General features: G+C 39.6%; 4 protein-coding genes across 5 annotated transcripts; 1 reads left to right on the top strand and 3 right to left on the bottom strand.

Annotated features, from left to right (window-relative positions):
- Nucleotides 1–1,861: 1,861 nt before the first annotated feature.
- Nucleotides 1,862–14,476, bottom strand: LOC121520382 (phosphoglucomutase-1-like). Its single transcript, XM_041803795.1, has 11 exons — nucleotides 14,177–14,476; nucleotides 12,362–12,524; nucleotides 11,923–12,069; nucleotides 10,974–11,099; nucleotides 9,251–9,441; nucleotides 8,992–9,146; nucleotides 8,751–8,866; nucleotides 8,499–8,634; nucleotides 4,718–4,901; nucleotides 4,437–4,565; nucleotides 1,862–2,138 (listed from the first exon to the last, which is right to left on the bottom strand). The coding sequence occupies exons 1-11, from the start codon at nucleotides 14,432–14,434 to the stop codon at nucleotides 2,049–2,051; spliced, it is 1,695 nt and encodes a 564-aa protein (XP_041659729.1). The 5' UTR covers nucleotides 14,435–14,476; the 3' UTR covers nucleotides 1,862–2,048.
- A 2,408-nt stretch (nucleotides 14,477–16,884) lies between these two features.
- Nucleotides 16,885–27,608, bottom strand: LOC121519665 (angiopoietin-related protein 3-like). The gene is made up of 7 exons (XM_041802467.1): nucleotides 27,054–27,608; nucleotides 24,863–24,973; nucleotides 22,630–22,750; nucleotides 22,313–22,426; nucleotides 21,508–21,603; nucleotides 18,896–19,168; nucleotides 16,885–17,851 (listed from the first exon to the last, which is right to left on the bottom strand). Exons 1-7 carry the CDS (start codon nucleotides 27,543–27,545, stop codon nucleotides 17,658–17,660), a joined length of 1,401 nt encoding a protein of 466 aa, XP_041658401.1. The 5' UTR covers nucleotides 27,546–27,608; the 3' UTR covers nucleotides 16,885–17,657.
- A 15,583-nt stretch (nucleotides 27,609–43,191) lies between these two features.
- LOC121519760 (KN motif and ankyrin repeat domain-containing protein 4-like) lies at nucleotides 43,192–75,707 on the top strand. Its single transcript, XM_041802644.1, has 9 exons — nucleotides 43,192–43,363; nucleotides 59,188–60,684; nucleotides 62,659–62,734; nucleotides 65,456–65,749; nucleotides 65,914–65,998; nucleotides 66,697–66,916; nucleotides 67,004–67,146; nucleotides 68,005–68,205; nucleotides 72,703–75,707. The coding sequence occupies exons 1-9, from the start codon at nucleotides 43,354–43,356 to the stop codon at nucleotides 72,793–72,795; spliced, it is 2,619 nt and encodes an 872-aa protein (XP_041658578.1). The 5' UTR covers nucleotides 43,192–43,353; the 3' UTR covers nucleotides 72,796–75,707.
- A 3,720-nt stretch (nucleotides 75,708–79,427) lies between these two features.
- Nucleotides 79,428–247,816, bottom strand: LOC121520596 (low-density lipoprotein receptor-related protein 8-like). 2 transcript variants are annotated; one of them, XM_041804120.1, is made up of 18 exons: nucleotides 247,692–247,816; nucleotides 246,946–247,062; nucleotides 182,678–182,800; nucleotides 156,183–156,311; nucleotides 137,899–138,279; nucleotides 130,840–130,962; nucleotides 125,070–125,192; nucleotides 118,001–118,120; nucleotides 117,245–117,370; nucleotides 110,695–110,866; nucleotides 106,318–106,545; nucleotides 101,431–101,549; nucleotides 99,097–99,236; nucleotides 93,545–93,686; nucleotides 92,704–92,856; nucleotides 88,115–88,393; nucleotides 87,151–87,219; nucleotides 79,428–81,895 (listed from the first exon to the last, which is right to left on the bottom strand). In XM_041804120.1, the coding sequence occupies exons 1-18, from the start codon at nucleotides 247,756–247,758 to the stop codon at nucleotides 81,555–81,557; spliced, it is 2,952 nt and encodes a 983-aa protein (XP_041660054.1). In that variant the 5' UTR covers nucleotides 247,759–247,816; the 3' UTR covers nucleotides 79,428–81,554. The 2 variants fall into 2 exon arrangements, with proteins under 2 accessions (XP_041660054.1, XP_041660055.1); XM_041804121.1 differs by having other exon boundaries at nucleotides 79,428–81,877.
- Between the last annotated feature and the right edge of the window lie 368 nt (nucleotides 247,817–248,184).

Below are 248,184 nucleotides of genomic sequence, written 5' to 3'. Positions count from 1 at the left end.
TTATGAAAATAAATATATATATCTCTAACTTTACTTTGGTATTATCATTACAGTAACCAAGATTACAGTGCTGTAAAAAGTATTTCCCCATTCCTAATGTCTACTTTTTTGCTTATTTGTCACACTTGGTGTTTCAGATCATCAAACTAAATATAATTTTAGACAAAGATAACCCTAGTGAATACATAAATGCAGTTTTTAAAAATGTTGATCTCATTTATAAAGGGAAAAACCATCCAAACCTACCCGGCCCCATGTGAAAAAGGAAATGACTCCTAAACCTAATATCAGGTTGTGCCACCCTTGGCGGCAACAACTTCTTGCAAGCGTCTGCAGTATGAGTCTTTCACATCGTTGTGGAGGAATTTTGGTCCTCTTGTCTTTGCAGAATTGTTTTAATTCAGCCACACTGGAAGGGTTTCAAGCATGAACGGCATGTTTAAGAGCATCCCTTAACATCTCAGTCAGATTTAAGGCCAGACTTTGACCAGGCGGCTTCAAAACCTTCATTCTGTTTATTTTTTTAAGCCATGGACAAATGGCTGGATATTCTCCTTTAGGATTTCCTGGTAGAGAGCAGAATTTATGCTGCCATCAACTATGGCAAGTGATCCAGGAGGGGGTTATTTCTTTGTCACATAGGACCAGGTAGGTTTGGATGGCTTTTCCACTTAATAAATGAAATCACCATTTAAAAACTGCAAAGCAAAAAATTTTTTTGATGATCTGAAACATTTAAGTGTGACATAAACACAAAAATAAGTAATTTTAAAAGGGGACAAATACACTTTATATCATCATTACATCACACATGGCACTGAGAGAATTTTTCCAGTCTAAGTAGAATCCTGTTTTGATGTCATGTTGACTGATCAGAGCTAATCATTTTTCACACACTAGTGCCTTCCCTGACTGTTTCCCTCATTTAGGACATTTTTGCCGCGCTTACACCCACTGTAAGAGGAGCTGTGATGTTGAACTTAGCGCCTGCCTCTCGTTGGGCTTCAGGTTCAGTGTGATATGGAGATGAAACCAGCAGACAGGCACAGAACTTCAAAGTGCATGAGTGATCACAGAGCTGGACCAGATGCTTAGCCCTCTGATGCTGCTGCTGTCTGGATAAAAATAATAAAACCACCAGAGACTGAAAAAAAATCCCTTTTTTAAAAATTGTACCTTTAAGGCCTTGAATCTGTCCTGCTGTAAAGAAGATGTGGATGGTGCGAGTAAAATATAAAACAGGTTTTATATTAACATTGCTAAAAAGAGTATCCAAATCACAGTTTTCTCATTTTCTAATGCTTTGCGTTTTTTTTCAGAATAATCTGACTATGTTTGCAAAAGCTTGCACATTGCCTCTCGTCTTGCAGCACCCACACTCAAAAGCAATTTTCAGGTAGTTATTCGCTGGTGAGTTTTAATTTTCCTGAATGAAAGAGTGTGAGTGAACCAAGTAATAATTTGAGGGTTCATGGCAGGAAACACCCACGTTTTAAAAATGAGCACTGGTTGCATGAGGAAATACTATTCATGTGAGACACTGTATTTTTCTTTCTTATGTCCTTGAACACATCTTTCTGCAAAACCACAGAGACGACTTCCTGAGTTTGTACAATGGCATTATGTAAAAAAAAATGTGAAGAAAGTGTTAAAACAGAGTCCTCAAGAGGAAATGAAAGTTCTGCAGAGCAACAGGCTGTGCTTTATCAGGTGTCATTATGTCGCTGGTTAGTATTGAGTATTTCACTAATGATTTTGTGACCTTTTCTCTGATTTTTGCTGAGATTTATATAAGATAACTTGATTCAAACACACTGACGTAATCTCACTGCTGCTTGCAAAAAACCACAGAAACCACTTATGAACCAAAAGTAAAAAGCAGTTTAATGTTATACAGACAGATCATTGAATACATTCAAGCCTTTAATGCAAACTATAGTTTATGTTTTGCCACACTTGGAATTTGAGCTTGTTTGTTTGTTTTTTTTTTACAAAAAAGATCTTCAAATAAAAACAGAAAGGGACACTGAAGGAACATCAGGGAGAAGTCATGTGATGACTGACGGGCCGCTGCGACCTGTCCTGTGATGGAGCTGGGAAATCTTCAGAGCGATGGTCGCCAGCGGTGCCAACATCACCTGCACACAACAAAGAAGACATAGTTACAGAAAGACCCTCGCACCTGGCTGCCATATGTCATTGGTCTATTTCCTTATAAATATTTAACTGTATGCAGATATGAGTGAGTAAGCAAAGTTCATCTATATAGAGCCTAACAGGAGCAGGTCTTTAGTGCTTCACATTAGAGATTCAAAACACTGTAATTACAAATGACACAAATCAGTCTTTGACTATTTTTTATGTATAGAGAGTTACAGCTCTGTTTCAGAGTTTATGACCTACAGTGCAGTCAGAAAGTATTCAGACCCCCTCCACTGTTTTCAGTTTTGTTCTGATGCAGCCTGATGCTGCAGTCAAAAAAAAATCATTTCAAAGCAAAAACAGAACTTTACAAAAAAATGCATAGAAATTAAAAAAGAAAAAACAGGATGTATGTATTCAGAACCTTTAAAACATTTCAAATTTTGCTCAGGTTCCTCCCATTTTTCTTGATTGTTGCTGAGATGTTTCTACACCTTGACTCGGGTCTGGGGAAGGCTTAAGAAAAATCTCTGCTGCACTGAAGATTCCCAAGAGCACAGTGGCCTCTATAATTCTCAGATGGAAGATGTTTGGCACAACAAGGATTCTTCCAAGAGCTGGTGGCCCAGACAAACTGAGCAATCAGGGTCATAGCCACCCATATGGGAGATGAAGGGGGGATTTTTCCATTGGGGGTGCCCATAGAGGTGAAGAAAAATCAGGGTCCATTATAAGTTATTCAGTGATAACCATGTTTCATATCTAAGACTTTTTCAAAATGTAAACCTTTTTCTTAGATCAGATTTCCTTTTCAGTAATGTTTAAAATGTAGATGGGCACAATGACTAAAAGCAAAGCCTTAAGTGCTCAAATGTCAGGATTCCAGAGAATAAAGAAGAAGGAACTGAGATAACTCTAAGGTAAAAATAGTTGAGTGCAAAAAGAGTCAAAAAGGGGGAAACTGGCAAAAATGGGTTGCACAGTGGCAGAAATTTATAGAAAAAATGGTGACAAGTGGCAACAGAGAGGCAAAAATGTTTGTAGTAAATTTGTATAAATTTTGTGGCAAAAATGGGTTCAAAGGACAAAAAATGCAGTAAAAGTGGAGAAAACGAGTTAAGATAGGCAAAAAAGGCTCCAAAAAGAAGAGAGAGCAAAAATAGGTGAAAAGAACGAAAAGTGAGAAAAAATGGCAGAAAAAAGTGGTGGAAAGTTTCAAAATGAGTAAAATGTGGCAAAAATGTGTTCAAAGAAGCTAAAGTGGAAAAGTGGAAAAATGGGTTTGAAAGGCAAGTAAGGGTCCAAAGTGGATGGAAAAATGGTGAAAAGCGGTTAACAAAGGGCAAAACTGTCAAAAATGGGTGAAAAATTGCAACACTGGGTTACAGAGGCAAAATTGGGCAACTAAAGCAGTGAAAAGGCATTAAAAGCAGCAAAAAGTGGTTAAAAGAGGCCAACATGAGTCAAATTTGAAAAGAATTTGGAACAAATGGGGGGAAACAGTAACAAAAAGAAGTTGAAAAGTAAAAATTAGTTATCAATGCGTAATTTGAACATCAGAACCCAATAATAGCTTGACACACCTTCCAGCTTCAAAATGAAGTAACTATTAACCAGGATGTTAGCCCCAATGCTACTGATCCAGTGAGCACTGCACTGATATTATCAATAAACCATAACAGTGGAGGGCCCATAGTCTGGACTTTTCAGGGGCCAAGCAAAGTCTGTGGGCGGGCCAGGGAGAAGGGCCTTAGTGAGAGAGGTGACCAAGCTTGCCTTTCATTTGGACTGTTTTTGCAAACTTCATGTGGGCCTTCACATGTTATTCTTCTGTCTGGGAATTATGAAGGCCACTTTACTATTGGGGACTCTCTGTTCACCAGAATATTTTGTAGCCTTTTCCAGATCTGTGCCTCACTGTAAGGCTAAGTGCTATAAGGAATCTAAAAAGACTGACAGTCAGCCCAGATGCCACTGCTCTAGTGACCCTGAACAATGGGATGAGGCACCTTTAATTTATTCAGTAGTTTGATTGAAAGTACACGAGTTGTTTCAGAATTGTATTAAAATTATTACTGAATTGATATCTGTTGCAGGATTGGCTATAAGTCATAATTTATTTGGAGAAAACAGACAAAAATGTTTTAAAAATGATTGGAATGGAATGATCCTTGTTTTATTATCAGGTGTTCAACCACACGACTTGCAGTCGAATTAGGCTCTAAAAATGACTAGGATTATGAAAAAATAGCAGAAAAGATGGTAGCTCTGATGAGACAAATTTGATGTTTTACTTGTGTGTCTTCAAAGATCTGCTCCTTCTCGTAGCTGTCTATGTAAATCCGAACGGTTGCTCCTTCACCCCCCGTCCCACTGAGTCTGTAGATGATCCGAGAACCATCAGAGAAGATTATCCTCAGACCCTGCAGGGAAACAACCCAGAACAGAACATGTGAAGCTTTTAGGATCTGTAGACACAGCTGAGTGATGCTGAGAGTCCAAGCACTCAGTGTCCACTGGTAGCATTCACATAAAACCCCGACAGGAACATGGTTCATAGGGTGTGAGTGTGTACCTGGTTCCTGGTGATGGTGCTGTCCACTGGGTCTGTGTACTCAAAGTTGTCTGCTTTCTCCACCTGGAAGATTTTGTCCTCCACAGCAAATCTTTGCCTCACAAAGGATTTATCAGCGATCATGATCTCCAAATCCTCCATCATCTCACAGGCTGCATCTATATCTACATTCTCATAGTCGTATCTGGACAAAAATCACATCAAGTATTGTTAGAATAAGGGCTTTATTGTTCATAGTATTTTGGTATCACATTTCATGTGACATGAGCCATGAGTGCTAAATGTAGTCAAAGGTTGTAGCTAAAGCCCACCCAACTGAAAAACCATCAATGTTGAGTTTGGCAGTGTGCCGCTGGTTTGTCCCTGTGAGTTAAGGTCTTATTGATAGGTCAACTGAGTGATGCGACCTACTTTAAGCTCTGTTATGCCTGTTGCTTTTTCATTCTGGTTTTATTGTGTTTCATTGTGTATTTGCCATGTTTCACTTGGTTCAATGCTTTAGATGTGCTACCTTTATAACCTCTAGAGACCCTGCATGTATGTATGTATGTATGGGGAAATTGCATCTTGGCACTTTTAAGAGTTTTAAGAGTATCCTTTGGCTTTAAATGTCTGCAGCTGTTAAATTCATCCAACAAACCATGCTGAAATAGTTTAAGAATGACTTCACATTTGATCTGTTTTTATTGAAATTTACTGTCATAATTAGTAGATATTTAAAAAGGATTAAGGTTGGCAGAAGTGCTGCAAAAATGACCAGATAAAGTAGTGAAAAGAGGTTAAAATGTGGCAAAAATTGGTTAAAGTGGGGAAAAGGGGCAAAAAGTATCATATATTGGTTAAAAATGACAAAAATAATTCAAAAAGGTAATGAAAATGGGTTAGAATGGGCAAAAATAGAAGAAAAGTGTCAAAAATGGATAAAAGAGTGACACAAAGGGGATAAAACGTGGGAAAAGTGGTTTAAAAAATGTAAAGAAAAGAGGTTAAAAAGTGGCAAAAATAGAAGAAAAGTGGCAAAGTGGACAGGAGTGCCACAAAAGGGATAAAACATGCAGGAAAAGTTGTTTATAGAGGTAAAAGAATGACAAAAATTGGGTTAAACAGGCAAAAAGGGGTTAAAATGAGTCAATGCAGGTGTTAAATCACAATTGTGGAGGGCCCCTTCTCTGGGATTTGGTGTTTTCTGGTGCCAACTCTGATGTCAGGTCTGTCTTCCTGCTGCATGATAGAGAACAGGGATTGGTCTCATTGGTAATGCCTAAAAATGTCCTGCGTTTTGAAAGAAGATAAACATGTTAACCAGACCAAAATATGAGTCCGACCCCCAGAGTTTCTGTCCAGAAAATCTGGCCCTTGTTCAAAGATACTTGATGTCCCCTGATTTAAAGTATCATAACAGAGATTTGATCCAGAAAGAAGACTTTCCCACTTTTCTGGCACAGATCCAGCCAGCTGTGCCGTGATCAAAAGGTCAGCGTAAGGTCAAGGGGCCGGCTAACGGCACCCATTCAGATTGAATCTTTTTTTTTTTAAATCGGAGAGGAACGTATTTCTCCTGGGTGGGCGTGACTTCAGATCATTCAACAGACACGCCCACACCATCCTGGAGCAGAGTCTACTGCCTCATTTTTTTTATGATTTATGAAACTTGATTTTATAAACCTAGAGATGTTTTATTTGACTGAAATTTGACCTGGGGTTCATAACTCAGTTACCTGTCATACACTTTTATTTTAATTAACTTGCTTGAAATAGATTTTTTAACAAAAATTTTAATGATATTTTGGGGAATTTGCTTAGAAATTCTCTAGTAGAGTTTCATTGTACTGAGAGAATTTTGCTATAGTTTTTATTTGAATTTGATTTATATTTTTATTTATTTTTATGGAAATTTGGGAAATTAATGTGTACATTTTTGAGGATTTGATTGGGAATAAGGGGTGTCTCTTGAATTTTTTTTCATGGACATTTAAGGGAATTTTGGATGTGTGGGGGAATTTTCTTTCAATTTTATGGAATTTTTGGAAATTAGATTATAAATATTAAGGGGGATTTTGCTTTGAAATTTGCATAAATCTTGAAATTTCTCAGGAATTTACATGGAACTTTTCAGAACACCTACATTGGAATGTCTAGGCTTCATGATAAAGTTTCACTGAAACACTTGGAGAATAATGGAAAAAATTGATTCTTTTTATGGGAAACTTCAAAAATATGTTCAAGAATTTTCATAGAAATTTTTAGGGAATTTCTTTAGAGTTGTAAGGAATAGATGTAGATGTTGGAAAAGAAGATTCCCAAAAAATTCAGAAAAAAACTAATATATATTCAAAGACAAGGCTGAGGTTTAAATCTTATCAGGTCCTACTGATCCCAAATAAGAGAGAGAAACAAAAAAATGTCTTCAGAGCATCAGAGCAAAATCTGACATCCAGTATTTGTGTATCAAAGACACCCCCCACCCCAGCCCCCCTTATTTCTAATCAGATTGAACAAAATAGTGAAAACAGTCCCAAGGAGTTGAAAGCACCTTCAACACACGCAGCATTTCATTGCAAATAATAAAGTTTTTCCATCATATAAACTCTCGTCTGAAACTAAAGGTATTTATAAATGAGGTTACAGCAGGCATTAATACAAACCCAGACAAAGAAAAAATTACAAAACCTTCAGGAAAGTACTGGATTATCACTAATAGAGTCATTGACCATGTTAAGTCTTTTCTGCAGGGTGGCATAGCTGTAATGGCACAAATGATCCACTAGGTGTCATTCATGTCCTGCATTTATCTCCTTAAGATGCCCCTGCATCTCCTGTCCATCATTCTTTCAATATAATAAAACCAAAGTAAACTTTCAATCCCCAGAAATAATTTAGACTTATTTTTCTTTTTCATTTGTTGATGTTTTAAGTGATGTTTGAAGGATGGCTGAGTGTCACTCTGAGTAAAAACAAAAAAGAGACCGCCCCAGAAATAACAATTATGTCAACTTCAAATTTAAGTTTAACTCAAAGTTAGTATAAATTTTGTGATAATAATTTGTGTTTCCTTCATCTTCACTCTTGTATTTACAAAATTGATTTTATTACAATGAAGAACATCAGTCAAAAGACTGCGCCCTGTGGTGTAGTGAATACCCAGATAGCTGTCTCTATATATCTATTCCTCAGTCCCTTCTGATTCACATGATTCAGTATGCTGCATTTTTGTTTCTTGGGAAGGCATGACCTGCCTGAAGCCTGGTTTATACATTTCAAACATATACCATAAATACAGCCTCGTTGTCTTTGCTGTTGTGACTGCTGCATGTGCATTGGTTTGCATCTACAATACTCCGCCCTATTGCTACTCAGCAGAGCAATTTTCATGCCAGTTCTCAGTCCTGTCACTATGATTACCTAGTCTCAATGCATTATGTTGTAGGTGATAAATATTAATAAGAAGTTGATTTTATAGTAATTATTGCAAATAGGAAAAAGAGGAGACATCAGAGAAGGTGTAAATTATTGCTACTGAGAAGCTAATGGGGAATTTTTTGCAATTTGCAACCACTAATAGAGGCATAGATGAGGTAATAATAAACATCAGATGCTTGAAAGTAGATTTCCTTAGTTGTGTTGCAGCCATTTATCTCCCTTTAAAGAACACTCAATATACCTGTAGATATCACTCATTTCTCAGTCGGCCAGTTCTACAGAGCAGGACCAATCATAGGTCATAAGTTGTAACATCATTTTTTACAGTATGTGTAAAATTTTGTGTTTTTCCTCATGTCACCTTGTGAAGTAGTTTCTTCCATATTTCATCCAGTGGTCCTTAAGTATGTCCTCCACACTCTGCCTTCTGAAGGCCAGGATGGACAGCCATGCCAGCACGGCCCAAAGCCCATCTTTTTCACGGATATGATCACCACCTGAGAGTATTTATGTTAAAAAAAAAAAAAAAACACATGGAAATAAAACCTGTGCCTCTCTGCTGACTGAAATGCATTATTGCTTGATGTAATATGTTTCTGAGAGGATTCTGTACCTGTACCAAAGCTTTCCTCTCCACACAGAGACAGCCTGCCTGCATCCATCAGGTTCCCAAAGAACTTCCACCCAGTGGGAGTTTCATATAACTCTATTTTTGTTGCTTTGGCTACTCTGCAGGAAATCAAAGGAAACAGTGTACTAAGAAAGCGGCAACACTTTGAAACTTCAACTTTCAAAGTTGCTGGCTCATTGGTTTGTGAGTGATTGTGAAAGCTAAGCTGTTTTCTTTTTTTTACCTGTCTAAGGCTGCACTTGTGGGCATGCTGCGGGCGAAGCCTCTCACCCCTGTGTGCTGGAAGTACGGGATGCAGAAGATGTTGTCAGCGATCACAGCCACAGAGTCAGGCGGGGTGACGAAGAAGCCGTGCTTACCCAGGATCATGTTACGGTCCTAGAAAGCACAGACAGACTGACAGAGGTTAGAGGTTAAGGCAGTCAGGTCATTCACACTGATCTTTCAGAATGGTAAAAAGCTGAATCAAGAGTTACACTCACCCCATCACCATCAAATGCTGCACCGAAATCATACAGCCCATCCCTCATGCTGTCCACAAGGTCAGCAGCGTAGGTGAGGTTAGGGTCTGGGTGTTGGCCCCCAAAATCCTCCAAAGGGACACAGTTAACAGCAGAGTTAGCCGGACAGCCAAGCTCTTCACAGAGAATTCTCCTCACGTACGGTCCCATCACTGCCAAGCAGACAGAGACAAGAATGACAGAAGACTGTTTAAAAGACAATGATGAACCTCCAATTTTTATGTGAGCAAAAGTATCTGAACAGTTAGACTTAAAATTGATTAGGTGAATAAGATCTAACATTTAGCTACATCAAGCCTCTGACCCACTGACACCACCAAACTTTTGTCTTCTTCTTTTGTGTTGCTTTTCCAGGCTTTCACTGCACTCTCTTTCAGTTGTTTGTTTTGGGGGTGGGGGATCACTCCTTCAGTCTCCTCTTTAGCAGGTTAAATGCATGCTCTATAGGTTTAAGTCTGGAGATTGACTTAGGCCCTGTCCACATGCAGATGAAAATGATATATTGCTGTTTGGTTTTGAAAAAGTTTTCTGTAAAGATGGGATCGTTTCAGGAAATATTTTCCATCTTTCCTCAGCTTCACAATTGCTTGTTTTTCACCCATAGACAGCTCTCTGGTTTTCATGATGGTTACACCTCTCAACTATAAATGCAGTCTGCACAAGCAAAACCCAAATCTAAAACTGAGCGTAGACATTCAGTGCTATTTATTGACACAAGACCAGGTACAAGCAGACCGAGATACTACTGCCACCTCCAACACCTACATTCTAATGGACGTTTAATAAGTGTTGTCACATCTTTTCAGTCAACAACAGTGCATATCTATTCCTGACCTCAGTTCAGACAGGATTAGGAAAAAAAGTCAGCGTAACCTACATTTTATGCTAACATTTTTCGCTTAAAGAAATGCCTTTAGCTCAATATATGCTGCTGTTGCTTATGACAGGTTAGCTAACTAGCAGATGCTATCATAACAGTAAAATATCCTCAACATCACCAGTATTGTGTTCATATAGGGTACGAAGTCTCCCTCTTTCCACACTTAATTCCTGTACAGTTTTGAGTGTGCCAGTTGTACATTTACTTCTCACTCTGAACACACATTTTGCACACTTGTTCACTCAAAATGTTAAGTATTTGGTACATAAATACACACTTGGTATCTGCTCTAGTAATTAAAGTGACTGAAGGACAAATTTTACAGTAATTTCTAATGATATTGTGTAGTATCTTGTAAAATATACACCCTTTAATTATAAATACTTGCCATGACTGTCGTTGCAGAATTTTTTTTAGGGACTTTTTAATCATTAGTGTCAGTACCAATGCCAGTTGGAGAATAAAACTATTACTGAGTCAACATGACTCAAACATGGTGCAATATTTGGATATTTTGGTGAATAAGAGGTTAAACAGACTGTCCTGTTCTGACTGGTGTTCTGACTTATCACTGTTTGACCTAAGGTTAACATTTGACACAAGTGGACACCATTAATGGTGGCGTAGTTCTCCATATGAACTTATTACTCATTCAAAATTATTCCCAGTAAACTACCAAATTTGCGGTGGTACAAGCCCCTTAATGCATAATTGTACAATCAATTGGTATCACTGCTTCATTAGACAAATCAAACGAACCGAATGTTTTCTAGTGCAATGCATATTTTAACGATACTCTCTCACCTCCATGCATGGCGTCCAGTCTTATCTTGATGTGATTTTCTCCAGACAGAAGCTCCTTCAGGGCAGCAAAGTCAAAAATGTTTCTCAGCAGGTTGGCGTAGGATTCCACTGAGTCCACAATTTCAACTGAACAAGACAAGAAAATATGAAGACCCAGTTTTATAGATTTAAAACTTTGAAATCAAATCACACAGACTAAGACTGAACCCAACTGCACCTTATTGAAGATGTTTGTGGAATGGCAAAATTCTCTCCATGACCTTTTGTTACACAAAACCCATCCATTTTAATAAAACATATAACTCCAACCACATGAACTTCAACAAGGAATGTTTTTCTTGCACCAACATCTCTCCGCACTGTAAACAGCTTATAAAGATTGACAGACTAACATTTGCCTGTTCAGAGCTCTCCCTGCTGACTGACTGCTGTGTCTAAACCTCACCTCCTCCATGTTAACAGACGCAATACTGGGAAAACGATAACGTTCATAATATAAATTTGTCAAACCTGGATTTTGACTTAATAGTGAGTTATCATGCTCATTGATGTCCCAGTGTTCCCCTTTGAGTGTTTTTGCTTTCATAACTTATTTGATGCAGAAAAGAGCAGATGTAACGTCATGATTCACAATGTTGTTGACAAATCTGAAGCTTTCACTCCTGGACTGGCAGAGGGAAAAGCACACAAAGGTATCACACAGTACTAAATGCAAATGTCAAAGAAGCTTCTTGCAATTGTTGTAAAACAGCCAAATCAGTAAATTTAAACACAAGTCCGGACTTTGATCAATTTTCCAGATTTTTAGGGGCCACAAAAGTTGCTTATTAGACTTCATAGGGGCTATTCCAATCCCCTGAAAGTGCCTCTGCCTCCATACAGTGCTTCTTCTCCCTGTCATTTCCTCTTAATTTGGAAAGATTACTAAGAGATTAAAGCTAAATTTCACCTGTGAAGGGTTTGAACTTGTTCTCCAGATCAAACGTCTGTCTGCCCAGTGTGGTCAGGTCCACTCTTAGTCCAGGGCAGATCAAAAACTCCTCTAGGGTCCTGCTAATCTGAAAGATTTTGTTTGTGACCACCTCTTTTGCTGGGCCTGCAAGAGGAAAAAAACTTTATTGTCATATTACATATGATATCTACATGAAGGATCTGACATGAAATCACATCTATAAACATTCGACAAGAGGATAATAATAATGACTTAGGCTATCTAACCATGAAGATGTGCTTGAACTTTAAACTAGATCTCATGTTTGGGCAAAGTATTTGCTCAGGTTCTTATGTATCTTAATGAGGCCTGCACACTTGTTAAATGTCTTTCAAACCTCTCTCAACACTATTTTTCAGCTGGCCTCTGCCCTGCATGCTTCCTCCTCTCGTATTACCTCCGTTTGCTGTATTAAACTTGATGCCAAAGTCTCCGTCAGGTCCCCCAGGATTGTGGCTGGCAGTGAGGATGATGCCTCCGATGGCTTTGTGTTTCCTGATCACACAGGAGATGGCAGGTGTGGACATTATCCCGTGGTGTCCAATGATGAGACGACCCACCTGAGGAAAGGTCACACAGGTGTGTGAGTTGTATCATAATTAATCAAAGAAGGCGAAGAATGAAAACTGAAGATCATATTTGCCGTGTCATGCTGCTTCCTAAAAAGACCTGGGAGTATGAGTTGAATGACACAGTAATGGTACACCAACAGCAAGTTCCATTAAAAGAAGGAGTATTTTAAAATGCCTCTAAGTATACCATCCATCCAGGAACTCATCCAACATTTAAAGCTTATGTAATCTGACCCAGGAGCACACAGAGCTCATTACTGGTGCTGGAAATGAGTAGAGAGCCAAACAGGGTCTATTCATTGTAAGACTGCAGAGGAGGGCTGCAGGGAAGCCTAGCGCTAGTTTCTGTAAGATACGGTAGTCCTACGCCCAGCCGTGACCAGCTGATCCCAATTATCGCCTCCCAGCTCCCACAGCCAATCGAAGCTCTTTCCCTCAACACAGCTTTCCATTTAAATGTGACATACTTCTTACTAATCCCTGCTTGCATTAATGCTCATGCACCACACTGCTGCTGGCAAAGCTTAACCTCCTCCACCCCAGCCTTCTCCTTTATAGCATAAAGATGGTTGCACCCTCATGGTGAGATTCATGCTACTATGGATTAATTATTTTTGAGCTAATTTTATTGTACTCAGTGCACTTTGTCATTAATGTATTCATCCAGCAATGTGCTCCCTGGAAAGTCAAAGCATGTTGCTTGACTTACCCTTTGAGCATCTTTTGAGCAGAGCCTTGTCCGTCAAGTAAAACTGTATATCCATTTTGCAATAAAATGGTAAAATGAGAGTGTAGTGTTGTAGTACTCAAGAACTGTCTTGGTCTTGAGACTGGTCTCAAGGAGTGCTGAATTTCCACTGGCATTAATGTAATTACAAAAACTGTGTAGCTTCAAACGCTCATTTGAGTGGTGTAAAGCACACTGACACTGGACTGTTGAGCAGTGGAAACATTCTGTGGAGTGACAAATCTTGCTTCATTATTCCAAGATATTTTGGACAATGCTATGCTTCTAACTTTGTGGCAAGAGTTTGGGGAAGGCCCTTTTCTACTCCATCATGACTGTACCCCGGTGTACAAAGAAAGGACTAGAAAGACGTGGACTGATGAGTTTGGTGTGAAAGATCTTGACTTGCCTCCAAAGAGCCCTGACCTCAACCCCAACAAGCACTTTTGGGATGAACTCGAACGGAGATCGTGAGCCAGGCCTTCTTATCCAACATCAGTGCCTGCCCTCCTAAGTTCTCTACAGAATGAATGGGCACAAATTCCCACTGAAACACGGAGTGTGGAGGCTGTTACAGCTGCAAAAGATGGGGCAGCTCCATATTCAAGCACATGTATTTGAATACAATGTCATTACAGCCCCTGTTGGTGTAATGCTCAGGCCACCAGATACTTTTGTCCTGAAGGTGTATTGTACTATTGAGTTTCAATTTAAACAAATGATTGTTGTGATCTGTCTTTATTCAAACAAGTTTGTCACTGTAGATAATATTTAGTACCACACAAGTCTGGTACAACCCGTGAACACAATGTGATCACAACAGGAGGGGGGAACGGTTGCCCCGTAAATACAAACACAAACACACTCGCCAGCATGCACACGCAAACAAACACACACTCATGGTGACACTAACCCCGTTGGCAGCTGCCATCTGCCCGATGACCTCAATAGCTGTTTGGTTGAAGAAGCGTCCATCTCCCCCCACCACAACAGTTGACCCCTGGCGGTCCCGCAGGTCGATGGAGGAGAAGATACTCTGGATGAAGTTGTGCAGGTAGTTCCTCCTGGACTGGAATAAGTAGACTTTCTTCCTCAGGCCGTTGGTGCCGGGTCTCTGGTCCGGGTAGGGAGCTGTGGGGATGGTCAGCACCTGCAGAGGACTGTTCTCCATTGTTTCAAAATAAGACCACAAACTAATCACACAGCGTGGAGATGCAGGGAAAGTGTTTTGTTTGGAGGGAAATCCCCCGTCAGTTGACAAGGGGAAGGGTGCACAGGGGCATTATGGGAGGGCAAAATCTTGACTCCTCCTATTATTTCAGTGGAAGCACAGGGTTACAGGGGTACTTCTGAGGCCCAAAATAACCTTTCAAACTTATGTGTGCAGAGGCAGCACGGGGAGGGGGGTAACAGAAGACGCTCCTTCACACATGTGCAGAGAGATCACTGTCAGAGCTGCAGGCCCAGTCACAAAGAACTGTGTGAATGTGTCAGGGAGGAAGTACTGATGTGTTATGGGAGTAATCTGTCCATCTGTGCAGAGCTGCAGCTGTGTGAGGAGTAATGATATGCAAAAAGAAGGATGACATCTCTCATCAGAGACACACTTAGTGTTACATCAGGAGAGGATATTTACCCTTTTCTTAGAGCGGAGCATGTGAGGGGAGCAATTAGAGACTCACAAGAGCAAAAGGCCAAATATAGATGTGGTTTTAAGGAAGTGTCTGTTTACATAACAGACATAATTTGGTGAATCTAATTATAAATGGAGCAAACAGTTGAGAAGGCAGAACAACACTGACCTCTAGTGTGTATTCAGGATGAGTTTGGGATTAAAACTCCTAAGTGCATCTTTTAATGTTGCCATGAGCAATGCTCTTAATGCCCTGTATGCAGATAAGCTTAATTAAAATGAAGTTTTCATTGAGTATATCTGATTTAAGCTAGTACGACCTGGATCAGAGCATTACAGAACTGAAAAGGTTAGATTTAAGCTGTCAGAAAGCCAGAAGGCTCACCAGTGTCCAGTTAAGCAGCAGCACCCTCTGCTGTCCACAAAGAGAAGGGGAGAAAACCGCAGACAGGGAAGGTATGTTTCATGGAAAGTCCAACCAAAACCAAACTTTGGCTGAATCCCAGACTCCACAGTCACAGACTCATGGACTTCGAGGCACATTCTCAGTAACTGTGTGAGTCAAAGGGCCGAGATGAAATCATGATGAAATCATCAAATCCATGAGAGCACTGATGAAGATTTGTGTCTGCATGTCTGTAAACTTACCCAGAGTTCATTCTACGTTTAGTGATGTGAAGGACATGATTGTCCCTCCCATGTAAATGTTAACAAATTTCAAGCATTTGAGTGGACGGTGAAACAAACGCAGGGGACAGGAAAATACGAAAAAGATTAAATGACCATCTTCTGGATGTTTTTCACTGCTGTGGCTCTTCATATCATGTTTTCTTGTTTGTGTTTTCTAATCCATTATTCATGAAGAGCTACATTTATTTTCTTTTTGGCTTTGAGAACTCAAATAAACACTGTAATAAAAGAAATACAAAAACATGCTGATTTTGACTCCTGTTGGGAAACCTTAACATGTTCTTAACATAATCTCTTTATTGAGCCTTTATTGTCCATTTATTAACCACTGATTGACCCCTTTTAAACAACCTATTAACTCCTTACATACCACCTATTAACTCCTTATATACCACTCATTAACCCCTTCTTTAACACTTATTGACCCTTTATATACATCACTTGTTGACCTTTACTAACTGCTTTTTATCTTCTTATCTACCACCTGTTTACTCTTTGTTCATCTCTTTGTTCATCACCCTTTGACTGCTTCAAAATTCATTATTTACTACCTTTTTAATATTTATTGACCCCTTCTTTACCACTTTTAACCACTTAATCATCACTTATTGACCCCCTCTTTACCTCTCAGCCCTTATTTTCCAAATGTCCACACTTATTAGCCACTTACTGACCCCTTATTTCCCACCTATTTACTCCTCCCCCACCCCCTATTGTCCACTTATCAACCACTATTTAACCCCTTCTTTACCACTTATTGACCCTTTACACACCATGTACTGAACATTTACTGACCACTTATATAACAGTTAATGACCCCTTATCTACAAAGCTATTTACCACTTGTCTGCCCTTATTAACCACTTTTTGACCCCTGATTTACCATTTATTTACCCCTTTTTAACTACTTAACTCATTATTTACCACCTATTTACTACTTCTGGTTCCCTTACAGACCACTTATTGGCTCTTTACCACATTTTGAGCACTTGTTTAACCACTAGTGGGCTACTTCTTAGCATCTTGACCCCTTATTCACCTTTAACTGACCACTTTTTGATCACTACTAATGTAGTCATTTACCTACCTCATTTTTACACTATGGTTGGTGTCATCTGATACCTACATTTCAAGCTTCCATGTATATAATGTTTACACAGACCACCGTAGATAATTTGTTGACTAAATGACATACAATGAAGGCATAATCTTTTTTTCCCATTCAGGTGGGGGTGTGGACCTGATATACCAGACTGTGTGACATCAGATCCAAAAGCTCTGTAGCTTTTATTTTGTGGGTGATTGGATACTGCAGACACTTTAATACATGTGTAGTATTACTAAAAAGCAGATTTTTTAATGAAATGGACCCTTCAAACACAAATCAAACATCATCCAAACAGCTCTGATTTGTACATGTTTGTAAAACAAAGCAAAAATGAGGATTCTTTAAGTTCTTAGGGAAATATATTGATATTTCTCTTGGTAATTTGTTGTTAGAAAAAATAAATCTACAGCACTACAGTATGAAGTCACAGTAGTTTGTTAATTTATCTAAGCTGATAAACATAGCTTTGTATCAAAAGATAAACTGTTTTCAGTAATGATGAGTGATATTCATGCAGTGCTTCTCACACATGGACCCCTCTAAGTGAATTAATATTACTGTCTTAAGTCTTAACTTGTAGAAGATTTCACAAATGACCTTTAATAGGCCCTGGTGTAACTTGGAGAACCACTGCTGTATTCTTGGAGTCAATATGACCCAAATCATAAACTGAGCCCATACATGTGAGAGATACAGTAATTACAGATCATAAAACACATATTAAAGTTGTATATAACATTAGAGGCTGTTCTTGGATGGGCAATTTTACATTATTCTACTTTATCTGTTCAGCACAACAGCAGTCACAATTAAAGATCTTACATCAGTATCATCTGTGGCCCTTGAAGCAACCTGTCTTGTCAAGCCTTCTGAAGGCCTCCCACAGTATGCATTACCAAGGCTTTCCTGCAGAGGGCACTGTGTGTTTTAGTTATTCAATCCGAGAATAAAGGCTCAGGGTCACTAAAAGACCCCCGTCTCAAAGGAGGAGGAGGAAGTGAGCGAAGCTGCTGGATGGACAGACATTTGTGTGAACTTGAGGGAGAATGAATTCTTCCACTGAATCCCTCTCTTCCGTTCTGATCGCCAACGAGGTCTCATGTGGAAATAAATCCCATTCAGGTTGGCATCTCCACAGGTACTGAACCACCACCCACCTGAAAAAAGGCAGGAAGTACATGTGAGCAGGAGGCTTCATCTTGTCTTGTGAGATAACTGACTGTTACCGGAAGACGGTATGTGATGAAATTACTGAAAAAAAACTGTAACATGAACACATCAAACTGTACTTTAATTTTCAAAATGCTGTGTCAGTGTCACAGGTGATAATGAATACAGTGATTTATCTGTTGGCCTAGCTCATTGGAAGTCTGACTGAATGCTTGGGATCTCTTCTAACATTTTCTGGACTTTGAGTTTCTAAAAGTGCACTATTTAAGGAAAACAAATGGGTTTTGTTGAAATGAGAGTGGACAGTGTCAGCATCAAAGATTACCATGCATCTTTTATGTAAGTTTATGTAACCTTTAGAGCTAAAATTAAACTATTTTTGTGATGACTGTGGCTGAAGTGGGTATTTCTGGCACTTCACCAACTTCTAAGGTGCATGGAAGATGGATAAAGTCTTGGTTGAACGAAAGTCGAATGCTCCTGTAGCTTTAAGCTACTGACAAAGAGGCTAAATGACCGTTTAACGTACCCATTGATGTTGTTTCTGGTGTACGTGGATCTTTCTGATTGGTTACTTTTATATGCTTTTATACCACCCTATTTAAATGGTGTTTGCAGTGTCTTTCTTGATTACCCTGATGAAGGCTACAAGCGACCGTTTGTGTGCAGTCTGCTACCTGGCTGCTACAGCTACCTGGAGACTAACTCCACAACTGTTTTCAAGTACCTTATACAAGCCAACTTCAAAACAACCAAATATGAAAGTATTGCTTTAACTGTGAGCTAAATGTGAGCTACTTTTGTATTGAGTTGTGTGCCCCAGGCTAATGTGAGCTACTGCAGGGGTTTGTATTCCATAGTAACATTTAAAACATGTGATTAACCAGTTCTAGTAAGCTTAATTATTTTTTTTGCAAAATATAAAGTAAATACAGGCCCCTGAATGCTCCAGCAACCACACCACCTTGGCTCCGCTACAGTGTGCAAGTGAAACAAGATGGGGTATTCATAAATCCCCATCACTGAATTACCTGAGAGGTTTTGGGCACAGCTGGAGTCTCGGTGTCTGTCGTTATCTCTGTCCTTGGTGGAGAACATGATGCCACTGTGGTTGCTCATGGGGTCAGGAAGATCACCAGACAGATGTGTGAGGTGAATGCTGTAGTTGGCCTCTGGTCCATCAAGGTGAAATCTGTATTCGATGAAGCGCTTGTCCTGTTTCCAGTCCTCCAGCTGGATGTGAAGGACGGAGTTTCCTTGAGCAGTAAGAGAGTAAATTTTCCTCAGACCCAGCCAGAACTCGGCTAAAGACAGACGACATAAAGAGTTCAAAATTAGTGACAAGTGTTGGACAGAAACCTGTATGTAGGACAAAAAGATTAGCAGAGATTTAAAACTATCAATATAGATATTTTAAACCTCTGAATTGTTGCTGTGGAAAAGTAGAGAAATAATCAGTCTTCTTTGTAATAGTTTTGTTTGCTTTTTCAGCTCATATAGAATAATCAGCATTCAGTTTGAATACCACATATCCTCCTGTGACCTGAGCTGTGAAACTTGACAATAAAGCAGAAACATTCTAATTAAATTTCTCAAAAAAATCCATGTAAATTCCTTCAAATTTTCTTTTTTTTCAAATTCCACTAAAAAACTTCACCAGGTTCCCAAAATTCTTTAAAAATTAGGCAAAATTCTCTAAAAACATCCAAACAAATTCCTGGAAATTTCAATTTCAATTTTAAATTACATCCCACCCCCCAAATTCTACCCTTAATTGTCAAAAATGTAGACAAAAAAAGCCAAAATTTTCATAAAAATACCTTTACCAATACCAAATTCCCCCAAACATTACAATTAAATTCTCTGAAAGTCTTGAAAACTTCAAACCCCCCCCCCCCCTTTCTAAATGAATAAATAAAAATCCCAATCAAAATCCCAACGATATATATTTCTTACATTTCCACAAAATTCCTCTTTAAAAAATCTCATCAAATCCCTCCAAACAAATTCTCTTTCATTTCACTTAAAATTCTTGAAAATTTCAAAGGATGCCCCCCCATTCCAAATGATTTGAAATAAATTTGCCAAATTTTCATTAAAATATTGAAAAATTTCAAAGCAAGTTCGCCAAAACACCCAAACAAATTTTAAAGATTTCCATGAAAATGGCATTAAATTTCAAAGCAAACTTTCACCAACACTTCCAATCAAACTCTCCAAAATATAAAAACACATCCCAAAAATTCCTTGAAAACAAGCAAATTCCCCAAAATAGCCATTTCAAGACAACACTTCAAGCAAATTTCTTAAACTTCAGTGGGCACTGTGGAAAATTATATCAAAAATTCTAATAGCTGAAATTATTGTCATGTTTTAGGAAGGTGAAATTGTAAAGTCCTCATATGTGCATGCAGGATCTTAGGAGGATATAGATTGAATCCTGGGCAAATGATTAAAGTTAATAAAGATATTTTTAATTTAATTTTGGCTTGAAGTATGTTATTCAGAGGGAGAAAGACAGGTTAAACTAGATGAGCTTATTCTACGCTATATGTACGAAAGTTTTTGGCCACCACTGTTATTTAAATTCAGGTGTTTCAATCAGACCTGCTGCCATAGGTGTATAAAGTCATGCTCTTAGCCATGCAAACATTCCTTTTTTAAAAGATTTATTTTTGGGCTTTCTTTGCCTGTATCGATAGCAGAGGACAGCAGATAGAATTGGAAACAGGGGTGAGAGCACTGGGGAGAGATGTGGGCAATTTCCACAAACCGGATTCGAACCCAGGCCGACCGCGTACATGTGGAGTACCACTAGGCCGCCTGCGCCCCCATGCAAATATTTCTGATACAAAATTGTTTTTACTGACGAGCTCAGTGATTTCAAGCATTGTAGTAAATCATCACCTGTGCAATAACACGATCTGTGAAATTTCATCCCTGCTGAATATTTAGCAGTCAACTGTAAGTGATTTCATTACAAAGTGGAAGCGTTTAGGAACATCAGCAGCTTCATTATTTATATAAACTCTTTCTCCATGCAAAAACAACATAAACTTTCAACAAATGATCCAGTGGCCTACATAACCCTCTTTGTTACAGGTAAAAATATTTATTTTGTTAAGTGGGTTTTATTTGCATCGATGTTGGTTCATAATGACTTTCTCTGGCTCTGTGTACAAATTTATTGCAGCATTTTCAAGTCTGTCCTGTACTAAACTGGGCACAACCCAAGTGGAGCAGCGATGGAAGTCTAAATCTAGATTTTCACTTTTTTTTTTTTTTTTAAGGTTTATTTTTGGGCATTTTTGTGCCTTTATTAGATAGGGGAGGACAGTGGACAGAGCCGGAAACAGGGTCAAGAGCGGGGGAGAGACACGCGGCAAAGGGCCCCAGGCCGGACCCGAACCTGGGCTGCCCGCGCACTCGGGGAGCGCCCCCAACCACCAGGCCACCCACTCCCCAGATTTTCACTTTTAACCAGGTACATTTTTCATGAATATGATTTATTGATTAAACTGATTATTGCCCAGGTCTATGGTCAGTTCAGTCTTTTAGCTGATGCAACTGTTTTGACTTCTTCAGTGTTGCTGCTCCATTAAAGGTCTTAGAAAATTCATGTAATCTGTCAAGTGTTGCTTACATTGAAAATCTCCAAACCCGTCTTCATATTTCTCCCAGACTTGATCAAAACTAACTGAGCCGTCCCTCCGTCTCTGGATGACCGTTTCTCCGAAGCCTGAATGGAAAAAAAATGAAAGTAGATGTGCATAATTTAATCATAAACCTTAATATTTTAAATAGTTTTGAATGCTTTGTGTTGTTTACAATAGTACAACGCTATGCATAAGGGGGAAAAAAGGTAAAGCTTTCTGGGGCCCAGAGTCATGGAGGGGCCCCTGGAGGTCAATCCCAATTACCCTTCATTTTACACCAAAGCCTATTATAGCTATTAAACTGTGTATTATACATATATATATAACTACAATATATTATTATATTATTAAATATTGGAGCCAGGTACATGGGGCGAACTTTGACAAGAGGACTAGCATTGATGCCACAGATCCAATTTGCATGTGCTGTTATTATTCATCAACATCTGTGGGCCCATTTACCAAGCCTTTCAGGCCTGCAATAATACAGTATCTCTTTAATTCAGTTTTTCTACATATTTAATTCATGTTCACTGTCAGCCGCAGAGTTTGCTATAGGCTTATAATCCAGCATTACCATCTGTACATTCACGTCACTTGCATTAGCTATAATACCATTTGTAATATATTAGCACTAATAAGAACCAAATAGCTGTCACTGCTGCCCCAAATGATTGAAACTTAACAGAAGGAGAGACTTTATTTTTCAGTACCATCATGCTTCTAATTTTCATGATTACATTCTAGTCCTATGTTGTGGTAAAGTGATATTAATGTCTAACTGTTCAGTACCTCTGCTCATGTCACAAAAGGCCATGAAAGGCTCTAAACCATTTGGTTTGATGGCGTAAACTCCACTGGCCCGTTCCCCCCTGCTGAACATCTCACTGCAGTCTGATGGCAGATCTGTTAAAAAAAATATTTATAACAGCATAACTGCATGAAGCCATGTGAACATCAAGCAGAAAACCACAGCAAATTGTCTGAGGGCACTCCTAAAAGGTGAGATTGTATTTTTAACCTTGGTGCTCATGGATGTACTGGTGCAAAAAATTGAAATTCAAAAACATCACTCTCAACAACTCCATGTCCTTTATAAGAAATCTTACTCATGATTACGGTGTTGCTGGGTAAGCCCAAGGTCAGATAAGGTGTAAGTGTCGGTGCCTCACTGTTGTACATTACAGGCGCCCTCTCAATGGTCTCTTGAGCCAGAGTATTTGCTGTAAGCTGGAGAAAATAAAACACTTTAGTCTGCAGATATAATCCCACAGACTGACTCAGGAGAAATACTGCAGCTTAAAAAAGTAAATCTAAATTTCAGTTTGTTATTCTGCCAACGTCTGACAATATAAGATTTCAGCTGCCAAGGAAATGCAAATATAATGGATCAGTGAGGCGGAAATATAATAAAGACATCCTTATCATTATGTCAGCCACCTGCAAAGATCTAAAGTCAGTTTTATATAATACAAAAACATGCTTTTTAAAAGTTTTCCTTGTCAAGGCACTTTGAATGCTTGCAACTCAAAGAGAAACCAAAATAATGGAAGGAAAGTCTGGAAAAAAAAATTTGTATTCAGCATCAGGCTAGAGCTGAACAATAAAGGGAAAGTGTGAAAATGACTGAGGTGAGGCAAGGGACAGAAGTTAACATTCATAAAAACCAGACTTCTCTGAGAGTTACTTGTTTGGATTTTCTTCTTTATTGATAAAAAAGTAAAAAAGTATGAATGAATTTCCTTACTTTAATATTTTGTACCATGGAAGAAAATGGTCAGTCAGAAACTCTATATGTATTGCCGAGGTCATTTTCACACCTTCAGGGACCCAAAAGGGGCCTGCCAGCTCTCTCCTAATGATTCCAGCCCAAAACATGACTCCGCCCCCTCCTTGCTGATGTTGCAGACTTGTTGGGACTTGGTGGCCACCCACCAAGTCCACCCACTCCTCCTCCATCTGGACCATAAAGGGTTGCACACCACTCATCAGTAAACAAGTGTGTTTGAAAATGATTCTTCATGTATTTCTGGGCCCACTGCAGTCGTTTCTGCAGTGTCTGTGAAACTCCCACCCTCTGCAATATTTTCATCTGAAATGTATCATGCGCATGTTACAAAAATTGCGAGAGAGACTGTCTTAGTCATTACTACTTAATACAATAAGGTAAATTTGAATGGAAAGAAGTGTTTTTCCCCAAAAAACTGCATAATGGCTCAGCATCTCTGCACGCTGGTGCATATTTGTGGTGAAAGAGAAACATATTCAAACATGTTTAGCAGCAATGCCAACTACAACCAACAAATAACAGCAAATAAACTGTGTAAACTGAGGATGTTTTCGCTCTCCCGCTCTGTTTCGGCATGGGTTTCTGATCATTACGGTGGAGTTGTCCGGAGTACCCAGGGGCTGCTGCTGCGATAGCTGTTAGCTCGGATGTGGCTGTAGGAAAGCTGCAGTTTTATCGCAAAGCTTGTCTTGGCACAGAAATTGTTTTTGCACGTCTCACAAGCGGCTTTGGCATTGATTTTACATGAAGATCCGCCATTAAAGGTGCAGTGTGTAAAACTGAATATCAACATGTAGAAGTGGGTTCTAGATTGCATTTCTCTGCTGGAAACTGTGGCAACCAGTTGAATTTAATTTGTATCTGTAATGTCAATACAATACCATACAATACAATACAATAACTTTATTTATCCTGTTTTCCTTTTTTTCTCTATGTTACCATGGAAACATGTAAAAATCCAAGATGGCCCTCCCTATGTATCAATCAAAGGTTTATTCTGAGCTGTTTTTTTCAAAATAGCTATTTTTGAATTTAGATGACTAAACACTTATTTAGATAGACCGTCTTAAAAATGTTTTGCTTTATTTTACCAAGTTTGTTCAGCTAAATGCTACTAGGCTAAATATTACACACTGCACCTTTAAGCCAATGGTGGCCTGAGCATGCACACTACGTCATTTGCCGTTCCGATAGCCTGTCATGAATGTGACAGATAGAACGTTCCTCCAATCATCTCTTAAGATTTTCTGAAAAGTCCTGCCCTTCCCACACGTGTTCTAAGGGTGCATTCCCAGATGATTGTGAAATATATTTAGTCAATCTGGCGTGTCATGTGCACTGTTTCCTGCTGACAGGGCTTTCTGTTTTAGACTTTAATGGTCCTTCATTTCTCAACCCACACATTAGGGGCAGCACAATTACACACCCTAAACACTCATCACTCTACCAGAGCACACAATTCAGTGTCGCATTTCAAATGCATCCCAGATAACTGCAGTCAGCCATATACTAGGTTGTAACCTAATCTTGTTCTTACAGTCCCTAGCATTCACCTTTTCCTCCAGGATCTTGATCTTTGACCTCTGGTTGCTCAGCTGCTCACTTTGCTCCCTTACAGCCTCCAGCAGCTTTGTGATGCTCTGCTCCTGGCTCCGGATCACCTCCTGTTGGCATAAAATACAGAAATTACTAGAATGTGAGAAAAGTTGTATTGATTGTTATTTGTAATCAGAGGGGTGCAGTCAGGGGCAGCAGGGCTAGCACCGAGGTGTGTGTGAGATGTTACTTCTAGTCCTGACTGAAACCCCACCACACACTACTGTTTGCGATGCACCATTAATGCAATCAGTCATCAAGGGGAGAAACAAAAAAAAATCAAAACAAGCATAAGAATGCATGCTACGTCTAAGTAAACAGCAACATTAAGAACAAATCCAGAGACCTGATTAAAAGCTTTTCTGTATTTATTTTTGACAAACACAGAGTACATGTACAATGCCAGTAATAAAGAAATAGTCATCTTTCAAGTTTGCATTTTTTTTCCTCAGCTCTTATTTCTTCTTGTGCAGAAAAGATCAGGTTAGCATGACGCAGAGAGAGATAAAATGTCATGGTTAGTTGAAAGTTGCGTAATCAATATTTTCTTCTGAGCTTTTTCAACATAATTGAAGCGTTTTTCTCTTACTTTCTGAATATTTGCAATTTAAAAACTCCTTATTTGTTGTTTTGTTATTCTAATATGATTCATGTTAAATGGCCAGCGTTTATCATACTTAATTAATTAAAAGGCACTGTTTTGTATGTCATTATTTAAGCATTAATTTCTTGCATCATTGTATTCTTTAACTCCTAATCCTTGTTCATTTTTCTTGGTTGAGGCTGCTGCTCTCATTAACCAGTGTTTCTGAATGCCTCATACTTCACCAGATGTTTGCAATCTGAACTGTTCCAACTTTTTTTTACGTGTCAGCCTCCCATTAATTTAATACCAATGCTTCAACTACGACATATTACAACTTTATCATCTACAGTGTACATACTACAATAAAGATAAGTGTAGAAAAGAAGTCAATAAATAGTTTGAAAGCTTGAAAGCTGTTGTTAGCAAAGAATAACATAAATCACAATGGACTGTGGGACACGTAGTTCCTTTCCTCCTTGTAAAGAAATATGTCTACAGTATTGTACCTTTTTTGCCATTTTCATAGGCCATTTTGGTGCCAATCAAATGTTTCATGATATAAATAGTTGGCTAGATAGCTTGGCCAACTTTTAGTCGGATTGGTGACATTTGTCCTGCTGTGCACAGGGGATACGACGGCCGACCACGACCCGGCTACGACCTTATGACCTGCTCCCGACTGGTCGGGAGGATTTCTGGCATGTTGGATATTTTGGTTGTACAACTCCAGACACTTCACAGTGAGAGCAGAAACACGAGCAGAATAAACAACTTTGGGGGATTGTTTTCCTTTGTAAACAGTCAGACAACGTCCTAAATTACCATGACAACGGCTGAAATCACTTTCTGACGCACCCCCGTTATGATAAAGGATATAAACGAGCAGGAAATATTCCTACCCGTGGACTAGCAGCTGACACAGAGGTGGTATTGTGTGTGTGCGTGTGTGTGAGACAGGGAGAGAGAGAGAGAGAGAAAGAGAAAGAGGGAGAGATAGAGAGGGGAGAGAGAGAGAATATGACTGGAAACACTTCACCCTCAGACACTGAGACTTTTTAAAAAGGAAACTGCAGGTTTCTGTCACAGTCTGTTGCGACTTCAGTTGCACAATGTGAGCACTCAGGTCGTGCACGATGGTCGTGCATTGAAAACGATTCAGTCGTACAGTATGAGATGACATTCTACCATGACTGTTGTATGGTTGGCTTGAAATTGCACAATGTACACTCGGCTTAAAGGACACTAACCTGAGATAGCTACAATGATTAAAAAAGGATGTTCACACAGTCAAACTAACTTTTATATCATAATTCATCTGGTATCCACATGGCTCTGTGTCAGTTAGCTGAGGACCACAATTTTCTTATTTCTAATGAGATGATCCTTATCAGTAAGTTTTGTATTAGCTGAGAGAAAAGCAAAGCAGAGCTTTGAGCTTAATTCCTGGACTTTTTTTCCCCCACTGTTCTCAGAATCTGTGACTCATCCTGATAAACAAGTTTTATATCTAATCCCCAGCTCCCACTGCTAGAGAAAACTCTTTGTACTATTGGGTGACTCACCCTGAGGTTGTTGACCTCTGCCACCTGCTCGCTGGTCATCAGACTGTTGGCCAGACTACTCAGCTTCTCCTCCAGTCCTTCCACTTTACTCTGCAGGCTGCTCTTCTCCTGCAGGATGCTGTCCACTTTGGTGCTGATCTCTACAGACAAACCTTTAATCTCCTCATTGTTGGCCTTCAGCACCACGGTGGTCTTCTTCAGCTCCTCCTCCTCCTCTTTGATCTCACTGGCGAGCACCGACAGCTGGTAGAAAGAGCGGTCGAAGATGTTGAGCTTCTGGATGATGTCGTTGATCTGACCCTTCGTCTTCTGCACAAACTCCCTCATGCTCTGGCCCAGCTGCAGGAGGCCATTGGCGAGGAGGCGAACGTCATCCAGAGGGGCAAAGCGGGAGCGTGATTCTGTGGGGGGCTCGGGCTGCTGGGGGTACCCACAGAGAGCAGGGATGCAAGCAGTGAAGACGGACAGCACGGTAACAAGTGTTAATTTCATGTTGGTGTGGTGCTGCTTCCCCTGCTGTGAGATGGTGATGTCAGGGCAGCCGTCGCTCTCCTCTGTGACTGGACACAGAGGGGCTCAGTGAGGATCATGAACTTTATAGACTGCCTGGAGTCAGATCAATGATTAACAGCCCCACCTGACTGCATGAAGGATGTGGTTTCATCCTAAAAGTTGTTGAGCTTCAATACCACCAACTTACACTGCAACACAACATAGGCTTAAAGTTCTGAGGAAATGCCAGTATGTGGCAATTTTGTAGTTCCCTGAAAACAAAACAGCAAGTCTTATTTGCAGTTGTCATTAACCCCCTCTAAAGAAACAGACCTAATTCAACAGAAGTCCAGCCAGTTGGTGCTAGTAGTCTCACAGTTAGTGAAGTGTGGATCAAGTGATTATAGTAAAGAGATTGGAAGGTCCTGTCACCTGTTAATCAGTATTCCTGGCTACCATTGCGTCATGAAGACAAAACAACACTCCAAGCAATACAGAGGAAATGTTATTGATGTAAGGCAGTAACTAAAACACACCGCTAGGTGGTGCTGTAGCACTGCATGTCATTCTGCTGAGCCTAGCAATTGGAGTTGTTTGTCCTTTCCAGGACACCATAGTTCACAATAGTTTTCTGGGGGGTGCCATGTTTCGCTAAGTTTTGTCTTTGTTACTGATGTTGAAGGTTGTGCGTGCATGAACAAAAGTTGGCAACAATTAAATTCTGAGTCTCCATCACATACTACGACCCCTGCTGCCTGGCTCTCTTCTCTCTGCAAGACACTCTGCACCCAAAAACACCAAGAAACACAACACAGAGCTACGCAGGGTTTGTGGAGAGGCGGCCCATGTATAGCAGGCACGCAGAGCCTTTGGATTCATGGCAAGTGTAAGTAGAGATGGATACATAGCATTTTCCAAGGCACTGAACATCCCCCGGAGTTCAATTAAATCCATCATCAAGAAATGGAAAAAATATGGCACATGTGACTGCGCAGGAATAAGACTAGTGAGAGAGGCCACCAAGAACACCTACGACTACTCTGAAGGAGTTACAAGCTTCAGCAGCTGAGATAGGAGATATTATGCAAACAACAATTGTTGCCGGGTTTTTCACCAGTCAAAGCTTTAAGGGAGAGTGGCAAAGAGAAAGGCACTATTGAGGAAAACAAATGTTTGATCTCCACTGAAGTTTGCAAAATTGCGAGAGACGCCAAGGCCAAGTGGAAGTAGGTTCTTTGGTTCACTGTGAAGCATGGTGGTGGTAGCATCATGCTGTGGGGATGCTTCTTGGTAGCCGTCCCTGGAAGGCTTGTAAAGGTAGTGGGTAAAATGAATGCAGCAAAATATAGGGAAATTCCAGGAGAACATCTTATTCAGTGTGCCAAAGAACTACTGCTTGGAAGAAGATTTATTTTCTAGCAGGACAATGACTCGAAGCACACAGTGAAAGCTACACAGAAATTGTTTGAAGACAACAAAGAGAGTATCCTGGATGGGCCGAGTCAAAGCCCAGACCTCAATCCAATGTGCAAGCCTAAATGAAACGTATCCACACAGAATCAGTGCTGTGATTGCAGCCAAAGGTGCATCTACTAGATACTGACTTGAAGGGGGTTTAATATTTATGCAGCCACTTATTTTACCTTACATGTTTTTGTTTAACTGACATTACTTTGTAGAAATCTGTTTTCACTTTAACAAGAAATAGTTTTTTTAGTCATAAAAGCCATATTATACTGACCATGATGGATTTATTAAATCAATAAAAGGTTAAAACCTCCAAGGAGGTTAATACTTTTTATAGGCACTGGAGGATATAAAGAGGTTTGTGTTTTCTAGAAAGGATGTAAAATGTCAAATAAATCCAAAAAAGAATAAACTGCAGGAAATTTCAACTAATTTTTTGTATGTTTGAATGTAAAAAGTACTTTTGGGAACCCTTCTCTTGTGAAAATGAGGTGAGCTGATGTGAGAATGCAGCAGGTCGTAATTTACTGTGCAAGACTGGTGGTAGGGTGTTGTATATGTTATGCTGTGACAATCATGCAATCTCTGTGAGGAGAAAAAGAACAAAAATAACAACAGGTGACTAAAAAACGTCCTGGGAATGGCTTTAAAGGGCCAAACTGAATGAACTTAGGTTGTTTCTCTGACTGACTGTAAAGCACATTCAGGTTCTCTTCAGCTAGACAAAAATTATAATTTTGAGCTTGATATTTCACTTAAAGGTCACATATTTTACCCTTTTAAGACAAGTGTATATCGGTCTCAGAGGTTCCCAAAGCATGCATGTGAAGTTTGTTGCTGAAAAAACTGTCAGCCCTGCTCAGAATGAGCTGTTTCTGCATCTGTGGCTTTACTATTTATCTTTACTTTATTTTCACTGAGCTGTCTGACTCCGCCCCTCTCAGGAAATGGATGTGGCTTAATAGAGTGGTACAGGAATGAGTCCTAAAACGCGGAAGTAAGTTAGCATTTTAGCACTTCCTCGCCTGAAAGTCTATGGGATTTTTGGATGGGTTTTCGGTTAAATGCCTGATATAAGGTCTGTGGTGAGCACAAGCTCAAGAGAGTTCAACGTTTTATCCTACGACATAAAATACATCGTAAATGTTTCCCACCTTTGAGTTGTGTATTTTTTCACGTCTTAATAATAGCAAGCTTAAAGATAGCTAACAAGAACTACAGCGTTTGTTGTGAAGACTATATGTCATCATCCAAAGCGCGGCAACTGAGCCTGCTGTTCAGTTGTATCTGTGGGTGATGACATTAAATTCAGTTGACTGTCTTGTAGTTCAGTATAGCACGACATAAGCTTTTTACTTTTGTCAGTTAGATTAACGAACCAGATATGATGCTTATATTATCAGTTTATGAAGATTATATTTCTGAACAAAACATGGAGGTTTCACAAAAACAGTTTCTTCCCTCGCCGTTGCTGTTGCTCTGACAAACTCTGAGCGGTCTCAGAGTTAGACCATCACCTGAACAATAACAACAACTCTGCACTATTGTATATACTCAGTGTACATACTTCTGTATCGTTGTATATATGTGCTCTTTCTTTCTTCTTTCCAATTTTTTTTTGCTTCTTAAAGCCTAATTTTTGTTGTACAGATGTATATATCTTTGTCTCATGCTTATTTAAGTTCTGTGTTTTTATGTTCAAGACAGCAAAAGTTACCGGAGTCAAATTCCTTGTATGTGCACACATACTTGGCCAATAAAGCTGATTCTGATTCTGATTGACACAGATCTTATTTTCAGCAATAATCCAAAAACCCCTTGAAAAATCCCAAAGGCTCTACGCTGAAAGAACCCATGCGAGGCTAACTTCTGGGTTTGCCTACAAAATTCCGTCATGACTGCACCACTCTATGGAGGGCAGATCTCTCTTCCAAATGGGGAGGGCCAACCGAACCTGGGGGCGGTGCTAACTCCCCACATGACATCATGAGGGGAAAATCTGAGAACGGCATGCTTTAGCTGAAAGAGAGTATATGGCTGCTGGTAAAGAGATAAGCTTGGACGTGCAGCAGCAGTTTTATCAGAACTTGACATTTCTTTATCAAAATAATTAAAAGACCTGTACTGAAAGTTTATCTTGCAGTAAAAAGTGTATTTTTTCTCTCTTCTGCTGACTGTGTTCAGCATGAGTTTGTTTCACCAACTAGTTCCACTAATTACTGACAATGAAAGCTACTTGAGGACACTCTAGAGCTGTGCATCTCCACTACATTGCTCTGATTGGCCGGTAATGGATGAGATGAATAGAGCATTTGTCCAATCACCTTCTGAGATTTTTGTCAAAAGGCTCAAGATGTAAGAATAAATCTGGAAATTTGTCTGGTAGCTGGAGAGGTGGAACCTGATAAAACTCAACATTCCAGCCACCTCTTTTCTCATTTTTTGAGTTTTCTTGTCCTCACTGCTGCAGAAAAGCCACAGATAAAACTTCACATTAATTAGCATTACTGTCTGTCTGAACTTGTTTACTCTGAGCAGGACAGTGAGACCTGTTGTTTGTCTCTGACCTGTAGTCGCCTGTTCAGAGGTCACTTCAGGTCTCTGTTACTCTCACAACCTAGTTTATTTTTAAACAGGAGGGTGACCCAGATTACTAAAGGTATAGGTTTGGTGACAAGAATTAGTTTCACAACACTTAGCTCATTTTAAAAATGTTTTTATTGCCATCTTCGTGGGTAAATATAGATGCCGTGCAAATATACTGTAGCTGAGTGTACAGTAACACAACTGAGGGGGAACAGCTGTGATTTAAACAACATGAAGTGTGTTTACTACTAAAACTAAAAGCAAAGTACTTCCTGATTAAACATGCTGCCTCCTGATGATACACTAATAACCTATTTTACCTCCCTGCAGTGAAACCAATCTCTCAGTTCGCATACAAAACACACCAAACAGTCACTCACACACTGGCTCGGTAAGTAAACAGAATATGCCAGATTAATTGCGTTTTATGGGACAGTTTAGAGGATTCTGATTGGACAGGAGACTTTCCATGAGTGATGGTATAGAGTATGCAGTAATATCACTCATTAAATTTACATGCAATTTTAAGTCTCAAACAATTTAACTGCACTACTTTTACAGTTAAATTATCACAACATACATGTATGGGAGGATTGAGTTGTTGCTGAATAAAATCACACTATAGAAGAATTTTGAAAATAATGGAAAATAACTAGAAGCTGGATGCTAATGTTTGCTCTCATGGTATCTATCAAAAGCGTAATTAAATCTCTCTCTGGATTTTCAGCATTGTTTCTGCTTTTCTTTAAAGCAGTGATAAATTCAAAGCAAATGTCATACTGAACTTTAAAGTGACTTACAACCTAGAATATAAAATTATGACTACATTTGAACTTCCAAACATGACCCCCAAATTCCACAGTCACTACGTGCAACATTTTTACTCCAACTGACATTACGTTAACCTTGCAAAGCAGAAGGATACACCCGTTTCCTTGTTTCTCTCTGGCGAATCCATCTTGCAAAGCTCCCGTCTGAACCGTTGGGCCAAGTTAGAAAGTGACAGGACCGATTAGCAATGAGGGGCAGTACTTTCAGGTGCGGCGGAGTTGTGACGTAAATAAGCAGCAACAAGAGGCCTGTAAAATAATGGCGGAAGAGCTTAGCGTGGATGTTACTAAAGCGGCAGTTTTATCAGAACTTGTTTCTTCGGTAAAAGAAGAACACAGAACAGCAGTGAGTTGTTTTCTTCTAAAAAACGACAAAAGTCGAGTACTGACATGTCTATAGTCGCCATGGTTTACGTTATTCCCCGGTAGCTGCGCATGCGTACCTCAGTTGCGGCCACGTCATGTGTTGTGTTGCTCTGATTGGCCCGTAAAGATGTGACAGACAGAATGTTCATCCAATCACACTCTTAGTTTTTTTCAAATCCTCTGCCCTTTCCCAAATGCTTAGTTTTGAAGGTTTCCATCTGGCGTGTCAGGTTAACATTATGTACCTTTAGCCACTGCTGTTCAGATTGGCAGATGGATCCTGAGATCACAAGTTCACACATAAACAGAGTAAAAACATACAGGCTGCATGTTACTTTGTTATCTGAGGTTGATTTGCTGTTGATTTGCTCTTTATTTTGATGTAATGTTAATATATTGATGGGATAATCCATTAGTAGTCTGCACCTGGTGCTTTATTTTGATACTGGACCGATGCCTGATTGTGTCTCCTTGTTTGGGTCAATCTGCTCTGTAAACAGTTTGACATGCTCTGGGACGTATCTTTAGCGGACAAAAGCAGAGTGGTACTTCTGGCAAGTGCTGGAAACAGACCTACAGGATATTCCATGGTCAACTGTAAGTGATATTATTAGAAAGTGGAAGCATTTAGGAACAACAGCCAGTCAGCCACAAAGTGGAAGACCATGTGAAATTACAGAGCGGGTTCAAAGTCTTCTACTGATTCACAGCTGAACCCGACTGAGCACCTTTGGGATGAAGTGGGACGCAGATTGTCAGCCAGGCCTTCTTGCCCAACATCAGTGCTTAAGCTTATAAATGCTCTACAGAATGAATGGGCACAAATTCCCACAGAAGCACTCTAGGAGGCAAAAGGGGGGGGAAACTACATAATAAAGTACATGCATTTGAACACAATATTATTACAGTCCCTGTTGGTGTGATGGCCACATGGCCATCGGTGCCAAAAATCTCTTAGATAAAGAATATTTTCAGAAGAGACTTTATAGAGACCCTTCTTATCTATAAGGTCTGGGGGTCTGGTGCACTGTCCAATGCGATCTACTTTCGAGTGGGAGTATTGGCTGAGTTATAACTGCCTGCCCACATAGAGTGAAGACCCCTGACCTCTTCTGTTAAATGTTAACTACACATACAAAGACGTGCTAGCACCAGCCCCGTGTGTGTGCACATCAAATATCAAACGCTGTCCCAGCTCTGACTCTAGCAGAAGCTCGGCTCATCGTTAAGTGAGTCTGTGGGTGCACAGCAGGTCAACCTGTAACACAGCAGCAGTGGCCTGATTTTCAAAGAATATTGACATGCAGTGAATGGGCCGTGAGGAGTTCAGGGGGCGTGTGTGGTAATCGAAGGGAGGGGAGAGAAAGAGCCAGTGAACACAAGCAGGCTGTGTCGGGAAGAAACTGGATCGTCATCTGTTGACACCATTATTGATCTATGGACCTTCTGCTTTTACTGATGTTTTAACTACTTCATCTTCACGGTTCTGTCGTATTAAAGAAGAATTATATTTGTGTTGTTTACATTTCTGACATATAATTATAGATAATGGGAAGCTCAAGAAAACATTGCCTGTGGTTTGCATCTTGTTATGAATCCTCTGTACTTCATGAAATTGTGTACTTTAATAAGATATGAAGACTGCCTCCAGAGTATCTTTGAGGGTTTTTCTTCAACATGTGAGTATTCTGTACTACTGATGCACTGAATCACTTTTCTCTAAAGCGTACTGGCGGACAAACATTTCTGAAGTTATGCATCCTTCATATTAAGTCCACATGACTTGATTTCTGAGGTGGGGAACTGTAACTGTAAGATGTTCTGATGATGAGCACTGACACATCCAACAACTTAGTGAGTGCCTACAGCTAATGAGTAAAGGTAAAAGGTTAACTAGAATCAAAATGAGATTAAAGACACTTAGCCAAAGCATGGCAGAGCGAGCTATGATAACGAGCAGCAGAGCCCCAGCGAACCGGTCCACAGACCCATTCATGCTACATTTTTACCGATATAAGGCTCCACAGACTGATGCACTCGGGCCTTCGATGTTAAGACCGGTTAACTGATCCATATTGGTTTATCTTTACTCCACTAATGACCTCTATTGGCATGATTCTGTGGTAGTTACATGCGGGGTAGTTGTACTGTGAGTCGATATAAATTGGCTGCCTCTGGTGTAACGATAAGCTCAGATGTAGCCCTAGTATAGTGGAAGTTTAATCAGAACTGGGCAACTTTTCTTTAATAAAACAAAAAACAGCAAAGAGTCTCACTGAAAGTTCTTCATGGCAGAGAAACTGAATGAATGGGCTTCTCTGAAAGGACTAAGATAAGGGCTAAGGGGTCGAAAAGGGATTGACCCTAAGACTAGCTAAAAATAGATCTTTGATGACAAAAACTAGAGACTAAAATTAAAATAGCTGTCTAAATCAACACAGCCTCTGGGAATTTTTTGAAAAGTCCTGCTCTTTTCAGATGGATGTGAAATATATTCCTTGCAATGGATATATGAAACAGTTGATCTTCACCGTAAATGTACCTTAGAACCACATGAGATTGTTATCCAGATCAGTCTAACATGGCATGCCGATTCTTGGAGTTGACACCTACTGACCACTGTAGCAGGGCCCAGGCTCACAGGTGCTGCCAATCAGGCACCTGATTGGCAGCACCTGGGGGTACCAGAAGCTAGAAACAGCAAAATTAGCGTTTTGGCAATGGCAGAGAAAATTTGGCAAATTTTTCGTGGGCGCAACCCACATACTCAGCTCTGCTGCTCATCTCACAAATGCATGTTCCTTACAAATGTGGCACCATTTACAAGGGAAATAAACAGGCTTTCCAATTGTATAAGATTTATTGCCAAGAAGCATTGTTACAACAAAGAAATAATCTACCAAACGCAAATTTCCTTACTTTTTGTGCTAAGTTTAGATTCAAAGGTTGAAGAGCAGCCAGGTTACTTGAACAGAAGCTATTGTACACTGTTGTCTGAAAGTTCCTCACTAGGTGAAGAAATCTTGATTGCCAAGGATTATCTGCGGCTGGGACTCCTAACGAGCTGCAGCTGTGACTACCCATGAGTGATGGCGGCTGAATTAAAACTGGGATGGTGCGGTTAAAGTTTTACTCCAGCAGAATTTCTTTTGTGGTTTGAATGAATGAATGAATGAATGAATGAATGCTTTATTTGGGTTTAAAAACAAAAATAAAATCATTTTATACATAATAATAATTTATCAGACAGCGACTGAAAAGGGAATAGGCTGAAGCCCAGTGGCTTATTTTTGCCTATCCTGTACTATCATAGGATTAATCGAGTAAATCAACTCTGGCAGTGGCTGTTGATAAATACATTGAAAAAAGAGTAAATGTTACTATTTTTGAGTAAAATATTTGTAACTCTGGAAAAACAACTTCTCAGATTTTCCTGTGTAGGAACAGGCAACATCTAGGCATGAAACTGCTTGTCACCTAATTTTCCAAATACTTTTGCGCTCCCAATAATGGAGTTACTCTGAAAAAATGGGAATAATTCCCTAATAATAAATGCAATATTTTTGAGAATGCACTGAAAGTCTACACTTAACCATTATGGTTGTAAATAGAAGCAAAATGGTCCTAACTGTATATCTCAAATCATTCACAGACGCTTTCAAGGTTGATGAAAACACATGCCAAATGTTATACAGGCTTTTGATTTCCTTTATTTTGTTAATCTGAGAGATCAATACCACCTGAAGTCAACGAATAAACCCTTGATCTCTCCTCCCACATCATATTTACCTCTACAAAGAAGAGCACACACACCGATGCATACAGAGACATGCTGTGCTAGATAGGCCAAACTATTTCACATCTGATCACATGAGGTCTTTCTTGTTTGATAGAAATCCCCCCATGTCAATGTTTGTTAAAATGCCACTTTCTTTTGAATCACATTCTCATGTTGTTGTTTTGCTGTGAGAACTGATTCACAAGGAAAATTATTCAACTTCAGAAAACATTGTGGGTGTGAAGAGGGAGAGAGACTCTGTGTGGAGTACCTCCTAAGCTCTCTAGCTTCTTCTGTCTCAGGGGGCAGATAAATGCACCCGAGGGGTTATTTTCTGCTAAACTGTACAACATTCCCTCCTGCTTAACATCGCTGGAACATCTTTTCATAGTGCCCTTGGCTGCTTTCTGCACTTTACTTTGACTGATTAGTAAGTCGTTTAGTTCTAATGTGGAGACATTTCCATGTGAAGGCTTCCATTATGAGAAAATAATGACTGTGACATTTCAAACAGACGGTGATGCACATGCACTCTCCTTTTCTGTCTCCATCTGAACATCAAACTTAATGAGATTTAGTTTTGTGACATTTTCTTCTTCAGGTTTTCCTCGGTCTGGTTAAAGAGCTTGTTACAGAAGTCTTTAATATGTCTGTTGGCTATACTACTAAAGATAACAGTTACAAATATGTCACTTTACTTTCTCTCAAATCATGGGCACATGACCATTTATTCATTTGGCAAAGGCAAGTAGAGTTTTTGCAACTTGCAAATTTATACTTTCCATCTTTCTTTTTAATGCACTCACTGGCCACTTTATTAGGTACACCTGTTTAGTTGCTTGTCAATGCAAATAACTGAGCCAATCACATAAAAGCAACAAATGCATTACCAAAGCATGTAGACATAGGAAAGATAGTAAAGAAAGAAGTTCAAACTGAGCATGTGAATGGGCAAGCAACGTTTAGGTCAGTCTGAATACATCAGGTTTTCATTTTGTGCAAAATTCTGACTCTATTATTTGAACGCTGAAGCAGAAGTCAAGACTTATCAGATCAGGCAACAACAAGCAACGGTGTTAATACCAAGGCCTTCTGTAAGAGGTTTCCCTGTAATCATACAAGTTTTCAGAGTTTGATCAGTACTGGTCAGTGTCTACCTGCCATTGCCCCCCACCTTCACCCCTTTCACTCTTCATTATCTGCATCTGTGCAGTTGTAATCAAAATTGTTCAACCCCCATTGCATATCATATTAATTGTGAAAATGTACTCACTTTCTGCTTTTGCAGTGAACAAATTAAATAAAATAAATTGAAATAGCTCAACACAACTAATGCTTCAAGTGGTTTCCCCAAATCCAACAGAAAATGCAACTTATAATGACTTCTCCAGTCTCAAAATTATTCATCCCCTTCACTGCAAGCATCTTTATTACTTAATAGAGCACCCTTTTGCTTCTATGACCTGCTGCAAATAACATGCACATCCAGACACCAGCTTCAGGCAGCCTTCCTGAGGAATCTTTGCCCATTCCTCATGTGCAATGGCCTCCGGTTCAATAATATTCTTGGGTCTGCATGCTGCAACCGCCTTCTTCAAATCCCACCAGAGATTTTCTCTGGAGTTCAACTCAGGTGACTTTGATGGCCATTGTAGTATCTTCCTGGACTTCTTCTGCAAACCAAACCTTGGTGGAATTTGAGGTATGGCTGAGATCTGTTCTGTTGGACGGCCCAATGACACCCAAGCTTCAGTCTCCTTCCACACGCTGCAGGTTTCCAGTGCCAGAGGATGCAAAGCAGCCCCAGAGCATCACTGAGCCACAAAAAGTTCCAGTTTTGTTTCATCTCTTCACAGAACAGAATCCCAAAACTCCTGGCTTATTTATATGATTTTAAACATATTGGAGCCAACTTGTCTTGTGCTTTTTGGGCCTGTAGTGGTGTTCTTATTGTACTCACTGAAACCTCAGTCCCTGTATCCAAGTTTTGTGGGAGGTCTTTTGCAGTCACCTGAGGATTTTTCACAACCTGCCTTCTCAGATATCTGGTTGCAGCCATTGATGGCGTCCTTTTTCTGTCCTGTCCAGGTAGTGTAGCTACTGTTCCTGTAATTTTGAACTTGCAGACTATGATTTCAATGGTGTCCCTCAGAACATTCGGTGCCTTTGTCATCTGTAGCCTGTTCCTTGCTTGTGAAGGGTGAGAGATCATGTGATTCTTCCATATTTCTAACATGCAGTCAAATGTGATGCTGAACAAACCTCTCGTGGTTCAGGTATTTCATGTGTTCCAGCTCAGGCAAACCTGCTGCAACTAAGGTTTGCCTGAGAGCCCTTTTGGCTTTCATACTGGTGTCTTGATCTGGACTTGCAGCTTTGGCTTTTGTACTGAGTTTAGATGAATTAGATTTTTTTAAAGGTTGTAGCATCAGGCTGCAACATAACAAAAATGAAGAAAAAGTGAAGGGGTTCTGAACAACTGTATGAACCTCATGGCCTTAGTGGCTACTGTTTTCATAAACAGCCTTAATGCAAACTTTAACAGCTGGTGATTCACTCTGCAACTGAAATCTATGACTTTTAATGGACTACTTTTCTTCGTACCTACTCATCTCTTATTCTAAGTAACATTTAACATCTGTGGCTGTCAGATTTAAAGGATGGTCTTGATTCATAGGTCACTGTTACATGACTACTTTCACTGTTTCTGCTAGCCAATGCAACTGCAGTCCAACCTGTAACTCCCCTGACCACAAGCCACCGTTACATAACAGCACCGAATGAAGGGGCTTTCAACTGTGAGGGACCTGGAAGTGGACTGAACTGCTTTGAACTCTTCTCTCTGTTTTCTGTCACAAACTTATAAAGAAGAACCAAAGAACAAATGGAAGACGGAAAATACTTGGATGATTCCAACTTTACAGCCTCTATAAACATTGCTGGTTTTCTGCTAAAAGGAAAATCTTCCTCTCGGCAGTGTGTAACTTACCTCCAGCTATACTTTCCACCAGGAGGCGGCTTTCACAAGAAATTACACTCACAGTGGAGAAAAAAAATGACAGCCCTGCAGCCAACAAGCCCTCTGCCTTGTGTGTTTCCCTTTGTGTGCCCAGCATGAGTAAATAGTTAACAGCTCATTTTTCAGTTAATTTTTAAAGCATATTACAAAGTAAATTTATACCCCGCTCTCTCTTCAGATGTAATAAAGCTCTAAATCTTCCTGTGAAACTTGCCTTTGAGAACATTTTTGCCTTTCGGCCAAGTTCTCCGCTGTATGTGGTCAGTCCGTCAGCAGTCGTCGCTCCAATAAAGACTTTTTTTTCTCTCCTTCTGTAGCTTGAGTCAAACCACAATCCCTCTCGGAGTCGTTTGTCTGCTTGGGTAATGGAAAAGGAGTATTTCTTGCTAATTCTGCCTAATTCCTTTTCCATCCATCGTTGGGCGCAAGGCAGTGGTTGCCACTCTCTCAGAGGCTCTCCCACCTCATCTTGTCCGACACTTTTTAAAAACTGCCCAGTTTATTTTGCTTTCAAGGAGAGCTCGAGTTGGGCGCTACCATCTGGAGACCGAGATAAATGGTTTTCAATGAGAGGCACGTCCTGTGGACTGTATGTGATTGGGAAAATATTTCTGTTGGACCAAGAAGACAAACTGAGAGTGATGGAGAGAAACAGACGTGAACTGTTAACATATCTTATAAAATAAACAGACTGAGAAAGGAAGAAGAGAACAACTTCAAACATGTATTTCAGACAGGGCGAGCTCAAGGCAAAAGTGGTATAAGCATCTGCCTAGGGCGCCATGTTCTGAGAGTGCTGGCATAGAGTGTGAAATGTCAGTGAATATGACAAGAAGATGTTCTGGCTAATCTCTTCCTCTACTGTACTCACTTCAAACAGCTGACCAAGTCGTGGATAGAAGAGAAGTGGAATGACGGGGCTTACAGGTGCACGTGGAAAAAACAGAACATGATGCAGTGATTCCCAAAGTGAGGCTGGATAAAAACAATGCACAGTCTTTCCCAAGGCAGCCTAGATACAGACCCCCTCTCAGACACCTGCTGTGCAGACCACTGATGGTAAAAAAAAAAAAAAAAAAAACGTGCAAAAACTTTAAAAATAAAATCAGTTTAAAACTGAAAACCTAACCCATTACTGAACCAAACTAAACTGAACTAAACTAAACTAAACTAAACTAAACTAAACTAAACCTAAATTACAAAATGTTTAATATAGCCAACTCTGAGCAACAGTCTGCTCAATGAAAAGTATCTCATACTCCATGAAAACACAGCTAATGTAGCTAAAGCTAACAAAGCTACATCAGGTACCCACTATGTAAGCCTATGCTACTTTTACTAAACATGATGTAGCTACATTAGCTTACGTCAAGTCAAGACAAGGCAAGACAAGTCTTCTATAGCACTTTTAAAACAACCTCAGCTGACCAACGTGCCTACAGGCTTAAGATACTCTGTTAAAAGATAAAATAAAATAAAAAGTAAAAACAAATTACTGCAATAAACAAATTATCAAAACAGTCAACAGGAGCATTGTGTGTATATGTATATGTATATATATATATATATATATATATATACATATACATATACACATTTCATTTCAATATGTAATGTAGCTAAGTTAGCTATAGCAACATCTGCATAAGCTAAAGCTAATGCATATACTTTGGCTTACATTAACTACGTTTTTAATGTAGTTACGTTATTTTGCTACAGAGCTAAAGCTAACATAGCTAAACCGTGCCACCTTTTGTGTAGCTACTCTAAAACAGGAAATCTGCTGTACAGGAAAATGACACCACTTCTGTCCTGACAGCGGTGGAGTCTCCTGGTTGCAGTCTGCAAGAGGGTGTCTGAGGGATGTGTGCTTCCACCAGACACGTTTCTAATCTTTACCAGTGCTTGCAAAGCATGGCATTTTTTTAATGATCGCCAGGTAAATGTGAGACCAATAAAGAATATACACCAGACATTAATACTACTAAAACAAAGACAGGGAAACATGACAAGTCATATCATGGCTTTAGCAGTGCAACCATTAAAGAGAGACACGGCCTTTTGTGTTTCCATATTCTACCTGTTTAAAGGGCTCTATTGATATGTGTTGATCCATACGTTGATGGATGGGGGGCTTGAAAATGGTTCCATTTGCCAATACAGGGCCCAGCAGGACAAGTTTGGAACCGCTGACTTAATGTATCCTGATCATTTCAAAGAGAAGATGGGAGGTTAGCTTACCAAAATACCTTCCTGAAATGGCTAGATCTAGCCCTAACTTTACATATTTCAACTTTAGCTTGAATGCTAACTTGTTGGTATTTTGCTGGTGTCATGACTGAAACCTTGAGAACGCACTCTCTCTTTGCCAACATTTGATACACAAAATGGGTCATTCTGAAGAGCTCAGTGACTTCAAGCGTGGGACTGTATTGGTGAAATTTCCTCCCCTGCAAGATATCCCCCAGGAAGCATTTAGGAACAACAGCAACTCAGCCACAAAGTTGAAGACCACATAAAATCACAGAGTGGGGTGGAAATCATTAGAACCTGAATAATGTATCCTCTGGGGAGCATGAAGATGTGTACTTCTGTCTTTTGTTAATACGGCTGGAACATGTTAGATTTCTATTCTGGAGAAATAAAATATTTGACCTAGCTGGTGTGCTGTAGGACAACTTGCGAGCTCAGATTTTTCTGGGGCCTTCTCCTCTGGCAACCAAGAAATTCTTCACATCATTAATTAACAGTCAGAAGACACTCTCCAGATGGACTAGACGAATGAACCATTTGAAATGTTGGGGGTATTTAGGTTTATGTTGGACAGAAATGGTCTGGGAGATCATCTGGAGAATATTATTTTACATGATTTTACAGCAGCCCATCCAAAAGTAATTGAACATTTTTAACCATACGCTATTCATTCATCGTTACAGCATTGGACACAGTTTGTTGACACAGAAATGATCTTACCTACAATGCCACTTGCATGACAATAAAGCAATTTACACTCCTGTACAGCAAATTCAGTGGCACTGATGGTGCATTAACACCATACTGTGGGTTCTACTTGTCTTCACCAGTATGCTGGTGGTGCCTCAAAGGAAGATGCTGGTTAGAGGTTGAAAGAGGATCTAACAAGTATGAGAGGTATGCAACTGAGAGAATTAACCCCCATGGATGCCACCAAGCCCTCTGCCCCCCTCGATTTATTTGATTACAGGGGACAGAGACCACATAGCAAGGGGGTAGGGTTACACATTCTGCATGAGGGGAGGTCTCTGAGTCACTGGTGTCATCTGAGATGATCATGGACGGTACACAGTAAGGTGACACTGGTACTTTCTCCACATATTTTGACATGTTGTCAACTCCGTCCCAGAAGAGCTGCTTGTCTTTCCCAGACAGTTACTCCTCCTGAGCTCCTATTGGCTGCTGAAAGAAGGAGCAGTTGCACTCCTGAATGTCAGCCCTCCCACTTGTGTGTCTGGTTGAGTTCTGGAGGAAGGCATGTTCACAAACCCCTCCCTCTGCTGTGCTGTCTTTTACGCACAAGCAAACCCAGCTTCTGTTATGGCAGAGGCTGCTGCATGCTGGCATTTTCCAAACAGCCGGGGCATGCCACTCTCCATGTAGGAACCTCCCCGTCCTCTCTGGAGACAGACAGACCGGCTGAACTGAGCTGAGAGCAGACTGAAGTGGACTGTCAGAGATACACCCCCTCACATCAGCAAGACAAAGTGGAGGAAACTGATTGAGCACATGTCACAAGGTAAGTCCCGGTTAAAAATTCATCTCATATCTCTGAGCTGGTGGAGGGATGTTGGATTGGATAGTTAATCAAAGCAGAGATGCTGAATGTTGACCTTGAATGTCTCCAAAACCAGGATGGGCTGATCTAAATTCAGGGTCAGGAAAGCTTTTGACTCTTAAGTGATTCTACAAATTGTGAAGAGTGGAGCTCTGGGCCTGTGCTGAATACTAATCAGACCTTCAGGAATAAAACTTTGCCCTTAGAAGATTAAATGTTTAACTAGATTTACATCTTAATTCATCTATTTTTAAGCACACAGCTCATACATGCCCACACACACAAGGCAACACACTTTCTATTTTAACCTTGCCATGTTAACATACCACAGCTTTCTTCCTTGCGTGAAGCCCCTGGCAGCTGTTTCATCCCAAAGGCTTTGGCTCCACATACCACACAATGAAGCTCAGATGCCACAGTGCAACCCTGACCCTGTTGCTTTTGGACCACAACCACACGACATCTTCAGTGGTCCAAAATCCCAAGATGAAAACATGCGCGAATAGTGAAAAGATCACACAACTTGGGGGATTTCTCGGAAGGCTTTTTGGAGACAGTGAGTGAGAAATGTGAGTCTGACAGGAGAAAAACAAACTAAGTCCAAACAGTTTGATTTGGTTTCTAAATCAACTCTAAAGAGAAGACGAGGTTTAGAGTTATGCTTTGGAAGGAAATAACTGACAGTAGCCAAAAAAGTTGAAGGGAGGAATCATTTTTTCCAGGAGAGGAACACAGCCATTTACATACTGTAAGGACAGATGGACAGAGAAAAAGAGAGAGAGAGATGGACGAAAGCAGAGATGGCAACGAGCACGGAGAAAGCTTTATAACTGATTGTAAAAATTTCACTTTAAAGTCTCATGTTCAGGAGGAATTATCCGGCATTTGGCTGTCAAGAATCTACATTATGCAACTTTTTGAAGAACATTTGGATTAAAGCACAGTGCTGGTTGGCTGAGCCAATGTTATGGAGTTACAGCTGACAGTTCAGCAGTTTTACCCTAAGTGAACCCATGTTAACAAAAGAAGAAAAGAATTTTCAACAGTTTTTCAATATAATGTAAATTGACTATACATCAGGGGTGTCAAAACTGTGGTCTGCTGGCTAACTGTCCATTCTTAATTAACCTGACACAACAGATGAACATTTTCACATATCCATGGGAATATGGGGTCCTGCGGCTGCTGTCAGGTCCCTGTATAACCAAAGCTGTATGCACAAAGTCGGACATGTTCCAGGTGCGCGTTGGCCTCCATCAGGGCTGCCCCTTGCCTCTGATTCTGCCGTTGAATTTCATGGACAGGATTTCAAGGTGAAGCTGGGAGGAGGAGGGTTTCCCGTTCAGGGACCTCAGAGCGTCTCTACTTTTTGCAGATGATGTGGTTCTGTTGGTTGTCTCAGCTGGGGACCTGCAGCAGGAGTTGGGACATCCAGCATCAGCTTTTCTGCGGGCCTTGTGCCAGAGCGTTGTGGTGAAGAGGGAGCTGAGCTGGAAAGCAACGCTTTCAACTTACCGGTCAGTCTTTGCCCCAGCCCTCACCCATGGTCATGAACTCTGGGTAATCACAGAAAGAATGAGAAGTGGCTAACATGAGTTTTCTCATGTGAGGGTGGCTGGGCTCAGCCTTAGAGATAAGGTGAGGAGTTCAGACATCCAGAGGGAACTAAGAGTAGAGCCGTTGCTCCTTTGCATTACAAGAAGATAGTTGCGGTGGTTTGGGCATCTCATCGGGATGCCTCCTGGATGTCTCCTTTTGTAGGTTTTCTGAGCACACCCAGCTGGGAGGAGAACTCAGGAAAGACCCAGAATGTGCTGGAGGGATTATATTTCCTGTCTGGGAATGCCTTGAGATCCCACAGCAGGTTGGAAAGTGTTGCTGGGGAGAAGGATGTCTGGGTGACTTGCTCAACCTGCTACCACTGCGACCTGGTGGTAGCAGGGATGGATGAATGGCATTATTTTTGTTTTATTTTGGATTTTTATACTGTCTTAAACTAAGGGTGATATCCTTTTCTGGATACAGACCTGCTTTGAAAAAAATAATAAGGTAAGGAACTTCAGGCAGATTGAACGTTATGACATCAACTTAAAAACGGGAAAAGGAACTTGTTATGGATTAAAATGGAAATAAGGAAAAGAGTAAAAAGGTGTGAGAACACAAGGTGCAAATGACTTTGACTTGTCCACTGACCTTTTTCTGGTGCTATTTTAAAGGTATTATTTTTGGGGTGTTTATGCCTTTATTTAGAGATGAGGACAGAGGGAGGAGTCAGAAACAAGGAAGAGAGAAGGGAGGTGTAACATGTGGGAAAGTGGCTGAAGGCCGCATTTGAACCTGGGCCACCTGCTTACATGGCATAGCTGCACGGCCATCTGTGTCCCATCTCTGAGGTTTTAAAGTGAAATGAGACATTAAGTTGCAGAGGTGGACTTCTTTTACACCACTGTGGCTGCAGGGAGACACTGCAGTGGCTAAACCAAAGTGTGCTGAAAGAGGCAATAAAGCATGCAATTAATAAAGAATTGATGCTCTAATTAAGGTCCTTAACTAATTGTGATTAGTGTTGTCACTGTGACAGCCCAATTCATAAGAGGTACAGTGGTTCAACTTATCAAGAGATCAGGGGGTTTTAATCCCTGGCTTTCCAGTCCTCATAATCCAAGACCTTGCACGACACTTGACTCCCAAAACTCCGGCTTCGTTTGTTTGGTGTGAGAACTGATGCTCTTGTGGCATGTAGTGCAAAGTGTACGTAGTTTGGAGACATGTTTTCCATGTGTGATTAATCAAAATTTTGGGCTGGATGACGAGCCAAAGTTTCTCAGAGCTTCAAATGATGCCAGTAATACTTTCAGATATAAAGAACTTCAGGGTGAAGATTTATGTTTGTCTCCTCCTTGTTGACAGTCTGCCAACGACATGAGGGCCAGAAAAGTTAGAGAGAAGACATTAGAAGGCATCTGATTAGTTTGTTGTCTGTACATAGAAAATGATGAAATAGTAAACCTCTGTCAGATGAAAGCTGATGGTTTTCTGGACTAAAGTCTAGCCAATCTTCATCTTTAAATATGTGAATGCTCTGATTTATGGACAGATGACTAAATCCAAACCCAAACTCAACCCACACCCAAACCCTGCCCTCACAAACACTAGTGACTACTCAGAATACAAGCAGGAACTAAAACACTTCTGACACTCAACCCTTGCCTGTAGATTCTGGTGTCTTATGCAGACTCAGTTAAGAGACTATAGGAGCACAGAAGTTCTACCAGAGTGTGACATAAATGTATGTGCCAAATGTCAGGATGTCCCCTTGGTGATTTTTGTACAAAATATGTCAACCTGGAGGCTCTCAACATTCCTAGGACCAAATTGACTGAGCCCCTGGAAAAAAAACCAGTGACTGGGCCCTCACCAGTTGTGATTTACTGATGATATTCATGTATGTGTGTTGGATCTGTAGCATTGGTGCAATTATCCTGGCTAACAGTTTCCTCTTTTTGGAGATCTGAAATGTGTGTCAGGCTATTACTGGGTTCTGATATTCAAATGACTTATTTGTGTCGCTTTTGATCCCTTTTTTAATCACTGATTCCTCCCATTTTTGCCACTTTTTTTTTGGGGGGGGGGGCAAAATTTTTGCCTGTTTTAAAGACCCTGTAAAATGAAATCCAAAGTTTTAGTCGTTACACACTACAAATGTATTATAGTTGCTGTAAACATGTGAAAACACTAAGATCTACATATGACTGAATTCTGGATTTAGACTGTTAGAAAGTTTTTCGCCTCTTTCCTGGCTTGGTTTCATGTGGGCGGGGCCAATATGTGACAAACTGTGACAAACTGTGGGCTCATGACATCATGAGCCCACAGTAGAGAAAAGCCCCGCCCCTCTAACACAGAGCAGTTCATCTCAGTACAGTCTGTTGTTAGCTGATGTCACTGCCTTTATTGGAAGATAACAGTCAGTCAAATGCTGTGTTTTTGTTCATTGTGAGGTAAATTTGCCAAATCTATCAGCCACAGTGGTCGATGGATCATTTAAAGCATCATAACAGAGATTTGAGCCAGAAAACAGACTTTGACTCTTCTCTGGCACAGAGCGAGGCAGCTGAGCTGTGATCATAAGGTCAACATTCAGACTGTGACATTTTTTAAATCTGAGAGGATTGTATTTCTCCTGAGTGGGCGTGGCTTCAGCTTATTCAACAGACACACCCACACCATCCTGAAGCGCATTTTACTGCCTCATTTTTCATGATTTTGAAGCTTAATTTGATAAATTTAGAGATGTTTTAGCTGACTGAAATTTGATTTGGGGGTTCATACACAGTGAACTGCCAGAAAACAAACCTTAATACAGATTCATTTTTATTTTCAGTTTTTTTTTTGGTTTTGTTGCCACTTTGAACCCATTGTGCCACCTTTTAGCTGCTTTTCACCATTTTTCTGCCCAGTGTTGAGCCTGTATTGCCTTCCTAAACCCATTTTGTTTCTTTGAACTAATTTTTTAACATTTGTACCCATTTTTCCACTATGTAACTACTTTTTAATCTGCTAATCTTGCCACTTTTAACCCTTTATGGCACCTTTTCACTGCTTTTTGCCTTTTCAGGCCATTTATTGCCTTTCTTAACCCATTTTTTCCCTTGAAACAATTCTTTCCACTTTTTTTAAATCTTTTTTTTCCACTTTGTAACTTTTTATCTGCCATTATTTGACACTTTTATTCCTATTTGCCACTTTCTTGCTGCTCATTGTTGACCCTTTATTGCCTTTTTAATCCATTTTGTTTCTTTTAACCATTTTTTCCACTTTTTGCCTATTTTTCCACTCTGTAACCACTTTTTATCTACCTTTTTTTAGGCAGCCTTAGGCAAGGCAGGACTCCTAGGCAGGACTATCAAAGTCAGCAGGTGTCTTACTATGGAAAACATAAATGTAGGTACAAAATCCTTCTTGACCAAGCTGCCCAACTACTTCACTGACCATGTCATCTCAGTACCATTACCATTAATCCAGCCATAAATAAGTCAAGAACAAGTGTTGCTATTGTTCTGTTTATTACTTATTAGTTGTTTATGGCAGCCTAGCACTTGGAGTCCAAAACAAATTTCCCTAAGGGAACAATAAAGTGTATAGTATCATATTGTACTTTTACAAATGTTTACTGCATATGAAGTCCTGAATGAAATGTTTTATCCAAGCTGTTGTTTACATTTATCGTTCTTCAGTGAGAGGTGGCCCCTCTTCCTGTGTCATGAGTTCATATTTAATTTGTGGGTTTGGAGGGGAACGTTTTGGATGGAGATGTTGTGATTATGTGGTTTTTGCTGATGCAGATAGCTCAAAGGTCGGTGTGAGAAAGGACACATTTACCCACTAGACAATGTGAGCTATTGTGGGATCAGTTACATGAAGTTTGCTCAAAGACATTTCCTTCACTGAAATAATAAAAGCACTTCAGCTGGATACAATAAAACCTTGATTTTTAATAATCAGAATCTTTCCAGTGCTTGACTTTGGATTGAATTCGATGTGTGTGCAGAGGTAGTAGAACTGTAGCATTGTGCTGTAGTGTTTAGTTGGGGCCTGTCTGGGGTAAGGCAAATATTTTACGTTTCATTTCTGGGGTTTCCTGTAAGGACGGCCGACTGCTCCGAGCATACACAATTAAAACCTGTGCCACAGAAATGTGGAGCGAGTTAGGCAATGACTCTTGGGATTTGCTCTAACCCTAACTCTGCAAGATCGTTTCCTTTGTGGTAACCTGGTCAGAAATAAATTTACAAGTCTAGCTATATTTATCTGTAAGAACCTGCGGGCTAAAGCAGAGTGGTTACACTTTATTTGCGTAAGAGCGGCAGCAAATTATGGACAAATTTCAGTGTTATGATGTGATATGTGCAGTATTAGAGCATAAAGATATATTTTTATATTTTTGCCCCTTTTATGAAACACAGGGTAACACAGTGCTGTGTTCTAAGACAAACACCATGGAGCCGAGGCTCATAGTGGATGTTAAGCCAAAGCTCACAGGTCCGGTGTGGAGGACGTAAACAAATGTTTTTCTTTTGACACTTAAGCACTGTGAGTAAGATACTGAATTGAATATACAGTGCATCCAGAAAGTATTCACAGCGCTTCACTTTTTCAACTTTTTCTTATGTTACAGCCTTATTGCAAACTGGATTAATTTCATTTTTCACTTAAAAGTCTATACACAATACCTCATAATGAACAAGTGAAAAAAGTTTGTTAGAAATGTTTGCAAATACATCAAAAATAAATATCAGAAAACAAATCACATGTACAGAAGAATTCACAGCCTTTGCCATGACACTTAAAATTGAGCTCAGGTGCATCCTGTTTCAACTGATCACCCTTCAGCTTTTTCTACAACTTGATTGGAGTCCACCTGTGGTAAATTCAGCTGATTGGACACGATTTGCAAAGGCACACACAACCAAGCCATGAAGTCAAAGGGATTTTCTGTAGACCTCTGAGACAGGATTGTATCAAAGCACAGATCTGGGGAAGGGTACAGAAAAATTTCTGCAGCATAGAAGGTCCCAATGAGCACAGTAGCCTCCATCATCCATAAATAGAAGAAGTTTGGAACCACCAGGACTCTTCCTAAAGCCCAGTCAATCAGAACAATTGGGGTAGAAGGGCCTTAGCCAGGGAGTCAACCAAGAACCTGATGGTCACTCTGACAGAGCTCTAGCATTGCTCTGTGGAGAGAGGAGAACCTTCCAGAAGGACATCCATTTCTACAGCACTCCACCAATAGAGTGGCCAGATGGTAGCCACTCCTCAGTAAAGGGAGTTGCCAAAAGGCACCTGAAGGACTGTCAGACCATGATAAACAAAATTCTCTGGTCTGATAAAACAAAGATGCATCCTGTCTGGACGAAACCAGGCACTGCTCATCACCTGGCAAATACCATCCCTACAGTGAAGCATGGTGGTGGCAGCATCATGCTGTGGGGATGTTTTTGGCAGTAAGAACTTAGAGACCAGTCAGGGTCAGGGGAAAGATGAATGCAGCAATGCATAGAGACATCCTTGATGATAACCTGCTCCAGAGCAATCTGGACCTCGGACGGGGTTGAAGGTTGATCTTCCAACAGGACGACGACACTAAGCACAGAGCCAAGATAACAAAGTAGGGGCAACTGTGTGGATGTCCTTGAGTGGCCCGGCCAGAGCCCTGACATGAACCTGATTGAACATCTCTGAAGAGATCATAAAATGGCTGTGCTCAACGCTCCCCATCCAACCTGACTGAGCTTTAGAGGTTTTGCAAAGAAGAATGAGAGAACCTGCCCAAAAATAGGTGTGCTAAACATGTAGCATCATACTCAGAAAGAAACTGTAATTGCTGCCAAAGGTGCTTCAACAAGTATTCAGCAAAGGCTGTGAATACTTATGTACTTTATATTCATTCTCGTGTCTACTTGCATCTTTATTTTGACTTACCATGTACCCTTGTATGATTTTACTCAATTCTGATGTGAACACAACATTAGAGATAGGTTGAGGAGCTTGGACATCTGGTAGGAGCTTGAAACAGATGTACTGTTCCTTCCCGTTGAAAGGAGCCAGTTGAGGTGGTCCTGGCATCTGATTAGGATGGCTCCTGGATGCCTCCCTTTGGAGGTCTTTCAGGTGTGTCTAACTGGTAGGAGACCCCAGTGGAAGATATATCTCATCTGGCCTAGGAACGCCGTGGAATCCCTAGGAGATGTCTGAGAGATGTCTGCCACCAGGGTCCTGGATAAGCAGAAGGAAAATGGATGGATTGGCTGGACCTGGAAATTTCAGATATCAGCACCACACACGGTGTCAAAACTTACTGATAATTTTCTGATGTCTGTAGTTGATATTTTGGCATGATAGACTTTCCTGAGTAGTAGGTGGGTCATAGTTATTAGCTGTCATAAAGCCAAGGCTGGGCATCCTGTACACCCACTATGTGGGGAGAGAGAGAGGGCTTCACCTGTTTAGGAACACAGGTCTTAAGGCATAATAATAGAAAGTTGTATTATATTGCTGAGGGAAAAAATAACTATGGGATCCACTATGAGGTGCATATCCTCACTTTATCCTCACTAAGAACTTATCATAGGGTCTTGTTTTCAAATGTTCATCAGCACTTGTCTGTCAGTATCCATCTCACTTATTGGTGAAACAGGAGAGGAGAGTAGGGTAAGGTGTTTTAGTCTGAAAATCTAATGTGAACATTGCAGACTCACTTAAACTGTCATTCAGCCAAAGCATTTGTTGTTGTTCTGTGCCCTTCCTCATGCATTGTGACTTTGATTTTGGGATAAAATGCCTCATTTTTAACTTTAAAAACATCGACTTCAGATGTGTTTCCACTCTGTTGAACTGCACCCTGCAGCTTGCATACTGTACTTGATGTCTGAGCAGTGAGACTGATTGAAATGTCTGCAGTAACAGCTGCTCTGCTGTACATTGCTGACTGACATTCTGTGATTACAGCCTCTGCTACATTATTGAACTGCTGCATTTCTTCTGGACCTTTATTATCATAAAAAAAAGCTCCTCTCGTTCCCCTATCTGATTTTTGTCTTCCTGGCTGATATACAGCCAAGTGGTCATATAAACTGTAAGTCTGTAGAATCAAATCAAAAGTCTGAACTTCCTTTCTTGACATATACTCCTACTGTACGCCCACGTGTAAGGGCTAAACTTAGACTTGTCAGCTGGAGTGTTGACACATTCCTCTCAACATCATAAAAGCCTACAGCCATAATAACATGTATACTGTATCAGTTTCAATGTACAACGCATGCATTCGGTTTTTGTAAGGGGAACACAACTTAGTCTGAAGGAGTCCTGCTTCCATAAACCATTTTACTCCATCAAGACAGATACGTTTCAATCTTTGTTCTCTTCTATTAGAGATGTGAGATTTCTTAATTAAGGTCTTTACAGTGAATGTATGACATCAGGGTGGAAAACAGGGTCTTTTTGGCACCAAGAGAATTCAAAGATGAATCCCAAAGGCATTTAAAGATAAAAAAAAACATGTAAAATGTTATACTCTAATCTTAGCGGAGACTCTTTGTGCCTCTGTGCAACCACCAAGCTGAACACCTGCAGTAGCAAACATTATTTTTCTCTTTTTTCATGCTTTTAGCTGAAAACCCCTCGGCAATTGCAGCTACCACGTCTTCATCATCCTAATGGCTTCTAGAGCTTTCTAAGGATTTTCACCACTTGCTACCACGTTGGCCTTCTCTGTCAGTTGAGTGGATAAAACAGCCAATTTTTTAGTGTTGCTTTCAGCTCCTTCATCTTTCAGTTTACTTTGTGTTGCCTGCAGGAGAGTCCTGTGGAAATCAACGCTCAGAGTTGCAGCTTTTACCAGATGAAATGCTTAACTTGACCTTCTCATTCAGGGAAAAGGAGTGCTTTCTTTCCCACCCTCATGGAAATAGTGGTTCCTGCTTGAACTTAACACAGCTGACTTTGTTGTCCAACATAAATCCAGTTAAACAAGCTTGCCAGGAGAGACAAACTCCACTTTTGTGAATGAAAATGTTCAATAAACACATATATTTTTACTGATTCAAGCTGTAAGGTTGGTTCCTCAAACAATCGGAAAGGCGTGACTTAATTTGAGGCTTGTTGCAAATGACTACTTGTGCAAGAATCCTCAGGTGTTTGGTGATACAATGATTGAACTGATTCCAATCAAGTTGCAGCCTACCTGATCTGGAACTGTGAAAATCAAATATGCTTGATATTTATGATTGCAGGTTGGAGACTGGACAGTGTCAACTGGATTTAGCGTACTTTTTAAAAATCATACCCTGCAAAGATTTCTCTCATATGTTTAGGTCTGTAAGTATTCGGACAACAATACAGTTTTTATCATCAACCAAAATGGATTTGAAATACAACAATAAAGACGTGACTGAAGTGCAGACTTTCAGCTTTGATTTAACCCTTGTGCCCTCCTCAAATTTACTACCCTCTGGACACCTTTGAAGAGAAAAATGTAAACATACTAAAAAACTTCATGAAAAAAAAAAATTGATGTATGATGGTTTAATAGCAGTTTTTTTGTACGTGTACATTTTTACCTCAAGGGTGTCCAGAGGGTGCCCTAATGTTAAAGCTGCCACTATGTAAAAAATATGAATGCAGTCAAATCAATTTTGTTGCTAATCTTTGACCCATCCAAGACTCTTATCAGCACCAAAGCCCCTTTCTTCCAGTATTAATTTTATGGAAAATAATTCACTTTTTGTGTTTTTTTCTTGTAGTAAAAGATAAAATATTTCAAATAATCGAGAAAATGATTGAACGTTTTGTAGTTTTGAGCAGGTCTGAAGTTTATTAAAGAGATTTATGAAAAAAGTAGACCAAAGTTGTCTTGGTCTTGTCCCAGAATCAGGAGCCTTTTTACTCAGTCTTGTCTCGTCTCTGTCTCGGACTGGCGAGAGTCTGGATTTTCCAATAAGACCAGATGAGACCACCATGGATGGGCTATTCTTCGACCTCATCAATGTGATTTCAGATATTTAAAATAATTCCAGACTTGTCAGTGGCTTTTTAATACATACAGGAACTTACTTACTTACTTTACACCTCGTTGGCGGTAGGTTTAGGTTTTAAGTTATAACTTAACTATCAGCTGGTGCAACACCTTAAATGTTAGTAGAGCTTAAACACCATCATAAGAAATGATGTTTAAACCAGGCTACATCTGAATCTATGCACAGCTTGTAAAACCCATAGCTGGAGCTGATTTTAAGGGTTAAATTGGCACTTAGTGGCTGTGTGATTTGAGCCATTGTAGTGGATACAAGAAACAAAATTTTAAAAATGTGTCACTGTTAAAATACTTACAGACCTAAATGCATTTTTTCTTTGTTTCTTGCAGCAAAACAATGCATCCAAGCCTTTGTGACCCAATGATTTGTTTCCCCTATGTTAATGCTTATCAGGTTGGTTGAGCTGATGGCTAATGCCTGCTTGGATAGTCCAGAATTCCAGACTCAGTCTGCTCCTGACCTGGCATTTTTTGTTTTACAAGCCTGGAAGAAACCACTTCACTTCCTTCACAAAGGCTTTCTTTGCATGCTTGACCCCTTGGGCCTTCAGTGGCTATCTGCTATGGAACAATGCTTTTCTTTTTATTAGCCTGGAATCATCAACTGTGACTTCAGCTCTTTTGCCATCCAGTGACCTGTTTTGTGTTATATAAGTAAGTGTTGTAGGATGGAGCTCCTCATGTGGTTATAATGTGTACTGCAGACATAAATATTACACTAAATACTGCAGCAATAATAATTCTGGAAACTCATATCTGTCAGGAAAACTTTGTCAAGCAACACATGATCTACTGATATAATTTTCTCTCTATAAACTGTTATTTATTTCGCTCTAACTGCTGTTGTTTATATTTGGCGGTGTGGCTTTCCCTGGATCCTCCTGCCCAAGTGTCAAGCAGGAACAGCACACATTCCTGCCTTTCCTGTGCCTACAAGGAAAGCCTAAGGCTGGGGGAGAAGCAGGAAAAAAAACAGGGCAGAGTATGCAGCAATGACAACAGAATGACACTGATTAAGTCAAAAGCAGATAAAGGAGGAGCTGGGGTGGAGGAGGGTTACAGCTTGTAAAGGGAGTGGCAAAGCTTAGCCAGGCTAGAGCAGTTTAAATATGGCAGCATGAGTGCAATTAGCCAACAGTGTGCTAAGGGCAGATCAGCTGATGAGAGCTTGTGTGAGATCAGCTTATCTCAGTTATAAGGCAGCACCTGAATCTGGGACTTGCCTGAATGCTTTATGTTTGATTTGTTGACCCCCCCCAAAAAATTCTCGCTACCCAACTGCAGGTCCCAGCCTACACTTTGGGAATGAGTACCTAGTTATTTTGCTTCTTAAGTTGTCTCAGATGCTGCCAAACATGATTAGAACAATGTTTATTGACAGTTCATATATCTTTCTTTTTCATTTGTATTGAAGCATGCCAAGGATTCTGTATATTTGAACTGATGTGGGAAAAGGCTTTCAGGGTGCATTTATTGTCATAAGACTCTATGACAGAGACTTTGCAAACTATCAAAAACCTGGCCCCACGTGCAAGTGACCCCTGGCCTACCTGTACCAAGAGAAAGTGTGCTCATCACCCAATATATACTACAGTACAGAGCCTGTTGGTAGCAGAGTGTCTTTGACTTCAAGTCTATGTGCACATATCTTGGTGTTTACAGCTGTAAAGCCTGTGAAAATGTGCACATCCATGTCTGTCCATCAGACACCATGTGAATGATGGAGGTCAGAATTCCCAGCAGGCCCATTTGGTGGTGCTTGCCTGTTTACTGCATAGCTGACATTGTTTGGGGCTGCGGCTCGGCGGCTGCGGTGCCTCAAGAGGACGGCGAGCTGCCACAGAGCCTGGTGGTCAGGAGAGGAGGGAAGGAAAGATGGGAGGAGGGAGGAGTCACTCAGAGGTAAGGGAAGCAATGTCTTTGGAGTAATTACTCTATTATGAGGAGCAGAAGTAAGAAAGTAGGAATCAGCAGTTTTTGAAGGCAATGGAGTCAGATAGTGTAAATTTATGCAAAGCACAAAACGAGACAGATAAAAGAAATTAAAGTCAGAGACAGTTCAGTCTGACGATCTCAGAAGACAGTGGACCTAGTAGGAGGCATGGAAAGCGCAGAGAGGGAGGAAAGTAGTGACTCACAACAATGGCTGCCTGTTTTTTTGTCTGTAGGAGTATGTTTTTTTCCCTCCGCTGGCCATAGCTGCCGGGCCGAGCAGTCCCAAGCTATTTTCAGCCCTCCTCCTGGATGGCAGGGCTGTAATCAAGGGAACATCAGGCCTGCCACTGTTGAATAATAGCAGCCTGGTGCATAGAAAAAATGGAGCAGTGAGAGTGTGAGAAAAACAGAAGTCTTTGGGTACAAAAAAAAGAGAATGGGAGGGAAGAAGAGAAAGAAAGCATTTGAGTTTAATTGGATGTTTGTGTTTTGTGCTGTGCGCCACAATTGGGAGTACAAAAAGAGATTACTGCCATTCAAACTGTTCCTCCATCTGTTTATACATTTAAGAGCAGTCTCCCTCTCAGAAAACCACGGCTCAACCTCAAGTAAATGTGAGTAAGTGTCAGAATTCATCTATTTTGCCCCTTTGTAACCCGTAAATGGCTTCATTATTTTATTAGACAATTCTCACTATAACACAGTCTGCCACTTGTAATGACTTCTTAACAAGTTTTAATGTGCTGCTGACTCAATTTAGCTTTGTATTTGTTTTATTTTGTATGATATAAAAGGTCCAACCAGATAATATGACAACAAATTGTTTTGACAACTGAAGACAGAGTAGTGGCGGAAAGACAAAATGCTATAATATTCTCTTTAAAGGTATGATATGTATATATTTAAAGATTAATTTAAAGATTGATCATCCAGATCTCAAATATATCTGAACTAAAGATCAGTTAGTAATAACTTCTGAAGAAGACAAACTCCCTCTGGATTTGCTGCACTCATTTCTGTGTTTGTCACACCTTCGGCTTATGTCTCATTCAGAGGCTCAAAAATGTTTCATGCATGTTTTTTAATCAGCTTACCTCTCCCTCTACAACTGTTAGCCCTGTTACTGGTAGAGGAGAGGCCACACCCTTTCAGGGACACTGCTGTTCAGTGATGGACTGGCCATCTGGAATTTTGGCAAAAAGCCAGAGGGGCTGCCCACTTGTGGTCTTTTTGGCCCACTCAGAAAGGCTCATCATCCCACTGCAAAAACATGGACAACTATATCTAGGAAAAAGATGTTTTTCTCATCAAAGGTTTTAATTAGAAAAAGTTTTAATGAATCCATGGACTCTTTTGACCATTTTATGCTGTAGCTCCTAGTGCTCAGACTCTCAGTTAAAATTCTGTCAGCATACATTTGCAACCGTAGTGATTGTGTTGTTTGTGTGTTCTGTGTTTCATATTTCTCAGTTCCTCTCAGTCTGAAAGTTTTTTTTTTTAAAGGTTTCTGTGTCAATGATGAGGTTGGTTTGTATTTAAAAAATGGGGCAATCCGTCACACTAACCCTCACTGCTGTTGTTAGAGGAACAATAGCTACGTTTGTTTCAGTCTAGGTCAGGGATGTCAAACTCATATTGAGTCCGAGGCCAGATGAGAAGTCCTGAGGGCCGGACTATTTAGGCCAGGACTGTGAAAGTCAATCGCGGATTCTGAATTTAGGCCTTACCTAAGAGCCTCACAAGGTCAACATTTAAACATAAACTGTCAACCTCCTTTTCACCATTAGTAAAATATGAAAAAAATAACACTGATAATACATCATCCTGAGATGAAAAAAGTAAAAATGAGAAATTTAAAGGTTCAGAGTTTGAGATAAAAAGTCCAACTTATTAGTTCAAAAGGTAACATGAAATTCAAAGGCAAAATAATGCTTTTAAAAGGCAAATGCATGAGATAGAAAGTTAAAATTACAAGTTTAAAAGGTAAAAATATGATTTAGAATTTTGAATTGTGAATCTTGAAGGTCAAAACATGAAAAAAGTAAAGATCATAAGTTTAAGTCAGAATTGTGAGATGCAAAATTGATAATTTGAAATGACAACATTAAATTATTTTCCCACCTTCCTGACTTTTTAGCTAACTTCTTTTTCTCTTTACTTTTTTTTTTTTAGATTTTTTTAAACTAACAAGGATATTTAAAATCACCAAGGTTAAGTTTACACGTTTATACTGGAGGAAATCTGCAGACCTCATACTGCTGGGCCAGTTAGAATAGAAAGATCCTATGATCTTGTTGGCCGGATACAACTGTACCACAGGCTGGATTTGGCCCCTGGGCCTTGAGTTTGACACGTGTGCTCTAGGTGATCCAACAGTCTTTCTGAACTGAAGAAAATACTGTTGAGTGCAAATTAGTTAAAGACATAAAAAAATCATAATTTTTGGGCTACATCTGAATGGAGACCAGTCCTTCCAATGGCTGCATTTTGGTCAGAACAGTAAGAGAGAGACTGGGGAGGAGGGGAAGCACTGCAGTATGATTTGGTCTGAGAGACTGGTGCTGAAATGCATTATGTACTGAACATACTCTGAAAGCTGCACGTTATATAACTTGACAGAATTGTCTAAAATCAACCTAACTAATCTGAATGAATTTAACCTAACCTAACGTAACATAACCTAACCCAGACTGACGTAATGTAACATAACTTAACCTGACTTAACCTAACCTCAACTTATGAAACGTAACCTAATCTTATCTAACCAAACCCAACACAACCTAACTTAACCTAACCTAACCTAACCTAACCCAACCTAACCCAACCCAACCCAACCTAACCTAACCTGACCCAACCTAACCTGACCCAACCTAACCTAACCAAACCCAACCCAACCCAACCCAACTTAACCTAACCCAACCCAACCCAACCCAACCTAACGTAACCTAACCTAACCCAGCCCAACCTAACCCAACCTAACCTAACCTAACCTAACCCAACCTAACTTAACCTAACCCAATCCAATCAAACCCAACCCAACCCAACCTAACCCAACCTAACTTCACCTAACCCAACCCAACCTAACCTAACCCAACTTAACCTAACCCAACCTAACCTTACTAACCTAGCCTAGCCTAACCTAACCTAACTTAACTTAACCTAACCCAACCCAACCTAACCTAACTAACCTAGCCTAGCCTAACCTAACCTATAATGAATTTTTCTTGATGCTAACTCGCTTTATCAATGTTTACAGGGAACATCATGCCTCATAAACCAGCAGAAAATGGAATAAAGGGGAAGCCCCCTTACTCGGTGGAAACCCCTTATGGCTTTCAACTTGATTTGGACTTCCTAAAATACGTGGATGACATAGAGAAGGGCAACACAATCAAAAGAGTCCCCATCCAACGCCGAAGCAAGGGCCCACGGTCGAGTACTCTTCCCAGGAACCTCGACCCTTCTGGATGTGGCTACAGGCCAAGTCCCTGGGGATCCACTGGAGCTCTTGGCCCTAGGTCAAAATTGTCAGACCCCTATCATCATAACCACATATCCTGGTCAAATGAATACAGGTCACCACTTTCTCCCACAGGACTCCAATCCCTGGCTGAAATGGAAGCCAGAATCAAGGAGTTTGATGAGCAGCCTTTAGGTGAGCACATCAGACCTAACCTTCTTCGTGCCTCTAGTCTGCCACTCACAGTTTTGCTGAGGCAGGGGTCAGAGTCCACTGATGACCCTGGCAGCCTCCGAAGTTCCAGGGATCACCTGGGAGAAAGAAATGTCTCCTGTGAGGACATCTTCTATTCCTCAGACAGCCCTCGACCCCAGGACTGCTCAGGGCTGTTGAGGCACCTTACAGAAGCCCTCGAACGTGTCGGGGAGCTTGAGATGGAGATTAGGGTCATTCCAGAGCTCAGGGCCCAGATCTGCATCCTTCAGGAGGAAAGGGAGAGGCTTCGACTGGGCCTGAATCAAAAGACCCAAACTCCTTCAATGAATGGAACCACAAACTTGATCCACTACAATACAGGGGACATCAAACGGCCACGGCATGAAAGTCATGGCATGTACCCTAAAAATCACAGCTACCGTCGAGAAGACTCTAATCCATCACATGAATGGAGGACAAGCACGGATCTAGACGAGCTACTGACGGTGACTTCCCTGCAGGCCAAAGTAGCTGTGCTGGAGCAGAAGCTTCATGAGACTGGCCTGGAGCTTCAGAGGGCATTGGGCCTGCTGAGGGAGCAGCAGGATGAGAGCAGAAGAAAAGAGGAGAAGATTGAACACCTGGTCAGAAATCCTGGAGTTTGGGTGCGAGCAGAGAGAGTGGTGGTAGACCAGGATGGAGATGAGACTGTGGTGAGATCCATGGAACCCTTCGATCACAACGTATCCAAGTCTACAAGAACTGTTCATAAAAATGATCAACAGAGTCCACAAACACTTCTGGCTGTGGCTGATTCCACTAAAAGGCGTTCATTAGAGTCTGCTGGACCTGTAGAGACTCCAAATGACAACAGAGACACAACAGTTGTCATCCACCACATCAGAAAGATCAAGAAGCTCCTGGATCAGCAGTGGGAGTGTTTGTGTGCAGAGCATCAGTTACAGGAGGGGGGTAGACCTCTAAAGCATCCAGACCCCAAAGTCAACTCTCTGCAGCAGGAGATGATGGGTCTTGTTGACATCCTCACTTCATATTACAGCCAGCATGGACACGGTGATGAGGAGAGGACTCATGGAGGTACTGTAGTCCACAGAATGTATGTTGTATCATTTTAAAGGTTAAATGTTTTTTTGTTTTATGAACATCATAAATGGATAATCTGAAGGAGAGGGTTGGAAGACTTCTGGTTTTAAGTTATTTTGTTCAGTCCAGCAGAGAGGAATGGTCATCAAGTATGCATTTAGGCAAATGCATTCAACCTCTGCCTGTTTTTGTAGTAATGGCTGCAAATAGATATCTGTTAATAATACTTCTGATGTAGATCTCTTTTGTCCAATCTATAATTGCCGGAAAGACTTCAACCTTACTCTTAATCATTCAGTTGAGATTGCCAGCATCGACTGTGGTCAATCCAACTTTCAATGATGTGTTGTAATAAGAGAGCCAAAGTGCTCTATGGCAAAAATAGTGGAAACCAGACAAGACAGATATAAGAACAGCTTTATGTTTGATCTTTGGAAAAACATGAAAATCACAAGATCATACAAAAAACAAAAAAAAAATCTTAACTAAGCTTCAGAAATTTGTCTTCAAAGTTTGAGACTTATAGCACAGATGACATATTATTCTGTTAATATTAGGGATGCTTTTCTTGCATTCTAATTTGAAATTTCCAATTCTGTCATGTTGACTACAAAACCCAGTTCCCAAAAAGTTGGGACGTGGTGTAAAATTTGAATAAAAACAGAATACAATGTTTTGCAATGACTTTTCTTTCCAGCCTATTTTGATTTGATAACAGCATAAAAACAACATGTTTTAAGGTCAAACTAGTAAACTTCATCATCATCATTAGTAGTAGTTGTAGTAATAGTATAATTATGAATGGAAATATGCATATATTCTAAATTTGTTGCCTGCAACATGTTACAAAAAAAGTTAGGATAAGAAAATTCTGTAAAAGTTGCGAAATGCTCAAAAACACTTGCAGTACATTCCACTTAGGCTAATTAATAACAGGGGATGGTGCCATGATTGGATATAAAAGCATTATTTCTGAAAGTTGTTGCAATCAGTGATGCTGTAATGTTCTCCACTTTGTGAAAGTGCCATGCTTCGGGGCAAAAAAAAAAAAAAAAAAATGTACAGGACTCCAAATGCTAGTGCACACATTTTTTGATAAAACCAAAGCAGAAAATTCCAAGCAAAACGTCTTATAAAAGTCAACAAGCTAACTAATAATAACCTACAAAGCTCAAACAGCCCACTGAGAAATGTACATTTACATACAGCAATCAGACATAGAAGGGCTGGAGCACAGAGACAAAGGGCCAATCCCATTTCTACCCCTCAACCCTTCCCCTTCCTCTGAAACAGAGTGGTAAGGGGTGAAAACCCCACCTGACTGCTGTTACATCATCAGACATTGCTGATAAACAGCTGCGTCATCAGAGGTGACAAGAGTTCACATAAACAAGAGTCAAAGGTGGTATGGTCAATAAAGATCGGACCATCTCATTCATACTACAGATGTCTGTGTTGATCTTCTCCATGTGTTTATACAGTTAATAGTCACAGTTTACATGTGAAAAAAAAATGAAAATACAATAAACTCCCATAGCAGCTAAAGATAGAACATATGAGGAAACACAACTGTTGTTTTTTTCATCATTAATTATAAATGAAAATCATTTAAATTTATGGGTCTCCTTTGAAGTTTGTTGTGCCATGGTGCATGGTGGGAAATTCATCATATCCCTTGGGTTCAAGTGTGGTCCTGATAAATCTTAGTTTCAAGGGCTATGTAACATTGTGATGCTCCATTGCTAAATTCTGATGTACATTACCCATTAGATGTGTACTGATGGATGTTGTTGACTTCATGAATTTATCAGCTGACTGGTCATTTCTTCCATTATGAAGATTTAGCTGTGTCCAAAAGAATCAAGCAATATGACCTGATAGATTTGTTTTTCATTTGGAGCATGCAGTGTTGTTGTTCAGCTGTGTTTCAGCACTTCATCATAATCTCTATTTGTGTCTCTCATTTAGCCTCTAAATCCATCACCAGGACAGACAGACGTCCCCAGATGTCAGGAGACCTACACTCTGGGAATGTTAATGAAGGGTTAGTAAATAATTCTCTGACTTTAGCAACCTTTAGAGTTATGATTATTGCTGTAAACCATACTTATAGTTGACAGACATACTAACACAAGGTTATTTAAGCTACTGTCACATGACTGAGAAAAACATAATCATTAGGCATTGAAGAATGGCTGCTGCTCCCTCTAAAGATGTCATTAAGAGGACAAAAGTAGTGGCTCCCATTCTCTGGATAACCAGGTTCCACTTTAGTCGCTGTTCAAAGCATCCAATGTGTCTGGCAGAGAGTATTTGACTGACTGCTGATGAAATAATTTTAATGTACTTATTGTCAGCCAAATTCACCTGATGAGTGCAGATAGAAACCTTATTTCAAAATTCATGGACAAAAGTATTTGACTGCCTGACAATCACACCAACAGAGACTGTAATGACATTCTATTCAAAAACACATACTTAATATTGTATTAATATTTATAACCTTTAAAAGGGATGTTTTGACATTGCAAAGTATCCATTGTAAGTCACATAAATCAGTTGTTTTCCCAGACTTATACAGCAGGAGGTAAATGTCAAATATAATTTACTTCTTTGTCTGAATTCTATCAGATGTCTGAAAGACAGAGCATGCAAGATAACTATCACTCATTCTTGAGAAAAGGGACAGAACATGTTCTAAACTCAACTTTGTACTTTTGCTTAACTGCAATAATTTAAACTGGGAATTTGAGTAAGTTGAGATATAGTGATTGTGTGAGTTAAGATTTTTTTCCCCAAATCTGTCTTTTTTTTTGCCCAACATATCTTTATTTTTGTCAACTCCATCAGAAACACTCAAATGCATTTGATTTTTATTTCAACAATTCAAGATGAATTTCAAGTTTGAAGTGATCTAATACTGGTAGTCAGTTACAATATTTAATTATAAGAAGCATCATTTTCACTCAGTGATTTATTTTTTCACCTATCTGAAGTATCTTATCTTTGAATTTTATGATTTTCTAAGTTAATCTTCAATATTAACCATTTATAATAATCTTTTAAAATAAATGAGTTATTATTTCATGTAGATTAGGAGGTATTTTAACAAATAAGCAGAATAAGCAGAGAATAATGTTTTTTTTTTAAACCGAACAAAACCCTCACCTGGCTGAGTTCACAATTGGGTTAAAATTAATGGCTGTAAGTAGCTTTTTAACCCAAATAATTTTATTAATTGACAGTGAAAATGATGAAAATGGAAGCTGAAAGCAGATGCATGCTCTGACTAATAGTTTTTATTTAGTAATTATTGCCACCACTACTGCCAGGTTTGGATTGTGGCCCTTGCAAAGGTATTTGTTCAATAATTTGGCTGTTTATTTCGGCAGGGTAATACTGAGGTATGAAATCAGCAGAGTGTTGGCGACCATTGACCCCACTCTTTGATTTAACATGGTCTTCTGCTTCATGGCTGAGTTGCTGTTGTTCCTAAACACCTCCATTTTTCAATATCCCTCAGAGTTGAATGCTGAATATCCAGCATGGATAAAATTACATAAACTGTTTTATAGCAAAGATGTCATCCATCACGTTTGAAGTCACTGAGCTCTTATTTCACAAATGTTTACAGATGGAGACTGCAAAAATCTAACTGCTAAAATCAACAGTTAACAGATGTGGTCGTATACTTTTGTCCATATCATGCATTAAATGAAATAAGGCCTAGATTCATGAAACTAAAAAATCTGCCATTGCATTCAGTATATTTTACTAAAGTGTCTTAAAATGAGATTTACTATGTGCCCCTGGCCTGTCAACAAAACCCCCCAAGAAGAACCCCCCCTCTGTCCCCCTCTCAGAAAATGTGTGCTTAAACATTCCGTTCTCAGATTTTCCCCCTCATGATGTCATGTGAGGAGTTAGCACCGCCCCCAGGTTTGACATGCAAAAATCCAATACTGGAGTGGTTTTTTCAGCAACAGACCTCACAGACATGTTTTGGGGACCTCTGAGACCAATAGAAACTTGTCTTAAAGGAGTAAAATATGTGACCTTTAAGGTTTGTTTGTTACACTGTCATGGTTTTACTTATTGTTGGCATTTAGTTCTATTTCTTTAAAAAAATCTGTTCATCTGGACATGGCAGGTAAATGTGGCTTTTACCAAATCTGAACAGACATTTTGACACAAATACCCAAGTTAAATTTAGAGATAAAAAAATAAAAAATACAATAATATTAAAAAGTGTATTAATTTTTGTGACAGAGATTAGTTAGAAATGATTGGATATGTGATGTTGGCTGTGATTGATGTGGTTTGCTAGGGTTCAGAATAATCTTTTGACTCACTGTGATGTATATAATCACATTTTCTGCAGTGCGAGACAACACTGTGAGATTTGTACTGTTTGAAAGTCAACTATAACAGGCCTTCTTTTTAATTTGTTTGAGGTTTTCCTTTGATTTCCAGCTCGATGCGTTAACAGGATTGGACTCCAAATATTGATTGAATTATCTTCAACATCACTGCATGAATAATTTATTTGATTTCCCTTTTAAAAATCTCTCCCTTGTTTTTAAACTGCCAATTCAGACATTATGAAGGGAATGGCTTTAATTTGAGTCCCTAAGGCTGTGAGTACCAGCAGGAAACTGAAAGCAGGAAAATTGGAATTAAACCAAATGTGAGCTGAAAAAAATGCAAGTTTAATGGCAATCACTTTGTGCTCTTCCCTTCTTTCATGTTTTTTATCCTTCTGTAGAAACGTGGACGGGCAGCACTGTGTGAACCAGAGCGAGCAGAAGGACAGCATACGCCCCTGGGAGATGGCTGCTGCTCAGGTGGACGCTGACCCGGAGAAAAGACAAACGGGGGGAGAGATGCGTATAAGCCCAGACAGACAGATGATATCAGGAGGAGCGGGATCAGGGCGGACAGATGGAGGTGTAGCGTCTTTGGAAGCTGAGACTCAAGAGAAAACAGCCAAGATGAAACTGCAGCCCCCAGGAGAACAGATGGAGGGAAGTTCTGGCTCAGAAACCACCACCGGGGGCAGGTGAGGGGACCAGAACTAAAGCCTTATCAGTGTTGGTTTAGGAAATGTAATCAGATGTTTTTTCTTCAGGGGATAGCTCCACTGTTTTTATTTTATCTCATGGGGATTAATCCCAGTGCTTTGAGACACAAAACCTCTTCTCTCTTTTATGTTTTCTCTTGTAGGGAGACAGTGAGCGCTGATTTTATGGCAGCTTGTCAGTTCCTCAAAGATCACATGGACAACATGAATAACCCCAATGATGACATGGTAGGTAGTCTTAATTCTTCCACATTAACCTGTAATACCTGTAAAAACAATTCATTTGATTTCGAAGCTACTTACACTGGTAGTATTTCTATATCCCAAAGAAACAACATAGCCTCATATTTACTAGAAAAACATGCATTACATCTGAATGAGCCTATCTTTATTAAAAGTCTGTACACATTTATAATGGTAAAAGGGGCGGTGCCACAAAAGCCACCCGTTGACTAAAGGAAGAAAGGGGAGAAAAGGACAATGGATGTGTTATACAGGGGAAGTCCCTGAATGATGACTCGGCACAAAATTTTTGGATTTTACTGGAAATCTGAACACATTTATGATTTTCTTTATGGCACCAGTTTTGAACCAGTAGGCCCAAGAAGTCCTGATAGGTATCGAGCACAATTGGAGCATCAGTGTGGTGTGCAAATCAAGACAGACAGACCCACACACACAGACATGCGACCAATAATAGTGGTGAGATGTTAAAAAAGTCAGCTGTTACATAGAAGCTTCACCCTAACATGTTAAAACGGTGACACACTTGTCACTCATTCACTTCTCTTGCCAAAAAATGAAACCAGTTTAAACTGTCTATTAGGGTTACCATAGCTGTTTATTCAAATACAGATGTAGCAAAACCTTTTTAAACAATGATCTGTTCATTGCATCATTCCTATGTTACCTCCCTCTTCCTCCAGAGGAAGGCTCTGGTGGTGTGTTTCCAGCACTGGTTCAGTGCAGCAGCAGAGGAGTCTTCAGAGGCCAGCAGGCTGGCATTGTACCTGAGAGAAGTGAAGAGGACTACACCGTCTCTGCTGGCCTTCCTGGTAAACCTGGCTGATGACAACAGCAACACAGTGCTTCATTACAGCGTGTCTCACTGCAACTACAACATCGTCAGCCTGCTGCTGGACACGGGTAAGAGACCGTTTTACCAGACTTGATAAACAAAAATATCTTTGAATGTCAGTAAAGTAAAAAGAATCCTGAATCTTTGCTCTACAGGTGTGAGCGACTTAAATATTCAGAACAATGCAGGTTACACTCCAGTGATGTTGGCCTCACTGACAGCTCCTGATGGACCTGGTGGGATGGAGGTGGTTCGTAAACTCATGGAGCACGGCAATATTCACACTCGCTCCAGCAAGGTAAGGTAATGGGCTTTTTCCAGTCAGTATGTGTACATGCAGCAAGAAAAAGGCTGAGCTACTGGACTTTTAAAATGCATGTGAACACACCTAGATAATGTGATTGGACATTGAATTACTTTATTGGACTCAGGTGTCCTGTGCATGCTTCACAATTCCCATGTTTCACAGTCATATAGCAGATGCTTTTTTGTCCAAAGTGACATATGAGAGATAGACAGGTGTTCACAGTTGAATCCCCATACCAAAGTCTGCAGTGTAAACAACTGAGCTATGCAGCCTCCCTGTCTTCAAATGACTTAAACCAGAAATGCTGGCATGGCAGAAGTCACATACTTTTTAAAAAAAAAATTGATTTTACTGTTTGTTTTTATCTTGTGTAAAAATTGAGTCTACATTTGTATGAAATGTGCTATACAAATAAAGTTGAATTGAATTGACTACCTGTCTGCATGTGGGTCTCACTGTAAGCTAGAGGAATAGTGTGTATTTCATTTGTGCCAAAAGCAAAGTGTAGAGTAAGGAGTTATAAAGTTTGTCACTTGCTAACTTGCAAGCAAGGTCAGCAGAAAGAAGGTCCACTAGGTCTTTAGCCTAAGTAGCTAAAAGGAGGTACAGTATGTTTACCATAGTAGAGGTGAAAATGCTCCAAACAATTTACCCCTGCATGTATACTGGGTAAGTATCTTAATCAAGCAATAGTTCAACTCACGATGTATGTAAACATACTAAGTGTTTCAGAGTGACCTCAGAGTTTAGTCTGTTTCATAACCAGTGAAAAAACTCCCAAAGTGTCATTTAAATAATAAAGAAAATGTAAGAAAATGTAGTAAGTACTGACACTGTGTGACTCCACAGACGGGCCAGACAGCTCTGCACTTGGCGGTGAGACATGGCCGAGTTGTGATGGTTCGCCTGCTGCTGAGCTATGGAGCAGACGCTAACATCCAGGACCATCAGGGAACCACGGCCCTGATGTTTGCAGCTGAGAGAGGACACACGCACATTGCAAGGTTGCTGCTGGAGAGGAGTCAGTGTGACCTGACCCTAACGGACAAGGTGAGACTTCAGAAAACTAAGTCCTGTTGACAAGGCAATTCGCATGATATCCCCTAACCCTTTTAATCAGATTCAGAAGTTTTGCCTTCATAGTAACTGCCAATGTCATGTAATAAGCAAATTATACTATTTAATGTGAAAATAACCTTGTAATATTGTCTAAACATTGCAACTTTTCCATAAATTTGACCAATCATTTGAGGCGCTCATCTAGCCCCTATAGCCCTGTATGTCATCAGACTTTCTGCCATGTTATTGATTCAGAATCCACAAATATGCTACACAAGGAGCCCAGACCTACCAAAAACAGTTTGAACATATGGTGTATGTTTTTTATGAAAATGATGCAAGCACATTTTTAGACTTACCCATAAAAAGTATTGACCCCCTGGGATGTTTTACCCCTTCACTGATTTTATAAGTCAATCATGGTCAATATAAAATAGCTTTTATTACAAGCAAATGCAAAAAAAAAAAAAAAAAAAGAAAAAAAACCCTCTTTCATGTCAAAGTGAAAGCAGGTTTCTCCAAAAAAAATATGAGCAGTAAAATAAATGTTTGCATAGATATGCATAGATATTCACCCCCTTTAAAGTGACTGACCTGATTCAACAGAGGTCCGACCAACTGGTGCTAGTCGTCTAACAATTAGTGAAATGGGGATCACCTGAGTGCAGTGAATGTGTTTCAAGTGATTGTAGTATAAAGACACCTGTGTGTGGAAGGTCCAGTCATTAGTTAATCAATATTCCTGGCTACCATGACACCATGAAGACAAAAAAAAACACTCCAAGCAACTCAGAGAAAAGGTTACTGAAAAGAAGAAAACTCAGTAAATCTGGACTAGATTTTACCAAAGACATGTGGGAGACTCCATGGTCAAGTTGAAGAAAGTTTTTTGGTCTGACAAGACCAAAATGGTGCTTTATGTCCATCAGAGAAGAATCCTTACCACAAACACAACATTTCCATTGTGAAGCACAGTGGTGGCAGCATCATGCTGTGGGGATGCTTCTTGGCTGCTGGCCCCGGTAGGCTTGTAAAGGTAGAGGGTAAAATGATTGCGGCAAAACACAGGAAGATGCTGGAAAATCTCATTCAGTCTGGGAGAAGATTTATTTTCCAGCACAACAATGACCTGAAGCATACAGCAAAAGCTGCAGATTAGCTGAAATGGTTAAAAGACAACCAGGTGAATGTTCTGGAGTGGCCAAATCAAAGCCCAGACCTCTATCCAATAAATTTGTGGCTGGACTTGAAAAGGGCTGTTCACATGCAACCCGACAGAGCGTGAGCATTTTTGCAAAGAAGAATGGAGTTAATTTGCAGTATCCAGATGTACAGTCCTGATTGAGACTTATCCACACAGACTCAGTGCTATGATTGCAGCCAAAGGTGCATCTTTTAAATACTGACTATAAGGGAGTGAGTATTTATACAGTCACTTACTTTACATTACATATTTTGTTTTATTGATATTTCGTTGTAGAAATCTGTTTTCACTTTGACATTGATTAAGAAAATCAATTAAAGGGTAAAATATCCAGATACTTTTCATATGCACTGTGTAATCTTAGAGAGATGCCTCAAAATCGGAAATCAAAAGAAATTTCTTTAGCCCTTGAAATCCTGTGAGATTGGATAGTGTGAGCTACAGGTTTCAATTTGTCTTGCTATGGTCATTTTCTTCAGGAATATTTACAAAGAAGATCAGTAAGACCGTTAAATAAAATTACATCCCTGTGTTGTGATTCAAACTCTATTTCCCCAGTGAAATCCTGTTATACTTATTAACATAACCTTATTTCTACCTTTCTTTGCACATAACTGAGCACAAAAAGGAGCTTAAATGTATGTGAGCTTGAATGTTTTGACTGACGCTGTGTGGACGTGGGTGGACTGACAGTCTGGATGTAGCTAAATGCAGCTTTCCCTGGATTAATCTCTGCTAAAGTAAAACAAATCTCCATGGGCTGAGATGAGCTAATCCGCCAACAGTACCTCATCTGCCAGTCTGGAGCAATGGGCGGCGGAGAAAAGAGCAGTGAGAAGGATGCAAATGTTTCCTCTGGTTTTAACTCATCCTGCCTTTAAAGTTTAAAAATGAGAAAAAGACCGTCAGTCACAGGAGTCCTATCTTAACTCAAACCCTTCACACTAAAACCCAGACTATTAGCTGAGTTGAATTAAAGCCCCCCATGTGTCTTCATAAATGAAAATGCAACCTTGCACAGTTTGGTTATTTAATCTGTCCTCTGAGAGTCTTGGTTTAGCACCTCAAGGCAGCCTTAATACATGAAAACATGATGAGGCCTTCAGCCATGAGAGAATCTCTTTAAGGCCGTAGAACTGAGCACACTGCCAACATCTGCATGATTAAACCGTGTTAACATGTAAATTATTATATTTGAGCTCATGATTTCTGTAAAAAAATTGTAGTTTATGGTGTCTAACTTCATGTCAAAACCTTCCATATCCATGCTAGACACCAACATGAGTCCAACAATCATAAAAGGGAGATTTTTAAAGTAGAACCAGCTTTTTATCTCCAAGAAATTTGATTTTGCTTTGCCAAAATTAACACTTCAGAGAAAAAAGGATAAAACTAAGGGTTTACTGCAATGCTAGCATCAGTTTTAAGCTGGTATTTAGCATAATATTCTTTTTCTTTTACAATAACAAGCTGGTGTTTATCGACAAAAATATTTAACAAAGATTTAAAAAAACCGATTCAGTTAAGGTTCAGTTGTATATTCAGGTAGAAAAACCTTAAGGCTGCTGCTAAGCTAGCTACTCTGTGAGACACAGCGTTGTGCTAAAAGGCTAAAACGGCTATAAAGCATTGGCATTTAATGTGTCTCATCTTTAAATGTGGTTAACGTGAAATGTTTACAAGGTAAAATGGTATATTTAGATGAACAAAAAACTAAATTAACACAGTTAGGATGAATATGCTGCTTATGCTAATCAAGACTCTACAGATAGGCTAGCTGTGAGGCATAGCATTGAGCTAAAGAGCTAATACACTGATAGGACAATGTTGGCTTTTAATGCTTCATCATTAAATTAGCTTTAATGTGAAATGTTTACAAGGTCAAATGGTATATTTAGATTAAAAAAACAAAGCTAGGCTAAATATTCTTAAAGGCAGAAGACTGAGCTAAATGCTAACATGCTAATAAAAAAAATGCATGTGCGTAATGTTTCTTCATTGAACTCACATTCATGTAAAATGTTTACAAGGTTAAATGGTTCCTAAACTTTTTCTGTCAGCCCCTCCCCCCCTTCATTAGAAGACATACTTTCAAGCCCCCACGCACATATTAACATTTATCTATAAACACTGAGCACAGAGCCATAGTGCTTGCTAACAAATGCCAACATTTCTTCTTTTTTTTAAAATCTCAAACATTGACTATCAAAGTACAGAATAGCAATTGCAGCATGAAACTTCCAAGTCAAGACTGCCATTTTTATGCATTTAATGTATAGCTTTAATCTGTTATTCACCTGATTTAGGCACATCATTGAAACCCTAGCTTAAAGTGCTAAAATGTGGCAAAAAGATGGATCAGTCTCTTTTCATAATCCCACATCCTACACACTTTTATGTCTTAAGTTTTGTAATTGTGATGTCTAGATTCATCGCTAGCCCTTTTTACTTGGCAAGAACTTTCAAAATTTCCCATGCTTTTCATAACTGTGCTAAATGTTGTGCATTGACTCTAGTTAGCCTTGTCATGCACCGCCCTGCCATAACTTGTTACAATGTTAAGACCAGCTCAGACTACACGATTCCTTTGTTCGTTCACGACGGCACCATGTCAGACTATGCTGTCAGGTCAGGGTGTCAAACTAGACGACGATGTAAGAAAAATACTGACATGCGAGACTTGCTGAATCGTGGTTGAGCATCATTAATTATGTCACACTACTAGATGTTTTGTCATTCCTAACGCTCTAAACCAGGCCCTAGTTTTGAAGATGAGCAGCAACATTACAGTCAGGCTCAAACCTGGCTGAATTTGTGCAGTCTGAGCCAGCCTTTATCTCGCAGACGCCTTTATCCAAAGTGACGTACATCTGTGACATAGACAGGTGTTCATAGCATTAAGGACCTTAACCAAGGATCCACACTGGATACTATTATGCACAGACTTGGACTCAAATCTCTTGTATCAAAGTCAGCGATGTAAACCAATTACCTCTCCAGCGATTGGATATTCTTCTTGAATGTTGAAGTTCTAGTTTGTTAAGCACTTTTCATTCTTAGTGGAGCACAGTGTGAGAGAAGAGGAAAATAATAAAGACGCTAATAGATAGAAGTGAATACAGATGGAGAGGTGAGAGTGGAGCTAATGGAGTCTACACTGCTCATTACTGCCAATCAAGAGACAGAGGGGGATATTGTGTGGCTGCTGAGAGAGTGATTAACAGTTAAGATTTGTTTCTTAAGCCTAACTTCCTGTATTCTTTTCCTTCTTTCTTTTTCCCTAGCGTGGTCAAACTGCACTTTCTATCGCCATGCAAGGTTCCCACACGGATACAGCCACGCTCCTGCAGGCCCACGCTAAAGCTCGAGCTTTGTAGCTCTGAAATACTGGAAAATAATCTGCTGACAAATGATCTTCTCGTATGCTTTTTTTCTGTCTGAAGCACTTCAAACCAAGTTTTATGTCAACAGTCAATGGTTAGGGTTGAGTTGTTGCTGTCATGTAATTGTTTTTACTTACTGGACTATTGCAGGAATATAAGCTTGAGTTGGGAATGGGTATACAATCATAACAAGACCTAAAATCACTGATGAGTGAGGTAAAGCTGTCTGTCATTATTGCTGATGAAGGACAGAGCTGCAGTAAATGTGCCTTCTATTCAGATATTTATGACTATGTCTAACCTTTGCACAACAACGTAGCATCTCTGCTTGGCAAACTATGCAATATTATAAGTATTTATTATGAGAAGATTATTATAAAGCTCAGTTATTAAGATATTGGTGCTTTAAAACTAACAGAAATATCTGATTTACTATGGTAGCCAAGCCTTTTAATTAAAAATGGCTGTCAATGAGAAATAAGCATAAAAGAAAGACATTTTCTATGCCAAAAACCATCTGGTAATTCTTATCAGTAAATCACAGAGCCTCGTAAGGGACATGGGCTGAAAGAAATTAAGTAAGTTTTTTAAGGGTGTACCAGAGACTAAGTAGCACTAATGAGAAACTGTTTGTCTTTTTAAGAGAAAGGGGAACTTTATGAGAAACACTGAGAAATGGTAAAAGAGTTTTAAGTCGATCCTATCAGACTACATTGCACAAACTCTCTCTGATGTACACACGATTCTTTCTTGTATTTATAAGAAACTATCTTGTTCACTGTTCACACTGCTGATCCTTTGTCAGCCCCTGTCCTCACCAGGAAGTGACCCCCTGATTAAGCCCCACAATCCTTTGTTGCTATAGCTTAGACAAAATCTCTCATGGCCAGGCTCCTTCCCATTTGAAACAGTTAAAAATGCTCTGTGATATGAAAAAACTTATGTCAATATTTAATTAATTGCTTAGCTTTTCTCATGAGCATTGCCTCAGTGAAAGAATAAATACAAAAGTATGAGAGTGGTCTGGCTGCAAGCCACAGCTCCCAGACTAGCAGACCACTACTGTGAGACGCCATCTCTGTCAGGATAACTGAGGTACATTTCATATGTGTTTCTTCTTTTCATTGCAGATCTTGTTTTTCCAAATTTATTCCTGAATAAAGTCTGTCAGTTACATTCACGAAATAACCACATTGCAAACATAACAAACTCAATAAAAACTAAGAAAAAGTCCTAAAATCCTAAATCTAATCCAGGATTAAATTATGTACACCTGCATAGGAGAAGTCACATGACAGTGGTTCATTTAAGTGTCTTGAGATAACTTTGGTAATGAACTTGCACTATACAGACAAAAATTGATTGATTCAATTCAATTGATCTTCGTTAGCTTTAGCTTTTCTAAAGCTAACATTTGTCGTTCACACTACAATATAAGCCAATGAAGCAACGTGAGCTTTAGTTTTTGTAACATGAGCTTTGGCCAACACTAGCATGATTAATGCTAGGTCACACTACAGCTTTAGCCATCGTAGCTATGTAGCTTCATTAGCTACGTAGCTCCTTAAGCTTTAGCTTCCTTATTCAGATAGCTTTGCTAATTTTGATAGAGTTTTTCATAGAGGACAAGCTTTTCCCCTACAAGAAGACTGTTTACTCAGTTTTGGAAAATATTTTGTAATCAGGTTTTTAACTTTTAACTTTTTGGTGGCCTGACTCTTGCCTCAACCCCTACCAAAAGTTTAATCTGGTTTTATTTAAAAATTTTAGCATTTGTTTCTCTCCTGACAGAGGCAGCTTCTGAAAGCGAGACTGTCTTGAAAAAAATGGTAGGATAAGTCAAAAAAGAGAAATATAAATCTTGTTCTGAAAGGATATAAATGGCAATTTTGTAAGATAAAATCATGCTTTGAATTCTGGACATGGTTACAGCAATATTTATAACTTAAAAACTAAAGATCAAAGATTAAAGATTTATTTATTGTCATTCCAAAACATGGTGCACATGAGGAGGAACGAAACACAGTTACTGAAGTCCGATTGTTATATGTAGAGGCTCCTCATGTGCTTCATGTTTTGGAATGACAATAAATAAATCTGTAATCTTTCATTTTTAAGTTTTCAGTTCTTTAGTCTGAACTGGGCTTAATGAAAGTTGCCTGGCAAAGGGGGCTCTCTTATTGGTAGGTCAGCAGCAGGCCTGCCCACAGAAACAATAGGGTCCCTGAACAATCCATGAAAAGGCCCTTCTATATGAGATTTATACATGTTAATATGCCTAAGCTTTTAAAAATGCTCTCTCCATTATTAATAAATTCATATCTGGCTATTTATGACTCTGCATTCACACACGCATCACCTGCTTGTGCTTTTACAATGTTCCTTTCCATATAGCTGGAAGGTTGTGTGTAGCAAGCTCACAATGACCTTCTTGATTTTAACAGAAAATACATACAACAGAAAATCTTACATTCAAAAGAGAGGAATTGAACTATGGTCTCTAATACATTTACCTTAAGAAAGAATTAATAAAGCACAGACATTTGTCGCCAATTTCAGGAAGCGTTTTAGCTCAAAAATGTATACTTTTGTGTGCTACTTCTACGTTGGATTAATACAGTTATGACTGGCCCCAGAAAGCTTTCTCCTTTAACTCCCCCCTTATAGGCGGCCCTGGTCAGCAGACCAATCAGAGGATCAATACTTTCTCATGAGTATGAGAAACGTACTCATAACAACAGGATAGTTTCTGGTATGTCAAAGGTCTCATTTCTTTCTGCCAATGTCCCTCAAGAGACTCCGTAATAAAATGCAATTTGCTGATTTATAAAATGTCTTTTTTTCATAAACAGACAAAGATATATGCGGTTTCTACAAGGCAAATAAGTGTTTAAAGATGTACTGCACAGATGTTTTAGGTAAAGCCTAAAAATGACTGTACCATTATGAAATGTTGCTGTTAATATTAAATTTTCATGAAAAGTTGATCAAATTTGCATTTTATGGTGTGAAGTATATTTCAATCAGTTCTTTTAAATTCCTTCCTCACACATACTCTCCCACTGGTCTCCTCTTTCCCATGTTTATTTATTCACTTATTTATTTAAAATAATAATGAATTAGAGCTTTCACGCTGTATTATACACTCATTCATCGGTTTGTAGCTGTAGTACTTATCCTGACCAGCAGGTGGCACAACTCTTCCATTTCAGCCTCATTACAGACAGACAAACACAATAACACACTTACAGAAAGCAACAATGTATATAAATCTGGGATTCTAAAATGAGAAAATCCAGGGGATTAGATTTAATCCCTTTCAAGTATGACACACAATTATAGACATGATACCCACCAAATTGTGCTAATTCCACCATGAGAGGGGACACAATGAGATTCACCTGCAATCCTACAGTATGGCAGCTGGAAAGGCCCAGTCAGACCAGCAGGAGAGCAGATGTATGAGAGGTCTTTGTTCTTCTAACCCTCCTCTGGGAAACAGTGAGAGGCTGAGCTTTAGTCTCTCTGTGAGGACGTGAGATTACACTGGTGAGATAAAACAAAAAGGATTGAGTGTGGAGATGAGGGGGAGGCTGGATTTCTGTCTGAATGAGCAAAGCCACCTCATTTCCCCTGAGGATTTTTCTTCCCAGCCCGACTGACTGACTGTCCTGCTGCTTTAATGACCCTGAGCAAATATATATCCTCAGAAAGAGACAGCGATAGATGGATGGAGATGGAATCAGCGCTTTTCTATCAATCAAATGCCCTGATAAGACATAAACAAACAGAAACTACAAATAAATGATGGGGTGAGAAAAATCATTGCTGCTACAAAATGGTTTTACTTTACAAAGATGAAAGTCAGAGTTAAACATTTTTTCTGGATGTATTTCGGTGTACAAATGCTGTGGGCTGTGCACCCATACAGACATACAGGTGTTAATCCACCTCCCCCTTACATACAGGCCTTCACACCACACTGAATAAAGATGTTCATCTCACATATTTTTCTGCCCAGGATTCATAAAAATATACTCTTTACATAATATACTAATGGGGTTTGGTAAAACAAGCAAGAGTCTGGAGGCTAAAGTCCTGCCTCAGTTTAATAATGATAATGGACTGGGTTTATCTACGATTGTGTTTCTGTCTGCTGATGAATCGCTTTGTAAGTGGATGAATGTGAAAAGCAGCTCAGGCTGAAGGGACTTTAAAAACATACTGTTAAGAGCAGCTTCTTGTCTGCTAAACCCTGATTTCATAAGCAATAACAATATGCCCAGGAGGATTGTTTCTAAAGCTGGGCCTCTTCTGGCTGAGCTTACAGTACCAAACACATGATTTTGTTATATTTGGCATTATCCCACAAGAGAGAGTGATATACTGGATATCAGCACTGTATCATCCTCTGACTTGTACTTTTCAATAACCTTTTTCTCTGACTTGCGTTGTTCTTTTGTCGTCATTGTGTAATGGTAGCCAGAAATACCGATTAACCAGTGACTGGACCTTACAGACACAGGTGTGCAAAGTTTGCAGGAGCAGAGTCAGACAACAATTGTATATTGAGCTCTTTGTGAATGGTAAGGCTGTATTAATTTCGCTATTTGACATGATTTTTCTGTCTCAAAGCAGCAGAAATACAGACCAGAGTGGAAATATTCCAGAAACATACTATCACTCTGTAGAGATTTTCTGCAACAGGTATTTTGAAACTGGATAGACTACTATCTGGTGTTTTTGTTTCAATCAATTAAAGTAAACATACCCAGCCAAGCAGGACAGCACTCATTCAATGCTGCTTTCGATCCGAGTTCATTGACCCAGCCACACATGTAATAGTAACTCTCTAGTGCACCTTCCTTTTACTAGGCGGACTGGTTGACCTGGGAGCAATGTCACTTTTCTATAAAGTGTGGCAACTGTACACAGTGTATTTGGTGATTTTGAGCTTTAGCCTACTTACTTTCCTTCATTCACTACAATTCACAACTAGTTTCCTTCCCTTTAGGCTTCAGCAGATCATTGAGACCACATAACTGTAAACAAGCTATTACTGTGTTTTGTCTGTATCCATGGTGACCAGATGAACAACCTTGTTTCATGTAAATGTATCTGTATAATTTAATTCAGCATGCAGTAAGTAAAACGAGTTTGTGATTTAGAGGAACCAGATTATTCAGGACAAACTCTGTCTGCTGAAATGTTGCTGTTTTCAGAACACCTGGCTTAAGCAGAGTGATACACCATGTGAGATGTCTTAGTGATGTTGTTCTCTCTTTCAGCACTCATGCAATGTCTCTAGTCCAGTGGTTCTCAAATGGTGTGGCATTTGTGTGCCATGGGAATTTGTACAACCATACATTATTACTACAGTTATACAACAACTGAAGTTATTGTTAACGTGTTTTAAGGCCGGCTCAGACTACACGATTTTTCTGGTCGTTCACGACGGCACCATGCCAGACTATGTGACAAAATCTTGTAGCGTCTTGGCCGACAGCCTGGCCACAAGAGTGATCCCAATCGCTCACCGTGTGCTGACGTCACCACCTTCTCTGTGACTTAGTGCAAGTTCTAGGGTTGTCGGGGGGGCGGGCCAAAGAGTGTCAATCACTCTGCAACAGAAGCGCTCTGTGTGATTGTCATATTGTCTTTTGCTCGTAAAAAAGTAAAGAAAACTGTAGATTGGATTATGGATAACAGTTATGGATGTATAAAAAGGAGGACAATATGGGCTGACTCTCCTTCAGATAGAACTTAAGGTATGCATGTGATAACGTAAATAAAATAAAATGTACACATTAGTTTTAGGGAATAAAAGGGGATAAAAGTGGTAAATCTTGTAAGTGATGATGCAAAGATAATGAGCAAATGTTCTCCTATTAAAGACGTCAGGTTTCACGTTGTTAACTAGATGACGATGTAGAAAAATTCTGACGTGCTGGTGCTGTTGAATCGTGGTCGTGGGGTGTCTTGGACGTGTTGTTAATTATGTCACAATACAAGACCATTTGTCGTTCCTAACACTCTAAGTCAGACCGGATTTTGACAATGAGCTGTCCGTTGCAGTCGGTCTTAAATCTGGCTGAATTCGTGTAGTCTGAGCTGGCCTTTAAATAGGCTATTTTGTATTGATATGGATTGTGGTGTGCTTTGAGATTTGGCTTGGTATTAGGTGTGCCTTGGACAAAGCGCTGCTCTAGTCCAAAGACTTGATCAGAACTAAAGTTACCAAGGTAAATCAGTTTTGATTTTTCATTTTTCATTGTTAAAGTAAATGACATCTAAGGGCTAGGCTGTCGATTTGCTGATTCACACTACTGTCCAGTAGGTGGTGGTAACCAGGTTAAAGAGACAATTTTCAGCAAAGTTTGGTGAGTTTTTGAGCAGGTTGACGCCCCTAAATAAACCACTCCTCTGACAGAAAAATGATGTATACAGATGCAATACAGTCCTTGCCGACCCCAGGTCGGTGCTTGGGCCCTAAAAATTATTCTATAGTAGGATGAGTTTCACTTGACTTAAATGACACAAACATCCTATTTCAGGAGCTGGTGGGAGATATTTAACAGTGATATTTAATGTTTTGTAGAAAGGAAATAAGAGAGCACACAGTAAGGAAATTTTCATTCAGATTTTATATATCAATATATAGAGATATTCAAAAGTAATCCATTACAGAAAATCAAAAAGTGGAACCAGTTTGGTCTTCATACAGTTCATCTTTGCATGTACAGTGGTTGACTGATCCCTGTCTTTTTCATGAAAAACATTTCAGGAAAATGAAAAAAGTTAACTAAAAAGGCACAAATAAACAAAAATCAATCGTCTCACTAACACGAAGGTTGGGATTTTTTGCAAAAAAGTGATTGATTTCAGGAGGGGGGCACTGTGTTTACATGGGCTACAAAGAAAAAAAAGGTTTGCACGTGAAAAATGATGCACAGCAAGAAACAACACAAACCACTTTGGTGGAAAAATCGGATTCTTCTTACAATCAGGGAACGCAGTGCTCTCCTTTTATACAAATAAATTAATATACCTGTCGACACTTTATCTAAAATCTTATGTACAGCTTCTCTTTTACATTATTGTATAATACATTATCAAAAACCTTATGAAAACATATTTACAAATCAATGAATCAAAAAGCACCCTCAAAGCTTCTCCAGTGTCACACACATACATACAACAAACACACGCTCATACACACCTGTGTGTCCATACACCTGTTTTTCTTCCATGCAGTTCACAATACAGAAGGCATTCAAAGAGGGCTGTGCAACAGAGAGCATACAAAACAGTTCAGATATGGCTGTGGGATGAACAGTAGCACTCACATGCATAATAATGAACACACTAGCACGCACACAGACTGACTTTTAAGGTCTATAAACGGAGTAGTGGTGTTAATGACGGGGCTTGAAACATGGCCACTGATTGGGCAATTTGGTCTCATAACATCACAGTCAGATTTTTGGTGGTTACATCATGCGGCGGGTCTTTTTCACCAGCTGGGACCTCCCACACGGAGCCCTCTAAACTGTCTGCTCAGATATCCGCCTTCTCAGAGGACGAGACAGGCGGCGGCATCCAGCTAGCTTTTGTAAGCATGTGTGCGTTCATGTACATGTCTTGCCTGAAACAATGAATGGCGGCATTGTCAGCTGGTGGGCAATTATGCATGCTGTTTGTGTTTTTTTTTCGGAGGACAAATGCACATTGTTTCTGTCCTCTGGAAAACAGCGGGACTTTGCTATCACTGCACCCCTGTGTGTATTTATGTGCACATTTCTCACAGTCAAAAGTAGGTGATCAAATAAAATTCTCTTCGACCAACGCAGCCCGACTAAAAGCTGCAGCCTATTGCTTTTCTCAAACCATTTAACACCTAAACAAGTCACAGTAAAGACAACACAACTCCTGATCCTCTCCGCTCTTACTCAACAAAGGTCTAAAACCTTCTGGTCACCTCCATTTACTTCTTTCTGCTGCACAAACCTGATGCACTCTCCTAAATCTCCAGAGGTTTGGAGGTCAAATGAAAACACAACCTTTCATTTCAGCTGCGTTAAAGCTGCACTCAGAGAACTCATCCTTAAAGGCTTCTTCCTGAACCAGAGAAAGAGCACGTAATGTAGAAGTTTAAAACTGAAAATAATAAAAAAAAACCTACAAGAAAAGTGCTAACCACAAGAAAACAGCTCCAGTAATGACATCTATGACACTTGTTCTAATATGAATCTGTACAGATTGTCCCTTCAACGCAGGTGCTGTCCCAGTTTTAGAGCTCCTCCCTCCCAAACTGTCCCCTCAGAGCTCCACCATGGCCCACCAGGGATAGAACAAATTAAAACACTGAGGATGAAACAGAAGCTCACACTAGCCCCGTCATGAAATATAAGACAGCTCACACCTCATCCAGTGGTCAATGCTAAAGATTCTCCATTTTCCTGTTCAGTTCAATGCTTGGAACATATTATATCTCACAAGGAAGTCAGAAACTTAACATTTACCAAGAAAAATCCAGCTGCAGCACAGAAAAATGTATGAAAATATTGATAAGGAAACCATTTTCTTGTATTTATATGAAGTTTGGCATAGGACGTTGGCTGTGAATGGCTGCATGTAAAACTCGATGATATGTTCTCCGTCCCTTCAAACAAACTCAGTCCAAGTGATCGCTGACCTCTCTGTGTGTGCGTGTGCCTGAGCGGCCGTTTTCACCTGGAGTCCGCTCCTAGTGGTCACTTTGCTGTGGAGAGCATTGGCTGCTCCGTGTACCAGTGAGTCCCAGGATCGGGCATGCTTCCCCCTAAAGGGAGGGCGATAAACTGCGGGCAGGTGCCACCTCCCGCTCCTACGACTCCCATATTGACACCCTGTGGGTACGGGTGGTGGTGCGCGTGGTGCCCCATGGCGTCAGTCCGTCCAATGTGGATCTCGTCCTCCTCGCCCTCGCCGGTGGTCTTGCGGTAGACGGGGTTGTCGAAGTTCATGCTCTTGGTGGAGTTGCGCCGCCAGTTCCGCCACACCAGGTAGACTCCGGCGCACACCAGGCCGAACACCACTGTGGCAACGATAGGAACTGCATGCGTTTAACACACAGCGGCAGGGACATGGGAAGGGGGCAGCGTTAACAAGGCAGAACAATCCATGGCATGGATGTATGAAGGGTTAAAGTAACAAATTAAATGATAAAAGTGGAGGTGATAAATTGAATTGAATATTGAAGTGATAAAAATGCATTTGAATTTAAAAAAGGAAGTGACACATAATGATTTTATCTGATTAATTTAAGGTAATTCTTGCAATTTGATGAATATAGTGGCTAATTCTAAAGGTGCAAGCATTTCATTTATCATTTAAGGAAAGAGAACTCAAGGGTGGAAGTCACAAGAAGTGATAAATGTTAGGTGATGAAAATGTATGTGAAGTGAAATTAAAGTGATAATCCAGTATTCATATATTGCAGTTCTTGCAAGTTTGGCATTTTATCATTTACAACGTGCAATTTTTGTGAGATATGGTTTGAAACTTTCCACTTCCACTTAAATCTGCACTTATGTGTCTCAAACTTTACAGCAGCAATAGAGAGTTTTTAAAGTCTTTAGGGTACTATTTCATGATTAAATTACCTTAGGGGAATTTTTGAGCCAAGGAATTGATCTTGCTGATGGTTGAAGTCACTGTAAAGTGATAATAAATCTGTATTTGATTTGTTGTATGACAGACCAGTGTGTCATGAACCACCAGGCCAAATTTATGATAGAAAACACCTCTAAGTTTATAAATTAAGCTTCAATATCATGCAAAATGAGGCAGTAACTCTGCCCCAGGATAGAGTGGGCGTGTCATTGAATGAAACAAAGACACACCCATTCATGATATAATCCTATTAGATAAAAAAAAAAAAATAATAATAATAATAATAAAAAAAAATGCTAACCTGACTGGAGGAATCATCTGTCTGCTCTGCTGGACCTGTGAGCTCTCTGTATCAGCTACCAGAGAATCAATCACGTTTATGTCATGACAGGCAGTTAAGAGCTAGAAAGTCTCAGTTTCATTTTCTCATCCTGTATTTAACGCTTCAGCTATTCCTAATATATTTTTTCTGAGTTATGTAAAGTTAAGTTTATGAGACGTCTTTGTTGTTAAGCTGCTGCAGAAAACACTCCACTTCCTGAAGTTTCTCTTCAAACTAAACATCTTCAATGGAGGCTTTTATTGTGACAGACTTTGCAGGAATAGGCCATGTCGATCATCAGATACTTTACTGAGCTTTAGCACCGTGACGCTAACAGATGTGAGGGGTTAAACTGTTTCTGATAGAGAGACAGTCACAGTCTGCTTCTTTTAGTCATCCAGGACTAAAAACAAGTGAAATATGGATTACAACACACCTATAGCAGGTAAGATGTTTTTTCCTGCTGCATCTGGTTCAAGTGAAAAATAAACCAGCACTCCAGCATTTAGCCTGCCCCCTGACCTTACAGTGACCTTAAGAGCACAGCTGCCTGGCTCTGTGCCAGAGAAGAGACAAAGTCTGTCTCTCTCTGTTATGATGCTTAATGATCTGTAGGCCACCATGGCTGATAGATTTAACAAATTTACTTCACAATGAACAAAAAAAAACTGCATATAACCAACTGTTAACTTTCCTATTACGACAGTGACATCCTCTAACAACAGACTGTACTAAGCTGAACTGCCCTGTGATTTTATATCATTAAAGAGTCAGAGGGGTGGGGAAATTCACTAATTATAGTGATGATTCTTTTATTATTTTGGATTTATTGCAACCTTAAATTTAATAAATGGAGAGGTTAGACTGGAGCAAAGTTTTATTTCAAAAGACTCTCTTGTGATGAGCAGTCTCATAACAAGAGTGAGGGGGTATTAAAAGCACAGTTGTCCTGCTTGACCTACGTTAAGTTTTGACAGCTTATATTTTCACTGTAAATCTAACATGACATGACAAAATAAAATCAGTGTATCAAAGGAGACATGCAGCAGGGGACTTTTCCCTCGCTGTTTATCTGGAGTCCGCAGCATCAGACAAAACTTGTGGTACCTCAGCCATAATTAGTTGTGTTTTTCATCCATGAACAATCTCATAGGGCGGTTGTATGCAGTTAAAGATGTAGACGTAGCAAACTAAGGGGAGAGACCCATCCTGCAGTGGTGTCTGCCTGAAATATGTCCACACAGCCGAGAGAGGAGAGGATATTCTCTTTCCCTCAGCTGCAGAACTTTAAGCCACTGCCGCTAGTTAGCTAGCTTGTAGCTAGCTTATTGAGGACGCTGCCTGCAGGGGGAAATTCAAACTCAAAGCGTAGCTTGAAGCGTAATTAAATTGATGTTTTGACTTTGCATCAATCTGATTGGATTGCTAATCAGCCAATCAATATATCGATATACATGGGTGAATGATTACACCTCTGTTTCTCTGCTTCTTCAGAACAAATCTCCAATTTTATGTCAAAATTCATAAAACTGTAAACATAAACAAACACCAACATCCATTTCTTGCCTTCTAAAAGTAGTTTAGAGATAAAAAAAAGTAGCCATAAGTCTTTAGAAACTGCTGTGAAGTTTGAGGAATTGAGGTGCAGAGTGGAAAGTTTCACTTTATTTCACTTCACAAATATCTTCATTATTTAATAGTTTATTTTACATGCATTTTTGACGCTGAATGATTCAAATCACATATAGTTTCATCACCTTAATTTTTATCACCACTTTTTGTGATTTTAATCCTTGAGGCCCTTTCCTTAAATGATAAAATATTTGTGCTGTTAACGATGAACAATAACTGAAAGCAATCAAAAACATCAAAATTTGCCACCATTTTCATCAAATCAAGCTCCAATTAATCACATGAAATCATATTTTATCATTTCATTATTCATTTCACATGAGTTTTTATCACCTCCACTTTTATTATTTAATTTCTGTTATTTTCACCCTTCATAGGAATGAGAGGCACAGAGAGGAGCAGAAGAGGCATGCAGGGGCACAGAGGGGTCAAGTGGCAATGACACAGAGGTCGTGTGTGGGTGGCTCAGCTAACTGTTGAGTCACAGTCAGGTCACACACCAACGGACAGAGTTTTCACACAGACTCTAAATAAGCTCTGCAAAACATCATTAGTGGCCTCACTGTGGAGCAAATTAATTTAAACTTCCCCAAGGGAGCAAAAACCTCAAGCATCAAATGACATCATGCTTAGAAAAACGTCCTTGAATACTCAATGAGATTCAATAATGCATTATTGAATTAGAGCAATAAAGCAGCAATAAAGCTCCCATGGTTTATTGAAGTCTTTATTTTATTCCTGCTCTGTCTGGTCACCTTATTAAGTGTGTAGAAGAACAGTCCATTTAACCTAAAAGCCTGTCTCATTTTGATTCATTCTGATTCAACACTGCCTTAGTTTAGACCTTTATAGCTTTTATTATTTAGAGGAGTATTCTTAAGGTCTATTTTACCTATCAAATACTGCACTTTAACATTTACGCTTGCATTTTAAGCTCTTATTATATTCAAAGCTTAATTTTTGCTTCTCTTAATGGTTTTTGTTTTATCTACATTATTTTTAATGGTTTGTTGTTCTGATTTTTGTCCTGTTTTCAAGGGTTTCTCTGTCCCATTGGAATATACGTTTTGTGACACAGTAAATGATGTCAAAACATTCTCTCTTGAGACACAAAATAAATAGAAATTTTAAAAAGCAAACAATATAAATGGTTAATTTATTAAATTGTATTTCCTTTTCTTTCATGTGGCTCTTTAATCCAGAGTCATGGTACAAACAAATGTGATGAAACACCCTGATTTCTTATGCAATGATCAAAACTCTGATCAACTAAAATTTAAAGAAAGACTCTGTTTTTTGTTTTTTAACTGTCTTTACTGTAAGAGTTTATGTTACAGCAACTCCAGCAGACTGGATTTTCTTAGCTGTGGTACAATAATGACACTTTCTTAACAAGTTAAAACAAACAGTACCAAAATAAAGACTACAATAAGAGGCTAGCAGCTACTGAATGATACGTAAAACTTTGGACTGACTCCAGCAGCTCTGAACTCAAATTCAATGACAGTCTTTATCACCAAACTTTGTGGTTCTGTTTTTCTCTTCCTCCTGGGACATGAAACTTTTGCAGCACTCTTTCAGTGTAATACCACAATCAACCAGTCTTCTAGTTACAGCTAGCTAAAGCTAGCTAAAGGTGGCTGTGTCTGTGTCTGCATACTTACATGCTATTTATACTAAACTGTTTATCACATTGAGTCTGTAATGAGTTCTGTATTCATTCAACAGACATACAAATCTAGTGTACGCTAGAAATCACCAGCTGTAAACTAGACTGGTCAGGATCTTTAAGTATGACGTAAGAGTCCACTCGTCTTGCTCAACTATTCCTAAATGCATTGCAGTTTTTCAGCTGTGCCAGCAGAGTACAAATAAAAGTCATCATAACACAGTTTATATGTCATCATATGGTATTGAAAATAAAAGAGGTGAACTAAAGGTATTGTTATTATATGATCTGATACTGGTGTTGAAATCAGTGTCAGACATGTTAGCATGGAGCTACCTTATTCAAAGTGGCTTTGGGATACATGATTGATAAAGTCATATGTCACGGTATAATGTCATGACTGGCTTTTCTGTTGAGGGATATGGCTGCTGCAGTGCTGAGTACACTGGATTAGCAGAAATGGAGAAAAATGATATAACAAACAGTAATAAAGGAGTCTTAAGATGTTTAAAAAATGTTTCAAATCAACACAAAAATCTTAGGGATACCAATACTAAGGCTGGAGATTTCTTGGTTTCTTTTTTGTACGATGGAGAAGTCATCCATCTTTATATACAGTCACTGAAGGAGTAAGGTGGGCAGGACTCAACATACAGTATGCTATCATCAAGCTTTCTGGATACCTACATGCCACTGGTAAACATTAGAAAGAGATGGTGGTAATTCATGCTCTCTAACCCGGTCCTTTCATTTTTCATCATAGTATTCTAACTTCACAGAGACGAAACGATTACTGACAGATCAGTAGCAGAACCCAACACAACAACACAGCATGAAGTGGATAATGCGGTGTGGCAGCGATGTCAGATGCACAAAGAAAATGACTCGAAGAAACCTCAGCGAGGAAGACCTTTAGGCCAGGCTTCTCTCATCCTGTCACAGCAGGGTCAGTGTGAATGGACTACAAACAGAGGGGCCTTAGGGTGCAGGTAGACAGCAGCTTTACTCAGCCCTGAAGACCTAGAGGGTGGACAGACACACACACAGACAAAAAAGCTCAGGGGTGACTTACCGATGGGGATGACCACCCCCAAAACAGCCACTGTCAGATTCTCGCCCAGGAGGAAATGCTCGCTTCCAGCTGAAGAGAGAGGCAGGACAAGAGTGGAATTAGAGGAGTTAGAGCGAGAAAAGACAGCAGAGCGAGGGAGGATAAGAGGGAGAAAGCTCACAGGATATAAAAATGTGCGAGAAATAGAGTGAGAGATAAGCTGGGGAGGCAGGACAGGCGAGCCGGTGGACGAGAGAGGAGATAAAGCACAGCAGTCGGGTGTTCGTGCATACACGGATGTGAGTGTTTTACAAAAAGAGACAGATAGAGAAAAAAGAAAGGTCTAAAAGGAGGTGAGAAAAATGATGAGTTTATGGCATTTGGCAGATTGTGACCTTGACACTACCTCGACCTTCCCCGCTTCATTCACACCTCCCCCTTATTTACAAATCCCAGAATCACAATATGTACAGCTAGACACAATGGCCTACAGCCCACACAAAGAGCAGTGTATGGAGAGAAAGGCAACGTTTCCAAGGTAAGATTCATCACTCTTATTGAAGTCAGCTGAGCTTGGTTGTTGGGGACTTGTCAATCCTTCTTTTTAATGTCGTCATTATGGAGAGGGCAAGGTTGCGAGCTACATGATGAGGGTAAGAAGGACTGTAGGATGTGATAGTTAGAAGGAGATGAGGACAATCAGGTGAAAGTGCCCCTTTATAAGAGACATGGCTTGCTCTAAATGGGCCAATCTGCAATTTGAAAATACTAAGAAGACAGTAATGGTCACATAAAACCAACTCATAGTTGAAAAAACAATTTGCTTCACAGAGTGGAACAGAATTTGAGATGATCCAATGGTAAGCAAGCTTGGTGTTTTTTCTGATTTCTGTTCTTTTACAGTAACTGAAGCAGTACTGTCTGCCAGTGTCTTTCCACACAGGCAGAGTAGACTGACGTCATTTTCAATCCATAGCTCACTCACAGTGTTGTGACACGCTGCTGTCCCCTGCGGGTGTGGTGGACACCACCATAGCCGTGGCCGTGGAGTGTGAGCCCAGGGCCTTTGAGGCCTGTGATGACAGAGGCTTCAGGGTGGAGAGAGGTGTGACAGGGTCAGGGGTCCCAGATGGAGCTGTGGTCAGGTAGGCAGTGGCGTCTGCCTGTGATACCCCCCCAGAGGGAGGTGGGACATCTTCAGTAACTGGCAAGCTGGTGTCAGATGGAGGTGAGGATGTCGGTGTGGTGTCGTTTCTGGGTGCTCCTGAAAGGAAAGGAGAGAGTTAATGTAGAAGTGTTACAGCACCTTGAAGTGTGTTCAAAAGTCTGCATTTCTGTGAACTTTGTAGTATTTTCAGAAATACACAGTTTCTTTCCTGTGTACCTTAAAGGTACAATATGTGGAATTTTAAAGGTACAGTCTTAATCTTAAAGGCATATTATGGAAAGTTTCTGTAATGCAAATTCATCACATTAAGAGAACAGCTGTAAAAAATCTACTGAGTTTCAGAAATAAAAAAATCACTGTGCATATTCATCACTGCAGCCATGCAGTACTCTTATGTTTTCCTTCAGTATGTCTATAAATCTGAGAACATCACAGACTCTACTTATGCTGTGCAAATAAACCGCATCAAACACTGATGTCAAGGATCCACAGCTAAAACTAGTCCTATGTAAATAATACTTAAGACTATATATTTATTTGGTTTTATAGTTAAAACATAGCCATTGTGCTATAGCTGGACCATGTTGATGTTGTAGGTCAAAAGTACAGTTACACACTACTCTATATGTGTAAATGTTTTGAAGCTATTTAAGATGAATGCTTTCTGATTTCAAACATAGATTGAGGTCTGTGAAGATACCCTTTAATGTTCACATATTCCTTAATATATCACAGAGATGGAGGTAGAGCAGCCACAAACATACAGTCATGGACGAAAGTATTGGCACCCTTTTAAAACTGTGAGTAAATCATTTTATTATAGACTATCAAAAAATTTTGGGCTGCAATGTAGGGCCTAGTGTCAGAAAGCTAGGTCTGCATCAGAGGTCATGGCTGTTCCAGCAGGACAACGACCCCAAACATACCTCAAACACACCAAGAAATGGTTGGAGACAAAGCGCTGGAGAGTTCTGAAGTGGCCAGCAATGAGTCCGGATCTAAATCCCATTGAAGACCTATGAAGAGATCTTAAAACTGCTGTTGCAAGAAGCACCCTTCAAATCTGAGAAATCAGGAGCAGTTTTCAAATGAAGTTGAGAGGTGTAAGAAGCTTCTTGATGGTTGTAGGAAGATAATGGTTTCAGTTATTTTTTTCCAAGGATGTGCAACCAAATATTAAGTTGAGGGTGCCAGTAATTTTGTCCAGCCCATTTTTTGAGTTTTGTGTAAAATCATGTCAATTTCATCTTTTTTCTTGGAATTTTTTATGTTGTTCCAATACACATAAAGGCATGTATACCAAAAACATTTGTAATTGCAACAATTTCTAGGAGAAATGGTGTATTTTCTGGAAAAATTCCAGGGGTGCCAATACTTTCGTCCATTATTGTATTTAAACATAAATGTTCTAACATAAAATCATCATTCATGTCTAATAACCAAACTTCTAGACTGTCTTCTAGAGCATTTTAATGAATCATTTCTTTATTAATACAACCTTGCCTTATCAGAGTAGTCAAGCTCTCCAGCTATGAAAAAAAGCATGAACATTATCATAATTCAGTGTATTCAAATTATATGTGCTGTACAGTTGTTGCATATGTACCAGAGATGTTGTGTTGAATTGCATTAAACTGCACTATGGTGGTCCATACAATTGCATTTATTGCCTGGATGTGTTGCCTAGCAACAATCATTTAATTAAGTGTTGAAGAATTATGTTGCCAGGGGGCTGAGTGCTTAATAATTCAGAAGTAATTACTACCTTCTACAAATAAAATATTGATTGTTTACAGATTCTTAACCATACATACTCTAGCTCTGCGATCAAATGCATTGAGGAAAAAAAATCAAAAGGGGTTTTGAAAATAAGTATCAGTGACAAAGAACCACAGGATCACAAAGCCATATTTTTTTTAAATGATTTGCCAGATTAACCCTACAGAATCAAACAAAGTTTGTTTAGGAACATGCTTCTACTTCTTTTCCATGCTACATTACAGGTTTGTGGTCTTCCTGCTGGGCATTTCTGCTTAACACACCTCCAACAGTGCCCCTGTGCCACCCAGAATGCCTACACAAGGGGATGCCCTCCTGGACACCTCTGTGGGTCTTATATGGGTCATCAGCTGGGGTCCGGACCACCAAGCCTTGATGTTTCGCTCATTTAACCCCAGTACCTCTCCTGGCAGTGGTGCGACCTGCTGATGCCCTAGGGTGTTACTGCACCCCCAGCTGCTTTCCCTTCCTCCTCTGCCACAACCAGAGGCTGTCTCGAGCTGCCTCCTCAGCCAGCTCTTTCATTGCTCTCTGATGCCCTGTTCATCCCCGTGCCCACCTATACGGGGCGTATGATGGCTTTCCAGCCAGCCTTTCCTGCACTCCACTACCAGGTCTGAGCATTTTACTTGTTTTCTCTCATGGGCAGTATCCAGACCCTCCTCCCATGGGACAATGAGTTCCACCAGCAGGACCATCTTGTTAGCTGTGGACCACGTAGGGTGTGCAGGGCAGACCTGAGCAGCTTGAGACGAGACGGGGCAAGATAACAGGAGAACTATGAGTTCATACAAGAATAGTATGTTAAGAGTGAATTTTTTTCCTTCCTGGGGAGGATTCACCATTCATTTTAACATAATTCCATGTTTCTTCTGCTTCTGTCATGGGTGATTACACTTGGAAGTTACAAGGTTTATGTTTTCTATAAACGACGTGCAATTTAATGTTTTCCAGCTCAAAATGTAACTTTTCCTCATCAATCACATTTAATACCTCTGTGACCACTAACCTCCTGATGACCTGTTGCTTTTGATGAAGTTGACCGGATACTTTGCACGTTTTTCCGACGTCACATTGACGTTTTTGGCAGCGTACTCGTGTTGCATCTGACTTGGATCGGAAAAAGGGGCTCCCTGACAGCCACTTAATATTTTGAACACTGAAAATGACTATGCCGAAAATCACAACTTCAAGATGGCTAGAATGTAAACTTTATAGAAGAAATTGTGTTAGTTTTTGATTAATAATCAATACTTCTGTATTTCTAACTGGATTTCCTCCACAAAAGGTTACATAAATATTCTCCAGAACTCAAAGAATTTATTACTTGCAGTGGTTAAATGAACTCTGTAGCGTTGAAAAACACTTGGCCTGGTCCAACCTTTGAACTACAAAGTTGTAGGGGTTGGAGAAAAAATCGATACAGCATAGTATCGCGATATTTTCTGTGGTGATATATCGAATCGTCTCGTCCACCAAGTATCGATTTTTTTCAAATTAACTGCCAATATGAACTGAAGTCTATGATAATGGAAAAATAACCAGAGGAAGGACATTAGGATTGCAAGCAGGGCAAGACTGAGATGGACATGACACATGAGGTTTGCAAGAAGTGCTACATGAAAATAAAAGACTGAGAAAAATATGACAAGCACGAGGGCAAGGCTAATGCCAAATCAGCTAAACAGTTAAAACAATGGTATAAATCGCAATACATGGTATCGCTGAATGTTTAAAATTGCAATAATATCAAATCATGACCCAAGTATTGTGATAATATTGTATTGTGGGGCCACTCATGATTCCAACCCCTACAAAGTTGCTCACTTCAAAATTTGTGCAGCACACCCTTACTCTGACAGGCCCTGCATGTTTCTGCTTTTAGATTGTTAAACTGTTTATAATCAGCTTAGCACATCTGCTAAAATGTGCTATGATAAATATCACCATGCAGCATATTGATATACAGTAGATGTGCCAGAAATCATCAAATGTGGTGTTTATGACCCCAAAATTTCTTTGCCCTATACCACTTGTCATTTCATGAAAAAAAAAAAAAAAAAAAAGAAATCAGCCCTGGTCTGGTGCAGAGAAATCTCACGTCTGCAATTTTTGACTATTTGCTGCACAAAAAGTGGTATAGCTATATTTCTCAGTTCGGGTCTTAAAAAATCTTAAACTTGATATTTAAAAGTGTGTAGGAACCCTGATGAAGTGCCAAGATCTTTAAATGTACTTTTTTCTCCACTTAAGAGCATAATGAATCCATCAAAATATGTTGACTGCAATTTGATGCCAGTTTACCTTCAAAAATCATGGCAATCAGGACTTGCATTTTGTTGCTGTGTTATCCAGATAGGTATTGTTATTGTTTGATTTTCACCAGTATGATATGAAAGTGCAGAGCTAACCTCAAGTGTCAATAACTGTTTGGGTAACACAATTTCAAACAAATAAATGCCTGCCGTAAATCCTGAAAGTTTCCCCTCTCCTGACCATCAATAACAGAAGAGCTTTCTTAAGTGAAGCAGAATCTGATTACCTTCACAGTAAACACTGTGACACTCTGCCTGACAAATCCCTTTAGGTGCTATTGACCACTAATTACTCTCAATAAACACACTCACCTGGCACACAGCCTCTCATATCAGGGCCCAGGTCTTGTCCGTCAGGACAGGCGCAGGTGTATTTGGGGGAGTGCTCTGTAATCTGTGGAGCTTTCAGACACAAGTACTCACATCCTCCATTGGCCACACTGCCCAGATTACAGCTGTCAGGGCCTGGAGACAAAGACATGGAGAATTTCACAGTTATAGTTTCATAAATAAGATTATGATTTATTCAGCACAAGGAGATCGTAGAGAGTCAGAGGGGTGCTATTTCTGATGAGAAACCTCTGTGAATAAATTCCCTTTCAGTGAAGCCATTTACTGTGTGCAAACAAAATCTTACAGAATACAAAGAAAAACATCTGGTGGCACACCGAAACGACCAGTAAATATTAACCAGGTCCTTTGCTGCTGTGCCAAATACAGCTCCACCGTGTTTATCCCACTGAGTTGTTGACAGGTGATGAAACACAGTGAAAGATTTAAATATACATGTGCACCGACTACTCAGACAGGCTGATCTATCTATGGAAAAGCTCAAAAGAAAGGTAACCCCACCATCACATCCATGATTAAAAGCTTTGTTCTGCTGAACTCAAACCCTGGATTGTCCTGTTAAAAGAAAAGCAGGTTGGAGGTAGAGTTTAAACAGATGTGTGAATGTTCTGCTGCTCCTGACGCTTTGATCACTCCACTGCAGTCACACGTCTCACCATCATTTATTCATGTGCCGCTCTGACATGGACCCACAGTGGGAAACGTGGTCACAGCGACGCTTGTACAATCAGAGAGAGAGGAGGAAAATGAACAGTGCAGACACACGTGCACATAAAGGCACTCACACATGCTGCACACGCACCTTGTGGCTGTCGGAGTTGGTGGAAGACCACAATATCATGGGGGTCGTTGAGGTTTTCAGCCAGCTTCTGGATGTCCTGACCCGTCAGCCTGTTGGCCATGAAGACCGCTGCTTTGTCTCTGTCAGTCCAGTAGATCCGATCCTGTAACACAGCAGCAAGTAAGTCAGAGCTGTGTAGGGCTTTCACCCAAATGCATATTTAGCTAACAAAATAAATCAAGAGTTCAGGTAGTCACCACTGAAATATTTAAAAACCTTAAAAATGGGTCTCTCCTATCAGGCTGGTAGCTCCTTAAAAAGATCACAGACTGAGTAAAAAAAAAATCTGGAAAGAACAAATACACCTTGAAATTCTCTTCCCACCATAGGTGGTTTTACTGTCACGCAAAGGTAGGCAGTTTCCCAGGACCAGGTACACCAAGGGGCCTCAAGGTGTTCATCCAATGTGAGGTAAACATTAAAAATTATTCCAATAATTAAGATGAGGATTTAGAAAGTGAATAATGTGCCTAGAGGGAATAAATTCTAATCAAAACAGAGTTTGATAGACTAAAAAACACCCTGGTAAGAAACCTTGGATCCCTACTGAGTTCAAGCCACTCAGAAAGCCTCGATATGACTTCATATCAAGCAAAATAAAGCAACGTAGATCTAACCTGATTACCAGATCCATAAAACACAGGATTAAGTGTGGAAAATGGTACAGAAACGTATGATTTATGGTAGAAAAACTAATATCACACCTGTAATGTGCATATGTGATAAGTCATGCATAGATAAAAAAAAATAAGTTCATGATGTGTGACATTGTTAAAATCTGATTATGAGTCAAAACATACACACACAAGAAAAGTTCATTAAAAGTGACAAAGATCTTTTACTTTTTTATGAGGATTTTAGCTAATGATGTATGCATAATGTTCAAAGCAGTAATGGTAGACTCATTCTCCTTCCTGTGGTGTTTGATTTTATCAGATTTCATCTGATTTCACCGTGTTAAGAGAAATACATGACAGTCTGAATATCTTCCTGAAGATAAAGGCAAAAATCTTTCATTTTGACAGTGCCTGTCCCAGAGAAAAATAACTGAATTGGGGAGCAGAAATATAAACTGCATACTGTGGGATAGCAAACAACACTAACAGCAGTAAATGTTTGACTCACTTACGAGTCTAATTTATTAGAGAAGAAACAATAGAGAGAAAATTAATGCAAGTGAAATATGCACTGATAAATATTTTGTGTCACATAGTCTAACTCATTAGCTTTTCTGGGAGAGTAAGTGTGTTAATTTTCTTGCAAATAGTAAGAGGGGATGAATGCATTAAAAGAATGAATATGCAGAGGCTTGACTCAGGCTTGGTTTTATTCAACTGGAGCAGGTGTGAAATAAATAGGGCTGTTATACCTTGTTATGACAAAGATTTAATGCATCCATTTGTCTCTTTTAAAGGTTTTTGATGATTAAAACACATCCTATTTAGATCCAAATACAGTGCCTGAATAGAAAAAAAGACAAGTGCTTGTTTATTAATGGATGTATTTCCTTTTTTCCTCTATTTATCCCCAGTTGTTTCAAGAGTAATAAAATTCAGCTGACATTTTCTGTGGTTGCTGTAGAAACTAAAGACCAATCTGACCACAGGAGAGTGTTTGTGTTGAGTCGGTCAGTGAGTCAGACTGAGATGATAATGTGATGTTCACTACAACTCAATAACAGAGCTGGTGAGTGTTGAACACGGGGAACAGGAAGGTCACCTTGTAGTCACAACAGGGCAGAGAGCAGAGGAGCCTCGGATCGATGATGTTTTACACCAGAGGGGATTTATCATCGTTTTGTTTGGCGCACTACAGTCCCGCCTGCAGGGTTGACTAACTGCACAGTACAGTAGGAAGAAAAGCACCAAGGCTGTGCTTTGAACAGCTCAGCTCTACTAGCATTTTATTTAAAAATCCTCAGAGGAGTGTGAAAAAGTTCTCCCATGAAAATATTTTATCTGTAACAAAAGGAGGTTTTGTCAGGGATGACATGTCACTTTATTTAACAGTATCAACGCTCTGATATTAAAGGCAAAATTTGAAGTATTTTAATAAGAATTCTACCAGCAGCAGCTCTTTTTCTAAAATAAGATAACTTCTGTTATGAATGGGTCATATCATGCATCCATTTTCTTGAGCTTATCCTGGGCTGGGCTGCAGGCTAAACAAACCGTCCAGACATCCCTGTCCCCAGGGATGTTTTCCAGCTCTCCCTGGGGGATTCCAAGGCATTCCCGGGCCAGATGGGATATATAATCCCTTCAGAGAGTCTTGAGCCTACCTCTCCTCCCAGTTGACATGCATGGAAGACCTCCACGGGGAGGCAACCAGGGGGCATCCTAATCAGATACCGAACCACCTCAACTTACTCCTTTTGAGACAAAAGAGCGACGGCTCTACTTGGAGCTCCTTCTGGATGTTTGAGCTCTTCACCCTCTCTCTAAAGCTGAGCCCAACCATTTATACTCATGACCTCATTATTTTGGTCATTACCCGAGCTCATGAGCATGGGTAAGGGTTGGATTGAAGATGGACCAGTGCATTGAAAGCTTTGCCTTTCAGCTCAAAGACAACCAACTATCTGCTTCTTAAAACTTCTACTCAACAATTAAGAGGTAAACATGCACTGAGCCTCTGCATTGATCTGGCATCTTTAGTTTCTAGAAATTTAAATATTAAGGCTACTGTAAAGATTTTTTAAATTGCAGCGATAAAATGGACTAATATTAAAAGCATCGCCTCTGTAAGACCTTAAAAAGCACAAGCTTCAATCTGAAATGATGCCAGGTCTGAAAACTGACCCCATGTATTACAACCATTTGAGGAGAACGAGGCAGTACCTACAGGCCAAGATTAGTTATACTGGAAGTCAGTAGTGATGACTACCACTAGTGAGACTATTTGCTCAGATGTAGCTTTAGCAACAGTGTTTATCAGATCTAACCTCCATGGCTTTTTTTTAAAGAAGGACAAAGAACCATACTCTGCTTTTCATGGCTGAAAAGATATTTTTGCACTTCTCCAAACCCGCATCTGAATGAGTTTTATCCACCAACAAGCTCCACTATTGGTAGACTACACATTACTTACTAGAGCTGCGTATGCCTACTACCTCGTTTTGTCTTGTGAATGTGACAGGCAGAATGTCCATCCAATCACCTTGACACTTTGTTTGGGAGGTTTCCCAGATGGATATGAAATATATCTAATGCAATGGATATGTGAAACAGTCTATCTGGTGTTTAAGGTTAAAACTGGAGGTGAATAGTTTAAATGAGCTAAAAAAAATAAGCAAAATACTAATGGGATAATGTTGGATAATAGATAACATTGTAGGAAAAAACTTTTAATAAGACTACTTTTGACCAATACTTGCCTTTACTTATAGGACACACATGGAAATACTGCAGAGTTGGGACAAATCTGAATCTTTTTCCAATTTTGTTGGCTTTATCTATTTGTGCTGTCATCTCCATTAACACAGTAGTCAATAGTCAAGACAGTTAAGACCAGACTGAAGTGAAAAAAACCCAAAAAACTACGAAGAATTCAGACCAATGCAAGACTGAGAGAACATGAAAGACCGAGGAGGAACCAAGTGGGTCTTTCTTCTTCATGTTTCACCATTTATCCAAATCAGTTCATTTTCTCATCACAGCACTGACATAAATGTCATCTTTATTGTAACTTAACCACCATGGAAACCTGATTTCTTGTTTCCCTTTGAAGCATTTCAACACCATTGTGGGAGGGATTTGTTAATTGCAGAGCCAGAGGGAGACACTTGTAACACTTAACAAACACAAACACAAGGGTTTGATTGGTAAAAGCTGTAATTGATCTAAGGCTGTAAATTCAGACTCACAACTGGCTCTTTTAAACACCCTGCTATGTTCTTAAGGCGAGGAACGGAAGCTTGCCTAACAGTTCAATTCTACACTGAAGAAATGGGGAAGAGCATTTTTTGCTGCCAGGTTATTATCACTTTTTACTGAATCAAGTCATTGGGATATTTTACATCCTGTTGTATTAATTATGTTTTAAATTGTTTTGAGCTACATACAATAAATTTACAAATCCACTTCATCAGTGATTAATACAAGGTCAAGTAATCTGATATACTGTAGGACAAAACTAAGACCTTAAAGTTGTGCAATAATAGTCAAAAACAGCACAGCAATACAACACTAGTTTCCATTATTAGAGAAAGCATAAACAATTTGATGATATTATGGGAGCATGGAGAGATTTTATCATAGGAATTGGAGAAAATGTGGGAACGAGGTGAATACCATATATTCAACATGATGATGATAGGGTTAGTAGTGTTGCTCAGTAGGAAAACTGAGCTAAAATAACTAGTTTTAGTTGTGTTTGTAGTTGTTGTCCCAGATAAGGCCCGCAGATCCAAACAGCTGTTTAGCTTGCATTGCAAAATAGTGCCAAACACAGAGGCTTTCGGGGTAAAAAAAAAAAAAAACACTTACAAATGTTCAATGTGGCATATATTGAAGCCAACATTGTTTGTTGGCCAATTTTTACCGTAAACTAGCCAAATTATGCAAAGAAACTGAACCCACGCTGTAAAGCCTAGCTTCCCCAAGTGCATCCAGTTTGAGGGGGCAATGCTCACTGAGATCTCTGGAGGCTAATGGACTACTACTGCAAAGTACCATGTACAACCCTACTTCAAAAATACAGAAATATCCCTTTAAGATTGGAAAGGTACAATGGTACTCTAAAAGACAGGTGCCAAAAAGAAAGGTCATTTACTTTGGTACCTTTCCTAGCTTTTGACAGTGGAAACATAAATAACCAAACCTGACAGGACCAGACTGCCTGGTGGAAACCTAGCTAAAGTTATCCAGGACTAGGTTGATGCGCTTGAATCCTCAGTGGGGTATTTAAAAAGTCTGTGCATGTAAGTCTGGTCTGCTGCTGTAAGAAACCTGCATTGCTACTCCCACTGGGACCAGATCCCGCTGAGGGGAGTCTCACAGGGGAATAGGCCACCTGGGTGATGTCATTAGCACCCATCTGCGACAGTCTGGGACTCTGCTGCAGTGGCAACAACACTGACTTTCAATACAAAAGCTTTAAAGCAGAAGCACATAGGTCCGATGCATGACAAAGAAACCACAAGGCAGCATTTGCAGGATTTCTTGGCACAAAAACAAGGGTTATTGTGTCTGATTGCCATCATGTTAGATCACGCTTACATACACAGACACGTTCATAGAGGCTGGCTGATGGCCAAAGCATAAGTGTGTTTAGGCTGCAGGCTCTCTCCTCCCTGTAGCTGTCCTCTATTTAGTATGCTCGGCTTGTCAAACCCAATGGGGAAAAAAGAGCACAGGACAGAGACACAGAGCATGCAGTAAATTGAATTTAACTCTCATTACTTTTAAACTCTCAGTCACACTGCGGGCCCCTCTGAGGCTGATGAGGGAGATGTAGATATGATGAGAAGTGCACAACAAGGCAGAAATCTTTAAAATCTGTAAAACACCAACCTCAAACACAGCCAGAGCGTACGGGTGTCCCAGCCTCTCTGAAGACGACATGTGTGTCCTGCGGTGAGCTCCGTTCAGGTCCACGCTGGCGATCAGGTGCAGCTTTGAATCCACCCAGTACAGGCGCCTGTTGGCTACATCTGACACACACAAACACATGCAGTGGTAAGGCTTTCCTAAGCTGACGAGGAATTGATTTTCTTTGTGGTAAGCACCGATGCACTCTGACCAGCAAATCCCTTTAGGTGTTATTGATTACATTTTAAAATGCCAACCTCTCTCTGTTCTCGCTCTATGCAACGGTGCAATTTTTACCGTGCCAATCTATAAGTTCTCAAACTCTTCAAATGTCATCCACAAGTAACTTGGATAACTTGTGTTGCGCTTAACTTTTACCCTCATTATTTTAATAACTTTTGACCTTTTACCCACTATTAGCTCATTAGATGCACTAATTCTTCTTCAGGGAATAGAGCAAAAATGTGGAGAATTGTCAAATATAGTTGGGTTTTAGGAAAAATTGGGTCAGGTCACAAGAAAAATTTAGTCAGGTCTCACGACAACTTGAGTCAGGGCTCAAGAATAGGTCTTCAGGTCTCAGGGAAAAAGGTGTCAAGTCTTAAGAACAACTGAGTCAGGTCTCAGGAAAAACTAAATCAGGTCTCAGGAAAACCTGAGTCCAGTCTTGTGAAAAAAGGTGTCTGGTCTCTTGGAAAAAGGTTCTTAGGACTCAGAAAAAAACGAGTCAGGGCTCACGAAAAAACTGAGTTAGGGCTCCTGAAAAAAAGTCATTAGGTATCAGCAACAACCATTCAGCTTTCATGAAAAATTGAGTCAGGTCTCTGGAAAAAGGTCCTCAAAGTTAAGTCTCAGCGAAAGGTCAAAACGACTCAAAATTGGGGATCAGGTATCAGGAAAAAATGTGTCAGGTCACCACAAAAAAGATGCCAGGTCTCATGGAAAACGATTATCAGGTCTCAAGAACAACTAAGTCAGGTCTTTTGAAGAAAAGGTGTCAGCTCTCAGGAAAATGCGATCAGGTCTCAGGAAAAATTCATTTATCCCGACTGCCATTAGCCTTTTAAATAGTTCAAGGTAAAATTTGTATATGACTTATTCATTTTGATGTCATTGCTATTGTTTCCTATGTGTGAACATTTCTTATGTGTCTTAACTTTTATCTTATTCCTATGGTACGAGGGATTGTTTTGATGGTACTGCTGCCCCTCCAGGATAATTAAGATATCCTCAATCCTTGAAAAAGGTGCTGGTTTTAAGGAAAAACTGATGAAGGTCACAGGAAGAAACTGAGTCAGGGCTCACAAAAAAGGTCCTCAGGTCTTAGGAACAACTGAGACAGGTCCCTGGAAAAACTAAGTCAGGGGTCAGGAAAAGCTGAGTCAGGTTTAAGGAAAAACTGAGTCAGGTTTAAGGAAAAACTGAGTCAGGAGTCAGGAAAAATCTTGACACCATACTTGTCCAACCGCTTAGCCCTACTCCTTCCTTTTATAATTTATGTCCAGGAGAAAGGTGGCCTGTTTTTTGGTGGAATGGACGAACCGAAGTCTGGCTATATTTTTGTAGTCTGATCCAGACTTTACGGGAAATTCCTACAACCTCACATTTCATCAGCAGTGTTTAATAATTGTAACAACAATCTTATACAATAATTTGATGTTATTTCAACACATAATGGTCCCTTTGATGGTTCATAGTAGTAAGTATTGTTATCACATAAGTTAATATAATTCTGTTATTGGCTGATGATTAATGATGACATATTTGAGGATTCAAGCGCCATACTTGATTCCATCTCAAGACACAAAATTTTGTTGGCCCAAGTGGCATATATCTCTTACTAACATGAGAAATAAAGACCAAATTTTTGCTTTTTATTTCTTCTTACAGATATAACAAGTACTGAGGAAAGTATGACCTAAAATAAGCGTAATTCCACATTTTAAACAAAAATAAGACAAATACAATTGCTTGGATCTAATTTTTTTGCAGTGCCAAAGAAGGTGAGAAATTTTGGAAATGAATGAATGATGAATTATTACAATTTAAGTGTAACAATTTGATGTAAAATGTATTTGAACATGACTTTTTTTCAAAACAACAACCTACCTTTTATCAAATCTAATTTAAGAATCAGCCTGGAGTAGATGGTAGGTACAGTAATTACTTCTGACCTTTACCTCCAGTTAGTTTAGTGAATACATTAACTTTTGCTTTAGGCAACTTAAGGACAACAAACTGCTGGAAAAGAGTCAAATTATCCATGTGAAACATATAATACGGACAGAAAAGGTGGAAAAGTTGCTGTTCTCTCACCTAGAGTGATTCCATTTGGCCATTCAATGTTATCAGCCACCAGCACCTGTCGGTCCACTCCATTCATTCCTGCTTTCTCTATCTTTGCTTGCGTGCCCCAGTCAGACCAGTACATGAAGCTGGATGAACAAAAGAAGCATGTGTATTGTTATATTAGTGAGAGTTTATGCAGTGCTGCTGTGCTCAGCAGAAACAGTGAAATCAAAGATCTTACAGTGCACAAGCATTGGTCTGTTTATAATGACAAAGCTTTTTTTTTTAATCAAGTCTTAGTCAGTTTTCATGCTTTAATGATGAAATACAGTCTGCTGACGTTGTGCCAACTGGCCTTGTTGAATACATGATGCTCTGGTTGCTTATCACAGAAACATTTTGTCTGGAACTTTGCCATTCTTTGAAAAAGTTTTGAGTTTGAGTGCAGACGCTGCTCTGCACCGTGTCTGGCTTCTGTTGCAAAACAAAGAAACTGCTACAAGACACAAGAGATGTAACTTTGTGTAACACATTTGGAGGTACCAATAAGTCAGACAGGATTCTTCTTTATTACTTTTGTGAGGACTGCAGAAACTTTTCTGGACTCAAAAGACGATAGAAAAGTTTGTGCAGCTAAAAATTATCATCGAAATGTACAGGTTATCTGAGAAATTCTATAGAAACTCTGGAAATCAGGCATCTGTTTTTGTCATATGTTAGCTGAAAATATGATTGTCTTCAAAAGACTGAAGACTATAGCAGAAAAAATGCTGTCTCTGATTTGATGTCTGGGAAAAGCAGCTGTAGGATATGTGAAACTGAGGTTATCAGGGAGAGAGAAAGGAGAAATATTTCTGTTAATAATGGCACTGCATCAGTTTTGAAAACTGTATGTAATTATACAGTATTTGAACATTGTGAGTGATGCTATATGGGTAATTAAATGTAGATTTAGTATGTGTCTACAGGTATGATTTAGGGCAATGGTTCCCAGCCTTTTTCCTATTGAGCCCCCCCCTTCACATATCTAAGACGAGCTGCCCCCCCCACCTCAGGACCCACACAGAATAAAGGGACATACTGCTGTCAAAAATACACATAACTTTAACTTTTTGGGAATCGGTGGTAAGTCATGCAGGCTCTGTATTTATTTCATCATATCATGCACTGTTATCCACCAGCTCACAGCACAAAAACGACAGTCAAACAAAAACCCCGGTGTGCTGCTGGGAGAGAATTGTTATGGCCCTAATTGGGCTCTAAGTCTGGTTTAAGGTTGTGTGTCACCTCTTTAAAAAATGCAATCATCCTTATTATGACGAAAAAACTAATATGGAGCTAATAAAGTTTGTTCTATTTACTTGTGTACGTTATCTGAGGGCATTTGTTCACATTGTCCTCTCATCCCTTGATGGTCGAAGGCAGAGGAATAATCACACCAATCCCATTTGTGGTGTAACAGATGATGTTTTATCTTTGAAATGCTCTAAAACAGGATCAATGTCTTGTTACTATGAAAAACGACAGTGGAAGTCACACCCAAGATCAATGCAAATTGAACCCTGGGTGTGAGAAGAGGGGGCTGCATGTGGAGCCCAGGCCGCCAATTGTCTGCCCCTGATTAAGCTAAAAATATTAAGTTTAGACAGTGCTCTGGCTGCTGGAGAGGTGCAAGTTTATGACCACGGCACTGCTAAGATTAACTATCACAAGGCACCCAAACTCCAACCACTCAGGCCCCCCTCACTCTGACATCTCTCCATCAATGCATGTTCATAGGTATTTCTTGTGCATATATTTGGACATACGCGTGTGAATAATATGTCTCTTAATACAATAGTGAAAGCTGAATTTTCCTTTGGTAGTAAAAAAGACTACAATATTTGAAAGATTGTTTTGTTGGAGTGTAAATTAATGTTGTGTGCATTCAGTTATGTAATTATAAACCCGCTGGCTGTAAATGTGTTTGTTAGTTTCATAATTTTTTGATTCAAAGTCACTTGAAAGAAACTTCTTTATTTGCTTTCCATCAGCCCATTACACCCTAATTGTAAAAAATGAATTCAATTTAGTTCTGCAGCTGCATTGATTTACTGTCTGAGTGTTGGTAAAATCATAATTAAATAAGAATAATAAAGCAAGCAAACTTCTGGAGCCATGACAGTGACTGTTAGTAAGCTAAAAACACATCTAAAAGCTGCTAATGTTTGCGTTCTGCAGAGTTTGAATGGTTATTGAGTGATATCAGTTAGTATTTACTGCAGCAAAACAGTGACTTAAACAGTCATTTCTATGCAAATGTTTATTACATTCAAAGACAGAAGTCATTTGGAGTCACAGCTATGTGTTGGATAGCTGCTGGAGGATATAAATTTGACTTTAATGTGCAGAAAATCTCACCAAGCATCTGCCTCAGCTTTGACTACACTCTTGTATATTTTATTTTTGTGCATGTTTGTTTTCATCTCGCTTCTGATCACCAGAACAAAAAAGCTGCAGAGGCTGGCACAAATTCATAAAGCTTCCCAGATTAGGAGCAATCATCTAGGACAGAATTTGTAAAAAACTATTGAGTCAGGATGCTAAATGGGTCACCAGCGTGTTACTCTGCATTCCCAAACACAACTACAGTTCTCTTATGTTAATGATTAGACAAGGTCCCTGGAGAAGATTATGTTTATTCAATTCATGCGTCTCAGGCTGAAACTATGTTATTAATCTTTATCTGAGCCTCATTGACCATAATCAACACATGAAAAGAAAATCAGTCAGTCTGCCAGCATATTCAAATACAGGAGGGGGAGCATCATAGTCTCAGCCATAACCTGTTTATGCTGGGATACTATAAATGGAAGTGTAAATTGGCAGCCTGATATGTGCCTATTAGCATACAATATTTAAATCAGAAAATAGTTACACAGGCCAGCACATACTTACATTGTGATGATTAATAGAAATCAGGAGGCCTTCCTAGAACTCTCTATATCAGGCACACTTCAACTCTATTTCTGAACTTGCTTGGAAGATTCAACACATCCAAAATCTCTGAGGGTGCAGCGGGAGTGGGTTGTTAAACCCTTCAACCGGAAATCTGCGCCTATGCTGATGTACTCAACGGTACTGGGTAACATTATCCTTAAAAGTAAATCATTAATTTGCTAGAATATTGACATTATAAGGTAACTGTTTATAATCTTTAACTACATACTGAGGCAAGTGATGCATTAGAGTACTTTTGCAACATTACAGATGTTAGAAACACTGTTAAGATAGCTCTTAGTCTACCTTTTGATATAATATATGGACGCTACCATCATTGGAAAGCCCAGTATAAATGGGCCATAACCAGTAAGTTTTGGATCATTATGTAGCCTTGTCATTAACAGAAATCATGAGAATCTGACAGGGTATTTTCACATGTAATTTAGTTACAGTGCCTATAAAAAGTGTTCGGTCCCTTGGATGTTTTACCCTTTTATTAATTTTATAAATCAATCATAGCCAATAAAGTTTGGCTTTTTTGGCAATTAAAAAAATACCAAAACCTCTAATGTCAAAGTGAAAACAAAACAAAATTTCTACAGTTATATCAATGTAACAAAAATATGTAAGGTAGAATAAGTGACTGCATAAATATTCACCCCCTTAAAGCGATCATCACTAAACAAGAGGAATATGGCACATGTGTAGTTCTGCCTAGATAAGGCCTTCCTCACAAACTGAGTGACCGTGCAAGAAGGATACTAGTGAGAGAAACCACCAAGACACCTATGAATACTCTGAAGGAGTTACAGGCTTCAGAAGCTAAGGTGGGAGACACTCTGCATACAACTGTTGCCCGAGTTCTTCACTAGTGAAAGCTTTATTGGAGAGTTGCAAAGAAGAAAATTCATATTATATCTTGACTACAGTTTGCCAAAAGACAGGTGGAAGGCTTCATGGTCAAATGGAAGAAAGTTCTTTGGTCTGATGGGTCCAAAATGGTGCTTTTTGGCCATCAGACAGGACACTATGTATGGTGGACACCAAACACTGCACATCACCACAAACACACCATTCCCACTGTGAAAAGCACAAAGTTGACAGCATCATGCTGTGGGGATGCTTCTCAGCAGCTGGCCCTGGAGGCTTGTAATTGCAGAAGGTAAAATGAATGCAGCAAAAAAGCATACAGGGAAAGCTGCACAGAGTCAAGCCCAGACCTCAATCCAATAGAGAACCTCTGTGCAACCTGACAGAGCTTGACCAGCTTTGCAAAGAAGAATGGAGTAGAATTGCAGTATCCCAATGTGCAAGCCTAAATGAGAGCTATCCACACAGACTCAGTGCTGTGATTGCAGCCAAAGGTCCATCTACTAAATATTGACTTGAAGGGGCTGAACATTTATGCAGTCACTTACTTTACATGACATATTTTTATCGAATTCACATTTATCTGTAGAAATCTGTTTTCACTTTGACATTAAAGATTTTTTTTGTCAAAAAAGGCAAATTATATTGACCATGACTAATTTATAAAGTCAATACAAGGGTAGAACATCCAAGGGAGTTACTATTTTTATGGGCACTATATTTCAAGAAGTCTGCTGAATGATATTTAAATAGATAACCTAATGAGAGCTATTAAACTATGCTTAGTGTCTGTTTCTATAGGAATGAAGAGTTAATCCCAAAGCTGCTATGTCAGCTATTTAAGGAATTAGGGTAACAAAATAGACAAAATAACGAAATAGAAATGGTTAGTCGTATTGAGATGGACCTATTTGCTTTAGTAGCTCATATAGAGGCATCATGATTTATGTCAGTCTGTTTCATAGATTATAACTCACTGGAGCTCTAAAGACCCTAACCATTGATCCTGTCATTGTATCTTCAATATTAGAAATAACATAAAGTCAGTGATGTATGCTTTACCCATGGTGGGGGTCCAGTGCAATGGCTCGTGGCTCACTCAGGTCCGTGTTTATGAGGACTCGTCTCTTGGTGGCATCCACCGAGGCCACAGAGATGGATTTGTCCCCGGAGTCAGTCCAGTACAGGTTGTGTTGGAGCCAATCTAGAGCCAAACCCACCGGGGTCTGCAGCTGGGAATCTACCAATGGCACCTGCTGGGAGGGGTCACTGGCCTCATGGATGAAGGCGCTAGAAAGGGGAGGAATACAGAGAGGTTCAAAGAGAGGGAGAAGGTGGAGGGAGAATAAAAAAGGACAAGAATATGGAAGTCTTAATCCTCAGCGAGGCAGGAGTTATTGTAAAATCAATACACAGTGGAGGAAAGCTGCCTGCCTGAGGGGTTCCTATTTTGTCACAATGAGCCTGTATACAATATTCTTCTGATTATATGACACTCAACTAAAGATATGTTCTCAAAAAGTATTGACTTTTAGTGTTTCCATTACAAGCTAAAGACTTTACAAACTTCTACGAAAAGTAGTTTGGTGCAACACATCAAACAAAAAACAAGATCCACAGTGAGAGCATTATTGGAAGTTAGCACAAAAAAGAACAGAAATAAATTGCATTTATGTAACATTATTTATTTTGTATTATCATATATTATTTGTTAAATGTGTGTTATATCCATAATCATATATTGTACATTTATAAAGGGAGATTAACAAGTTACCACTTTTTTAGGATAAATGTATCTCTTATAAATTTAGCTTTCATTTTAGTTTGAGAGGTTTAAGAATATCAAATATTGTATGGACTTATATCAACAAGGAAGCTGTTGAATAGACAGCAAATAACTCATGAGGAAAGGATTAGATTGAATTAGTGTGCTTTTTTGTCCTCTGGTGTCCCTCAAGGTTCAGTGCTTGGTCCTCTCACATATTTACTCTTCCGAGGTTTTTAACATCATAAAAGCCAGCGATATCTCCTTTATGCTGTTAAACTCGATTCCATTAGTAGTTAGCATCAGAATTATTGGAATACTTCCAATAATTCCGATGGATTGGAATACTTTCTTTTGCTGACCTAAGGAAGACTCCTGGCATTCATATCCCTTTCAGAACATTTTTAATCCAGGTGCATAGCGCAGTGTTTATTCAGTGCTTCGACTGTACAAACCCACGTTGCTAAATCCATGATAATGTGACTATTTATAACTTTTTTGGCAATGGAAAACTTAGCAGTGTTGCTATCAGTCCTCCATTTTGACACCAGAAGTAAAAGACAACAACTCTCTGTCAGCCTGTCAACTAGTCATGATGCTCCAAACTTTTCTTCAATTGTTTTCTCAGTGATAGCGACCAATCAGGGCCAGCCAAAGCTCAACAAGAAACAAAATAGTTATCCGTCCGTTTAGAAAGGTAAGAAAAGTAAGTCCTCTTTGCCCCAAATAGTGAAAAAGATTACGTTTGCACTCCTAAAATGTGATTCATGTGCATTTTTAAACACTGGAATATACCACATGTGCAAAAAATTAGAACTGTTTGTATGGAGATAAATGATAGTGATTGTTTCTATTGTGTGGTTGATTGAAGGTTTTTTTCCTGATAGACAAGGCTGTAGGGACTACATGCAGATGTGAAAAGGCTTGCTCATTGTTGGTGTGGGTGTGATTTGTTTTTTATGATGAACATTTTACTGAAATTTTGTGGTCAGGCACAATTATTTTTATCAATTATTTATTACTTGTATACAAATAAAAAAAAAAAATATATATATATATCAAAAAATCTGGAAAACAAAGAAAACAGTCTTGAATAGAAAAAAGGGGGAAAAAGGAACACATCAAATAATAAATAAATCTGCAAAGATTAAAATCAAAGCTTGGCAAAGATGGGCACACCAGCGTGACATCAAGTAAAGTAAATACATTTCTCTTCTTTATAGATCCCAGCGGAAGGGGTTACCAGATGTCTGTTGATGACAAGATTCCTAAAGCCTCTCCAATCCCCGACACCTCAGTTTGCATCATTAAATCTAGACAGATATTGTTCCCACTTCAAATTATAGTATTCTGTTCTGTTAATAAGTCTAAATCAGTGGTTCTCAAACTTTTTTTTGGCCCAAGTCACACCAAAAATCAAGCTGAAGTCTCAAGGCACACCATTTTCATGTCCTTGCAAAATAGCCTCTTTTACATATGTTGCAATATGTCCCAACTTTATGCAACGTGAGCGAGTGCCAGCTACAAAATCAGTTTGGTTACAGAGTTTCCTTTTGTAGGATCCCAACACCCTGAGACCGATGGACTGCAATACAGCTCAGTAGTGCAAGGTTTATCCCCAGTCTCCCTGTTCCTATTTTCCTCTCTGATGCTCGCATTGAGATGGACAAGTAAAAAAAGAAGAGGCAGCACAGAGGATGACAAGGAACCAGGGGGGACAGAATCTTTTCCATAGCCTTTGTGCGTTATCATCAAGTGTAGTATAGTTTATTCTTGTGTTGTACTTTTCATGTATTTTTCTTTCTGCCTTGTTGTACATACGATGATATAGTCTTTATGTACATTTTAAATGAAATTAGATTCCATTGTAATAACCAGTAAATGAATATAGTATGATAGTAAAGGGTAATAATAATGCCATTGAATGACATGTACATTATCCATCATCTCATCTAACGTGCATCCTCTGTCTGTGTCTATGTCCTCTCCACTGTGTTTTAAGTGACTGCAGCACAGAGAATGGGACTATATATGCGAGCTGTAGCCTTGGGCCATGCACTGAGCAGGTTCATCATGGGGTTAGCATCCTTCTGAGCTGGGCCACTTATCAGAATAGACAAGGACTAAATCTGAGGTTGCCCTGCTGGCTAATGATTTGGCCCCAGCAGAAGTGTGAGGTGAGGGCCGCTGCAGCTGTGCTCCCTGTGCAAGAATTTCACTTTAAGTTTCCCTAGAGGTCTCTTCCTTTTAACAGCCATCTTATAAAGGGAACAGAGTGCTCCAATTAGGAAACACTCAGGGGAGAAAATGTAGAGTGATAACAATAGGAAGAGTGGAATTAATCTGGAGTGATAGCAGAACCAGGGCCATCAAAGCAGTGATAATATTACGATATATTTAAAGATGATTGTTCTGTCTAAAGTCAGAGGTTGCAATTTGCAGTTTCTGTTAAAGCTAATGATGTATTCCATTGTGTTGAGAAAAACAGAAATTTATCATTAATAATGTTAAAATAATCAACCCAGTAAGAATAATAGGTAATTAAAAATGCTTTCATATTGGCTAGATTCTAAATCGACAAAATAAATCTAGTGTAAGTTTAAAAACAAAACAAAATATTCATTAACAGATATTTTTTGGGTTGTGATCTGTAAAATCTTTAAGGCATGAGTCTTATAAAAGTGGACCAGAATTCTGACATACTTTTGAACATTTCTGAACATAAAAATAGATTTCCAAACATAATTTAGCCCATGCCAACACCGATATACACACCTTTTTCTATTGTAAAGAACACCAAGTATCTCCTGTGCAAAGAGAGGCTGAGTCAAGCAGAGCTAAGAGAGGAGAGGGGAAGCAGACAGTCTGGTAGTTGTTTTTATGCTTCATTCATAATGTTCATGGCTCACGCTGGGCACCCTTGAGGGTGTGACACCCAAGGCAACCACCTATACCTGATGGTCCAGTAGTTCATTTTGGCAATATTTAAGGCCTACACTTTATGGACAAAAGTATTTGGCCACCTGGCCATTACATCACCAGGGACTGAATTGACATTGTATTCAAATACATATACTTTAATATGGAGTTGGCCCCCCTTTTGCAGCTATGATAGCCTCTTCTTGGAAGGCTTTGCACAGGAATTTAGAGTATTTCTGTGAGAATTTGTGCCCATTCATTCCATGAACTCAATAATTAACAGGTGTTACCAAATACTTTCAGTGTATGATACAGACTGCTTATATTTATAGCCAATATTTTGGCTATACTTGTATACATATACAGACATCTTAATATCTGCCAATACTGATATCTAACTTTTGATGCTAATATCTGCTCAAACTGATTTCATGACAACAATATTGTGCACCCCTTACAGTAAGTCTACTAGTACTCCCATCATTGGAGATCCTAGTAAGTTGCTGTTTAATTGCAGGTTCATGAATCTGCTGTAGAGTTTTTAAAGATTTTGTTAAATCTAAATCTAATCTGAATAAAAAACATTTGGAAAGATAGTAGTGAGTTTTTAATGTATACAAACCAAAATCCTGCATGTTACCTTTACAGAAAATCAGCTTTAGTTTTCAAATCTAAGATCATGTATTTAGTCGATAACATTATTCTAATCTGAAACAGGGTTATTAAAAATAGCTTGTGATAGTCCCTTGTTTTACCTGTAGATTTTCCTGTGAAAGCGATCACACCAGAAGACCCGGTTGTTGGCAACGTCCAGGTCGAGAGCCACGGCGTTCTTTTGAGTGGACACCACCTGGCTGTAGTCCCTCTTCACCAGGTCGATTCGTCGGATCTCATGCCGGTTTGTGAACAGCAAGTATGGGCTCTTCCCTGCACACCAAGGAGCAAACAATTAAAGCCTTGCTTTCACAAAAGTAGGCAGTAAAGTAAATGTGTAAACTTGTGGCCTTGTATGGTTGAGTTCAGCTTACATTCCTTCATAAGCATGGAGCAGTTACAGTGCAATTTCCTCATTTGGCTGGTGTAGGATGAATACAGTTAGAAAGGGGAATGCGTTATTGGTTAATAGTTGGGATGATCCTCAACAAAATGCAAGTCAAATATGCATTGACAGTTTGGAAAGGGCCCAAAACTAGTGTTATCTGCACAGCTTCCTTATATAATTTACATCAGCAGGCCAATGAAGGGAAAAAACTGTAAATGTATTTCAAGCAAGGGCAGTTGGATTTAAAGTGCGTTAGGCATTTGGAAAAATACTTTTACAGGAAAGTTTGAGCAGAAATGAGGCGTAAACATACAATAGAATTTTGCTGCAAATGATGCCAACAAGCCTAAAAGATTGTTTTTCTGCACAGCATGGACACTGTTTTTATGCTGGACTAGTGACAGTTTACCATGATGGGAGATGCTGAGTGTCAGGGAATAATGCAGAATTCCTTTGCAGTAATAACACTGAGACTTCTGTTTGAAAGCATTGCAGCTTAATATGCTGCAGCATTTTTGTAACACTTCCATCAATGCACAAAATGTCACCTATAACACAGATAAGTAACTCCACAATGCTCATGTGATACAGCTCAATAATGTCCTCTAACAAGAGAGAGGGGACAATAATCCTTCATTAAAAAGTGCTGAATAGTAGCTGTATTGATCAGTGTGTCTGTGAGCATCATTAAGTCATACGCTCCTTATTATCTTCTGCTTGCAAATAGATCAGAGCTACCTTACCATACAGCTGTGACTCTGTAAACTGCAACCTGTCAGCTGTCACCAAGGCGGCACAATAAACATGCACGAATAAGTGCAAAAGAATATACACAGACTAACAACACAGTCATCGCTGAGGAGGCTGATAAACAACCTGGAACAAAGGGAATTTGACGCATGTCTCCAAACTAACCTGATATAAAACAATAAAGCTCAGTTACACAGTTCCTTTAATAGACTTTGGAAGTACATCCAAGTTGAACACAAAGAATGTAGCAGCTTTAAGCTGAATATAAATACCTTCAATATTTTTATACCTGTCACTTTATGGTTAGATTTTACAACCGACACTTCTATTTGTATTTCAGCTGTATTTTACCATGAGCCACAAAGATGTCTACCGATGACTAGAAGCTCTGTGTGGCTGTTCGTAGGTACCGTCTTCCTTTGAGCTACATGTTAAAGGCAACATGTTAACATGTTTACAAAGTATAGGCTGATGTTAGGAAAAGAATACAGTAGAAAATCTGTAAAAATTTGAGAGGCCTCTAGCTGCAGACCACAGATCAGCTACTGTGAGATGCCATCTCTGTCAGAAAGCAGTGATGTTTAAGAATTTTTTTTCTTTAACTCAGCTTTAAACAAATTCTGGCAGTAACATAAATAATCACATTAAATACATTATAGACTAAAACAAGAAAAAAGTCAGGAGTTTAATCTGGGATTTAATTAAGCATAGACACGTTTTAGAAGTAGTTACGAAAACGATGGCTTGCTTTAGTTTAGATTTAGCCAAATCTAACATAGCTACATAGTTAATGTTACTACTTAAACCAATGTAGCTATGTTAGTTTTTCTTTAGCAACATGAATGTTAGCAAATATAGTTTAAGCTAACATAGCAATATTAGTTACCTTTACCTATCTGCAAGCTTAGCTTGGTTAGCTTTAGATATGTAAGCTATGTAAGCTAAATTACTCACATATCTTTCATAGTTAAAGTAGCATTGCTAGCTGCGTTCGAGTGTTTTCATAGAGGACATGTTTTTTTCTTCAAGTAGATGGTTTACTCTGCTTTTTAAAATCAGTAGTAGACCACAGAAGTGGCCTGCAGGGGGGGTGGTCTGAGACCTTTGGTCTGCAGCCTGGTTGTCTTGAAAAATTTAGGGTGTATTTCAAAATTAAATCAACATACCTTGCTAGTCTACTTAAACTAGGTTGATTTTAAACAGCAGTAAAACGTCCATTTTATTTTAAAAGTGACAAATTCACACAGTGTAGTTGTCCACCTTGACATTTAGCTGTACAGACTGCTTTGGCATCAGATGCATTCATTTCGTGAAGGAACAGCAGTATTTACCAAGTAGAAATCACCTTAATATACAAAGGCTAGTTGATTTCATCTGTGATAAATACTGATTGACTCCACAATGTTTTTAGTCTTTCCAATAAAGGTTTGGGAGTGGTGTAGTCAGAGTCTGGACTTAAATATGATTGAGATGCTGTACGGACACACTCCAAAATGCTCTAATGTGGCTGAATTAAAACAATTCTGCAAAAAAGAGTGGAGCAAAAGTCCTCCACAGCAATGTAAAAGAGTCATTGCCAGTTATTGCAAACACTCGATTCCATATGTTGCTGCCAAGGGTGGCACAAGCAGTTATTAGGTTAGGGGGAAATTACTTTTCACATTTGGTCAGGTAGATTATGATGGGTGTGAATCTTTCTTGCCTTCCTGCCAACCAGATTCTACTCTAATTTATTCACACACATTTTAGCTCTCATGTCAATGCCATCATGGCAATATGGGGCTAAGCTTCTCACCCAAGGGCCCTTAAACATGCTACATAAAGGGCTTTAGGATTGGAACAATTTTAATCATGCAAAAGTGAACGTCTCGCTCTACCTTTGAGCACTAAACATATGATATGTGTCCAAGTGGATTTTACTGCAGCCCAGACAATAGCATTGGACATATTTCATTTAAAATGCCAAATGTGAAGCACAATGGCAATATTAAAATTCATCCAATGAAAAACAGAAATGCCCGTACAGAATTCAATGGTAATCCATCAAATAGATGGAGGGAGATATCCTCTAGCTATGCCTTTAGCTAGACTAATAATATATCTTTGCTTTCATCCATGGGGTTATAGAAGTCTACGATGGACGTTTGCATAATGGATAAAAACTTATACAAAACAAGAAAGACAAAGCTACAATCTTTGTCCTGTTGCTGCAATGTTTTAACACACATAAAGACACACCAAGTTTCAGTTTCTTGCCTTTACTCCATGCAGAAGTTGAATTTCTGCTCTTCTCATGCTACAAAACTAGCACACATTGCTATTAGCAGTGATCTCACACTGTGTCCCTGTTTCATTTTGGGTGCATCACACCTATTTTTAGAGGCGTCCACTTGTGAGAAGGTCACCCAGGATGCTTTTTAATTAGAGCCAAATGTGAAAAGAGGCCTCCGATGCATTTTTATTATCATGTCTCTGTGTTTTACTCCTTACTGTTCTGGCAGGAAGAAGCCATGTGGATGACAGATACTCTGACAGTGTGAGCCTGCAGGGAGAGGTTTTATCACTCTGGCTAGCAACTGCAGCCCACCTCTGTCTCCTAACGTCTATATCGGGTGCTCTCCTTCTGACACTGCATGGTAATAGGATGGCAGCTGCAGCCAGTTATCTCTGGAGGCAGATGAGATATTCTCTCATTAATGGCTCGATTGCCTCAGTTTCACTTTTGACAGTCAGTGTCGTAGCCTCATTGTAGTATCACAGTTCCCTCTTTTTCTTCCTCTCCGAGCTAAAAGCCTGAATGATAAGAGTGCTCTCCAGGACTACAGGTTCCTCAAAAACCCGCCATTACAATGACTATATTTCCAGCCCCTGTAAAGAGGAAAATAGACCCCAGCTGGGTTTTATGAGCTGTCATAGCAGCAGAAGCAGTTTTCATTGCCTCAAAACCATCGTGTGGAACGGCTGCCTTCACCGCGATTTCACTTTGGCTGCTTTTTGACACACGGCCAGACACTCAGCTCTCTCCTGGTCGTGATAAACTGATAGCAAACATACTGAGCAGTCATGCACAGAGAAATACACTAGTGCAGACAGAGGAAGGGGCAGATACAGTCCACAGTGTGTACAAAGTGAGTGCAGAGCTTTGATATCAGCTCGGCTTAATGGAGGAAAATGAAATCACAACATTTGACAGCAAATCTACATATCTCGCCAGACTTTCAGTTTCCTGCCAATGAAATAATGAACATTCTGGGGGAAATGAAGTGCAAACATATAAACTGGTCTCTCTGTGCTACCCTCCTAATAGCTTCTGGCTGTAGTCGGAGGTCAAATGAAATTAATTGGCCTCTTAGCAGTTCACTTTGTTCTCCACTAGTGCAACAACTGTTTTCAACAAGTCAAACGGGACGGCAGATTAAATTTGTTGTAATTAGCTTCCGCCGTGACTCAGCCAGGTGCCCCTGAAGAGTTGATACACCTCATTATAAGCGTTCAACGCGGTTGAACACATCAGTCTGTCACTCATGAAACCATCTAATGGGACAAGGTTGATCCGGTCTGGGAGAAAGTCAGCTACTGTCTTGATGATGCTTGGGGTTTTTTTTGTTTTTTTTTTTGTTTTTTTATCAAGTGCACAAGTCAGTGCAATACAGTGATAAGAGCCAAATAGAAGAGATGTTTGTTATTATGAGATGAGATCTGAGAGGGTTTCACTAATGAGGCAAAGCAACTTCTGAGGGAAAGTCTTGTTATCAACACAACACAGCGTTTTATACTCTCAGCAAAAGAAAACATTCATTACAAATGAAAGCTGTAGAGGCAGCTGAACATTTTAGAGTGTACAAGATGAAAACAACAAAGCATCTTATTAGGACAAAAATGTAGGGACATAAGTACCAATTTTAGTTATAAGAATCTTTTAGACTACTCTGGATACTTCTTAAAGATCAGTTGCTTTCCAGAGCAAAAATACAGTCAGAAACAGGTTACTTAACAGAAAATAAACTCTACTTAGGGCTTTTCTAGGCCGCTAACCACTCAAAGTACATTTACACTACAGTGCCTGTAAAAAGTGTTCACCCTGTTGGATGTTTTACCCTTTCATTGATTTTATAAATCAAACATGGTCAATATAATTTGGCTTTTTTTGAAATTTAAAAGAACACAAAAAAATCTACTCTAACCTCTGCTTTCTACAAAGTAAAATCAGTTAAACAAAAAAAATGTTTAGTTAAAATAAGTGACCTTTAAAGTGTCTGGCCTTATTCAAAAAGAGATCCAGCTAATTGGTGCTAGTCAATGTCTCAAGCGATTGCAGCATAAAGACACCTGTGTCTGGAAGGTCCAGTTACTGGTTCATCAGTATTCCTGGCTACCATTACATCGTGAAGACAAAAGAACACTCCAAGCATCTCAGAGAAAAGGTTATTGAAAAGTATATGTCAGGGAATGGGTTTTAAAAAAAAAATCCCCCAGCGTTTCAACAAGCCTATGTGGAAAGCATCAAGCAAGAACAGCACACTTTTCTGCCTTTCCTGTGCTGATAAGGAAACTCAAGGCTTAGAGAGAAACAGAAAGAAAAAACTCAGAGCAGAGAAGTCATCAATGACAACAAAGTGACACTGATTACATCAGGAGCAGAATAAAGGAGGAGCTGGGGTGGAGGGAGGTTGCAAAAAAGTGGCTTGCAGATGGAGCAGCAAAGCATAGCCCAGCTAAAGCAGTTTGGCAGCATGAGTGCAATTAGCCAATAGTAGATTTGCTTAGAAGCAAATAAGCTGGCTGTCAGCTAATGCAGGCTTGCACTAGATCAGCTGATCTCAGTTACACTTTTTGAAAAGAGCAAAGAACCATACTGAAAGCTTTTCATGATGCAAAAGATGTTTTTGCTAATCTTCCAACCTGCTTCATCATGAGTTTGCTATCATTACGGGTACATAGTGAAAGCCTTTCTTGGCAGGGGAGATGTTTGTGCACCAGCTCCTACTGTCCTCAGTGTGAGTTTTATCCAACAACAAACTCCACTGTTGGTAAACCATGACTACTGCTGAGCTTACTTTACTTACTGGAGCCGTGAATGCCTCCCCTGCCTACTACCTCATTTGTCTTGTCCGTTATGAGTATGATAGAAAGACTGTTGGTCCATTCGCCTTCTGAGAACTTTTTTTTTTATCCTGCTCTTCCCAAACACTTTGCATGGGCGGTTTCCTGGATGAATGTGACATATATCCACACGGTGGGTATATAAAACTTAGTTGCTGTCTTCATTCATGCTCACTTGCTAAAACTCTAGGCTGAGAGAGGCTTGAGCTTTGTTTAGTTTTACCCTGTTGGAGGTGTACCCCACCAACTGACAGCTGTGTGGGTTTTTTGCAGTAAGGCAGAAGACCCATCATGAAGTCAATGAGGGAGGAGTGAATTGTTTTCCCTCCAGTGGGAGCGGGACTTGAATACCTTCTGTACCTGTTGTCTCCACCATACATCATTGTTCATCACTGCGCATTGTGACTCACCTTCTGCCTTGCAGGTTTTAGTCACCGGATCCATCTCATAACCTTCATAGCATTCACATTTAAAATCCCCCTTATAGTTGATGCAGATCTGGCTGCAGGCATCTGGGTTCTCACACTCATTGATGTCTGCAAGACAGAGAGGAGAGGGAGAGAGAGAGAGAGAGAGAGAGTGAGAAAGAGATTGGTGGTGATCAATCAAGTAAATGACACAGACAGATTGTGTCTAATTCACCTTCATGAGCTGGGCTGGATAAAACAGACAACCAAATTCCTACAATGCAATAATTTCTCAGAGTATCAGCTGTAACAGATGAGTAAATATGCAGATTTATGGCTGTGAATGCAGAGGAACACACAGCCGCGCCATGATTGGCATTTAATGGGAGAAAAGAAGCAGACAGGGAGACAGGGCGTGTCCCTGTCGACTTCTCTGTTCTGCTTCCCTCAAGCAGATCTCAGACTTTTTCTTGAGGTGTGATTGGACGACATTAGTGTGAAAAATATGGGGATGGGGTGTGAAGGACACACACTATATGTGTGTGAGAGAAACGGGTGGCTGTGCTAGTTTCCCTGTGGGAGTGACAGGCTTGGCAATCTAAACAAAGACAGACAGCTAGAGAGCTGCCCAAAGCAACACGCACTCAAACACACGCCCCAACACGCACACACACGTCTTCTTGCTCGGTCAGCAGCCAGCCTGTCAATCAGTCTTTTCATCTATAAGTCTGCTTGTCTGTCAAAAGTTTCATTATTTACCGCCACAAGTCTTTTTGTCCAGGAGCTGGTACCCGGCAGGGCACTGGCACTCGAAGCCGATTGGTCGATCCATGCAGACATGTGAGCAGCCGCCGTTGTTGATCATGCATTCATTCACGCCTGTGAGACAAAGAAAGCAGCCAGTGGTAAGATTTAGCCAGTCACAGACAAGATGAGGTCCTCCATTCACTCACAGGATCATCTAAAAGGCAGATCCAATATTTTAAAGCTTTGTATATATGAAAAAAGTGTCTGAAAATGTGTGGTGGACAGGAAAAAACACGGATATCAACCTCATAATCTTTATTTCATCCCTGCTCTTGTACTCAGCTCTTTTCCATCTGTCTTGAATCCCTATCAGATGTTCTCAATTGTAAAAAAAAAAGGAATAAAAAGACACAACATTGCACACGGTAAGCTCTTAAAACCCCAAAAATCAGATCCATGTGCCAGGATATGAAATGTGTCTGTGTGTGTGTGTGTGGGGGGGGGATTTATTGCTGTGAACTGGGATTCTGAGATTTCCCATAAGGATCTATCAGAGGACTTCTAAATTAAACAGGCACAAACTGAGGCCGAGGAGTGATGTAAAAGCTTCCACAGAATGAAAGGAGGAAAAAAAAAGAAACCCAAGATGTAAAAACACAACCACTCTCATTTGAAAGTAGGTCAAAGCAGCCGGCACAAGGTTGGCACACAATGAAGACAGCAGAGGCTGTTAGATATAATTGTGCTCACATTATGGTTTTATGAATCACTTGATAGCAAAAAAAGACTGAAATTTAAGGTTTTGGTTTTAATACCCTCCACAAATTTGATTGATTCATCTAAGAGTACTCAACTATCTTCTACAAAGACGTGACATCCTGTCATATTTTTCTATTTGTTTAGTTGTATGGACTGAAGACGCCTACTTTGCATGTTTGGCTTTGGGGAAAAAAACCCTATTGTTTAAAAGACTTATAAAAGGTAGGCCATGTGAGTGAAAGCTAAGATCACCATAAAGTAATTCCCTCTAAATTTTTATTCAGGCTTTGCCTTTTTACACAAACAATTGAGCACTGACACACAATGAGAACTGGGAAGGGCTGATAAAGAGAAGAATGGATTTAACAGCGAGAGAAAAGAGCACTCTTCAATACCAGAGAGCGCTTTATTCTGTCAACAGCATCCCAACAAGTGTAGTGTAACACATTTGTCAATAGCCACTGAGCTGTATTTCATCAGTCATTGAGAGCAGTGAGACTGAATGTGTGCATTAGTTTAAGCAGGGTACAGCATCTGCAAGCTCTCTGACAAGAATGCAGCTTCATTAGCTGAATACAGCATGTAAACAACCAACTAAAAAACACTGTTTTTACTGTTACACTCATTTTCCATTTATCTTCATGTCACAGAACTGCTGGATTAGCACAGGCTTTTGTTTTGAAAGGGCAAAGGCTAGCACTAGTGTTATATTTTTATAGGGTTAACATTTTGTTGTCCATGCATTTCCTTCTTGCATTTTTTGCGGATTGGTTTTACTGATAAATGATGCAACATGAAATGCAACATTTTGATACTTGCTTTTTATGTACACAGCCTCGTGGCCAAGCAAAACACAAGTTAAAGAATATATACAACCAATATGGAACAACCCATGACACTGTAGTGTGTCAGTGATGTCAGCATACCAAAGAAGACATAATGTGTTGACTAGTTAGCTTTAGAGACATTATTGAGAAGCTTTTGTCACCTGAAGACTGACCTGGGCAAGAGATATCCTATGGCTATGTTTTTTTTTTTTTTTTTCTTTTTTTTTTTGCTAAGCCAAGCTAGCCGGCTGTTAGCTCAAGTCTCAGCTGAGAGATAGAACATTATCAAGAGATTAAGAGTGATTGTTAGTTTCGGACAAAATGTAAAATGAATACTACCATGAAGAGAGTCTAGTGTTGACATTTTTTGCCAAAGGAACACCGGAGATCAAGCCAAAATCTCAAGGCACACCATATCTGTATCTATAAAAAAAAAAAAAACTCTTTAAAAGTTACAGTAACTCAAATCGTTATAAAGTTAAAGCAATGACATAAGGTTGTTAAAAAGGCACACTGGCCACACCTTCTGAGAACCATTGTCCTCAGGGAAGTGTATCATATTGTTTCCTATCGTAATGTATCATAACGTAATGTATTGTGTCTGAACTTTATGTTACATTACGTAACACAGCATAGTAACATAACGTAAAGTAATGTAACATACCATACTGTACTGTATCATACTTTATCATATCACATCACGTCTTGTCATACAATCTCACCCTGTCCTGTCCAGTCATGTCGGGTCCTATCATATCATACTGTATTGTATTAAATCCTACTACATTGTATGTATTTTTCAGTATCATCTGAACGGCACCATATCATACTTTAATGTATCATATGAGCTTTACCAATTTGTCTTGTCATATCTAGTTTAATCAATTCTAATCTAATCTAATTTTATCTAATCTAATCATCTAATCTAACTGTATCTAATCTAATCATCTAATCTAACTGTATCTAATCTAATCTAATCTAATTAGATCAGATCATACTACACTGTACTAAGCTTTCCATTTTGTCTTGACAGACCTATTTAAATCTAATCTAATCTAAGTTTAAGATCTAAGAATTAATGTAATCTTATCTATTCTAATCTGATGTAACATTGTGTAGTATACTGTATTGTGCCTGGTTGTCTGTCTCTATATGTCAGCCCTGCGATTGACTGGTGACCAGTCCAGGGTGTACCCTGCCTCTCCCCCAACGACAGCTGAGATAGACTCCACCCCCCCCGTGACCCCAAGTGGGATAAGTGATATAGAAAATGGATGGATGGATATTGTAAGCTATCGTATCATATCTTTTCCTAGCACGTTGTATTAAATTGTAACGTATTAAAATGTGCTGTACTGTGTCTTACTTTATTGTATAATATTTAAATCTATCTTGTAATGTCATGTCATGTGAATTCATGTCATAGCTCGTATTTTATTATTGTATGAGATTGCACGATATTGCATCGTATTGTATTAAATTGTATCATACGGTATCATACTGTATCCAGTTGTACTGTACAGCATCATTACAAATTGTATCATATTGTACTTTACTGTATCATATCCTAACCTATTAAGTTGTGCTAAACTTTACCATTTTGTCTTGGCATACCTAACCTAACCTAATCTAACCTAACCTAACCTAACCTAATCTAATCTAATCTAATCTAATCTAACCTGATCCGATCTGATCAAATCTAATCTAATCTAATGTAATCCTTTGTAATCGTAGTGAATCTCACTGAATCAAACTGTATTGTTTCATACTTTATTGTATCATTTTGTACCATAATGTATCCTAGTGAATTGTAACGTACCACATTTTAGCATACTTTATTGTATCATATCATATTTTACCATATCCTGTCATGTCTTGTCACATTATATCATGTCATACTTAATTAAATTGTACTTTATTGTATTTTATCATGTTAAATTGCATTGTATTGTATCCTAAAACATCATTACAAACTGTGTCATAGAGTATTATATCGTACTTTATTGTATCATACTTAACTGTAACAAGCTTTACCATTTTGTCTTGTCATATCTAATCTAATCTTTTCTAACCTACTCGATTTCTTTGTTATTGTATTGCATAGTATCCTATTCAGATTGCGTCACAATGTTTTGTAGCATATCACATCGTGTCACACCATTCTTCACCTTCCATTATTGTATTGTATCATATAATATAGTATCCTATTATGTCCACTCTATTGTGGGCTATAATATTATATCATTTAGTATGGTATGGAATTTTAGTTTCCCTTTTAGTGTTTTTTCATTCATATTTTTACATTCTTCAGGATGAAGATTTCTTAATTCTATAATATGTTAGGAAGAATGTGTAGTCATTCAACGCCAAGATAAAGTTTTGAGACACTGCCTCATTTTTTTTTGTAACATCTGTGAATTATGTATTTCTTAGAAATAATGGGTAAGATACTGTATGTTAATGCGGTTTATGCAAACTGGTACATTGTAGCACAACAAGGAATAAACACAACCAGTATCACGCAGACTACTGGGATGTTCGATGACCGGTTCATGTACTCTGTGAAGATTTTTGAAAAGTTTCATTTTTGTTGCACTGGTACAAAAATTATTCATCATCTATTGTAACAAAGATAAAGAAAAGAAAAAGTTGGCTCTCCAGAGACTGACTGAAGGTTACTTGGTTGGAAAATGTTCATATTTGTTTTGTAAAAGGGCCAGCAGTCTCATTAAGTTCCCATCTTTAATTCAGCTGGATGGCTGACAGCAATCTGCCACTCACTCTACCCCCCTCCGCTCACTCCCTTCATGTCAGCTCAGAATTAACTGCAGTGAGATGAAGCTGTATTTGACATCTTACTCCGTCCTGCTTCTCTGAGAGGGGCTGGGTGGGCAGCAAAGATGCCCCAGGAGAGGCCGTGTGTGACAGCTTTTTCCAGTCCGCTTTCAAGGACAGCCATGATTTAGAGGTCACTCCTTCCTCTCCCACGGGGCAAACAAACATGGCGTCACTCCTTCTCTACTCCACCTCCATCCTTCTTTCTCCCTCTCTCGCCATGGTAACTTATTATGTACGACAGCCAGTGAAGCTAAAAGTGATGGTGGAGTCAGGGTTAAGAAATGAATGGTCTGTCGAGTAATGAGGTAATATGCCATTATTTCTAATGAGATGGGAAACATTTGCTTGCTCACACACAAAAATGCATTGTCTTTACTTTCCCTGATGCAAGCTGATGCAGCAAACGCAATCACATCGAACATCTCCATAGAAATGTTTTTCACTGCAGCAGGGAGCATTACTGTGTCTCTGTGTTGTTTTTCTCAACGTGTGTTTTGGCCGGGGAACATCTTGCGAGTAAATGGTTGAGAGAGCAGAGCGATGAGCAAGGTGTGTGTGGACACGCTTTTAATGAGCTGCGAACAAGACCTGAGCTGAAGGAGAGGGGGAGATGGAGGTAGAGGAAATCTTTCTCTCAGGAAAACCTGTTTTGGTGCACTTTGTGTCCCTTGCAGAGGTCAGTTTACCCTGTTAGGTGTATAAACTTACGCTCCTAGACCGAGACGTCACCTCATCAACTCAGGGTCAGTAAAATAGGTTAGGAGATAAACACATATGCAGAAAACAGGAGAGCAGGGAGATTATCCCACAGCAGCAGAAGAAGCCTTTTTCCTCTATTTGACGGTAATTAGTACATGCAGGATCTTGTTCCGATCAACAGAGCTGCTTCTAATTTGAGCATGCCTCCAAAGCCTGTAAAATGCAAGGTAATAGGAGTAGGGTAGTCACATTTTGTTATTGCAAACAAGATTATGCTATGACATTAACTGTTTGAATTCATTTACAATAGATGTGCACAGGCTCTCTCCCTGCATGGAGACAAAGCGCTGCTGACACAGTTTCCTTCTTACATACTCAGGGGAAATGGAGATAAAGCATAAGCAAACTGGGTGAGGGCAACAAATAAACTTAATTTATTTTAAGGGTTAGCCCCTTGTGGATCAAGGAATCATGGTCACTTCTGTCGACTTCCTTCATGGCCTTGCTACAACACTCTGTGATCCAGTAGAACCAGTAATTTTTCTCAGCCAATCAGTGGAGGTCAGTCACAGCATCTGACCAATCAGCAGTGGCCCAGAGCATCTCAGACTTCCTGTTACATCCAGAACTGGCTAACTGTAGTTTTTCATCTCTTTTGTCCCACATCAGCAGCCCTAACACGCTAACCAACCATGAGAAGTTGATGAAACTCGCACATTAAACAAGTGAATAGAAATGCTTAGTGTCAGGATAGCTTTTCCTGCATACAAACTGCAATTTTAGCATTAACAATGGAGGCATCATGTTTGATTATACTCCCACTGAGGGGTGAAATATTAAGGCATATATCCGATTCATCTAACAAGTGATACCAAAGGCACTTTCTTGACAAATAAGTCCTTATAATGTAGACTGATAATACTCTTTAGTATAGCTGCAAGTTTGTAAAAAAAAAATCAGGGATCAAGTGGCAAATTTGACAAATTTACCCCAAAAATCTCAAGGTATAAAAAGTAAAATAGGTGTGATTTTGGTCAGTTTTATAACTCCTGTTTTATTGTAGTTCTTTCTTTTCTATTAGTTCTGTTCTTTACTGTGAGCCTTCTGCTAAAATTCATTTGGCCTCTCAATATTTGTGATTTTTTTAAGTTTTCTGATTTTTTAATAAAAAATGAAAGTGATAAACAGTGAAATACATGTGATTTTAGCTGGTTTTACAACAATATTACAGTTACATATTTAAATGGCATACATCCGATTTTATTTGTTATCATGAGTGTAAGCATTGCTTAAAATCACTTAGTTGTTGAATATTTGTGTTTTTTAGGTTTCCTGCTTGAATTATTAGAAACAACTGATGATACCGCCAAAGCCACCCATAAGGGGGATAAAGGGGACAGCTCCATCGGTCCAGTCAAACGGCGCATTCTTAACAGATCTACAAAAGTGTTTTTTAAAGCTGTTGTGTTAACCATGTAGATGAGCAAACTGAACTAAACTACTTGGAAAGCAATATCAGACTTCATAGCTAGGCCTGATTGTGCAAAAGTGTCCTGACAACTTTTAAAATGTTTTGTTTGTTGAATGGAAGTCAGATTAATCATTTCTGGTGCATTCTTAAAAGTCATGGAATCTAAATTCTGATTGGCTTTTTTCTGCATTAGGAAGGCAAGTCAATTTAGTGGCCCTGTGGTCTCATTACCTTATATGGGCTCAAAGAGGGCGTTTGGGTAAAACACGCACCAGACTACAGTTTAACAGGGATTGGCATTCATCAGTGTAAGAACACAAAAGTCCAGCAGTTTATGACAGTCATGGATCTGACATATGTTTTTACAATGACTTTTTTAAGAACAGTTGTAAGAAAAATCTAGAGGATTTTTGAATGAGCCCCGTTGTTTCCCTCCATCTCTGTGGCTGCCAGAACCAAGTAACTGTGTGCAGAAAAATCCTCTTACCACACTCTTTCCTGGGCTCATCAGAGCGGTCCTTACAGTCCTTCATAGAGTCGCACACTTTGGAACTGTCGATACACTCGCCATTCTTACACAGAAACTTCAGCGGTCCCTCACATTTGGTAGCTGCAACAGAACAGAAGAAAATGAATCAGCAGCCACACTTTGAACATTTATTTGCATAAGAACATCCGCATCAAAAAGAGTGTGGATGTCTCCTGTGGTTCACCAAACCATTGAAGGCTCGCATGAAACAAGTGACAGAGAAAAACACTTCCCACTCACATATTCATATCTCCTCACACTGAGACCCTGGTGTAATAGAAAATGAACTGTGTCCAGTTTCATAGAGCTTAATTTACCTGCAAAATAATTAGCAGTATGCGGCTAAATTATGGATCGTAGTGAGATGAGGAAGCAAAAATTAAATGTGTTTATGCAACGCAGTGAGCCAGATCCACACAGTAGAACTTCAGTAATGACAGCAATTAATTTCACAATGATTCATGTCCGGAATAATCACACGACAGTTGTTCACACAAAATGACAAAATTCATGGTTTTCAAAAACCAAACCACGTATCTGATACTTTTTATGCTCAGATTTAGCTCTGCATTAGCCATTTAATGCATTTAAATATAATCACAACTCCACAACTTATAGCAATTCATATAATTAGATCTCTGTTGGTGTCAGCTCTGCTCTCTTCCCTTTGAATATTGGGGTCATGCATTATCTACAAGAGGACACACAGTGTGATCCAGTTTTACTTTATCTCACTGATATAAGGCTGCTCAGCAGGAGTGGAGCAAAAAGAGTTGAATGTTTGCGGCTCAGCCCAAACTTAAAGCTGTTTCTGCTCCATGTACACACTAAAATAGACCTGTGCATTGTAAATGATACAACAGTCACGCTGTGTTGCCAGATTTGATGGTTGTATGGTATGGATTGTGTATGTCAAAATGGGTTTGGATGCGTTTGACATAATTTAGGCTAGTTTTCCATGAGTTGGGTGGGGTTTTAACTATATCTTAAAAGGCTGGATTACATGCTTAATTGTTCTTTTTAGTTAAGTGACAGTTATGAGCAAAGCTGAAAGATGTCAGTCCTGTGCAGTGTATGCATGCTATTGGGCTGAGTGGGACACAGATGTGAGCGCATTATGCAGCTATTCACTGCATTGAAGACATGAAAAAAAAGGTTTTCTGTAGTTGTGTTGTTGATCTGTCTAATTTGCCATTTTTTAAGAAGAAGAGATTTGCTGATGGTGGTGATGCATCTGATGGCGGTGTGCTGCGATGGTTGGCTGCAGGTGGTGGTCATTATAGAAGTTAATTTGGGTGTGCTTAAGCAGTCAGGGGGGCTTCACGGAGTATTGTATGGCACTTTAAAGGAAAAAATGTTGATTGTACATTTTTATCAGGGTTTTTTGTGCATTCTGCCAGTTTTGGACAGGGTTTGGGCTGGAAACTATCAACTGTATCTGGCAACATGGGGTGGATGTTAAAAAAATTAATCCAATAGAAGTCACTGTCACCCATGGACTCTTCTTTTGTTGTTGCCCCGTCCAGCTGTTCTGCAGTTGTCTGTCTCTTTCAGCTTACATCATATATACTGTATGTCTATAGTTTTAACTCACTATATTCTGCAACATTTCCTCATAATGTTGGAGTGAAGTTCCCCCTTTTTTTTTAAAAATGATTCTACTTCATTGTCTTTTCCTGTGCTGGCTTGTACTGTTGGCTACATTGCTCAACACTGCCCCCAGTGATTAGCAGTGGTATTGGAACATTTGGTCTGTATCCCTAACCTTGGAGAGAACAGACGAAATACATGCAGAGTATGGAGAAAAATCTCTGTGTGTATCCATAGGAGAGTTGGGTCACACTCTCCACAGTGTTTTTGCTTTGTGGCTTTGCTTTTCTGCCTCCAAAAATGGGGAGAAGGTTTGTTATTTCAATCACATAACAAACAGTAGATAAATTAAGGATAGGGGTTTTAATTAGCTCAATACATTTTTTTGGTGAAAATAAAATGCAAAATGTGTGCCTCCAGATATAGATTTGTGTCGGAAACTGCAGAAAAAGTTGGTGTTTATAAGTGTAAAATAGTACTTTTTACTTTACAATGTAAGTATCAAGTAAAGAAGTTATAAAAATGCTTTGATTTTGTCAGTTTGGCTTCAAAGATGAAATATTAATGTTGCAGGGTCCATTTGTTTATTATCATTTTGTCTAGCTATGAGATTTGGGACTTTTGAAAAGGAATTCTGGCTTAAGCCCCATAAGCCATCCCCTGACTCGGCCTATCCTTCTCAGTATTGATTCTCCTTAAATGAGCTGTATTAAGTTACAAGCACTGAAGACATGCTGCTGTTCCACCTATGAAGTCTTTCACTGGAACTTTGAAACATGTCATGAAGGGGCATGACGAATAAGAGCATTCTGAACAACAGCTGGCACAACAAAACAAAGCCACATATGATAAATCCATGTGTTTATTCTCTGAACTTGTTGGCAGCAGACATGCTTGATGAGCAGCCACAGGGAGCTGTAAGATGATGAATAAGTGGCAACCTGCTGTAGAAAACAAGCCTGCTATCTCTGCATAAATGCATAAAATCAGATTGTGGTGAAATTATATTTTTGATTGGTTTCTTTAAAATGACAGCCTGAATGTTGTAGCAGCGCTGTAAACAAATGCAGCCATTTGCTCCTCTGGTATTTATCTGACAGTGAAGCTTCTTTTATATCACTTTTTTTATTTACTTTTTGTATTTAAATGTCTTATTTTAGTTGAAACCTCCTGTGAGGAGTTTATGGACTCTGCAGTACACCTGGTGCAAAGCATTTTGCCGTGCCATACACGTTGGGCAGTGCGCTCATGTTTAAGGAGGAAATGAACTTGTGCTCCTGTTTGAGCCCATGTGTGTGTCTTAACAGGAGAGTAGTCAGGTGCAAAGCTGGAGGGTTCCTAGCTTAAGGACACTGGCAAAGGCAGCACCTTAGACTACTTCAAACTTGCTATGGGGCCTGATTTTGACCGTGTATGGTGCACTATTTAAAGGACATGGCCCACAGCGATCTGGCCCATCAGTCAAGATTTTGCTAACCTGAGGGTAGAATCCAGACACAGACCCACATGCAGAGCTTAAAAAGATTGGAATTAGTGGCTTATAGGTGCATCTGGGGAGAGAAATGAATCACACCAATGCTGTTCTAGGGTGCCCAAAATTCTAAAGTCTGTGGTGCAGTGTGATCCAGATATTTAGTTGTATTAGAAAGACAGACCTACATGACTAGGCTTATTCCAAACACACCGATAGTGTGTTGACTAATGTTTTATTTCAGTGCATCTGCTGATAAGTTCAAACAAAGTTGTTAATGGAACAAAGAGCAGAGAGACAGAAAACTTTTATTTCTGTCTCTGTTTGTTCTGAAGCTCTCCTGCAGAGCTGGAGCCAGAAATGTAAAATATCTGAGGCTTAGCCAACACAGGATCTGGGGACATGCTCCCCTGTATCTTTAAAAAGGGCAGCGATAAGCACAATTTTCAAGCTACTCTAAGTAAGACTTTAGATTTATGCCAACAAATCTATAAATCATTATGGCAGAAATGATGCAGTTTCTCCTGAAAAAGAAAGATTTGAAAACAAAACAAAATTGAGCGCCAACATAATTAAAAGTGTCTTGTTTCTAATTTTTTCCACTCTTTTTCTGTCTCAAGGTAAGGTGTTATCTTTCAGAACCATAACCTTTTACCAACCCAAAATATTTGGAGCCTTTCAGAAAAAAGATTTAAGCCTTAATCCTTGTAAACAACCTCCTCGCTCCACTGATGCTCTCCTACTTGCATCTAGTACATGCACAAACACATGTAGGAACGCTCACATTGCCTCACTTCTTTGCAAAAAGGAGCTGGATTGAAAACTCTCCAAAAAAGCAAACCAACAATCACAATGGACAGGTGATGTCTCGTCAAATTACAATTTGATGCTACACACAGGTTACAGAATACAGCCAAGGAGTCCAACAGAGAAAATAAAATAATCTGTTTTTACAGCCAACATTTATTTCATGTTGAGCTCATGCATTTAGTATAGATCCTGTCTGATCCTGTTGCTAGATTCTTAATGATCAGTGAAGTTATCCTTTTGTCCCTGATGTGTGTTCTGTGGGTTCAGTGACATAATGAAAGAAGAGAAGTGTAAAAAGCCAGCTGAAGTTCACACTATTAGAGAATAAAATCTGTCGTTAAATAACATTGTGCCTGGGTGCCAGTTCAGCTCAGTGAGTAGAGCAGGAGGCTACTCCTCAACACACTGGTTGTGAGATTGATTTCTGGTCTCAGTGCTGTTTGATACTCCCAATAACTCCTGTGTCTCTTCAGCTTTCCTGAAGGGCAAACCCCCCCTCCCAAAAAAGTTGTCTTTGAGAAAAAAATAACATAGCCCCAACCAGAATGTGCGCTCGACTCTTGCAGGGTATAAGAACTGAGGCTTTGATTGGTTTGATTCATGCCACTCCAAAAACACATCCATGCACACTTTATGGACAAAAATATTTGGCCACCTGACCATCACACCAATAGAGACTGTAATATATACGTATTTAAATACATGTACTTTCATGTGGAGCTGCCCCCCCTCTTGCAGTTACAGCAGCTTTTACTTTTCTTGGAAAGCTTTCCATAAGGTTTTGGAGTATTTTTTAGGAATGTGTGCCCATTCAGTCAGAAGATTACCTACGTGGTCCTTGATGGGGTTGAGGTCAAGGCTCTTTGTGGGCCAGTCAAGTTCTTCCACACCAAACTCATCAAACCATGTCTTTACAGTCCTAGCTTTGTGCATTGGAGCAGTCTTGTTGGGAAAGAAAAGAACTCTGCCTTCCCCAAACTGTTGTCTCAAAGTTGAAAGAATAGCATTTTCAAAAATGTCTTGGTATGCTGACTTATTAAGATTGGCCTTCGCTAAAGATAAGGGGCCTAGTCCAAACTCTGAAAAACCTCCCTATACTATTATCCCTCCTCAACAGACATTCATAGTTGGCACAATGCAGTCAGGCTGGTAACATTCCCTGGCATCCGCCAAACCCAGACTCGCCATTCTGACTGCCAAACAGAGAAGGGGGATGCGTCTCTGCTGCACATTTGCTTTACACCCCTACATCCAATGCTTGGTGTTCGACTTGTGTGATGTGAGGCTTGCATGCAACTGTTCAGCCATGGAAACCCAATGCATGAAGCTCCCGTTGCACAGTTTTTGTACTTACATTAAGGTCAGTGGAAGTTCAGAAGTCCTCAGCAATGGAATCAGATGCAAATGGCATGCTCACTGACATCAAAGTAACGCCCTGTTGATGGTTATGAAACAGGAATGATTGGTCTCCTAATGAGCCAAAGTACACTTCTGCCAGGGCCAAGGCAGTGTAAACACTCACAAGACAAACTGGATTTTGGGGGTCAAATATACTTGGGTATAGTGCAGCTTTTCTAGTATGAAGATGCTCTATAGGTCACTTGTTGAAAAGTCAACATAGAGGCAGTGCCTAACTAGGATATACTGATCACTGAGGTTACAGATTTGCACTCTTGCTTTAAAGTATTTCAAAAAGCCAAAAAAGGAGGAGACACAATGAACTGAATAAAAAAAAGCACAGGAAAAAAGCAGTCAGATTCAGACTGCTTCAGATTCACACAGACATTTGCATGAAAGAGGATGACAGCTAGAGAGGAGGAGCAGACTCAGGCAGACAGAGATGACAGGTGTACCCACCGTTCACACAGCCGGACTCATCACTGTGGTCAGGACAGTCGTGGACCTTGTTACACTGTTTGGTGCCGTGGATGCAGGAACCATCTCCACACTGGAACTCATCCGGACGACATGTCAGCAGCGCTGTAAGACACACCAACACAAACACACGTGTGATATTGGACATGTAAATCCCCTTTAATCCCATCAAAAGGAGCACAACATCCTGGGGTCAGAATCAACACGAAACCTCATGTTGCACCACACCCAATCAGTTTTTCGCAAGTTTGTCCTTTGACTGTCTAATAAGCTGAGCTCACAAGCTCTTAAAAAGAAAATCCTTCACAGAAGCAAGCACCGAATCACAGCGGTGATGCAACAACACACAGTAGTGTAATTCGATTCATTCACAGCCTTTGTAAGGTGCTGTGTGGGACAGAGACAGTCAACCTGAGGGCGTGTGATGAATGATTTTCAATATAGTAACGCAAAGATGGAGGCTGCAAGAAGCAACGCCAAATTTCATTAATATCCCGATCACAGACAAGCTTTTCATCAACGCAGCCCACTGTGCTCATATAACTCGTCTCTAAACCACAATAAAAAGCAATATATATGACTGAGGGGGATATGATTTACTGTTATCACAAGATGAGAAGAGTAAGGGGGATGTGACGGGAACAGGGATGCTGTAACCTCAAGTCACATACATGCACAATTTACAAGCACAAAAAACAGAGAGAGTACTACATACAGTGTTCATAGATGCATGTATTCATAAGATAAGAAAAGCAGCAATGCTGTTAATGTACTGTTGGACCCAGCAGCATCAGTCTTCAATTTATAGGGCAAAAACATACTCACTATTTATGCAGATCAATTCAATTTGTTGCCCTTGGGTTGACCAAGGCTGTTTAAGAATTTAAACCCAGCACTAAACAGAGAGTTATATCATTCAAAGGGTTTATTTGAACCATTTAGAACAACAAGATGTGGGCAGAATTTCTACAATAAAGCGGGCCATTTATCAGTCAATGCCTAATTCAGTCAATTACAGTTTTTTGATAGAGCATCACACACTTTGGTTTAATTTCGTTCACCACGTTTTGCCAAGTAATGAAGCAAACGTGTGAAGCTTTCCATCAGTTCCTTTCTTCAATGTAATTTGTACATTTGTAAATTTTAGCTGTTTTTCAATGTAATAGCATTAAGGCAACTTAGGATGGTAGAGTCCATAGTAAACCAATGAGATAATAAGACTTCACATCGTTCAAAGCAATAGCACAAGAACATCTGCCACTTTCATGAGCACTGGGTTCATATTCTAATTTGACAAGCTACAGTTTTGACATGTGCATAAGCTCATAGCTTTTATGCATGTATACCGAAGATAAATCCTTTCATCCTTTCACCCTGATGTTATCTAGGGGAAGATTTCTGTTGGTCCACAGCACATTTTGAGTTGTCAAGACAACAGGACAACCTTAGTCTCCAGCCCTGCTTTTAGGAACCAAAATATACATCAAGATATTAAAAGTCCTAACTTTTAAGGAATGGTTGCCGCAAATGACTGACAACACAGATTTTGGTGCTTCATTTCGGTCCCCCCCCAACATTTACTTTACGTTTTTGTATATCTCCGATGCAACATGAGTATATGACTTCAGTTTGAGCTGCTTCCATGATAAGGTTAGACTTGTTTGCCTTACCTATATGGTCTTTTGGCATCTTACCCATAACTTCAACATAAACCAGCTATGTGCTCTGCAGCGCCACGGTTTTGCTCTGACCGAAGGCAAGCAACCATGCACACTGGAAGTGTGTCTATAGTGCAGCAGTACAGTTATGCTCTGGTCAGCTTGAGACAGAGAGGGCAGAGATCACAGGGGAACTGCAAGTTTATGCAGGAATAGTTCATCAACAGTGGATTATTTTGCAAATTTGGGGTTGATTTGCCATTATTTTCAACATGATTCCATGATTTTATCTCTTTCTCCATGAGTAAGTACATTATACATGTTATATGTTTATGTTTGCTACAAAAGATGTGTGGTTTTACATAAAATTGAGTGGTTTTCCAATCTAAAAGTTTAGTTTTCTTGTGAATGGTGCCATTGTAGTACTTTGACCCACTGACCTCCCATTGACCTTTTGCTCATGCTGCAGGATAAGACATTATATTGACATAGTGATGATTCATGACTAGGAGTCAATGCATTGTGTTGTATTTTAAATTGTGCCTAAATACTTTGATCCTTTTTCTGATTATTTGGATTGATCTGCTCTATGTTGATTGATGCGGTTTGGCAGCAGTCAGCGCCGAAAATAGACCTGCAGTGTATCTCCAATGAAGTGGAGTACAGCGGCACTTTAGGGACTTGCTGGAGCCAGACTGAAGCGTGGGCAGTGGAACTGCTCCGATTGACTTGACCTGCAGTATGATTCCCTGGCAGATCGTGGTGCAGTCGTTGTATGTGGAAACTGGAGGTTATTAAGTTATTTCTCTGGATCTTTTACAATACCAAGACAGCTTTTATTGACCAACTGACTTTTTACCACACTTTTTTTCTCTTTAAAGTATTTATTCATTCACCGTTTATGCACAACGTCATTTAGAAAGTACTGATTGGGCACCAACGTCAGAAAAAGACAAGTAGTATCCAATCCTAGTATGTGTATCAGAGCTGAACAATATGTCATTTTACACCCATGATTTCTATTAACATGCATTATAGCCAAAAAAAGGAAATGCAAAGTTAGTCACGTGTCCTGAAGCACATCTCGCAACTACTTTTGTGTTTTTGCATGAAAACCATAACCAGGATCTGCCTTGGTTTCATGACTAACCTACCTAACTAAATTCTGCTCTAAATCACTATCAGCGGTCAGAGGACTGGGCATGAAGAGTCAGTATCTCCTGCAGGTGCGTTCAAGCTACAGGGGACGCTGTTGACGTCATAGATACACTTACACTGATGCTGGAGGCAGACACTAAACGTGCCAGGCTGAGCGTTCATTCAATCAAAAATGACACTCATGGGGTTGGTCTGGTAGGCCAAACTAACTTTGGATGTGGTTAAAAATGGCTGATGAAATTTAACTGACAGTAACAAGATTATTCTTGTTCTTTCCTTCCTCTTCTCCTCCTTTATGTGTCAGGTCTGCTATCAGAGGGCTACACAGTGTGATATTAGAAATCTTAAAGGACTTAAAGACCCATTTTTATATAATTGTTGATTTAAATCGAATTAAAATACATAAAAAGCACTATGTTGAAAAATCCAACCCTTTTGAATTTTCTTCAGCCCTAACGTGATTATTGTGAAGGCAGATACTCTGGACAGACTTGACATTCTACCTTCTACAGTCTCTTTGAACCCTGGGTTTCTGTTTTCTTATAAAACATCAATCTCTTGTAAGAGCTGCATATATGACACTGTGGAGAGCGAAAGCAAGGGTTGGTATGATGTGAACACCGCACATCTTGATAATGAATAGAGGGACTATCTGAGCTTCACACATGGGCTTAGTGAGACAGGAGCTCCAGGGCTCTCTCATCCATGACCAACTAATAGGAAAACCTGTTTTATCTCAAGGCCCCATCTTCACACAGTGTTTATCAACACAAACACATTCTTCACCAGACACATTAAGAGGAAAAAACCCACCGTACACCAGCTCCCAACGGAGAGAAAATGTGCTAAATGACAAAGTAACACCCCAAAGAGGAAGAAATATATTTCTGTTGTGATCTCTTCTTTCTAGTACTCAGCCATTGAAACACACAAATATGTACAGAGGCTGACCCTCAGTTTGATTAATCCTAAATGTGCTGGAATTTGATTAATTCTGAAGCTGACTTAGAAATTTTAAAAAACAGTTTTTTCGATTCTTGTGGTAATATATGAAAACTTGTCTGACAAACTTAAGTACGAGATCACAAAAAGCAACACATCATGCCGTTATCTGAATAAATATAAAAACAGATGAGAAACAAAGTCATAGACATCTATCAGGCTGGACAGGGTTAAAAAGCAATGTCTAAGGCATTGTGACTCAATTTAACCAATGTGAGAGCCATTATCCACAACTGGAGGGAACTTGGAACAGTGGCAAACCTTCCAAGGAGTGACTGTCCAATCAAAATCTCTCCACTGCACTGACAACACATTCAGGAGGTCACAAAAGAACTCAGGACAACATTTGAAGACCTGTAGGCCTCACTTGACTCAGTTAAGGTCAGTGTTCATGATTTAATAAGAAAGAGACTGGGCAGAAATGGCATACATGGGAGAGTTCCAAGGCCAGAACCGCTGATGACCAAAAAGGGCACAAAGGCTCGTCTCGCATTTGCCCCAAAACATATTGATGATCCTCAAGACTTTTGAGAAAATATTCTGGGGACTGGTGAGACAAAAGTTGAACATTTTGGTATAAAATGAACACAAAAACTTGATGCTACTGATGTTACCATGAATTCTGATCATTAACAGAAAATCCTGAAGAAGGATGCTCAGCCATCAATTTGTGACCTCAAGCTCAAGTACACTTGGGTTATGCAATACGACAATGAATGATCCAAAACACACTAACAAGTCCACCTATGGATGAAACAGCATTTTTTAGACATGCAAAAATCCAATCCTGGAGTGTTTTTTCAGCAACAAACTTCACAGGCATGTTTTGGGGACTTCTGAGACCATTATAAACTTGTCTTAAAATGGTAAAATATGTCCTCTTTAAACAATTCTGCAAAGAAGAGTGGGCCAAAAATCCTCCACAGCGATGTGAAAGACTTATTGTCAGTGATTACAAACGCTTGCTTGCAGCTGTTGCTGTCAAGGGTGGCACAACCAGTTAGAAGGAGTAGGGGGCCATTACTTGTTTACATAGAGCCAGATAGGTTTGGATTGCTTTTTCCCTAAATAAATGAAATCATTATTTAAAACTGGCATTTTTTATCATGCTACAATAAAACAGATTCTGTGCTTTGTTTCTGTTAACATGGATTAAATATTTTTCATTAATTTGTTGAAAAATGGACAACCACAGTGCTAATTAGCATGTGCATTTAAGAGAAAATTTTGTCATCCAAGAGTTGATGGTGCTATTGAGCCATCTTGCATTCACATGAGAAAATACGATTTTGCACTCTTCCTCTGTGGTTAAGGCATTATTATTCTAGAATTACCAGAAAATGTTTCATATTTTTCCTCTGTTTTCTGCGTAAAAATGAGTTTTTCTTAGTTTGTGACATAACTTTTTTGCAATTATGAGATAGTGGTCTCATTTACTCAGAAAAACAGAGATGAAGAGACACAGGAGAAGAGCTTTGTTATATCTAGTCAAAGCTGTATCACATGTGTAAAGACCAGAGTGCCCATTAAACTGGTAAAAGTGTCCCTACACCAGCTCTTCTTTTGAGTATTCTGAGCTCGAGCAGCATTAGAGCATGCTCTTTGCAGTAGTGAGAGGAAATGTTGATGGCTTATCTCAACAATAAGATGGAAAATAGGAGCAAACTGCACAGAGCAGAAGGACTTGTGGTTGTGCTTGATTATCATCTGCTCAATAGGCTTTGTGAATTGGACTTGAAGCTATTAGCTGGCACAATCCATTTTTAGTAAACCCCCACTGAGATCATAAACTAATTGAGAAAATGATGTACTGTATATGGCTCTGAATAGAAATTCACATCTATGCTCCACTCTGGTGATAGCTGAGGACAGAAGCATTAACCATGAAAAATTTGCCAGATCTTCTCTTCCAATTCTAAACAGCTTATTCTGCCATTATCCTTCATCGTCTGCCCCGTTTGTTGGTGTCGGGGACACATGCACCTGAACATGTGGAGGAACGTTATGTTCATTGATGACTCCAGGTTCTGCCTGAGGCAGTCAGATCACAGGGTCAAAGTGTGGAGAAGACGCGGAGAACGCTGTGCTGATTCCTACGCTAATAGAGTGAGATCTTTTGGTGGAGGCAGTGTCATGGTGTGTTTCCCTCACAGGAAAAACAAGGCGTATCATCATTGGAAGCAATCTCAATGCAGAAATATATAGAGATGAGATTCTGCAACCAGTGGTAATCCCATATATCCACAGTGTGGAACAGAACCCCATCTTCCAAAATGACAACGTTCACCCCAGAGTGGGGTTTATCAGAGACTACCTCCAGAATTTGGGAATGGAGAGGATGGAATGGCCTGTCAGCAGTCCTGACCTTAACCCCATTGAACACATTTGGGATTGGGTGTGCTGTTCAAGCCAGACTGACCAACACAACCACGTTGGCTGACTTGCGACAAACTCTGGTTAAAGAAAGGGATGCCATCACACAGTAGTGTGTGACCAGGCTGGTGACCAGCATGAGGGGTAGGTGCCAGGCAGTCATGGCGGTGTATGGTTCTTCCACACCCTACTGAGGCTCCTGTTTGTTAAATGAATAAATTGTTAAATTGCCAGTACGACTTGTGTCTTTAGTCCGTAATCATCCAATCCACCTAACAACATCAAACAAGAGTCAATGACAGAATAAGCTGTTTGGCATTGGCAGAGAAGATTTGGTAAATTTTTCATGAGTGCAACCCACATACTCAGCTCTGCTGCTCATCCCAGAAATGCATGTTCCTTGCAAATGTGGTGCCATTTAAAAGGGAAATAAACAGGCTTTCCAACTATGTAAGATGTGTTCCCGAAAGCAAATGAATAAGCTTTCTGTCTTCAGTCTTAGGGGGGCTTTTGCACAGTCGATCTTAATGTAGAGTCCAAAAGCACCTCAAAAAGCTTCTTAGATCGAGTGGGTATAGACGAGAGAAAAATGGGACTAAGCTCATTCAGATATCTATGAAGACATATGCATCCTTCTTTATTCTACTGACACTATTCTTCAGCCCAGCTACATAATCCATATGTTTAGAGACCCTTTCAGACAGAGCTTTCTTATCCTGCAACAATATAATCTGAAAAGACAGGCTTTTGACAGGCAGCCTTGATATGATAGAGAACAACAGAAAGAAGAAAATGGAAAAGAGTGAGGGGGCAAGGCGCAGAGATATACAAAAAAGAAAGAGAAACTCACGGCAATCAAACTCGTCAGATTTGTCCTTGCAGTCCGGATCTCCGTCACACTTCCAAGTCAGCCGCACACACTCCCCGTTTGCACATCGGAACTCCGTGTCGGTGCAGTTTGCCCTACGGTACGGGACTCCGTCTCCTCCGCAGCGTTCTGGACCCTCGTCTGAGCTGTCGGAGCAGTCAGGGTCTCCATCGCAGCTCCACATGAGCGGCACGCACTCGGAGGTGTTACAGCGGAGCTGGTTGGGCCCACAGGTAAGAGGGGAGGTACATTTGAGCTCGTCGCTGCCGTCTCCGCAGTCGTCGTCTCCGTCGCACACGTAGACTTGGGCCAAACACTTGCGGTTGCCACACATGAACTCACCAGTGGGGCAGGCTTTGGCATCTAAAAGAAGAAGAGAGAAAAATATGATCATTGCAAAAAAGCAATTTCACATTTACACATCAATACAAATGCATGCGAGTGTTTGTTTTTTTTATGTGCGTGGTATAGAAGACAAAGCTTGGCTATGTCTGTAGGTAGATTTATATGAGAAAAAGTCAGAGCAGAGGCGGAAACTTCTCAGCTTAAATTAGCTTCAAATATAGGGGCACATACGGTGAGAGTGATAGAGTTTCTCATGAGGGCTGGAAGTCAATGTTGGTACCCTAAATGGGGTAGGGATGGAGAGGAAAGAGCAGAGGAGATGATGGTGGTTTTCACAAGAGGACGGTGAGAGGTTTTCCCTCCTGGAGAGTGAGTGATAAAAGAGCTCCTACCATCATCAGCTGCTCCTTCTCCACTCTCTGTGAACTACCTGTATCACAGTATTTCCTCCACTCTCAGAAGCTCTCCCTCAATCTGCTGTGTTTGATTTTCTTGCCGTCTCCCTGGCTTAGTTTTGTTTAATCCAGAAAGAGGAGACATTCTGTGACATATATGAAAACGACCCCATATGCTCAGTTTGAAGTTTGAAGCGAACACCTGAAGCACATCTGGGGGTTCAAAATGAAATTTATCTGACTTTAACTCTAGAAAAACAACTGTGTAAATTCAATCCAAAGATATAAAGCAAAATCAATATAACTATGATTTCCCTTAAGCTTTCCTCCTTTATCTGAAATCAGTAAATAAACATTAAAGGGTATATCATATTCCTTTTAACACAGCCTCCTGTGGTCTTCAACATATTTGCTTTGGCTATTATATGGATCAAGTACCAAAGGAGTCTGTTTTGGTGTGTCTCTTTAAAAGCTTTTGATTCACCTTTCATGCTGTCTATCTCTTTCATGGGTGTGCAAACACAAGTAAAGCTGTGTACTTACATGGCTGTGGGTGGTGATTTATAGGTGGAGAAACCAGGTGAGGAGTGGGTATGATGTTACAAGGGGCACAGATTCCAAACAGAGCGTCAGATTTCATATTTTCAAACAGGAGGACCACAAACAAAGGACTAGGCTGGCTTATTTAACATTCTATGGGTCTGTAGATATTCTGAAGAGCTGTGCAAATATACTGGAAAAGTTATGATTTCTATGATATTTTCCCTTTAAAAAATTAAATATACATTTTATCGATCTTTCGAGTACTATTAAGGGTATTGTTTTAGTCATTTTTTTGTATTTGTTGCAGCATAAGGTTAAACTCAAAGCTTTTTCCCCTTTTTTGATGAAAACAAAAACCTTATATGAAAAAATACAATTTACATAAAGCTGATTAGCCAAATAAGGCATGGATATAAGCAGAGACTTTTTTTTTTTGGTATATTTAGGAATATGATGTGCCTGTAGAGTTCGGCTCAATCTCAGGTGTAACTTGGGTAAAAAGTTTGAAATCAACTGCTCAGGACTGCTACTGTGAGACGACGCCTCTGTCAAGACTGAAGAACCATAATTTGCCGGTACAACATTCCCATTCTGGATATCTTTCCCCAACATTATTCTTAAACAAAGTCTGGCAGTAGCAGTCATAAAATACATAACACATTAATCACAGACTAAGCTACATTTCATAAATAACACAGAGAAAAAGGTCAGAGGTTTAATCCAGGATAAGTTTATCTATCAACTCATTTTAAAAATAGCTATGCAAATTGTAGCTTTCTTTAGCTTTGTCAGCTTTAGCTAAAGCTAATGAAGCTACAATAGCTCCATAGTTTGTGTACCTATGACAGCCAGTTAGCCTTGGGAATATAGCCAATGCCAACAAGCTACCATAGCCTCATTAGATTTAGATTTAGCTACGTTAGCTATTTAACATGAAAAAGGTGTGTTTATGAGATATGCAAAACTGCAAAAGGTATACAGTTTTCAGCTAATGTATGTTACTTATGTAGCTTCTGTTGCTAACATAGCTTCATTAGCGTTAACCTTTGTTTCTGGTAACTTTGTTAGTGGTTTCATGCTGGACAAGATTTTTTTCCTGTAAGCAGACTGTTAACTCAGCCCTAAGAAACATTTATCAAGTTTTGTGGGTCAGGTATTTAAGTTTTAACTTTTTGGTATCCTAACCCTTACCTTAACTCGCACCCTAACCCTAACCAGAAGTTTAAGTCGATTTTATTTCTAAAGTTTTAGCATGTGTTTCTGTCCACACAGTAGTGATCTGAGAGCTGTGGTCTGAAGCCACCTAGCTTAAAGTTAGTTCACTTTACTCACTGGGAAAGTACATGTACCTTGAGTATGTAGTCATATATAAGTTAATTTAGCTTAATACCAAATCAGATATAGTAGGGTCCACTGTTCAGAGTCAGAGACCTAGCCTAGCATACATTTCTGTTGTTGTCAAAGGGCTAATTAGCAGTAGCGACCTGAGTTAGTTTATCTTGTGATAGTTCTCTCTTTTTTTAAGAATACTGTAGGCCCTTCTTATATTATAAGCTATAACAACTAATGTACTAAAATGTTTAACTAGCATAATTTATTTTTATCACATATAGGAATCAGTTCATAAAAAGAAAGAGCAAGAAGTCTTGGCTTTAATATAGCTGCTGCTTTTTTTCCACAGCTAGCTTAACTAGCATTAAACAGACACTTTGTTAACCTCGTTTAAGTAACTGAGCCTAAAACAAATAGCAAGACATTTCATTTTTCAATCTTATACAAAGTCAGAATCTGTTCCAGACTAAATCTGTTCCTTCTGTTTGATTTGAGAGCAGGTTGACTTTGTTCCTGACTGCATGAAAATGTTTTTATTTCCAGAGAAAAACTTTGTCCTGATGTCTCATTTTTCCACTGAGCCAACCTGAAGGCTTATGCAAATCCTTTTTCTCAATCTCCCTCCACCTCTTGCCAGCTCTCACTGTCTGTAATGTCTGGCCAAAAGCACTCAGGCTGTGAACAGAGTCAGGGTTCCCACTGTGAGCTCGCAGCAGCTCTGAGGCCGGCACAGGGAGAGGCAGAATCTGATATTTACACACAAACCGCAGGGAGGTTTAGCTTCACACTGCTGCCTTTGGCTCTTCAGGCCGATTACAGGAAAATGCACCTTTAAAACATTTTAAACAGAATCAGCACTTTGTAAAGTGAGAGTATATTGTCATTGACCTGCAGCAGGAAGCTCGGGACCCAAAAATAAAAAGCAGCTGCTTTGGACGTAAGTCAAAGTTAGCTGTCAGTTCTGAAGTAATGCTGACGTCGGGGTTTAAACTTGATTCTCACAAAACTGAAAGGATGTGCTTCTTGAGGTCAAAAAGGTCAGCAAAAGATGGTTGTCACATGCAGCTGTTTAGCTTACAATATTTGAATGCAGTAAAATTCAGAGGAGCTGTAAGATGCACCCATCTTAAAAGTAGGCTGCTTCTTTTGTGGAAGTGCAACTACCAGCATGATAAGACACACGCCATCAAGACCACAATTAACCTCTGCAAATGACCTGACTCAACAAAATTCCTGTTGCAAAGTGCTGGTAAACACAACAACCTGAACCGGACTGGTGGTGGCACTTTTTAACAGCTTTTCTCCCTCATTAGCCATAATCATGCATTAAATGAGAAAGACAGAAACATGGCAGGAGAAAAACAAAACGGGTATGTTGCAGAAACTTTTTACTAATAAAGTAAAAATAAAGATAATAGACAGTACAGACATGAGTTGAAAAAAAGAGTGCTCTAACGGTGCGTAGTGACAGCGGTTTGTTCACATAAAACACGTAGAAGACGAAATTCTTCTTCTACAGCAAATTTTCAGTAGATTTGACCTGTGGGACGATACTGGCATGTCAGAGCAGGTTTTCAGATCAAATGTATGATGCATGGGCACGCACATCTGAATCTTATCACAATTTTTAGCGTCCATGTGAACAGAGAAGTTCACCGATCAGAACTTATTTAATTGGACTGTGGAAAAAATTGCTCATGTAACCGTAGCAACTGATGACTTTGCTGTGTGGACCAATCAGCATCATTTCAGGCTTCAGTCATGGTTTAGTTATACTGCAAGCTGGTAAACAACGGCTGCTGCTAGTGAAGAGAAATTACTACAATAATATTAATAATATCAATTAAATATCACAGATGTATAAATGAGATATTCTAATATCAGCTGGAGTTCTGCTGCCCAACACTTTTGTTAACAGCAGCAGTGATTTCCTTTCACTCGCTGTGTTCCTGATAACTTTAAGGTCACTTTTCAGGCTGAAGACAACAGCTGATTAATGGTCTGTTACTTTTCTAACCTGGAGACTGGAGCTTTAAGAGAGGCTAAAGGTATTTTTGCTGTATCTCCATGGCATAAATCCAGGTTTGAGGTCAGCTGATCCGTGAATATCTAGGGCAGCGTTACTACAGTGTTTGGTCACCGCTCAACCAAAGAGCCAAATTGTTGAAAAACGCCTTTGCAAGAGCCACAATCTAAGTGGTGAAAAGAGGCAAAAAAACGGATTAAAATGGCAATAAAAATGGGTTGAAGGTGGCAAATAATAGTCAAACAGTGGCAAAAAAGTGTCTAAAACGGGCAAAGTAGGCGTAAAATGGCAATAAGTGGCTGAAAAGTGGAAAAACAGGGAGAAAAGGTGGCAAAATAGTAAGAAGTTACGAAAAAATGAGTTACAGGGGCAGAAAAAATTGCAAAATACAGCAAAAACGTTGCAAAAAAAGACCAGATCACGGATACAGGCAGCTGAAATGAGTTTCCTCCGCAAGGTGTCTGGGCTCTCCCTTAGAGATAGGGTGAGAAGCTCAGCCATCTGGGAGAGACTCTGAGTAGAGGCGCTGCTCCTCCGCGTTGAGAGGAGCCAGATGAGGTGGCTCGGCACCTGGTCCGGTTGCCTCCTGGACCCCTCCCTGGTGAGGTGTTCCGGGCAGGTCCCACTGGGAGGAGGCCCGGGGAAGAGCCAGGACACGCTGGAGAGACTATGTTGCTCGCCTGGCCTGGGAACGCCTTGGGATCCAGCTGGATGAAGTGGCCAGGGAGAGGGAAGTATGGGCTTCCCTGCTTAGGTTGCTGGCCCCACCACCCGATCTCGGATAAGCAGAGGAAGATGGATGGATGGATGGATGGATGTTTTATTAATCAACCCTGCTCAACCATCATACTATTGGCCAGATATGCACATTTCAGAAATCACGTGCTGTAAGATGATTTCTACACCCAAATCTGCGCTGGTTTCTGCTCAGATTTGATAACTGAGGGCCAATGTATCTATAAACTGGTGCTACTTGTATTTTGGATTAAATCATTTTTTGAATTAGGCTATTACCTTTAATTCATGTGAAAGGACAGAGGAAATGGGTTACTTCTGAAGAAGCAAGGACTTCTTTTTTCATGATCTTCCTCTTAAATCTTAATTTTTTTTTTTAAACATCAGACTTATGTGGTTTCTGTTGCATGGTTTCTCATGTTCAGCGAAAGTTCTGGGCTCAGTGTACCGTGCAACCTTATAATTTGTTTCTGGTTTAGGTTTTGCACATTTCATTGTGTCTTTTGTTAGAAAGTTTCACACAATTACAGAGCAGAACATTGGTATTTTCTCTTTAAGGGCACAGTAGATGAACTGCTGTCTTTACTGATGCCTGCAGCAGCTGTAACCTCAAATATGTTTATTCCACTTGTCTTGTTCTGTGCAAAAGAGGTCCTCAGTTGAGATTTTTCTGCAGAAATAAAGGCTACATTGTATTAAATAAAGTTACTAACAGAACAAAGCAATTAGAAATGATCACATTAAAAATGAAAGGCATTAGCTTTCAGCCATCAGTTAAAAAGTAATGATGTGCTGGGTTGCTGTCTGTTTGAAGCTTTCCCACTGAAAGAAACTGAGTCGCTTCAGAAAAATAAAAATCACAGCGTGGAAGATCATAAGTGTTCCCACGTGCTGCTGAGTTTTACTGTGAGCAAACAGCAGACATGAGATAGTGTCCTAATTAGTTTCTTATGTAATTACACCATATGTAAAAGTTACTATCTATTTCCTCTGCTGCAAACATCAGAGTGTAATGAATTCACTGGTTCAGACAGGACTGCCATAGATGCACACAGGGAGAGCAGCTGACATGAAAAACAAATGCTTTGGAGTGAGTTCAGTGAGAAGTTTCTGCTTATTAATACTAAGCAAGTTTCAGCAGATTCAGATGTATTCTCCTGTCTGTGTTATCCTCGTTCCATAATAATCTGACACTAAATAATTAAATAGATTCAATGGACATGTATGTTATTACACAGGCGGCATGCTATTAGTGAAGTACATGAGTGGCCTGGTTACACTGGAGAGAGACTTTGTTTTCCACTGGGGGCTCTGGGTAAGTGAATTTAGACTTCTGAGTACTTTTGAGCCCACTGCCTGTGTTTAATGCTGTATAACTCAGTGTGCTTTAAATGACAAATAACCTGAGGAGAGATCTGGCACTACACCCAGGAATTAAATACATTTATTCTTCTCAGTGTACCTTACATGTATGAATGTTTCACTAAAAGCAGCAGAATGAAACAACACATGGGTGCGTATGCATGCATTGTGTTTCTAGTATGCACTATTTTGGATACATACGGTAGAAATGTCTGCAACCCTACAAGGCTACAAAACCTCCTACATAGGTTTTTCACCACGCAAACATTCTGACTGTCTCAGTCTGTTTCTCCACTTTGCTCCACGCTTTCACTCAAATAGTACATTACATGTTTTGATGTAAACTGACTGTACAGGGCTAACATCAGCCCAGCAGAGGATGATGGTTATGGTGCCCCCTCTACATCGCTGTCATCCAGTCCATCCTCACTTCATCCATAACTGGCTCGTACGCTGCAGCAGTGGTGAGGGACAGAAACAGGCTCACCTGCTCTGCAGAGAGGGTGATTGGCAGTGATCTACCATGTCTCCCTGACCTGTACGTCTCCAGGACTCGGAGGTGTGCAGGTAAAGTCGTGGGCCCCAGACATGGATGTTTTGAGGCCCTGTCAGTCTACTGAACATTGCTCTAGCCCTCCCCCAATAGACTCTTACTGAACCCAAGAGAAAATAATGCATGTTTATACAGACTTATGTGTTGCATTAACACTCACTGGCCTTTATCTGTACTATTCATAACTATAGGCTATATGTGTTTTAGTCATTTAGAAAACAATGCCTCCAGTAAGCCTGCACATCTGTATGGTTGTATGATTGCACCTTTGTACATTCCCTTTGTGATGTTTGTATTTAAGTAACTATTTAAGTCTAACCATTTAATATCTAATATTTTATTTTCTGTGTTGGATGTAATGCAGCACAAAGTAATGCATTACTGTAATCACATTACGTTTTCCAGTAAGGCAGTAGTGTAACACATTACAGCTGCTAACTTAGTAATCACATTACAGTTTCTTTCACACTTAAGCTTGCGTGAGCACACTCAAGCCTAACTGTGGCTACCTATGAGCCACATTTTCCCCAAAGTCTTGATAAAGACAGGGAGAAAGTTCCACCATTTGTGTTCTTACATGCATCTCAACTTGTAAATGTTGGGCAATTTTCAGGAGTGAGGTGCATGTGTGAAAGGGGCTATAAATAATGCCTTATTCACTGGGTAGAAGAACCTTTCTCTGACCACCTCCTAGATAGTCAGAGGCTGGAAGGGTAACCTTTTTTATACTTTGGCTTTTTCCATGACAGGAGACTGTTCCCAGAGGCCACCAGCCCCTCAGATAGAAGGAGAGGGACTGGTCATTCTGCTTACATTAGCATTAAAGCCAATGAGTGGTGTAGGCGGGTCTGAATTAAAGACTGATGGAAAAACAGAGAACAGGGGCAGATAAATTTAGAGGTGGACAGGAAAAAGAGAGAGAAAGAGAAAACGTGATCTGAGAATCAAAAGAAGTTCATGCAAGAGCTGTATCATTTATATTTTATCCGTACATGCACATCAGTCACTGTCTGTGCAGGTTAACATCCTCTCAGTTCAGATATTCACAGATTTAAACTGAAAGGACAGTTCGGACCTGTCCGCTCTGCTCAGGGAGCTACAGTCCAGCGCAGACGCTGCAGCAAGGTCACTGGAACAAGCACACAAACCTGGGAAGGTAGAAACACACACGCAAAACACATCCCGCCTGCCAGATCAGACAGGTCACGGTAGCTCACAGGGGAAATCGCTCAGCTACTGACCTTTACCGTGATGCCACGCACACAATTACAGAGAAAACTGGGCTGTAATGGAGAAGAAACAAGTCATCCATCTACAGTAACAACCAAAGATAATAGAGGACGAGATGGGACTTTCTTAACCTCTGCTCTCAAATCATTACTGACTTGGAAGCTTACTGGAGGCAGAAGAGACAGGAATAACTCGATATAAAACCCGTCTCTATTTCGATTGGCAGAATGAAATTAGGGAGAGCTTTTGTTAGTGGAGGTGGAAGCCCTTTAGTGCTGTGAAACTGTCCCTCTGTGCCGCTCCATCATTTGGGAAACCATATCTGCCAGTTCAGTTCCACTGGAGCAAGAAGAAGCTGTGAGGAGGAAAGGAAGTGACTGAATGAATCCCCACAATGCTGAGAGTTGAAGGCCAACTAACTTTCTTGTTGAGCCTCCAGAGCTGATTCTTAATGCAATGTTGACCGGGGAAAGCTTCATCTAGTGGAGCTAGATTCTACTTGATACATAATTCAACATGTGGATGGCTTAATTAGCTGGATGCCTCTGCAAAATATATTTTTTTAAGTCTGCAGTGGGATATTCACTCAGTAAATATCTGATAATAGGACAGCACACTGGGGCTAACTGGATATTAAAGCTTTGTCAGTTTTGGGAGTGCAGCCACACCGCTCATATTTGAGTAAACACAATGGGAGTGTGAAGTGAATCTGAGTGTTTTGCTCTCTGTAAGTAGGATTAGGCTTGAGTGTGCTCACGCAAGCATAAGTGTGAAAGAGGGACACAAAAGTAGGTTCATGTTTGCTGCTATTCCAACCAAATCTAGTGGGTAAACTCCTGGAATGTGTAGTGGCAGATCTGTGAAATTTTCATGAAGGGTTTGTGCAACTAGCTGACTAAATGATAAACGTCACTCTCACTAGTCTGCACCAGAACCAGTTAGTTAAACAAGAAATTAATACTTTTATGTTAGTAGTTGGAGGTGTGATTTTGCAATGAGCCAAAGCATGTGCACAAGTAGAGACACTTCCTTCCCAAGAACACCCACCCGCACATGTGTGAAAACCCTGCTATACCCTAGGAAGTTGCGTTGTGCCTTTCTACATGGAGACAGAGATGGGGCATTATGAACAGAGATGGGCATTTACCTTGGGGCTTATTCCTAAATTGTTCTGTCTTCAGATACCCAAAATACTGTTCTTGTGTAGACGGACAGCCAAAATGTCAAAAAAAGTTTTGCATTTTCACCTGTAGACATCTTCTTTTAAACAGGGCCTAAGGCATGTGATGTGTTGTCACACTAAGGTTTCCAACTGTCCTGTGTTATCCTGCATTTTGACCGAAATTTGTTTGTCCTGAGTGGGACGCCCTTTGTCCCTTATCTTGGCGTCTGTAATTTCAAGACAACATTTAACTGATCCTGGATCAGATCAGTTACCCATGATTGATTTAAGTTAAGTGAAAAATGTCAATCAATCACAGCCCTCCTTATCAGCGATAACCTACAGTATCAGAAACCATGAACCAAGACTAAACTGTTTGGCATCAATTCAAAATGTTACATCTGGAAAAAACCAGGCACCCAACAGTGAAGTATGGTGGTGGCAGCATCATGTTGTGGGGGGGGTTTCGGCAGCAGGGAATGGAAGACTGGTCAGGGTTGAGGGAAAGCTGAATGGATAAAAGTACAGAGATATCCTCAACAAATACCTGTTTTGCAGCTCTCAGAGTGGACTGAGGGTTCACCTTCCAACATGACAATGACCCTAAGCACACAGCAAAGACAGCACAGGAGTGGCTTTGGGACAACTCTGTGAATGTCCGAGAGTAGCCCAGCCAGAGCCCTGACTTGAACCCTATCCAACACCTCTGGAGAGACCTGAAAATGGCTGTTCTGACAGTCTCCATTCAACCTGACTGAGATTGGCAGGGTTTGCAAAGAATATAAAAATTTTCTGTGTGATGTTTAATTTTTGTTTTTTAATAAATTGACAAAAAACTTGAATCCACTTTGTCACTGCAGGGTACTGAGGGTAGATTAATGACAGAAAAAAAGAATTTGAATGATTGTAGCATCAGGCTGCCACAAAGTGAGAGACATTAAGAGCCACAGGCTGGATTTGAACCCAGGCCGCCCGTGCACATGGGGCGCGCCTTTAACCCCTAGGCCACCTGCACCCCTGAACTGAAAAAAGTGAAGGGGGTCTGAATACTTTCTGAATGCACTGTATATGCTTCACCCATAGACGCTATGGTCCCATCTACCCTTATTAACTAAACTGTGCAAGTCTTGTCTGTTTTCTGAATGCTTTCTTGGCTTTAAGTAAGTCAACTAGTCTGATTTTTATTGGTGTTTATTCTGCTTTTAACTTACCCACCTAGGAGTTTCTTTGAGGAGAATAAAAGATAAGCCAAACAAATAAGCAGCATGCATTTTATTCATACTCCAACTTATTTACCAAAGATCCCATGACAGTGAGTCTAAAATTAAAGCTTCCTTGTGCCATTTTGAATAAATTTTGGTATAAAAGTTTCAGGGAAATGTAGACAAAAGTACTTAAAAATCTTTTATAATGTATAAGCACTTGTAAAGACAACAACAATTTCACATTACCGACATGCACTTTATTATTTTTGGCCTCTTGGGGGTAAGTTAAGGCACAAAGATGCAGCGAAGTGGAGCGTGACCTGACGTGACAGTCACTGGAATAAACTCTTATTTCCTCTGGCAGATCCACACAGAGCTGCAGGTCGCCAACACCGTTGAGTAAATTATTCATGCATCATGTGTGTAACTCTTCACAAAAAGACAGTCTGAACTGAACTAGAGCTGGCTGCATGTCCTGGTGTAATAGGAACTGTGAATTTATGAGAGGTTCATTCAAAAACCTGGAGCCAAAGTTGAGTCTGACTGTAGTGACTCTTTAAAAAAGAATGCCATTATAAAAAAGGGGCATGTATGTGAGATTATCAAGGGACCTCACCGTACCCCAGAGCCTTTTAGAGGAGATTTTCACCTCTAACTTCAGTATCTGAATCACTGCACCCCCAGTGTATTTGAAACAACATTAAGAAAGGTGCGCAGCTGAGCCTTTGCTTGCTGGAAGGAGAAAAATGTTATTACGTACAGACACTGTTCATAAATTAGCTTTATTCTGGATTTGGTGCGACAGCTGCTGTATCATTTTACACTTCTTCCCTCATTTATCTTCCCCCTCTAAACCCAAACATACAGCCGAGTTAACGCTGCTTTGAAGTGAATTCTCCAGCTGCCCCTGAGCCAGCAGCTAGCCCGCTAAGAACAGACGCACTAAGACAAGGAATTGGTAATTTCCCCCCCTTTCTCCCTTGCCTCACTTCATGACTGTGAATGAGAGGATGTGAAGCTTTCAGTCTGCAGAGCTTAAGAGTTATGGCATGCAGTGTTTCTGACACAGAAAGCAATTATCATCTTTGTCGGCTTTATTTCTATGAAATATGAAGACTTTCAGGCTCGCATTTACACTGGTTGTCCGTCATTAAAGACATTTAAATCATATAGCACTTCTACCTTGTAGAAGGCTGATTTAAGTTTGCAAAACCTGGATTAACTTGTGACGGTGCTTCCTGAACAGCATAGGTAAATGTTCCCCAAAAAGACCTTATGAGAGGGCGTGAGAGTGCAACACTCAAAAGTCATCTGAGGCAGCAAAGAGTATGTAAAAAAAATGTAAATGTAAAAAAATATCAAGGCCAATAAAACTGAGATGAGAGAGGAGAAAGTATAAGAGCAAACAATAGAAACATAAGAGTCACTGGACTTTTTACCTCAGACTTCTGCTTCACACTGACTTCAGAATCTTTTCTGTTGACCTGAGAATATTTTCCATTTTATCATTACATTAAATGTGAGTTCTGGTGTGGCTGGGAAACAAAAAGTTCAGCCCCATTGGTAGATCCCTTCTGCGTAGATTCACAATATGTCAGCAACTGTTGCAGAGGGGGTTTTGGAGGAATTTTATCCAAAAGGTTGAGGTCTAGATGCTGCCAAAGGCAGTGGTGGACTCTGCATATAAAAACAGATTACAAACAGTTTAACCACTTACTGAACAAACACAGGGGAGGATGTTAATGAAAATGAACTTTACACCAAGGAGTTAAAAGCTTTTCAATGCATTTTCTCCACTGCATTCTACCATCTAACTGCGTCACCTATCTTTGGTCTGCACTGGGTTTAAGAGAGTACACAGCCTTGTCCTTAAGAGGATGCTTGGTCAAATTTTCAGAAGGCACCTTAAAGGGCACTTTGTCATTTTTGTCCAAATAGAGAGCACCGGGTCAAATTTTGCACACTTGGAGGGCAATAAAGAAAAAACTGTCTACACAGAGGGCACCCAATAGGGGCCTTTTTAAAATCTTATCCACTTAGTGAGCACAAGGCCAAATCTTGTACACTTTGAAGGCAATAAGCCAAATTTTGTAAAATATGACAGGTACTTAAGATTTTTGTCCACTTAGAGAGCACTGGGCTAAATTTTACCCACCTAGAGGGCAGTAAGCCAAATTTTGTCCACATAGAGGGCATTTAAGAGGGCAAATTGTATAATTTTGTCTACTTGGAAGGGATTACTGAGGACTCTCTGCCAAATTTGGTCCACTTGGAGGGCATTATGCCAAATTTTGTAAAGTATTGCAGGTACTTAAGAGGGAACTTTGTCAAATTCTGTGTGCTTAAAAGTCACTTTTCTCAGATTTTTGTGGCTATAGAGGGCACTGGGCTACATTTTGTCAACTTAGAGAACTTTGTTTACTTAATGCACACTAAGCAAAATTATGTCTAAAACTGTCCACTTAGAGAGCACAAAGATACCTTTTTTTTCACATAGAGGGCACTCAACAGAGCAACTTGTATAATTTTGTGTTCTTGGTGGGCACCAATGAGGGCTCTTTATCAAATTTTGTCCACTTAAAAAAACACAAAGCCAAATTTTGTCCACAGAAAGGGCACTCAAGAGGGCGATTTGTATAATTTTGTCTATTTAGAGGGCAGCAATGGGGTCTCTTTGTTAAATTTTGTCCACTGAAAAGCAATGATGGGAATACCAGCGTTAAAATAAACGGCGTTACTAACGGTGTTATTTGCTTCAATAACGGGTAATCTCAATAATTACTATTTACATCGTTACAACATTGTTACAGACAATTAAATGGGGCGCGTTATAAACTAAAGCTACTCATTGAAGCTCTTGTCATCCGACTTGGCTCTCAGCAACAGGAGCTTCAAAACTGTTTATGTTTTTCTTTGGTGAGGGAGGAGGGAGGGGCGAGACAACCGCATAAATGATGATGATTGGTTAAGGTAGAGTAAGCCTTCATGGTAAGCCAATCAGATGCAGTGTTCAGTTTACACACAAACCACACACGCACACAGCAGCCACACACACCCAAACTAGCAGAGGAAAGCTGCAGCAATGGCGAGTCTGGAGGGGAAGTTGACGTACTGACACTACTTTTTCTCATTGAGGTAAAAGGCAAGAATGTACATGTGAAGTGTACATTATGTCCCGGAGCGAAGTGTTTGTCTACGTCCGTTGTAAGCAACTCTGTTCCAGCTTTACAAAAACTTGTGACACAGACTGAACTAAATGTAAAAGTTCTGTGTAAGTACCTGCCTATGCAATTGTACTCTATGCCAGGGGTTCTCCACCTTTTCAGCCTGTGACCCCCAAAATAAAGGTTGCTGAGACCGGGGACCCCCACTGTACCTGAAGGTGGTTGAACACAGCCATGCATATTCAGAGAATAGTCATGTGCAGACAAGGCCGCCCGTTAGGGGGGAAAATGGGAGAGATTTCTGGGGCCCAGCCAAACTGGGAGCCAGCAAAATCATTGTCCATTGTAAAGTAAAGCTGTGGTATTTTATATTTCTCCTGAATGATAACCACTCTTATCAAAGAAACAAATTTTAATTCATTTGTGTAGTAAGTAAGTAAGTAAATCCTTTTGTTGAAAACAAAATTCAAGTATAATAAAAATAGCTAAAATTGGTTAATAATGGCAAGACATGGTGGAAAGGTGGTGCAATTGGATTTTAAAAGGAGCAGAAGTGGTTAGAAATGCCAAAAAATTAAAAAGTGGCAAAAATAAGTGGAAATTTTGTGAAATGGGACGACAATTGATAGAAACTGGCAAAAAAAGGGTTAGCTGAGGCAGGAGACATCAGAAACTGGCATAAATTTGTATATCAAATTGGGAAATGTGGCTTGAAAAGTGGTTAAAGGGGTTAATAGTGGCAATAATGTGTCAACAGAACCAGCAATAGGCAGAGAGTGGCAAGATTTGGTTTAGAAGTGGCAAAAACAGGCAGAAATAAGTGATGGAAAGGGCTTAAAAATGACAAAAAATGGGTTTGAAGTTGCAAAAATGTGTTAAATTGATAAAATTGGTGGGAAAAGTGATGAAAACAGGTTAAAATTTGACCAAATTGATGAAAGTGGCAACAGTGTCGTTTAAAAAATGTTCTTAGTTTTTTAAGGCATCTGGAGCCCCCCTCTCAGTGTCTCGCGACCCCAAATAGGGTCCTGACCCCAACGTTGAGAACCCCTGCTCTATGCAACTGGTTTGTGAAACCTGCTTAGAAAAAAAAACACATTCTTAGGCATATCTAAACAAAAAAAAAGTAACGCAACAGTTACTTTCCCTGGTAACTAGTTACTTTTATAGTGGAGTAATTCAGTTACTAACTCAGTTACTTTTTGGGAGGAGTAACTAGTAACTATAACTAATTACTTTTTTAAAGTAACGTGCCCAACGCTGCTGAAAAGTCAATCAGCCAAATTTTGTCCACATAGGGGGTACTTAAAATGGCACTTTGTCATATTTGTGTCTACTTGAAGCACTTTAAGCTAAATTAGGGCACCAAAGGGGGCAACCACCCCCCTACCCACCCTCTAAATCCACCAGTGGACAATGGACATATACCAAATGTCCACAATGCGTCCTTCAGGTCACTGGTCACAAACAATAACACACTAGAATCAGTGCTTGCTTCCTTGAGGTACCATTTACAAGCCTTAAACATCATCTTCCAGTCTCATCTGGCCTAATCAGTCTTCAGATAAGCTGGTCTGAGCAGCACTTGATAGATCAAATTTGTGATGTTATCTCGCTCTGAGCTGAGCTGGTCTCAGACTCAACTTGTCCCTCCTCATCACCGTCTACCTCTGCAGGGACGTCAGCTTTTGCCTGGGTGGGCAACAGCCTGCTGCCCGCCCTCGTGTCACGACTGAGAGGCTTAGGACTGCTGCATCAATACAGACATAAGACTGAAAAAAGGATTAGCACAGGCTAGACTGGGTCTCAATGGACAGCCAAGTGAAAAGCCATCTAAGCTAGGAAGGCATTAGATCTAGTCAATGGGATCACTTCCACTTGCTCTGGCGTAAGTGCGTGGGGCCACTGAGACAGAAGAACATTGACGGATCACTTGCAGCCTGATCTGGCAAAGAAAAATCTTTGTCATCATGAAAACTGAACACAGATATATCAGTTGGCCTTTTAAAGAAAAGTCACAGCTTTATGTTTTTATTTTGTGTCAAGTTGATTTTACTTCCTAGCAAAACAACAACACTGTGCAAATTCTTATCATGCAAACATGAATTTCTAAGAAAAGCAGCCTCTCATTATGTAGACACCCACACATATCAGGAAGCAAATGGCTGAGGAACATCATTTATATAGCATAATAACAAGACAGGGATTTTTGTCTTCCCTCAGAATTTGCCACCACTTGCCATTTCAGACAATCTTCTAAGTCTAAACACCAAACTCCCCAAAGCTCAGTTGCCTCAATCAATTTTTCTTGACATGAAGAGGAAAGAGAGAGGGAAAAAGGGAGAGAAAAGAAGAAGCCAATTCTTCACGGCGCCTCAGAAGTAGGGCAAGGATAGTCCCCGCGGGGGGTTGGGGGTGGGGGCAGCGCACAGTTGAGTTGTTGATTGGCTGAGTAGGAGGTGATGTCATTTTTGATGGTTCTGCTGGAGAAAGGCTAAAAACTCGGGGTTCAAAATGTGATGACAGACACCTCTGAATGTGAAGCTGCAGATGTGTGATACCCAGCGCCAAAAAAATCATTCTACTTCAAAGGGGACTCTGTCGTGGAGTGCAGCTGGCTTCAAACTCAAACCTCACTTCAAATCATTTAATTATAAAGAGTATTCCCTGCTGTGCCTTTAATGTCTCAAGCTGCTAGATGATAAGTGAGATCAGAAAGGATAAAACCCCTTACTGTACAAAAAAAAGGAGGCTTTCTTATTCTGCTGACAGTGAGGCTTGTCAGGTCATTGTTTGAAGTGCCATTGCCACTTTTAAAACACCATATTGATAAGTGATAGAAACCAGAAGCAGCTATGGTCCCTGTGTTAGAAGCTGACTTTTATGTCAAATTCTGAACACTATAGGGCAAAAATCATACTCTCACTTTGTAAATATAGTACTGAGCAGAACTTTAAGGTATGTTAGGCCCAAAAAATTGAGGTTGAAGTAAGGCATATAATGGTAGGTATGCCTGCTGAAAACCATCGTGCAGGAAGGAGGATTGACACAACCCCGGTTGTGCTCTGGATGTCCTTGTATATCACCGGGGGCATGGGGAAAAATAAAGTCCACACCTTTAAGGTGCAGTACAGGATTGCACTAGGGAATATGGATTTACTGTGACTGATGCACGGCTGAGGAAATGTCTGACTATGTACAGACTCAGTGAACATGACCTTGAGAGGATGCAACTAAAGAGGAAAGACTGTGCACCCACTGCAGCCAACAGAGGTGCAACCAACCCTATGCATGGACTTACACTGAGCTTGACTCTGGCAACCCCCCCAGGTTGTGGCGAATTGGGCCCTGCAAAGAATCCTAAGGACTGGGAGAATTCTTAACAAGAAAGTAACATCGAACTGTCTTCGGGGTTGTTGTTTTCAGCTCTTAGCTCACACTGTATATGTCTGGACAAGTCATAACCAAAAAAATTCTTGGCACACAAAGCAGAAGTTTGATTTGTCTTGCTGTGAGATTTTGCTTAACAAAAGATGATTTAGAAAATAATGAAAAAAATATATTGGCTCCTTTTGCATGCAAGGACAAGAATTTGCCTTTGATTTGCTTGGGCAAAATGCCGCAAAACCTTTCATTTTAGAAGTTATTATTTAGAAATGTCAAATACTTATTTACGGAAAAAGTCACAAGATACACATGGCATGTGCCACATTCACCACACAAGTCCAGTAAGCATCTCATTTAGAGATAAAAAAGGTGAAAACTGATTTCTTATTTGCTTATATTAAGTATAGAATTTTCTGCAAATTTAGCAATACAGTTTACCAGCTGGTTTTACTGAAATTAGAGATGTGAATAATCTAAATGTGGTTGATACCTTCTTACACCTCAGAGCCTTTAACCAATGCACATGTGCCTACAGAGAGTGGGTAAACTTACCCACTGGCTCATCTTGCCCCACTGTCTCCCTACTGGGACAAAGCCAGTAGTCCAAATGAATAGCCTCGTTGAGCTTAAAGGGTGGTTTGACTTAACTGTGCATGTAAACATACCGGCTGAGATTTGCTGGCCAAACGGGACAGGAAGTAGAGACAGGAGGGGAATAGGGAGCTGAGGGATGTGGGGGTGCATTTATTACGATTTCAAAGCTGCTCTGAAAGTAACGGAGTATACCTTGTGTTTATTTCTTTCATGGAAGGGAAACTCTGACTCACCAGATGCACAGTCCTCCTCATCCGCCCCGTTCTCACAGTCCTTCTCCCCGTCACATCTCCATGACAGCGACACGCACTTGTTGGTGGCTCCCCCGCAGTCAAATTTCTCCGGGGGGCACGTCTGTCTGCCTGTGGGCAGAGATGAAAGAAATAGGGAGATTACTGCAGAGGTTTTATAGGCCCCATAAATGCAGCAACAAAATCAACTACAAGCCACCACTGGACTCGATTTCTATCACCCCCATGATGCAGTTTAAAACTCAGCCAAACTCCACCGACTCTGGCCAATTGATTTTACTGTCTGGGCTGCTTCTACAGAGACGTACAGAAAGATCATGAAATACAGCAAATGTACAGTTGGCAGCAAATCAAACGAACAAGCCGGTCCCCCTCCTCCTTCTTCTGCCAATCTGCTCTAGTTGGCACAGGGCTGGTTTGATCCAGATTACACTGCGTTTAATATGAAGCATGCTGTTAATTATATATATTTGCTTACAGGGACGCTATGAGCCTACTGGAGTGAAATCAAAGGGTCAGCCTGAATGGCAAATCATTTATCATTTTCATGGTCTCCTTTTGATATTACATTTAAAAACAATGGTTAACAATACTTTTGTACTCCCCTAGCCACAGTCCTGTCAGAACAACCCTAGCATCACTTAGGCTAATGAGCACAACCTGTCATGTTTTAAACTGGTTCATTATAGAGTATATTGATCCCGAATTGGAAGCTTTTCAATAAAATTTAGATGAGACTATGAATTCTTTCACATTCCCTTTAACATTAATCTTCAAATGTTTGAATTATTCAACTGAAATGTGTATTCGTAATTTAATACTCTGGCAAGAGCTGGATGTTACGAGACGAGGTTAAACTTAGTATATGGCTGACTGCAACTATCTGGGATGCCTGTTGTAATGCTTGACTGAATTGTGTGTTCTTGCAGTTTGATTAGTTTTTTGGGGAGTGCAACTCTGTTTTCCCTAATGTCTGTGGGTTCGGAATTGAAGGACCCTATGTCGTGTAAAACATAAAGCCCTGTTGACAGGAAACAGCAAACCTGACACACCAGATCGACTCATACTCACTGCATGAATATATTTGACATTCATCTGGGAAAGCTCCACTAGAAAAGCATTTGGGAAGGGCAGGAATTTCCAGAAAATCTTCAGAAGGTGATTGGAGGAACGTTCTGTCAGTCCCAGAGGGACATCAGAGTGTTAATGGCAGAGCTTTGCTCTTCCCGGCCACCGTTTTAAAGTTACGTAGATATCAAATATGTTGGTAAGTGGAAACAAGAGGTTGACTATTTCAACCTTTCATCCTTTACTTCAATAGTTTTAACCTCTCATTATGTATCGAATTGTTTCAGGCTTTCATGTATTATTTTCCAACTATTGCATATTCTATTTAGAATTACCTGCTGCAACCTCTCAACTAAAAAAACAACATTTTTCAAACTAATTAGCTATTATTTTTAACCTACCACCTACCACCTAGGCTATGTTCCAGACATTTACAGTGTTTCTAAGAATTACTTCAAAGTGTTTTTATGTAATTTTCAAATAAAACTGCAGACTAAAATCAAAGAAAACAAACTCTGAAGTACTCTGTTTTTAAAAATTCAAAATGCTTTCATAAAAAAGTCATGTTTATGAGGACCTTTATAACAAACTTCTTGAATTCATCATGATTCAAAAGCAATAAAACCTTTTCTTTTTGAGATGCTTATTGCAGAGGAGTCTGTTAATCAGGTCTACATGACCATGCCATCATAACAAGGCTTTTTGACAGTGTAAAAAGAGTGCCTTGAAGTTTTTTGATCTGGATTATTTTTATGAAACAGCTGAGTGTTATTTCATCACAATTCAATGTCCTTTTCAGTCTGATTAAATCAGCCCTTCTGCACTCTTTCTTAGATCCCCTTAGCAACTGCAGAAATATCATACTGTTTTATCCTCTAACCACCATCACTGATGCATATCAAGGTCAGCCTCTGAGATCTTTCATTAGTCTGTCACATTTTCACTCTTTCCATAAGCTCTTTGAGCATTGTTGAAACAAACAATGCAAAGATCATTTGTAGCATGATTAAATGAGAACATGCTCCATAATGAATTCCATTTACCAGGTTACAACAAAGTCTGTGATGCTGTCAGTAGCAATGGTGGGCATTCACTGTATGGTGGATAATCAGAGCGGACAGGGAGAGGTCAGCCAAAGCATGGCTCCAAACAAAGCACATCTGTTCATATGGAATTACATTCTTTACAAGACTGCACTCAAACTTATTGAATCACTCTTCTTCTAATGCAAATTCAATATGCAATACTCTTTAATTATTTAATGAGAAACACTAATTACACTGCAGACTAAGTTTGAAATGTATAGTGCATTTCATTTGTAATGCTTTGTTCCTTGGTCTAAATGGTTTTCACATCAGTTTGCATGCTTTATTTAATGCAAGGCATGCTACATTATAGTAGCAGTGATGAGATCATTTAGATCTAATCCAATGTCTGCGCAGTTATATGGTAAAGGAGTTTGTCTTTAAGTACAACTAAGAATGAAATATTGCCTATGAGTCTATGCCAATGTCTTTCACAGATAAAGCTTATTGTTTTTTTTACCATTTAAAACAATAGAAAATATTTCAAGGCCCCATTTAAAAAGAATTTAGGTCTGTGTTTTTTTAGGGCTGACAAAAGATTAAAATGTTTAATTGTAATTAATCTCTGCATTTCTGTAGTTCATTGCAATTAATCACACAATATTTGTAGCATTTAAAAATTCCACTATTTTGCATTTGAAAATTGGTTTGTGTCAATTTTTATTTTTCTGCTGTTTTAAACTGAGGGCAAGAGAGAGCAAGGTTGGATACAGACCTGCTTTATGGGTAGATGGAAGATTTTAACATGAACTTAAACACAAAAAAGGTATTTGTTATGGACTAAAGTTAATCCTGATTAATGCGATTAATCTTGACAGCCCTAAAAATGTTTAAACATCATGATTAAATTGGGGACTTTGCTTTACTTAGATACAACTAGGGGGGGTCTCTAAAGAAAAAGTTTGGGAACCACTGATGTAGAGGATATTTCCGACCTTGCAATGAACACTGATTGACTCCAGAGGTTTAGTCAGTTGAAGAAAGATGAGTAGCAACTGAGGAGGGATAACTGGCCAACATCACTCACATCAGATACTGATCATATTTTCAGTTATTTTGACAAGTTTATAGAGGTATGGAGTTATCCACAAACACCTACATGTATGTTTGTCTGAACTCGTTTGTTGAGGTCAAATTCACAAATGAAGCAAATCTATAAAAGATAAAAGATAATACAAAAAAGAAAGTCTTTGTTAGACTGTGTTATTTGGTTATTTTCAATGGCTTCAACTAAATAGGAGCCCACTAACAAGAGATGTTGTCTGACTCTGCAACAGTAACCAAGGCGGGCAGTGTTTGGCATAAAGCCATGCTAGAGAAATGTAAAGTAACATTGTTCGCACAAAGGTGAAAATGACAGTGTAAAGGAGGCAACAACATTATTAATATAGATGGTAGATAAAACAGGGCCCAGCACAGATCTTTGTGGGACACCTTTCACTAAGGATAAAAACTGTGATTGAATGTTTACGGCCCTTACCCATTGTGATCTGTTAAAAACGTATATAACCAGAAAGTTATAAAACCAGTGACAAGCATTTGAGTCAAACCCAATGTTACCAAGTGTCTGGATTAAAAGACCATGATGAACTGCATCAATCAATAAAAACAGCTGCACAATGCCTCTTCTTATCCGTTTTAGAAACAATGCTATACTGATAGAACTGTCATGACTGCACCGAGATATCCATCAGTCCCAAACTTTATCTACACTGCTTGTCCCATTTGGGATCCTGGGTGGCCGGAGCTAATCCCAGCTGACACTGGACAAGAGGCAGGGTACATCGTGGACTGGTCCCCAGTCATTCACATGCACAGCTGCATGCAGAGACAAACAAGCATCCACTGTCCCACTCACACGTACGGTCATTTTAGAGTCACCAATTAGCCTAACAAGCAGGTCTCTGGATTGTCGGGGAAGGCCAGTGTAACCTGAGAGAACCCATTCTGAGTCCACCAGAACTGGGATTCAAACCAGGAACCTATCGCTAACTCTGTGCTAACATGAAGCCAGCTCCAAGATGTATTACATTACATTCATTTAGCAGAAGGATTTAGATCTAGCCTTATTTCTAACTTTTCCCCCCATCCCTTGTTGTTAAAAGGGGTTGAGGTAAAATCTCGCCGTGTGAAATGATATGACCCTGAAGGAATGGAGCCAACCTTCAAGTTCCTGATACCTCATCAGTAGATGTTGACAGTATTAACATTTATAGATGCAACAGACACAAATAATGTTTGTTCAGAATCAGAAGGACCATGATGCATTGAATCAAAATTAAATTAAGATAAAAGATGGTTATCATAATCATATTTACAAAGACACTGTTTGTACACTTATTCTGACATTTGATCAGTGATTTTGCTTTTAAGCTAAAAGCAAAAGAATACCAAGAATACCACATTGATAATTTCTTAGTAATATATAAGTTAAAAGAATAAATATGTGATGGAAGTATTTATGTGGTGTGTCTAAGTGAAGTCTGAGAGGTGACTCTGCTAGACTTCACCCCTTAGTCACTTTCACCACTGAAGAGCCAAAACAGAAAGGAAAGGCAGGTTGGTCAACACCCAGAGGCAACAGAAATGTTTTAGAGTGCCAGAGTGTCAGCAACAGCTTACAGGCAGGAAGGAGCTGTTTCCTTTTTGTGCCCTGTCTGCCAGCAACTGACTCTCACAGCGAATGAGCTCTTCAACAAGGAGACACTGCATGTTTGGCAGAATATCACTCAGCAACCTCCAAGTCTTAAAAATGAAGCCAGAAGTACACAAAAAACGCTCTCTGAAGAGTCCACTTTAAGCTGAATGAAAAAGTCCCAAATCCCCATCTGGCTCCATTTAAAAATGTCTATTTTATAGCACAGAAACATGGTTAATGCCTGGTGCAGACACAGTTTTGTCACTATAGCTCAATTCTTTATTCTTGACATCTGCACAAGAGAGGAATTTTGATATAACTCCAAAGACTCTAAGACTTGAAGTAACGGGGCAGGGTTGCTTTGAGTGACAGGAGGATCCTGCTGGCTTTCTGATAGACGTCAACACTGCCGGCAGGATCGATCAATCATTTTTAAATGTGTATGGCTCCAAATAATAACAAGTGCTACAAAATGATAAGGTCTAGAATTCACTGGAACCAGCAAGAGCCAAGCTTGAGTGAAACACTTGACAACATTTGGCAACAGAAAAAGAAAAAGCTTCCTTTGTGCGGTCTGAAATCTCAAACAGAAGCAGATTCATGGTGAACAAACACAGACTGTGCCAAGACAGAGGGAGATGGACAAATAGAGCACCAACAATCACAGCAGATAATGCAGGTTTATGCCAAAAATACTATTAGACTTTTGCCTGCCTATGTGAGTTTTTCATTTGATTTGTTTTTACAAAATTGGTGGTCTTCTGTGCGGTTCAAGAGGCACCAACTTGTCAAAGAAGTATGGGTGCAGAGTGTTTTTCTAGAAGTTGAATTTTTCTAAACCCTTAGAGGTCCAAGACTGTGCTATACTTTTCTTTTGACAAAACAAGCCACTCAGAAAATGTATACTGTACTCATGTTTGGTATCAGGTTTTTTTGCACGACTTCAACTTAATGAAATGAAAACTATTTTTTTAAGTTTAAGTTTTTTAAGCTTATAAGATAAGCTTAAGATATATAAGATGCATAAGATATCTGACCTCCAACCCCCCCCCCCCAAAAAAAGAAATGGATTTTTGAAAATTATTTGAATCAACTATCTGAAACAAGATATTGTCATGTTTTTAAAGAAATTACAAAATGCTGATATTGTGAAAAAAAAAAAAAAAAAAAAAAAAAAAAACTGTGCCAGTCCTGGTCCACTGTACCCTAGAATGTGTATTATTAATTCTTATATCAAATTCAGATGATCATATTTCATATATTGACATCAAACAAAAACTGAAAGAAAGCTTTAAAACCATGCTTTCCACACTTAGTGATTGCAACACAAAATGTAGTTTTGTTTTCATGCTATTGTTATGAATGATAAGCAGGATAGATAGAGTTCCTCTTCTTTCCTTTCTTTTCTCATTGTAAATTATTTTGGACTAGTTTTCATGTGGGAAATAAACATTGGGTTAAGCTGTGTTGGAATGTCTGACAGTCTTGAATGCACCATGTCAGCAGTGTGCACGAAGCTGCGACTGTGTCACCTTTAAATGACGTCACAAGACTAAGGTAGTGGCACTGACGAGGATGAGAAGACACCAACTTGTCGATGGACTCTACAGCAAACCAAATCCCACGGACTTGAATGAAACTTGTTCTTGTTTTTGAGTTAAAACCCAACCTAACTAAAACTGAACTGCAACAAAGCTTGGGCTCGCCATCCACACGACGCTTCAAGAACAAACTAGGCTCAAGGCCCAGACGACAATGACGTGCAGGTGACATCCAGTGTTTTTTAATACACTGGATGTTAGGGCTTTAGATTTTGGCTTTGTTTATTTACCTGGGTTTAGCCTGTAACACTATCATGTGACAAAAATAGCACATGATGAAATCACGCCAGCATGATCGTGGAGCCCTATGATACGTATTTTCGCAATCCCACAGCGAAATTCAGGCTCGGGTTAATGAATTGAACATCCTGGTCAACCAGTGATTTGATTTCCTCTGTTTTAATTTTATCCACTATTAACAATCAGGATTAAACTGGTTATATTTTACCTGCTGAATAAATGAAATAGCCTTGATAATTTACTGTTTGGCTTTGTTAATTTTTTTTTTTTTTTGACCAACCTCTTGCTCCTCCCCAGCTCCACCCTCTCTTCCAAATATGTTTATTTCTCACTCTGGAAAACCGACATCACAATGCTAACCCTCAGGCTTCATATATGCCATCCAGGAACCAACGGGGGGCATCATGTTGGCCTGTCCATTTTTTTTTAACCATCTATGATTGCCTCACATAAGAAGTGACCCGCTGAATGTCATGCAAGTATAGGTTTGTCTCAGTGGGTGTGACGGTCCCTGCAGCATGGACAGAGGGTGACAGCAGAGAGGAGGCTGGAGAGGCAGCTGGTGCCTGGGGACACCAAGCAGTGAGAATGGCTGATGCAGCCGGGCCCTGACCCCACACATACGCAGACACACAGTTTTCCAGGTGCCGCAGTGTTGGAGGCTGTTTCTACTGCAGGGAACACAGAGAACATTGTATAACTCCTCTGCCTACAATCACAAATTATCACTGAGAAATTGCAGTGTTGGGTCATTGACAAACCTTTGCTGTTTATATCACATTCAGTGTTAAAAGCATCTAAAAATGCCTCGCTGTGGAAGCAGTTCATTGAGTAAGACAGCAGGAGAGGAGAAGACATATCTCTGTTTAACCTTTCACACCTGCAAACGCTGTCAAGGCTATCATTCCTTATTAACATGCTGCACCAAGAAAAAAATGATACTTCATTTCCCTGTTTCTCCTTAATATTTAAGGAGGATTGGAAGGTGTAAAAGTCACGCTGAGAGTGTGCGACTCTTTGAGTTTTGCCTGCAACAGTCTTACATATTTAATTCATGCAACACTGGCTTTAACTCTCTGTGATGCTTTTTTCAGACTTGATTCATGTGAGCAAAGAAGCTTGATGAAGAAAGAAAGTAAAAAAACAGAAAACAACAAGGAGTTAAAATGAGCAATTTAGTCTGTCAGAAGTACAAATGACAGACCGGCTTGAGGAAACATTTCTAAGAAAAGTCTGAGATGAAACAGACGTGGAGGTGGAATCTCTGAGAGAAGAAATTACCTGCTGTGTGAATGAATTCCGAATGATGTAGGTTAAACGAGAACCTGACTTAAAAAAGAAAGCATGAACAAAAAGATTTCAAAGAGAAAAGAGAGGAGAAAAAAACAGATCTGTAAAAGGGTGACATGCCAGTAGCATGATACAGTATGAAGGGGGAGGAGAGGCAAACCGCAGCATGACCTTTTACATTTTAACCTAAAGCAAAATCAAAGCTATCCATACGAAGTGGAAAGAGATGGATGATGAAAGGCGAACAGAGCGCAGACTAGAGAAGAATCTGAATCCACCAGGCGGATTGTGAGCTGTCCTGTCTGTTTATATGATGACTCTTTAATGAAGCGTGAGGCCAGCTTAAACTCCCAAAGACAAACAGTGATACTAAACTTCACCAAAGTACCCGACTTCTCCTCATGACAGCTATTGATTTGTGAGACTTCAGATTTTATTAAGACATAGGTGATGGGTTTTTGTTTGAGGAGGAGCCGCCTGAATAAAAACAATTATTCACAGATGAACTGTCTGTTCAATGTCAGAGTGAAAAATGAGGATTAAACCCCATGTTGTCAGGAGATCTTGTTAGATTTCATCACCTTTTTACAGACCCAGAGTTCATATCACTACAAACATGGTGTCAAGGGTTCTGTCTTAAATTTCATCGTATCAGCTGAGCTTGTTATTGCAGAAAGCAGTATTGCCAAGTCTTCTTATCATGAGCGCCTTTCGCCCTGGTTTCTCTGTATGGTTGCTACAAAATATTGTCATTAGTGGGCTGTGTTTGTTCTTTTTCTAGAGTGTTGTTGCCTGTTTGGGTTTTCCTTGCTCCCTGTAAAAACCCTTCTTGTTTCTCTCTAAATTTTCTTCAAATAAGCAAAACACAATTTTTGTCCTGTCCACAGCCCTATCACCCTCATATCACTCCACCTCCACTCTCCCCCATAATTAATTCATTTACCAACCAATACCTAATTTAACCTATTTACTGTACTCAAATGCTGCAACTAATCATTCTATTCACTGTAAATCAAATGCTTTAAGAAGGCTCTCTGTGGTAAAATGACTCACCTCATATGGATATTCACACTTACTAATCTACTTACCGTACTAATTACTAAGTAAATCTATGTACCGTACTAAAATACTCCAAGTAGTTAATCCATCCATTGTTAATCAAATTATTATTATTATTACATTTTATTTAACCAGGAAAACCTCACTGAGATCAATAATCTCATTAACAAAAATTTCCTGTCCAAGACAGGCAGCAGTACTTTTAACATGTTACAGACATGAGATATGACAGATATAAACGCTGGGGCTGGGACTTTATCACGTTAATTAAGATTAATTAATTACATAAAAAATAACGCAATAAAGAAAATAAAGTATTTAATCTCAATTTATTCTTGCACTCCAAACAGCGCGGAACGTTTCTCATTGCACGAGTTCCCGGTATACCCGTAATACTGATGCACAGGACACAACACGACAATCACCATGGAAACCGATGAGAAGTTGTTGCTGGGTTTGGTGGGCGGAAGATTTAGTTTTAAAAAACTACCGGATGGACACCTGGATAAAAGCACAGTTGTGTGTAAATTGTGCAAGAAAGAATTTGCCTAACACCGGAGCTTTTCTAGCCTCCGCTGCCACCTCAATGCCAAACATGCTGCAGCTAGCACAGACAATTCCTAGTTCAAGCAGGCAGTGTCGCCAATCCACACTCGACAAGATGACTGGGTTCAGAGCCAAAATGAGTAAGTCCACGACTGACAAACCCACTGGCAAAATGGACTGAAGTGGACTGTCGACCACTCTCTGTGGTAGAAGATAAGGGGCTAGAAGAGGTGCTACAGATAACGTCGTCTGACCCAAATTATAAACTGCCATGCAGAAAGAAAATTTCAAACAATGCAATCATAATATTCCTTATTCATATTGCACTTTATGTTAACACTCAGTGATGAAAATCAACAGGATTTTGTTGTTTAAACTCATTTATGTGTCTATTCATTGATTCAGTCATATACCAAAATCCATTTCAATTGAAAAATGTTGCTTCTTGTGTCAAATATTCATATGCGATTAATTGAGATTAAATAATTACAAAGCCTCTAATTAATTAGATTAATTTTTTTAATCGAGTCCCACCACTAATAAACACTAATCAAATAAATCCTGAATCACCGAGCAAAGTCATTGGTCAAAACATCTTCAACTTGAAGCATCATCCTCTATTGCCCTCAATCTACTTTTAAAGAGATTTAAAGACCCCAGCTCCCCAAGACACAGAATCTCCTGCAGCAGATTCCAGCCGTAGGATTAGTGGCACCTGAAACTCCTTTTACCCATTTCAAGATGGACTTTGGGTACAGACAGCAAAAATAAGTCTTATGACTGAGTCACAGAGTGAAGACTATAGCTTCCAGAACTTTTCACATGAATAAGATCACACAAGTGTGATGGAAGCAGATTCAGTATGGCCTTATAAATAAGGCTAAGCCAATGACTTGATGCTGTAAGAAGGCTCTCTGTAGTAAAATGCCTCACATCATTTGGATATTTGCACTAATTAATCTACATACTGTGCAAATTACTTATTAAATCTATTAAGCATACTCAAATAGGCCAAAAGATGAATCTATTTACTATAACTCAAATGCTGAAAGAATGGACAAACTGCCAAAAATGCGTTGCCAGAGACGTTACAGGGATTTTGAGTCATTCTGCACTGTAGATGGGTTAATTGCGTTAAAATTTTTAATCAGATTAATCATGATGATGGATTAATCTGCACTAACATGTCAATTTTGACAGACCTAATTTGAACAATGATGTACTATTAATTAACCTTGTGGGGTAAGAGACCAAGACATGATGAGCCACTCAAGAATTAGCCTGTGCTACAAAACGGCTCTTTTTATGCAAGCTGCTGTAGCTAGTTCCTGTTTGAGTGCCAGTTTCCTTCCCTCTATCCTTTGTCGTTATTTAATCCACATTTAAAAAGCCAAAATGTTACCAAATGAAGAGTTGTTTGGGAGTCAAACAACCTGCTCTACTGAGCTGGGCCAAATGGTCTGGATCTCTTAAAAGAGACAAATTTCCCATCACAACAAGAAAGACTGGATAGACATCAGCTGAGGAAACACGGGTAAGATCAGAGTTTAATGTGCTAAACCAAGACAAAACTGGACTGGACCAAACGGGACCACTTTGCGGAAACACACTGCTTGTCCCTTCACCATATGAGTAGTGATGGTTATTTCACTTAAAACACAGGAACTTATTTTTTAAAGGTATAGAGAGCAGGTTACTGTGAGGGTTGTAGGCACTGATTACTGTCACACAACAAACAAGTCATTTAAGACTGCGACGCAGGGGGACAGATAAGCACAGTGGAGCTATGTAAATAACCAATCTAATATACCAAACTGATGCTATGATGCTGAATGGCACTGAGATAGATTAGAATTTGCAGCCTTATTTACTAAGGTAATGTCTACTTATCTGTCTCAAATTACAAAACAGTGCTACTACATCCGGCATGACGTCCATGACACCATTAAATAGAGCTGTGAATTTGTGTGTTCAGCCTGACCTGTCAATTTATCCAGCTTTGGTCAGAACCTGACAAGTTAAACACTTAAAATAAACATTGTAAAATCATGGACTCCACACCAAAAATCAGAGCTGAAAGGTGGTGAGGTCTATGACAGTGTTAACTGTAAGCATTTTCCCCGTCTATCTGTGAATGGGATTGTCCTGAGTCTGATGGTTGACGGGTTAAACCAGGCTTTCTGCCTCAGAGCTAAAAAAAGGCACAAACTGCTCTGATAACATGAGTCATATTCAGATTCACTGCTTCATTAAACAGGTTAGTGCGGCCATGTCCTCCTCTATGAATTATAGATTTGGTACAGCAGAGAACACTTGCTGCTTGGAAGATGAGACCAAAAAATGCTATTTTCAGAAATACTGTAATGTACAATGACATGCATCTCTGCTTGATATTAAGTGCTGTATTTTGCAGAGTGAATGTCTAATAAAGAGACTAAAGTAGTGGCATTTAAATCATTTTAAGTCTTTTGTTTTTGAATTACATCAGACACAGCTGATGGGTGCACTGTGGAAGTTTTACCAGTCATTAATGTGCATCAACATCTAAGAGACCGTACACTGTGGCAATATAGACAAGCCAGGTGATCGGGTATAAACCAGGTCTTAGATTCTGTAAAGGGGCAGCATTATGCACTGAGCCACCATGCCTTCTTTCTTAGCTATAGCTATCACTAATTAATCCATTTTTACTAATCAAACTAAGCTACCACCCATTTGATATCCTGTCAATCGACAGAGAAATATGAGCAATATTTTTAGAAAAAGACCAACAATTAAGTAATTTATGACTCAAATGTACGAAGTGGATTCTCTCTTGTCTTGTGTTATCATAATCTTGGTTATTAACAGGAAGTATGATTGATTGGTTGATTTTAGGCTTTGTTGTTATCTCAGTTTGGACATTTTGTCATGCCAGAGATGCAGAGGGCAACATGTTTTGCGAGTTTTCATAAATTCCCACAGTATTTTAGACTATGAATGTAACACGCCGCATAGCCTAGCAACAGTCTACCTACAATGCACTGCGTTGTTTAAGTGTGGCTAGCGATGCTGACAGAAGAAGCCCCAAGATGCCGAGTATAAATCAAGTCCTTTTCAGCTGTAGCTACAACTGTGCAAATTTAGTTTTTATGCACTTTAAGATATGCCTGGGTGAGATGTGACCAAAATTATTATTTACAGATTTTCATTTTATTTTTTCATTCTATTTATTTTATTTTATTCAACTGAAAAGAACATTTCCACTGTCTCAGGTTATGTTCAAATACAGTTCTGTTGATGTGTTTTTATGAACTTTTTGGTGTGCTTTTGTCATGCTGCCATATTTAAAAGGGAGACTATGAATAAAAGTGCATATTTTTCATCAAATTGATCTGTATTAGTTCTAAATTTGACACTACCAGCTGTGTACTGGGCACTGAACATGTCTGGCCCGAATGCATTTCTTGATGTTAAAATTTGGCCCAGTTGAATTTGTAATTGAATAGCCCCGGGTTAAATGAAAGCTGTAGATTTAGAGTAACAATTTGAATGTAACTGGCAAAGGTATACAGTACAGTGTCATCAGCATAAAGATGGAAGGTGGGGATTTCAGCGTACTACCATAACTGGCGTTGTGTCTGTCTCAATTTGCACACCACACCTTTGCTCCAATTGTCCTTGATACCTTTCAGAAGACTTCTTGGGTGTGCTTGTCCAAACTAGTGCCACGAAAAAACTCATAATTTTATGTACAGATTTTCATAAAATCACAAAATGTTGCACAGATTCATCATTTGGGGACTCCTGCTGTGTTTCATTTAACCTTGGAAGTCTGATATCGGAATGACTTCACACCCGAGTTCAAAGCGTTCCATTAGCTACGAGCTTATAAGAGTAAGTGACAGAGCTGAAAAACAGCTGGACTTTGTTAAAACACGCCCACAGGGAAACATATTTGGATGAGATGATACACCTGCTCCATGGTCCCGATAAAAGTTAGCTCTTTTTAAAGTACTTCTCTGTGCTTATATTAAACAAGATAATATAGGAGATGTGTCACAAATTGCCTTTAGAATCATTCACTAAGAAATAACTGTTTATTTACTGTTATTTCAACTGTGCTGCTTTAACATGTTTGAATATCAGTCCCCACTTAGCTACCTATGTGATGCTTTGTTAAAGCTCCACAAAAACGTGTGTACTAGGATTTTGTAAGTAAGTCAAAAGGCAAAGCTTTAATGCTCCTCTTGATGTATTGTTGGCCAATGGAGGCGCATAGGCACCACTATACAGAGATGCTGAGCTCATATGCAGTTATTTGGGGAAAATCTCCCCTTTCTGTACAAATTGGCAATAGCGTGGAATAAATGGAGTCAAGATTAGCCTTCTGTCTGTGAGAGCTGATGAAAGTGCGCTGCAATTTTTATCACGCACAAACTTTTCCGAGATCAGGATACAATTTCACCTTTGCATAACCTTGAAATAAATGATGATAAATGATGTGTAAATAAGGTCAGTAAATACCTCTTTGACATTGCTATTGCTAAACCATAACCAGGAGTTAAGTCAGTCTGAGATTTCCAGCTGCTTTATTTATCCGTGTGTGGTACCTTTATGCATGACAAGGATGTGATTGTTTTCTAAGTTTCCTTCATTCAGAGAGGAAACTTAAACATGGTGGTACTAAAGTGAACATATCAGTATTGCCTTTAATTAAACACGCTGTCCATTATTGTGAATATTTAACATGGATTGTCAGAATGTATGCGGGATGCAGTGGGATTTGATTCACCTGTTGAGGGGGCGGGCAGTAGCAAGATTAAGAAAAGAGTGCTGTGCAAGGCTCTAGTTGATTTACACATGGAAAAAAACATTGATCCAAGTACTGAACCTTGAGATACTCCCTTTGTAATTTGGAGAAAAGAGGATTGAACAATACTTTTTTTTTCTTCAGAGAGGTAGTTTTGGAACCACTTCATACCATTGTTTTCAAAACCTAATTTGTAAAGACGATGTAAAAGAATGGAGTAGCAAACCTTGTCAAATCAGCAAATAAGGCTGCACAGTGTTTTTATAATCTATAGCTGAGACAGCTGTATCAGTATGACTGAAGCAGCTGGCCCGCGGTTGTTCGTTTTTTGTGCAGAGGAAACATTAAATGACACAATGACACAATAAACACCCTTTTTTATGTGAGCACGCTCAGAGCCTGAGGCAGAAAGCTTAGGCTAACAAAGAAAGTTCAAAATCACCAGAATAATAATACCTGCTACCTCTTAACTTCAACTACAAGCTTTGTTGAGCCAGTTTACTCAAAGAAAAGCCTGGGTATGTTGAACTTACTTTGTGGTATACCCCTCTGGAGTTCCAGCAAAGAAGATAGGCAGTGCTTCAGAAAAAGAATACCCCTTTTAGTTCTGAACTCATTTTGAGAAACTTTGTTCGGCTCTTTCGCTTTTTGAGGCAGAGCACCTGAACTCAGCGTGGTGAAGTTCACCTGTCTCCTCACTCTCTCTTAGAAAAAAGGAGAGAAAATACACACAGAAAAGGTGAAGACTGCCAGAAAGCTACATAAAAATGTTCAAACATAGAGTGCTTCAGTGTTTACTTATTAGCTGTATTAACTCAAACAGTTAGAGTAACTTCATCAGTAGCACGCAGAGTGAGAGGATTTTTACCAAAATTGTCCACATTATAAAGTCAATAAAATAGTGGGACTTTATTAATGACTCTGTCATAAAGGGCTCTTTGGGGGTTTGAAGTTCAGTTTCTTCAAAGAGGCTTATAAGGGGGAGTTTTCATCCACACCAGAGAAATATCTATAATCCTTTACAGATTACATAACACTTTAAAGTTAAAACACAGCTTTTCAGAGGAAAGGCTCGCTCCAAAAATGCTCCAGTTCAGGGTTACATCCCCTAATAAAGAAAGATGAAACAGTGTGAAGTTCCCTCACGCCTGTCAACTCTTGAAAATGAATTTCAAAGCAGAGCAGACAAACTGACACCCAGAGCTGAGCTGAACTCAGCAATTTTGTCAAAAAGCCTCAACTTGCCACCCCCTCGCTCTATTGTTAAATCTTCAAAAAAGAAAAAGTGACTGGGTCGACTTAAAAGAACATAAAATAAATTTTCAGAGTGGAGACACTGCAGAACAGCTGGCTGCAGTGGCCCACTTCCTCCTTGATTACAATTTAATCTAAGACAGAAACTCTGAACTGTGGCGCCTCACGTGCTCTCAACAGAATCATTCATTTTTAAGAACTCACGAGTAACTCGGTGTGGCCCAAATTTGAATTCTTAATGCAGTGGTGTAACGCTACTCCAGCGTGTAATTGGGAATCCACTCAGTGAGCCAGAATGATTGTGGCACAGATGTCTGCAGCACTGAGTTCAAATCGCCCCAGCCCTGTGTGCATGTACCTCATGAGTGTCAGCGTGCACGCAAACATACTGTATGCTCATGCACGTGAGACAGAAATAGACACAAAGTACAGGAGAGTTTAGGGGCAAACTTAATGAACAACAAGACTTGACTTAACAGCATGTGAGAGTTCAGCCGGGCTTATCATAACTAGAGCGTGATGCATTAAGGTGTATGCTGCTGTTCTATACATAATTAATAAATTATCATGGCCCCTGTGATGTGCATTACATCTTATCTACATCTTTATTTCTTTAATGGTTGGAGATTTGAGTGTTCTCAACATGATAGCTTCACTGTTCAACAAGCTTTATAAATGTAATACTGGTGTTCATGCAGCTAATGCACAGAGGCTACAGTCCTTGAGTGTCCCAGGTTCAACTCTGACCCTCTCTGCTCACCTGCATGTGATCCTTGTCTCTATCCACTGTCCAGTACCCTGGATTAAGGCATAAAAGGCCCTAACATATAATGTCATGATATATTGTCTAAGTGTTGGTGAACTTTTTTATATTGTGTGGTTCAGAATGGTATATCGTATTGTATCCTATCATATCATATAGTATGTATCAAATCATATCATATCATAATCTATCTTAGACAACACAGACAAACTGCTGCCATGGGAAATGTTCCCCAAATGGGACAGTACATTATATTGCATAGTTCTACACAGTATATCATATCACGCCAGTTCATATCCCATCACGTATTGTATTCATATTGTATCTTGTTGAGTTAAATTTTATTGTTCGTATCTCAATGCAAACAATTCAATGCATGAATCTTGTGCCACCTCACCGTATCTTAAAGGGGACATATTTTACCCTTTTAAGACGAGTTTATGTTGTTCTCAGAGGTCCCCAAAACATGCCTGTGAAGTTTATTGCTGAAAAAACACTTTTTTTGTATGTCTGAAAAAAACGCTCTGTTTCAGCCCTTCTCAGAACGAGCCGTTTCTGTGTCTGTGGCTTTAAATAGTAATTAGCTGTCTGACTCCGCCCCTGACCACAGCCCTCTCAGGAAAAGGATGCAGCACTCATGATGTTGTAGACACTTTTTTTTTTTCCAAAGTTTAAACTGGGATTTGAACCATCAATCTCCTAGATTGTAGTCAGCAGCATAACCCACTGAGCTATCCAGCATCTCAACTGTTAGCTGAGAGGATCAGTAGAGGAGAGCAGAACTTTCCTCCAAGTGGGGGCAGGCCAACCAAACCTTGGGGTGGGTGCTAAGGGCCCCTGTTGAGGTCACTAGATGTAAAAACTGAGAACGGCTTGTTTCAGCACACATTTTCTAAAAGATGGAGAAAGACAGCGGGAGAGGGAATGGATTTTTCTGGTACTTCAGGGGATTGTGGACAGGCCAGGGACACATATTTGTGTTAAAAAAGCCTGAAAAAGTTATTTTTGCATAATATGTCCCCTTTAAAACATAGAATGATATGTCACAGCATGGTATGGTATGACACATCATATTGTATTTTACTGTACTGTATCATCTAGCATCATAAGTACCATTTTTTTACTCAGACAACACAGAAAAACCTGCTGAAATGTTACGTTTTCCCCAAAAGGGGCAATACATTGTATCCGATAGTTCAACACCATATCTTTTAATTTATTGTATCATATTGTATCATATGGTACATCATTGTATCATATCTTACCGTATTGTATCATATCGTTCCATATTGGATGGTATTGCATCATACCATACTGTTTCATATCACATTGTATCAGATCGTATGGTATTGCATTTTTTTTCAAATAATACTAAATAATGATAATAATAGTGACTAGTTGTGATAATGACAATAGTGATTATAAAATAAATAAAACAATAACATGTTAATGTATGGTATGGTATTGCATTGTATCATAATATATCCTATCTTGTATTGTATCAGATCGTTTGTATTGTATAGTGTTGTATTGTACCGTACCATACAGTGGTGTAATGTATCATTTTGTTTCATTTCTTGTCATAGAGTATGGTATCATACAGTATTGTATCACACTGAATCGAATCATGTGGCATCGTATAGTATATAGTAGTATTGTATAATAGTATTGTATCGGATCATCTCCTACAATGTCAAATTGTAGTACATTATATCGTGTCATATTACATTGGATCATACTGTATCACATCGTATAGTATCATGTAGTAACTCACATAACACAGACCAACTGTTAATACATTTTTATTAAGATATTTTTCCCATGGGAGCAATAAAGGGATCCATATTTTGTTGTATCATATTACATGGAATCATTTCAGTCTGTTTCCTATAGCTTCAGATGGTATGGGCGACTGTGGCTCAGAAGGTAGAGTTGGTCATTTCGCAGTCAGAAGGTTGTGGGTTCCCAGGTTATGATAGTTTTGGATTTATCATAGTTTTTATAATTTTATTTCATTTTCACTTTGTGTTCCATTTCAGATTAGTTTAAGTTTTTACTCCTGGTTTGTTAGTTTTGTTTAGTTTTTCTTTTTTGCAAAAATGCTTCGTTTCAGTTTAGTTTTTATTAGTTTCAGTGTTAGTTTTAGTTTTTTGGGGGTAAATGTCAGGGCTGAGTGAACATCATACATTTTTAAAAACATATTCAAACAGGCCACTCTTCACTTATCATTTTGTTTATTTAAAGATGATGTTTAAATACAACTCCAGAATTAAAACTACCCCTGTGCAAAGTCTTAACCAATCAGATCAGGCTATTTTACATGCCCCAGGCTTGGGTGTAGGTGTGTCAAAGACTAAAACTAAGGATATTTTGTCTCCATTTCTATTTTATTTTAGTTTTATAAGCACACCATGCCATTTTCGTTAGTATTCTCAGTTTTTATTTAGTTTCAGTCAACTAAAATGCTTTTCAAATTCTAGGTTTGATCCCCAGCCCCTGCAGTCACACTAGATGTGTCCTTGGGCAAGACATTTAACCCCGATTTAATCCCACGGCTTCGTTGGTGGTGTGTAAATGTGTATGGAAGCGCTTGAATAGGATTAGCTAAAACTGCTGGCCAATTCTCCATAGCAACCTCTGCCATCAGTGAGCGAATGGAGTGAAAGGGAGTGAATGGGTAGGTGTGCCCTGCGGTGTAAAAGCGCTCTGAATAGTCAGATGACAAGGAAAGAGCTATACAAGCTCTAGTCTATCTACCATTCATGGTATGGTAATGGATGGGTGGTCAGAGGAGCCAGACAGTTGTTTTAAAATAAGATAGGCCACACCCACTCTGTTTTCAGACAATTAAATTAAATGTTTGAACTTGGCTTCTCTACAGTAATGACTATTTATTTTCCGCAAAGGTTTTTACTGGTGCTTAATGAAGACTTTTAGTATCTTTTATCCCTTGTGATCATATCATGGCAAATTTCCAAAAGCTTTAAAGTGTTGTATGGGATGGTATGTAAATCTAAGATGATATTTTGCTAAATATCTGTGTACAAGTTTGTTAGCGCCCCTTCACTTTAATCATGAATTACCAAGAGTTTTCCCTGACAGATGCGTTCTACTTATATCCTTACAAGTCTTTTACACTGACAAGTAATTCAGGCATGAATTGAGGTTAATGAGATAGAAGATAAGAGAGCTCTTCAGGAGGAGCTTGGTTGCCATTGCCTGAGATGCTCCAAGCATTTTCACTCTGCGCATTGTCCACCCTCAAGTCTTTTCCTCCTTGTCTTTATTCGTCAGTGTGATTACTGCACAGTTTGATCCACTCAAACAAGAAGACAGCAGTGATGAAGTGGATCTCATTAGTTATCTCTTTGTTCAGGATGCAGCCTCATTCTGACACTCTTCATCTGAATGCAGGCTGAAGCGGTTAGGACTCCTTCCTAGTTTATAAACTGACCTTTAAAAGGAAGGAAAATGGAAGACTTGGAAGTTTCTGTTTTGCCTATTGCACAGAGTAAAGATAAGAAGTAAAAACATTTAACAGATAAAGCTATGTTCTGATTGTTGTTTGCAGAGATAAATAAAAACCTCACCAAAAATGTTCTCTGTTGATGTTGGGAATATTTCTCCGATACAACATAATATGAATACAGAGGGGATTTCCATATAAATGGCTTTCTTCTCAGCCCAGATCTTTATCTCTTTATTCTGCAGCCAGAAGATGAATCCTCCCTTCATTTATCTTTAATTGGATTTCCAATATAAACTTGTTATCCTTCAGAGGTCTCTTTATGTCTCCCTCATTGCACTCAACTTTCTGTGGGGTGGGGTGACACTAGAAGTTTTCCTCAGCTGCTGCATTATTCATCCAAGAGACCCACACATCGACAGCCTGAAAAAGGGAACAAAACTAGGATGAATATCCTCTGAAAGATTAGATTCTCCTTGATTCATTTCCTCGCTCCGCATGACACATTTTAATTCCCTCCCACAATAACTTATAAAATGAGTTTTAAAGATCAGAGCCTGATAACAGCGGAGAGATCCAGAATATCAGTTTCATTCAAGTTATAGCCAATGATTTAATTTCTGTCATTCACCAGCTACTACCATCAATCTAAACTGAAAAAAATAAGATGTCATTATTCAAGTTAGCCTTCTAACTTTTCCTTAAATCCTACCAAACAGAGATGGAAATTGGTGGGACGCAGACAGCCTGGTGGTTTAAGGGGCACCCCATTAACGAGGGCGGCCCAGGTTCGCATCCGGCCTGTGGCCCTTCCCTGCATGTCTCTCATCCTTGTTTCCAACTCTATCCACTGTCCTCCTCTAGCAATAAATGCAAAAAAGACCCAAAAAATAAATTTAAAAAAGAGATGGAAATTGTTGACAGTTTTGAATTTGGAGCAGCACCATCAGCGGGACACGGTGGAAAGGGTGGACAGCTTCAGATATCCGGGGTCAACATCTCAGAGGACCTGACATGGACCAACCACATCAACGCCCTGGTAAAGAAGGTCTTCAGCCTCTCAGACGTCTGCAGGACTTCCAACTCTCCGTCAGAATACTCGCAAACTTTAACACCTGCACCGTGGAGGGTATCCTTTCAGGCAGCATCATCACCTGGATGAGCTCCAGTCAGGACTTCCTGGCCATCAGAAGGGTGGTACGTTCAGCTGAGTGCATCATCAGAACCACCCTCCCCAACCCACAGGACATTTAGACTGAATGCTGCAGAACCAGGGCCACCAAAACCCTAAAAGAGCCCACTCCCCCCTGCAATAAATAAAGTGTCCTCACTGTTGCCTTCAGGGGGATGCTACTGCTGCCTGAAGGCTAAAACTGAGAAGATGTGGAGGAGCTTCTTTCCTCAAAAAGAGAGTAAAGTGGAAATCCCTCTGGGTTTGTTGTTCTTAGCTCTTGGTTAACACTGATAGAACAGGGTGTGTAAACTTAGCTAAAAACACAGAGTGTTTATATAATGTCTACACGTTCAATCTCAGCTCCTAAGTACTTGGACTTGCAAGCTGAGGTTGAGGGAAACCAGCAGAAATTAACATCCAAGGTCTTACAGAGAAGCTAACATTTTCTTTACTGCCAGAATCAACTGTTCCTTAAAGGACAAACACGCAAAAACTTGAATATTAAGCATGGGTAAATATGTACTATGGAGTAATGACCTCCAAAAAGGAGAGTGAAGCCGAATACCCTTTCTTTCTCAGCTCTTCATTCACACGGATGGAATGGCAGTGTGGCTCTGTGATGTTTTTAAGGCATAAAAGCTAATTTATTAAGCAACATAATGGCCTACAAAGTTAGCTAAAGACTCTATTAAAGAGTGAAGTTAAAGTCCCTTTGAGTTTGTTGTTCTCAGCTCTTGGATCACATTGATAGAAGAGGAAGTGCAAAATCAACTACAAAATACAAATCATTTTTATGATGTCAACACATTTTTCATAATTGTGTCAATTAGTAACTTTAATTTAGAAACAAATAAGAAGTAAATTGCACATGTAAATAGAAACTTGTACAGTGCCTTCCTAACAAGAGAGGGACGTCAAACTCCTCCTCTGTGTTTAGACTGACAGTACGGCTCCTCATTCAGCTCTCACTATTCTTTTTTTCCTATGAACTCCTCCAACTCTGACCATTAGCCCTGCTACCATGAGTGGGAATGGAAAAGGCCCTGTCCACTAAGAGATGCGATATGTAGAGGCACAATAGTCAAGCATCATTGCAAGAGCACAAGTCAAGGAGAACCATTTCCAAACTGAAGACTAAAAGGCCAAACACAACCTTGAGATGAATATTGTCAACATAATCTTGTTTTTTAAAAATGTTATCAGCACTCCTCTGCTACTCACTGGTGAAAAGGAATGGGGGGGGAAGTGTAGACGTTTAGAAAAATGAGAGGGAGAAGGTGAGCAATGGAGGAGGTACATCTAGGGAGAGCATTTCTGCTCTGAATGTCACGTGCCTTTTTGACATCTTACACAGTCATTTATTTTAAAAGAAAAACAAAGGACAAAGGCAGAAACACACATTTGCAGCGGACACAACTGACGGGCTAAATGCACGTTTGTTCACTTTGATTTCTGACTAGTTAATCAACATTCTGCCATAGGACTGTGATGTTTTATTGCTATAAAAATAGCAGATTTGACCACATTTAAAAACGAATGCAGTTTGGGATATACTGTAAGATTTTAACAGAAATGTTTAACAGTGAGGCTGGTGTGCACAGTGATTATCTGGTAGGGCTGAAGCACCTGTTCTCTGCTTTATTCCACTGAGATGAAACTTATTTATTAGAGGATTCAGCTCTTCCTGATATCTATGACCTCGAGAGAGATCAAGCAGCCATGGGAAAGGAAGGAATTAACATTCAAGAAAGGAGAAAAACAATTAATATGTGGTTCAAGCCGCCCACTCTGTAGCTCCTGCTTGGCAGTGAAGACATAAACCCACCTAACCCCCATCAGGACCTGCGTGTGGGCGAGCTAGACTGGCACAGGCTAAAAGTGAGCCAGCCAGAGATCCTCTGCTCTAACAGCTTGGCAGGGAGGTAATGGAGGCCTTTCTGTGCACTCGCTATCAGACAGTATTGAGGACTGAAGTGCGTGGGTGAGTGGAGGCTGGTGAGGCGGCTGAACGGCTGCCGGAGCCGAGATAACAAGAGTAATCAGCAACCTGAGTACAGGTCTGTTTGTTTCAGTGTAATCTTTACCATCCAAGATAAAGCTCATTCCCTTTATTAATGAACCTCTTATTTTCATAGTCCAGTCTATGATACCTATCAATGACGTTAAATTAATTGCTGAGAACTGGTTCTGCAGTGGCGCAAAAAAGGCGTCCAATTAGCGAGCAAGCAGTCTGGAATTTATGCAGGCTTTAGCCTTCAAAATAGTATGAATCTAAACAGCTTGTTTAAAACACCTACACCAAAAAGTTCCAATCATTAAAGTGTTAAAATATTCCTGTGGATAGAAGGATTTAAATCAGCATCATGGTTGTTTTTACTTTCAGTTCCTCCTAGATCTTTCTTAAACATTTTCCTGTTGCTACATCTACTTACATCCACTCCCCTCAGGGTGCATCTTTTCCTTCAATGCAGTTCAGTTTATCATTTTTGAAGCCTGAGGACACAATTGTCTGCAGTTTTTCCATAGAATTTATATAAGCATGAATGAAGTCTAAGTGATAGTGGAAATGCTGTTTAAGTTTGCTGGCTGAACACCAAGTTGGTGGGTCTGGATAAGCAGCTACACGGCACTGGTCTGAGTCGGATCAGCCACTTACCTTATTATTAATCAATCTTATGCTTCATAAACTCAAAAAGGGTGGGTTAAAAATGTTTTCTGTTTCTGTGTGCACCAGTAAAGACATGAACTACTTAGACCAAATTGTTTTTTGAGCCAAGCTGTAAGCATGTTTAATTCTGCTGTAAAAATGGGTCTTTTTGAATGCTGTCTGTGTGACTTCTGAGGCCTCTGCAGCCCACCTCAAGTGGACGCCAGAGGAACTGTAGTGTTTTTCACTTCTACGTCATTTATCAACACACACAAAAAAAGTCAATTTTAACAAAGTCCTATCCCACCAATGATCTTACATCCACTTGGATTTAACTCACACCCATCAGTAACTCAAGGCCCGGGGGCCAAATCCGGCCCGTGGAACAGTTAAATCCGGCCAGCAAGATAATCTCATAGTTCTGTTATAAATGGCCCTTCAGTCTGAGGTCTGCAGATTACCTCAAGTATAAAAATGTAAACTTATCCTTGAAGGTTTAAAATATCCTTAATAAGTCACAAAATCTGAAAAAGTCAGGAGTAAAAATAATTAGATAAGAATTCAGGAATGTGGGAAAAGAAATTAATTTGTGTTTTAATCTCACATTTTCAATTTAGCATCTCACAATTAGGACTCAAAATTAAGATTTGGACTTTTAATGTCATACTTTGAGCATTTGAACTCATCATTTTGACTTCTCATAGAATATTTTGAGCTTTAAGATTCATAATTCTAATGTTTAAGTGATATTTTGACCTTTTCAAGCAATTATTTTGTATTTTACCTCATATTTTCAACTCCAAACTTTTATTTCATAATTCCACAATTTGACCTTTTAGACTCACAACTTGGAATCATATTTTGACTTTTTATTTCATGATTACAAATTTTATTTCATATTTTGACCTTTTAAACTCATGATTTTGACTTTCTTTCTAATATATTTGCCATTAAAAAAACATTATATTTCAATTTCATGTTTTTAACAATTTTGAACTAATAAATGTACTTTTCTCAGATTGTGAGCCTTAAAACGTATCTTTTTAACTTTTTAAATGTCAAAATCGTTTATCATTAGTGCTAAGGTTTTTGTTTTCATATTTTTATTACCAGTGAAACAAAGTTGACAGTTTATGGTTAAAAAGGTGACCCTGTAGGTCCTTGGGTTAGTTCTGAATCCAGAATCCAGCCCCTGCTGTGATTGAGTTTGACACCCCTGCACTAGACGGTCCGATGGTCGTGCATGACCTCAGTGCTCACACTGTACAAGTAGAATCTGAAGGACTGTGACAAAAATACGTGGAGTTTACTTCAAAAAACTCTCACAGACTGAAGTCTTATCCAGTCATATCATCTTCTCTCTCTCCCTCTCTTTCAGCTCGAGGTCTGCAGGTAGGCATATTACCTGCTTCTTTATTCCCTTTATAACTGGGGGGCATTAGAAAGTAATTCCTGCTGTTTCCATTGTGATTTGGGACAATGTCTGATATTTTAGGAAGGAAAAAAATGCCTCAAAGTTGAAGATTCTGCTCGTGGCTCTGCTCTCACAGTGGTAGTCATACACCAAAATGTCAAGCATGGCAGAAATCCATCCAAACTATCTGGAGCAGCTGGTCAAGTTATAGTCGGGTCTGGTTAGATGTCATATCTAGAGTTGTTATGATTCCGATACCAGTATCAGAAATACGTACAGTACTTTTAAAAACGCAGGTTTGATATCAGTGAGTACACGTGTTGATGCACCAGTCTGATACTATAAATGTTGCCTTGTTTAGCCATGCTAAATGTTAGCATTATAAACCGAAGTCAAATCTTCTTTGCTGCCAGAAAACACTGCATGCACAAGCTACTGTTTTCAGAGCAGCAAAGAAGAACCAAAGGACTCTCAAATTTGAAGGCTGCATGATAATAATTCTCTGACTGTGACTGTTAAAAAACCTTACACATCAGCGATGTCATACGTGACAAGAAGTGACACAGTTTATTAAAGTTAAATAACTTTTAAACTGGAATTCATAGCCTCTTGAAGCTAGACATTGTGCCATCCCATTTAGGCGATCCATGCTTTTGAATCGTAAACATACTGTTGAATCTGAGGTGACATCAGTGAACCGCACCTCTTCTGCAGTGCTGAAGTTATCAGCTGGTGTTGTTTAACCTTGCCCACAGCCCAATTTGGAAACCACTGACTGAAAGAAATTTTTAAAACATCAGCATCCATTCCATCCATTATCTAAACCTCTTGTCCTGTGAAGGGTTAAGAAGGCTGAAGCCAATTCAAGCTCCTATTGCTCAAGAAGTGGTGCACCCAGTACCAGCCACCTGTCCTTCACAGGGCTGACATATAGAAACAGAGAAACATTTACACCCACAATCACACCAAAAGAAAAATTATAGTCACCAGTCAGCCTAATGAGCATGTCTGTGTCTGTGGGAGGAAGCTGGAGTATCCAGAACTCCAAATGTAAACATGTCGCCTGAATTCAATATTCACTGGTCAGTCATTTTGGTTTTATTCAGTTTTTATGTGCTGTCATTCTGGGATCTAGACACAGACATAGACCTGCACTGAGGACAAAGACATATTGTAGCCATTATATGCCTTAATAGAGGCTTGTATCTCAGTCACTCAGAGAGGATTTATTATGTGTTGCACAGGAAGAAAGCTTTAAAAAAATGTCATTAGAACTATTTACAAGCTGCTGAGAAATTAGGCATTTTAGCCTGCAACAATCACAATAAAATCCTGCAAAGAGTGACTTGTTTTTTATGTTTTTTTCAAGCAATTTAAAGTTGCACTCAAAACCATCGCCAGCCTCAAATGAATGCTGTGCAGCTTTGGGATTTGACTTACTGCAGGTCTCCTCGGCCTCATCAGAGCCATCAGGGCACTCTGGTTCCCCGTCACATCGCCATCGTCCTGGGACACACTGGCCATTTAAGCAGGCGAACTCTGCAGGGGCGCACGTCTTCCTGGCTGCTCAGAGAAAAAGAGAGACAACACACAAAGAGAATTAGAGTCAGAGGGGATAGTGTAAGGCCAAAATGACCGGGTAAAAGCACCATCAGGGTGCAGAAGAGTTGAATCTGTAATGTGAGGATGGTCATACAACAGTCAGCCGTTCCATCAAAGGAGATCAGGCTCATTTTCTGTCATTTTTTTCCTCCAAAGCCCCTCTCACCTTCTGCAGATATCTCTTCTTAAACATCAGTTTCTCCGCTCCTTTTCATTGTGTTTTCCTCCCCTCCACCTCCCTCGCCTCCCCTCTCCTTCTGCTGTTCTCTGAAAGTCTAATCTCTCCTCCAGGTTTTCCATCACAGAGCAGAGAAAAGGATGCTGATTGCAGAACACTGCCAGTTCGGGGAGGTTAAACCTGTTACCTCCCAAACCTGTTTACCACAGCGCTACGAGCAGGCGGGGCCACTGGCTGATAAACATGTCAAACGTGCCCGGAATCGCAAATCACAAACGTGTCAGGAAAAAAGGCCTATTTAAGCATAAAGAAGACAAACTTAGAGTGATCAAAACTTTCCCATAAACAGCCCAGAGCTTCTCATGTTTGCTCCTCACATCACGCTGTGTTCAAAGAGAAACATACACCCCGCACACACTAAGCACACACTCCCTGCTGGACGTGAGAGCTGGGAGCACACGGAGGTCAGAGCCATTCAATTTCCTCCTCCTCTAACTCCAGTCCTGCAGTCCAGTCTAATAAATCAGCATCTAAAAGGCCCCTCAGCTCCCGTTGTTACACCAACACAACTGTTCCTAAGCTGGCTCCATCTTGGCTCTGATGCTTCAAATTAGATCGAGCGTTTAGAGATGTGCAGGGAGCTTAAGCTTAGCTGAGGGGCTGAGAGGAAAGAGAGCAGGCAGTGATTATTCTGCAGTCACTCACACTTATCTAACTGTGCAACCACTCTTGACAACTCCTAATCGCTCCTGACCTTCAAATCAAAGGGCAAAGATGTGTAGGTTCTACCTCAGCACTGGTTTGCACAGAGAAGTTATAATTGAACAGTTATAATTGAGTTTAAGAATATTTCACCTAGACTCAAGGACAGCTAGAAACACAGGCCAGCGGGATTTTTATTCTCCTTTCAGTCACAGTTAGGATGAAAAAAATGATTCTTCTGATAACTTTTCTTGAATTTGGAAAAACTTTCAGTAATGACCTGTCCTAATAGTTACAAGAAAAGCATGCAATACCTCTAAAAGGGATATTTTACAGCCTAGACACTGTAGCACCCTCTTCCCTTCACTTCTGTCCTGTGATAGAGTGACATTGCATGCCCACATTGCTAAATATCCAGGCTAAATTCCTTCACCAACAGGCCACTATCTTTTGGCCAGTGATACAACTGTGGTGGCACAGACAGCAGAGGCCCAGCCGACATATATGTCTGGGCCCATATGTGCTAACATGGGTATCAGCTGGGTATGGGCTTGCAGTGGGCTGAGTACATGGCCTCCAAAAGGGATTTATGTGAGCTAAGTGGCCATAGACTGAACTGGTAACGCTTTATGGGTTCTGTAACCTGGGTCACACATGGTAAGACCATGTGGACCAATTATATCCACCCCAAAAAAGGGTCAAAGGGGTATAGGTTGGTAGGTATCACATTATATACTGTAATGGCTTTTGTAACCTAAGTCCCAGATGATAAGCCCAAGGTCTTAATTATAATGGGGTATAGGGGTCAATAAGTTATGGTATGGGTTATGTGGAGGGTTTAAAAATAGGGATATATGGGCTAAAGGGGTGTGGATTAGAACTGGGCATGTGAGGCCTATTTGGCTTTTGTAACCTGAGATCAGCATAATAAACCCAAGTGGGCTGACTATATTGGCCTTAAAAGCAGAGGTGAAAAAAGTATATGACAACTGTAGTCCAGTGAAAGTACAGTTAAAATGTACTCAAGTTAAAGTAAAAAGTATTTATTGGGTAGTTACTGAGGAGTTGTACAGTAAAATATGAGCTTTCCTTATTGGCAAGACCAACAAGAGAATAGTCCTCCAATGAGGTTGTTCAGGTGAAATTATGTGAATAATGATAAAGTAAAGTACACAGCAAAACTTACAGTGTTAATTAAATTCATTCAGAGTTAAATTTTACACTTTAAAAAGTGTCTATATTGGTCCACACATATAGTTAAACTGCACGCAAAAGGAATATTTTTAATAACTTGAAATTCTGTGGCAAGGCAGGTCTGCTCTGGCAAGAATAAAGCAGAGAGTCGAGGCGATTCATACTGATAACGAATAGTCACTATGCATCCCTTAGGAACACCTTAAGTCACAGGCCTGAATCTGACTCAGTAGGTTACTTCAACCATGGTGCAAATGTGTCTCAATAATCTAGTGGAAACATGACCAAAAGAACCCCAGCTGTCAGCAGCTGTTTTAGGTTGTGGTGATGAATCTTCCCTACCTGCTACTGTGTGGTCAACACAGGCGGTGACATTCAGCGGTATTGTACTCAAGTAAAAAAAAAAAAAAAAATCAAATGCAGTAATATAGAGGAGAGAGTATAGAGGAAATGTAATAAGTTCGTTTCAACCCCAGTGACGACCCCTCCAGAACACTAGGTTTTCCTCTTATGCCAGGCATACATGTGAGCTAAAAGGACATGCATTGGAAGTGGGTACAGTTTATGGGACCTGTATGGTTTTTATAATGTCATCCAGACATGGTAAGCCCATGTGGGCTGACTATGTGCACACATGTGGATAAAGTGGGATGGAACCAGAGAGCTTGTGTGAGATCTATTTGGGTTCTGTAACCTGGGTCCTACATGGCAAACCCACTGACTGACTATATCGACCTAAGAAACTATCTTAGCATCTTTTATCCTATAAAAACCCACTTTACTTTACACTGTTATGCAACATTATTTTTTCCTGATGTGTAGTTAAAATCTCCATCATGTGTTCGCAACAATAAGGATTAGAAAACTTTGTGTTAAGCATGGGTAACTTGATCTGTGCTCTGAATGGTTGAAAGAGTTGTAGGGATTTATGATGAAAGCAGCAGAAAAGTCTTCCTTATAGTAAAGGACCAATGGCCTCTTTATCGCTCCACTGACACAAGAACCGCCTTTCACGTAATAAACTCCAAACACAGACGGTGACTTCCCATGATCACACATGCTCATTTGGAATTTACAGAGACATTTTACAAGGGTAAGGGCCCTAAAATGTCTGTTTAAAGTCCAAGGGCTGGTGTTCACAGGAAAGAGAGAGTTAGGGGAGCAGGTTTCTTTGCTGTATTATGTATCTCCATGCTGTCAACTCTGGGAGCGAGGCTGAACCTTGGAGTGTGTTATTAAAATAACGATTGGCGTTTATCAATGCAAGCTCATTCATACACCATGATTGGCCTGTAATTGGCCTGTAATTGCCGTTATTGGCTGGTTTCCACACAAGTTTGATGAATGAGAGCCAATGACTTCAATTATAAATTTTATTACGAGGACTTGCTGAAAAGATTCTGAGTAAAAATAAATGTCTATTTTCACACATGGATGTGTGAAGCAGAACTGGGAGAAAAAACTGCCTCTTCACGCCATGATTGATCGGCACTTTAAAAACTGGAAAGGACACAGGGATTGAACTTTTCTTGACAGTTATCTTTCAACATTTCTCAACTCCCCTGACTAACAGGGTGCAACACCTTGAATGAAAAATAGAAAAGACTTCAACAAAAAGACCACCATTATCCCTGTATATGAAGAATTATAGCATTTAACCTGTCTTAATGTCTGCCTCCAGTTCAACCTCCTTCAGTCAGGCAGCTCAGGTCAACTTAAATGCTTTTTATACTTCATATGGTTGAGCAACACATGATGTAAACAAACCCTGACTTTGAATGAAGAAGAAGTGTGAGCTTTAGACAGCATTCACTTGCAATGTCAGTTTTTACTAGTCCAATCCTGCTTGGTGCCTCTAAATGTTAAGGTGCTGTTTAAGAAAGTATGGAGCATTTCAAAGACTTCTGATGATGCAGCGGTTACTGAGGACTATATTTAAGTGTGATCCAGTTCTCCTTACCTCTGCAGAAAATATCAAAGTACATCAGATGTAATCAATGAACAAATGTTGAATTATTAATACCAAACACGTGTTAACACACAGCCCGCATACATTTTTTCCTCCTTCTCACCTTCAGGTCTTTTATTTCATCAGTGGTGGCCTTCTCTGACAAAGAACCTGGTGAAAAATCCCCATAAAGCATTTTTTTTCTTAAGGTCACCTTTTGCAACAAGCAAGGCTATCTCCTGGGGGGTTTAGAGCTACTGAAAACTATGCAGGGAATTCTTGGCCAGAACGCTCTTGAAAAGGAGATTTGTAAACTCAGTAAGGTTTTCCTGGTTAAATAAAGATTACTTCTTGGACTAGTATGAAGTCGTATACCTTAGAGGAACTGCTATTGGATACTGCAGAGTTTATACAAGCAGCTGAATGGAAAAGAAAAGGACAGAACTGAATCAGGTGCTTCACTGATTCACGCTGATCTGTTCACCTTGTCTCATTTCATATTAAGTGGGAAAGTTCAGGGTAATGTGAGTAATGAAAGCTAGTTCAGCTCATTTCACAGAGGGTCACAGAGTTAACAGTTGATATGAATACAGCTCCAAATGTAGAGCTCTATAAACTACACCAATGAAATGACTTCTTTAAGTAACTATGGAAACTCAACAGGGAAAGCAAGGCCATGATCATTCTGCAAAAACAATATGGTCCTTAGATGTTATTCCATTACCCGACATGTTTTATCAAAGGACAAATTAATGTATTGTACCTTTTGCCGTGGCTTGTCTTTTTATATTAAACTCTTTTGTCTTATCTCTACTCCTCTAATCACTTTACACTTCACACTGATTCTTGCAGAAAACGGCACATGTGCAGAAACAGGACCAAATTTTTACCTTTTGGTATTTTTTGGTATCAGAAGTGAGCAGGTGTCCCTCTCTAGTCCAAGAGGTAACAATGGAGAGCAAAGAGATGCAGGATGCAATCTGAAATCCCACCATCTACTGCCAGTTAAAAACAGAACAAATAAACTGTGATTACTGAACATTTTTAGACACATTTTCATGTGAGTGTGGCCAGTAATCTATTCTATATTCATTCATACATAAACTGAGGTGTATGGGGACACTGCATGTCATGTGTACCTGTGTTTGAATGGCACAAAAATTCTGTCGAGTCAGGGAGGATGTCCAAGACGATAAACGTTCTGGGTGCACATGCACATCAAAAAAACATGACAAAGTTTGGGGTGATGGACGACTCAGCATTGATAAAGATAGTTTGGCTAATTTTACATCGAAATTTGAACACGATGAAAGTGTATTACAGAGTTGTCCCAAAACTTCTAACGCCACAATTTGTGGACATTTGGACCAAACTGAAGGATACCCAAATTTTTAGGAGTGTTAACATGCTATGAAACGTGGATCTTCCAATATTGTCCTGAGACCAAACAGCAGTCGTGGCATTGAAAAGACATCATCATCACCACGGATGAAGAAAGCATGACAAAGCAAGTCCAAATTAAAGGCCATGTTAATCGTTTTCTTTGACATTAAGGGTAAAATGTTGGATAATTTTTGGGTGTTTTAGTGTCTGTTATCATCTTCTATCATGTCTTGTGAGATGTACAGTAAAGACATTAGAGTTTGCTTGGAGATACATTGACAATCCTCCACTACAAACCTGTTAATGATTCATCCTTCTGCCCAGTTTGTCTTGGCTGTCTCTCACCACACATAAATGATGTGATGATATGATGTGATTGTACTTCTTCTTACTGCCGTCCAGCAGCTACAGTTCAGGTTGCCACAGATAGCAGCACTCAGATCAGAGAGTGCCTGTCTCTTCTTCTAAATCTTGTTTAATTGCCTCGTTTACAATTATCTCCTGTGTCAGGAAGTCAAAGTCAAAGCGATAACGGCTCACACCGGCCTGCTGATGCTATCATAAGAGAATTATGAAATGTGTAGTAGTGTCGCTGCGATGGGGCATGAATATGTTTTCAGGCCAATCAGCCACGATCTGTTTCATTCACTACAACAAGTATACTAACACTCTTTCTTTCTCTTTAAACAGTAATGAGCTGACCCCATTTCACAACAGAGACAAAAAAAAACCCTCTGCTCTTTGTTCCTTCATGTCTCTACCAAGCTTTATTTCTCCCTAAAAATAAACACTTTCAGCCTTTACTTTCCTTAGTTGACAAAAGGTTGTTAGTTTTTCCTTGGAGCAGCTAAAGTGCCACTGGTGTCCTCATTAGAGAGCAGGAATGTGGGCTTTTGTTGAAAGGTGAAGACGGATGATTATGGGGTAAACGAGGCCAGTGACATCCTTTTAACTAACACCTCCCTTCAGTGTAAAAGCTCATTAGAGACATGCTCACAATATTGAAAAAAAACATATTACAGTAAAACACGCAAATGCTGTTAAAAACACATAGCACCAAGTGAAAGTGACCTAGATAGTCTTTTGTTCAGGCTTTTTTCAATGAACTTTAAGTGCTTGTTCCCCATTAGTAACATTATTGAGACAGTGAAATACCTTAAGTTAGATGGCAGAGTCAGGGCAAAGCAGCATGCATGCCTGTGTGTTAGTAATGATACTTACGTTGTTTTTAACAGCTCAGTTACCAGACATAAATTTCACCGTTCAAATCAACATTTTACTTCCAGTAACCAAAATAGCCAGTAACCTGTGACTAGAAAACACTGATTCAGCATTGAAATGGTACTGGAAACTGAAAAAGGCAAAACTACAGGTGTGTAGGTATAAAACTTGGCAACTGATGCAACCCATAGGGAAGTAAACTACATAGTGCAAGCTTGAAAGGCTGCCACCGTCATTGTTCACCATCAGTGTGACCAGCTGGTAAATGGAACTCTAACTGAAGTTGGTCAGGAGGAAAACAAAAACATCTTTTCCACAAAGAAAAACTTCTTTTCTCGTCCCCTAATAAAAGAATGTTGTTCAGATCTGACAAAAGTACAGCTACATCCAAGTTAATCTCTTCATCAGTCACCATTGTTTACCAGCTTGCTGTAAAACTAAACCCCTCCCATGAACGCCTTTCTCTCCTTAAAGAGGCGGAACACTGATTGAGCTATTCATTCTTATAACTGAAACTAGAATGGCTGTCTGAGGTGGCAGACCCATGCCTAAGCAGCGCCACCGAGGAACTTACACTCCCATTGATTACTATGGTGTTCAAAATTTTGAAGTCCGACAAAAAATGAACGGGTGCGCGGATCGTCGCGGATCTAATCGATTCTTCCCTGTCACTATCCCAATATTCCCTGAAAGTTTGGTGAGGATCCGACTTTCCGTTCTCAAGTAATCTTGTACACATACAAACAAACAACGAAACAACAAACAAAGATACGGAACCCTTTACATATCCCCCTGCTGATTTGATCGGCGTGGGTAACAAGCTTTTCAGTTTGAAGCTTTGCAAGATGGAGTATGGAGAGGGGTCTGGCTACAGACCAAACGTCTCTGATGGGTTCTCTCACAGATCATTCATGTGAGACACCGTCTGTCAGAATAAGGTAGGGGTTAGAATACCAAAAAGTTAAAAGTCAAACAAAACCTGAGTAAACTCTTTGTTCTGTTAACACTCTGTTAACAGTATTTCTACTTTCGTCTTATGCTGTTTCTGTGTTCCACAGATTTGTGAGGAGTTCCTCTTTGCCACTACCAAGGATTTTTTGGGACCTTTACAGCAGCTTTAGATGAGTGCTCTCGTTGTCTGCTTGAACTGTATTAAGCCATGGAAGGAGCCATTAGACAAGAAACTGACAGCCTTCTGGATATGCTTGACTATCAGGTCAGATAAACATGTCAATTACTGAATTAATATTTACAAAGACAGTGCTACTTTAAAGCTTTTATACTGGCCAGTATTACATCCAATAATTCTAAACGACTCTGTTTGATGTGTGAAACTGTCCAAAACTGGTTGAAATTTTCCTCAAATGCTGGTAAATACAGTGTAGTGCTTTCCCATCAGTTATCAGTGAACTATGAATGTCACAACCTTACAAAGCAGATGGATACATCTATTTCCTGGTTTCTCGCTGGCAAATCCATCTTGCAAAGCTCCCATCTGAGCCGTTTGGACCCAGTTAGAAAGTGACAGGACCAATCAGCTACGAGGGGCAGTACTTTCAGGCGCAACGGAGTCGTGATGTAAACAGGCAGCAACAAGAGGCTGGTGAGATTGGTGGAAGAGATTGGCGTGGATGCTGCCAAAGCGCCAGTTTTATCAGAACTTGACAACATTTCTTCGTTAAAAGAAGAACAAAGAACAGCAGTGAGTTGTTTTCTTTTCAAAAACAACAAAAGTCGTGTACTAACATGTCTATAGTTGCCATGTTTCGCGTTATTCCTCGGTTGCTGCGCACGAGTAGCTCGATAGCAGTTATGTCACGTGGTTTGTTGCTCTGATTGGCCCGTAGAGATGTGACAGACAGAACATTCATCCAATCACACTCTGAGTTTTTTTTCCAAGCCTCTGCCTTTTCCCAAACTTACCTATTGAAGCTTTGCCAGATGGATGTGTGAAACAAATCAGGTCAGGTTATAAATGTCATGCATGTGTTCAGTATTAGTAATTGGACTGAATTTTGTTCTCATTCTGTTTTTGAAAGGACACAGATCCTGAAGAAAGCTGACCAAAGGTGTCAGGTCTGGTTCCTCATTGGTTCAGTGGATGATGATGCACCGACCTCTTTATGGACAGAAGCTGTTGTGTTTGAGCCATTGACCTCACAGATCTCCTCTGCCTATTTGACTCCTGTATGCATCGAACTTTTCAGAAGAACAAAGGTACACATTTGCAACTAAACAGCAAATCATCATGGAACTTTTGGGTAGTTGCTAAAATATTGTGTTGTGAGTTCAGACACTACGCTCTTATTCAAAGCCACAGAGCTTTTTTCTTTGTTTGTAATTTTTTTTAACCATTACTTTTTCCTTGTTTACAACATCACTTCCCACCTTGTTAGGGACTCAGTATTCTTGCATAGTCAACATTACAGCTGTTACAGTCTGGCTTGAAAATGTTAAATTTGTTACTATCATTATTATTTCAGTAAAAGTAAATCGAAGCTTTTGTTTTATTGTGTAAGAGTTAAACTTTCTGTGCTTCACTCAGAGTTGTGTTGGTTGAAGTTATTTTCTTTTTCATGCTCACCTCATGTGTACTTGCTATATGTATTAAAATAAACATTTAAACTTATCTGAATATGTTTGTTATTTGTGTGAAAAGACTAAGTTGGCACAACTTTTTTGTCTAGAGTTCTCAGTAGAACTTAAAATTCTAAGGTTTTAGAAATATGAAAGATGAATTATCTGAACAAACAATATTTAGTTGGCACAACTTTCGTGATGTGGAATTGTTTGTAGAAGTTAAAATTCCAAGTTCTATCAGTCAGGAATTCTAAGTTTCCTCAACTACGGATTATTTGTTGGCTCAACTATAGGCAGTTTTCCTCAAAACTTAAGGGTTGAGTCGGTATCAAAACCCAAAAATCTAGTGCAGTAAGTTGCCTTGAAATTTTGAGTTTTCAGGGCTTTTTTATTTTTACAGTGCACCTTTTGGTTGAAATGTTTAAGAAGCTACTTAAACACATTTTTCTTTCTGAGTTATACAGAGCTGATCAGCCCTAGCAAGCATTAGAACCCCCACTCTGCTGTCTTGTCCCTGGTGTCGAAATCCAGGCCAGACATGCCTAAGATCTCCTCACTGCCATAATTTGAACACAACTCTGTCATCAAACTATATAGCTGTCTCATCCAAACAAGACGTTAATGCCCACTCTACTTCTTTTCCTCCCATTTAGAGTAAAAATTCACAGTGTTTCTAAATAAGCTGCGTGTTTGTCTTAAAATATGTCTTGTTGGCCACTGCTGATCATTTGCCCTCTTCATCCACCGTAAGTAATGTTATAAAATGCATATTTTCAGACCTGTTCAACACATGTTCAGGTTTTTGTGGCGGTGACCCTGAGGTAGAATGGCAGGATTAAAGGCATTAGAGTAATTAGATTCATAACATCCCACAAATCCTGGAAGATATGAGGCACTAAAATTCTTATTAAATTAATTAATATGACTCCCAAGAGATAAGGAAAAAGAGAGTTGAGGAAGAACCTCAGGCAAAGCTGTACGTCTGGTTCTAAGACTTCGTTTGATCACACGACAAAGAAATCTCCCACATATCCACTGCTTGGCCTCTGCAGGTCTCATGTGCGCATATACAGTTTCTAACTGCTAGTCTGAGCTTCTTACCCCAAACTGAGCTCACCTCCCATTGCAGTTAAGGTCTACGGGGGCCATGGTTCACTTGGCAATAATTACGTAGGCCAGCTCGTGCCATCTGCTAGGAATGACTGTGTGTTTTAATTAGGAGAGGTTTGAAAATGTTGGGACAGTGGGGGTGAATAGGAAAGTGACATGAAAACGAGAAGAAGGCTTGAGATAGAGAGAAAGAGAGAGAATTACACACATGAGTAATAGCAGCGGGGATGGAGAGCGACATGTGCAGTAATAATGCTTTATGGAGGCCTAATGGAAAGTGTGACGGTGAATAAAAACAGGCGATATTAACGTAGATGGCAGGGATAGCACTTACTAAACGTTAATCCCTCCGACATGCTTCGCACGCGTGTAAACCCACTCATTCGCTTTCTCTCTTTCTCGCACACACATATCCCATATCTCCCATTTGAACTGTGAATAGTAGATTTTCACACATAAAAACACCTCCGGGAGCAACATCTGGCAAACAATTCAAAGAAAAAACACAAACAAAAGCATTCCAGTGTTGTGTGAGTCACCTATCTATCATGCCGTGTTACAAATAGGATGTGACACAGACAGAATGAGGGCCGTGCACGGGGGAGCTCACCCAGCCGTGTTATGTCTCCTGGAGGAGGTACAGGGAGAAGGAGCTCCACGCTCCGGCAACCCCACCTGGAGCCATCTCCTGTGGGGCCCATGTTGCAGACTTTTCTAATCCTTTTTCATCTTCCTGAAACGTAGCTGTGTGAGGTATATGGAATGTGGGTTTGCAGATAAACTGGGTTGATGTTTACATGATTAACAGATATGAGGATGTCAGATATGCTCACCGCCCATGTGTCTGATTTATGATTTTCTCAGCCACTGAAGGTGTTAAATTGGAAAAAGGAGAGGAAATCCACCTCACGTCTTCTGCAGCTGCTAAGAGGCTTTTAATGTTTTAAACCATGCTGGCAGCTCTTTGAAAATGTTTGTCTGTGGGTTTGGTTTTTCCATCACTCAGCCTACTATGTGAGTCACCACAGTTATTCCCACCTAATTGCTTCTGCAAACATTTTTTGTAGCTGCAAGCTTTGGAGAGGCTGAATGTTGGAACTTGAAACTCCTAAACAAAGTGGCCATGTCTTTGGGGTGTCGCTGGTTAAGGATTTAGGGGTTAGTTTGCACAAGCTACAGTCCCTGAAGCAGGTCATCCTCAGTTTCCTTCTCTATTCACCAGGGGTGTAAAGGTATTTGTATTTATTGGGATCAAAGTTCAGTGCATGAAGTTTCATGAGCTATTTGATGTGCGATTAAAAAAAAAGGAAATCATACCTGACAGTATTTACCTTCTTATCTAGGTGGCAATAACCTTAAGTATACGCTATTAAGCAACCAGCAAAGAAGAAGCCAGAACAACAAAACACAAAAAGAAGCAAAATTAGCTTCAGTTGCAAGATAAGTGAAATAATGAGATCAGTCAGCTTCCCTCCTCAGCATCCCCACACTGGTTTTAAAAAGCCTTTCAGATATAAAAGCAGAAAACAATTTAAATTTCATGCATAGACATTGAGAAGAAGAGTGTGTTTAAGTGCGCTGCTCAGACTCCACAACAATTCTGTCAGGACAGTGCGGATGCAGACTGCCTCTCTCAGACGCCAGCTCTGCAGACTATTGATTTCAGACACCACCACTGTCAGGATGGAAATACATGCAAAAACTTTCAAAATAATGCTGAATCAAACTTCCAGTTCGGGTCAGGGCTAGCACACCAAAAGTTAAAAGTTTAGCTACTTTCACACTGCCTCTCTTTTCCGTGTCTGTTATGCCTTCGTTCTGCAATGCCGTTCTGTATGAAAGCGACCGTTCCGCAATGGGGGGTCGATCTCGCCCCACCTCTGATCTAGATCGAGAGGTAGGATCAGAGCCGCGACAGACTTTTCTGCAATGAGTGTGAAAGGACGTCACGGCATTCCGCAACGGCGAGTGTGCGCCGTTGTCTCCATAAACGGGAGATTTCAAACCAGCACAGTTTAATCGAGCGTCATTTCATCGGAGAAAACAACAGCAAGATAAAACAAAGAATAATGTGGATTAACTGGAGAGACTGTGAGGTTAGAGAGCTGATCACACTCTGTACAGGAGAGGAGAGAGCAGACACATTTCTGCTCACAGCAGCATCTGAAAAGTTCCATGATGCGTTCAAGTGAGCTCAGTACTCTGAAGTTTCCGACCTCTGACATAAATACATGCGCTGTGACACTGCTTAAAGTCGGACCTCCAACTCAGAAACATGGAGGAAAAAAGTCTATTGAATCTAATCAATCAAAATGAATGTTCATGTTATTTTCCCCGTATTTCATTTAGAAAATACAAAGTTTTGAACCAAGAAATCCAGAGTTTTGAGTTTCATTGAAAGCAGCAGCTCGGGCAGCGGCTGTCATCTGATTACCGGATGCCGGGGTGTGTGTGTAAGCTCGAGTGTGCACGGCTCTGTTACACCTTTGTGTGAATTGCTTGTTGCCAAACAGAGACGGTCATTCCTTTTCGCCTTTATTGCAGAATCTCTGTGTAAAAACAGCTTTTGAAACCCAACCTACAAAAACTCATTACAAAACATTTAATAAAATCAAGTTAACAGTCCTGCTTAAATGAAAAATAATGAAGCTAATGAAGCTACATTATCTATATTAGCTACATGAGCTATGAAGATAACATAGCTATGTAGCTAACAAAGCAAAAACTTAGCTATGATAGCTTCAGCTACATTACCTATGTAGTTATGTTAGATTTAGCTAAGTTTTCTAAAGCTCATGTTGCTAGGGCCTAATGTAGCTACAAATATATAGACGACTGAGTAGTCTGCTTACGGGAAAAAGATCATCCCCCTTGAAAACACTCTAAAATAGCCAATGTAGCTAAAGCTTACAAAGCTATGCTCTACATAGTAACACCTACTATGACGCAAGTGTAGTTACATTACCTTTAGCTTTAGTGATGTAGCTTCATTGCTAAAGCTAACTTAGTTAAAGCAGGAAACAGCAAATACCATTCAACAAAATACCATACATTTATTTACCCTGGGAGAAAACCTAACTGAGATTAAAAACTCTTTTTCAGGAGTGTCCTGGGACAGACAGGCAGCACAGTTAACAAAGTTAAAGACAAAGAGCAGCCATACACAGCAGACAGAGTACAAGATACATAGACAAATTGCATTCAGAGACACATGATAACAGATAGCAGCAGCTAACATTTGCCAAAATCGGCCACATATATAAGTTAATCAAAACATCTGCAGCCCGATATATCTACCTCCAAGTCATAGCTTTCTCTTAAAGAGATATTTAGTATTTCTGGAGTTGGGCTGTGTGTTGATGTATGTAGCAGTAGTAGTGACATTAGCCTCCAGTGATTTCAGTGAGCATTGCTCCTTTAAGAAGGACTCGCTGGTTGTACCGGCCAGGAAGCTAGGCTATACAGCCTAACAGATGGACACAGTTTCTCCATGGAATTTGACAGGTTTTTGGTAAAAATGGGCCACAACACAATGTGAGCTCAAGCATACACACAATCAAAAAATTTTGAAGCATTTTATTTTATACCCAGAGAGCTTCTGTTGTTTTTGTCACTATTTTGCAATGCATGCTTAGGCTACTGGTTAGGTGCTCTTGCATAATATGTACAAAAAGACACAGTTGTTCTGGATTAAAAAAAATTAGAAGCTTCAAAAGATTTCCAATAGTGTATATGTTTGAACCAACATTGTTTTATGGCCCATTTTTACCAAAAACTCTTTCAGCTCTGCAGAGAAACTGTACCCATCTGTTATGCTGTGTGGCTTAGCTTCCTGGCTATTACAAGCAGTGAGTCCTTCTTAAAGGAGCAATGATCACTGAAATCACTGAAGGCTAATGTCACCACTTCTGCTATGTACCTCATATGGCCCAATTTCAAAAATACTGAAATATCCCTTTAGAAGCACACAATGGAAGCAGATAATTAAGTTTCAAGTCTTTTTGCAGGTCATTGTAGCCAAAGGGAGCAGCAAACTTAAATGCTTTATTTCAAGGTTCTGTTCTGACCTCTGGATCGGACATCAAGAAAAGATCCTCAGAATGAAGATTATAAGTTCCTGTCCTCTTTTGACTGATGTGGGTCAGAAGATATTTAGTTAGTGACTAAAAATAGCCCTATAAGAATATGTGAGTGTTTTAGTCTATGTGAAGACAATGAAGACCATCCAACACGTTCATTCAATAAACAGTGATGAGTGAGGGCTTTAAAGTTTGTGACAAACCTCAGAGCTCCATGATACACAGTGTCAGAGCATGCAAGCTCTGAGATGAAGCAAGCATGTATAAAACATAACCACAGTCCAACACTGACATAAAAGTTGCAACAACCTGACTCTTTTTGGGTTTAAAAGAAAGGCAGAATTTGATTATGAAATAAAAACCCAGTCTCAGTTTTAGTCCTTAAACAAGTTGAGAATTTGAGGAGTAAAAGAAAGAGATTCCTCAATCAAATACCAAGGCATCTGTAACTTTTACAAACTCAGTCTGAGTACCCTGGGAAGTGGTGATCAAAGATAGGTTCAGAGGCTTCGATTTAGCATTTTGAAAAAAGGATCACCTTAGTTTCGGCAGCGTTTAAAACGAGTTTCAGGTCATAAAAATTTTGTTGGACAGTATTAAAAGCATGTTGTTGCTGGGTCAGAGCTTGGTCTCGGGTAGATCCTGAGCAGTCCATGACTAAAATTTGCATTAATAACATTTTGATCAATATCTTTAGATACAGACCCCTGAGGAACACCTACAGTCTGCAAGAGGGGTGTCGGAGTGCTGCAGTTGGCATCCAGACCCCTCGCCAACTGGTGTTTAAATAAGCTAGTCCGGGTCCTTCAGTGACGTAGACGAGTGCCCACTTCCCCAGCTATTTATCAGCGACTTTTTGACCATATCAGTTCACACTTTATTCATCAGACTTATGATATTTTGCTCTTGAATGCATCATTATTTGTTTTCCTTTTTTGTTTCAGGTTTAATACAAGTCAGGCTGCACCAACTATCATAGATAGTTCTCAATAACTTGATTGGACAGGATGTTGTGACAGAATCACAGATGTGGTGACATTTAGTACAACAGTGCTCTCCCTCATGTGATACTTATTCAGTAGAAAAGCCTAAATATTAATAATCAAGAGCTGCTGCTTTTTAAATATCATTGTGAATATCTGTGTGATGAAAAGGCCGCTGGACTTAACATCTTAATGCTCCCTGTCAAGAACTGAGCTCACTCAATCATTCAGGGATGCACAAGAGAAGAGCAGCAAATAGCCTTCAGTCATCTGACATTCACACAGAAACACAATCTCTAACCCTATGCAGATTTTCTTTTTTTTTTCGTTAGCATGGAGATATTAATGACAGCTCCCTTCCTTTGTAGGCCATGAGAGGTTTAATAGGTAATGCAGTGATAAGCACATTCTCCTGGGCTTCACAAGACAAATGGCCTCATTAGCTCCGAGTGAAGTCAGAGAGTGTTGTCGAAGCAGGAAACATAATGTATCCTGTTGGCTTAAACCAGCATGTAAATGACTAAAAACCTCCCCGGATTAATGGGATATCATCGTAGCATAGCGTAACATCAACAAGACTTGGGACAAGCTGCTCCTGAAATTGCTTCCACAAGTGATTATAGGATTTAATTAGGATGATTAGAGTGTCGAGGTTTGCCGAGAGTGCCAGATGCACAAGCAGACATTTTCTAATTTTCTATATTTTGATGTATCTCTGCCCTTGTTTACTTATAATTTCCACAGAGCTAAATTAAAAGAGAGTCAATCAATCCTCCTGTTGATCCAGTCCTCTAATCTATCTATAGAGAAAGTCTCCACGTGTCAGTCAGGTCTGTTTTGAGAGCAGTGGACCTGAGGAACCCACAGGAAAACATCAGGCTAAATGTAGTAGTTCCCTAGCTCAGCTCTGGTTGATGGAGTATTGATTTAGCAGCCACAGAGTGGTGGCATCTACAGATTACACATCCCCCTCTTGCTGGCTAGATCTTTTTGCCCTCTAGGACAAATTGAGCGAATCAATGTTAAGGACAGAGTTTCAAGTCTGGCAGATTTTACCCAATTTGAGGTCTTTGCTTTTCTCCCCCCCCAGCATTAACCAGCCATGGTTTCAACATTTAGCTTTGGTTAAAACAGGGGGATATGAGGTTGATCTGTCCAACACCTTGTTTAAACTATTTTTAACCAAAATACATTTAGAGCATGTATGTATAACAGAACACTACTTAGATGTATAAATCTGATATGCTGTTTGTTTACATGAAGGATGGAAATAATGGTTTGAGCTGCATGTCTCCAAGGACACTTGGGTGGTGATAGTTTAAAGGCAAAGCTTCAACACATCAGACTTTTTATAAACAAATGTAAAGCATGTGGGCAGATTAATGTGATATAAAAAATAGTAATAACATTAATCAGTGCAAATGTACATATGATGAACTGTTTGAGTTAGAGTTAAAAGATTAATTATTGCAAATGTGCATTGAGGTGGGGTATTTTACAACAGCAAGCTTTCTTATCAGTGTTAGAGCTATAGTCAGCAGTTAGCAGGATATTTAGTGGGGTTGTTGAGCATCCATGCTATTGATATTCGCGTCGGCCATTTTGTTATTTTTCTTCTTCCGCTGTTATTTACTTCTTCCGACACCATTTCAACTTTAAAAATTCAGTTCCTTCGTCATTCGACTGCTATGACTTTTCTTATTTCTAACTTATAATTTTTAAAATGTAGCTATTTTCATGCTATTTTCAGCTATTTCTAGGCTTTTTCTGCCATTGAATGCAATTTTCAACTACTGTCAGGCCAAAATCAGCTATTTTAATGCTATTTTCAGGTATTTTGAGGCTACTTTCAGCTATGTTTTATCCTTTTTTTGAGCTATTGAATGCCATTTTTAGCTACTTTATGCCATTTTATGCTATTTTTATGCTATTTTCAGCTATTTTTGTGCTTTTCGCTATTTTCAGCAATTCTTCCACAATTCAGCTCTCAACATCCCCACGCAATTTCAGCTGAAATTGCAATAATGATCTAGTTAACAATAAGATGGGCTAACATGTTTCTTGAATTAAAGTTCTATTTACTGTCAATCTTTAACTGCTGAGTGGTCATCAGAATAACTGTGAGACTCATGCATCCATCCATCCATCCATCCATCCTCCTATCCCTTCAGCTTTTTTAGAATATCACCAAATGGACTTTTGCCAGAGGAACTGCTGCAATGAGCTGTAACCCATTACACAGTGAGTACAGCTGAGTGAATTTCAAATTACTCAGATACGTAGAGATAAGGGAAATCAACAAATGCTCCCTTAACCATAAGCCTGATAGCCTGAACCATATAAACATGTTTTATTTAAGCCTGTTATCAGTTTGCATCACTGTAGATTCAGGATGCTAGAGGAAAGGGAGGCTCCTTGTTGTTGCTAGCCAGCATTTCTCCTGACCTTGTGCACTGATTATAACGACACATACCGTGCTAATTATAGCTCTCTGCCGGCTAAAAGACATATTTTCTCTCCTCTCCTGTCAGATCACATTGGCACAAACACCTCCTGACCAGGGAGAAGCTCGGGCAGACTCAGCTAGCAGAGCCATTTAGTTTCTTTGAGGCTGCCTGGGAGTGATTTATCGTGAAGACGGTTACATTCAGCTGGAATAAATCCCTGGAGATCTGTGGAAGTATGACAGAGCAACAACAGTTGCACAGGTGGTTGTGCACTGGAGGAAGCAACAGGGCAGTGCTAAGCAACACAGACTTTCAAAACAATCCTGATTCATCTCGCTGTTTAAATACGATTTTTCTTATTTTTGCTCCTGTGCAGTCCACTTCCTCTCTGTCTGTGTGCTCATATGGATACTGCACTGACACAGCCCTGCGGAGTGAAATCACACTGACTGACTGAATATTGCTGAGATAACACACAAACACACATCAGTGTTTATAAAAATAGCATGCCTCTGCGCTCATATCCGCACACACATCTCTGCCCTACACTGCATGATCCTTGCCCCATGTGTCTGACCTTCTGCTCCTCTCCTTTTTTCCTGCATTGTGCTGAGTTTGAGAAGCAAAATATAGTTTATAAACAGCCATATGTCCAGTTCTTCATCCTACAGCTTGGCAATTTCTCTGTAACATAATGTCCTGTTATACAAGCTACACAGCAGGTCAGAGCTACAGGGAACTGTACATACTGCACCATCAAACAGGCCTGAAGCTAGAATGCCCAGTTTGAATTTTCTGCTAACAACACGAAAGTTATGACAGCAGCAGCAAAAGAAATTATTTGGAGCATTATGAAATGAAGAACAAGACAAAGAAAACCCTGAAATTAAAGAGAAGTGTCAAAGTAAAATAAGAGGCGAAAGACTGAGATGCTCTTCAAGGATAGATAGGGGACAAAGACAAATTTTAACAAATGAATGACTGCAAACAAAGTTCAGTGTGAAAAAATGTGTTGAAAATTAATGTCTGAAGCACCCTGAAGTATAGAAATTAATTATTTGACAGGGATTTGTCTACCTGTTTTGACTCAACAGAGTCTTCATCAGGTAAGACCATGAACTGTTGATCAGCTGATATCCTTAACTGAGAAAGAAGGGTGACACATTTCCCTTTAAAAAATCTCATCAGTTAAGAGAATGCTTAAAAAGTCCATCCATCCATCCATCCATCCATCCATCCATTTCCTCCCATTTGACCAGGTGTAAGACAGTCTGGCTGCAGACCACAGCTCTCAGATGCCCCCTCTTGCAGACCACTACTGTGAGACATCACTTCTGTCAGGATGGAAATACATGCTAAAACTTTCAAATAAAACCAGGTTAAACTTCCAGTTAGGGTCTTGTAAGGTCATGGTAAGGGTTAGTATACCAAGAGGTAAAAGTTAAAAACCTGATTTGCAAAACGTAATTACAAAACATTTAATAAAGCTGAGTAAACAGTCTGCTTACCTCCATGAAAACACTCTAAAGCTTGACACTGTGTGGTTTTGGGCTGTACCAGAAGAAAGATGACCAATCATGGTGATATCTTTGGTTGTTGTCATGGTCTTGTGACCATAAAGATAGCCTGGGGTAGAGTTCCGACTGCGTCAGAAATTTGGGATTACCATCTGACAATATGACTGCTGCTCCTGCCTACACTGACTAAACAACCATGCAGGAAGAAAGTTTATTGGATTCCAACAAGGAGGAGTATCTTGATCCAAGATATTTTTCCAAGTGTATGAACGCTGCAGTTACAATAGCACATTGTTGTTGCTTTGCTTCATTATTTACAATGGCACTGGCAGCGTTGACGGATGACACACACTGATGATGTTTATTTCTTGTGTAAACTGTAGCCTGGGATTCAGCTGCATTTAGTGGGAGTTGTCATCATATAGTCTGCACACATCAAACTTGATGTCGTATGAGATTTACGTTGCACAGTGTAGCTAAAAATGCAACGTCTGTGGTAGGCATAACACTGCTAACATAGCTAAGGCTACAGCCAACAAAGCTAGCTTCAGCTACATTACCTACGTAGTTATATTAACTTTAGCTACGTTTGTTGAAGCTTATGCTTCTAAAGCCTAACGTAGCAACATTGGCTTACATAGTAGCATTAACCACGTAGCTGGTATAGCTGTATTAGCTTCAGCTAAAGCTAATGTTGCTAAGCAAGCCATATTTTGTGTTCCTATTTCTGAAAGGGAAAATATTTTGTACAGGCTAATTACGTCACTTATGTTCTTACAGTGGTGGTGCATCACTCAGTCGTGGTCTGCAAGAGGGGCATCTGAGACCTGTGGTCTGCAGCCAGACTCTTCTGCTAGGTTGTGGTGATATCAGGCCAAGCAAAACAACCCAGCAATCCCACTCCCCAGCAATGTTTCTTTTTTTCAGCATCTTCTAGGGGATCCCTTCAGGAAGTCCTGGGTCTTTCATGAGCTCTCCTCCCAGTTGAAGTTGTGCCTGCAGTTTGTGTCCATAGGAAGACAGCACAAATAACCTCTGTTGACTCTGTTTCCTGTCCCAGCAGTTTTTTTTTTTTTTTTTTTTTTTTTTGAAGATTTGTTTTTGGATAGAGGAGGACAGTGGATAGAGTTGGAAACAGGGTCAAGAGTGGGAAAGAGACATGCGGTAAAGGGCCTCAGGCCGGATGGGGAAATGGCCTTAAACCACTAGGCCACCTGCTCTGCGTCCCAGCATTTTTACAACATGTTTCTTTCATATCATTTTGAATGAAAAAATACATTTCTTAGTAACAACAATTAATTTGTTTTCTTTGTGCTTTTACATATGGAGTTTCAATGTTTTGCAAATCACTGCATATCATATTTATGTAACCCCATGTCCCAATTTTTTAGGAGATATGGTTGTATGTGTAGATTCAGCAAGATTATGGTGAGAGCCTCACATGTGTGTTTGTGTTATTTCCATTCAGCAGCTCATATGGCTGTTTTATTTCATTATATAGTATAGAATTGAACAAGACTGTCTCCTACTGTTAGCAGCCATCCACCATCCACGTTACTGGGATTCACAGGAAACTATAATTAGTTATAGCCAATGATCTTTTACATCTCTCCTATAAGATTCCCCTTTTTCTGTTCGCCATTCCAACAGTTACTCTCTGATGCTTTTTCTTCTCATTAAAACACTCAACATGATAAACATGGTGGGGCTTTTATATGGAAGGATTGATGTGAAACCAAATGATCTGTTACTGCAGCACAGACATTTAATTTACAGTGAGCCATTTATAAATTATGACAGTAGTGAGACTTGCTACAGTGGACTTTCAGACAAAGCCTCAAGCAACACCTGCACTTTTCTGACTCCTCCACCAGCCTTTGTGGTGCCAGATCTGACTGGAACCTGCCATACTATAGCCTTTCTAACAGCTAGGGAAATGATCAGTCTTGTATATGTATGACTAAGTGCAGACATAACCTTTTGTTCAGTGAATCAAACAGAGCCCTATTGAGCGCAGTGACATGCTTGGCTGGCTGGGAGTGCATCTTTCAGGTTGCTGTGCATCATTAGATGCTGATAAATAAGGGAAGTGTCAGTAGATAATGAGCTGACCTACATTAGATAACAATAATTACTCAAGTTTGGTTCCACTTTTGTGTCCTGCTCACCATTTCTTACTGTACAGCCAACAAATAAAGATTTATGTGGTGTGTATTAAGCTGCATTCAAATATTTATTTGTGTTTTTGCTACATTTTGTCTACAGGTTTCTTACCAAAGAAGAAGGATATGATATCAGTCTTAAGACCTATTTATAGCACATCTATGAATAACTGAGATGTATGATCTACATGTAAGAGTAGGAACAAGAGCAGCTACCCATGTTTTAGGGGTGTTCTGTACCTCCTTTACATATGGTGATGCAATGATGTAACCTAACTGTAATGTCCCATAATCCTACTTCTACTGTAGTGTGTAACCTAGATTCAGACAGGAGTATTAGGTCTCATTATGGAGTCAGAACTATTGTTGTAGGAGAAGTTACAGCATTGCATTTGGTGGTGCATGTTCTGTTCTCTGGGGAGTTCCCTGTATGAATTCCTGCAGCCTGCTAATGATTCAGCAGGGAGCGTAATCAAACCCCAATGGTGCGAGAACACAGTCGAGCAGTCATATCACTGAAACGTGAAAGACAGAGCTGGGAGAGAAAGGCCTGAGGAAACTGATGACAGGAAACATGAAGGAAGAACGGCTGATGATCGAGGGAGAAGACGAGGTTAGCAGCAGAGCAGCAGGTTTTGATACTCTGCTGAAACAAGGGCAGTGTTTATGTTTTTTTCTGCAAGAATGGTTGTGATTATGTAATGAAATTATTGAAAAAGTTACGGAGCATTTCATTGAGACACCTGTGCATGGAGGGAAATAAAGCATTTTGGCAGAGAAATCTAATTACGATGGGCAGAGGCGGATTCAGGAAAGGATTTAACAGCGGGTATTTTCAGGAACCAGCCCCCACTGCTGTTTCTAAATCCGTGGCAAGGGTTAGAAAAATGTGTACCTCATCCGCATCTGGAGCCACTGCATGCATCCCCGAAATCCTACCCTATCAAAAAATGAGCAGCAAACAGAAAACTCCCTCCAAATCTAATCCTCATAGACAGATGGGTGCAGCTTTTGTGGAAGGATGAAATACTGAAAGACTGATTTTGATAAAAGTCAGATTTTTTGATTTCACACATAATATCACAAACCTGTGTGGGAGTGAAGCATTTCTGTAGCCAAATTTGCAGATGACTTAATATTTTCTTATGGATAAAATAAAGTAAGGAAATAGGGACTTGCATTTTTACCACAAAGTCTAATATTTGAAACAGTTTGGAGGCATTTGATGCATTTTTACCATGAAATCTGGTTTGGTTCAGTACATTTTGGGAAGAAAGTATTATTATTATTATTATTTGGTGGTGTTTTCCCAGCCAACCTTCTTGTAGGCTGCAGTTCTTGAGTTGCACCCCTGAAATTGTCCATGGGGCAGTGCTTCACGCTGAGATAATTCACAGAAAACAAGCACAGCCTTGAAATTAATCACTCAAAATCCATGGGGCTCCATGCAAACATGACACATTTGTGTTTGTTCACACTGTTGTACAGAAAGAGACGACTTTTTTGACCAATCCAACAGACTGCAGTGTGTCTAGTTTTACTTTTAAGACTTGATGTGGCCTATTATAATAAAGACCATGAGCTTAACACTAGCAGTATTTAGCCTGACGAAAAAAAACTTCCCTTAAGGGGCAGGAATCTAGAGAAAAACCAGACTCATGCTGGCAGCCATCTGCTAAAGCCACGATGGGGATGGAAAGGGCTAGGAGGTGGGGGAGAAGCAGGAGGTGGAGATGGACAAGCGAAACAACAAAACAACAACAAAAGACAAATTAATGGTTGCCATGGCAATAAATTTATCTCACATTCGATATGGCAGTAACAACAATAGTAGTGGTAAAAATATGTGAAGAATTAGCAATAACAAGCACAACTGATAGAAAACATAACAATTCAATATTAGCATTGGCAGGTAGAATGAAAAAGGAATAAAACTATTATTAATAAATACGGCAGTTGAAGTAGAATTGCTCTCAGATTCAATTTAACTGAACAGAACAGAAGAGTACCAAAGAGGTAGATCAGTACAGATCCATTATTCTGTTACCTTTCCCAATTTTTTGACAGTGGAAACAAAAACAATTGGATGCTGTTCCAAACTGGACTGAAGCAGACTGCTAGGTAAAAATACACTTCCCAGACCCAACGTACAGCTTAAATGTAGCTTGTTCATGCAGTCTTCCTCTTCATTCTCCTCATAGTCCTAATGTCTGTCATGTGTGGCATCAGGTCTTCTTATTTACTAACGCCAATAAATGAATATGACTGGTTAGTTGTTACGCAAACAAAAGAGCGTATCTGTCATAGGAAAAATGACTGGTAATGAGTATTATTACAAAGTAATGGCTTTCCTCCAAGTCAGGCACGCTTCTAAACACAATAACAAGTCCGTCTTTGCCTCGTTCTCTCCTCCATCTGTCTCTCCCTCTCACTCTTCCTGCTAGAGCGCCCCCTGGAGGCTGGGTGCTTTTAGAAGTTTCTGGTTATGAAGCGCATTTTAGATTAGGATCATTTTGAGTGTGGAATTGTTTCTGTATTAGAAGTATGTTTGCCGTTCAAAAGCGTTCCTCTTATTGAAGCCGTTTTGTTTCATTTAGAATGTATCTGGCTTTTGCAGGCTGTTGACCCTTACCGGCCACCGTATAAGACCCTGTCTTCCCCCTTTTTTGAATACAGATGTTGTGTCAAAGGATATAAAAGCTCTTGATTCTATCTTTTATGCACAGCTTCTGCCCTGAAACATTGTCAGATATGGTAATTATAATGCAGGGCTTACACAAATACAATAAAGGGCTCCTCTGACGCCGCAAACCCTCAGTCTGTGCCATCCAAATAAAAGGCAACAAGCTGTTTGCTGCAGTCTGTCACCTGCACCACTGTTTTTAGTAATAAAGTCTCCCAGGACTAAAAAAAACAAGGAGACATACAATTTGAGTACAGGTCCCTGAGACAAACTGCTGACATCTCTGCTGCTGCTCTTCCGCTCAGAGTCTCTCCTGCACGCTTCGGTGGGAATGATTCCAAATCAACACAGCAGCCAGATGCTCCTTCTGCTCGGCCTGAAAGCCTCCACAGTCTGCAGCCTGTTCATTGTTACCCCATATTCTCCCATAATGCTTTGTGCTATTGAGGCCTGATGGGTTGAATTTCTCATCACAGCCACAGCACTTCGTTCAGACCTTTTCCCCAGAGTTATATTGATTAGACTCCGTTTTTAACCTTTAATGATTTGGGGAAGCTCCGCTGCACAAACATAATCTGCCACAGTGATACTTTGGCTCACATTTAAACTCTTCACACTTCCTTAAACTTACTGCTGTTGAGGGAAAGTTCTGTCATATAAACATCAGCTTTAAGCAACTATAATGGAGCAGCTGCAGGGCTCTGAAGCTTGCTTGAGGCAGTTATTCAAAGATGTTTGGGGAAAGAGTTGTGGAATGTTTAACTTTTTCTGAAGTAAAGCTTATACTTCCATTCTCTGTAGACATCAACAAGGCTAATGCTGCACAGAAAATGTATTGTTAATTTTGAAGTTAAAAAAGAAATCTAGATAAGCACTTACACTTTAAAGTAGGCTATTAAACTAGGCTAACTTCTGTCATATAGCTGGCAGAGTGCAAGCAAAGAATTCTTAAAGACACTCAAAAGATCTCAGGAGGGAAACTCGGCACTCGTAGTTTACAGTAAAGACTCCATTCATGATTCATTAGGCGCTCAAATGTACAGAAATGAGGAAGCAGTTCAGAAGATATTCAACAAAAAAAGACATCCCAGCATCAAGGTGCACCACAGCCTCCAGGCCTGCTCACAGAATTTTCTGGACTCCTGAAAAAACCCAGAGAAAAGGCCCTCTCCAGTTCTGACTTATGATGATGCCAATACATGTGTGCTGGCTCAGCAGCATAGATGCTAGCGTCCTGGCTAACAGCTACCTCGTTTTGCAACTGAAAATGTGTCAAACTATGGGTTCTAATGTTGAAATGTTTGATTTGTGCTACTTTCTAACCCATTTCCCCTCTTTTTCTACCCGTTTTTGCCACTTTTAAACAACTTTTTTTGCTACTGTTTTTTATTATTATTGCCACTTCTTATCTCATTTCTCTTCTTTTTCCACACATTTTTGCTGCACTTTTTTGCCATTTTACCACATTTTACTGCTTTTAGCCCTTCTTTCCCACATTCTTGACACTATTTTTGGAACTTTTTTGCCACATTTGACTAATTTTTGCACCTTTAGCTATGCCACTATTTTGCCAGTTGTGGAACATTTTTGCCACTCTCTGACCAATGTTGTTGTTCTTTACCGCTTATAGTAACTTTAAACCCATTTTAGCAACTGTTCACCACTTTTCCCATTTCTGCCACATCTTTTTGACATTTTTTTGCAAATTGTGGCCCATTTTTTTGTCATTCTCCACCCAATGTTCATGTTCTTACCCCTTTCTGCCCATTTTAACCATTTATTGCAACTCTAAACCATTTAACCTATTTTTGCTGCCCTGCCCTATTTTGCCACTTTTAACCCATTTTAGCCACTTTTACATTTCTTTGGCCACTTCTTGCCCAGTTCTGCCACTTCTTTTCACCACTTTAAACACATTTTTTTCTTCCTGCCACATTTTGCCACTTTTTTATATAAAAATGTTCCCCTTTTTGCCATTTTTTTGCCACTTTCAACCCATTACCCACTTTTTACCCAATTTAGCTACTTCATTTTGCCACTCTGATGCATTTTTGTCACTTTTCACTCATTTTTGCTGCTTTTTGACCTTGTTTTCCATGATTTTGCATTTCAACTGATGTCTGCCTCTTTTTTTTTTTTTTTACTTTTTGCCACATTTAACCCATTTTTGACACTTTTTTGCCAAATGTATTTTTTCTGCTTTGTCTTAGCAACTTTCTACCAATTCTTGATTTTTTTCACCACTTAGCCATTTTTTTAAACCCACATTTGCTACTTTATGCCCATTTTTGCCACTTTTTTTTCCAATTGTTGCATGTATTTGGTCACCTTTTTCCCAATTTTGCCCCTTTTAGTCAATTTTTCTACTTAAATCCATTTTTTCCAAGTTTTGCCCATTATTGTAATTATCTGGCTATATTTTCCAAAGTCTGCCACTTTTCTTGCACCTTCAACCAATTCTACCACTTTTTTCCCTTTTCACAATTATATAATTCTTTTATATTCAAGTTGTCTCAGTTAACTTCTTTATTTCCTGGCATCCTGGTGTTTGTGCACATCATGGCCTATTATGTAGTTGACATTACTCTCCTAATCATGTAGTGCAGTGTGCCCATCCACCTTGTTTACATTTACAATAAAGAGGTCATTCTTTTTTAAGGGGTTTACATTTTAAGATGGCTATATAAGACCAAAGCATAAATATATAAAACCAAAGCTTTTTTTTGCTTTGATAACAGAGGTCATATTCAGGTTAAAATAAAACACGTTTATTGCAGCTTGACTAAACAATAACCCATTTTACTGACCTCCATGGGCCCCCAGTCTGGCTGGGCCCCAGAGGGCTCTCCCCTTATCCTCTCTTATGGTCTGCCCTGCAGCTTCACTTTTGCATCTGCACATACAAACTCTAATCCAACCTTTACTCTAATTCTAACACACAGACCTGTCGTAAGAAGGCACAAAAAGCATCTAATTCTCTTTTAAAGCTGATGGAGAATAAGCATGACTCAGATATAAGAGACAGCGTCTGAGTGATCAAATGATTAGAAATGAAATTAAGAGCAGAATCCCAGAGTGATCTCTCACTTCATTTGTAAAGTCTCTCTCACTTTGAAAGTAGCTGCACACAGGAGACACTCTTCTTAACAATCATTATCCATCTGTCAGAAGTAATTATGACTCCAGGACCAAACGTCATCACTTAGCATGGAAGCTGACTGACACTACCTTTAAAGACTGCACAATTCAAAGAGCTGGGGGATCTATCATTTAAAGATTAGAAAACTGCACCTTACTTTAACCTTATTACTTCATGAGTCTTACTCAAAGTCTTATTACAGTGCTTTAGAGCCGAATACAAGTCAGAAGGCTTGTGTTGTCTGCACCATCATGGTGCTTTTATTATGCTTGCAGTCAGTTATAATTTTAGAAATGTGTGAAGTGGCCGTAAATTCTCTGCATGATGTGGTTATGGCCTGAAAGTCTGAAAAATTGCATGTTTACTGTGCAGGAAATTAACCACTGGAAGTAAATGAGTAATTATGTCTGCTAGGGTAGCAATCATAGAGAATGAAATTTATCATCCATGGATACAAAACTTAAAAAATCTTACTAACACACACTACACACTGTGAAGTACAATATTACACAATGTTCAATCCTTTTTCTATCACCATGTGCAGATATTTCATGCCATCTTTCTTTATGTAATGGCTCATTATCACTGCAAATCATATTATTACTGTAGCTTCTGTTGTAGCGTTTGCACTGATGGTACTTTTCTCATTGCTTAAACATCCTGATAGGCACTCTTTTCATTTTCTCAAAATAATTGAAAATTTAATTATTTTTGAATTTAGATTTAGATAAAAGAAGTGGGAATTTCAGGGTAAAACTAGCAACATACAAGATGATTTAGAAATAAAATGTGACGTCAGAAGAAAGACAAACATGGAGGACCATTAAAATCCCGCGATTACATTACAGTTGCAGGAAATAAAATAATAAGGGTGAAATCCTGGCTGAGATGAATGTAAAGCATGATGGGAGAAGTAAAATAATCATTTTGACGCCATAGACTTAAGATTAATTTCGACAATTAATTGCTTGCACCGAGACTCTAATCAGGACATTCCCTCCTGGTCATCCAGGGGGCTCCACTCTGCTCCAGTGGCCTGTAAATTGAGGAAATTCACCTCACACTGCTCAAAGATACACACATTTGGCTGGTTGCAGGCACTTATTTCCCACCCTGCCACATACATTGAGTTTGTAACCAATTTGTCAGGAGTCAAAGTGATTAGTATCACATATTACTCTGTCCATGACAAGAGTCTTTAACAGCTTTTCTTCCTTGTTTTGTCATAACAATGAATTTAATAGAAACACTTATTAAACATATAAACTAGGTAACATAAGCCACCAAGTAAGAATGTGTTGTTCACAAATTCGAAAATCTTCTACAAAACATTTTTTTTTATGTGACCTGTGGAAGCTGGCTCCCGTTTGAGAGCCAGTTTCTTTTCTTCCGTTTTTGTCCTTATTTAGTACACGTTTAGAAAGCCAAACTGGAACTGAATGAAAAGCCATTTGGAATCCAAAAGATAGACTCTTATTCCTTAGCTGATCCAAATGATCCAGATCTCTACAAAGAGACGGAGTGACGAGTGAGGCTGGACAGACATCAGCAATGGAAATACAAGCAAGATCAGGGTTTGCTGTGGCTGCTTGGTGGAAACGGACTATATGCAAGAGTTTTCTGAAGGAAGACCAGGGGCAACTGAAAATAACAAAAAAATAAAGTCCACACCTTTAGGGTATAGAAAGGGGTGGGTGTGGCCAGTATGCATGGCATAGGGTACTGTCCGGGCAGGTAGAGGGTTGCCACCATCCCCCTGGTCATGCCGTGGATGTCCTCAGGGCTGGTAGTCTCCAGTTTGAAAAGGCCCGTACCAAAGAGATGTGGTCAAGCTTGACCTTGGCTGCTGAGCAGGCGTGTCAACATGTGTTGACTCTGCCCACCCTACCCTCATCTCTAGCCCCGAGTTGTGGCACATCTGGCCCCGTGATGAAACCTTGACATCCTAAATGCCTAAAACTTATGCTCATAAATGTATTTCAGCTCTCATTGATACCTCTGTGCTGTAAGGTGGAAAAACAATGTAATAGCCCCTTTTTTGCCTGGCTGCGCAAAGGGGCTTCTGTCGCCATAATGTTGAAATATGATGATCATATCCTCATTAGCTGTGTTAGTCTGTATAGCCCATTTAACACATCAATGTCTGTGTCCTACTGAGATTGTTGGTTTTATAGATGACCTGAGGGTTTGAAAATCATCAGAAGAAAAAGAAATGCATACGAAGCAGTGTGCAACACTTTGTTCTTAAGTGCGTCATTAAATCTCCTTTTCACAGCACAAAACAGGAATTAAAGTGCTCCTTAAGAGCCTTCAGAAAGGTTGAAATCTATTCCGACTTTCGAGGAGTCCTCCATTAAGCGTCTTGAGTTTACAATAAGTCTGGATTTAAGAATTAAGAGTTAAAAGTGCCGTGCCACTCTAAATCTCGGTCAGCCTAATGCATTAGGGGAGCCTAAACGCAGTCTCTCCTGTATGTGGAAATGTGTGCCACACTGGATTACAGTTCCTGCCTACTCACTGAGGGACTGTGAGGGGAGTTGGGAGATTAGCTTTTTAGCCCGCAAAGAGAATGAGGCACATCTTTCTCTTTCCTCCTCCACCTCTCCCTTCTTTTTCTCTCTCCTTTTCTCAGAAAAGACCCGACTCCTGTAACACAAAGCCAGCTGCAGGCCCAGTATTTCAGAGAGACCCTCGCCGGCCTGGAGACGAAGGGATTCAAATTGGTGTGACAAGCCAGGGAGAGCGGGGTTTTACATTTCCCACTGCAGACGTAAATTAGCATAACTGTAATTCTGCCTGAGGTCAAATTTTCTAGTTCCAGAAAATCTGCCCCCAGCAACAAGACGGCGTAATTAAGACACAGTTGGCTTTTAGTCCCAGCTGCTGTTTGCCTTTGAACACAACCCGACAGCTACGTGCAAATACGACGCACATTCAGACGCACATTTACCCAATTCTGCTCGTGTCGGAGTAGCTCTTCCATTTGTATTCGTTTACAAGCTTCACACCTCTTGGTTGTTAATTTTTCGTCTCTCCTACAAACACAGCCAAAGCCCAGACAGGAAGAACAAAGTTGCAGACAGCCATTGATGTAGTCTGAGAGTGTAGATACTCTTCTGTGCGGGCCCCCGACACGCCTGCTCACCAATTTAAAAGAGTCCAGCAGCCACCCACCAGAAACTCAGATTACTCACACCGTGACTAAAGGCTTCCCTCTCACCACCAGAGCTGCAAAGTAGCACCAGGAAACTCACATACTGGGTGGGCACAGCACAGAAATGAGTGATTTTTCAGATAAATACTTTATCAATGATCCACACCGAAGCTCTCGTGGTCAGAAGGGTATGGAGTCATTATTGCTGCAAAACTCAAAGGTGCATTTTAACATTTTGAAAGCTTGACTTATTGATTTTGAGTTCAGATTTTACTTCGAACTGTCCATTTAAACCGGTCTTTTAGCTGTAAGCTGGCTCTTTGTGCTTTGATATTTTCCCATTTGTGCTCAGAACATCTGCTTGCTCTTACATATTTAGCTGTTCGCTCAGATTTTGTGCACTCAGGGTCAAAACCTTCTGTCATTCAGCTTGATTCTGCTCAGTAATGAAACTACCTCTCCATGTGTGCATGCACGAAACTTTATCTGCTCGCATACAAAAATTTCTTTGGACATGTACAAAAACATTTTTCACTTGGCTTCTCTTGGGCAAAACTTTTTGCTTACGTAAGAAACTTTAATTGTCCACACATGAACATTTCTCAGCACATGTACAAAGTGTTGCTGCTCACGTACGAAAATTCTTTGCACATGCATGAAACTTTTTTTGCACAAACACGACACTTTCTTTGAGTGCATACGTTTATTTGCACATGAACAAACTTGATTTGCCTGCATCTGAAAATTTCTTTGCACATGTTCAAAACTTTCATTGCTCGTTTACAAAAGTTTTTCTGCTCATTTATGAAAATTTATTTTCAGATGCACTGATTTATTTTGATAGAAACTTTCATTGCCCAAGTAAAAAATGTTTTTTTGTTTGCATACAAGCCTTTATTACTCGAGTATTATTTTTTCTGTGCATGTTCTTTGATTACTTACAAAACATTTTTATGAAAACGCATGTACAATTTTTTTACTCACATATGACTTTCTGTGCATGTACAAAACTTTCTTTGATCACAAACAAACATTTTTTGCTCAAGACTAATTATTTTATCACTCGTGTGAAAATTTCTTTGTGCACAACAAACGTTTTCTGTCATGTACAAAAATTTCTCTGCACATGTACATAACTTTCTCTCTGCATGTTCAAACCTTTCTTTGAGCATGTACCAAACTTTTATTGCTCACGTTAGGAACGTTATTTGCTCACGTGAACATGTCTCATGTCTTTTTTCGCTCATGTCCAAAAATTTCTTTGCACATATATGAAATTTTCTTTGCACAAATTGAGTCCTACAAAAATTTAGTTGCACATGTACAAAACTTTCTTTCCTTGCTTACAAAACTTTTTTTTGCTTGCTTTTGAGAATGTTTTTTCACATGTATGGATTTATTTTGGATGGAAACTTTCATTGCACATGTACAAAACCTCCTTTGCTTGCATACACAATTTATTTGCTTGCATAGGAAACCGTGTTTGCTTGCATACAAGCTTTTATTGCCCATGTATTGCATTTTTTTCGGTGCATATACAGAATTCCTTGGATCATGAAAATATCATTTTTTGCTCAAGTAAAATTATTTTATTTCTCACACATCAAATATTTTTTGTGCATTCACCAAACTTCAGTTTGCTGCGTACGAAACTTACGTAGTGCTTACGTATGAGAATTTCTTTGCACATATACATTTCTCTTTTTTACTCACATTTAAAACTTTCTTTGCACACGTACAAAACTTTCTTTGCTTGCCAAAACCTTTACTGCTCATGTATGAAAACTTGCTTTTTATGAAACTTTCCTGCTCACTTACGAAAATGTCCTGATATCAGGTACATATAAATGTCAGGAAACCTAATTTATGGCCACATATCAATGCCCATTGTCCAGTGTGTCTTTAGTAAACAGTATTGACCTCTGTCGAGTCTAAATATTCATAAGTAAAGCAGATATTTCTACATTTCCCTCCCGTTTCTCCCGGTTTCTGTTTCTTTGAGATGGTTCATCAAAAAATCCATGCGCAGAATACGTTTATATTGCTCAGAGAAAGTTTGGTGTGACCGCAGAGAAATTTTATACGGGCACACATGGAAAATATGAAAGAAACAGTTTCACAAATAAGCAGAAGCAACATGAATGAGAGGAAAACATTTTGAAGAGGAAGTGAGGCCTGACTATGTGCTGCCAACCAAAGAAAATGACTCACAGCAGTAAAAGAAAAAAAAAACACGTAAATTATGAATATTTCACCCCAAATAAGGCAAAATATTCAAAACACACAGTGCTTCCTTTTTGTAATGCAAGCCTGTGTACATCTGCATGTCCTGCATCTCAGATCAGGATGTACAAAAATCTCTCAGTGAGCGTCAGTGTGAATATCCTGAAGGTGACACAGCAAAGACGCTCTTTATTACGCTTTCTCTCATGCGTGGAAAGCTCAGATGGCTCCATTTAAAAGCACGCTTCATTTGTTACAGCGTTTGAGCTGTAGCATTTCAGATGACCTCACTAAAATTTAAGAGGAAGGAAGTGAAGTGACTCATTAGCTGTTTTTATAAAAGTCTGAGCTATGGCAGGCAGAGGACTACTGAAGCGGCACTGGTCTTCATGTCTCAGGATGAAAATGTCACAAAATATAACTGGTTTAAAGCAGTATGTGGTAGATTAACTTAGTGATACCCGTCATAGGTACTGAATATGAGGGTTTTTGGAAAGTGAGATCGCTGTAACACATCATTCCCAGTGGAAAACTGTAAGCGAGTCAAACACAGCAATTCAAAATAATCTATTATTCTATTTCTAATTTATGAGGTGTGAAAACAAAACAGAAGTCACCTTGAGTCAGCAGAAGCAGACTTGAAGTAGCTTTTTTTTTTACCAGGAAGGAAATACAATTGACCATGAAATAAAACTGGCCATAGAGACGCTAACCCACGTCAGAGACATCATGGATGTAAGCTATAATCTGCATGTTTTAAGTATTGGCAGACTGTAGCTTACACAGTTAAATAAACCAATCGGCAGATATAAACACAATACAACAGCAATTTGTGGAGTTTAAAGCAGAATTAACAGCATGACCTTTGCTGAAGTTTAATTTTTATTTGTCAACCTCATTCCTTAAACTTTAAAGTCTGTTTGAAGTCTACAAGGACTGAAGTTTTAGATCTGAGCAGTAGCTGCTGGGGTAATTCATTTTGATTATGAAGTACTAGCAGAATAAAAAGGGTCACATTTTTATTTAGTGCTCAACCAAACTCACAGTCTGTCAGCATTTTGCTACATTGCTGTTTGTAGCTCAAACCAAGCTTGATTTTACTTTTACTTGTACAGAAACATTTTACATGTTTATGTCATTCTAATACATTATTTTCCGTTTTTCCAATACTTAATGACTTTATTGAAAAAAATGTTGTAGCTATCATTAATGGTAGACCTTGTTTACGTCTAACAATCTTACAGTATAGAGGAGTAGAGGTTCTTTACAATTAAAAATACTTATATCAGTGTCTACATTGGCAAAACTAGTTTGGAAATATCAGCATATTGGACATCAGAAATAATGTAATATCATGCATCCCTAATTTCAATGTGGTGCATTGCCTTTTGCACTTCATACCATGGCTATAAACACACATACTGAGTCCTGAAAGCATCGAGCTAAGTAGGTTTGTACGTTGCCACTCCATAGGCTAAGCATTTTTAATTAACAAGTCACTTCATTTATTCATTTAAAAAAAAGTGTTATCCACTGACACCAGAAAAACAGCACGTCTAGACCGTATTCTTACATGATTTACAAAAACACAGCCTTGATCCATCGTGAGCAAAGCACTTTACAACATTAAGAGAAGTAACAGAAGCAAAGGAATCACTTCCAAATCTGAGAGAGCCATTATCCACAAATGGAAAAAACCTTGCACCAGTGTTTAAACTTCTGGGGAGTGGTCAACTTACCAAAATGACTCAAACAGCATATCAACATCGGTCAGTGTTCATGATTCAACAACAAGAAAGAGAATGGCCAAAGATGGCATCTATGGGAGAGTGCCAAAGCCAAAACCACTGCTGACCAAAAAGAACACAAAGGCTCATTTCACATTTACCTCAATGATCCCCAAGACTTTTGAGAATATATTCTGTGGTCTGACAAGAGAAAAGTTTAACTTTTTGGAAGGTGTGCGTCCTGTTTTACTGGTGTAAAACTAACACAGCATTTCATTATGAGAACATCATGTCAACAGTCAAACATGGTGGTGGCAGTGTGATGGTCTGGGGCTGATGTATTGCTTCAGGACCTGGACCACTTCTAGTAACCGATGGAACCATGAATTCGACTCTCTACCAGAAAATCCTGAAGAAGAATGTCCAGCTATTAGTTTGTGACTTCAAGCTCAAGCATACTTGGACACTGATCCAAAAAGAATGAAGGTTTTGGTGTTAAGTCCAGACTTAAATCCAATTGACATTCTGTGGTATGACTTTAAACAGTTTGTTTATGCTCCAGAATCCTCCAATGCAGCTAAACTAAAACAAATCTGCTAGAAGAGTGGGCCAAAATTCCTCAACAGTGATGTGAAAGACTCATTGTCAGTTATTGCATATGCTTACTTGCAGTTGTTGCTGCCAAGAATGGCACAACCAGTTATTAGGGTTAGGGGTAATGACTTTTCACACCAGACCAGGTTGGTTTGGATGGCTTTTTTTCCCTTATTAAAAATCATCATTTAAAAACTGCATTTTGTATTAACTCAAATTTGTTTGATGATCTGAAGCATTTAAGTGTGACAAATACACTAAAAGAGACAGACTTTTTCACAGCACTGTATACACAGAGAATAAACTTCAAACAACCGTGTAAGTAGAGCAGCAGAGCTGCACGTTTGCAGGTGTTCCCAGCTGTATGTCTGAGAGGACAGCAGATGTTCTGTGGTTAGACCGAGCTTCCCAGAAAGATGCTCCGCTCGTCTTTATTCAAACCAAATGGGTGCCATTGGTTTTAATTTTGTTGTCTGGCTGGAAAGAGTGAGTTTGTCTTATTTAATCGCTGTAGAGGCAGATGCATCTATATCTCTGTAAATACTCTGTATCTGTTCAATACATGCATGATAACATCCAGATCAGAGCAGAGTGAAAACAGGAAACGCATCCTCATCTTTGGCCTTTCTAGAGGAGGGAGACAACAGGTGATATTTAATAAGCTGTCTGTCTCACTTGATCTGATCTGCATCTCAACAATAAGATTGCAAGACAACTAAAATCAATGACACTGCAGCACTCTTCATCTCTGCTCCCACCCCCACCCTCTGCTCCACAACAACACCCTCCCTGGCTCGTCTCTATGGGGCCTCCTCTTTCTCTCCTTTTATTTTTCTCCACTCTTCATCGCTCCTGTTCTTCTTCTCTGCTGATCCCCGTCATAAGCGATTACATCATCTTCTGTGCACATTAGGTACGCACACAAAATAAAAAAGCGGCTTTGTGTCAGAGTTTCTGTAAAAAATAAACTGTTCAATGAGCATTTTTTATTACGAAGGATGTGTGCGTGTCTGTGTTCATGCATATTTAAGCATGCATGAAAGCAGCCTATGGCGATGCATTTAAAACATTTCTATCTCCCGGCAAAGCTGAGCAGCTTTGATCACAATAAAACATATGAGGTCAGGACCAACACGGAGAAACAATCTGCCTCTAAAGATTCCTCTCTGCTCTCTATCAGCATCACATTTTGAAAAAAGTTCTTAGCGCTGAGCTACAACACAGGCTGAATGAATCTTGAATAAGCATTAAATACTTATACAGTCTATGATTTAAATATAAGCTTTCTAAATTAAAACAGGCATGGCTGACCTTTCCTGATATGACATCTGGTTTTCCCTTAAAGGGACTGCAGAGATCTATTAAAAGCTCTACAGTGTGATTAAAGCTAAAAAATGATGGAAAAAGTAATTTTATTTCATATCCAAGAATCTTTTTGAGAAGATTTAGCAAAATGGATTTTCACACATGCATATTTGCATCTTAATTCTGACAGAGCGTAGCGAGTTTTGAACCTTTACAAAATTTCGATAAGGAGGATTTTAATCACATGACTCTTTGATTAATACATGACTCAACATTTCAAAGAAAAGTGTCCTCAAATGAGGGCAGCTGTTTAAAATTCTGTTTTTTTTGTCTTTCTAATAAAAACACTTTGGTTTCTACAGATAAGAGAAGCAGCTGTGAAGAGACAAGTTCTCCTTACAGCTGGGAAATAGTTTCAGCGTGGGAAGCCCAGTTCACATATGCACTACAATCAAATCTCAAGACAGTTTCAAGACAGCCTGCCTCCAAAGTCTTCCTGTGTTTCTCCTCCATACAGGTCCCTCACAGCAGCAGGGAGCTGGGGAAAGAGGTCTCAGGAGGCAGGAACTGGTGTAAAAAAGGACACAGCCAGAGTCAGTCAGCATGTTTACATGCACAGTGAAGGTGATCTATTTGGCCATTTCATGGGACAACTCTCCTCATCCCAGCACTGGGTAAGGTTGGCCACATACTAGACAATTTAAAATCTTTAAAAATGCAGGAGACCAAAGATGTAAGGACAGTTTCAAACAATTATTCATCTTAAGATCTTCTGAGCGAACAAACTAGATGGCCCAGTCAGATGATCAGGTAACTGGAGACCATAAACATGCCGCCCTGCCTCACAGTGAAGATTCCCCACACACAGGATATCTAAGATTCTCACATGATAAAATGTGACCTCAGAATAAGAAATAAACACGGATATCCTCAGATGAATGTCCCTTCAACACAGGCCGTCCTGGCATGCAGAAAAAAATACAAAATAAGGAAAGTGTGTGAATGAAATCGATATATACAATTTGATATATACAATTTAAAGGATGCTATGATGCAACTTTTAGCGGTAAAATTACTGTGTTGACACCACACACTTGAAGATTATTCAGCCGAATATTCGTTTGCGAAAAGTCTCCACTGAGGATACGTCCCCACGATTGTTGGGGGAGGCAATTTGACCTCAAATCAGGTTTAAAATCCTTTAGTGTGTGCAGCCTAACTTTGATTTAAGGGGAAACTGTGTATCTGTATTTTTGAAGTTGCATTGGGAAGATACTTGGCAACAGTACTGGCATTAGCCTCCAGAGATTTCAGAGCATATTGCCCCTTTAAGAAGGACTGGCTGGTCGTACTGACAGGGAAGTAAGTTTAAGGTCAAAATGGACCAAAAACAAAAAATATGTGATTTAGACTCAAGTGAAGATAACGTGCAATTTACTGTAGGTGCGTGGTGATACTTTTTGACCTGGTTTACACAGAGGAACAACTTCTACAGTTGGAGACTCAACAGGAAGACAGAGATAAGAAGAAAACTTAAGTAAAATCTGGTGAGCTGCATCACTCTCCATCCAGAGTTCCCTGCCTAAAATAAATCGGAGAAACCGACTTCTACCCGAGTAGATGAATGAAATTCTGTCATTTAGGTAATTCTATGGCATTCGCTTTATTCCTTAATCTGATCATTCAACCCTTTTTCAGGATGTTGACCTAGGATTGTTTTAGATTTACCAGTTATATTCACACATCAGGTGACCTCGACCTTTGGCAGAAATTTTACAAAGAAAACTGGCAAGAAAAAGTGAGAAATCCAGTCTTTTGTGTTTACATATGCAGCCCATTCAGACATGTTGGCGATGTTTTCAAGTGTGAAAGAGGCTTACATCACAAAATAACGCAGTTCTCTTTGATCCTGTCTTCTTTTGTCAATCATCATTGATGTTGTGTATGGCTCCTCTTCAGCTACACTATATGGCTAGTTTTGTGGGGATATAATCTGCATGGACCTGTCTGGTTGGATTCAGAGCTGTTTCAGGATCCTTCCTCTTAGTAAATTAGACCAGAGCTGATTTCTATTTGCTGTAATTATTAAGGTAATGCAATGTTTGCCAGTATTAAATCCCTCTTTTACAACATTTATTTCTGACAGGAGAAGGATGCTAATTCAGCTTTACTCCTACGGAGGCTAAAAACCATCAGAGCACTTTGTTGCACCCACATGCTGCACATGATTCAGCTGAGGCGCCAAAAGACCAACTAGACTAATTCAAGCCTCTGAATCAATTTTCATTTTGCTTTTCAGAAACAAGTGTCTCTTTGATTCACACCACAACAGAATTTGGTAAAAATTCAACTCATTTTCATTTTACAAGACCAGTGAAGCACAATAATCCAAAACAGAATTTAACTGACCGTGATGGTGCTGAAAAGAGCACTGAATTAAACAGATTTCTGTGTTTGTTCTTTTAAGTAATTCACAAAAATGTTTTCCTCAGTTATTCATTGTAGATATAGAATATTCTGGATATCTGATGGTTCCAGTATCATAAAGATAGTGTTGTGAAACGTTTCTGTGCTCGACTCAGGAGCAGACAGGAGTCAGACTTGGAGAATAAATCATGACGTACTTGGATCGTGTGAATTATTTGTCACTGAGGCTTCAGCACCACTGAAGACTGAAAATACTGTCAGAGCCTTTCACAAATCAATACATTTAACAAATATGTCTGGTTAGATTACATTCTCTGCTTTCACCTTTCTGAGCAGAAAGATAGTCCACATTTTGGATATCCATACATCCATACACTATGTTTGCATATTCACTGATTTTTAAGGATGTCCCGAGGCAGCTGTTTCCCTATTCAGTTAAATGCATATGTTAGTTGCTTTAAATGACTAGTCTTAAGTGGAGAAAGAACTTATAAAACATCAAATCAAATTCAACTTCAGGGTCATTGTGTCAGTGATGTGATCCCAGTAAGCAGAGCTAATGGAGGCTTTTGAGCTGTGTGCTGATACCAAACTGGATGGTCCCTCTCCTCTTTTGTCCACAGTGGTCTGTGTTTTCCAAAAAGAGTGTCAAATTTTGATTCATCTGACCACAGAACAGTTTTCTATTTTGCCTAAGTCCATTTTAAATGAGGTTTGGCCCAGGGAAGACAGCAGCATTTCTGGACTGATTTCAGTAGACTTTGTTGACAGACAATGACTTCTGGAAGTATTCCTAAGCCCATTAATGTTTCCGAGTTTCTTACTGGCAAATCCATCTTCCAAAGCTCCCATCTGAACCATTTGGGCCTGGTTTGAAAGTGACAGGACCAATCAGTGTTGAGGGGCAGTACTTTCTGGCGCAGCAGAGTCTTAATGTTCATAAGCAGCGAGAAGAGGCCGGTGCAATTGTGGCGGGGGACAATAGCATGAATGCTGCTAAAGCACCAGTTTTATCTGAACTTGACGACATTTCTTTGTTAAAAGAAGAACAAAGAACAGCAGTGAGTTGTTTTCTTTTCAAAAACAACAAAAGTCGTGTACTGACATGTCTACAGTCACCATGGTTCAGGTTATGCAGTTCTCTATGGAGAACTGCATAACCCGTCAGTAGCACTCGTCAGTAGCGGTGCACCTCAGTTTGGGGCTACGACGTCAACATGTTTTGTTGCTCTGATTGGCCCGTAAAGATGTGACTGACAGAACATTCATCCAATCACCCTCTGAGATTTTTTTCAAAGGCTCTGCCCTTTCTCAAATGCTGTCTATGGAAGATTTACCAGGTGGATGTGTGAAACACATCCATCTGGCATGTCAGGTTAAAAGCCCATACAGTGATTACCAGAACAGAATCATGCCTGTTTCTTAAAGCAGTGCTGCTTGAGGGCCAAAAGATCACAAGCATCCAATACTGACCTTTGACCTTGTCCCTTGCACACAGAATTCTTCCAGATTTTCTGAATCTTTAGATGATATTTTGTACAGTAGTTGGTAATAGACAGAATCTTAGCTATTTTACCTTGAAGAACTCCACAAATTGGTCCACAATTGAAAGACACAGTTTATGTTGCATTGGCGAACCTCTAGCCATTTTTACTTCTGAGTGACTCTGACCATCTAAAATGCTCCTTTTGTACCCACTCATGTCACTGAATTGTTGCAAACTCACCTTATCAGTTACAAAATGTTCTCCCAGCTTTTATCCAATAGTACCACTTAATTTCCCAGACTTTTGTAGCCCCGTCCTTACTTTTTTTTAGCTACGTTGCAGCCATCAAATCCAAAATGAACTAATATTTTTTCATGAAATGGTAAAATGCCTTAGTTTTAACATCTGAAATGTTGTGTTCTATTGTGAATTAAATAATGGTTTATGAGATTTGCAAATCATTGGATTGTGTTTTATTTACAGCACCCCAACTTTCTTGAAATTAGGGTACGTAGATGCTAACTATTGTGGAGACAGGAGACCATTAATGACCTAAAGGTTTTTATGGATTTGTGTTTCTAGTGGCTCTGAGGCTCACAGTCTATGTGATTTGTATAAACTGCTGACATTCTTAGACAATACAATCAATCAAATACTTAAAAAAAAATCAATCAGCAGATTAATGGAAATTGAACATGCCAAAAATGTCAGCACTTAGGGAAGAATTGAGGCTGATAATATAGACGTATTGAATCATCCAGTCCTCAATATAACTGCATCAAGTTGATCATTACTTTGTCCTTAACCCTTCATGGCTTTTAAGAAGAAATGCAGTGATGTTTTATTTCTATCACGGCTCAGTTGGCGCATTCATGGTGTAGACATTCATGCAGGTGGAATGATTTTACGTGCTTGGCTCCAGTATTGTGATGTTAGTGATCTAATGAGTCACTGTGTATCTGGGCCAGTGGAGGGGATTGTTACTACTTCTCTGAGTGGAGGTGATGCTCATAATTCATCTCCAGCCTCACTGTATCATCAATTAAAAAAAGAAAGAGACTGAGGGCTTTGGCTGCTGTGTCACAGCCGTTTGCTCGTCATTCTAATTCACTACCACGCTCTCCGCTGACGCTCTCTGTTACCCTGGCCTGACTTCACAGTGGCATCATGTCCTCTATAGGGCCGTGAAGAGTGCGTGTGCTCAACCACAAACAGATAAATCAAAATCAAGAGAGACTTGCAGCCACGCTCAGCCAATCCCCGACATCCCCGGAGCTGTCGGCAGAGATTCACAGGCACGCCAGTCGAGTCGCATGAAGTGGCATTTTTCACAAAAGTGAATCACAAGTTGCAAAGGGGCCACGCTTCCTGCAATGTGTGCCAACATCCTCCCTCGTGGCTCTGTTTTCCCTGACAGTAATGCTGCATGAAAGGCACTGTCTGCCTGGATGCCTGTGGACTCAGAGGGCTGGGTTCACAAAGCAGGCAGCCCCCCCCCCCCCGTAAATCTCCAGCCAGCGTCTTATTAATTTTGAGCTAACCTGGGTTCAGTTCACGGCAGCTAAGGAAAGAGATCTAGAGTCGATGGGAACTGAAGGGAGGGATTTCAAAACCAGTCCAGCTCACAACTCATTAAAAAAAATGCTGCACCACATGCAAACCCAGGCTGTCCTCATTTATACAATTTTACAACATCTCTCTGAAGTTGTGAATTTTCTGTGACGTCTGCATCCATTATTTCCTACTTTACATCTACGGTAGTGTTAAGAACCCTGAAGTGATGGGGGAACACATTGTGAAGTGCCAAAAATGCCCTCAAAGTGAGAGGGGACAAAAAATGCTCAATATTTAGGCATTGGATGCTCAAAATTTTATTTGAAACCTTGTTTTTGTTCTTTTAAACAAGCTTTTAATTAAACTACAAGCACAGGAAGTCTTTGCTTTTTTAAACCGTTAAAGATTTGGACTAGAAACTGTTTGTTCCATGAAAATTATTCTGCTAAAAGCAGAATGTGGCTCAGATGATAGTTCATGCTGTTGTTTTGCTGTGCCAGTGTTTCACTGATTCAACTTCACTTAAAAAGCATTTTTTAAAAAGAAAAAAAGAGACACTGCTGAGTGCATCCCAAGAGAAATGTCTTCTTCCTAAATGAACAGAGTTCTGGGTGGTGTATAATATTCTAAATGACGCTAAAAGACTTTATTGTAAGCACTAAAAAATTAAGTGAAATGTGAGATGAATACAGGACGAGCGAGGCCACAAGGTTGAGGCTGAGTGATGATTTATACCCCCAACATTAATCCCTCTCTCTCTCTCTCTCTGGCTTGTCCCCTCTCTTTCAGCATCTTTGCTAAGCGACACGCACTAATCTGAGATAATAGCTCAATTGCAGCCTTCTCAATGATCACTTTGGGCGAGCCGGCTTTGAGACACGCAGACTCGGGGCAGTAGGCCAGTAGAGCAAGAGACAGAGCAAACAACCCAAACACAGTTTAACACAAATGTTTGGAAGGGACTCCAGTTGGGCTTTCTATGAGCAACGCCTTCTGAGAGGTTCCAACGTGGCATGTAAACAAACTCAACAACTACTGATGCATCCTGGGAGAAAATGTCTGGTCACTGTCTGGCGGTCAGACTGTGGTGGTCTGATTAAAAACCTGATGAATATTTTATTAACTATTGGACTGAGTACCATTGCTCTCTGGATTTATTGCTATGTGATGAAAGGTCACCTCAGCATTTTATTACTGTTGCTTGTTTTCTGAACACATCCTGCTTCAAAATAAACTGAAATTTGCACTGAAATGTCTTTATCAATGTCTCATTTGTGCTTTTTATTTCAGTTCCTACATCAGCTCAAATAATTCCAACAATTTTCAGAGCAAGGAAATCCACAACTTCTGTAATTGTAACGGGACATGTCGTTATGGTTGCTGTCATGACGGAGCCACTGTGATGGACACAACTCATTTATCATTACCACGGAAACAACAGCTGTTATGTGTAAAGGTCTTTGTACACTTAGCCGTTTTAGAGTGGCTGTGTGTTTTGCCTGGCCGTATGTGTCCACTCCGGCTCCTGCTGGTTTGGCTTTCACACTACGCACAGCTTTGTTGCATGTTGGCCACGTCTCCCTGCTATGGCATAAAGGTTTTACAAAGACTAACCTCCCTACAAGTGGTTTAATTTAGTGTTTAGTGGAATTGTGCCAGGAACTATTCATAATAGAAGCATTCTGAACATGCAAAGGAAGCTTCTCCAAAGAAATGCAAAAACCAGGCTTTTAATTTGAAAAGCAAAAACCAGAAGTTTATTTGTTCTGTGTTTATCTTTACTGTACTGGAGCAAGCTTCACAAATAGTAGAAGTTTGGAGAATCGACTTATTAAACAGGTGAATTTTGGCTCTTGGCCTTCATGAGGGTCTTCAAGAAACAGTGCTAAGACAAACTACCAGTGTGGATGTACAGAGGTGCTACGTCAAGTAAATATGGCTCTCTAGGTATCATTTACTTCCTATTTTGGTTCGAAAACGCATGAATTGTGCAGAAAATAGGAGAGACTTCTATTCTCTAGATTCCCCACATGTGAGATGTACATATCTTATCATGGTGAGACGCAGCTCTCATACAGACAGTCTGAAAGCTTTGACTTGTTGACATGCAAATGAACTGAAAATCATAAACAGCGGATGAGATACAATCATAGACGACACAAAATTGAGCCTCAGTGATGTCACCCATTGGTCCTGAAGTAAAGTGACACCCAACAATGTCAGTCACTGTATTGAAAACACTGATTCTTAATTTTCAATCAGCCTAGCAACAGGTAAAGCAGTGAAGATGAACCACCTGATGAACAGCTTTCACTTTCACTGCCACAGCCCTGATAAAACATAACTTTTAGCAATAATTTGATCAAATCAGTTGAGTTAAAATCTAAACAAACCCCACAGAGTGTTGAAGCAGATAGTAAACGTGTTTATTTCAGCTATAAACAATGGTCATTTTAAAACTAGACATTTGGAAATGAGCGTTTATAGTCCACTTCAAACAGAATTAGAAATACCCCAGGAACTGCAGGTTTTTTACTAACACACTGGCTTCATTTTTCAACACCTGTGGTTTCCGCCTGGATACAAATCAATGCGACGGGAGCTTGAGAAGAGGGAAATCAACAATCCTTATCAATATTAATAGGCAACAATGACAGTCTGCAATTAAGGTGAAGTCATTTCATCACTCTGTTGACAGTTTGTCACATTTGTCTGCATATAACTGACAGAAAATGATCAAAAGCTGCTGTGTGGTGAGATGTGCTACTCATAGAGTAAAGAGGCAGCTTTAATAAGAATCTAAACTCTAAAATAGATCCAGAATGAAAAACTTAACAAGTTGAATGATGTGAGACATGAGCAGGAAGAATGGGAAAACTGGGGGAGACTGATCCTCATTTTCCCAGACAAACTGTAGAGTTTAAAACCAGCTTGAGCTTTATGTTTGATTACATTTAGTTTAAAATATCAGATGAAATAACTTTAGATCATTCAGTTGAATTATTGCTGAGGGGAACAATATCAGCACCACCAGCAAAATTTGGTTTGAATGTGTACTGTTTATATTTTCTTTAGAGTTAAATTATCCATAACAGTTGTTTTTAGCTTATTTCAACTAGTTTTGTTGCATTTTATCAAATGTGTTATAAGGCACAGAGTTCTCCCATTTTGTGGATGAGCTATTCAAAGCACTCATTGGACTTAATGCCATACCAATATGATACCATAAGACAGAATTCAATATAATAGAGTACAGTATTATATGATACAATTCGGTATGGTATGATAGGATAGGGTACGGTATGATACGATGTGGTACGGCACAGTACTATACACTACAATACAATGTGATGTTATGCTGTATGATATGATACAATAGGGTAGGATAGGACATGGTACATTAAAATATGGTACAGTGCAGTGTTAATTTTGAAAGCTATTTTTTATTTTAGTCTCAGTCTTAGTCTTTAGATGAAATGCTTTTCAGTTTTAGTCACATTTTAGTCATTTCTTCCCTTAATAGTTTAAGTCAGGTTTTAGTAAACGAAAACTAGTCTAGTTTTAGTCTTAAAAAGTGCTCACATTTCAGTCTTAAATTTTAGTCCAAGCATTCATTATCTGGTACCAAACCATGGTAGTGTGTTCTATGCAACCTGCCAAACCAGAGCCAGAAGAGCCACAGATGCACTGAATTTGAACAGATTTGACAGATTTTGAATGTCAGACAAAAACGAAATTACACTTTAGTCTAGTCTTAGTTATTTTGAAGAAAACTAAACTTAATTTTAGTCCGTTTTAGTCAATAAAGCTGCATTTTTAGCTAGTCTTACTCTAGTCTTTCTCATGGAAAAAAGGCTGATGACGAACATTTTTAGTCATAGTTTTAGTCAACAAGACTAACACTGCTACAGTACCATATGATCAGATACAGTCCAATAGTATACAACACGGTATGGTATGGTATGATATGATACAGTATGATATTTTATGGTATAATACAATACAATAGGATATGTTACAATATGATACAAAAGGATACAACATACTTTATAATATGATGCAGTTAAATGCATATATATAAATGCATATAATATGATACGATATGGTACAATACCATACAATAGGATATGATGGGACAGTAGTTGCCAAACTTTTTCTGAACAATTCCCTGAAAATAAAAACCTAATGAACAGGTGACAACTGTGGGTTAATTTGGTGCTACAGATCTTTTTTCATCTGGGTTGTAGCAGTGAGATATCTGTTCATTTTCAAGAGGCAACTGCTCCTCTTCTACAGGCCTTAATGTGCTATGAAGTGATACGTGAAAAAATTAGGGATGCATGATATTATCGCCGCCATATCGGTACCGGCAGATATTAGCTAAAAGGCAAATATCGGTGTCAGCAGATATCAAAATTTCTACTGATATTAACATCCCATATTTTGGCCATGAATATCAGCATATAACAAGTGTGAAATTTGGCCATATATACCAATAAATTAGTGGAGTTCTGGCTGGACCAACAGACCTATGTAAGTTGAAATCTTTTTCATTGTTCATCCTCATTCTTTAAACTTTAAAGTGTGTTTCAAGAAAAAGGTTTTTCTTTTTTCATCCTCAAACCTTAAATTGTGTTCAAAGGGCTGAATTTTTAGTTATGTGAAACATATTTAAACATCAGTATCAGTATCGTTTTTGGCTGAAACGATTCGTAAATATTGGCATATTGGATACTGGCAAAAACCCAATATCGTGCACCTGAGGCCAGAAGCTGACTCAGAAAACAACAGTTTTTCTCAAGAACAGACTGATAAATATGTGTTTAACATGCATTATATTTGCTAGTCAAGACTGACAGGTGGAAAGGTCTGAAAAATTGATGAAACGTGGTAATTTGTGAAGAAACTGTTACAGTCACAATTGTTTTTGGAGTTGATTAAATAATTGTAGGGAGTCTATAAAAAACAATACCTAAAATACCACAGTATGATATGATCTAGTAGAGTTCAACCCGATTAGATTAAATTAGTTTGATATGGTGCAATACTGAAATATTTGTTGGGGAAATTGGACTCAGTCTGAGATGTTGTTTACATAGAGCTTCCTCTTCAGTATCAATACTGCATAAAAACGATTAAAACAAAACTATACAAAGATATACAGTCTGCTACTTAGTGCGTCAAAACTTATACTAAACTTGACATAATACTTGTGACAATGATGGGGACAAATTATAAGTTAATAGCTGCTGTGTTGCAAAATTGTCTTCCACATGTTCATAGTGCAGAGGCTTTGTAACAAAGGGTCTTTGTCACATGCTCCTCTGACAAATGCATGAGGAAATGCTTAAAAAAATATATGCAAAAGCTAAAATAATGCAGTGTTATTTTACACACAAATGTAAAATGTATGTGCCTCTTTAACTGCTCATTAGTATTCTCTCTACTGAAACAGACTTCTAACTTCCAGCTCAAATGAGGAAAGATTTAAGCTACAGACAACAGTATGAGGTGACTTCATTAATTCATATGTTTAATGTTTTTACCATCAAAAGATTTCTTTATGCGGGCAATTAAAAAATGCGTACCCTAATTAAGACTTTATCGTGATAATGTAGACTGAGAGTGAGTGAGTCCCAGAGCACAAACTGGCCACAGACCTGGGAGAAAAACCGGTCTCATTGTGTGGAGAGATAAAGATATAATCCCTTCCACGCTGTGTACACTTGTCAAGAGATGTGGAGATTATGAGATAGTTTGACAGACACACAAACAACCTTCCTGACTCACCCTGCAGGACAGCATTATTTCTTTTCCCACTTCAGCACCTGTCTTTATTTTATCCTTCTGTCTGTTTTTTTTTCCAAGATCGTCAACAAACCCTCACGTCTCTGCTGTCAAACACGACTCTTCACTGAACACAGGGAAGCAGAGGAACAGACTGTGGGGAGAAACATTGACAAACAAACATGTTTTCAGTGGGGATACGTCAAAAACATGACAAGATGACACAGAGCGACTCATCACATGTTGCTGTATCATTCCTCTGCACAGGTGGAACGCAGCAGGTGGCCTAACTTCAATTATAACAGTTGACATTAGATGAAATGATGCTGTCTACAAGCCTGGTTATGGAGTGTTTTTGAGGAAAAAAGAAACAAAAACAGAGCTAGGATTTAAAAATCAAGTTAAGTTATGACTGGGGAGGCTAGGGCTGCATTTTATCCTTTATTATTGTCTATGATTAATCTTTCCAAGAAATTGTTTGAAGATCTCATCTAAAGAAATTCAAGGACGATGAGAAACAATGTCACTGTCATCTATTAGTCTGGAATGGGTTACAAAGCCATTCCCAAGGCTGTGGTACTACACAAACCATGGTGAGAGCCACTGTCCACAAATGGAGAAAACTTGGAACAGTGATGAACCTTCCCAGGAGTGGCTGGCCTACCAAATTACTTCAAAAGTATTTCAACAACTCATCCAGGAGGTCACAAAAGAACCCAGAACAATATCTAAAGGCCTGCAGAGAACTGTCTCAGTTATGGTCAGTATTCATGATTCAACAATAAGAAAGAGACTGGGCAAAAATGGCATCCATGGGAGAGTACCAAAGCCAAAACTACTCTTGACCAAAAAGAGCACAAAGGCTGGTCTCACATTTTCCCAAAAACATCTTGACGACCCCAAAGACTTCTGGGAAAATATTCTGTGGATTGGCTAGACAAAAGTTGAGCTTTTTAAAAGGTATCTGTCCCGTTACGTCTGGCGTAAAACTATCACAGCATTCCATACGTGGCAGGGGTACCATGATGGTCTGGACCTGAACGACTTCTTGTAATTGATGGAACATAAACTCTTCTGTCTACAAGGACATCCTGAAGGAGAATGTTTGGCCATCAGTTTCTGACCTCAAGCTCAAACACACTCGGGGTATGCAGCTAACAATGATCCAAAACTCTCCAGTGAGTCCACCTGTGAATGGCTTCAAAACAAAATGAAGGTTTTCGAATCTGGACTTAAACCCAGTTGAGATAATGTGGCAAGACCTTAAGCAGACCACTCATGCCTGGAAACCCCCCAGTGTGGCTGAATTAAAACAATTCTGCAAGAAGAGTGGGTCAAACTCCTCCGAAAACAGCATTTTGTATTCACTCTGGTCATCTGTGTCTAATACTAAAATTTGATTGATGATCTGAACATTTATGTGTGACAATATACAAGAACACCAAGGGGTTAATTCAATTTCACAGCACTGCATATTGTAGATAGTACGAGGCTGCAAGTCATACAATACAGCGAGCATTAGGGGTCCAGAGATGCTTTCAGGTAGCAGACCTCACTCTCTTTTTCAAAGAAACTAAGCTGAACCCAACGTCTGCTTCCGTATTATGATGCCCACTCGCCCTCAGTCACCTCTTCAAAGCATTCCTCTCAATGTTCTGTCATGTATCTGAGATATTTCCTAAAGAGATCAAGGTACAACATAGATACACTTTAAAGAAAATCTAGACAGTAAAGAGATAAAAAAAGCCCTCAGAGAGGCTCTGACGTCTTTCAATGACATGACCTCCTCTGAAGAATACAGAAAAGGAACGATTCGGTTTGAAGCTGAAGCTCATATAAAAGTTTTGTATCAGTTTCCAAGCAATGTAAGAAAGTGGAAAACACTAAAAAAGTAACCCCATGACTTATAGAACATAAATACAATTAAAGTTAGATGAAGGCTGGATTTAACCTTGTGGTTTTACTCTGTCCTCAACTATGCTTAGCAGAGAGCAGTTGAGGTTATAAGTCTGTTTAATAAATCATGAAATAAAAATGAATAAATGTTGCAAGGATGCTTCATGCATTTTTGAGAGCTTGGTTTGTCTGTGGGATAATACCGCCGCCACTGCAAGTCTGGGGAATAGAGACATTAGCAGTGACTACAGATGAAGTTTGAAAAGAGAATTTCTCTAAAGGAGTCCTGAGGATTTATTAGATAAAAACACAAAGCGAGGAGCCTCACAGTTTGTTGCTGACTCTGCATCACAGAGGGAAAACAAAAGAAGACTTTGAGCCCATTGTGAAACGCCTCCCTGCAGGTGTAAATGTTAAATTCATGAACGCAGATGAAATGGATCGTTATCACATTCAAGGATGGAGAAGAAAGTCCCAAGCGGACACGCTGGACCTTTGAAGGTAACGCACTGAGATGGAAGCCGGGAGATATGCCGCTTTAATCAGGATGAGGATTAAACAGTGGCTCCATGTCACAGTCAGCACGAGTTTGACTTTGAGATTTGAAGCTGAATTTCTTTTGTTGCTTTAAACTCCAGATGTGAAGAGGGGCAAGGAAGCTTTGCATCACATCTTTCTACTGAAATGTTATGCAACCAGTTCAGCCTAATGACATCAGAAGTCCAGACACAGTCTGTTTAAAGTCTTGATCAAAAAAGCTGCAAATGTAGTCAGAATTTGAATTGTAGATGTGTTAGGTTTATGAACGGTGAAAGTAACAAAAACAAAGTGATAAAAATAGGGCTGATATACACTTATGTGAACTAATCTTCATTTTGAGTGTTTTCCATTCATCATATTAACAGCTTCAACATTTTCATTTCTCATTTAAGGAACGAGGCCTTAAAGGGGAAAGCAAAAAAAAAACCTATGAAAAAAATAAAGGTGACTAAGGCATCAAAAATTCATGTTAAGTGGTAATCCAGTAATTAAAGAATCACTTCTTATCATTTACAACATGTCATTTTTGTGACTTCGACTTTTACGACGTGTGTTGCCTAGAGGCGTTCGTCACTTTCAGGAGTCGGCTTTCCTTGCTTTCGTGTGTTGGCTTACTAAACTTTTGTGGGTGGGCTTTATTTTGTCTTGGAATTACTTAACAGTTTCAGCCAGACAGCTGAGCAGTGTTGCCAACTTAGCGACTTTGTCGCTATATTTAGCGAGTTTTCAGACCCCTCTAGCAACTCTTTCAAAAAAGCGACAAACCCAGTGACTTTTTCTGGTGTTACTGCAGACTTTTGGAGACTCTGACGTGAAAGCACATATTGTTGTAGCGCCTCTCAGTGAGCAGTGGGTGCTGCCATGGGCCCCTCCCCATCCCACAGCACTGACAGGCAGCCCACTCCTCATGCAACAGTCCCTCTCAGTTGCGGTCAGAGCAGGAGATGCTCACCCCTCCATGTCTAGACTGCAGATGAACCACACTGTGAAGGCGCCTTAATAGTTTTTTTCTATTGTCTCTTCTCGGTCCACTTAGATTGTTAATGAAGACCGTCTTAAAAAAATAAAAATAGATTTGTTGTAGGCTCTTAAGTGGACCATAAGGTTTAAAACTAAACCAAACATAAGAAAACTAAACTTCTAAGAAAAATAGAATAACGAATAAATAATAACCCAAAAATAAAATTTGTCTGTCCCAAGCCCAGATAAAGGAGGAGGGTTGGAATTGTAAAAACAAGAATGGACAGAAGCAAATTCATTTTTAGTTCTAGACATATTACGGGTCTTTTTACTCACTTTTTGTCTCTCTCATGTTTTTCCTCTCTCCTACAGCGTCCGTTACCTTCAATTTCCACATACAGAGAATTCGCTGCAAACCGCCCACGAATCGTACTGCAAAGCACATCGCTCCCTCTCTAGTCTATAAGAGCATTTCCACAGCTGGCACTCCAGACTGGCAGCGGCTCATGCCTAGACCAACACTTCGCTCCACTTCGTTTAAGATACGCTGCAGGTCTATTTTCAGTGCCGGCTGCTGCCAAAACCGTGTCAATACCCGTCGATCAGAAAGTCACAAGCGTAGAATATCTGGTTCTTTCAAAATACAACACAATGCATGGACTCTTGATCATGAATCATCACCATATCAACATTACATCTCATCCTGCAGCAAGAGCAAAGGGTCACAGAGAGGTCAGTGGGTCACAGAGCTACAACGGCGCCATTGACAAGGAAAAGTTAACTTTTGGGGATATTTAGTCAAAGAATTTTACATAAAATCACAGATCCTTTAAGCAAACATTAACCTTTCAACTTCCTAATGTTCCCACCCGCGGCAGCAATATTATCATGGACTTACACTGGAATGGATGATAAATTAACCCTAAAAGGTATAATGGTCCGCTGTTGACATACTATTCCTGTGTGATCCTCCCATGATCTCTATGCTGCACGCCGCAGGGCAGTGCTCTAGACACACTTCCAGTGGGTGAGGTTGCTCACCTTTGGTCAGAGGAAACCTGCAGCGCTTCAGTGGTCGTATGTGGAAATTCAGGTCAGACCTTGGGCAGAAGGTATATTTTTCTGGTTTTCCAACCATGAGAACATCCCTCATTTTGTCATAAGAACCTTTTAATTACACCAAAGTATAGGTATTTAAGCTTGGTCACTATTTCATTACTCAGACCTTTGTTGAGAGTTTTGGAAAAGTTTTTCCGATTCTGATATAAGTATTGGAAATACATCAAATTCTGTTTTTTTGTTTGTTTGTTTTTTTTTACCATGAAGCTACCTCAAAAAACCAAAACAAATACAGCTACAGAAAAATGCTGTCAAATGCCAAACAAATCCACTGATGGCAAACTTGAAGGCTTTGCTAAACCAACACAAAGTCAGAAAAAATAAGACTACAAAATAAATGTGTTGTCACAAAGAAAAATGCCTCATAATTATTATCAGACCACAGACCACAACCTCCTGGGACCTCCAGGGAGTGTGAAGTTCTGGTGCTCATTAGGGAGACATGGTGGTAGACGGGAATTTGCCGGGTGCTCCTCCAGATGAATATGTGCCATTGCAGAGCATCAGCATTTCATGAACTTCATCACTAATAACATAAATGACTGAGATGATTGCAGAGATAATGAGTCAACATGCACTGTGGAAAGCCAGGGAAGCATTGTGATGCAAATATTTCCTCTCAAAACTGCATGACATAATCACCGCCTGTAAACAGCAGGACCGAGCCTGCTGACACTGCCAGAGACGGACACTGTTTCTCTGAGAACAGCGTGAGTAAAAGTTGGTAAATCGCCAGTGGTGCAAAGACTTTTCTACAAATAAATGTGTTCTTGCTCTAATGAATTGTCAGAGTCACCATAACCTGTTAGTGCTTGTTTCTGTGTATGTGAGAGGGCTGCTGTTGGTGTGTCACAGAATTAAAGTTACTGGTTCAATTTTCCAGATGGACAGGGGCCTTGCTGTGTGGGGTTTGCATATTCTCCCCATGCACACAGGGGTTTGAGTGGTTGTTTGTCTCTGCATGTCAGGCCTGTGATCAACTGGTGATCTGTCCAGTAAAACTCTTTATGACAGCTGAGATCAGCTCTAACCCCCAGTGACTTTAGAGCTACATCAATAACAGATGGATGGATGGACAGATTGAAGTCTTTGACATTGTTTTTCTTTTTAACACATCGCTTTTTCCAGAGGTACGTCTGTTTTTTGTCCCGCTCTGTAAGTCTGCTGAGGAAGCAAAGGACAAGGAAAGAAAAATGTCATGCATTTATGTGTGATATTATGAATACTAACTAAGCAAAAACAAATTTACTATGGCTGCAACAAATAGTAATTTTGATAAACAATTTTCAGATGCTCTAGACATACTTCTAGTGGGCGAGGCTGCTCCCCTTTGATCAGACCAAACCCGTGGCGCTTCGGTGTGCGGCACAGTCATCCTATGTGGAAATTGCGGGTAAGGGGTAGGTGTGGTGTGTAAGCACAGCCTAGGGAACTGCTTAGGTGGGTAAGAAGGTCACCAGGAGCCCATAGTCATGCTGTGGATGTGCCAAGGGCCCGAAAACTGCTGGTGGTCTTTGGTCATATTACCAAAGGTGAAAAGACCCGAATAAAAGAAATGCTATTGAGCTTAACCGTGGCTGCCAAGTGACACCCACATGTGTACACTTGACTCTGGCCGCCAGCCCCAGGTTGTGACACATCAACCCTGTGATGAATCCTCTGCACCCCACATGCCTAAAACTTAAGAACATAACTCTAACTGCTGCTATACTGTGGCTACATCCAAGCTAATTGCTACTGCCTCATTCCCCTAAAGTGAAGAAGTCTATTCTTAGACCTGCCACAGTCGTTTTCAGATCGGAGCTTTGCAAGAATGATCTGCCTGATGACAGACATGGAATCTGGCCAATCTATCAGCTTTGCAAGGAACCACTTATTGATCAACATTTATTCTCAAATTTGTTGTTACATATTACTATCATACTGATAGGTGAAAATAAAGTTTAGTTATAGAGCACATTGAGCTTTGTAAAGGGTTAATCTTCTCTCAAATGTAAAACCCAAACACATCACTCAATGTTCTGCGTGTTAGGTAAACCATTCTGCATGACTGCCAGTGACACACTAAACACAATAAGCAATAAAATGAATCAATAACCAATCCAATAAGTTGCCAGCAATTATTTATTTTATCTTTTCGTTGTTGCAGCACTTAAACCCTTTGTATATAATGAAGTTATCACATTCTAAAATCAGAGTGACTCCCTCTAGGTTTGTTGTCCTCAGCTCTGTGTTTACATGATTTTGATCCACTCTTTCTCTAATCACTAAACCTTCCAACACATGGGGGAGAAGAACAGTTCAGGCCACTATACTGTGTTCAGGGGGATTATGATAAATTGTCAGTGCAATCTTGAGAGAAAACAAGCAGATGAACCAAACTAAGGACAAGGCTGGACAGAAAACAACCAGCCAAGAAAATAACCTAATCTAAATTTGAGCTGAATATTGTCACCTGAAATTTCATTCCAGAAGCTGAAGAGAGTTTGAGATAAAGATAAGCCAAAAGTGATCAATCTGCTCTAAAAGACACGTAGTAAGCCTTTGGAAACAGAAAACGGTCTTTTTCATTCAGAAATGACCGTCTTTTATCATTTTATTTCATATCATGAAATAGTTTGACTCTACTTCAATTCTACTTAAAGGCATTTAATGCCATAATGTCAGGGTTGTTTTTATTCACAGAAAATAACTTTGTCCTTCTACTCTCTGTTTTTGAGATGGAGCTGTGAGATTAGAGAACTGAGGGCTGACACATTATATGGTTTATGTCTACGCAACTTTTCACTTCATTGATATGCATCCATGTGTGTTTCTATATGGATGTGCTTATGCTCACACGGTCCATACTTGTGTCCATGCATACTTATGAGTGTGATTATGCATGTATGAATGGAGTTATGGCTGCGTGCAGTGAGTGAGTGACCGGTCAGTGGGGAGTATAGACGGGATGATGGGGGGATGGTGTTATGGGTGCAGTCTGGGGGTGGACTGGGTGGGGGATGGGCGATCAGAAACAGGGTGCAGGATGGAGGAGGATCATAGTGCATAAAGGGTATGATATTTGTATGAGTAATAACAGTGTTTTAAAAGCGCTGCACCTGTTCAGATACAAGCACCTGTCAGGTTAGAAATGAGGTGACAAATAAGCAGCTGCAGCGAAAGGTTCCTTCTGTCAGCATATTCCACAACCACGCTCTGTTGCTCACATTCACATGCTGGGTTCTTGGCTTGGCATTCTGCTGCAAAATAACACATTGTGTAGAACAAGTGGAATAAAAAGTGTGACTATCCAGTCAACCAGCCAGAAACTTAATTTAAAAAAAGGGTGCTCTTCATACTCAACAAGGAACTAACTGTGTAATTCCTGCACAGGATTTGTGCACTACAAGCTAAATCCTTACTCTGTGCTGTGTACATTGCACAGGTTTACTCTCCACTGCACTCCTCTTTATATCCCTCTGCCTGCTCAAACATAGAAAGAGAGCAACCACTGAAAATGAATTTAGTTGGAATGCATTAATTAAATATTACCAGAGCTGCAGTGTGCCAGAAACTTCCTCTCAAAATCAAACAGGGTAAAAGTTGAATGCTTGAAGATTCAACAGTATAGAAGGATGTCAATGCATGCAAATCCACCTCTGCACAGGCCAAGTTTACAGTAGCCTACAGAGGAAATGTACAGAACTGGTCCAAAAGAGGCGAAAACAAGCAGACATCAGAGTTACAAAAATGCATAGAAAATGTTAAAGTGCAAAATCAGGGCTTCCATCTTTGCTGCTTTAACCACATTTGCTGTTAACGCAGCTATTAATCTTTCTCCAGCTTGTTGTTTAATTTGCTGCAGGTTTCAATTGCAGTCTTTATTTTTTACCACTTTAGGGCCTGCATCTACTAAACAGCATTCATTTTCTACACAATTCGTATTCATCACCCATGGCCATAAGTGCAATAACATCACTTGTTTTTGATGGTGTGCTTGCCGTACTCTAAGATGAAAATACTCCAGAGCACTGTCACACTCGTCAATGTCACATCTTCCCAGAAGATCAATCATAATCAAGAAGCAGCAGGACTTTTGGTATCAGTTTTCAAATTAGAAACTGATTTGACCTTTCATTTAAAGGTGTAGAGCTGCTGCTAATGCCACACAGGACTCATTTACATTGTTGTCATGCTTACCAGATGATTTTTCCTTGAGTTAAAGCAAGTTTTAAACATGCATGGCATTTAAAGCAGTCCTTATAGTTGCAACCAACGGAAGCAGAACGGTATGAACCAGCTTTCACCTTGAAGGCACCAAAGAGAAGCCAGTGGGGAGGCCCATGTGTACTCTTTAAGATGTATTTTTTTAAATAATTTGCAGATCATTTCTCCTAGAATGATAATCAGGACATTGCATAATCCTTGTCCATCACCATATTGTTTGTCTGGAATCATCACAAAATGTTAGTCTCAAACTCATACATTTTAAATTCCATAGCAAAACAGTTCCACGATATAACATGGCTATTACTTGCATCCAGGCCTGCCCACAGAATTGGTTGGGCTGCTGAAAAACCCAGAGAATGCCCCCCTGCCCCCCCAAGTTGAGGTTCTGATATCAAAATTATTTATTTATGGTACATTTTTTTGTACCCTTTCTAACTACATTCTGCCCATCTGCTGCTTTTGTCCTATTTTTTCCCAATTAACCCATTCGTGCTACCTTACGCCCTTTTTTTGAACCACTTTTAACCCCTTTTCAACTTTTTCTCCATCTATTTTTGGCAACTTTTTGCTCCTTTTAGCCACATTTGCCACTTTTAACCCACTGTTCAGCTTTTTCGCCCATTTCTTTCACTTTAAATATTTTTACGAAGCAATTTTTGCACTTTTTGCAACTTTTTTGCTCCTTTTAACCCCACTTCATCCTATTTTTGCCCTATCCTATCTTTTTGCCACTTTCAACCCACTTTTTTGCCTTTTCACAACCATTTAATTCTTTTCATTATCGTTTCTTCTTCTCAGTCTCTCCTACTTAATTTCCTGGCATGCTGACATTTGTGTACCTCATGGCTTAGCTATGAAGTTTGATATGACGTTCCTAATGTTTTAATTCAGTTTGCCCATCCACACTGTTAACATGACCAAAAAGGAAAAGAGGTCATTCTGTTTTAAGAAAAGGGTTCTACATTTTAAAACAGGTTACATACTTCAGCAGCAATACATAACATTACATTTTTTGTTGCTTTGATAAGAGAGGTAAATATGTAACTAAGTAAATTTTATTTGTATAGCATCTTTTACAAAACAAGGTCACAAAGTGCTTCACAACAACAATAATAAAAAACATCAAATCAACAACAAGAACAAGGCATTAAAATATCTAACATGGAAAAATGAACAAATCAGTAAATCAGATGTTCAAAAGCCAATCTAAAAAGATGAATCTTAAGCTCCTTTTTTGAAAGCATCTGCAGAAGCAGCTGAGAGTAACTGAAACAGAAAAGAGTTGGTGCCACAAATTGAAAAGCACGATCATCTTTAGTTTTTAAACAAACCACAGGGACCACAAGGAAACCCTGGTCAGAGGACCTGAGAGATCTACAGGGGATGTAGGGATGGAGCAGGTCTAAAATATAATCTGGTGCCTGTCCTTGCAGGGCTTTATAAACCAGAACAAGGATTTTAAATTGAATTCAAGAATCAATTAGAAGCCAGTGTAAGGAATGTAAAATGGGAGTGTTTTGAGTAAAAGCAGCAGGTAAAAAGGGAATTACAATAATCTAGCCAGGAGGAAATAAAAGCAAGAATAAGCATTTTTAACTCTGCTTTTGCTATATTTCTAAAATAAAAGAAGCGAGAACAGGACAGTGACTTAACATGTTGATCAAAAAGCATTGCATGATCAAAAATTACCCCAACGTTTTTTTTAATTCTCTTTCAAAGAAGAAGACATGGAACCAAAACATTTACCAGCGTAGGAGGAGATGTTCTCTGAGGCAACGATGAGAATCTCTGTTTCATCAGTATTTAACTGGAGATAATTATCATTCACCCAATGCTTAATGGCAGTCAAACAGTCATGCAACATAAGTTTATCCTTTTTATCGGGTTTAAAGGATATGTACAGATGAATATCACCCACACAAAAGTGGTATGACACTTCTTTGAATTTACAGATGACAGGTACGTCAGGTAGCCTTGTTTACATCTTAGTATCTCAAAGACAAAAGAGCTGATTACATAGACAACTTTAAAACTATTTTGGGAGTGCTGGTGCACCAAAAATGTAATCCCAGCACCTCTAAAATATTTATAACAGGAGGAAATTCCCCAACAGATTTTTAAAAATTTGCCAGGTGTGGTGCAAATATATTCAATGTATATTTTAACCAGAAAAACACTAATTTCTGAAGGATAATTCCATGTCAGGAATCAGAGAAATATTCAGTCCATCTTTAAAGAAATGCAATTATGCAAAAAGGTATTCTTGAGGGCAGGCTGGGGGAGTTGTTGGAGGTTTAGATTTACTTTTTAGGGCTCTTACATGATGGATATGTTGAGTGTTGGGAAAATTACTAATATAATTCACTCAAAAGATAGCTGTAATAAAAGAGAGTGTAAAATAGAGTTCTGCATTTATAACATGATGACATATTTACAGTATCACGGTATTAGCATTAAAATATGGCTCCGTGATGATGAGTAGACTTTTGATATGGTGGTGGGAAAATGTTTCTGTAACTGCACTGATTCCATCAGTGGCACAGGTAAAGTGACAGTGAGCCAGAATAAATACTCAGGTAATAAGGCCGACTGGAAACTTAACTTGATTTTACTCGTCTTTTCTGAAGTCCATTTGAACAAAAACAGGCTGGGAAATATTGTTTTACTACGTTGGTATTGGCATTATCTCACGCATGTTTTTCTAAGTGAGAGCCACTCAGAAAGCAAAGGCCATCCTGGGAGACCTTCAGCACCCTCTGCATGCAGTTTTTAGACGTCAGGGAGCAGGTTTACCTACGCCAGCAGGGAAAAATCTAACAGATATCTGAGCTCATTGGTTCAATCAGCTGTTAGGTTTTTAAATAGGCTGTAGGCATTGTTGCCATTACACATTCTGCACATAGTAGACTGTTGGGTTTTTGTCTCATATCTCTGTGCCTATCTATCATGATGAAATCCAGGAGTTACATGTGTATTTTTATACTGTGTGTAGCCTGTGTGGACTTCTGTTGCAAATGAAATTGCCCCTTGGGAAAAATAAAGACTTTCCAATCCTGACAAAGACAAAAACAAAAACGTGCAGCAAATAAAAAACAGGCTGTTATCTGAAGGAAATGAAAAAAATGTTCAAAACTCATGAAATAGATGTTGTTATACTTGTTTCTGACTACTATCACTTTTACATTGGCCTCATTTTCAAAATCTGAGGCCCATTTCTCCTGATTAAAGCATGTCTGTCCCTGTCTGCCACTGTACCACCAGCCTCATCTTTCCACCCACGTAGACAGAGAAGCACACTCAAAGAGAGAAATGGGTAGCGAGTGAAGGCCACTCTCTAATATAATCACATGTAATGCTGGACTGTCATAATAATCAATGAGTGGGCTGACAGTAGCTCCAGCTTAAAGGCTTTCAGGAGGAGTGTTTTCACTCAAAGTCTGAATGTGTCGAGCTCTGCTTGATGAAGAACACACAGGGGCTGATGAAACCTCACTGACAATTTCCTGTTTCATTCATAAAAGGAACAGAGAGGAAATAAAACTGGGATAGAATAAAGATTCCCTCCAAACAATGTGTTTGTGAGGCACTGGCACATGAATGTCAAGATGCTCCAAATGCCCGAGGAATCGCCCTGCTGGTCTCAAAGACGGAGAGAAAACAAAAATACCTCTAAAGTAAAAGCATGCTGGTCGTGGACAACAGGTCGATGTATGCGTGGGAGTCGGTGCAAGAAGAAGCGAGAAGAAAAAAGACAGAAAGAGGAGAAGTACGGAGAATGTGCTGAGGGAGGTGCAGGAATTCCTCTGGAGCCACAATTAACCCAGACACAAAAGAACATCTCAGCACTGAGTTCGGATTCAGCTTTGGCACAACTTCACTGGTTTCAGCTCTTCCAAAATATAGGCCACTGGCTCACAGTCAGAAAAAGAAGCTGAAAATTGTATTATTTCCGCCCAAAAAAACAACACATTTGAGATACCTGTCAGAGCTCTGTGCACCAGACCGATGCACCACGCAATCTGTCTCCCTGCCAGACAGATTTTCATTTGAAGATGATCTGAAAACTGTTCCACACAATCACCCCTCATTGAAACAACATGCTGCTTGACTTTTCTATATGGGTGCAGAATGGTTGGAATTATCTGCACACACAGAGTGGACCTGACATGTTCAAATTCTCACAGTGAACATTTGAGGATATCTTAATGAACTCTTAAGGCTCACTGAAAGAAAACCCACAGAAACTACAATGCTAATAGAGCATCTGCTCCAGCATAAAGATGAAGAAAGTCATGATACAGCTGCCTTTTCTGCTTCATAACTGTTAACATTAAAAGACAATACAGCTCATTAAGTTAGGGTAGCACCAGTGCAAACTGTGGTCATAAACAGAGCATTAAGTCCGAGGGCTGATGGGAGCAGAGCGAGGTGTTTTCTCATAGTGATCTTAATGATGAAATCTGTAGTTATTGCCTCTGTCCAAGTGCACTTTTGGAACAGAAAATCCTTAATGACCGATCTTAGACCAGAAGAACCAATGTGAAGATCTGATGTGTTATGAAACATTTTCACATCCTTGACTGTTCTGTTAGGTTTATTGTTAAAAATAAGGTAGTTATGTGTCCTGAAACTTTTATATTCAATACGTTTCTTTAATTTCTCTTATCAGTCTCGATTTTCTGGTATTTATCTACTCCTTCTCACTGGAAACAGAAGCTATATCTGTTTACACATAAGTACAAGGAATTTGTCTTGTTTATGTTGTCACAACAGCCTAAGAGAAATACATACATATTTGGGGAATTATGTGCTCTAAACCCATACATAAAGCTAAGGAGTTTTTATCCGGCTGGTATTGACACTAATGCCTCTTAACAAGCTACAATAGCAGGGTATTTTATGCTATAGCATCATTTTAATGTATGTAAATACTGCTGCAGGGTAAGCAATTTACACTATTCTGTTGAAACAGCCTTCATTTATATTTTCTGAAGCAAAGGTGCACCATGAAACATTTGACTTCTCAGAGAACGCCAGATATCTATTTGACAGAAAACACAAACAGGGTGCAGATGGCTTAGCGGTAAGGTCAAACCCCATGTATGGAGGCTACAGTCCTCAGAAACAGGCAGCCGAGGCTCTCTCTTATTTCCTTTATCCTCTGTCCTGTCTGTGCGGAAAGTCCAGAAACAAGTATTTTTTTAATGGAAAAACTAAAATCCAGTTTTTATTGTGATTAATCTCCATTTCTGTAGTAAATCACAGTTAATCTTATCATACATTTTTAATTCAAATAATTTATATTCAAAACTGTTTTTGTTTCATTACTGTCATAAACTCTGGGTAACTGACTTCCTGTTTGGGTACAGACTTTGAAAATAAGAAACTCTGGGTAAATAGAGGGTTATGATATAGACTTAAACCATGGAAAAGAGAGGTTTATATTGACTGAAAAGGAAATAAGGGATAACACTTTTTTAACTGAAATGAGATATTCTGGAGCAGTAGTGGTTTTATTTGGTGGACTTATTTTACACCGCCGTGGCTGCAGGGAGACGAGACAGTGGCTTAAGCAAAATGTGCTGAAAGGGCATTAAAGCATGGGATTAGTTGTGAATTATTGCACCTATCATGGACCTCAATTAATACACAGCAGAAACAGGAGTGTTAATATTTCAGTGTTTAACATTTCAGAGTTGATTTTAACTACCAAAGTGTAATTTTAAGCGTATTCTGAGTTAAGTGTCCTTTAGTGTTTGAATTGTTTGAAAGTGTTGATCTATAATTGTCAATTTATCCCAGATCTTTCCACTGTCATTTGAAATCTGGGGGGATATTTGGGCAAACTTCTCCCAGCATGCCCTTGGGCAGAGTGTTTTAGATATTTTCATGTGTTTGGATGTGTTTAGATGTTGCCTGTTGCACATTGATCACTGCTGGGACTCCTTTGCTCATGTTTCTGGTGGGTTGTTGTTTTTAATGTTAGACAATTTTGCACCATGAGTGAAGTTGTCATCCGGGTTAGAGACTTCTCGCCTTTGGAAACTGATAGTTACAAGTGAAATATAATGCACTCTTCTTCATCACAGGGCAGTACCTATACCCTCGAAATGGTTTCTCTGTTTCATACAACAAAAGAATGTACTTCATTACCACATGTTACATAAAATGTGATAAACTAGTTTAAATATGAAAAATAACTTGATTGTGCCAGTATTTAACCCTGTTTTTATACTTTGACACAAAAAGTGAAGGGAAATAACACAAAGATGTGTTAATAGTATTCTTTAATGTGTAAAACAACACTGTGAGTTTAAAAAAAACTTAAGCTGTAAGAAAGTTAAATATTATCACTTTCCAAAGAGTAACTTTAACTTGGAGCCGGTGAGCTGACCAGCCCACAGCTGACTGGAGCCTTGAAAAAGCCAGAGAATGGGTCCTCTCAAAGTGGGATTTGTTGATGATGTCAGTGTATGTGTGCTAGATCAATAGCATTGTTGCTAGCATCCTGATAAGAAAATTACCTTATTTTGGTGCTGAAAAGTGTGTTGAGCTATCACTGGGTTCTGATGTTGGAATGATTTATTCTTGCAACCTTTTAAGTAGGTTCACCACTTTTCCACCTATTTTGGTCGCTTCTTTTGTCCACTTTTAACCATTTTTTTCTGCTTTGCACTAAATGCCACTTATTTTTGCCACCGTTCACTCATTGGTTGCCACTTTTAGCCCATTTGTGCCACTTCTCTTTGCCACTTCTTATCCTTTTTACACTTTTCACAACTACTGAATTCTTTACCCTTGAAGCTGTCTCACTGTCTTTTATTTTCTGGCATCTTGATGTTAGTGTGCAGTTTGAAAAGGTTATAGACTACCGCATAAATAAATAGAATGTATTGTTTCTTTGTTAAGAATGGCTATTATTCAGGTTAAAGACAAACAACGGTTATCACGGAATAACTTTACAGTGGACCATGATTTTGTTGACCTCTATGGGACCCCAGTTTGACCCCAGAAAGGTCTCCCCTTTATCTCCTCTTATGGACAGCCTTGCTATGAGAATTTCATAAACTCAGGGAAAGAGTTAGATGTGACACTGTGTGGAATGAAATAACACTGAGGAATATGCTGTGTATCTTAATGCTGGCAGCCCTAGAAATACTAGAACTACCACCTGTCGTGAAATGCCTCTGAGAGGTAAACGACTGCCGGACAGTGAAAGTACAGCGGTGGTGTTGTTTCTGTGGTAGAGTGATTCCATGACATGCTATGAGCAAGGGATAAACATGATCCTGACCTATGACCTCCAGAATATACTCAGTTTATCCTTGAGTCAGAGTGGACATTTACACAATGTTTGAAGAAAATCTCACAAAGCTTTCTTGAGATATCATATTCACAAGAACATCCTGGACAGACAGACATATGCATGGAAAACCTGAAAACACAATGTTGTCTATGCTCTGCTGTCGCCAGCACAGAGACATTAAAACACATAAACATGCCCGAGGCAAAATCAGCAGAGAGAAAAAAGTACCAATGTTGAGCACAGGGGGCAGCAAAATCAACACGAAATGAAAGTTCCTTACAGGAGCTTTAAAGTTTTTGTCAAAGTTTTCTAGAAGGTACTAAAGTTTGAAAAACAGGCATGATGTGCATTATACATGAGCCTGTTACTGTGGCATTGGAGACTGGGTAAGACGCAGCATTAATGTAATGATAAATGGTTGTGATTTTTGCATAACAGCAGCGATTTCTCAGACTTGCTTCTTAACATTTCACCAGTTTTCAACACTTACGACAGTTTTCTTCATCACTGTTATCCGAGCAGTCGTCATCGTCGTCACACCTCCAGATTGTGGGTATACACCTTTTGTTGTTGCACTGAAACTGTCCATCCTCACACTCATCCGTGGCTGCGGATAAAAACACAAACAAACATGAGGGGGGGAGACACAACAGCGTCCAGATGGAGCTGCAGCAACAACAAACGGATGCAGAGGAGTAGTAACCGCTTGTAGTTCAACTGTCATTTGCAATTGAATGCCTCATTGATATTCAGCATTCATACGGGTCAATTGGCTGAGGCACTGAGAGCGTCACGCGCTGTGTGTCTCTTTCAGTCATTCTCCTACTTTACCAACATAATTAAAAGTGTTAAGAGACAAAATGAGGCCCCATGTCTGCCGGACACAGTTCTCCACAACACTGAGACAAAGCTTCAGTCTGGGCTACTCCAGCTCCTACCTCTGATGCAGTATGGATGCTCACAGCCGCGAGACACATGACAGACGCGCGAGGGCTTCACCGTAAATCATCAAGCGACCTAAAAATCTCTCACATAATTACATAAACCACATCCTTAAATCATCAGGACGGAGAAAAGTGTCGTTCACGTTTTTTTCTGTCTTGGTTTTCAAAGCTAAAGTCCCGGCAGAGCTCCCAGTATCTCACCTACATCCCATCACACACGCGCACATAACGGTTTTGCTAGTTTATTTCATTAACGTCCCACGCGCAGGGAGACGAAAGGAAAAAACCTCACCTTCACAGAAATGAAGCGTCAGGAGCAGCGCTTGTAAAAGTATCAAGGTCCTTATATCCGTCCACATCTCTGAACGAGGAGGTGACGGAGCTCATTCACATCCACAAAACAAAGCCCGAGAGCCGCTCCGGTTGTAGCGCCGCTGCGACGCTGCTGCCTGCCTCACCGCGGTGAAACACCCCCACTCTGCCCCTCAGCCCCCCCCCCCTCTCTCTGCCTCAATGGCTGTCCGGTGCGTGACGACACCGCGTGGGCGGGGAGAAAAGTGGAGTAGAATGGTCCACAGAGATGGCTGGGGTTTGATATTTTTTGCAAACTACTATTTGAATCAGAAAAATGTCATGGGAATGGCTAGTTGTTGCTTATTATGTTCTGGTAGCTAACCGGAAGAGGCTACAATGGGCTAATATGACCAAAATAAAGGCTGCCTATAAAGGAGGGAAAGAGGGAATGCTTTCTGGGACCTAATTCAAGAGGGGGGGGCATGGAGGTC

Source organism: Cheilinus undulatus, linkage group 13 (assembly GCF_018320785.1).
Source record: "Cheilinus undulatus linkage group 13, ASM1832078v1, whole genome shotgun sequence".
Taxonomy (NCBI): domain Eukaryota; kingdom Metazoa; phylum Chordata; class Actinopteri; order Labriformes; family Labridae; genus Cheilinus; species Cheilinus undulatus.
This window is presented reverse-complemented; position numbering and strand designations above follow the sequence as displayed.

Coding starts and splice junctions, on each gene's coding strand:
- LOC121519665 (XM_041802467.1), bottom strand. CDS start 27,545: ATGAAATTAACACTTGTTACCGTGCTGTCCGTCTTCACTGCTTGCATC. Junction 24,974..27,053: donor CAGAGGTCAACAACCTCAGG/GTGAGTCACCCA, acceptor TTATGCCAACAG/GAGGTGATCCGGAGCCAGGA. Junction 17,852..18,895: donor CTGTGCCCAAAACCTCTCAG/GTAATTCAGTGA, acceptor GCCTTTTTTCAG/GTGGGTGGTGGTTCAGTACC.
- LOC121520596 (XM_041804120.1), bottom strand. CDS start 247,758: ATGTGGACGGATATAAGGACCTTGATACTTTTACAAGCGCTGCTCCTG. Junction 110,867..117,244: donor TAAAACCTGCAAGGCAGAAG/GTGAGTCACAAT, acceptor CTTGGTGTGCAG/GGAAGAGCCCATACTTGCTG. Junction 87,220..88,114: donor CAGCAGCGTGTCACAACACT/GTGAGTGAGCTA, acceptor CTCTCTCTTCAG/CTGGAAGCGAGCATTTCCTC.
- LOC121520382 (XM_041803795.1), bottom strand. CDS start 14,434: ATGGAGAACAGTCCTCTGCAGGTGCTGACCATCCCCACAGCTCCCTAC. Junction 12,070..12,361: donor GTTTAATACAGCAAACGGAG/GTAATACGAGAG, acceptor TTCCTCTTGCAG/GCCCAGCAAAAGAGGTGGTC. Junction 4,902..8,498: donor GGAAGAAACTACTTCACAAG/GTGACATGAGGA, acceptor ATTTTTGTCCAG/ATACGACTATGAGAATGTAG.
- LOC121519760 (XM_041802644.1), top strand. Junction 67,147..68,004: donor TTCACACTCGCTCCAGCAAG/GTAAGGTAATGG, acceptor GTGACTCCACAG/ACGGGCCAGACAGCTCTGCA. Junction 68,206..72,702: donor ACCTGACCCTAACGGACAAG/GTGAGACTTCAG, acceptor CTTTTTCCCTAG/CGTGGTCAAACTGCACTTTC.